General features: G+C 43.7%; 1 protein-coding gene, 2 long non-coding RNA genes, 2 other non-coding genes and 4 pseudogenes across 10 annotated transcripts; 6 read left to right on the top strand and 3 right to left on the bottom strand.

Annotated features, from left to right (window-relative positions):
• Window positions 1–217: 217 nt before the first annotated feature.
• Window positions 218–5,941, bottom strand: LOC144582448 (uncharacterized). The gene is made up of 3 exons (XR_013535093.1): window positions 5,820–5,941; window positions 2,824–3,043; window positions 218–361 (listed from the first exon to the last, which is right to left on the bottom strand). It is a non-coding gene; the product is annotated as an uncharacterized LOC144582448 (long non-coding RNA).
• Window positions 1,591–1,907, top strand: LOC103792810 (transcription elongation factor A protein-like 9; annotated as a pseudogene).
• A 12,110-nt stretch (window positions 5,942–18,051) lies between the features above and the next one.
• Window positions 18,052–20,058, top strand: LOC100408021 (beta-galactoside alpha-2,6-sialyltransferase 1 pseudogene; annotated as a pseudogene).
• A 34,732-nt stretch (window positions 20,059–54,790) lies between these two features.
• On the top strand, window positions 54,791–208,284 carry DNAAF9 (dynein axonemal assembly factor 9). 4 transcript variants are annotated; one of them, XM_035302788.3, is made up of 37 exons: window positions 54,791–55,214; window positions 77,980–78,059; window positions 78,988–79,107; window positions 84,998–85,122; window positions 86,213–86,309; window positions 87,172–87,278; window positions 97,927–98,004; window positions 110,071–110,169; window positions 114,568–114,623; window positions 118,967–119,102; window positions 121,025–121,106; window positions 122,672–122,708; window positions 127,701–127,785; window positions 129,000–129,076; window positions 131,287–131,331; window positions 131,721–131,766; window positions 135,480–135,591; window positions 137,357–137,427; window positions 138,339–138,389; window positions 139,139–139,226; window positions 153,572–153,675; window positions 161,900–162,046; window positions 163,490–163,578; window positions 165,462–165,563; window positions 165,828–165,945; window positions 168,307–168,395; window positions 170,988–171,146; window positions 178,162–178,287; window positions 180,990–181,027; window positions 190,543–190,678; window positions 194,580–194,666; window positions 197,990–198,096; window positions 198,464–198,538; window positions 201,941–202,146; window positions 202,869–202,934; window positions 204,029–204,122; window positions 204,920–208,284. In XM_035302788.3, the coding sequence occupies exons 1-37, from the start codon at window positions 55,132–55,134 to the stop codon at window positions 205,030–205,032; spliced, it is 3,531 nt and encodes a 1,176-aa protein (XP_035158679.1). In that variant the 5' UTR covers window positions 54,791–55,131; the 3' UTR covers window positions 205,033–208,284. The 4 variants fall into 4 exon arrangements, with proteins under 4 accessions (XP_035158679.1, XP_035158678.1, XP_078227379.1 ...); XM_035302787.3 differs by having other exon boundaries at window positions 127,698–127,785; XM_078371253.1 differs by lacking the exon at window positions 77,980–78,059.
• On the bottom strand, window positions 76,030–76,246 carry LOC118154117 (small nucleolar RNA U3). The gene has a single exon (XR_004744032.2). It is a non-coding gene; the product is annotated as a small nucleolar RNA U3 (small nucleolar RNA).
• LOC118154226 (U6 spliceosomal RNA) lies at window positions 97,382–97,488 on the bottom strand. The gene has a single exon (XR_004744118.1). It is a non-coding gene; the product is annotated as a U6 spliceosomal RNA (small nuclear RNA).
• On the top strand, window positions 114,566–117,298 carry LOC103792809 (L-lactate dehydrogenase A chain pseudogene; annotated as a pseudogene). The gene is made up of 2 exons (XR_013535089.1): window positions 114,566–114,623; window positions 116,036–117,298. The product of XR_013535089.1 is annotated as an L-lactate dehydrogenase A chain pseudogene (transcript).
• Window positions 154,197–155,159, top strand: LOC100391205 (NADH dehydrogenase [ubiquinone] 1 alpha subcomplex subunit 5 pseudogene; annotated as a pseudogene). The gene has a single exon (XR_013535091.1). The product of XR_013535091.1 is annotated as an NADH dehydrogenase [ubiquinone] 1 alpha subcomplex subunit 5 pseudogene (transcript).
• A 473-nt stretch (window positions 208,285–208,757) lies between the features above and the next one.
• On the top strand, window positions 208,758–210,992 carry LOC144582447 (uncharacterized). Its single transcript, XR_013535092.1, has 3 exons — window positions 208,758–208,890; window positions 209,535–209,655; window positions 210,901–210,992. It is a non-coding gene; the product is annotated as an uncharacterized LOC144582447 (long non-coding RNA).
• Window positions 210,993–211,498: the final 506 nt, after the last annotated feature.

Genomic DNA, 211,498 nt, shown 5'->3' with positions numbered 1-211,498 from the left:
GTCATCCCTTCCTATATCTTTGTTTGCATTGTCTCCAGGTCATCAACATAGATGGATTTTATTATTTTTGTCCTTACTCATGCGGTGTCTTAGGTCAGTTTCCCTAGAGGCAGAGCCCTGAAACAGAATCTGAGTGCATAATTTATTAGAAGATCGCTCTCAGAAGAAACACAGTGAAGGAAGCAAGGGGTTGAGAAAGGATGTGGCCTGTTCTTACCTAGAGTTGAGCATCAGCCTGATCCTATGGAGAGCCCTAGAGCATGAATTGTCCCATAGAATTGATTCCACTTTGAGGTAAGGAAGCAGCATTTTGTACACACATCTCTTTCTGCAGACAACATTCACAGCAGTGAAAAGGATCCTATAAAGGAAATTTGGGAAGGGTATTAATAGATACAAATCGATAGCTGCATGTATGTGTAATACATATAACAAATAGTTGTTTATTGAATACCTACTAGATAACAAAGATTGAATACTGCTCTAGGAAGATCTGATTCGCCATCTGACTTTGCCCCAAACATTACCAGACCTCATTCTGCACTGTTTGAAACATTGGTATATTTTACTGTGCCAAAGTTCTCCTTATACTTTTAGTCAATGTGTGATCAAGCAATTATCTAATTATAGATGTTAAAATCTCACCTAGAAGGCAAGGAAGGTACCATGTTGCCTGTGAAAGAGGTTGATCCTGAAGGTTTGGAACAAACACAAATGGGAGGGTTCTAGTTAGGAATAAAGTTCCACTGGAAGCTCAATGGATATCCCACGGTCAGCCAACAAGCGTAAGATTCCGACAGTCCTTGGCAGACTCTAAGGGAAAGTGTTTAGGAGTCCCTGATCTGGGAGTATAGAGTTATACCTCTGAGCTGTTGGCAGAGCTCTTGGTGGCCTCCTCAGACAAGTCCCACAAGTACAGGAATTGACCTTTATATCAGCTCAAGGGACAAGACCCTGCATTTGGATGAGCGCATCCATTTAAAGGCAGAGGACTTGAAATTTCTATTGCATGAGCTAGATTCATGCCCACTTCCCCAAATTGCTACAACACAGAACAAAAGTTCCTCCTATATACAGATAAGATACTATGAAAACAGTCCTACTGTTAAAAGACAAATGACTTTGCTAAATAGGGCCATGAAGGACTTCAAATTAGAAGTTCCCGAACTGAAGCCATCCTTTTGGATTAAAATGCCTTTGAATTTCTCCTAATTACAGATAACATATTGGTTTCCTGTGATTGCTGTAATAAATTTCCACAAACTTGGTGACATAAAACTACAGAAATGTAAGAGTTGACATGTGCAGAAGTCCTACAAGTCTGGTTCTTGTTCCCACTTGGGTACCAGCTTTCTTCAGCAGCATAGGCCAAGGTGCTGGAGGCCAATGAAAGGAGGAGTCACAATGTGGGAGTTTTGCCAGCCTGTTGTTCTTAGCACAATCCAAGGCTAGACAAGGAGGAGAAAGAAACTCACCTGATCAGTGCCAGAAGTTATTGCACTCGAAGAATATGCAGGAAAAAAGAAAGAAGGAAGGAAAAAGAAAGAAAGGAAAAATGGAAGGAAGAAAGAGAAGTCCCACAGACATGAGATGAAACCCTGTCCAAAACTGGAAGGAAAACCAGAAAATAGTGAACCAAATTTTGAGGAAACGCCAGAGGAGAAGGAAAAAGCAGAGGAAACCTTTAGAGAAAGGCTGATTCCATCTCTCCAGATTATAAAGGTATATACAAGAGGCATTCAAGCAATAAAGCCATGTTTAGAGACCTGGATGAAATAGACGAGATAAGAAGAGTAAGAAACGAGCTTACAGGGATGTACTGGAAGGTTGATCAAAACCATCCTTGCCCCTATTTAATGCAGTTTACCTTGATTTTTATTTTATCTGATACTAACAATGCCATATAACTTTCTTTTAATTAGCATTTTTCTGATATACCTTGTCCATCTTTCTACTTTTCACTTGTTGCTGTTGGTTTTAGATGCATCACTTATCTCATTGTTTACCGAATTTGAATGAATCTTCAAATCTTTTTTTAATAGAAGAGCTTGGCTGGGCACAGTGGCTCACGCCTGTAATCCCAACACTTTGGGACGCTGAGGCAGGCGGATCACCCGAGGTCAGGAATTCGAGACCAGCCTGGCTAACATGGGTGAAACACCATCTCTACTAAAAGTGCAAAAATTAGCCAGGAGTAGTGGCGTACTCCTGTAAGCCCAGCTACCCAGGAGGCTGAGGCAGGAGAATCACTGGAACCTGGGGAGCAGAGGCTGTAGTGAACTGAGACTGCACCCGTGTACTCCAGCCTGGGCAACAGAGCAAGACTCCATCTTAAAAAAAAGAAAGAGTGATAGGATATAAAATGAAAAAAGGGTTTCTAAGTAATATGTGAATATCATTTTAATTTTTTACTTTTTAGGGACAGGGTCTTGCTACATTGCCAGGGCTAGAGTGCAGTGTCTGTTCACAGATGTGATAATCATGCGCTATAGCCTCAAACTCCTGGGCTAAAGCAATCCTCCCGCCTCAGCCTTCCCAGTAGCTGGGATTACAGAAACACGGCACCATGCCCAGCTATGAATAACATTTTTGAAAGTTAAGAGCACATTTGGATATTATATATATGCACATAAAAACCTGTGAAGGATGACAATATAAAAAAAACTTGTGAGGATGAAAAACAAAAAATACAGTCTCTCAGTAGAGGATTATAAAAGATTTTTTTCTTCTGCTTACTTGTATATTCCATATTCCTAAAATGAACACACATGATTATTGCTAAAAGCAATACAAGTTTTAAAACAACAACAAAAACAAACCTACAGAAATTTATTCTCTCACAGTTCTGGAGACCAGAAGTCCAAACTCAGGGTATCAGCAGGCTACGTTTGTGGAGACTCTGGAGAAGAATCCTTCCCTGTCTGTCTCAGCTCCTGGTGGCTGTCTGCATTCCTTGGCTTCCTTGGCTTGTGGCCACAAATCCCATATCTGCCTCCACCTTCAGGTCACCTTCTCCTCTATGTCCATCTTCTGTGTGTATCTCCTATAAGGACATTTACTGGATTTAGGGCCTACCTGGATGATCCAGGATGATCTCACCCCATGATCCTTAATTAATTACATTTACAAAGACCCTTTTTTTTTGAGATGGAGTCTCACTTTGTCGCTCAGGCTGGATTGCAGTGGCATGATTTTGGCTCACTACAACCTCCAACTCCCGGGTTCAAGCAATTCTCCTGATTCAGTTTCCCAAGTAACTGGGGATTACAGGTGCCTGCCACCATGCCCAGCTAATTTTCCTATTTTTTAGTAGAGAGCCGGTTTCACCATGTTGGCCAGGCTGGCCTTGAACTCCTGACCTCAGGTGATCCTCCTGCCTTGGACTCCAAAGTGCTGGGATTACAGGTATGAGCCAAAGTACCTGGCAACATTTGCAAAGACACTTTTTCCAAATACAGTAACATCCCGAGGTTCCAGGGATTCACACATGGAGAAATCTTTTGGGGGAGCCACCATTCAACCCACTTCTCACACTACACAGGCAGTCAATTCATTCATTTTATTCATTTAAGCAACTCATATTTTTTGAGTGGCTACTATATACCAGACACCGATCTATTCTCTGAGAGGCAGACATGAAAAGGATATCAAAATACCTCTCTTTCCTCATGCCATTAGAATAGCTTGTTTTATTAAAACAACAGCAACAACAACAAAAACAGACAATAGCTGGCATGGTGGTGTGTGCCTGTAGTCCCAGCTACTCATGAGGTAGACATGGGAGGATTCCTTGAGCCTAGGAGTTTGAGGCCAGCCTGGGCAACAACATAGCAAGAACCCCATCTCTAAAAACAAAAAAGCCAGACAAAGAGACAATAACAAGTGTTGGTGAGGATGTGGAGAAATTGGAACCCTTGTGCACTGTTAGTGGTAATATAAAATGGTGCAGTCACTGTGAAAAACAGTATGGTGGTTCCTCAAAAAGTTAAAAATAGAATTACCATATGATCCAGCTGTACCCCTTCCGAGTGTATTTCTCAAATGATTGAAAACCAAATCTTGAAGAGATATTTGTATTTCGATGTTCATTGCAGCGTTATTCACAAGAGCCAGGAGGTGGAAGCAACTCAGGTGTCTGTCGACAGATGTATGAGTAAACAAAATGTGGTATAAACATGCAATGGGGCCAGGTGCACTGGCTCATGCCTGTAGTGCCAGCACTTTGGAAGGCTGAAGCAGGCAGATCACCTGCGGTCAGGAGTTCAAGACCAGCCTGGCCAACATGGTGAAACTCTGTCTCTTTTTTTTTTTTTTCTTTTGAGACGGAGTTTCGCTCTTCTTACCCAGGCTGGAGTGCAATGGCGCAATCTTGGCTCACCGCAACCTCTGCCTCCTGGGTTCAGGCAATTCTCCTGCCTCAGCCTCCTGAGTAGCTGGGATTACAGGCATGCACCACCATGCCCAGCTAATTTTTTGTATTTTTAGTAGAGACGGGGTTTCACCATGTTGACCAGGATGGTCTTGATGTCTTGACCTCGTGATCCACCCGCCTCGGCCTCCCAAAATGCTGGGATTACAGGCTTGAGCCACCGCGCCCGGCCGTGAAACTCTGTCTCTACTAAAAATACAAAAATTAGCTGGGCATGGTGGTGGGCACCTATAATCCCAGCTACTCAGGAAGTTGAGGCAGGAGAATTGCTTGAACCCAGGAAGCAGAGGTTGCAGTGAGCCAAGATTGCACCACTACATTCCAGCCTGGATGACAGAGCAGGATCCCGTCTCAAAAAAAAAAAAGTACTATGGGCCGAGCATGGTGATTCATAGCTGTAATCCTAATGCTTGATAGGCCAAGTTGGGAGGATTAGTTGAGACCAACCTGGGCAACAATAGCAAGACTCCTGTCTTTACAAAAGACATTCTTTTTTAAATTAGCCAGGCGTGATGGTGCATACCTGTAGTTCTAGCTACTTAGAAAGCTAAAGAAGGGGATTTCTGAAGCCCAGGAGATCGAGGCTGCAGTGAGCCATGATCGCACCACTGCACTCTAGGCTGAGCAACAGAGCAAGAAGCTGTCTCAAAAATAAAAATAAAAAGTAGCAGAGCATGGTGGCATATACCTGTAGTCTCCAAGCTGTAGGCAGACTGAGCCAGGAGGATCACTTGAGACCAGGAGTTTGAGGCTGTGATCACACCACTGCAATCTAGCCTGAGCGACAGAGAGAACCCCTATCTAAAAATAAATAAATAAAAATTTATATACACACATCATGACCTGACAATTTATTGATTACTTCTGTTGCTGATGGACATTTGGGCAGTTTCCAGTTTGAGACTACTATGAATCATGATGCTATGAATCATCCAGAAATCAAATACAGGTATTCTGGTGAGTGTATGTATACATTTCTATTGGGTAGATAACAGAGATTTGCTGATAAATGTTTAGCAATCAGCTCACTGGAGAGAAAAATCCTTCATGCGTAGCATTAGTTGATTTCTATGCTGTAAATTCTCCCACCGTGACCTATTTTGAGCTCTCGTCATGATGTCACTGAGTGCAGAATTGGAAAGAGAGACATGGGCTCAGCCCTCACAAGCCAGTGGGAACCAGCTCCAGCACCATGTAGGCCTGGGAGGTCTACTGAGAAACAGATGCCAAAACCAAATTAGACATACAAGGGATTTATTGGGGGAAACGTCTGTGAAGAATAAAGGGGAAGGAAACAGGAAATGGCAAGAGAGGATTCAGACAGGAATAAAAATCTGACAGCTGCGAAGGAAAGCAGGAAGAAAAAGATTGGTTAAGAAGAGTGTCAGACCTCAGTGCAATTTCAGTGAAGTCTCTCCCAGGCCAGTGGGGAGTCCTGGAGCCAGAGTTGTCTGTGAGAGCAGCAGCATCTTGCCGGAATCAGCCTGCGTTAGCACAAATGCAGTGCGGGACGGGAGGGGGAGCAGCTGGGGCTGCCAGTCAACTCCGCTCCCGCAGCAGGAGAGCCGAACAATGAATTTTCACATTTGCCACAACCGCCAACATTCCTTTACACCATCTCCATGCAGATGTGGGGATGGCTCTCAGACAGTGTCCCTTCCAGGTAACCTGCTTTTCATAAGTTAATGCACAACCCTGGCTTGGCTGACTTATTTAGAAACTGGACTGACTGTTTTAGACTGAATAAGCCCCAGAGTTCTTGGATTTACTCAGTGGAAAGATAAAAAACTTAGCCGGGCGTGGTGACGTGCGTCTGTAATCCTACCTCCTCAAGAGGCTGAGGCAAAAGAATTGCTTGAACCCAGGAGGTGGAGGGTGTAGTGAACCAAGATCATGCCACTCCACTCCAGTCTGGGTGACAGAGTTGAGACTTGGTCTCAAAAAAAAAAAAAGAAAAGAAACAGAAGCTGAAAAAGACCTCATAACCCCAGTTATTGTTAACTATTGAACTAAAAGCATTATGATGCTTTTTTTTTTAATGTTCACAAATTCTTTGACATTCCCTTTATTTTTATTCGGAGTCTCACTCTGTTGCCCAGGCTGGAGTGCAATGACATGATCTCGGCTCACTGCAACCTCTGCCTCCCAGGTTCAAGAGATTCTCCTGCTCAGCCTCCCAAGTAGCTGTGACTCCATGCCCAGCAATTTGTTTGTGTTTTAGTAGAGATGGGTTTTCACCATGTTGCTCAGACTGGTCTCATGCTCCTGAGCTCAGGCAATCCACCCACCCCAGCTTCCCAAAGGAGGCCCCATGATATCATAGGTGTGAGCGATCACGGCCCCAACATTCCCTTTAAAGTTAGAGTTTAATTCCCATCCCCTAGACTATGAGCTAAACTTACTGACTCACTTCTAAAAAATAGAATGTGGTAAAATTATGCTATATGACCTCTGAGGCAAGGTCACACAAAGGATAATGAGGATGACGTCTGCCCATCACTCTTTCTCCCTGTCACCCCATCACACCGCAAACATCACTTTCTTTGGAGAAAGGAAGCCACCATATCATGAGGACATTTGAGCATCCCGTGGAGAGGCTCAGGTAGGGAGAAACTGAGGCCTCCTTCCAAGAGCAGAAGCAACTTGCCATGTATGTATGTGAGTCAACTTGGAAGTGGATCCTCCAACCCCCCTCAACCTTTCAGATGATTGTAGCCCCCACAAACATCTTTTTTTTTTTTTTTAGGTATAGTCAAGTTCTCTCTATATTGTCCAGGCTGGTCTCAACCTCCTGACCTCGAGGAATCCTACTGCTTTGGCCTCCCAAAGTGCTGGAATTATAGGTGCAAGCTATGGTCCCTGGCTCTTACAAACATCTTAACTGCAACCTCACAAGTGACCTGGAGCCAGAACCACCCAACTAAACTCTTCCCAGATTCATGATCCAGAGAAACTATAAAGCCAATAAATTATTGCCATTTTAAGCCACTAAATTATGGGTGATTTGTTTTGTAGCAAAAGATAACTAATACAGAATTTGGAAATCACTATACATGCACCAAACCCCATAGCAGCAGAGATGACCATTGAGACCATGTGGCAAATCCCTATTTCTTCATTTCCTGATTTGGCTCATAGAGAAGCTATCTCCTCTCCAAACTGACTCCCATCAAAGCACATCGTCAGTTAGCCACAGTGGCTCACACCTGCAATACTAGCACTTTGGCAGGCCCTAAGGTGGGAGGATCACTTGGGCCCAGGAGTTCAAGACCAGCTTGGGCAACATAGTGAGACCTGGTCTCTACAAAAATACAAAATAAAAAAATTAGCCAGGTGTGGTGGTGCACACTTGTAGTCCTAGCTACTAGAGAGGCTAAGGTGGGCAGATCAAATGAGCCCAGGAGGTGAGGCTGCAATGAGCTGTGATTGCTGCTCCAGGCTAGGCAACAAAGTGATTCCCTGTCTAAAGAAAAAAAAGGGGGGGTACCAAGAGCAGTGGCTCACACCTGTAATCCCAGCACTTTGGGAGGCCGAGGCAGGTGGACCACCTGAGATGAGGAGTTCGAGACCAGCCTGCCCAACATGGTGAAACCCTGTCTCTACTAAAAATACAAAAAATTAGCCGGGCTTAGTGGCGGGCGCCTGTAATCCCAGCTACTGGGGAGGCTGAAGCAGGAGAATTGCTTGAACCCGGGAGGCAAAAGTTGCAGTGAGCTGATATCACGCCACTGCACTCCAACCTGGGTGAAAAGAGTGAAATTCCGCCTCAAAAACAAAACAAAAAAAAGAACCAAGCACATTGTCCTGGCGCCACCAGAAGCACCATCTCTGTTTCTCGTGCTCACCCAAGGCCCTGATATAGACCACTGCCAAGGTTATGATCAAGGCCTCTGATGCCTGCACAGAGGTCCCCATCTCATGTTGCTGCCAAAGCCACTGGCACCAACTCCCATTATCTGAGAAGCCACTGGCAGTGAGGCAGCCTTTTGTATGGTGAAGTGGTTCTTGCATTAGCTTGTGCTGTGACTGTGGCAAGAGCCCCAAGATGCGGGAGGGGTGGCACATAACCCTGTGTGCAGAACCAGAGACCAAAAGCCTGTGACTAGAGATGTGGCCCAGATTACAGTGTTTACCAAGTTAAACAGGCTGCAGCCAGATCGGCATATCAAAAATGGCTCAGGGAACAGGGAGAGGTTAGCTATGAACCCAAGCAAGGCAGGGCCAAGGGCACTGATTGAGGACAAGGTTCAAAGGGGACAGAAAGAAAGCAGACCTGCAGGATGTCCACGAGCTGGAGTCCCAGGCTTGAGACAGCTTTGAAGTCTGTGGCTGTGGCCATAGTCTGGGCCCCCAGCCATCCCGCCCTGTCTCCCGTATGCATTTCAAGGGAGGCTGTCATTTTTTTTTTTTTTGGTGATTTTTTTTCATGTGGAAAGTTCCCACAGAGCTGCCAGGGGCGGCTCAGAATCTGTTTGATTCAGGCAAGGAAGCTTGAACAATTTTATGTTGGTTTCAGTTCCCCCAGAAGAAAGCTCTGAGGCAAGGATTCAAGGTTAATGTGGGACATCTTCCGAGGAAACAGGTAGGTGTGGAAGGAAGTGAGGCAGGGAAGCAGGAAAGACGGTCAATACAGGGTGCAGTGTCAAGCTAGTTATTATCGTGAGCAATTAGAGCTCAATTTCAAGGAAAAACTCTGGAAAATGAGACTTCGGGGTTTTTATGCACCAACGCCAGTCAGCCATTGTTGAGGGCCACTAGGGGAGAGGATGTTAATTACTCTTCGGCCAACACAGAGATCCAGATCCTGATTGATCCATCTGTTATGTGCTTATTGGGCCAACTGAGTCTCTTTTCTGTGACTTATACATTCATAGTCTTTGCCCATTTTTCTATTGCATTGTTTATCTTTTTCATATTGATTTATAAGAGTTACTTATATATCCAATATCCTGCTACTAATCTTTTCTTCATTATATGTGTGGCTATTTTTCCAGGTTGTGGTTCACCCTTTAACTTTCTCTGTGTTTAATTAATATTTCTTTGTTTTTGAGACAGAGTCTCACTCTGTCACCCAGGCTGGAGTGCAATGTCATTTGCTCACGGCAACCTTCCCCTTCCGGGTTCAAGTAATTCGTCTGCCTCAGACTCCGGCGTAACTGGGATTACAGCCACTCGCTACCACATCCAGCTAATATTTGTACTTTTGGTAGAGACAGGGTTTCACTATATTGGTCAGACTGGTCTTGAACTCATGACCCCAAGTGATCTGCCCACCTCGGCCTCCTGAAGTGCTGGGATTACAACAGGTGAAAGCACTGTAATTTTTACCTTAAAAAAGGTAAAAATTTCCATTTTTAATATAGATGAATTTATCAATCTATTCTTTATGGCCTCTGCTTTTTGTGTCTTATTTAAGAAATCCTTATCTTGTGCTAACAAAAAAGATAACTTCCTAGGCATTTTAAACTTTAACTTTTTATGGATAGTCTTTGGTCCACCTGAAAGTTGTTATATAATGATGTAATATAGGAATCCAATATTTAAGTTTTAATCATAGAAAATGCCAAACATACACAAAAGTAGAGAGAATAGTACAATGAATGCAATACCTGGGTAACTTCAACAGTTAATTTATCTCATTAAATTAAAACAGGAATAAACACTTATTATCTCCCACAGTTCCTGTGAGTCAGAACTTCAGGAGTGGCTTAGCTGGTTGTTCTGGCCTGAGGCCTCTCAGTCAAATTGTCAGCCTGGGCTACAGTCATCTGAAACCTTAATAGGGGCTAAAGGATTTGTTCCAAGGTGGCTCACAACTATGGCCCTTAAACTGTTGGCAGGCGGCACCAGCTTCTGGCGGTATGAACCTCTCCATAGACCTGCTGAAATGGCCTTCTAGCGCCAATGATCTGAAACAGGAAGGTGAAAGCTGCAAAGCCTTTTATGACCTGGTCTTGGGACACATACAAGATCATTTCCACCACACTGTATTCATTAGAAGTGAGTCATTAAGTCCTACCACATTCAAGAGGAGGGGAATTATGCTCCACATTTTTTTTTTTTAGGACAGTTTTGCTCTTATTGCCCAGGCTGGAGTGCAATGGCGCAATGTCGGCTCACTGCGAGGTCCACCTCCCGGGTTCAAGCGATCTTCCTACCTCAGCCTCCCAAGTAGCTGGGATTACAGGCATGCACCACCACACCCGGCCAATTTTGTATTTTTAGTAGAGACAGGGTTTCACCATGTTGGCCAAGCTGGTCTCAAACTCCTGACCTCAGGTGATGCAGCCAACTCTGACTTCCAGAGTGCTGGGATTACAGGTGTGAGCTGCCGCTCACGGCCAGGCTCCACCTTTTAAAGAGAGGAATGTCAAAGAGTTAGAGAACATTTTTAAACCAGCACATAACATAGCCAATCTCTCTATTTGGGGGCAGTTTGCATCAGTGTATGACTTCTGTGCATAACTCCAGACCCTCTTGAGCTCACTTGTCTCTTAATTCAGCCACTGCTACCTCAGTTCTGTACAGGCTCCCACCAGCTTCACACGTGTGTAGCCTCACACTTCCTCAGGGCTTCTCTTTAATGCTGCAGTGTGGGATACTGTGGAAATCAACTCAGTACCCAGGCATATCCAGGATCTTAGAATTCTTAGAGGCAAACTTTGACCAATGGGAAATAAGAACCCTACTTAACTGCTTCCCCTTTCCTTCCTAAATCAACAGTCCTAAAACACACTACATGCAGCTTCTCAGAAGGTCCTTCGGGATTAAGGAATCACTCTTAGAGGTGGCCAACGTCATCATGCTTCCTCACGTTGGCTTTTCCGCTGCCAATGCAAGGGAAGCATAATTTCTCTTTAAATCACCATCTTTCTCTCCTGTTCCCTGAGAGCTCCTTCATAAAGTCTTAGCACATAGCCTTTGTATCAAATTATGCTTTCCGGAGAACCCAGGTAAGATACAGTTGGTTACAAACAAGATCCACACTTTAAATTCGATTCGGTCTGTCTATTTTTATTTTATTTTATTTTTATTTTGATTACATATATATATATATTTTATGGTGCAATCTTGGCTCACTGCAACCTCTGCCTCCCAGGTTTAAGTGATACTCCTGCCTCAGCCTCCAAAGTAGCTGGGATTACATGCCCCTGCCACCATGCCCAGCTAATCTTTTTACTTTTATTTTTTGGTAGAGATGGGGATACACCATGTTGACCAGGCTGGTCTTGAACTCCTGACTTCAAGTGATCTGCCCGCCTCAGCCTCCCAAAGTGCTGGGATTATAGGCATGAACCACCTCGCCCAGCCCAGGCTATTAGATCTCTCTGACTTATAGACTGTGAGGAAAAAGAAGGAAGAAGGTGCTTCCTTTGCATTTGAGCAATGCAAATACAGAGCATTTCCATCACTGCTACAGTTCTATTAGAGCTGGCTTAAAACAATTATTTCATTTTAATTGTAGTATTTGTCATTTCTAGGATTGAAGTCTAAAGCTATTATCATTTGTATATTTATTAGCTGGAATTATTCCATAAAGAATGATATTCCCTCATCAACTATTTAGTTACTCTGAGATACAGTTCATACAGGAAAAGCATGATGCCACCTCCTTTCTTCCTCACAATTATTTGATAAATAAACATTATCATTTGTTTTGAGGAGTCTATCACATTCACGATTTTGCTGATCTCTCTCTCTGTGGTGTTGCTTATCACGTTCCTCTGTTCCCATTATTTCCTAAATTGGTAATTAGATCTAGAAGCCTGTCAGATTCAGGTTTCATTTTTTGGCAAGAATATTTCATAGGTGTATTGTATGCTTCCTATTGTATCATATCAGGAGATACAATGCCTGTTTGTCTCTCTTACTGTGATTTTAAAATAGATCAGAAAATTCAGGCCGGGTGCGGTGGCTCACGCCTGTAATCCCAGCACTTTGGGAGGCTGAGGTGGGCGGATCACAAGGTGAAGAGATCAAGACCATCCTGGCCAACATGGTGAAACCCCGTCTCTACTAAAACTACAAAAATTAATTGGGCATGGTGGCGCTCCTGTAATCCCAGCTACTCGGGAGCCTGAGGCAGGAGAATAGCTTGAACCCGGGAAGCGGAGGTTGCAGTGAGCCTATATCACGCCATTGCACTCCGGCCTGGCAACAGAGTGAGAACCCGTCTCAAAAAAAAGAAAAAGAAAAAAGAAAATTCAGGGATAGTTACTCTGATCCATTCATTAAAAATAAACATTCCCAGCCAGGTGTTGTGGCTCACGCCTAAAATCCCAGCACTTTGGGATTTTAAAATCGAGGCAGGCAGATCACCAGAGGTCAGGAATCAAGATCAGCCTGGCTAACATGGTGAAACCCCATCTCTACTAATACAAAATTAGCTGGGCATTGTGGCCAGCACCTCTAATCCAGCTACTCAAGAGACTGAGGCAAGACAACCACTTGAACCTAGGAGGCGGAGGTTGCAGTGAGCCAGGATCATGCCACTGCACTCCAGTCTGGGTGACAGGGTGAGACTCAAGTCTTCAAAATAAAATTAAATAAATGTTCCCTTGGCCAGGTGTGGTGGCTCATGCCTCTAATCCCAGCACTTTGGGAGACTGAGGTAGGCCAGTCACCTGAGGACAGGAGTTTGAGACCAGCCTGGACAACATGGTGAAACCCCATCTCTGCTAAATATACAAAAATTAGCTGGTTGTGGTGGGGCATGCGTGTAATCCTAGCTACTCAGGAGGATGAGACAGGAGAATCACGTGAACCCAGGAGGTTGCAGTGAGCCAAGACTGTGCCACTGTCTTCTAGCCTGGGTGACAAAGACAGACTCCGTCTCAAAAAATAAATAAAAATTAAAAATAAAAATAAATAAATAAACGTTCCCATCAATCTTTCACCTAATGATTTTAGCAGTCAAAGATAATTATGTCTTTACTTTGGGAGGCTGAGGCAGGCTGATCACTTGAGGCCAGGAGTTCAAGACTAGCCTAGACAACATGGCGAAACCCCATCTCTACCAAAAAAAATAAAAATTAGTCGGGCATGATGGGTCATGCCTGTAGTCCTAGCTACAGAGGAGGATGAGGTGGGAGGATCACCTGAGCCCCAGAGGTCACAGCCTCAGTGAGCCGTGATCACACCACTGCACTCCAGCCTGGGCAACAAGTGAGACCTTGTTTCAAAAAAACAAAAAAGATAATCATGTTTTGGAACTGCATAGTCCAATACAATAGTAATTAGCTACATGTCCATATGTTATTTAAATTTAAATTAATTAAGATTAAATAAAATTTAAAATTCAATTATTGAATCACTCTAGCCACATTTCAAGTGCTCAGTAGCTGCAGTGGCTGCTATAGTGAGCCTTGCCATCACCACAGACTGATCTGTTAGAGCTGACCTAAAACTACCACTTCATTTCAGTTCTAATATTTGTAATTTCTAGTATTTAATTCTAAATCTGTCATCCTCTATATATTTATTAGCTGGAATTATTCTTTTTTTTCTTTTGAGGCGGAATTTTCACTCTTGTTGCCCAGGCTGGAGCGCAATGGCAGGATCTCAACTCACCTCAACCTCTGCCTCCCGGGTTCAAGTGATTCTCCTGCCTCAGTCCGCTGAGTAGCTGGGACTACAGTCATGCGCCACCATGCCCGGCTAATTTTTTTATATTTTTAGTAGAGACGGGGTTTCTCTATGTTGGTCAGGCTGGTCTTGAACTCCCAACCTCAGGTGATCCACCCACCTCGTCCTCCCAAAGTGCTGAAATCGCAGGCGTGAGCCACCATGCCCAGCCTGGAATTATTCTTAAAGAGTAACATTCATGCCGGGCGCGGTGGCTCAAGCCTGTAATCCCAGCACTTTGGGAGGCCGAGGCGGGTGGATCACGAGGTCAAGAGATCGAGACCATCCTGGTCAACATGGTGAAACCCCGTCTCTACTAAAAATACAAAAAATTAGCTGGGCATGGTGGCGCGTGCCTGTAATCCCCGCTACTCGGGAGGCTGAGGCAGGAGAATTGCCTGAACCCAGAGGCGGAGGTTGCGGTGAGCCGAGGTCGCGCCATTGCACTCCAGCCTGGGTAACAAGAGCGAAACTCCGTATCAAAAAAAAAAAAAAAAAAGAATAACATTCACTCATCAACCGTTGTAGTTACTCTAAGACATGGTTCATACAAGAAAAGCATGATAGGTGCTTATTGAGGCAATTCCTTGGTATCCCCCAAAGTTGTTGTTTTTATTGTTTTGCATATCCTTGTGAACTCACAAACAACATATCTGATGTCTTTTGGTCACCTGCACTTACTACTCTTTTTTTTTTTTCTTTCTTTTTGAAACAGGGTCTCTCTCTGTTGCCCAGGCTGTTGTACAGTGACACAATCTCAGCTAACTACAGCCTCAAGTTCCTGGGCTCAAGCAGTCCTCCCACCTCAGCCTTCCAAGTACCTGGGATGACAGGCATGAACCACCAAGCCTGGCTAATTTTTATATTTTTTGTATTCATGGTTTCATCATGTTGCCCAGGCTGGTTTTGAACTCCTGGGCTCAAGTGATCCTCTCGCCTCGGCCTCCCAAAGTGCTGAAATTACAGGCGTGAGCCACTGTGCCTGGCCTGCAGTTACTATTCTTTTTGATGTTCAAATTGTCCCATACTGTAGGTTGGCTTCTACAGCTATAGTGTATAGTTTTTTTAATGTTCTAATACAACTGGATGTTTCAGGTTCATCTTGTATGTCTTCTGCCCCAGACATGGAATCTGATAGCTCTTCAAGTAGCTATGGTCCTTTTAGGGAAAAATGATATTCAGAGACCACATCTGGGTGCTAAGGGGTAATAGTTTTTATTGTTTTGGTCATTGTTATTGAGATTTCTTTATTTTTGTTTTATTCTGTGTGTTAACATACAGAGCTAGAAAAAATTTTTAATTCATTATTTATTTTTTGAGATAGGGTCTCCCTCTGCTGCTCAGGCTGGAGTGGAGTGGTGCCGTGATGCTCACTGCAGCCTTGAACTCACAGGCTCAAATTGAGCAACCTTCCCACCTCAGCCTCCTGAGTAGCTGGGACTACAAGCATGTACCACCACACCCCACTAATTTTTTTTTTTTTAAAGATAGGGTCTTTCTATGTTGCCCAGGCTGGTCTTGATTCCCTGGCCTCAAGCAATCCTCCCACTTCAGCCTCCCAAAGTTCTGGGATTATAAGCATGAGCCATCACACTTGGCCCTCCATACCTGTAATAATTTTTTTTTTCTTAGACGAAATCTTGCTCTGTCGCCAGGCTGGAATGCAGTGGCGAGATCTCTGCTCACTGCAACCTCCGGCTCCCGGGTTCAAGCAATTCTCCTGCCTCAGCTTCCTGAGTAGCTGGGATTACAGGCACATGCCACCACGCCCGGCTAATTTTTGAATTTTTAGTAGAGACAGGGTTTCACCATGTTGGCCAGGATGGTCTCGATCTCCTGACCTTGTGATCCACCCACCTTGGCCTCCCAAAGTGCTGGGATTACAGGCGTGAGCCACGGCGCCCAGCACCTATAATAATTTTTTACTTACCTGTGCCCATAATGTATTTATTGTTAAATATCTCGAATGTTACCCCTTATCCTATAACCTTCAATTTCTGTGAATTAATTGTTTACTGTTTGCATTCCTTTATTTTGAGGAATTGCTATTGTCTTACCACCCATGATTTTGTAACCTGTTAGTTGGGAACTTGGCCTCCCTTTCTATAAGAGTGGAAAAGAATGCTAGGCCACAAGGGAGTTAACACTCCATGGGTGAACTTTGACCAGTGCAAGATAAGAAACAGGAGGGAATCAGCAAATAATCTCCTTTCTTTTTCACCCTTCAGTGGGCCATTCCAAAACATAACTTTTTAAGAAGACACCTCTGTAAGCAACAGGGTATGTTTTCTTGTGCAGCTGTGGTCAGCTCAGTCATACATCATCTTGCATTTGCCTGCCTGCCTTTCCCTGGTCCCTAAGTTTTGATACCCTAGGATTGTGCCTCCCATTAAGGCTCTACTGTGAAACTTTTGCCTCTTGCTCTGTTCTCTAGGGAATCCAGGCAAAGACAATTTCCCAGGATCTTCTCCTTCATTAGGGTGAAAAGCAGTGCTGGGAATTAAAGCCTTAATAAGCACTCCAGATGAGTCTTATGATCAGACAAGCATGGCTAACATAACCTTAAGGCATCCTCAGACCTCAGATCTTGCATCAACAGGAAATGAGCTGCTAAAGCTGTGCAGAAGTCAGAAGGGGAATCCATCCCAGGAACACTTTAGATGTGGTCATGGAGGACAATGGACAAGGAGGATGGGTAAAGGGAGCAGCCCAGAGGCAATGAGATGGGCTAACTGAAGAACAGTGTCTGCTGCCTAAGCCAAGAGCACTTGAGAGTGCTCGCTGTCCTGTGCTGCAGAGAGGTAATGTGTGCTGCGAGCTGGTGACCACCTTTCGATGTTCTCCTTCTCTCCTTTTCCAAAGGTTATTTTTCACTGAGGTTCTTCCAGTCTTCTTTCAACAACCGGATTTTTTTTTCAAGAGTATTGTTTATCTGCTGGACCTAAATTAGAAAAATGCAGCTGACTTCTCGCCCTTCCGCCTCGCTCTTCTTCCCTCCTTCCTGCCTCTCCTTCTGATCTTCTCCACTCTGCAATTTCTGTCCCACCTCCTCCCCAGCAAACCCCTTCTCTGGGATTCCCTTGTGGGGTGCCCAGCTTCCAGGCTCTCCTACCCCTGCCAAGCACATATTCCACAGGCACATGGGGAAGGGAAGTCCTGGGCAGGGCCTGGCAGAGAAGACATCTGGGGCACTGCCCAGTGTTAACAGCGGGAGCCACCAAGAACTAAGTGGACTGGAGCAATGGCAGCGTCTGCAGGAGAGAGTGTGGGGCAAGGGCGCAGCTGGTCGTGCAGAGCCCTACGGCTGGCAGTCCTGGAAAGAGCAGTGAATGCCATGGAGCCCAGCTGAAAGGAACTGGTCCCCATGAGCCTGTCCCAATCCCTGGTGCCAGAGTTCTATCCCAGAGCTGAGATGTTTTTGATCATCTTGAGAAAAATAAGGCTTGGCCTCCAAACCAAATAAAATGAACCTTTCTTCCATAGAGAATGGTGCTAGTTCCTGAGGACCTGGAGGGCCCACAGCCCTGGGGTCTAGCCAGAAGTTTTCCCGCTTTCCTTCTCAGAAGCAAGTGGCTTGCCTGAACACATCTTCCTCCTGGCTCACACCAGCCTGCAGAAAAACTTCCGGGGAAGTTTTTCCCCAGAAAACCTCCTGGCCTTTCTCCTGTTTGGGGTCATCTGTATGTGGAAGAAGGAATTACTTAAATTTCGAACCAAGAAATTCTAGATGTTGAAGAGTGTGGGGAGAGTGGCCATGGGTGTCATTCCCAATCTGCATCCTCAAGCAGCACCCAGGACCCCCCACAGGGGCAGCCAGGCCCTCAGCAGCCTCAGAGGCCCAGCCAAGGCCAAAACACAGGTCTCCTTCCAGCTGTGGAACAAGGACAGCTCTTCCAAAACCTTATCCCCAGGCTGTAAACCATCTGGAAGAATTATTTAAGCATGAAATAATTGTAGTTATGAAAGAAATTATAGTCTGGATTCTGGTACCACTTTGACATGGGCCAGGGCCCTCCGTTAAGTTCAGTGCAGCACCCCGCGCTGTCACCTCCAGAACCACGTGATCGTATCCGCTGTAGAGCCCACAGATTTTCCCTTCACTACCTCTGAGTAGGAGAGTTACCTGCCCAAGGACAGCATCAGGACCGAGGCCGGGCCTTGGAGCAGATGTGCTGTTTTCTCATCGGTAGGATCTCTGAAGTCCTCCTCACTGGGCAGAGATACAGATAATCATGATGCAGTCTTGAGCCAACTTCCATCAAGACGTGGCCACAAAAACTACCATTCTCCTGCTGAACTCTCAGTTGGTTACCACAAAAAGGCATTTCCTCAAACTCAGCCTGTACAGTGAAGGAATCCTAATTGTATGGGACACATCTGCATATCATTCAGATTTGTCAAAGTGGTACCAGAATCCGGACGATAATTTCTTTAATGACTACAAGAGCTACTGTAAGGTGCATCCCAATCAGCCCTTTTACATCCTCAAGCCCCAAGTGCCTCCAGAGCTGTGGGACATCCTGTAAGAAATCTCGCCAGAAGAGGTTCAGCAAAGCCCCCATCCTCTGGGATACTTGGTATCATGATCATGATGATGCTACGTGACCAGGTGGATATTTATGAGTTCCTCTCATCCAAGCACAAGACAGACTTGTGCTGCTACTACCAGCAGTTCTTCAACAGTGCCTGCATGATGAGCGCCTGACGCCCGCTGCTATGTGAGAAGAATCCAGTGAAGTGCCTCATGAGGGCATTTACCTGCTCGGAACAGCCACACTGCCTGGCTACTGGGCCATTCATGGCTAAGCACAGGCTCCCTGGTATTTTACAGATGGTATCTGGGCCACCCCAGCCTGGGAAGCCCTTTTTCCTGAACAATCCCAGCTTGCTCTTGCACTCCAGGGGCCTCTGTCAGCAAGATCTCTGGGGATTCCGGAGGCTGAGGACAAGAAATCAGACCCAGTCTCCCCTGTAGTCATAGAGTGTATGAGCCGAGAGCCTCCTGCCACACACACAGATACACCAGCATTCTTTCCAGACAGTATCCTCCCTGCTTTTCACACAGGTAGATGCAAGATCTTCCTTTCCCGCCAGGGCTGCCAAAGCTGGACTTCATTTTTTCCAACTGAATGAGTCATTCTTATAAGCCAATGCTCTAGATTGCTTGAAAACTGCACCTAGATATTGATTTTATGTTTTAGACCGGGAACAGTGGCTCATACCTGTAATCCTAGCACTTTGAGAGGCCAAGGCGGGAGGATCACTTGAGGCCAGGAGTTCGAGACCAGCCTGTCCAACATAGTGAAACCCCGTCTCTACTAAAAATATAAAAATTAGCTGGCATGATGGCGGGAGCCTGTAATACCAGCTACTCGGGAGGCTGAGGCAGGAGAATCACTTAAACCCAGGAGGCAGAGGTTGCAGTGGGCTGAGATCATGCCACTACACTCCAGCCTGGGCAACAGAGTGAGACTCTGTCTCTAAATAAGTATGTAAATAAATAAATAATTTTCTGTTTTAAAGAAACTCTCCCAAATTACAATTATGCCCAATGTAGGGTTGTGCTGGGGATGGCGGTAAGTAAACAGTACAGGACATTGACAACCTGCTCAGCTCCTCCAGAACAAAATTGCTCCTGAGTTCTGTGCCCCTGGGACACGTTCCTGTCACTCTGGCTGGTTGGGCTGGTCCTTAGCCTGGGTGCTTATAAGCAAAAGAACTTGATTGGTCCACCTTCCCTCTAGTTATTCACAGTGGAGTGAGAGAGACTGACATCTGAACAGGCAGTTAGGAGTCAGTGTGCTCACTGCATGGGGGCTTGCTGTCAGTGCACCCAGGAGGGCCACACCCTCACTGCATCTGTGGGTCAGATAAGGCTTCGTAGCCCTGGGGCATTTGAGTGTGTCTTAGAGGGAGAGGAGAAACACAGCAAGCAGATTATATCTGAGTAATGTGAGTTGTGTTTTTCTCTCTTCCCATATTTGTTCTCTAAGACCTGCCTGAAGTTAGAGGCTCAAGAGACATATATGTATGTATACAGATATACCTATGTATTTAAATATATCTAATTTTTTGAGATAGGGTGTCACTGTGTCACCCAGGTTGGAGTACAGTGGCACAGTCACAGCTTACTGCGGCCTCGACCTCCCGGGCTCAACTGATCCTCCTGCCTCAGCCCCCCAAGTAGCTGGAACGACAGGCGTGCACCACCAAGTCTGGCTATTTTGTTGCTGTTGTTGTTGTCTGTAGAGATGGGATCTCCCTATACTGCCCAGGCTGGTCTTGAACTCCTAGGCTCAAGTGATCCTGCTTACCTCAGCCTCCCAAAGTACTGGGATTTACAGGCATGAGCCACTGCACCCAGCCTCAAGACTTTTTTGACAAAGCCCCCTGCCCATGCCTGAGGCAGCAAGGGTAACCTCACAGCAGACAACAGGCAAGCCAGATCCCTAAAACCTGATTTCTCCAGGCTCGGCCTGGCCTGACCCTATCCTACCAGCTGGGTTTGCACACCATACTCTAACTCTTCCTTTTTAACACTCATTCCCAAACCTCCTCCTAACCAACCTCTTTTCCCTTTTAAACCCATCTTCCCCTCCAAAATTACTTTTAAGCATTTTTGGCCTTAAAGTATCCTGACCCCAGTGTCTTTTACTTCATGGGCCTTCTGCAAAAGGTGCCTCAGGGAGTGGGGGGGGGTGCTTCCCTGGGACTTCTGTCACTCTTGGAGGTCAGAACCTTGGAGATCATAACTGATTGTCACTAGGTGTGAGGTGTGATATCAGATTGCCATGCCAATCTGATAGTGAAGTACGGCACCCCACTTCCTCCCTGCAAGGGAAGAATATCAGAGTCTGTGGGCAGAGGCTGGCTCCCTGTGGTTTGCAAACATACTGCCCCGATGGTTTTGCTGAATCCCCTCTCTCTGGTAGGGAACCCCACTGGACCAGTCTGGCCGTGGTGTGGAGAGGTCAAAGGACTCAGTCAAGATCATGAAGTCATGCTGTAGAGCCAGGGTTCGTGAACCCACACCTCTGGACTCTCAGGGCTGGCCCCATGCACTCAAGGGGATCTAATGTTTGAGCTCCAAAGCAACCATCTTGGAGCTGGGATCCTCACTGACTGCCAAACTCTCAGTTTATACGGGCAGGATAAAGAGCCCTGGAGTGAGAAGACCTGGGTTTTCAAATTGATGCTCTCCTGCTTACCAGCTATGCCGTTTTGGGCAAATTCCCTGGCCTGTTTCCACGTCTGTAAGGAGGTAGGATGATGATCCTACCTCACAGTGCTATTGTGAGGATTACATGAGCGCTCCTGTTCCGGCTCTGTTCCTGGCACATAGTAGGTTCTCAGTATATGCTGATTTCCTTCCTTCTGATTTAATAAGAACCTGTTCTCTGTTCACACCTGGACTGGACCCTGCTGCGAGGACAGGAGGAGGTCCTGTCCTCAGAGAGTTAACTCTCCTGGTGTCTCACCCTTGTAATCCCAGTGTTTTGGGAGGCCAAGGCGAGCAGATCATGAGGTTAGGAGTTCGAGACCAGCCTGTCCAATATGGTGAAACCCCATTTCTACTAAAAAATACAGAAAAAAAAATTATCCAGGTGTGGTGGAGCATGCCTGTAGTCCCAGCTACTCGGGTTGCTGAGGCAGGAGAATCGCTTGAACCCGGGAGGTGGAGGTTGCAGTAAGCTGAGATTGTGCCACTGCACTCCAGCCAGGGTGACAGAGTGAGGCTCCATCTCAAAAAAAAAAGAGAGAAGAGAGAGTTAACTCTTCTATTGAGATGCCACTACCCCACTTGGGCCACTCAAGAAGCCATCCAAGGCAGCGGACAAGGAAGAACGCGCTCTCCTCCTCACTGCCTGCTGCTCAGGTCTGATTCTGCTTGGGAACGGGCAGAGCACTTGGGCTGCTTACCTGCTTTTACCTCAACTTTTCAAAAAAGTTGAATACATAGAGAATAAAACAGTAAAACAGTGGTTGTGGGGGTGAGGAGAAGGAAATAGGAAGATGTAGGTCAAAGATTGCAAACAGTGAGTGCGTAGGGCTAAGCAGCTCTTTACCCTTCGTCAGGGCCCATGAACCCCTGGCTGGCTTTCTGTTCTGATTTGACACACGCATTGTAACCTTTGACTCACGATCACTGAGTGCAGAGGAAGGTGGCATTCTGGCAGCAGGAAATACATGTTGGTGTGGAGACTGAGACTACGCTGAGGGGAAGCTAGTTTTTAATTTTTATTGTTAATATAAGAAATCAAATTAATTTAAACATGATTCTGAAGTCTATAGAATTTTTAGCTGTGGAAGTTCTGTGCTATCTGTATGTGGAAACTTTGGTAAAATACAGTGAAGATGTGAATGTTATTGTTTGTCTGGTGAGGTGTTTAATATTTGTAGCAGAGGATTTAAAAATTACCTCTTTTTTTGTTGTTTGAGACGGTGTCTTGCTCTGTCACCCAGGCTGGAGTACACTGCCGCAGTCTCGGCTCACTGCAACCTCTACCTCCTGGGCTCAGGCAATTCTCCTGCCTCAGCCTCCTGAGTAGCTGGGATTACAGGAGTGTGCCACCATGCCCAGCTTATTTTGTATTTTTAGTAGAGATGGGGTTTCGCCATGTTGGCAAGGCTGGTCTCCAACTCCTGACCTCGAGTGATCCACCTGCCTCAGCCTCCCAAAGTGCTGGGATTACTTTTAGGAGTGAGCCACCATGCCCAGCCTAAAAATTACACCTTAATGCTTCCTTTGTCTATGGGGTTCTGTCTTCTTCAATAGCCATCCATGCATACTAGATCATGGGGTCATCTCTAATCCTTCCACAAATCAAATAAGCTATTGCTATTGGTGTCTTTCTTTCTTCTTTCTTTCTTTCTTTCTTTCTTTCTTTCTTTCTTTCTTTCTTTCTTTCTTTCTTCTTTCTTTCTTTTCTTTTTTTTTTTTGAGATGGAGTCTCTGTCTGTTGCCCAAGCTGGAGTACAGTGGTACAATCTCAGCTGACTGCAACCTCAGCCTCCTGGGTTCAAGTGATTCTCCTGCCTCAGCCTTCCAAGTAGCTTGGATTACAGGTGCCTCCCACAACACCCAGCTAATTTTTGTATTTTTTAGTAGAGACGGGGTTTCACCATGTTGGCCAGGCTTGTCTTGAACTCCTGACCTCAGGTGATCCATCTCCCTCAGCCTCCCAAAGTGCTGGGATTACAGGCGTCAGCCGCCACGCCCAGCCTATTGGTGTATTCAATCTTTATGTTTAGTAAAAGGTGAAAGATTAACATGATCTGAAGAGAAACTAGAGTATGCTACTGCTTTAAAATTGAGACACCAGTCTCAGAAACTTCTGAAACCTGCCTAAGCTAATTCCGAATTACCCAAAGATTATGTAAAATTTTAAAATAAATGTGTTTTTTTTAAAAACACAAGTGATGGAAGCCACCCCCTCACACATACACATTCCCTCCCACAGCAGACATGAGCCTGACTCGAGCTGTTTCAGCTTGGGGAGGGGATGTTTCTGTTTGAGTGCCCCCAGAAGCATATTCTGAGACAAGGAATCCATTCCAAGGAGTTTATCTGGAAGGTAAAGGAAAACACTGGAGAGAGTGGGAAAGTAAGACAAGTAATACAGGGCACATTATCAAGCCAGTTACCGCTGTGCACAATTGGAGCATAATCTCATGGGGAATTCTGGGAGCCTGCATAGAACATGCACCGCAGTGTTATCCCACTACAAGGATCGTGAGGGGGCTGTGGTATTTATACATCAAATCCTATCAATCATTGCTTAAGAGTAGCTCCCAAGGAGGAAGAAACAATCCTCTGTCATACTTCTGGTCTGCTGTGCAGGTGGCAAAGTAGGGAACAGTCAGAGAAAGCCTTCAGTAAAGAAATGCTCGTGCTGGCACCTGGAAATCAGCCCAGTATGCACTAAAGTGGTAAGAACAAAGGTATGAGCAGGGAAATAACAGTGTTTATTGTAAGAAGTGGGAGCGCTTTTCTTCAATTATGAACTAGCTATATTATTTTAAATGGGGACTTTTTAGCATTTTTTAAATTAGTGAGTGTGAGAGTGGCAGGCAGTCACAACAGTGAAATGCAGCAGGGCACAGTGTGATCCCAGCACTTTGAGAGGCCAAGGTGGGAGGAAGGTTCAAGCCCAGGAGTTCAAGATTAGCTTGGGCAACATAGCGAACCCCATCTTTACAAAAAATAAAAATAAAAAGAAGATCCTGCCATTTTCCATAGCACAGTAGAAACTGGAGGACATTATGCTAAGTAAAATAAACCAGATACAGAAAGAAAAATATTGCATGATCTCACTTGTATGCAGGATCTTAAAAAAAAAAAAAAGTCAAAGCCAGGGTGGTGGCTCACACCTGTAATCCTAGCACTTTGGGAGGCTGCAGCAAGAGGCTGCTCGAGACCAGCACAGGCAACATGGAGTGAAACCCAGTCTCCAGAAAAAAATTTTAAAGTTAACTGCGTATGGCAGCGCGAGCCTATAGTCCCAGCTACTCAGGAAACGGAGGTGGGAGAATCACTTGAGCCCAGGAGGTCGAGGCTGCAGTGAGCCTTGATTGCACCACTGTACTCCAGCCTGGGCAACACAGAGAGACCCTCTCTGGAGGAAAAAAAGTTGAATACCTAGAGAATAAAGCAGTAAAACAGTGGTTATGGGGGTGAGGAGAAGGAAATAGGGAGATGTAGGTGAAAGATTACAAGAGTAGCTGTGGGCTAAGCAGTCCAGAGATCTGGTGAACATGAGGTTCACAGTTAGTAACAGTGTATCGTAGTTGAGATTTTTGCTAAAAGAATAGATTTTAGGTGCTTTTGCCACACACAAAAAATGGATAACTATGTGAGGTGATAAATATATTAATTTGCTTGACTGTGATAACCATTATTGTCTACATCAAGCATATCCAACCTGCAGCCTACAGGCTGCATGTGACCCAGGACAGCTTAGAATGCAGCCCAACACAAATTTGTAATCTTTCTTAAAACGCTTTGAGCATTTTTTGCAATTTTTTTTTTTTTTAGTTAATCAGCTATCATTAGTGTTCGTGTATTTTATGTGTGGCTCAAGATAATTCTTCTAATGTGGCCCAGGAAAGCCAAAAGATTGGACACCCCTGATCTACATGTATGTCAAAACATCATGTTGCACGTCTTAAATATATACAATAAAACAAAACAAAAAGAACCACGTCGCTGGGCGTGGTGGTGCATGCTTGTAGCCCCAGCTACTAGGGATGCTGAGGTGGGAGGATCGCTTGAGCCCAGGAGTTCTGGGCTGTAGTGCACTATGCTGATCAGGTGTCCACACTAAGTTCGGCATCAATATAGTGACCTCCTGGGAGCGGGGGACCACCAGGTTGCCTAAGAAGAGGTGAACTGGCCGAGGTCAGAAACGGAGCAGGTCAAAACTCTTGTGCTGATCAGTAGTGGCATTGTACCTGTGAATAGCCACTGCACTCCAGCCTGGACAACATAGTGAGACCCTGTCTCTAAAATAATAAAAAGAAAAAGAAAAGAGAAAGAAGAACCACATCCCCTGTCACAAGACTAACAGATGTCCCCAGCAGATCAATCTTGCTAGTTGGTTGTGGTAGGCACCCTTGGAGGCCCAGCCAGATCCCTTTTACTGACCCCAGCACCCAGCCCCCAGTTCCTGTAAGTGCTGCCTCGTTCTGCTAGAGGCTCACAGATGCACCTTTCTTCAGAGAACTGCCCTCAGCAGGAGAGGGTCACTTTGCTTCGAAGATTATCCCTCAAGGGGGGACATTCCATATCCAAAGATAAGGGGCACAAAAGGCGGCCCCCTTGCCTCACTAGGGGACAAGGATTAGGGCAACTGATGCTTCAGAGCTCTCTTAGGGATCAGGCTGAAGCTAGACTTCATCGTCACTTAACTCCTTCCCCTGCCCTATCCCACGTTCCTCACTCCATTATAGGTTTTTCCTGAGAGCCCTCCCTCCAGCAACCAGGGGCAATGAATTGACTGTCTCAGGCTGTGCTTCTAAGATGCCCAACCAAGGACACTCCTTCAGTAGGACACAATGATGGCTTGACCCAACATAGCTGCAGCCTTCTGGGGCACTGATATGGACCCTGGGAAGAAGCATCTGTCTCTTTCTAAGGTTATGAGCTACACATGAGAAAATTGTGGTAGGCGTATGTTAATTTTACTCCCTAACATATATTTCACTCCTGATAACACTACACCAGTTGTGGAGGAAAGGGGAGGGAACTACCTTCCTCTCATTCTTAGTTCCTCAACTTTAGGTGGAGGTGACTTGTCTTTGAGCCCATAGTTGGGCATTTAGCCCACATCTGATTAATCATGTTCCCGTGGCCACAGAGATTGTTTGGCGTAGGCTTGCATTTCAATGACAGTCACTGAAATATGGGATTAAGAGAGAGAAAAACTCTTTTTCTCTGGACTAAGAGCATCAAGGATAAGAACCTCGGGCTGCTGGAAGGTAGCACGAGGGATTGTTCCTGAGAATGAAGCCAACAAACACAGCAGCAGGCTCCGATGGAGGGACTGAAATGAGCCCTGGCTGACACTGCTGGAGCTCTTGGGTCAAGCTCCCCTACAAGCCAACCCTGTCCTAGATTACACCTCTTTGATTATATAGCCTAGTTAAGTTCTCTTATTTTGTTTAAGCTAATTTAGGATGAATTTTATGACACTCAACCCAAACAGTTCTGACAGACGGCAATAACGGCAAGCCCGAGGCTGCTGGAAAATACATCGTTGTTGCCATGTGGAGAGACTCTGGGTGACAATAAAACCTGCTGATGAAAAGGAAAGAATTAACCAAGAGAGGGAGAAAGACCAAGCAATGGCTGTGAGCAGTGTCTAAGAACCAGGATCCTGCTTTTTCTGAAGCATACTGCTCCCTTGGTTTCTCACTCAATTATTTGAACCAACAAATCCCCACCACCACCTTTTTTTTCCTTTGAGTCATCTTATTTTTTCCCTACTGAGTTGGAGGTACTCTATATATTCTGGACACTGACTTTTTTTTCTTTTCTTTTTTTGACACAGGGTCTTGCTCTTTCGCCCAGACTGGAGTGCAGTGACACGAACACGGTTCACTGCAGCCTCCATCTCTCAGGCTCAAGCAATCCTCCAGCCTCAGCCTCTTTGGTAGTGGGAACTACAGCAAACGCCACCATGCCTGGCTAATTTTTAATTTTTTTTGTAGAACTGATAGATTCAGAGAGAACTGGTTCTGTTTTTTATATTTATTTATCTGGAGGTCTCCCTATGTTGGGGTCTCCCTATGTTGCCCAGGCTGGTCCCAAACTCCTGGGTTCAAGCGATCTTCCTACCTTGGCCTCCCAAAGTGCTGAAATTACAGGTGTGAGCCACTATGCCTGGGACTGACGTTGATCTTGTGTCCAATGTTTGCTGTCAGTGATTTCTTTCACTCCAGCTCATAACCTTGACTTTGTTTATTGCTATTTCTCACTGTTGAGAAGGCTGTGATTTTATTCAGTCTAAATTGACAAGCTAACCAACATCATTTCTGGATTATCAGACATGGTTCTTTGGGCTGAAGGTGATGGAAACCCAACTCAATCTGATTCGAATAAAGAGACAATTTATTGGTATCAAAATTAAGAATTCTGGAGTTATTTAGTAGTAAGCCACAACTAGAATCATGATTCCAACCATATCATTAGAGCTATTTCTCACTGGGCATGATGGCTCACAGCTGTAATCACAGCACTTTGGGAGGCCGAGCCAGGACGATCATTTGAGGCCAGGAGTTTGAGACCAGCCTGAGCAACAGAGAGAAACTCTGTCTCTAGAAAAAAAAAAAAAAAATCTGGGCATGGTGAGTATTATCTATAGTCCCAGCAACTTGGGAGGAAGATGGCTCGAGCCCGGGAGTTTGAGGCTGCAGTGAGCTGTGATCGGCCACTGCACTGCAGCCTGGGCAACAGAGCAAGACTCTGTCTCTAAAAATATCAACACATAAAAAATATAAAAAACAGAACCATTTCTCTCTGAATCTATCGGTTCTCTGGGCTTCTTTTCTGTTGAAGTTCCCTTCATCTTGTTGGAAACATGGCCCGTATTCCTATAGTTTATGATTTCAAAGGGAGAGAAAAAGAGACGCTAATGACAGACTGGGCATAGGAATTCCAGAAAAGTCTTCGAGCCAGGGTGGGCAGTCTGACTGATATGTACTGTATATCCATTCCTGTGTCTGGATCAGTCATTTCAAACTATTCAAGCTGCTCCACAGGAAACAGAAAAGTTTTGTCATGGAAGAATGGAAGAAGGAAAAGCCTGTAAGTATACAACAGCTACTATATTCATTTCCATCTTTTGTGTCTGACTTACAAAAACTTACCTCCTTCTGAATTATATTTTTTAATCCTCTCATATTTTTGCTTGTAGAATTTTTTATATTTTCAGCCGGGCACAGTGGCTCATGCCTATAATCCCAGCACTTTGGGAGGCCAAGAGGTGGGTGAATCATGAGGTCAGGAGATCAAGACCATCCTGGCCAGCATGGTGAAACCCCATCTCTACTAAAAATACAAAAAAATTAGCTGGGCATAGCGGCGCACACTTGTAGTCCCGGCTACTTGGGAGGCTGAGGCAGGAGAGTTGCTTGAACCCAGGAGGCGGAGATTGCAGTGAACCAAGATCAAGCCACTGCACTATAGCCTGGGTGACAGTGCAAGACTCCATCTCAAAAAAAAAAAAGAAAAGAAAGAAAAGAATTTTTTATATTTTCATTTTAGATCTGTATTTCATCTGGAATTTATTTTTATTGATAGTATGAGGTAGAAACCTAATTCTTTTCCCAGATATAAAACCCATTGTCCCCAAACCGTATATTGAGTACTATCTTTTTCCCAACAGTTGGAATGCTACATTCATTACAAGTTAAATTCTACATTTCTATGGGTCTGTTTCTTGACTATGCAGTTTGCTCCATTGATCTGTTCTTCTGTGCATTTAAGAATTCCCTGTTGTTTCAATATTGGTTAACTTCTTTTTTGTGAGATAGAGTCTTGCTCTGTCACCCAGGCTGGAGTGCAATGGTGCGATCTTGGCTCACTGCAACCTCCCCCTCCCAGGTTCAAGCCATTCTCCTGCCTCAGCCTCCTGAGTAGCTAGGATTACAGGCACCCGCCACCACCCTTGGCTAATTTTTTTTTTTTTTAATAGAGATGGGTTTCACCATGTTGGCCAGGCTGGTCTCAAACTCCTGACCTTAGGCAATCTGCCTGCCTTAGCCTCCCAAAGTGCTGGGCTTATCAGTTAACTTCACTGGGAAGCCCTGCTTTTTACTTGATCCTAAACTTCTAATAGGTATGTTTTTAATATACCTCTTTGGTCTTGTGTTCCATTAATCTAATTCTGCCAATTTTTCTTTATTTTTTCAATAATTTAAAAATTGATTTCTAATTGTTCATTCTTACCAAAGCAACAAATAAAAATGGTTTAAAAAGTAAACTAGTGCTGTGAAGCTCAAAATGAAAAGCAACCAGCCTGGGCAACAAAGTGAGACACTGTCTCTACAAAAGAATTACGAATTAGTCGGGCATGGTAGCACCCACCTGTGGTCCCAGCTATTCAGCAGGCTGAGGCAGGAGGAGTGTTTGAGCCCAGGAGGTCCAGGCTGCAGTGAGCCCTGATCATGTCCCTGCATTCCAGCCTTGGCTATTCCGGAGGCTGAGGCAAGAGCAAGACTCTGTCTCAAAAAGAAAGAAAGAAAAAGGAAGGAAGGGAAGTGGAAGGGAGGGAAGAAGAGGGGAGGGAAGAAAAGAACTCCCTTTCCCAATCCCACACAAATGAGTGCTAAAATTATTTCTTCTTGCATTTACATCCATAGTTCCAAGGAACATGCTTATAGTGCCAATTCTTCCTTTTTTTTTTTTTTTTTTGAGACACAGGGTGCCCAGCCTACAGTGACAATTCTTGACTTTTAAATACATTAACAAATTGGCTGGGTGCAGTGGCTCACGTCTGTAATCCCAGCACTTTGGGAGGCCAAGGTGGGAGGATCACAAGTTTAGGAGCTCGAGACCAACCTGACCAACATGGTGAAACCCCATCTCTACTAAAAATACAAAAATTAGCCAGGCATGGTGGCCAGTGCCTGTAATCCCAACTACTTGGGAGGCTGCTGCAGGAGAATTGCTTGAACCTGGGAGGCAGAGGTTGCAGTGAGTCAAGATCATACAACTGCACTCCAGCCTGGGCAACAGGGAGACCCTGCCTCAAAATAAAATTTTAAAAAATACAAATACAAATGCAAAAATTAGCCTGGCATGGTAGCATGCGCCTGTAATCCCAGCTACTCGGGAGGATGAGGCGGGAGAATCGTTTGAACCTGGGAAACGGAGGTTGCAGTGAGCTGAGATTGCGCCACTGCAGTCCAGTCTGGGCGGAAGAGCCAGACTCCATCTCAAAAAACTAAAATTAAATATATGAATAATTATTACCAAATCAATCAGACAAAGACAACCCAATAGAAAAATAGGTAGATATTTTGGATACAAGTCCTTTCTCAGGCCTGGCATGGTGGCTCACGCCTGTAATCCCAGCACTTTGGGAGGCCAAGATGGGCAGATCACCAGGTCAGGAGATCAAGACCATCCTGGCTAACATGGTGAAACCCCATCTTTATTTTTTTTTTTAAAGAAAAAAAAAATAGGAAAAAACAAGTCCTTTCTCAGATGTATGCATGGCAAATATCCATTCCCTAGTCTACATTTTTACTCCATTCAGTGGCATCTTTTCATGAACATAAGTTTTTAATTTTCAGTGCCAGGAGCAGTGGCTCATACCGTAATCCTAGAACTTTGAGAGGCCAAGGCAGGCAGATTGCTTGAGCCCAGGAGCTTAAGATCAGCCTGGGCAATATGAGGAAACCCCATCTCTTAAAAAAAAAAAAATTCTTAATTTTTATATCCTTGAATTTATTGTTTCCTTTATAGTTAGTGGTTTTTGTGACCTGTTTAAGAAATATTTGTCAGCTGGGTGCCGTGGCTCACACATGTAATCCCAGAACTTTGGGAGGCCAAGGCTGGCAGATCACGAGGTCAGGAGTTTTAGACCAGCCTGGCCAACATGATGAAACCCTGTCTCTACGAAAACTACAAACTACAAAAAATTAGTCGGGTGTGGTAGCGGGCACCTGTAATCCCAGCTACTCGGGAAGCTGAGGCAGGAGAATCGCTTGAACTCAGTGTAAGGTTTGAATGAGGCAACTGAGGCCAGTTATTGAAATAAAGAAATTTAATTGGCTCCTGGGCAAGGTTCTATAGTCCGGGGAAAGGGGGCCAGAGAAGTCGCTCTGACTTCCTTGGGCATGGGGTTTTCATGGCTATGAGGAAGGAGCAACAGCTGGGTGCTCTGACTGGCTCCAGGGGAGCGGGATTGGGATGGGGCGGGCCGCCATTGGTTGGCGGGTTGCTGGGCGGGTTTAACGGTGCAAGAGCCAGCCAGGGTTGCATCAGCTGGAGCCTTCCAGGGGAGCCATGTGGCAGAGTTAGGTGCCGGGTGCGGAGTCAGATGCTGAATGCAGAGGTGGGTGTGTCCGGCCTCCCAGCGAGGCAACTGGCCTTACACCCAGCAGGCAGAGGTTGCAGTGAGCTGAGATTGTGCCATTGTACTCCAGCCTGCGTGACAAGAGCAAGACTCCATCCAAAAAAATACAAAATTTAGCCAGGCATGGTGGTGCACCTCTGTAATTCCAGCTACTCCAGAGGCTGAGGTAGGGGAATCGCTTGAACCCTGGAGGCAGAGGTTGCAGTGAGCCGAGATTGTGGCACTGCACTCTAGTCTGGATGACAGGGAGAGACTCCACCTTAAAAAAAAAAAAATTGTCTACTCTTTGATAATTAGACATTTTTCCTATGTTTTTTTCTCAGAACATTTCATTGTTTCGCCCTTAATATTTAGTTATTATGGTGTGCATGGTATGAGCTAGAAGTCAATTTTCATTTCTCCATATGGATACTCATGCTGATAATTTACCTTTCTGTTAAAACGCACGCTGAATGAAGAGACCCCCAGTAGGCTTTGTGTGAGCAACATAGCAGTTTATTCACCTGGGTGCAGGTGGGCTGACACCGAGTTGGTTTTATAGGTTTGGGGTGGGCAAAGGAAAGTTACAGTGTAGGGCGTTTTTTCGCAAGCTGGGAGGAGGTCGTAGGGTGTGGGGTCACAAGGTTGACCAAGGTCCGTTGGCCTTATCAATTTAGGGCGGGGGTAAGTTAAGTAGGCTTCACAGGGGTTTATCATTTCTCCTGTTTTCATAGTCTTCCAGTTACTTTAGATTATCCAGGAACTCATCTGGAGTGCCCCTGCAGGTCACAAAGGTTAACATGGCATCCATGGCACCGTCAGTCAACCTAAAAGACCTTACACTTTCCACTTTCTGCTTGTGAACGCTGGGAGCAGGCACCTGTGAACTGTATTTCTCAGGCTTTCTTGTTGATTGTTTCCCATTAGGCTCTTCAGGAAGAGATACGCTGGCAGGAGATCAGAAGGCAGCAGAAAGAAGTCTTTCTGCTTTTTCCTCTTTCTTCTCTTTCATCCTCTGAAGTGGCCTCTCCTTCAAAGCTGAAGCTCTGGCAACATGCTCCTCCTCCCTGGGCCCAGCTCCTTTTTCTGCAGAGTCTGGTGGTACCACCTCCCCTGCTTTGTTCCCTAAGTCCTAGAATAAATTGGAATTGCTTTTGTCTGTGTTACCTTAGCTTCTTTTTGATTTTTCAGATTTCCATCACCTGTCTAACTGCTTCTCTACATCAACTTTACTAATTGTTTCAGCAACATTTAACCAAAAAGGCTCTCCTTTCCCTGCCGCTCTGCCGAACCCTCTTTGTCATAAATCAAGTGTTAATGTGACATGGTTAAAGCCCCATAAAACTGCATACCTCACCCATACCTCAGCTTTCTGTTGAAATTGCTCTCTGTAACCCTGATGTGACAGGCAAGCAGTCCAAACCCACGCCATCTTGGCCCCTGCGACTTGTGATAAGTAACTAAGATCTGTAATTTCCACTACCCAGACAATGTATAAACTAATGCTTATCTTGACTTCTGTGAACCACTTAAGTAATAATCGGGATGTCCAAAGTCTACCGGCCATCGGAATGTCCAAAGCCCCTCACCCTCACCCTTACCCAGGAGGTGGTTTACGAAATGTTCAAAGTCCACTGGTGGAATGTCTGAAGCCCCTCACCCCCACCCCTGCCCCTCACCCTCATGCTCGCCCAGGAGGTGGTTTACAGGCATAAAAGGTCTTAACACCCTCCTTTCGGGGCCATGGGTTGGAGAGACATGTGGCCTTAGTGGCCACTGGTAATAAAGACCCTGCAATTTGGCATACTTTTGTCTTGTCTTGGTGTTGACTTTCTATGCTCGCTCTGGTACAACATTTACATATAGACTAGTTGTCTGTCTTGACACCAATACCATACTGTCTTGAATACTAACTTTTTAAAATTTATTTTATTCCTTTTTTTTTTTTTTTTGAGGTGGAGTCTTGCTCTGTTGCCCAGGCTGGAGTGCAGTGGCATGATCCTGGCTTACTGCAACCTCTAGCTCCTAGGTTCAAGTGATTCTTCTGCCTCAGCCTCCCGAGTAGCTGGGATTACAGGTGCATGCCACCATGCCCAGTTAATTTTTGTATTTTTAGTAGAGACAGGGTTTCACTATGTTGGTCAGGCTGATCTCAAACTCCTGACCTCATGATCTGCCTGCCTCAGCCTCCCAAAGTGCTGGGATTACAGGCGTGAGCCACCACACCTGGCCGTATCATTTTTTTTTAAGAGAGGGTCTTGCTCTGTCACCCAGCTTAAAATGGGGTGGTGTGATCATGGCTCACTGCAGGCTCCACCTCCCAAGCTCACATAATCCTCCCACCTCAACCTTCCTATTAGCTGGGACCACAGGCACTCACCACCTTGCCCAGCTAATTTTTGTGGGTTTTTTTGTTTGTTTTATTTTGTTTTGTAGAGATGGGGTTTCTCTATTTTGCCCAGGCTGGACTCAAATTCCTAGACTCAAGCAATTCTTCCTCCTTGGCCTTCCAAGGTGCTGGGATTATAGGCACGAGCCACAACACCTGGGTCCTAACTTTTTAGTAAGTCTTGGTATCTGGGAGAACAAGTCCTCCCACCTTGAGCCAATATCACACTCCATTACTGTAGTGATTAAGGGAATGATTTGTTCTCTATACCTGAAGGAGTCTATGTAAGACTGGAATTATTTAGTCCTTAAATGCTAATATAACTTGCCAGTAAAGCCATGTGAGTCTTAAATTTTCTTTGAAGTTTTAAATTATGAATTCAGATACTTTAAAAATTATAGGAGTTTTTCTTGTATCACTTTTGTATTTTCCCTAGGATTTTCACCTTCATTTTTAAATTTATTGATATAAATTTGTTCATAATGTCCTTTTTTTAGTTTTTAGAATTTTTAGGATCAGAAGTGATGCCTCTGTTATATTCTTGAGACTTTTCTCTATCAGGATCTCAAAAGGCTTATCAATTTCATTAGTCTTTTCAGAGAACCAAGGTGTGACTTCATTAATCTTCTCTTTAGGCCGGGTGCAGTGGCTCACGCCTATAATCCCAACACTTTGGGAGGCCGAGGCGGGTGGATCACGAGGTCTAAGAGATCGAGACATCCTGGTCAACATGGTGAAACCCCGTCTCTACTAAAAATACAAAAATTAGCTGGGCATGGTGGCGCGTGCCTGTAATCCCAGCTACTCAGGAGGCTGAGGCAGGAGAATTGCCTGAACCCAGGGGGCGGAGGTTGCGGTGAGCCGAGATCGCGCCATTGCACTCCAGCCTGGGTAACAAGAGCGAAACTCTGTCTCAAAAAAAAAAAAAATCTTCTTTTTTGTCTGTTTGTTTTCTAGTTAGTTAATTTTTTTCCAGGTGGAAACTGGGACTGTGGAGAAAACACACACACCAATCAAAGTGGAGAGAAAATGGCTTCCCCCACTTTCTACCTGCCAGTCTTCTGATAATGCCCCATCAGCTGAACCAAAGTCTAGGACAGGCAGCTGCCTGTATTTCAGAGTAGAAAAGAGAAAGGAGATAGGAAAAGAATAGGCCGAAAGAAAGAATGGCAAACAACAAGCCTGTAGATTTTGTCTGCTTGTTCTGTCAGTTTCTGCAAGAAATATGTTAAAATGTCTCACCACGACCATAGACATACCTATTTCTTCTTCTAGTTCTGTTGATTTAGCATTTTATTTTGAGGACAATATTAGTAGGTGCCTACAAATTTGGAATTATTACATCTTCCTGGTAAATTGCCTTTTTTCTGAGACAGTCTTTCACTGTCACCCAGGCTGGAGTGCAGTGGCATGATCTCCACTCACTACAACCTCTGTCTCCTAGGTTCAAGCAATTATCATGCCTCAGCCTCCTGAGTAGCTGGAACTACATGTGTGTATCATCACTTTTGTATTTTTAGCAGAGACAGGGTTTCACCATGTTGGCCAAGCTGGTCTCTAACTTCTGGCCACAAGAGATCCACCTGCCTCCCAAAATGCTGGGATTACAGGTGTGAGCCACCACACCTGGCCAAAATAACATTGTATCATTGTGAATTATGAGTCTTATATTCATCTCGGTTCTCCTTTTTTTTAATATATATAAAGATGGGGTTTCACCATGTTGGTCAGGCTGGTCTTGAACTCCCGACCTCAGGTGATCTGTCCACCTTGGCCTCCAAAGTGCTTGGATTACAGGTATGAGCCACCACGCCCAGCCTTCTTTTTCAATATATAGAGACAGTGTTTCAAAATGTTGCCCAGGCTGGTCTCAAACTCCTGGCCTCAAGTAATCCTCCTGCCTCAGCCTTCCAAAGTGCTGGGATTACAGGTGTGAGTCACTGTGCCTGGCCTTTCTCAGCTTTTCTAACACCTTTTCCTCTCTTCTTTCCTTCTAAATGATTAATGATCTCATTTTTTGTTTCTGCTAATTTGAATGTTAAACAATCTTTTTCTAGTAATTTAGCAGTGACCCTGACAATTTAAATGTTTATCATTGACTCATTGTATAATGTGAATTGATCCATTAACCCTCCTCCTGGGCAGTGCAAAGCCCTTAGAACATTTAAGTCCATCTACACACTCCTGATGTATGGCCACTGTTGCATGTACACATATAGTTTATATCCAACAAAACATCGTGACTATCATTTTATATGACCAATGTACATTCATATTTACCCACAATTCACACTTGTATTTACCCACATATATTCCATTTTGTTATTCATGCTTTATTTCTGCATTTCTGGCCTTCTATATTAGGATCATTTTCTTTACACCAGAAACACACCTCTTATACTTTCATTTAGCTATGGTCTATAGATGACAAAGTATCTGTTTCTGAATTCTATTTTTTATTTTTTAGAGACGGAGGTCTGCTCTGTCACCCAAGCTGAAGTCCACTGGCACAATCATAGCTCACTGCAGCCTCCAAGTAGCTAAGACTGCAGGTATGTGCCACCACACATGGCTAATTTTTTGCTTTGTTTTGTTTGAGTTGGAGTCTCGTTATATTGCCCAGGCCGGTCTCAAACTCCTGGCCTCAGGGGATCCTCCCACCTTGGCCTCCCAGTTTTTACTACTAGAAACTCTAATAACTGAATCACTTCAGTTATTCTAGTAAACTAATATTTACTAGAAAATTATTATTCTAGTAAATATACTACTACTGTATTACTAGTAAATATACATTATATTAAAATATGTTTAATATACTAATATAATACTATAAATATTACTATTATATTGCTATTATATTATTAGTAAATATAATATTTAGTAATTATTCTAGTAAATTCTAATATTCACTAGAATGACGTATTAGAATAACTTCTAATAACTTCAATTATTCTAGTTTTTACTTATTAGAAATTTTAATTGATAATTTTCTAAAACTTGTTGGTCAACTTTCAACATTTGCTACCCCTTAAATATTTTTCAGGTTTTTCATTTGTTTCTTTTTTTTTAAAGATGGGGTTTCACCATGCTGGCCAGGCTGGTCTTGAACTCCTGACCTCAGGTGATCCACCCACCTCAGGCTCTCAAAGGGCTAGGATTACAGGCGTGAGCCACCGCGCCCGGCCCATTTATTTCTTTAAGTATTGTAAGTGTACTTTTTCTTTTTCTTTTGAGATGGAGTCTCCCCCTGTTGCCTAGGCTGGAGTGCAATGGCACGATCTTGGCTCACTGCAACCTCTGCCTCCAAGGTTCATGCAATTCTCCTGCCTCAGCCTCCCGAGTAGCTGGGATTACAGGCCCAGGCCACCACGCCCAGCTAATTTTTTGTGTCTTTAGTAGAGGCAGGTTTTCACCATGTTGGCTAGGCTGGTCTCGAACTCCTGACCTCGTGATCCATTTGCCTCCCAAAATGCTGGGATTACAGGTGTGAGCCACCGTGCCCAGCCAAGTATACTTCTTATAATCTGTCTGATAATTCTAATATCCTAAGTCTGTGTGAATCTGTTTCTAGAGTTGGTTATTTCTGCTGTTTCTGTCTCATGTTATCTTATTTTCTTGTATATTATCTTTGACCTTCTACTGGTCATCACCCCTGAAAATTTATTTTAGGTGTTCTCTGCGGCCCAGAATGGATATATCACGTTCCAAAGAGACCTTCTATTTGCTTCTTTTTATTACTCAATGACTTCCTCAAACCAAGTTCACACCTGTCCACTCAAGGTAGCACAGACTAGTCCGGGACAAGTCAGAACTGATTGTATGAGCAAGCCCTAAGCCTCTAATTTTTTTTAAGATGGAATTTTGCTCTTGTCACTCAATCTCGGTTCACTGCAACTTCTGCCTCCTAGGTTCAAGCAATTTTCCTGCCTCAGGCTTCCAAGTAGCTGGGATTATAGGTGACCGTCACCACACCCAGCTAACTTTTGAAATTTTTTTTTTTTTCTGAGACGAAGTTTCACTCTTGTTACTCAGGCTGGAGTGCAATGGCGCGATTTCGGCTCACCGCAACCTCCACCTCCTGGTTCAGGCAATTCTCCTGCCTCAGCCTCCTGAGTAGCTGGGATTACAGGCACGCACCACCGTGCCCAGCTAATTTTTTTTTTGTATCTTTAGTAGAGACTGGGTTTCACCATGTTGACCAGGATGGTCTCAATCCCTTGACCTCGTGATCCACCCGCCTCGGCCTCCCAATTTTTGTATTTTAATAGAGACAGGGTTTCACCATGTTGGCCAGCCTAGTCCAGAACTCCTGATCTCAGGCGATCCACCAGCCTCAGCCTCACAAAGTCCTGGGATTACAGGCATGAGCCACTGAGCCCAGCCTAAATCTCTGCTTTCACCAGTTTGCCCTGCCTCCCACCACCACGGAACAAAAGCCCAGGTGGACAGTATTAGCAAGACTGAAGCAGCTTTGGTGCTCCAGTATTATGCTCAAAACAGAAAAATTTGACCTCCGTTTTTCCCCTTACTTTTTTTGCTCTAAATTTTTAGGGGTATAAATAGATAAATATAGATTGATAGATAAATGGAGAACTAGAGACAAATAGATACAGATACTTAATCATTTTAAAATACTTTCATTATGAAATTGATTCAATTACCTTTTCTATCAGATATGGAAGTCCTATTTTGAAAGTTTTTATTCTTAAATATTATCTGACTTCCTATCATATATATAAACTTAATTTTCACTATCTTGTTCCCTATCACGCATACCCACTCAAATAATTTTACTCCTACAATCACACTCCCAGTAAATAATAGTTATAATACATATTCATTATACTGGTATTTAGCATTTATGTTATCATTATGCAAACGTAGTTCACAGCCATGGCCACCCTATGTAGAAGTCCACAGTGACCTCTGGGGCTAAGCAGTACGTGACCTATGCAGTAACAGGGTTGCCCTGTTCCAGGCTGAGGCATGTAGGTGACTGTGATTTCTCCCAGATCGTAGGGGGATTGCTTCAGGGTTTCTGATGGGCAATCTGATACCATTTTGTTTCCTGATTGTTTTTATGTGACCTACTTTTTTTTCTTCTCTGGAAGCTCATGTGATACATTCCTTGTTTTTAATATTCTGAAATTTTATGTGTTGTGCCACTAAATGTTTATGTAAATAAAAATTTTATTTTGGAATAATTTAAGATTTACAGTTGGGCACAGTGGTTCACACCTATAACGCTTGCATTTTGAGAGGCCAAGATGAGAGGATCAATTGAGCTAAGGAATTCGAGACAACATAGTGAGCCTCTGTCTCTACAAAATAAATAAATAAATAACCGGGTGGTGGCGTATGACTATAGTCCCACCTAGCTGGGAAGCTAAGGCAGGAGGATCACGTGAGTCCAGGAGATGGAGGCTGCAGTAAGCTATGATCTCTCCACTGCACTCCAGCCTGGGTGACAGAGTGAGATACTGCCTCTACTGAAAAAAAAAAAAAGATTTACAGAGAAGTTGCAAAGATAGTACAGAGAATTCCTGTATATCCCTCACCTAATTTTCCCTAATGCTAACATGTAAGATTACCATGGTACATTTGTGAAAATTTAAAAACCAATATTGATATATTACTATCCACTAAACTCTAGACCGTGTTGAAATTTCACCAGTTTTTGTTCTAATGCCCTTTTGCTGTCCAAAGATCCAATCCAGGACCCCATACTGCATTTGTTCATCGTGTCCCTTTTGCCTCCTCTGGTCTGTGATAGTTTCCCAGTGTTGTTTGGTTTTCATAGTCCTGACAGTTTTGAGGAGTACTGTCAAGCATTTTGTGGAATGTTTCTCAGTTTGCATTTGTCTGGTATTTTCCTCAGGACTAGACGGGGCTTATGGGATTTCAAGAAGAATAGCACAAGTAATATACTCTTGTTACTGATCATGTTAACCATGATCACTCGGTTCAGGTGGTATTTGCCACGTTTCCCCATCATACAGTTACCATTTTTGCTACTTCCATATTCTGTTATTTGGAAGTAAGCCACAAAATCCAGCCTACCCTCAAAGGGGCTGGGGAGAAGTAAACTACTTTTCGCAAGTTGGAGAGCATGGCTAATTATATTATTTGAAATTCTTCTATAAGGAAATTTGTCCTTTTTCTGACATTTATTTTTCAATCATTTTCTTTCTATAAATATGGCCTCATGTATATTCATTTACATTTTGGGTTATAATCCAATACTATATGATTTATTTTCATTCCCAAATTGGTCTGGCTTTGGCCATAGAGAACTCCTCAAAGTTGGCTCTGGTATCCCTCTGACATTTTTTTTTTCTTGAACACTTCCTTGACTTCTGATATTATAAGGTGCTCAGGGCTCATCTTGTATTTTCCTTGCCTTGAAATAACTTCAGTAATTTTTTAAGAAGCCCTGGTTTTTAAAAATAGGAGAATGATATTTAGAAACTATTCTTGGTTTAGAAACCAAGATCTAAGCACTGGATGTTCTTGTTTTATTGGGTGTCACTGCTCCCAAGATCTCTTAGCAGAGAGTTAAAATAATATGTGTGTTTATACTAACCCATTTAGACACACATTTATTTCTACAGTTTTCTCTGTATCTACCCATTTTGGGGTGTGTACGTATATATATATATATATATATTATATATAAATATATTATAAATAATATATATATATACATACACACTCACACATAAACATGAGTTCATACTGATATCTGTATGTATATATATGTATTTTGAGATAGTCACACTCTATCACCAGGCTGGAGTGCAAGGGCAAAATCATAGCTCACTGCAGCCTCAAACTCCTGGGCTAAATCAATCCTCCTGCCTAACCCTCCCAAGTAGCTGGGACTACAGGTGCATGCCACAATACCTAGCTAATGTTTTAAATTTTTTGTAGAGACGAGGTCTCTCTGTGTTGCCTAGGCTGGTTTTAAACTCCTGGCCTCAAGGGATCCTCCCACCTCAGCCTCCCAAAGTGCTGGGATTACAGGCATAAGCCACTGCACTCAGCCTGTGTGGATATTTTTTACTTAATTCATTGTTCTGGGTTCCTGGTAAGACCTTTCCATTCAGAAACCTGTGACCTTGTGTTAGGGAAGCAGGAACCTAGAAGAGCTAGAGAAAAAGTTCAGCTCCACCTGGCGACTAACAGGGTACATTCCTGGCTAGTCACTATCCATGATCACAGACGTTTATAGTTGAGGAAAGAGTCTAAAGACACCTTCGAGGACACACCAACATCAGAGTTCAGATGTCCCAGTACCCATAAAAATACATGCTTTCAAGATAATAACAGTTATGGCCGGGTGTGGTGGCTTACATCTGTAATCTCAGCACTTTAGGAGGCTGAGGCAGGCAGATCACTTGAGGTCAGGAGTTTGAGACCAGCCTGGCCAACATGGTGAAACCCCGTCTCTACTGAAAATACAAAAATTAGTTGGATGTGGTGGTGAGAGCCTGTAATCTCAGCTACTCCAGAGGCTGAGGCAGGAGAATCACAGGTTGCAGTGAGCCAAGATTGCGCCACTCCACTCCAGCCTAGGCGACAGCAAGACTTTGTCTCAATAAAATAAAATATAGCTGGGTGTGGTGGCGCATGCCCATAGACCCAGCTACTCAGGAGGCTGAGTGGGGAGGATCACTTGAGCCCAGGAGTTCTGGGCTGTAGTGTGCTATGCCAATCAGGTGTCCACACTAAGTTCGGCATCAATATGGTGACCTCCCGGGAGCAGTAACCACCAGGTTGCCTAAGGAGGGTGAACTGGCCCAGGTCGGAAACGGAGCAGGTCAAAACTCCCATGCTGATCAGTAGTGGGATCGCACCTGTGAATAGCCATTGCACTCCAGCCTGGGCAATATAACGAGACCCTGTCTCTAAAAAAAAAAAAAAAAAAAAAAAAAGGATAAAATAAAATATAATGTCAAGAAGAATTTTCTTTAAATCAGCAGAATAATAAATTTTGTCATGCTGTCAGCCTACCTGCACGGAGTCAGCTTAGTTTAGTCTTTAAACAGACAAGACTCCTGTATAAGAAAAACTCAAAACAAACCTGATATGTTCCTCCTCCACTTGCTTTCTGAAGATGCCCTACTCTGTAACTGAGCAGCTGTCAATAAACTCTCTCTTCTCAGTGCCCTCTGCAACTCACCTCGAGTTCCTTACTATGAGAGATTCAAGAATCCGCTTTTGAATTGACGTCTTCGATCAAGACTCCTTTTTCTGGTAACACTAGGATTCTGGGAAATTGGGATTATCTTATTGGTAATTTCCTCCCTCATTTTCTCTGCTTGCGCTCTCTCGCTCTCTCGCGCGCTCTCTCTCTCTCTCTCTCTCAATCTCCCTCCCTCCCTCCCTCCCTCCCTCCCTCCCTCCCTCCCTGTCTGACCTCTGGCATGTCAAGTGTCAGCTTCCTAGGCTGTGCCCCTCTTGTGTTCACAGGGATCTGACTCTAGCTTCTCAGGTTCTCTTGGCCTCTGGGAGGCACTGGCAGGAGACTGAAAGGCAGAGAGAGTGGAGGCTAGGATTTTTCTTTCTGCTTTGGGTGGTGTCTGTGGCAGGGGATATATCTCCTGTTAGGTAGCCTCCGCCGTGATTTCAGTTAGCTATTTTTCTGTAGCTCTTTTCTCTGGGCTGGTCAACTTCTCTGTAAGTCTCCTCCTGTCATCTGCCTGGTGGGAGGACGTTTAAGCATAAGTGGAAGTGGGTAGGAAGTGGGCAATGATAGAATTTTCCTGGCTCTGGCAGGAAATGATCCCAGGGGCTCTATTCATAATTCAAACTTCACCCAGCCCCCCAGTGTCTGCTTCAGCATCTTCACCCTTAGCCATATCTGATCTCCCTAAGCCTATAATTGTGGGGTCCAACCTTTCTAGATGACAAACTCTAATTTTCTGCCCTGGTAGAAGAGGGCCAAGCCTTTCAGTTATGTTCTTCTCTTCCAGCACCAGCCCTCACCCCTGACCTCAGAGCTATGTGGTATCTCCAATCCTGTCTTTGAGCCTTTCTGGGGCACCACAGCATGAACTGGTTTTCCTTTTGTAGACCCCTACCCTTGTCTCCTTGGCAGAACTGAGAAAACAAACAAACAAACAAACAAACAAACAAACAAAATATATATATATATATATATATATATATTTTTTTTTTTTTTTTTTTTTTTTTTTTCTTAAATAGAGACAGGGTTTCTCCCGGTTGGTCAGGCTGGTCTTAAATTCCCAACCTCAGGCGATCTGCCTGCCTCAGCCTCCCGAAGAGCTGGGATTACAGGCATGAGCCACCACACCTCGCCTAAAAGAAATATGAAAGCAAAATTCTGCAATCAAGAGATTCTGAGCATTTATCAAAATTTTATTTAACTCTTTAAGGAAGGAACAATCAGGTAAACAGAAGAAGCTGGTTTGCCCAAGCTTGAAAAACTAGTGTGTGTGTGTGTGTGTGTGTGTGTGTGTGTGTGGTTACGTTTGCATGCTCACATAAATGCACAGAGTTAGAGATAAAGGAACTCCAAGGACAATTTGCTAGGTAAAATTCAAGATTGCTTAATTTCCTACAGGGCAATAAAATCCTTGTATTTTACCACACAACCAGGCTATAAAAAAATAGAAGCTATTCCTCTCTAAAGTTAAACTGTAACTTTGTGGACCCATAAAACTGTCTGTTTCTTCAATCATTATGGATTAATTAGATACAATGTGGCAATGGAATTTCATTCCACTGGTGTGTCCCCATGAGGGTAAATTCCCGGGATATAGGTTCTGTTTTTATTACAACAGGGTTTGAAAAAGTGTTCCCCTAAGATCTCAGGAATTAGGCAGTCATAATTGCCATTTTCCCAAGTGCGAAATCATTTTCTCTTTAATACCTGTGTCAGGGAAGGTCTAATATATGTGCTTTTTTTTTTTTTTTTTTTTTTTTTCTGAGGCAGGTTCTCACCCTGTTCCCTAGACTGCAGTGCAGCAGCATGATCACAGCTCACTGTAGCCTTGACCTCTCAGGCACAAGCCATTGTCCCACCTCAGCCTCCTGAGTAGCTGGGACCACAGGTGTGTGCCACCACATCTGACTAATTATTTTATTTTATTTTATTTTATTTTTGTAGAGATAGAGTTTTGTCATGTTGTCCAGGCTGGTCTCGAACTCCCAAGCTCAAGCAATCCACCTGCCTCAGCCTCCCAAAGTGCTGAGATTACAAGCCTGAGCCATCATGCCCAGCCTAGAACAGTTGAAATATTTATTCTCGACATCACTAGCTCAATCTTGTTTCAATGCCTGTTCTTTTTGTCCTTGTGGGTTTTGTCCTTAAAAAAAAAAAAAAAAAAAACACTGTTATTTTAGTAAGGTTTAGAGAGGACATAGGCCCAAATGCATGAAATCAATTCCCCGCTTTAAAATTATTTTATTTTATTTTATTTTTTGGTAGAGTCAGGGTCTCACTATGTTGCCCAGGCTGGTCTTAAACTTCTGGCCTCAAGCAGTCCTTCTGCCTCAGCCTCCCAAAGTGTTAGGATTATAGGTGTGAGCCACCAAGCCTGGCCCAGTTCTGCTTTTTTGATTCTACATTTCCCCCCTCCGCTGTCTATTGTCCATGACTTTCTTCAAATGCCTGGCCTGTTGGCTTTTCCGTTTCCTGACGCTGCTATAGATGTATTACTTCCCCTCTTTCATGTCTTTTCTGGATTTCACTGGGAGTTTTCAGCAGGAGTGATGGTGTGTACTTGCGTGTTCTATATACTCCCTTGATCCAGGTCTTCTCCTGACTGTACCAACGCTTGCTTCCAAATATCAAAGAGCTCTCCACCTTTGGGGATAGAAGCAAACTGTTCCTATTATTCAGAAAAACCATTGCTGTAACGTTGCAAGGATCAGTAGGTATCTTGTCTGCTATAGTCTTTCCAAGGGGGAAGAAACCATTGCGTTGCCTTTCCAGCCGTGACCTCTCCACTTCTTCCTCACTCCCTTCCATCTTCAGAAGACAAACTTTCTTTTGCTGGCATTCTGGCCTTCATTGCCTTAGAGGATGCCCTTGTCAAGTTTTAGCTGTATTGCCTGGTGGGTGTGAAACCACTCCTTTTTTTTTTTTGAGACAGAGTCTCGCGCTGTTGCCCAAGCTAGAGTGCAGTGGCGAAATCTCGGCTCATTGCAACCTCCACCTCCCAGCTTCAAGCAATTCTCCTGTCTCTGCCTCCCAAGTAACTGGAATTACAGGCATGTGCCACCATGCCCGGCTAATTTGTGTATTTTTAGTGGAAATAGGGTCTCACCATATTGGCCACGTTGGTCTCAAACTCCTGAACTCAGGTGATCCACCCGCCTCGACCTCCCAAAATGCTGGTATTACAGGCGTTAAGCCACCACACCTGGCCTGAAACCACTCTTAACATAAATCTCTCAGCTGGTACTTGGCAAGGGCTTTGCCTCAGCTTTTCAGATTTTAGTGGATGTAAGTAGCACTAGGGGGAGCCAGTTATATATGCAGAATCCCAGGCCCCACGGCAGGAAAGGGAGAAGGTGGCTTGGAATCTACATTTTACATAGGACCTCATGTCAAAATTTGAGACAATCTCAGCCTCACATGAATTATGCAGGAACGGATTATAAGATATTGAATAAAAAGGAATCCATGTGTCTGTATTGATATTAACACCAAAAATCTTGGCCAGGTGTGGTGGTTCACACCTGTAATCACAGCACTTTGGGAGGCTAAAGCAGGAGTATCATTTGAGCCCAAAAGTTCGAGGTTACAGTGAGCTATGATCATGTCACTGTACTTCAACCTGGATAACAGAGAGAGACTCTGTCTCAAAACAACCACCACAAGAATAAATAAATAAATAAACCAAAACGGTATTTTATTTTATTATTATTTTTCTTAATAGAGACAAGGTCCTGCTATGTTGCCCAGGCTGGTCTTAAACTTTTGGGCTTAAGTAATCCTCCCACCTCAGCCTCCCAAAATGTTGGGATTACAAGTGTGAGCCACTACACCTGGCCAACACCAAAAATTTTAAGGGGGGTAGAAAAGAGGTCTGGGTGTGGTAGTTCATGACCGTAATCCCAGCACTTTGGGAGGCTGAGGTGGGCAGATCACTTGAGCTTAGGAGTGCAAGACCAGCCTGGCCAATATGGTGAAACCCCATCTCTACTAAAAATATGAAAATTAGCCTGGCATTGTGGTGTCCATCTGTAATCCCAGCTACTTGGAAGGCTGAAGCAAAAGAATTGCTTAAACCCAGAAGGCAGAGGTTGCAGTGAACCGAGTGCACTGTACTCCAGACTGGGCGACAGAGCAAGACTCCAATTCAAAAAAAGAAAAGAAAAGAAAGCTCTTCTTCATAAAAGAATGCCAAGTTGTCAATGTAGATAAAATCATAGAAATGAAAAAATTATCATTTTATGACAAGTCTATTAATAACTGACTCAGGCAGGCATCATCAATGGAATGTAAAACCATTAAGAAGAAAGGGGTTGGGAAAAAATATATTTATAAAGTTTTAAAGTATCACCCTACAGACTATTTAGTAATTGGAAAAGGGAAAAGGTATCTTTACCATGGAGAGAACTGAAGGTCACCACCTTGACCATCAGATTACATTTACCATCATCATCAATGTGACAGATGGACTGGTGTAATGCACTGAGAAGACACAACATCACTTAATGTTTCTTTCAAAAATATGAACCCAGATTTATTCTCCAGAAAATCAGGTTGGCCGGGTGCAGTGGTTCATGCCTTTAATCCCAGCACTTTGAGAGGCTGAGGCTGGTGGATCACCTGAGGTCAGGAGGTTGAGACCAGCCTGGCCAACATGGTGAAACCCCGTCTTTACTGAAAATACAAAAATTAGCCAGGCATGGTGGTGCACACCTGTAATCCCAGGTACTGGGAGGCTGAGGGAGGAGAACCACTTGAAGTGGGAGGCAGAAGTTGCAGTGAGCCAAGATTGCACTCCAGCTTGGGTCACAGAGCAAGACTCTGTCTCAAAAAAAAAACAAAAAAAAGAAAGAAAATCAAGTTGTTATGATGTCATCTTTATTTTAGACACAAAGGCTTAGTCAGTGCACATGATCAACACTTTGAACTTTCAGTTCCCTTCTACCACAGCCTCCCATATTTTCTAGAAGTGTCTAAGGGAGAATTGGGCAGTCTTCTCAGAGCCTTCCATTCTCCACCTGGAAATGTCACCTGCCAGGCCTCTGTTGTATGAAAAGGGTTAGCATAGTTTCTGCCCCATTTCCTATATTTTTTGCAAAGTGCTTCCAATGCTAAGGTGACTCTATGCCGAAATAAGCCCTGAAGCCATTTTCTTACATTATGTTCCCAAAGGGACCACTTTAGACTTCCAGCATCTCACCAAGACTTTTACATGACCACCATCCAGTTTCCGTCATTAGTCTCTCTCCTTAGGACTGAGAAGTGGGTCCAGGGCAGCTTGCAGAGGCAAGTGGCTTAGTCAGCAAGAGCAAGTGCTGGTCTTGCTCTCTGGGGCATGGGATTCTTATTCCAGGCACCGATCCAGTCATCTAGCTCATGCTGGAACTCTCATCAGCCCATTGATATCTTGGAGTTTAACACAAGGAATTATTGTACAAGGCAAGCTGGAAACCCATGGACATAATGGCTGCCAAAGCAGAGAAGAGTGGGTGACAGATTTAGGCAACAGCAGCCGCCCTCACCCTCATTGTCTTTTCTGTTTCTCCAGCAGGAACTTCTCCTATTTCCTTGGAAAACACGCCTTCCTGGGGACCTCCTGCTCACCTCAGTTATCCAAACTGTACCTCTCTTTTGTTTATACTAATGATAGCATGCTAGGTACAGCATTCTCCATCTTGCTTTTTTTATTTAAGATTTTTTTTTTTTAAATAAAGACGGGGTTTCACCTTGTTGGTCAGGCTGGGCTTGAACTCCTGACCTCAGGTGATCTGCCCACCTTGGCCTCCCAAAGTACTGGGATTACAGATGTGAGCCACTACACTCAGCTCAACGTTTTTTTATGAGCACAGTCTGTTTATATCCTCTATCTTTGTCTTTTGTTTCTTAAAAAAAGCTCCTTACCATCATTTTAGTTAGGTTTCTGGAGAGGATGGAAATGAGTGTTTTCTATCCACCACTAGGTTTTCTTGGAGTTTACAAGTATATGTTGATATCACCTAAAAAACCTAGATACGTTTGTCTCCTCTTTTCCAATTCTATACTTCAAATCTTTTATGTGTGTGTGTTGCATTGTAATTGTGTGTGTGTGTGTGTGTGTCTTGCATTGGAATACTTCAAATCTTTAAAAATTTAAAGGCTAAGTGTAGTGACTCATGCCTGTAATTCCAACACTTTGAATGGATCACTTGAGCCCAGGAGTTTGAGGTTGCAACGAGCCATGATCATGCCACTACATTCCAGCCTGGGTGACAGAAAGAGACTTCGTCTCAGAAAGCAAACAAGCAAAACGTGCTTAGTATGGAAAAGAAGGGGGCAGAAGCTAAACTAGGGAGAGGAAGTTCAACTGTGATGCAGGCTTAACAAAGCCTCAGTCAACATGGCAGGTCATTTTTGAGTGAGAATTGCCCATTAAGAGTGTCCCATGTTGACACCAAAGAGGGAGGCCTGTATGCCTCCACCTCACTCAGTCATTGTACACAGGCTACCTTCGGAGGGACTGACCACATTCTCTGCAGCTGGGCAGCAAATTCTTCCCTGAGGGGAGACCTGGGCCACACATCTCTATGTCTGTCACAATTTATCCATTCCATCAGGGTGGTGGGGAGGAGTTGATGTATTGCAGGGGATAAGCAAAGAGGAATGTTTTTTCAGCTTTGCACATGCACAGTGGAGTTTTGCTGCAAATCAATAGGCTCCAAAGCCAGATGTTGTGAGGAGGAAAGTCGTTGTCTAAATTCCTTTAGTTCTTATTTGACATATGAAGACTCTCTGGTGGGAGCATTTCTTCCGTAGTGTGCTTTCAAAATGTAGGCCTAGGCCTGAGGGTATTATGGAGAAGAAAGGGAGGAACAGGTAGCAGAGAATGAATATTGAATACATGGGTCCTCGTCCCTCTGTTCTAAACTGAATCATGAAGAAGCAGAGGTCGTTTGATAATTCAACTGGGCATCAAGGGCACGGGATTTTGGAAGGAGCTCACCATGTAGAATGTTGAATCCAGTTAGGAGTAATGTGCAGAGTGGCTAAGCAGGGCTACAGCCTTGACTGGATTCTTGCTATGATCCTTGGTAGAGCAAATGCTGAGACCCAGTAGGTCTGTCCTGGGGCTGCAGGGGGTGCTGAGTGGACTGATCAGCATGGATAGGAACAAAGCGAGAACAGCCGGCAGAACTGGGACTCAGAGATGTCCACGGGGCAAGTGAGAGTCAACAAGAGGCTAAATCATCAGACCCAGCTCAAACAGAAAAAAAATGGATCTCCTCAGTGACAGACGTCAGCAGGTAGGAGCTAGACACATAAACTCACCTCTCCTTGTTCATCCGGATGCCCTCTGAAAATGGGACAGGTACAAAAACCTAAAGATCTGAGTATTTATTTTTAAAAGACCATTAGTCATGCTTCTCCAGCATAACAAGCTCAAAACAAAAGGACTTAGAACAAGCTTTGAGTTGCTGCTTATAGGTTACAGGTTCAGCTGCTGCTCTCTGGCTTCAACTAGAATCAGCTGGGCTTGGCTCCAGGCTGTGAGTGGGACTCAAGTTCACTCCACAAGTCTCCTCATTCTGGGACCCGCAGCGATTGTGACATGCTCTTTATATGACAGAGGACAGGATTACAAGAGCCAAACCAAACCATGCAGCTGCATTTTTAGCCTCCAGCCTGGGCAACAAGAGCAAAACTCCATCTAAAAAAAAAAAAAAATTAGCTGGTCATGGTGGTGCACGCCTGGTAAAATATATGCATCAGGTTCTTGAACTGTGGCCCTGTTGGCCTTTATTCTCCAGATCACCTCACAGTTCTGTTCCTGCTCCAGCTATCACACATACTTCAAACCGGCAGGATAGAGGAAAGGGCAAAGAAGGGACAAAGAGTAACACCAGCTGGCTCTTAGGGAAGATTCCCAGAAGCTTCCATGTGATATGTCTGCCTTCATCTGGTATCCAGAACAAGAGATAGAGCCATAGTTCAAAGGGGGTCTGGGCTGAGGTAAGAGGATTGCTTGAGCCTGGGAGGTTACAGCTTCAGTGAGCTATGATTATACCACTGCACTCCAGCCTGGGCAACAGAGCAAGATCCTGTCTCTTAAAAAAATTAATAAATAGGCCGGGCACAGTGGCTCAAGCCTGTAATCCCAGCACTTTGGGAGGCCGAGGCAGGTGGATCACGAGGTCAAGAGATCGAGACCATCCTGGTCAACATGGTGAAACCCCGTCTCTACTAAAAATACAAAAAATTAGCTGGGCATGGTGGCATGTGCCTGTAATCCCAGATACTCAGGAGGCTGAGGCAGGAGAATTGCCTGAACCCAGGAGGCGGAGGTTGTGGTGAGCCAAGATCGCGCCATTGCACTCCAGCCTGGGTAACGAGGAAAACTCCATCTCAAAAAATAAAAAAATAAATAAAAATTAAAAATTAATAAATAAAATTTAAATTAAAAATTGCAGATGAAGATGTACTCATTGAGCTCACCTTCCCAGTCTGAACAGCCGCTCATGGTTTTTATACCTTTGCTACAATGTACATAGCATTGTTTTGGTTATATTTATTTTGGTTATATTATTTTTTATATTATATTTATTTTAATTTATATTAATGATGTCATATTGTAAATATTCTTTTGTAGCTCATTAAACCCTGTGTTTCTTTTTTTTTTTCTTTTATTTATTTATTTTTTTAAGACGGGGTTTCACCGTGTTGGTCAGGCTGGTCTTAAACTCCCGACTTCAGGTGATCCGCCCGCCTTGGCCTCCAAAGTCCTTGGATTATAGGTGTGAGCCACCATGCCCGGCCTAAACCCTGCGTTTCTAAGATTTATCCATATTCATTCATTTTAATTATATAATATTACATTGTGTAACCCTTCCATGTTTGATTTATGTTTCACATTTGATCCCCTCTTGATGGATACTAAATCTGCACCCCTAGTTTATCTATTACTTTTTTTTCTTTTTTTAACCACTGTCGATTTAATAGTTGCTTAGAATAGTTTATCTATTACAAACAACATGGATAAAGATCTTTGGTTTTATTTCACATGTTCCATATGCCAGAGCCTTTTTTTTGAAATTATTTTTTCTTCTTTAGAGACAGCGTTTCATCATGTTGGCCAGGATGGTCTCAATCTCCTAACCTCATAATCCGCCTGCCACGGCCTCCCAAAGTGCTGGGATTACAGGCCTGAGGCACTGCGCCCAGCCCCTTTTTTTATTTTCTTTTGAGACAGCGTCTCAATCTGTTGCCCAGGCTAGAGTGCAGTAGCATGATCACAGATCACTGCAGTCTTGACCTCCTGGGCTCCAATAATCCTCCTATGTCAGCCTCCTGAGGACCTGGGACCACAGGCACATGCCACCATGCTCAGCTAATTTTGCATCTTTTTTGTAGAGATGAGGTTTCATGATGTTGCCCAGGCTGGTCTCGAACTCTTGACCTCAAGCAATCTGCCTGCCTTGGCCTCCCAAAGTCCTGGGGTTACAGCCATGAGCCAGCATGCCCAACTGAGAGTTTCTTTGGAAGTGGAATTTCTGGGTTTTAGGGGCATATATGTATCTTCTTTCTTTTTTTTTGAGTCAGGGTCTTACTATGTTGCCCAGGCTGATCTCTAACTCTGGGCTCAAGCAATCCTCCTGCCTCAGCCTCCCAAATTTCTGAGATTACAGCCATGAGCCACCACACCCAGCAAATGTGTCTTCTACTTCAATAGATATTACAAAATTGTTGTCCGAAGCAGTTATACTAATATACTTCCCCCAGAAGTGTATGAGAGTTCCCATCCCATATCCTGGTAATATTAAATAATGTCAAGCTTAAAACTTTTTTCTCAATTAATGGGTATAATGGTATCTCATTGTTTTTTCTTTTCCCTCATTGCTAATGATATTGGGCATATTTACATAGGTTGTTTCTTCATCTGGGAATTGCCTAGTCTAATTATTTTTTAAAATAACCTTTATAGGGATATTTGAGATATATAGCATGATGTTATGAGATACAAGTATATCTGTATATATAAAGTAAAATATTTATCATACTGAAACAAATTAACATAGCTATCATCTCACATCGTTACCCGTTTTTCCCCCAGTGGAAGGAGCAACTGTACTCTACGCATTTAGCAAAAATCCCAATACAATATACTATTAACTACAGTCCTCAGCTAGGCATGAAGGCTTATGCTTGTAATCCTAGCACTTTGGGAGGCCGAGGCAGGAGACTCGCTTGGGTGCAGGAGTTCAAGACCAGCTGGGCAACATGGTAAAACTCAATCTCTAGTAAAAATAGAAAAATTAGCTGGGCGCGGTGGCTCACGCCTGTAATCCCAGTACTTTGGGAGGCCAAGGCGGGTGGATCATGAGGTCAGGAGATCCAGATCATCCTGGCTAGCATGGTGAAACCCTGTCTCTACTAAAAATACAAAAAATTAGCCAGGCATGGTGGCATGCGTGCGCCTGTAGTCCTATCTACTTGGGAGGCTGAAGCAGGAGAATCACTTGAACCCAGGAGGCAGAGGTTGCAGTGATCTGAGATCGTGCCATTGCACTCCAGCCTGGGCGACAGAGCGAGCTCTCACTCGAAAAAAAAAAGAAAAAGAAAAATTAGCTGGGCATAATGGTGCACACCTGTGGTCCCAGCTGCTTGGGAGGCTGAAGCGGGAGGACTGCTTGAACCCCAGAGGCAGAGGTTGCAGTGCTGAGATTGCTTCATTGCACTCCAGCCTGGGTGACAAAGCGAGACTCTGTCTCAAAAAGCCCCAAAACCAAAAAAACTATATTCCTTATGGAATCATACATTAGACCTTGAAATGTGTTCATTTTACATATTTGCTACTCTGTATCCTTTGACATGTCTCTCAGTTTCTTCCTCATCACCCTATCCCCTGGTAGCCACTTTTATTCTCTATTTCTGTGTATTTGATCTTTTTGTTCTTTCCTTTTTCTTTTCTTTTTTTTCTTTCTCTTTCTCTCTTTCCTTCTTTCATTTCCTTCCTTCCTTCCTTCCTTTCTTCTATCTCTCTCTCTTCCTTTACTTCAAGACTGAGTTTCTCTCTTGTTGCCCAGGGTGGAGCGCAATGGTGTGATGTTGGCTTACCTTAAACTCTGCCCCTCGGGTTCAAGCAATTTTCCTGCCTCAGCCTCCCAAGTAGCTGGGATTACAGGCGCCCGCCACCACGCCCAGCTAATTTTTGTATTTTTAGTAGAGACAAGGTTTCACCATGTTTGTCAGGCTGGTCTTGAACTCCTAACTTCATGATCTGCCCACCTCGGCCTCCCAGATTGATGGGATTACAGGCGTGAGCCACCACGCTGGGCTCCCCCATCTCCCCCTTTTTTTTCCCTAAGATTCTGTATATAAGTGAGTGAGATCGTGCAATAGTTTTTTTTTTTTTTTTTCTTTCTTTTTTTTTGGTCTGGTTTATTTTCCTTAGCATAATGTCCTCCCCGTCTATGTTGTGGCAAATGGCAGAATCATCTTCCTTTTGAAGGGTGAATAATATTCCATTGTGTATATATACACCACAGATTTTTTTTTTTTTTTTTTTTCCTGAGACAGTCTCCCTCTAATACTCAGGCTGGAGTGCAGTGGCGCACTCTTGGCTCACTGCAACCTCTGTAATCCCTGCACTTTGGGAGGCCGAGGCAGGCAGATCACCTGAGGTCAGGAGCTCGCGACCAGCCTGGCCAACATAGTGAAACCCCATCTCTATAAAAAAATAAAAAGAAGAAGAAGCGTGGGGTTGTCATTGATTTACTAAGAAACATAGTTACCCTAGTAAGGCTGTCGCTGATTTGCTGATTTTCAGGGTTTTGCACCAATGAAAAGTTATCTCTAAATAATGGTGGTTATTTGTTCAGGACTCCGGACTTGAGCTAAAAAAAAATATTTTCCTTTCTTTAATATGAAAAACAAGAACTTTCCTACTCCCTTCTTCTGGTGTTTCCTCCGCCAAACCTGCAGGAGACACTTTAGGGATTGTCCAAATCTTCATTAGCGTAGGAAGGATTTTCGGCCAGTGTTGTAATTTAAGTGATCTAGCACCATATACTGTGGGAGAAAAACAGCTCTAGCTATTATTGCAATCTATTGTAAGAAGATGAATACAGGACATTTAGGGCATTCCGACAATGTCAGCAGAGAACTCAGGACAAAAATAATGAAATACGTCCTGTATATGCAGGACGCCTGGCAACTATCAGTTAAGTATTTCCGAAGTTTCTTGTACATGTCCCTGCAGAAACCGGTAGAGCCAGGATCTGAATAGTAAAAGTTAGGGTTCCTCTGGGATCCTTGCGCCTCTAACGCCCATGATCTGCGCAGGGCTGGGTGCGCACTGCAAATGCTAACCCGAAGACGGCTAGGAATCGGCTGGACGTTTGAAGGATGGGAGTGCAATTGATGAGAAGGAGGCGAGAAGACCCGTTCGCGAGAGCCGGGAAGCGAGCCGGGTACCGGGGAGGCGCGCCGAATCCTGAGGCCGGAGCGGAAGACTTTGCTGGAGGCCAAGACTGGCCGGGTGGGGCTGGGAGGGCGGAGCCGGTGGGGCGGGGCCAGGCTGGGAGAGGCTCCGCCCCCGGGCGCGTCCGCGTGCGTGGCCGGGGGGCTCTGCGCAGAGCCCCGCTCCTTGATGCCGGGCTTGAGGACTAGGCAGGGCGGCGCCGTGGCAACCCTCACCCTGCGGACACGCGCTCCCAACATCCGGCCTGGCGGTCTCGCAGCTTAAGAAGTGGGGGCCTGTGGCCGTGCACCGACCCCAACTCCAGCCGCTCCCGACGCCCCCATCCGCGCTCGGTGCGCGCACCCCGCCCCGCCCCCGTCGGACCCCGCGCGCCGCGCCCCCTCCCACCCGGCACGCCCCACCGCCCCACCCGGCCGCAGTCGTCCTGGAGCTGCCCTGCGGGCCACGGAGACCCTCCTGCGGCACCGTCCTCCTCCGCCGGCCGCCGCCATGGACGTGTGTCCCCCGCGCCGGCTGGGGCTGCCCCGCACTCGGTCTCCTGGCGGCTCCAGCCGCGGGTCATCCTCCGTCAGGTACGCGGGGCGACCGGGCGGGGGATGCGGGCTTTCGGGGTCCGGCGACGCCACCCGCCGCAGGGCGTGGTCCGACATGGCTTCCTCGGGACAGTTCTTTCCTGAACGGCTCTGGGAGGAATGTTTTCCCAGGAACGGCGCCCTCTGTAGAGGCCCCACAATGGCTCCCCTATAGGCAACCCTGCAACGGTTTCCCCACAATGGCTTCCCTAGACAACCCTGCAACGGTTTTCCGACAATGGCTTCCCTAGACAACCCTGCAACGGTTTTCCCACAATGGCTTCCCTAGACAACCCTGCAACGGTTTCCCCACAATGGCTTCCCTAGACAACCCTGCATCGGTTTCCCCACAGTGGCTTCCCTATGGACAGTGGTTCCCTGTGAAGACCCTATTATGACGTCCTCACCACCATACAACGTCTCCCCGGGAAAGATTCTTCTACACAGAACCTCACAGAGGCTTCCCTATGAAAAACTCACTCGCCTTCCCCATGGAAAGTTTCCCCCAGAAACTACCTCGAGACCTCGCACCTCCAGACACACAGTAGCTCCCTTGTGTAGAACCCCCAAAATGTATTACCTAGAAAGCCCCCTACCGTATATCTCCAGAGGCTTTGCCCTTGACAAGGGCTTCCTTAAAGAGTGTCCCCCGTCCCCTATGTACCTAATGACAGCATCTCCCCTATTGCGCGTTTCCCCAGCTCCCCCTGCCTCAGCCTGCCTCGCGACGCCCCCTCACTTCACAATAGGGAGGAAGTAGAGGCGTTGGGGTGCAGGAAGAAAAATTGGATGAATGGGGGAAAGAGGCTTAGATCCCCAAAAGCGGTGGACGCCAGGCCCCTTACCCTAGAGACACAGCCCCAAGTTACCTCGCAGCTTAGGAAGTGGGGGCCCTGTGGCCGTGGGGAGGGTTCCCCGTCCCCTTTCGATATAGGAATATCCGTTTCAGATTTTTGTGCCCTGTGCGTTTTGGTGCTGACCTTTTTTAGTCTGGGCATTGTTTGTGATGGAGCTGGTGTGGAGCGCTGGCGCAGTGTGGAGGTTGGAATGATGGAGGGGTTGCCGCAGAGACCTGAGAGAGAGAGAGAGAGAGAGAGAGGGAGGTAGAGGGAGAGAGGGAGGGAGGGAGGGAGGGAGGGGAGAGAGAGAGGAGAGAGAATGCAAACTATGATTATTAGTATGGCTAAACTGTCATTAAGCCAGGAGAGGGTTTTGTTGTTTGCTTTTTCTTTATTCTAGCCACATAGCAAAGCAAATACAGTATTGTTCCCTTGAAAGAAGTTGTCAATCTACATGTTAGAACAGGTTTTCCTATATTCTTGTTATGGTACTTAAGGCATATGTTTTAACTTTGCTTGCTGATCTGTATTTTGGGGTTGTTTGTTTGCTTTAACTAGACCAAATTCTTGGAGAAAAAGAAACTGATTCTTAGAACGCTGTTTTTTTTTTTTTTTTACTTCCCTGCATTCCTTTCCACATCCCAGAGTCTAATATATGTTTGTTGAACGAATAAAGGATAGGGAAGGTGGGTGGTAGATACCTATGAAACATTGCATTTAGGAGTCCTAAATTGCTTCAGATTTGGCAGGTGACGTTTTTGAACTCCGGCTCTGCCCTTCAGTGTAATTCCTGTGGGCTTTTCATTTCCAAGTTTAACTGCTTATGGTAACCATCTCCAATCCTTTGCAGCATTTCTGCCAGTTTGACTGTCTGAAACAGAAAGTATTTGAACTTTGTGTAGACATTACAGAGGATACTTTAGAACAACCATCCGTTAAATCTAGGCTCTGTGTAGACTTGAGGTTTATCCCAGATCATCTTGAGCTTAGGAATTTGGATTTGAGTCTTTTGAGACTTTTAGGGGGAAAACATCATCTCTACCTTAGAATCTGTCTCTTAACTGTTGCCTTTCTTGTTTTATTCTTTTAAAGGCAGTGATTCTAAGTTAAAAGAAGTATGCTGGCTCACTACTGATCATACCGGAACACCAAATCTGTCAAGTGGTTTGAGTGAAACTTGTTTGATTTCAGACAAGGGACAGTGCAAGGAACACGAAGGCCTAGCTGCCCGATACCTTTGGTGAAAGAAATTTGCTGAAGGCCTCCCTCCTTTCCCCACTTCTACATAATTGAATGTGCTTTTCTTGCCTATTCAAGCCTTTCCCTTACTCTTGACGTTGAATGTTTCTAGCACTTCCCTGTCACCCATATATGGCTTCTTTGCTGCTGACTCCTGAGTGATGAGAGGCAAGCCTAACTGGTGAAGTGACATTCCTAAGACTCATAGATAGTACTCTCCATGTGCATAGTTCCACCATGGTAGTTCATTTTCACAGATGGAGAATGGAGATCAAGAAGTAAAATATTGTTGCTCAGAATTAGAGGCTTCTCTTTTAAGCATATGAGAGTCATCAGTGTTATCAGGTATTTATGGTTTCTGTCTCTTGAGCATGTAGTAGAATTGTACTTGCTTCTTTGAAGTTAGGTTTGGCCTTGAGAGTTGCTTTTGGTCAGTGAAATGTGGGAATATTGTGTCACCTTTCATGGTACAAGCTTCTGTTGTGTAGTTTTTCCTTCTCTTTCCTTCTGTGGTGGTAGCTGTTCAGGCTGCAAATGGCAGCCACCCATCAGTTGAGGCCCCAGAGCGAGCTTCCAGGTGACCTATGCTTGACAGGTAGGATGAGCAAGAAGTGAAACACCACTGGGATTTTGGAATTATTACCAAGATATAAACTAACTTATGTGGACCGGTGCTAAGGAACCAGTAGAAATCTGGCTGAAATATACTTTCCTACTTCGAAATCTTTTTCCGTAGAGGGATCTGTTCCTGCTTGGGACTTCTTTAAGGGTTTAAATTTCACTGTTTCTTATATAAATAATGCAACATATACTGTGTTAGGTGCTGTAGATTCAAATAACTAAGGTAGTCTCCTGCCCTCAAATTAAACTCTTGTGAATGGGAAGAGACAATAACAGTAAAAATCATGATGCAGAATGGTGAGAAGTAACAAATAGGGCTGAAGGAACAATAATACGAGAAGGCCTAGTCGGTTTTGGCCTCCGCTGTTCAAAGGCCTAGTCGGTTTTGGCCTCCGCTGTTCCTTACCCTTTTTTAGTATTAGGAACACTAGAAGAAGCAAAGAGTATAGCAGTGTCTTCCACATTCTGAGAGAAAATGGTTTCTACCTCTGATGTTGGAGAATAATCGATAACAGACATTGAAAGCCCAGTGAGATTGTTGATAGAATGATAAGAACTAACAATCAGGCCCCGAGCTCACACCTGTAATTCTAGCCTTTTAGAGGCCAACACGGGTGGATCACCTGAGGTCAGGAGTTTGAGACCATCCTGACCAACATGGTGAAACCCCATCTCTACTAAAAATACAACAACAACAAAAAAAATTAGCCGGGCATGGAGGCAGCACCTGTAATCCCATCTACTTGGGAGGCTGAGGCAGGAGAATGGCTTGAACTGGGGAGGCAGAGGTGGCAGTGAGCCAAGATCACACCATTGCACTTCAGCCTGGGCAACAAGAGCAAAATTCCATCTCAAGAGGAAAAAAAAAGGGCTAATAATCGACAATTAGTTTCAATACTGTGGAGGTCATTAGTGACCTTGACAAGAACAGTTTTGGTGCAGTGGGTTCAAGAGAAAGTGAAGCCAGTCACCTGTAGGTCAGCTTCTCGGAAGGCTGAGGTGGGAGGATCCCTTCAGTCCAGGAATTCAAGTCCAGTCTGGGCAACGTAGCAAGACCTCATCTCTAAAAAAAAAAAAAAAAAAAAAGTATTAATTTACAAAGGAGAAAATGAGAGGAGAATTGAAGACACAGAATATAGACAGTCAAAGTGATGTTCTTTCAAGGATGGTTATAAGGAGAGCAGAGTAATGGGGCTGTAGTTGGAAGATCATGAGGTGTTGAGTTTTTGTTTTTAGATGGGCAGACATTATAGCATGTTTGTAAATTGATGAGTTGATGCAGTAGGGAGGGACAATTGATTAGAGAGAAGAGACGCTTGCAGAGGTGAAGTCCTTGAGTAGGTAAGATGAAATGGGATCTAGTAGGTAAATGGGCATGTTGGTCTCAAGTTAGATAGGAACAATGCAGACAACTCACTGGTGGCAGATTCTGTGAACCCAAATGCTGTTAGCTTGTTGGTGGGAGAAAGTGAAAGTTCTCTTCTGATTACTTCTGTATTCTCATGTAAATAAGAAGGAAGGTCTTCAGCTAAAAATGAAGAGAGGTGTTGGATATTTGTAAAATTCATCCAAGAGAATGGGGAAGAATGAGTTGAAAATAAGGAAAAGTTTTAGGATTGCCAGGCAGCACCTAGTACCCATTTGATGTTTGTAGTTATAAACCTGGGTGAGACCCTAGATAGCATTGTTGTATGCTTTTCCTGCAGCTGTGTTGAGCTGTCTGGATGTGGGCAATGGAATGGAATAGCTAAAGTAGGATAGAGGACACCACCATTGGAAGCAGGGGAATCAAGGCACTGAGAGGTAAAGATTGTGGTGCCTGTTGAGATTATCATGAATTAACAGAATTACTTAGGGATCTGTAGATGTCTGTAACAGGGAGAGGTAGTGGGTAATTATTATTTGAAGACATGAAGAAATGATAAAAAAGAAAAAACAAAAAACAAATTTCCCAGAACCAAAGGACATACATTTCCAGATTGAAAGCACTTGCCAAGAATCTAGCACAATGAATTTTAAAATATCCATGCCAGTACCACATGATCTCACTCATATGTGAGTAGAATCTAAAAAAGTTGATCTTGGCCCTGGTGGGAGGATTGCTTGAGCCCAGGAGTTTGAGACCTGTCTGGGTAACATGGTAAGACCCCATCTTTACAAAAAAAAAAAAATTGGCCAGGCACTGTGGCTCAAACCTGTAATCCCAGCACTTTGGGAGGCCAAGGCAGGCGGATCACAAGGTCAAGAGTTCAGGACCAGCCTGACCAACATGGTGAAACCCTGTCTCTACTTAAAATACAAAAATTAGCTGTGTGTGGTGGCAGACGCTTGTAATCCCAGCTACTCAGGAGGCTGAGGGAGGAGAATCACTTGAGCCTGGGAGGCGGAGATTTCAGTGAGCCGAGATTGGGCCACTGCACTCCAGCCTAGGTGACAGAGCAAGACTTCATCTCAAACAAACAAACAAAAAATTAGCCAGGCGTGGTGGCATGGAGCTGTGATCCCAGCTACTCTGGAGGCTGAGATGGGAGGATTGCTTGAGTCTAGGCAGTCAAGGCTACAGGGAGCTGTGTTTATGCCACTGCACTCCAGCCTGGGCAACAGAGCAAGATCCTGTGTCAAGAAAAAAAAAAAGTTGATCTTACGGAAGTAGAGAGTAGAATAATGGTTACCAGAGACTAGGGTAGTTAGTGGGTAGCAGGGTAAAGGCGATGTTGGTCGAAGGATATGTAATTATAGTTGGATAGGGGAGTAAGTTTAAGAGATCTGTTATACAACATGGTAACTAGAGTTAATGGTGATATATTCTTGAAAAATGCAAACAGAGTGGATAGTAAATGTTCTCAGCACAAAAACAACTATGTGAGGTGATATATTTGTTAATTAGGAAGACTTAACTTTCCCACAATGTATATGTATTTCAAAACATCGTGTTTTACACAAATACATATATACAATTTTATCTGTCAATTCAAAATAAAAATATCCATGTCAGGGCATAGCATCATGATATTTTCTGGCACCATAAAGACCAAATAATATACTGTAAATCACATACATAGGATCAGGAATCCTAGGATTCTAGCAGCATTGGAAGCTAGGAAATAATGGAACAGAGTGCCTTTTGAAGGAAAATAGATTCCCACCCAGAATTCTACACCCAGCCAAACTCTCAGACAGGTGTGAGAAAAGATGAAGATATTTCACACAAGTAAGTTCTCAAAATTTGACCTCCCATGCACATTTTATGAAGAAGCAAGTGGAGGATGTGCTCTAGCAAAACAATCTGATTAAGAATTTCCTGTGCCTTCTACCATACATAGGTGGGATTTCTTTATTATCAAGAGGGAAGGACCTTATCAGCCCTGGACAGTATCAGGGGACCATTTTAAATTACCATTTCCCACAGTGTTTCCCTTGCTGCTTAGATTGGTGTCTGGCACATAGGACCCGATGAATATGAACTGCTATTGTTAGCTATTCTGAAAACCTGCTTCAGTAATTACTTATTGAATGAATAGAGAATTTACAGGTGAAGCTGTGGGCTATGTTAAATTTCATGAGTATTCAAGAATGAAGAGACATAATTGTAAACTAGGTGATAAAAAAGTGGTTCATTGGCCAGGTGCTGTGGCTCATGCCTGTAATGCCAGCACGTTGGGAGGCCGAGGTCAGGAGTTCGAGACCAGCCTGGCCTTGGAGAAACCCTGTCTACTAAAAATACAAAAATTAGCTGGGCGTGGTGGTGGGTGCCTGTAATCTCAGCTACTGGGGAGGCTGAGGCAGGAGAATTGCTTAAACCCAAGAGGCAGAGGTTGCAGTGAGCTGAGATCACGCCATTGCACTCCAGCCTGAGCAAAAGAGTAAGTCTCCATCTCAAAAAAATAAAAATAAAAAAATAAAGTGGTTCATAATAGTGATGCTCTACAGAAAGCACTTTAATGAAAGCCTCACAGAGGTCAGTTATCTCTTCAGGTAATGTTTATTAGCCAGTTGCCATTACCCCTGGTTCTCTTAGGGGGTTTACAGATCTACAGAAGTAATAACTGCAGTACAGTTGGTCCCAGCCTTAAGAAAACTCAAAATGCAAAGCAAGCCAATGCCCTGAAATGCCTGAAAATGTGAAGCTTCATTCTCCAATTTGGATGCTGGCCAGGAAGGCTTGGTGCGGTACCTGTAGAAGTAAAAACGGTATGCTTAGTTAGACTTCTATGGCTTTCTTTCTGGCCCAGGGGTAGGGGCCTATATAACAGCCTTTTCGCTTGTATCTGGGATGACAGTATACTGAGGACTCTTATTTAGTGAGTGTTGTGGCATTAATAGTACACGTTATCTTAACAATGTTTCCGGGCCTATAATCCCAGCACTTTGGGAGGCCAAGGTGGGTGGATCACGAGGTCAAGAGATGGAGACCATCCTGGTCAATAAGGTGAAACCCCGTCTCTACTAAAAATACAAAAATTAACTGGGCATGGTAGTGCGCGCCTGTAGTCCCAGCTACTTGGGAGGCTGAGGCAGGAGAATTGCTTGAACCCAGAAGGCAGAGGTTGCGGTGAGCCGAGATCGTGCCATTGCACTCCAGTCTTGGTAACAACAGTGAAACTCCATCTCAAAAAAAAACCAACAACAACAAAAAAGAATGTTTCCCAGCTTGTGGGGTCTTCTCTGAGGTTCTGATCTTCGGAGAGAGGAGTGAATGAGATACAAATGCCCTTTAAGTGACACAGCTTAAATTACCGGTTTTGTCATGAAATGTTTAAAAAAGAAAGAAAAGCAGTGTTTGCAACTTGGATATTTAAAATTATTATCTGTGATTTTGAGCTCTAGTCTGAAGAAAAGTCAGCTCATTTGGCATTCTTTTTGTTTTTAACTTGTAATTTTGAAATAATTTTAGATTTATAGATGAATTTCAAATGTGACCCAGAGTGTTCCTATATACTCTTTACGCAGCTTCCCCTAATGTTAACATCTTTTTTTTTTTGAGACTGAGTTTTGCTCTTGTTACCCAGGCTGGAGTGCAATGGCGCGATCTCGGCTCACCGCAACCTCCGCCTCCTGGGTTCAGGCAATTCTCCTGCCTCAGCCTCCTGAGTAGCTGGGACTACAGGCACGCGCCACCATGCCCAGCTAATTTTTTGTATTTTTAGTAGAGACGAGGTTTCACCATGTTGACCAGGTTGGTCTCGATCTCTCAACCTCGTGATCCACCCGCCTGGGCCTCCCAAAGTGCTGGGATTACAGGCTTGAGCCACCGCGCCCGGCCAATGTTAACATCTTACAAATAACCATGGTGCATTTATCAAAAGTAAGAAATTAATGTTGGTATAATAGATTCATTTACTTAGTAAATTTTTGTTTACTTGGAGTTTACTACTCCAGTCTTTATTTGAGTTTTCCGGGTTTTCCCACACATTATTTTTGTCTTCCAGAATCCAACTCAGGATTTCACATTGTATTTAGATTTGGCGTGTTTTTAATGGTCAGAGAAATGAAGGAAAGGAATTGAATTGTGAATGCTTTGTGATTAAAGACTTGTGAAACTGACTTTACAAAGAGCAGATTGTGTGAGGAAATGTTCAGAGAACGCCAGAGAAAAGGAATAAAATGAAAAATGAAGTGTTGTCTACGCTGGAATATAGTGAACAAACTTCCAGATAACATTTTCCATTTGTGGCGGGTAACATTTTCTGAAGTTCTTGAATTTAGTTTGTAGAGTGTCCTGTGTATACCAATTCATGAAATATGTGTAGACACAAATTGCCATTGGACATGAGTTTTAACCATTTTAGATAAGGTGGCCTGTCAGGAATTAAATGTGGCAACTGGCGAGATTCTTAACAATAATGATTTAACTTTAAGAAGATGTCTGTCTAGAGGAAGGCAGGCCATCCTGTTACAGAGTCATCAGGGAACCAGGCCTCTTCTGTGTTTATCTTCTGCTGTTTTTTAGCAGGTGGCTTTTATTCACCATAGCTCCATGATCACAGAATGGCTTCAGGAACTCCAGCCATCATGTCTGTCAGACAAGAAGGGGCAACAGAAGGAGTTTCCTTCCTTGTTGAATCAGTTCCCTTCAGAGAGCTTTCCTGGAAGCTTCTACTTGATGACTTCTGTGTCTGTCTCATTGATCAACTGTGGAAACAAAGGGCCTGAACCTATTGCTGCCCCAAGTAAAGTTCTGGTACTCTACTAAGAAAGAAGAGGAGAATGGATGTAGATCAGTCAACTGTTTATTTTTACCAGGGAGGAGGCTGTGTAGAATGAAGTTTACATTGCTTAGGATTACTAATGGCTCTGTTGAGCTACATGAAAGTAGTGGGAGAAAATGAAAATCATTGAATAATTCAATGATGCCAGCACATTCTCCAGGCATATCATACGTGTGTATGTTTGTCCTTTCAGTTTGAGTCACCTTATGGTCGTTGATCAACCATGTATTAACTGTGACAGCAGCAACATTGGCCAGCCTTTTTCCATTGCAGGTTGTTCCTCCAGCAAAGACATCAGTGGGAAGTGTCATTTATTGCCGTGCTGTACATCCTGCTTTTTTGCCTTTTCTCCATATCTCTAGTTATGCAAAGGGAGGTAAATGATTACTGCTTTAGCACAGGGCCAGGTTTCTTAAACCTGTAGCAGTACTACAGTGAGCTCTTTTTAATCAGCACCTAAAGTCTAGATTAATGTTAATACGGCTTTTATTACTCCTGCTGTTGATTCCCAAACCCCACCAACATTTTATTGTGAAAAATTTCAAAAGTACAGAAGAGTTTCAAGAATTGTTCAGTGAACGTTTGTAAATACCATACCAAGATTCTATGCTTAATGTATTTGCTATATTTGCCTTATCATATAAGGCAAATCCTTTTCTCGATCCATCCAATTTTTTTTAATGCTTTTTTTTTTTTTTTTTTTTTTGAGACAGAGTTTTGCTCTTGTTACCCAGGCTGGAGTGCAATGGCGCGATCTCGGCTCACCGCAACCTCTGCCTCCTGAGTTCAAGCAATTCTCCTACCTCAGCCTCCCGAGTAGCTGGAACTACAGGCACGCGCCACCATGCCCAGCTAATTTTTGTATTTTAGTAGAGACGGGGGGTTTCACCTTGTTGACCAGGATGGTCTTGATCTCTTGACCTCGTGATCCACCCACCTCGGCCTCCCAAAGTGCTGGGATTATAAGCATGAGCCACTGCGCCCGGCCTTAATGCTTTTCAAAATAACTTGTAGACACCAGTGTGGTTCAACACTAAACATTCCTGGGATTGATTTTATATTAAGAATGCTTTCCATTTCAAGTGACGGAAGCCTAAGTCAAGGATTTATGTAAAAAATGGAATGTGTTAGCTTATTTGGCTGGAAAGGATAGTGGGAAGATATAGGAAGTGCCTTAGGGACTGGAGCCAAGACTCTGCTATCAGAATAGTTAACTCTGTCCATGCTATCTCTTACCTGCTTCTCACTACCTGGCTGTGCATTCTCCTATGAATATATCTTCCCCAAGGCGGGAAGATAGTTATCATAGCCCCAAACCACATTCTTCCTGCACTGTGACCTAGAGGCCATTTCTCTTTTAGCTCTAGAGAGCCCTGGAAAGGACTCCAGTTGACCTGACTTGCACCAGATAAATCATGATGTGACACTGGCCTGGAAGGATCACAGGATATATTACCAGGGGAGATAGTAATGGAATGTATGGAGGGCCGGACTCGGTTGCTCATGCCTGTAATCCCAGCACTTTGGGAGGCTGAAGCGGGCTGCTCACAAGGTGAAGAGATTGAGATCATCTTGGCCAACATGGTGAAACCCCATCTCTACTAAAAATAAAATTAGCTGGGCATGGTGACACGTGCCTATAGTCCCAGCTACTCGGGAAGCTGAGGCAAGAGAATCGCTTGAACCTGGGAGGCAGAGATTGCGGTGAGCCAAGATCGAGCCACTGCACTCTAGCCTGGTGACAGAGTGAGATTCTGTCTCAAAAAAGAAAAAAAATAATGGTGTAGCAGGAGCGGCCACGGGAAATGGATCTCTCAGACACTGAATACAGGAGGAAGAAGTTTATAGCATAGTTGCCTAACAGCCGAGAGGGTTCCTTCTTTATATAGGCTTATACTTTATATGTTACATGTGGAAGAATCTTAGGCTTATACTTTATATGTTACACGTGGAAGAATCTTAGGTTTATAGCTTAACATATGAAAAGGGTCTTGGTTTACAGTCTCAGGAATTACATATGAAAAGGATCTCGGTTTACAGTCTCAGGAATTACATATGAAAAGGGCTTCGGTTTACAGTCTTAGGAATGAAAAGAGGAAGTTTACAGTCTTAGGAAAAAGGAGAAGTTGATCTGAGATGACTGGGTCTCCCTCTTCAATGGAAAGTATGCTGAGTGGAGTATCGAACTCAGAAAGCTTTCCCACTCATTCTGAGGCTAGCGTGATCCTAGTACTTGATTAGCAAAGCACAAAGGAGAACTACAAATGCAAAAATCCTAAGTAAAACAATAGTATATTGAATCTAGAAGTACGGTAAAACAACAGTACTACTTCATGCATAAGTAGGGTTTGTCCAAGATGCAAGAATTGTTCATCATTCAGAAATCTGATAATGAAGTTAATAGGCTGGTAGATGCCCCCCCCCCCCCGTCCCAAAAAAATCTGTTTAAAATTTAACATTTCTGATTTAAAATGCTAATATAATAAGGTTGCAGCTAATGTAATAAGATAAGCAAAACAAATAATCATCTATCTATTGGCTGGGTTATTGCAGTAGACTCTTTTTTTTTTTTTTTTTTTTTTTGAGACAGGGTCTTACTCTGTCACCCAGGCTGGAGTGCAGTAGTGTGATCTCCACTCACAGCAGCCTCTGCCTCCCAGGCCCAAGCAATCCTCCCAACATAGCCTCCTGAGTAGTTGGGACTGCAGGTGTGTGCCACCACACCTGGCTAAGTTTTGTATTTTTTGTAGAGACAGGATTTTGCCATTTTGCACAGGCTGGTCTCAAACTCAAGCAATCACCTGCCTCGATCTCCCCCAGTGCTGGGATTACAGGCATGAGCCACCATTCCTGTCCAATAGTAGAGTCTTAATTGGTCTCTCAGGTCAAGTTTTTATCTTCCTTCAGTCTGTTTTCAACACAGCAAATAGAGTGATCTTATTAAAATTTAAGTCATTTCTTATGTCATACCTCTTTTTGAAGCACTCTAAACACTTACAAGTAAAAGCTGAAATCATCAGCTGCAAGACCTTAACTAATCTTAAGGTTAACATGCACATAATTTTTTTTTCTCCCTCCATCTTGTACCTACACTCTTACTCACCTACTCTGCTCCAGCCACGTAGGCTCAGTGACACTCCCTTCAGGGCCTTCGCCTTTGCTGCATAGCTTGTGCTCTCATATCCTTTAGGTCTTTATGCAAATGTGAAGCTTTTCTGATCTTGCTTTTAAACTGCACTCTACTCTCCTCTTAGGACTCACAACCTCCCACTTATTACAATATGACAAATATATTTTACTTATTAGTTTATCTCTCCTCTCTCACACCTCCCTCCCTTAAAATTAAGTTCTGGGAGTTTTGTTTCAAGGATTTTTTGTCCTTTCATTCATTGCTAAATCCCCAGTGCTCTAAACAGTGCCTGGCACGAAATAGGTGCTCAATAAAAAAAAAAAAAAAAAAAAAACAATGAATTAGGCTGGGCACGGTGGCTTACGCCTGTAATCCCAGCACTTTGGGAGGCCAAGATGGGCAGATCAAGAGATCAAGACCATCCTGGCCAACATGGTGAAACCACATCTCTATTAAAAAAAAAACAAAAACAAAGATGAATTGAGTTGAAATAAAAAAGAGATAAAACTGCTTTAATTCACCCCGAAAGCTTATGACAATAGACAAAACTGTTAAACTAATTAGAGTTTAGCAAGTTCTTTGAAAAATGTGATGGACTCTTTATTAGTCTGTTTTCACCCAGGAGAGGTGTTCAAGTGATCTCAGCAGTAAGCTGAGATTGTGCTCCAGCCTGGGCGACAGAGGAAGACTCTGTCTCAAAAATAAATAAATAAAATATATTTAACATCATTAGTGATCAGGTATGAGCCACTGCATTTGGCCAGCAGTTTTAAAAATGAGATTCAGTTCTATGTACTAAGCTGGAAAGATCTCCAAGGTATAATATTAAGTGAAAAAAAAACATGTTGCAGAGCAGTGACATATTTTAGTTTATGTAAAAACAAATACTTCCCCAACAAAAAACACCCAAACTATGTATTACTGAGAGTTCCATACCAAATTGTTCATAACAGTTTTCTATGATGAGATGAATCAGATTGGTATGTGAGGATTCATTTTGTAAAACATTCAAAACACAAAGTATACAGTATGTAAGAAGAATATGTTAGTATTCTAATTGTTTAATTTTCAAGATAAAAAAGCATAAATCATGTATGAAAAATAGGTAAAATAAAATTTCCAATTTATTTTTCATTTCCAGGGAAGCAAGATAATGAAATATAAACAAACAAAAAAAATACCTGACTGTATAATGCAGCAGTTGTTATAAAAGCAGTGAGCAACAAATTAACTATTTACATATAAGATGGGAAGAACAGAGATGATTGTTTACAATTCAATATATTGTACCCATGACTGGCTTTATTGTCAGGAAAGCAGTGGGATTTAGCAGAAAGAAAAAGTTCAGAGTCAGGGTACCTGGTCACTTAGGTTCTGATGATGTTAATCTTTATTTAGCTTTGGGCTCTTGGGCAGAGACTACATCTGCTTAGCTCTGGGTTTCTTGTCATCTCAGTCCTCTATCATGTCTAAATTCCGAGTCTGAATCCAAGGAACACAAGAAGTAAGTTATAATTTGATAGAAAGCAGCATCTTTGACACAAGCTGCATTATTGGGTCTGCTGAGTCTATGTGTCTTCTAAAAGTGGAACTTTGTAAAGTCATTGGTGACCACAGGCTGTCCACCCAGGATATGCCAGCCATGCTCCGGTAGACCTGGGGAATAGAGGATAGTGTCATTGCTGGGTGTGGTATATGTCTGAAAATTTTTTTCTTTCTTTTTCTTTTTATAGACAGAGTCTCACTCTGTTGTCCAGGCTAGAGTGCGGTGGAACAATCACTGCAGCCTGGAACTCCTGGGCTCAAGTGATCCCCCACCTCAGCCTCCTAAGTAGTTGGAACTTCTGCCGCACACCACCCTGTCTTAGTAATTTTTTTTTTTTTAGATTTTTTATAGATATGAGGTATTGCTGTGTTGCTGGCTGGTGTTGAATGCCTGGCCTCTCGCAGTGTTGGGATTACAGGTGTGAGCCACCGTGCCCAACCTTTGAATATTTCTATTAAAAGAGAAAAGATGGCTGGGCATGGTGGCTCATGCCTGTAATCTCAACACTTTGGGAGGCCAAAGTGGGCAGATCACCTGAGGTTAGGAGTTCAAGACCAGCCTGACCAACATGGAGAAACCCTGTCTCTACTAAAAATACCAAATTAGCTGGGAGTGGTGGCACATGCGTGTAATCCCAGCTACTTGAGAGGCTGAGGCAGGAGAATTGCTTAAACCCAGGAGGCAGAGGTTGCGGCAAGCTGAGATAGCACCATTTTTCTCTAGCCTGGGCAACAAGAGCGAAACTCTGTCTCCAAAAAAAAAAAAAGACTGGTGGTTGGATACATAAGAAACTCCTAGTGGTTACCTCATTGATCCTCTGATGGGTGAGGATCAGTGATGGCTTTATGTAATATTCCTTTTTCTAACTCAAAATACACAGTAAGTATTCTACATACCTAATTTTAAAAAACAGTAATGTAGACAACAGATATGCCAAAATGTTAACAGTGGTTAATTCTGGCTGCTGGGAGTGTGAGTCGTTGGGAGTTTTAAAATACTTACTAGGTTTTCTTTTTTTTAATTAAAAGGTAAATAATTAAGTGACATGTTTTATGCTTCAGTGACAAAAGACTAGCTTGTAGTTAATAATTAAATTTGGGAAGCAAGAAAATATGCAAAGGAATAATAGAATTTAGTTTTGCCATGTGTTAATAAAAAACAATAATTAGGACTGGTTTTCTCTGGAAAGAAGAAAGTCTTTCTACATTTTATATGCTTACACTTTATTTGGATTAACACAGTCATGGAAAGGAAACTGTTTTCAATATTGTCTTGGCTTTGTACAGCCATAGTTGGGGAGCTGTTTTTTTCTTGGTCACCTGACCTTTTCCTGCTTTTGTGACTTGCTGGTTGTAACTTTGAAAACCAAAGAGCTTTGGGTAACCTTGGCAGTGAAGCAGCCTACTGTCTGATGGGTTGGGAAGTGGGCCAGAGGACCAACTCAATGAACTGTTTCTAGTGCGGAGAATGACTGCAAGATCAGCCTTCTACTAAACATGAGAAATTGGGGAGAGGCCGGCAATCTTCATTGCCCAGAAAAAGTTTTTCTTTAATCTTCTTGATCATCTTGCGGTTTCAACCCTGCTGCTTCTAAAACTTGGTTACTTTCCTCTCACTCCCATATTTTTATTATGAAAATGTTCAAACCATACATAAAATGTGAGAGAAGGCTGGTCGAGACAGCTCACACCTGTAATCCCAGCACTCTGGGAGGCCAAGGCGAGCAAATCACCTGAGGTCAGGAGTTTGAGACCAGCCTGCCAACATGGTGAAACCCCATCTCTACTAAAAATGCAAACCAATTAGCCAGGTGTGATGGCTGGCACCTGTAATCTCAACTACTTGGGAGGCTGAGGCAGGAAAATCGCTTGAACATGGGAGGCGGAGGTTGTGGTAAGCCGAGACTGCGCCATTGCTCTCCAGCCTAGGCAACAAGAAAAAAAAAATACACATGTCGTAAACTTTACCATTTTAACTATTTTAAAGTGTACAATTCAGTGGCATTAAGTACATTCACATTGTTAAACTAAAATCACCACCATCCATCCACACATCTCTTCGTCTTGCAAAACTGAAACCATACCTATTAAACAATAACTTCTTATTCTCTCTCCCATCCAGCACCTGGCAACCTCCATTCTGTGAAATTGACTGTTCTAGCACCTCATAAAAAAGTAGAATCATACAGTATTTGTACTTTTATGGCTGAATTTCACTTAGCGTAATATTCTTAAGGTTTATATTGTAGCATATGTCAGAATTTCCTTTTTAAGGCTAAATATTCCATTGTGTGTATATATCACATTTTGTTTATCACTTTGGGTTGCTTCCACCTTTTGGCTGTTGCAAATAGTGCTGCTCTGAAGATGGGTGTCATATACAAATATTTCCTTCAGTCCCTGCTTTCAATTCTTTGGAGTTTATACCCAGAACTGGAATTTCTAGATCATGTGGTCATTCTATTTTAAATTTTTTGAGAAACTGCCATACTGTTTTCCATAGTGGTTGCAGCATTTTACATTCCCACCAACAGTGCACAAGGGTTCCAATTTATCCAAATCCTTAATGGCACTTGTTATTTTCTAGTTTTTTGATAGTAGCTAAACTAATGGATATGAAGTAATATTTCATTATGGTTATGATTTGCATTTCTCTAGTAATTAGTGGTGTTGAGTTTCTCTTCATGTGATTATTGGCCATTTGCATAGCCTCTTTGAAGAAATGTCCTTTGTCCATTTTTTTTCTTTGAAACAGAGTCTTGCTCTGTTGCCCCGGCTGGAGTGCAGTGGCGTGAACACAGCTTACACTGCACCCTCAACCTTTTGGGCTCAGGTGATCCTCTCACCTTAGCCTTGTGAGTAGTTGGGACCGCAGGCACATGCCACCACATCTGGCTAAATTTTTTTTTTTCAACTTTTTGTAGAGACAAGGTCTCCCTGTGTTGCCCAGGCTGGTCTCAAACTCATGGGCTCAAGCAGTCCTCCACCTTGGCCTCTCACAGTACTGAGATTACAGGCATGAACCACCTGCCCGGCCCCATGGCCCATTTTTGAATTAGATTTTTTGGTTGTGGTTGTTGAGTTATATAGATGATTTGTCTTTTTGCTCTCTTGGTTGTGTCATTTGATGCACAGAAGTTCTAAATTTTAAATGTCTAGTTGATATATTTTTTTATTTGTTGTCTGGGCTTTTGGTGCCATTTTCAAGAATTCATTGCCAAATCCAGTTTCATAAAGATTTTCCTTTGTGTTTTCTTCTCAGAGTTTTATGTTTTTAGGTTTATGTTTGGGTCTTTGATACTTTTTTTTTTTTTTAATAGAGACGGGGTTTCACCATGTTGGCCAGGATGGTCTCGATCTCTTGACCTTGTGATCCGCCTGCCTCTGCCTCCCAAAGTGCTGGGATTACAGGTGTGAGCCACCGCGCCTGGCCCTTTGATACATTTTGAATTAATTTTTGTATATGGTATACAGTAAGGTCTAACTTTATTCTTTTGGATGTAGATATCTAGTTTTCCCAGCACCATTTGTTTGAAAGACTGTTCTTATTGAGTGGACTTGGCATCCTTGTCAAAAATCATTTGACCCAGGTATATGAGGGTTTGTTTCTGGTCTCTCTGTTCTGTTTCATTGGTCTGTATGTCCATCTTATGCCAGTACCCCACTGTTGATGACTGAGCTTTGTATAATTTTTAAAATCAGGAAGTGTGAGTTCTACAACTTTGATCTTTTTCAAGATTGTTTTGGGTATTCAGAGTCTCTTGAGATTACATATAAATTTTAGAATGGATTTTTCTACTTCTGTAAAAAACATCGTTGGGATTTGAGAAGGATTATATTGAATTTGTAGATTGCTTTGGGCAGCATTGACAGCTTAATGATACTGTCTACCAATGCATGAACAGAGGATATATATATATATTTTTTTTGAGACAGAGTTTCGCTCCTGTTACCCAGGCTGGAGTGCAATGGTGTGATCTCGGCTCACCGCAACCTGGGTTCAGGCAATTCTCCTGCCTCAGCCTCCTGAGTAGCTGGGATTACAGGCACGTGCCACCATGCCCAGCTAATTTTTTTTGTATTTTTAGTAGAGACGGGGTTTCACCAAGTTGACCAGGATGGTCTCAATCTCTTGACCTCATGATCCACCCGCCTTGGCCTCCCAAAGTGCTGGGATTACAGGCGTGAGCCACCGCGCCTGGCCGAACAGAGGATATCTTTTTATTTATTGCTGTCTTCTGTAATTTCTTTCAGAAATATGTGAGTGATCCAGTTTCTCCGAATTCTGTTTGGTAGTCACTATTTTTCATTTTATCTATTCTAATAGATGTATAGTAATATCTCCTGGTTTTAATTTGCATTTCCATAATAGAAAATTATGTTGAACATGTAGTCGTGGGGCTTCTCTGCCATTTCTGAATCTTCTTTAACAAATTATTTCTTCATACCTTTTGCCCACTTTCTAATTGGGTTATTTTTTACCATTGAGTTTTCAGAGTGCTTTATGTATTCCACATATGGTTCTTTTTCAAATATGTGGTTTGCAAATATTTTCTCCCAGTGGGTAGCTTGTCTTTTCATTCTCTCAACAGAGTCTTTCATAGAGCAGCACTTTAAAATTTTAATGAAGTTCACATTATCATTTTTTTCCCCTATGGATTACACTTTCTGGTGTCAAATATAAGAACTCTTCACCAAGTCCTAGGTCCTGAATATTTTCTTCCAAAGATTTTATAATTTTACATTTAGATCTATTGTGCTTTAATTTTTATATAGTGTATAAGGTTGAGGTTTATGTTTTTGCCTATGGATATCCAGTTATACTAGCCTTACTTATTGAAAAGACGATTCCATCCAACATTGAATTGTTTGTATATGTTTGTTAACAAATAAACCCCGTCTCTACTAAAAATACAAAAATTAACTGGGCATGGTGGTGCATGCCTGTAGTCCCAGCTACTCGGGAGGCTGAGGCAGGAGAATGGGTTGAACCCAGGAGGCGGAGGTTGTGGTGAGCCGAGATCGAGCCATTGCACTCCAGCCTGGGTAACAAGAGCAAAACTCTGTCTCAAAAAAAAAAAAAAGAATTAGTTTAGTTGTACTTGTGTGGGTCTGTTTCTGGCTACTCTATTCTGTTCCATTGATCTGTGTCTATCCCTTAGCCAGTACCACTGTCTTGATTATTTTAGCTATGCAATATGTCTTGACATTGGGTAGAATGATTCCTCCCACATTATTTTTTCAAAAAAATTTTGAGCTATTCTAGTTCTTTTACTTTTCCTTATAAGTTTTATTTATTTTATTTTTAAGAGATGAGATCTCACTATATTACCCAGGCTGGCCTCAAACTCCTGGACTCAAGTGATCTTCCCACCTTAGCCTCCTAGTAGCTGGGACTAAGACCTGTACCACTGTGCCTGGCTTATGTAAATTTTAGAAAAATCTCTTCGACATCTATAAAAAATAGTAAATTTTTGTAGGAATGCATTAAACTTAACACGTTGGAGAGAATTAATATCAGTACTATGTTGAGGCTCCTAATCTGTGATTAGATAAGTCTTTCTATTTATTTAGGTCTTCTTTAATTTCTTTAATCAGTGTTTTGTAGTTTTTAGCCTGTAATTTCTATGTATGTTATGTTAGGTTTATACCTAGGTATTTAATTTTTAAGAGATTATAAATGGTATTATATTTAAAATTTTGGTTTCCTATAAAATTACAATTGTCCCAGCACTTTGGAAGGCCAAGGTGAGAGTATCACTTGAAGCTAAGGAATTCAAGGCCAACCTAGGAAGGCAACAAAGTGAGACCCTATCTCTTCAAAATTTCTATTTAGAATTAGCTTGTGTGGTGGCATGTGCCTGTAGTTTCAGCTACTTGGAAGGCTAAGGTGGGATGATCACTTGAGCCCATGAGTCCAGGAGTTAGAGACTGCAGTGAGCTATGATCACACCACTGTACTCCATCCTGGACATCAGAGCAAGACCCTGTCTCTCAAAAAATTTCAGTAGATTTTTATATGTTGATCTTGTATCTTGAGACCTTATTGAACTCACTTATTAGTTCTAGGAATTTTGGTAGAATCCGTAAGATTTCCTACAGAGACCATCATGTCATCTACAAATAGGACATATCTGCAAACAGGAACTGTTTTTTTTCTTTCTTTTCAATCTGTGTGTCTTTTACTTCCTTTTATTACCTTGCTCTGTTGGCTAGAACTTCGGTGTTATATTAAATAGAAGTAGTGAGAGTAGACATGCTCATCTTCCTCACCTTAGAAGAAAAACATTCAGACTTTGACTGTTATGTGTAATTAGAAACTTTGCTTGGTGGGTTTTTTAGATGATCTTTATCATGTTGAGGAAACAATTCCTAGTTTTCTGAGTGTTTTTTTCCTTTTTCTTTTTTGATGCATAATAGATATACATATTTTCAGGTTACATTCATATGATTTGTCTTTCCAAATCAAATTAGTGTAATTGGGATATCCATCAATTCTGAGTGTTTTTATTATGAATGGGTGCTTTTATTAAATGATTTTTCTGCATCCGTTTTTTGGTTGTGTGATTTTTCTACTTCAGCCTGTTAATATGAGGGATTACATTGATTGATTCATGAATAATGAACCAGCCTCGAGTATCGCTGTGGTAAATTCCACTTGGTCCTAGTATATAGTTGTTTTATGTTGCTGAATTTTATTTACTATATTTTGTTAAGGATGTTTACGTTTAATTTTTTTTAAAAAAGCCGGGCACGATGGTGCACGCCTGTAATCCCAGCTACTCAGGAGGTTGAGGAGGGAGGATTGCTTGACCCCAGGAGTTCAAGTCCAGCCTAGGTAACATTAATGAGACCTCATCTCTTAAAAAAAAAAAAAGGCAGGGGGCTGGGCATGGTGGCTTGTACCTGTAATCCAGCACTTTGGGAGGCCAAGGTGGGCGAATTACCTGATGTCGAGAGTTCGAGACTAGCCTGAACAACATAGAGAAACCCTGTCTCTACCAGAAATATGAAATTAGCTATTCCTATAATCTGAGCTACTCGGGAAGCTGAGGCAGGAGAATCGCTTGAACCAGAAGGCAGAGGTTGTGGTGAGCTGAGATTACACCATTGCACGCCAGCTTGGGCAACAAGAGTGCAACTTGTTTACATCTATATTCATGATGGATTTTGATTTGTAGGTTTCTTTCTCTTTTTGATACTTTTTGTTTTTGTTTAATGATTAAAGGGGAACCACTTAGACTGCATCCTCTCCTTCTTACTCTCCCAGAGGAAGAAAACAGTCATCAGTGGCAAATGGCAGTTGCAGCAAAGCAACAGCAAAAGCTGACTTTATGCTCAGAAAAGAACACTGTGCCTCCTTCTTGTGGTTTCTAGTGTGCTACTCATTCAGAGAGACTTCTCTAATAACGAACTATAGGAATGAATAATTCCTGAAAGCATAGTCTTTGGTACTAAACTTTTTCTAGTTTTGGTATCACATGGAAGACTGTGAAACTTCATGGAAAATAGTGATGAAGACCATTAAGTCATGGAGTGAATAAGTTGGGACATGGGAACATCAAAAAGAATCCAGTGGGGCAGCTGATGTGGTGACGCGTGGCTGTAATCCCAGCACTTTGAGTCTGAGGTGGGTGGATCCCTTGAGGTCAGGAGTTCGAGACCAGCCTGGCCAATATGGTGAAATTCTCTCTCTACTAAAAAACACAAAAATTAGCCAGGTGTGGTAGTGCACATCTGTAATCCCAGCTACTTGGGAGACTGAGGCATCAGAATTGCTTGAACCTAGGAGGCGGAGGTTGCCATGAGCTGAGATTGCACCACTGCACTCCAGCCTGGGTGACAGAGCAAGAGTCCATCTCAAAAAAAAAAAAAAATAATAATAATAATTCAGGAATTATCAAAGAGAAATAGTGTTGTTTGGCTGCAAATACTGTTTTGAGGTGAGTGTAAGGCAGTGTACTGGAAGAGATTCAGTAAGGATTGGGGGTGACTCCTGGCTTCAATAGCGAAAATTAGTGTAGTTGGTTTGTACAGGCTATTAGTTAACAATGGTGTTGTAGCACTGGGATTATATTGACTATAGAGAAAACGTTAAATATAAGAATGTTAGCAATCCAGGCGCAGTGGCTCATGCCTGTAATCCCAGCACTTTGGGAGGCTGAGGCAGGTGGATCTCCTGACGTCAGGAGTTTGAGACCTGCTTGGCCAACATGGCAAAACTCTATCTCTACTAAAATACAAAAATTAGCCGGATATGGTGGCGTGTACCTGTAATCCCAGCTACTTGAGAGGCTGAGGTGGGAGAATCACTTGAACTGGGAGGCAGAGGTTGCAGTGAGCCGAGATCACTCCACTGCACTCCAGCCTGGGCCACAGAGCGAGACTTTGTCTCCAAAAAAAAAGTGTTAGAGAATGAATAGTAGAGGCAGATCCTAGACCTGGAGATGATGAGACCAGATACAAGGATCAGTCTTGAACAGGAAATTGGGTGCCTCTCTCTGGAGCTTCTGGGAAGGAGGGGGTGGATATGGAGAGAATGGGGTCCTTAGAAATAATATGAATGTCTGGAATGACTCACATTTTGCTTGAGCAAAGGGAATATCCATCTAGGGCTGAAGATATAATAGGTCTGTACAGAAATGGATGCAAGTATTTTCTGCTGACGCTCCATATATGGGTAGCTGTGAGGATGAATCAGAGCTACGTTTAGGTCCTCAGGCCAATTTGGAGGTTTCGTTTGTATTTGTTTTCGAGACAGACTGATGAGGACCGCTGGTGGGGTGATCAGTGTGGGAAACTCTTCTTTGAAAAATCTTCAAAAATGAAAAGTCATTGGAAGTTCTTGGAGTCAGCTGCTGAGGCTTAATCCTTTGCACCATTAGAGAGGAACTTTGGCTTCATCTTCTGTTGGGCCGGAGAGCCACTGACCATCCAGTTTGTAATCAGCAGGTCAGATTTAATCTTCAGACCAAGTCTGCACAATCTCTTCCAGAAAATAAAAGAGAAAGGAACCTTCCCAATTCATTATATGGTTCTGATACCAGAATCAGACAAGAATCAATTGCCATTCCTAGCATAGTCATTCCTCTTCTTCATGCCTACTCTGTGGGACACAGGATGCTGCTCTTCTCATGGGGCTGTCCTGGAACCCAGGGGACCATTTTCTGTTCTTGTTGCAGCTGCGGCCGACTTCGGCAGGTTCAGAGCATCCTGACCCAGAGCAGCAAGTCTCGGCCAGATGGGATCCTCTGCATCCTAGGTCAGTGCTTTTAACACGGTGGGACTCAGGGCTGGGGCAGCTTGACTTTTTTTGTTCACAGGAAGGTATTAGTAATAGTACCAATGTGAAATAAGCTGTGAGTTAGTGTCTTCCTAGTTCTTGTTCCCCTGAAATTTGTTGCTGTTTTGATGAGGTTAGATGAGCTATCAGTGAGATAGGAAGCCCATTTTTGAAGCTACTTCTGCCTTAAGCCCTTCTTTTGGCCTCACATATATAGCTCCCTCCTGCCATGAAACATCCCTCTTGCCCAAAGCCATACTCTGAGACTTCACAGATATCAGGAACCAGGTAATAAATACATATCTGAAGCATTGAGAGATGAAAGTGAAGACAGTACTGTTTAATTTCCTTTTTATTTGTCTCTAATTCTGCCCCACTAGACTGTAAGCTTCATGAGGGTCATTTTCAGGCATATTTACCACCATACCCCAGCATCCAATATAGTGCTACACCTTGAGCCTCATATTTGTGAAGTGATAAGTGTTTGTAATTCCAATCACTTGTCCTCGTCGTCACATTATTGGGTTCTTTTCAAGCCACCTTAATCTGCCTTTGTTTGATCCCACATGTTTTGGTAAAGATCTCTTTGAAAGGTGAATTTTTTTCTGACCCCTATTCTTAAGCCAACTGAAAATATTCAAGATGAATCCTTTTCAGAAATTAACAGCCTTAATAATCTGTGCTGTTTGATTGTCTTAGTTACAAGATGCTGGAATTCAAGTAAAGGTACTTGATGCTGAGGCCTGTTTCTTCCACAGAATTGTGTAGCTTGGTTTCTGGCACAAAAGTGGTCTGAGCTGTGTCCTTCAGCTTGATCCATCCGGGTTTTGCTGAGCAGGGCCTAATTATTGGCTCATTTGCTCCCCATAGTACAGTACAGCTAATCAGAGCCTCCTTCACCTTGCAGGAATCGATAGCAGGTACAATGAAGGCTGCAGAGAGCTGGCAAATTATCTCCTATTTGGTTTGTACAATCAGAATACCAGTGATTTTGAGAAAACGGGATTTTCTGAAGAAGTGCTAGATGGTAAGTATGTATTGGTAAACTCTGTGTGATAGAAGAGTAAGAGTTTTATTTCTTTGGATCCTTATTTTATGGTCTTTTTATGGAAAAAAAGTTTAAAATGGTTCAAAGTCCCAGTAAATGTTTGCCTTTTAAAGAATGAGAAAAACAGCATTTTTTGTTTGCTGACGTATTAAGTAGCAACAAGTATTTTTCAGAATATATTTACTAATTCAGCTTTAGAGAAACATGTAAACATCAGTGTTTAGCTTTATCTTTTTTTTGGCAAAGTACTGGTTTTCCTCTTAATTGCCCACTGCCTCTACATGCTGAAGGTTCAGATTACATGCTCTTGTCCTGTGAAAGGCCCTTCAGTTGTGAGGTAAGGATGGGCCTGCAGGCAGCTCCTACAAGGAAGACTTCTTGTGGCTTATCAGCCAAGGAACAAAGGCTCTTTGTCCTGCTGTCTTTGGGAATTGTTTTCTCTGTGACTTTAATTCATGAAGATGCCTGTGACTACAATGCTGGATTTCTGTTTACATTCCTCTTTCCTTAGCACTGAGACACTTTGCCTGTGTTGATGCTGCTGGAGGCTGTTGCCCAGGAGCTATCTCTGATATCACATATTTAGAATTATGCTTTGTATGCCAGATGGGTCAGGAGACACTGGACTAGACAAATAAAAGTGGAGGACAGACAGACTGCTCTTGTGAGGCAGCTGGGGAAGGCATGAAAACAAACATCTGATGTGAAATAATATTGCTCTGTGTCTAATGCAGTAGTTCTCAACTGGGAGCGGTTTTGTCCTGCAGGGGACATTTGGCAATGTCTGAAGACATTTTGATTATCAAAACTGGGTGGGATATGCCACTGGCATTTAGTGGGTAGAGGCCAGAGATGATGCTAAACATCTACAGTGCATAGGACAGTCACCCAGAACAAGGAATTCACTGATCTAAACTGTCAGTAGTGCCAGGGTTGAGAAATCCTGGTCTAGTGTATATGAAAATTCTTCTCTAGTTAAGTCCTTAATCGTGTTTCTTCTTCTTTTTTTTTTTATTATATTTTATTTCTCTAATAGTGTTTATTCTTATAGACTGATTAAAGCTTTCCTTTTAAGAGTTTACTGAAATTACTCCTTACATTAAATTTTGTAAATTCAAATTTGGTTTCAGATTTTGATTACAAAATATTTTTTCCTTATGCTATACAGCATCTGCTGGTTTTAAAAAAAGTAATCTTGGTAGCTGATACCAGTTACACACTTCACCACAGTCAAGGTTGCTAAGGACATTACAGTACTGAAATTAAGGAAATAGTTTAAATCCTCAAAGGTGTGCTTTTTTGCTTATCTTTGTTTTTGTCTTTTTTTTTTTTTTTTTGAAACCGTCTCACTCTGTTGCCCAGGCTGGAGTGCAGTGGTGCGATCTTGGCTCTCTGCAACCTCCACCTCCTGGGTTCAAGTGATTCTCCTGCATCAGCCTCTTGAATAGCTGGGATTACAGATATGCGCCACCACACTCCACTAATTTTTTATTTTTATTTGAGACGGAATCTCGCTCTGTCACCCAGGCTGGAGAGTTGTGTCATAATCTTGGCTCACTGCAACCTCTACCTTCTGGGTTCAAGCGATTTTTCTGCCTCAGCCTCCTCAGTAGCTTGGACTACAGGCATGCACCACCACGCCCGGCTAATTTTTGTATTTTTAGTAGAGATGGGGTTTCACCATATTGGCCAGGCTGGTCTCGAACTTCTGATCTCATGATTAACCCGCCTCAGACTCCAAATGTGCTGGGATTAATTTTTGAATTTTTAGTAGAGTTGGGGTTTCTCCATGTTGGCCAGGCTGGTCTCGAACTTCTGACTTCACGAGATCTACCCGCCTCGGCTTCCCAAAGTGCTGAGATTACAGGCGTGAACCACCGTGCCTGGCCTGTTTTTATCTTTTTACCTGGCACAGTGGTGCTTAGGAAATAATTGTTATCCTACAAATTAATAAATTTGTTTATACAAGTAGAAAGCAGAGATCACCAGATTTTTACATTTTGATCTCATGAGAGAGGGAAAAGCCAATATGAATTTATTTCTAAAAGCAACATTTATTTATTTAATTTATTTTTTGAGATGAGTCTTGCTCTGTTACCCAGGCTGGAGTGCACTGCTGTGATCTTGGCTCACTGCTACCTCCTCCTCCTGGGTTCAAGGGATTCTCTCTGCCTCAGCCTCCCAAGTAGCTGGGAGGCTACTGGGGCTACATGGAGGCCACCTGCCACCATGCCTGCCTAATTTTTGTATTTATAGTGGGGATGGGATTTCACCATGTTGGCCAGGCTGGTCTGAAACTCCTGACCTCAGGTGATCCATCTGCCTCAGCCTCATGGGGTGTTTGGATTACAGGCATGAACCACCACACAAGCCTAAAAGCAACGTCTAAATAGTTTACGTATTCATTCCATTCTCTATGCTTTCCTCTTTTCCCTGACTGTAACTTGGTTCATAGTGATGACAACCAGAGTTCTAAGAGATTTGGGGAATGCTTAATTAGGTTTAGTAATTACTGTGTTATGCCTCTTATTGGATCCTAATTCTTGGAGGCATGTTACATTTTACCGTAAAGTATAATACACACCAGAAGCCCTCAGTCTCTCCGGGTGACATCCAACTCTCATTCCTCTGCAGGTGGTCTACAAATGACTCAGGACAGGGCTCTTTGGAGGGAGAGTGTGATAAAGACCAGTATTCTGAGAGATGAGAAGGGCCTCCATCCCACCCTTTGCTACCCTTTGACTCTGGTGCTTACCTAAAGACTCAGTAGTGATGAGGCTGCTACATGCTGTGTTCCCTGGAACACCCTGGGTCTTACCAGGCGTGGAGATCAGAGTGGCTTAAAAGGCTAGACTCATGGGGTTTTATTTCAGGAGGCTGCTCAGCTGTGTGGTCAAATGTGGTCAGTATTGACGGGGCATATAAGATGTTTTTGTTGTTGGCATTACCCTATACCTGCTGCGTTAGGTGTTCTCTGCCCCTTTCTCACCTCTAGCCACGTCCTCTGGCAACTTCTAGTTTCATCTTTTTTTTTTTTTTTCCCCCGAGATGGAGTGTTGCCCAGGCTGGAGTGCAGTGGCCTGATCTCTGCTCACTGCAACCTCTACCTCCCAGGTTCAAGTGATTCTCCTGCCTCAGCCTCCCAAGTAGCTAGGATTATAGGCATGCACCAGCACACCTGGCTAATTTTGTATTTTCAGTGGAGACAGGGTTTCTCCATGTTGGTCAGGCTGGTCTCAAACTCCCGACCTCAGGTGATCCACCTGCCTTGGCCTCCCAAAGTGCTGGTGTTACAGGTGTGAGCCACTGCGCCCAACCTAATTTCATCTTCTTAAGAGACTTAATGGCTCTGGTTTCTGAGGAGTGATAGAATGGGGCCTCTGGTTTTCTCCTGGAAGTATGACTGCCTTTTTCCCCAATGGTCAAACTGATTTAATATCCTACCTCATCCCATGGCTCTTCCGTTTACCTGGGTTTACTTGCATTCTTGGGATTGCTTTATTTACTTGACTCACCAGCATTGATGACTATTCCTTAAATCTGTAAGGTGCTGATCTATTTATAGAAGCTCTTCCCCTGGCCTCTACTTCCTTCCTCCGAGCCTTTCCTGTGTACAAAGCTCGCCACCACACATAGTAACTCTTCCTCTAAAGGGACAAGCAGTGTCGTTGGGCTTGCAGTTGCCTTAGAGCCAGATGAGCCAATAGCCTAGAGCTTTAGACACTGATGTCTGAGGGAGAACCAGTCACTAGCCATATTTGGTGCTGTTTCCCTGCCTCAGTGGCCTTAAGCTGTGGGGTTTCCATATAGTATTGATCTCTGCAGTGAAGTACACAGCCATGTCTGGTTCCATAGATGTGACTATGCGAACGCTATGCCTCAATAGATAGAGGCTGTTCTTTGACTTGTTCTGCAACTGCATTGCCAGACCCAGAGGGCCGTGGTGGTGGGAGTATTGCTTGGGGACTAGGAAATTCTTGCTGTCAACATTTGAAAGTTCTAAAGTCACTTTGAAGCTGTAAACCAAAAATAAAATTCTAAGCCCCCAACCAATTGAATGGACCCCTGTGTTGGCCAAGGGCATTCCAAAGTAAACTGAAAAACAAGTTTAAGCCAGGATAGGAAGCAGGGATTGGCAGTGCCTCATTTTGTCCTCTTCCTTTTGTCCTCCTCCTTTTGGAATTCAGGCACAACTGACCAACATTAACATTAAAACAAAGATCTTGGCCAGGTTCAGTGGCTCAGGTCTGTAATCCTGGCACTTTGAGAGGCCAGGGTGGCTGGATCATTTAAGCTCAGGAGTTTGAGACCAGCCTGGGCCACATGGCCAAAACTCTATCTCTACAAAAAAATACAAAAATTAGCTGGGCGTGGTGGTGCTTGCCTGTAGCCCCAGCTTCTTGTGGGGCCCAGGCAGGAGGATTGCTTGAGCCTGGGAGGCAGAGGTTGCAGTGGACCTAGATCATGCCTCTGCACTCCAGCCTGGGTGACGGAGTGAAACCCTATCAAAAAGAAAAACAAAAGAGATCTTAAGACCAACCAGACAGACTCTATGTATAGCAATAAGATACATCACGTAACAGCAGACCCTGAAAGAAATTTAAGTATTTTACCCCAAAATATATTCCTTTGATATATATATATATTTTTTTTGAGACGGAGTTTTGCTCTTGTTACCCAGGCTGGAGTGCAATGGCGCGACCTCGGCTCACCGCAATCTCTGCCTCCTGGGTTCAGGCAATTCTCCTGCCTCAGCCTCCTGAGTAGCTGGGATTACAGGCACGTGCCACCGTGCCCAGCTAATTTTTTGTATTTTTAGTAGAGATGGGGTTTCACCATGTTGACCAGGATGGTCTCGATCTCTTGACCTCATGATCTACCTGCCTTGGCCTCCCAAAGTGCTGGGATTACAGGCGTGAGCCACCGTGCCCAGCCCTCCTTTGACATATTTTTAAATGCTACTGCAAAGCTATCTCTTATCGGGGAAATCTGCATTCTGTAGAGAATCCCCTTCCCTTTCCAGGTCTTTTCCTGATCCAGGGGAGATCAACTAAGAGTCTGATCCCTTTTTAAGTCTATAAACATTTCCATCTATTGTTTCTGAAGCCTGCTACCTGGAGGCTTCAACTGCGTAATAAGAACCTTGGTCTCCACAACCTTTTATCTTAGCCCAAACATTGTATAGATTCCAGGTCTTTAGATAATAAAACTTACTCTTTCAACCAATTGCCAATCAGAAAATCTTTGAACCCACCTATGACTTGAAGGGACCCCGACTTTCTGGACTGAACTAGTCTATACTTGTGTTGATTGATGTCTGCCGGTAACTTCTGGAATGCCCTTGGCCAACAAGGGGGGTCTATTCAGTTGGTTGGGGGCTTAGAATTTTATTTTTGGTTTACAGCTTCAAAGTGACTTTAGAACTTTCAAATGTTGACAGCAAGAATTTCCTAGTCCCCAAACAGTACTCCCACCACCATGGCCCTCTGGGTCTGGCAATGCAGTTGCAGAACAAGTCAAAGAACAGCCTCTATCTATGGACGCATAGTGTTCACATAGTCAACTCCCCCTAAAAAGTCTAAAACCAAGCTGTGACCCAACCACTTTGGGTGCATGTTCTCAGGACCTCCTGAGGCTATGTCATGGGCATATCCTTAAACTTGGCAAAATAAACTTTGAAATTGATTGATACTCATGTCAGATACTTTTTGGTTTACAAGGCACAGTACTTAATTAAATAATTTTCAGTTTAGGGTTTTGTTATATTGTCTATGAAGTAGTTTCAATGGTTTTACTAATTATGTGGGCAGAAAATATCTAAAGGAAATGCCTTTGACGATCTTGTGTTTTGATTTTGTTTTTCTTACAGATGTAATTATATTGATTAAATCAGATAGTGTCCATTTGTACTGTAATCCTGTAAACTTTCGCTATCTCTTACCTTATGTGGCACATTGGAGAAATCTGCATTTCCACTGCATGACCGAAAATGAGGTGAGAAGAAAAGAGAGAACAGGCACCCAGAGACACTCTAAGAATACTCTTTAAGGAAAGTGTTGATGTGAAATAGGATTGGCAATCAAATTTGCGGAGTGTGATTATACAAAAAAGGTTATATATTTGAAGTGGAGAATTTCATATTTCATTTTGAGGCTACCATAGATAAATTATATGCCTGTGGAGACAAAAGGCTATTCAAATTGGGACCCAGTAGTAAGCTTATGAACTTCTTTCCTGCTTCTTCACCACCAGCCTGAACCAGCACTAATCTCAGCGTATTAGTACCTAGGGACTGCCCTAGGAGAATTTTCTTTTCTTTTGAGTCGGAGTCTCACTCTGTTACCCAGGCTGGAGTAAGGTGGCACAATCTCTGCTCACTGCAACCTCCGCCTCCCAGGTTCAAGCGAATCTCCTGCCTCGGCCTCCCAAGTAGCTGGGACTGCTGATGCCTGCCACCACGCCCAACTAATTTTTGTATTTTTAGTAAAGACAGGATTTCACCATGTTGGTCAGGCTGATCTTCAACTCTTGATCTCAGGTGGTCTGCTGACCTCAGCCTCCCAGAGTGCGGGATTACAGGCATGAGCCACTGTGCCTGGCCCCCAGGGAGAATTTTTTAAGTTTTTTGATATTCCTGTGTTTCAATGTTTTGGTATCTGTTTTTCTTTCCCTTTGGGCCCTTTTCAGGGGTTTGACTGGAAATCAAGTTGGGATTTGAGATTTAGGATTTCATGAAAATTGTGACCTGATATTGGTCAAGAACACTTCTTCCCATATGAGCTTTTGGGAGATTTTTTTTTGGGAAAAAATTTTATCTCTTGAATTTAGTTTTCCTGATCCATTTTCAGTTGATTTTGTGTGTGTGTGTGTGTGTGTGTGTGTGTGTGTGTGTATAATAAGAAATAAGGGAATGACGAGTCTTTCTGGTCAACAAAAAAAAAGCTTGGCTTTGGAAACACCTTCTTGGGTGCAGTCCTTTGTAAATGTCATTTGGGACAACTCTGATTGATAAAATGCAGAGAAAATATGGGACTTTGTGTGATACCTCATCAGAGTTTATTCTTCTTTTGATTTCTCTCTTTAGTATGAAGATGAGGAAGCTGCAGAAGAATTTAAAATTGCCAGCTTTGTGGACATGGTTCGAGACTGTAGTAGAATTGGCATTCCTTACAGCTCCCAAGGTGAGATCTGACAGCAAGCCTTCTAGAACCTTGCTTAGATAGTGTGTGAACTGAATAAAATCACTACTTTTCTTTTCATTGGAGGCATTCAGCTGGGAAACCCCTTCATCTATTTTTACCAAAACCATCAAGCAGAATTAAGTATTGGGACTTTTTCTATGCAAGCTTGTATTAATTACTTCACAGTTTCTGCAGCAACACAGCAGGCTGCCTAAAATCGGAAGAACTGATATAGAATTTAGCACAGTTGACATGTTTGTATCACTTACTGTACAAAGAGTATAGATGTGGGGGCAGCTTGGCAATAAGAGTGACTTGGATAACTTCTAAAAGGTTATGCTGACGTGTTTTAAAATGATGTATAAAATACAGGGAAAACCATCAAGTTTAACAGTGCTTGTACTGTAACAACAAAAAGAAGAAAACCTTGCACATTGACGCTATTGTTACAAGAAAGGAAAAATTTTGATTCAGTAGTTTTCCCTTGAGGAAGTTGATTGGCTGTGTTTCTTAAGGGAAAGGAGCCAAGTTTGGGTATGTTACTAATTATTCCCACTGAATGATGTAAGTCAGATGTAATAGACTACTCTAATATTTTACTTATTACTCAGGAAACTGGAATGTTAAAATATACTGTAGAGAAATCTGAATGTAACTTGTTTATGGTTTGAATTTTACTTGGCTTTCATTTTATATATCTAGTTGTAATATCTAACCATTTTATCTGTTTGAATTTTGTTTTTCTAGGTGAGGCCCTGGTGACCATGTGAGAAATGATACCTGTCTAAGCATGTTAGATCAGGTTTAGACTGTTATATCCAGGGTGGTATTTGATATGTGTTGTTGTATTTGATTCTTCTAGGTCACTTGCAGATATTTGATATGTTTGTGGTGGAGAAATGGCCAATTGTACAGGCCTTTGCACTTGAGGGCATTGGAGGGGATGGATTTTTTACCATGAAATATGAGGTATGTATGAAAAGCAGCAGGCCTAGTTTTTGTCTGCCACTTGGCTGTTTTTATGAAGAATTGATGTGGGTGTGCATTATTATAACACTGAAAAGCTGGCAGTTACCTCCCAAGGGCACGGAGCAAGTTAGAAGACTTGAAATGGAAAATAGTTGCCGCTAAAGGCTAGTCCCAATCTGAGGTCCTGTGTCCTTTGTTCTTGGAGTTCTCTGCCCTCCTTCCTCTTCCTTACCCCATTCTGAGCTAACTATTCTTCCTGTCTACTCCTGTAGCACCCTAGACTGATATCTCCTACAGCTTTTGTGATCTTGTAATTACACATTTGTCATGCTCACCCACTTGCCTACCAGTCCACCCACCATGGTTTTTGTACTAGAAGCTCCTTAAGTACAAAAATAGAACTTTGTAATGGTTTGTACCTCAGAAATGTATATAATTTGAGAACTATTCAAGAGCAATGAAAGGGACAGTGCAGAATTTGAGTAAGTACAATGTACTAGAAGAATGAAAAGATTAGCTTTTGTGATAAGAACAGTGTCTTTTATTTCAGCATTCCTTGCATCTAGAAGATGACCAATAACTATTTCTTAAGTGAGTCTGGGACAGGGAGTGGTCCAGAGTACAGAATGGCATGATAGGTTAGCAGCATGACCATGAGCATCCATGTGCCTCCATAGGATCCCCACTGAAATGACCTGCCCAGTACAGGAAACCAGGGGTGGGGGGAGCATTGTCGTGCTAGAAATGGGGACATCTTATTAGGGAGAGAGTAAGTGGGGCCCTTAGAAGCAAGACACAGAGCCACTTTCTACCCCTCTGAGCAACACTGGCATCCCTAGCAGATGACTGGAGGCTTGCCTGGGACAACCATATCACATCCTCTAAAATGGAGCAGCGTGGGCTGTGGGGCTGAAGGGAAGCATACCACTTGAACTCCACTTTTCCTTTTCCAAAATCACAGTATTCTCACATTGACTACAAGTAGCAGAACATCTACAAAGCTGTGGAAGCTGCCCCTACTGGGAATTAATACTGTCTAACTTAGAAGAGTAGACGCTTGAAGGGAAGCAGGCTATAGGGGGTAGAGAATAAACTTAACGTTTTTGTAATATTAGTAATGGTAATATTTATTTTTAGTTAATTATATGAACTAGGTCTGAGTGCTTACTATATGCCCCGTAATGTTCTAAGCACTTTATGTGAATTGACTGATTACATTCTTACAGTAACCCTCTGAGGAAGGTTCTATTTTACATCCCTATTTAAGAAAGATTAAATGAATTTCCCAAATTGACAGAGCTAGTGAGAGGCAGAGCTGGGGCCGGGTTCAGATGACCTGGCTTCAGAGCCTATGCTCCTAACCCCTGGCCTGCAGCTAGAATCACATTGAAAGAAGTGCACTAGGAGGCCACATTGTTGATACAACCCAAATGAGGACCTTTAGGTATATCACACTATGAAGTCACATTTAAAAAGAATGTTATTTCCTTCAAAAAAAAGCCTTTGAAAAGTAATGCAGTTTACATTAGGATGGTGTTTTTAGGAAATGGGATGGGCCTTGAAGAGGAAATGGCACACATCATAAAGAAAGAGTTACTGTAGGTCTTCTCGAGGTCTCTCTCTCCACATCCTGCCCTTTTCTGTAGCATCTCATTTTTATTCTCAGATACTTTCCTTTTGTCTCCATCTCACTCTACTCCACCTCAGTCTTCTTCATTCCCCTGCCCTTCCCAGTGCTTTGAGGTGTGGAGCAGTTCGACCTACAGATAGGCTCTGCCAGTACTCTCTCTACTCCACTCTGATGGCCTGATGACTGCCTGAGCCAAAAAGTCTCTTGCCTCCTTTGCAAGCTAAGAGAGGGAGAGCTATAGATACTTATAACTTAATTTTTAAAACTTGTGTTTTATTATATGGCCATACCCAGAAGAAAGTCATTAATCCAGATGGTGTTTTGTTCCTCATGTGGTAGGTGCCAGCATGAGAAAGAAAGCCAGGCCCAGCCATAGCTTTTACTTGGCATTTCATTCTTATAGTAACTCTCTGAGGTAGGTCCTATTTTACATCCCTATTTGAGAGAGAGTAAATGATTGAATGATAAGCTTCTACTTGGCATTTATGTTGGGCCAAACTGAGTCATGGATATAGATAATTTTTTCTTTCTGGGAAGATGTACAGGGAAGTTCCTCTGCTAGGGCTTTTTCTGCCTCTAACTTCCTCCTTCTTACTCTCCAGCTGCTGGAACTGTGATCTGGTGATGTAAATTTACATCAACCAGCTCCACAAGGGGAGGATCCTAATAGCAAACTTCTAAATAATGAGTAACCAGTGAGCATTCATTCATCTGTTTATGGACAAATAGATCTTCATATTGAAAGATGGAATAAGAATTAGGAAAAGGGTCAACAAAATGTAAGAAAGAGACCACAGCATATTAGATGCAGGGATAGACCAGTATGCTTTTAAAAAAGGTTTTCTCCAAGGAATAAAATAAATACTTGAGAAAATGTCTCTTTTTGGTACTTTTTAGGAACAGAATTTATAACAAGAGAAATGAGATCTAGCAATGAGGTGAGCAATCAGAATTAAAAAGGGAGATGGAGGACATATAAGAAAAGATTGTAGAAGTCTCAAAATGTATTAGAATGAAAACTTGCATTAAAAAATAGATATCAAATTTAGTACCCTTAAAAAATCTAATCACTTGACACACTTGGAAACCTTTTCCAGAATACAGAGGAAGGGGCCAAGTAGATTAAATCAGTGGGGGAGAAGATGATAAAGTAGAGAAGAGAAAATGGAAATTGGTGATATTGAAAGGAAAGAATTAATTGAAGGTTGTTATATGCTACTTTCTACCACTCTCCTCTCAAGTGACTGGCAACCAGGCTTTTGCAGATGCCATCTCCACCCTAGGAAAAACAAAGAACAGGTTTGGGTGGAGGTTCTGTAAAAATAACTGAAAAGGGCCTGGTGAGTGGCTCACACTTGTAATCAGCTCTAGCACTTTAAGAGGCCAAGGCAGGAGGATCATTTGAGGCCAGGGGTTCAAGACCAGCCTGGCAACAAAAAATTTTGTAAAATTAGCTGAGCACAGTGATGTGTACCTACAGTCCAGCTACTTGGAAGGCTGAGGCGGGAGGATAGCTTGAACCCAGAAGTTCCGGGCTGCAGTGGGCTGATTGAACCATTGCAGTCCAGCCTGGGCAACCCTGTCTCAAAATAAATAAAACTTATATAAAGAAACTAAAAGGTAAGACAAAACAAAGAGATTTCATTAGTTAGTGTAGTTTTTTTTTCCTGCGAGTAAAGATGTTCACATTTTGGCATGTAGAATACAAGGGGTTGGAGACCCAGGAATAGAAGCTCTGCTTATCAGCTGTCAGGAATGTACAACTTCCAGAGTTAGCCTTTTTATTGTCTCATTTCAAAGTATGAATAGAAAGCCAAAGATCACCAGACAGTTTATTAAACTCAAAAGAAAAAGATCAAGTTTGTTTAAAAAAAAAAAAAAAGACCAATTCATTAAGACCTAAAGATAATTTAAGGCATAGAAGAAAACTTAAGGCTGGGCGTGGTGGCTTGCGCCTGTAATCCTAGCACTTTGGGAGGCCGAGGTGGGTGGATCACCTGAGGTCAGGAGTTCAAGACCAGCCTGGCCATCATGGTGAAACCCCATCTTATATATGTATATAAATAAATAAATAAATACAATTAAATTAAAAAAAGAAAACTTGAGACATAAAAATCTTTTTGGATGCTCAGAAAAATATAAGATTTGGCAATCATAGGACAAGTATATGTTGTAATAACAATGTATGGAAAATAAGAGCTCTAGGAAATCATAATTGATGAAATCAGTAGAGGAGTGGAAGGTAAAGTTAGAAGCTCTTTAGAAAGGTAGAATAAAAACATCACAGGGATAGAAAATATGAGAAAAAAGTTAAGACTTTAACCTTAAAAGTTAACTTTAGGCCGGGCATGGTAGCTCACACCTGTAATCTCAGCAGTTTGGGAGGCCGAGGTGGGTGGATCACTTGAGGTCAGGAGTTCAAGCCCAGCCTGGCCAACATAGTGACATCCTGTCTCTACTAAAAATACAAAATTTGGGACTACAACTGTAGTCCCAGCTACCCGGGAGGCTGAGGCCGGAGAATCGTTCAGACCCATAAAGTGGAGGTTAGAGTGAGCTGATATCACGCCACTGCACTCCAGCCTGGGTGACAGAGCAAGGCTTCATCTGAAAATTTAAAAAAAAAAGAAAGAAACAAAAAGTTAACTTTAAATGTTAAAAGACTGATCTAAGAAGTCTAATATCCAATAAGTAGAATTTCTAGAAAGAGAAGGCAGGGATACCATAAGGGAGGAAATTAAAAAAAAAAAATTTCAGTCATAAAGAGAAACAAAAACTTTTAAATTAAATCACTTAAGTATGAATGGGAAGAGGGAAAAAAAACCTTATTCTGTCTGTGACATTTCAAACATTAAGGGTAAAATAGTATCTTTTTTGAGACAGAGTTTCACTCCTGTTGCCTAGGTGGCTCACTGCAACCTCTGCCTCCTGGGTTCAAGTGATTCTCCTGCCACAGCCTCCCGAGTAGCTGGGACTACAGGTGTGTACCACCATTGCTGGCTAGTTTTGTATTTTTAGTAGAGATGGGGTTTCGCCATGTTGATCAGGCTGGTCTCAAATTCCTGACCTCAGGTGATCCACCTGGCTTGGCTGGGATTACAGGTGTGAGTCACCCCTGACCAGCCTAGATGAAAGAGTATCTTTAAAAGCTTCCATGAAGTTGGTCAATAAGGTTGGCCAAAAAAAAAAAAAAAAAGGATTCCAGGAAGAAAAAACAAAACAACAAGAACTGGTTCCCCAATTAACAAAAGACCCCAAAACAAAAACACAGCCACAAACAAAATATATGAAACAATGGTCTTCAAGAAACTAGGCATCAGGCAGTGAGGAATCTTGAATCCCTGAGAGGTGGAACCAATCAAGGTGAGCCCCGTGAAGAGAGTACCCAGGTGGAGCCCAGTGCACTCCCTGAGTTAGGAGATGCAGCTGCGAGTCTGGGGAAACCAAACCATTTAGAGTACTAAAGAGAAAAGAAGCATCCAAAGAAAACTCCCAAATACTGTAGAGATTCCTCTTTCCGCAGTCAGCATTCAGCAGAGTAGATCAGTGCAGTCACGTGTGTGGTAACTACTCAAGGTCAGGAGAAACCTTTCTGAAAGGATTTGAGAATGGTGCTTGATGTGTATTCAGGGCTGAGAACAGTGCCTATTTGCACCAGTTAAACTGGAAAAACACATACAGGCTTATCTTGTTTCATTATGCTTTGGTTTGTTGCACTTTGTAGATATCGAATTTTTTTTTAAACAAATTGAAGGTTTGTGGCAGCCTGCATCCAGCAAGCCTGCTGGCTCCACTTTTCCAACAGCATGCGCTCACTTTGTGTCTCTGTGTCACATTTTGGTAATTCTCATAATCTTTCAAGCTTTTTTATTGTTATTTCTGTTATGATAATCCATGATGAGTGATCTTTGATGTTACCACTGGAATTGTTTTGGGGCACCACAGACTGCACCCATATGAGGTAATGAACTTATTAAATGTTTTGTGTGTTCTGACTGCTTCACTGACTGGCTGTTCTCTTGTTTTTTGCTTTCTCCTCTGACTTCTCTATTCTTGACCACAACAATATTGAAATTAGGCCAATTAATAACCCGACAATGGCTCAAGTGAAGGGAAGAGTCACAATTCTCTCATTCTAAATCAAAGGCTGGAAATGGTTAAGCTTAGTGAGGGAGGCATGTTGAAAGCCAAGACAAGCTGAAAGCTAGACCTCTTGCACTCAACAGTTAGCTAAGTTGTAAATGCAAAGGAAAAGTTCTTGAAGAAAACTGAAAGCACTACTTCACGGAACATAAACTATAACAAAGTGAAACAACCTTATTGCTGATACGGAGAAAGCTTGAGTGGTCTGGATAAAAGGTCAAACCAACACAACATTCCCTTAAACCAAAGCCTAATCCAGAGCAAAGCCCTAACTCTCTTTAATATGAAGGCTGAGAATGATAAGGAAGCTGCAGAAGAAAAGTTTAAAGCTAGCAGAGGTTAGTTTATGAGGTTTAAGGAAAAAAGCTGTCTCTATAACGTAAAAGTGCAAGATGAAGCAGTAAGCACTGATACAGAAGCTGCAGCAAGTTATTTAGAAGATCTACTTAAGATAGTTGATGAAGGTGGCTACACTAAACAACAGATTGTTAGTGTTGACAGAACAGCCTTGTATAAGAAGATGATGCCATCTAGGACTTTTTTTTTTTTTCTTCTTTATTTTTGGAACAGAGTCTCACCATGTTGCCCAGGCTGGAGTACGGTGGTGTGATCACAGCTCAATGCAGGCTTGACCTCCCAAACTCAAGCCATCCTCCCACACTAAAGCCATCCTCCCACCTCAGCCTCCCAACTAGCTGGGACTGCAGGGGTACACCATCGTGCCCAGCTAATTTTTTTTATTATTTATTTATTTTTGAGACAGTTTCACTCTTGTTGCCCAGGCTGGAGTGCAATGGCACGATCTCAGCTCACTGCAACCTCTACCTCCCGGGTTCAAGCAGTTCTGCCTCAGCTCCCAAGTAGCTGGGATTACAGGCATGCACCACCATGCCTCGCTACTTTTTTTTTTTTTGTATTTTTAGTAGAGACGGGGTTTCTCCATGTTAGGCCAGTCTCGAACTCCCATCCTTAGGTGATCCACTCACCTCAGTCTCCCAAAGTTCTGGGATTATAGGTGTGAGCCACCATGCCCTGGAACTTTTTTATTTTTTGTAGAAATGGGGTCTCACTGTGTTGTCAGGGCTGGCCTTAAACTCCTAGGCTCAAGTGATCTTCCTACCTTGACCTCCCAAAGTGCTGGGATTACATGTGTGATCCACAGTGCCCAGCCTCTGGGACTTTGATAAATAGGGTGAAGTAAGTGCCTGGCTTTAGAGGACAGCCTGACCATCTTGAGGGCCAATGCAGCTGGTGACTTTAATTTGAAGCAAATGCTTATTTACCATTCTGGAAATCCTAGGGCCCTTAGGGATTGTGCTGAATCTACTCTGTGCTCTTTAGATGGATCACCAAAGCCTGGATGATAGCACATCTGTTTACAGCATGGCTTACTGAATATTTTAAGCCCACTGTTGAGACCTGCTCAGAAAAAAAAATTCCTTTCAAATATTACTGCTCATTAACAGTGTACCTAGACACCCAATGAAGCTCTAATAGAGGTGTACAAGAGGTTTAATGTTGTTTTCATGCCTGCTAACACAACATCCATTCTGCAGCCCATGGATCAAGGAGTAATTTCAACTTTAAGGCTTATTATTTAAGAAATACATTTTGTTAGGCAATAGCTAATTTTTTTAGATAATGATTCTTCTGATGGATCTGGGCAAAAAAAAAAAACTGAAAGTCTTTTTGAAAAGATTCACCAATCTAGATGACATTAAGAGCATTCATGATTTATAGGAGGATGTCAGAATATCAACATTAACAGGAGCTTGCAAGAAATGGATTCCAGCTCTCATGAATGACTTTGAGGGGTTCAAGATTTCAATGGAGGGAGTCACTGGAGATTTGGTAGAAATAGCAAGAAAACTAAAATTGAAGCAGGAGATAGGAACAGAAAAACAAATCTTCCTTCTTTCCTTTAGTGTAATCAAACTTCCTGAGCCCTTATCCTTTACTCTGTTCTGTAAGTTTTAGGAGTTTATGGATTCTTTTTCTCTGTAACTGATAACTATGAGTTTCTGTTTCTCATCTAAGCAACACAACAAAAGTCATGAGAAATACCTAAGCAGGCCTGGACTTGAGCCATCTAGGTACCATAGCGGAGGGCACAAGATAAGCATGTGCAAGGCTCCTTGAGCAACTTAGATAACGGACAGCTAGGCTGCATAGCAAAAGACATATGTAAGCCTGAGTTACATGCCTGTCACTGCTTGATAAACTGCCTTTGTTCTGCACCTGCAAGTCTGTTTTCACGCCGCTGTGCTTCATGTATAAAAGTCAAGCCCTGTCTTTGTTCAAGGCTCAGTTTTTTAGATGCTAATCCACTAAGCCAGTGCACCTAGATAAAATCCTCCTGTTGAACCCATTAGTCTCTCTGGTGTTCTGATTCCTGCAACAGAATTAGAAGTGGAGCCTGAAGATGTGACTGACTTGCTGCAATCCCATGTTTAAAGCTTTAATGGATGGGGATTTGCTTCTTATGGATGAGTAAAGAAAGTTGTTTCTTGAGATAGAATCTACTCCTGGTGAAGATGCTGTGAACATTGTTGAAATGTCAACAAAGGACTTAAGAATATTCTGCAGACTTAGTTAATAAAGCAGTGGCATGGTTTGAGAAGATTGACTCCCATTTTGAAAGAAGTTCTACTGTGGGAGGCCAGGCTCGGTGGCTCACACCTGTAATCCCAGCACATTGGGAGGCTGAGGCAGGCAGCTCACCTGAGGTCAGGAGTTCGAGACCAGCCTGGCCAACATGGCAAAACCCCGTCTCTACTAAAAATACAAAAATTAGCTGGGTGTGGTGGTACCTACCTGTAATCCCCGCTACTCAGGAGACTGATGCCCCTTCTAAGCCATTATCCTGTCCTCACGCTCCTTCACTCCTTCCCTTGTCTGAAGCATAGATTGTAACCCTTTGCTTTCGTCTGAGATTGGCCTTTGATGAGGAATTTAGGGCTTTCCCCATATCTTCTCTCCTTCACCTTCATTGAGGGTGCTGCTTTTTATTCCCTTCTCAAGTTCCTTTTTGCACCATCACCACCCAACACCTTCCATGGCATTTCCTTGCTTCGGCCAGAAGCTATCAGGTAAGGTTGTAAAGAGTCTCTGACCTTCCTTGTTTAGTTTTGGAACCGTACTTATTCACTCTCCATCAGCCTTGGAAATAATATTGGGTCCTCAGCCCTGCCATCCTCTGCTCTTGTCAGCTGTGCATTGTTTTTAGCTCAGGTTTTGATAAGGTAAAAAGAACAGTCACCAGGTTACTCATACCCACCAGCTGTCAGAGTCCTTGGTGATTAAACTTGGAGGAAGACCACATAAAGACACTCGTAAGCACAAATGATCCCTCTGAATTGTTTTACTTTTCTGTAATTGCTTTTCCTTTAAAAACTGAAGTTTTAAACAGGACTTTCATTTGGTTGTTGCTGCAGTGTATTGGGGTCTAGTTTGGAATTCAACAACTAGAACAAAATAACCTTGAATCCAGTGTAAACCTTGGTTTTGGTGCTGCTGCTGCTTCTCAAAATCCTTAGCAGGCCGGGAGTGGTAGCTCACGCCTATAATCTCAGCACTTTGGGAGGTCACAGAGGGCGAATCATGAGGTCAGGAATTTGAGACCAGCCTGACCAACATGGTGAAACCCCATCTCTACTAAAAATACAAAAATTAATTGGGTGTGGTGGTCCGCGCCTGTAATCCCAACTACTCGGGGCTGAGGCAGAAGAATCACCTGAACCCAGGAGGCGGAGGTTGCAGTGAGCCGAGATTGTGCCACTGCACTCCAGCCTGTGGGGGATAGAGAGAGACTTGTCTCAAAGAAAAAAAATCCTCATCAGGGATTAAGAACAAACCTGGTGTGCACGGCAGATCCCCAAAATTGGCGAGATTGACCTGGCAAATTGCTGCGTCTTTCTGCTTTCTGTTTCGGACCACTAAATGCTGATGTGTGGATGCATACCAAAAGAAAAACAATTCATTGTGTTTAAATTGTATTGATAAACCAAGAAAGTCATATTATGATGTTAAACGATGTTAGGATATGTATGTGTAAACAGTTTGGGGGCTGGGCATGGTGGCTCACGCATGTAATCCCAACACTTGGGAGACTGAAGAAGGGGTGGATTGCTTGAGTCCAAGAGTTAGAAAGAAACAGTTTGGGAACAGGGATGGGTGTAGAAGAACTACATCTTTGACAGAAATCAATATTTAATTTCTAAATTGATAAATAGTGATAGAAGCATATTATATCAAAATTGGGGGTAAATACCAGAAAGAAGATGTTAAATGAATTCCAATGGTTGCTGCTTTTTTTAAAAAAATGTTCTTTGAAAATGTGGAATACTTCACAAATTTGCATGTCATTTTTGCACAGGGGCCATGTTAATTTTCTCTGTATCATTCCAATTTTAGTATATGTGCTGCTGAAGGGAGCACCTAAGTGTTTGCTTATGAGGAGTGAGACTAGTTGGGGTTTGTGAAAGGCTGGAGTTGGGATTAACATTTTTTATTATAAGCCTTTTGTGGCATTTGATTTTTAAATCCATGGATATGGATTATTTTGATTAAAATTTTATTTAAAACAATGGCAAAAATATACAATATATAAGTCTACGTGTGCATGTGTGTGTATATAAATATATATGTACCCATTATTGAAGATAATTAGTAGCAAAGGTTCTGAAAATATAGTTTCCTTTTATGGGAAAACATTTATTAATATGTATAGGTGCTAATATAATTATAAAACTTTGATTTATTATTCTATTCACACTAGTTTATACCAAAAGAGTCATTTGTGAACATCAAAAAATAATTCTGATTGTTCCAATGATAATTGACTAATTATTTCATTGTTTTTGCCCTCTGTTGCAGTTGCAGGATGTGAGTTTGAATCTATGGAATGTCTACAACAAGATGGATCCTATGTCTCTGGAAAGTTTGCTTTCAGAAGTAAGGAGCCAAACAGTAACTTTTAAATATTAATATTATATCCAGCTCAGTTACCTGCTAATGATCTTTAATTTGAAGAAATGTAAAATATATTTTAGCTTTTTTTAGTCCAAAAATAGAGCAATTTCTTTCTTGAATTCCTTGGGGGTATAAGGGAACCTGGCAGTGACACTGCTCCGTCTTCTACCTGAGGTGACCTCACTGGAGGCAAAACCAAGGCCTCCTTCCTGGTCCTGGGTTTAGGTTTTCATCTAAAAGCATTCTTTCTGTTGGACTGGACTTTAGAAAAACAATGCAAAAGGCTTTCTCTGGCATGAAAAGATAAAAAGATGAGATTATGACTTAAAGGAATCAAGGATTAGAGCAAAGATGGCAGACTTTTTCTGTGAAACTCTAGTAATATTTTAGCCTTTGTGTGCCTTATGGTCTCAGTGGCAACTACTTGACAATGCCATAGTAGCATGAAAACAGCCCTAGACAGTGTTTAAACAAATGGTATGTCTGTGTTCTAAGGAAACTACAAAAATACATGGCCTGTCTATATCAGGATGTGAGGGGAAATTTGCAATGAAGAGCGAACAAACAGAACTAAAGCTTTAGGACTCTGTATTCTGGTTCAGCAGGTCAGTAGTGTCTGTCTGTGGCCATGGGTAGATATGCATGGTCATGGAATGACTTAGAGTTAGCCATTTCTTCAAGGAGCTTCAGTACAATTATCGAGGAACAATATTTAACAGACAAAATCTGGACCTTAAGTATGTTTCTTGCTTCTGTGGGGACATTGGTTTTAGGCTCTTTGAGTGGACATACTGAAAAAATAAAAGAATAAGGAAAGGAAAAGATACAGTTTTGAAAGTTATATTTCCTCGAAGGAACAGAAAGTTTAAAATCTGCATATTGAAAAGGGCAGACCAGTCACAGTGGCTGATGCCTATAATTCTGGCACTTTGGGAGTCTGAGACAGACAGATCATCTGATTTCAGGAGTTCAAGACCAGTTTGGCCAACATGATGAAACCCTTTTTCTACTAAAAATACAAAAATTAGCCAGGCGCAGTGGCACGCATCTGTAATCTTAACTACTCAGGAGGCTGAGGCAGGAGAATTGCTTGAACCTGGGAGGTGCAGGTTGTGATGAGCTAAGATCATGCCCCTACACTCCAGCCTGGGCAACAGAACAAGACTCCATCTCAGAAAAGAAAAGGGCATGCCATGCCCCAGAAAATATTGCTGAGACATATTCTAATAAAGTTACTAGACTTCCCCCCAAGCTCCAGCCACCCCAAAAAAACAAAATGCTTTGGCATCTAGGTACAAGTAAAGAAGAAGAATTCAGGGTGGCCTTGAGTTTCTTCTTGGCAGAAAAAAAAAAAATGAAGCAACACACCTGTAATAAAATCCTCAAGAAGAATAATATGACACCCAAATTTTATTTATTTTTATTTTTAGAGGCAGGGTCTTTCTCTGTTGTTCACTACTGGAGTACAGTGGTGATCATAGCTCACCACAGCCTTGAACCCCTGAGCTCAAGTGATCCTTGTACCTCAGCCTCCTTAGTAACTGGGACTACAGGCGTGCATTATCACACCTGGCTAATTTTTTATTTTTTTTGTAGAGATGGGGTCTTGCTGTGTTGCCCAGGGTGGTCTTGAACTCCTGGCCTCAAGCAGTTCTGCCACCTCAGTCTCTCAAAGTGCTGGGATTATAGATGTGAGCCTCTGTGCCCAGCCCCAAACTTTATAGTTCAAATATAAGGGCAGCAGACACTTTGAACATAGAAGTACTGGGGCATATGGTGCTCATGACTTCTGAAGAAACCTATCAGATTTCTTCTACCCACGATGACTGGAAAAGCTGAAGCAAAAGGATTGGCAGTAGGCATTAGATCTTTTGTTTATAACATTAAAACAAAAGCATGTGAGAGAATTATGGTGGTACAATAGAATGTAAATGATACTGTGGCTGGCCTATATGGAGAGTCCCCTGCACTTTAGCATGTGCAACAGAGCAAGACCTCATCTCAAAAAAAAGCTTGTTAATATAAATAACATAACTGGCAAAAGTTGGTGGAAGAAATAAGAGTTCATGTAAGAATATTGTTTTCTTCATATTGATACCCAGGAGGTAGAGTATCAAAAGATGTCATATAAAACCTGAAAAATTGGCTGGGTACAGTGGCTCACGCCTGTAATCTCAGCACTTTGGGAGGCTGAGGAGGGTGTATCACCTGAAGTCCGGAGTTTGAGACCAGCCTGGCCAATCCCATCTCTACTAAAAATATAAAAAGAAATAGCTGGGCTTGGTGGTGGGTATCTGTAATCCCAGCTACTTGGGAGGCTGAGGCAGGAGAATTGCTGGAACCCAGGAGGTGGAGGTTGCAGTAAGCTGAGATCAAGCCATTGCACTCAAGCCCAGGTGGCAACAACAAGACAGTGTCTTAAAAAAAAAAAAAAAAAAAAAAACCCTGAAAAATTAAGTAATAAATATATAAATTAAATAACAGTATAAAATGAACAGTAAAAGATAAAGTTGGCTGGATGAGGAAGGAGGAGGGAGTAGGAAGAAGTACACTAATTTTATTATCAGAGATTAAGGAAATTGAACATTAAGGTTTGTACATTAGTTACAACATAAACACTAGCACTCAATAATATTTTGTTTTTTGAGACATAGTCTTACTCTGTTGCCCAGGCTGGAGTGTAGTGGCACGATCTTGGTTCACTGCAACCTCCACCTCTAAGGTTCAAGCTGTTCTTCTGCCTCAGCCTCCCAAGTAGCTGGGATTACAGGCACATGCTACCAAGGCTGACTAATTTTGTATTTTTACTGGAGATGGGGTTTTGCCACATTGGCCAAGCTGGTCTCGAACTCCTGACCTCAAGTGAGCCACTCGCCTTGGCCTCCCAAAGTGCTAGGATTACTGGCGTGAGCCACCACGCCTGGCCTCAGTAATAATTTAAGTCATGAAAATGTTACATATCAGAGTATTTGAAAAACAGCTAAAGCAGTACTTATAAGAAATTTTTAATTAAAAGTAAGTAGCCACGCGAAGAAGTTAGGGGAAAAGAATAAGGAAAGAATGTATTGCATGGAAAGCAGAAAATAATGAAGTAGAACATAGGAATGGGGTAGAACTCATAAGTAAGCCTAGCGCTGGTACTTTGAACCTGAGACTAATGAAGAGAAACCATCAGCCTAATTTTGGTAGGTTATATTATTTTTTCCCAACTCTTCTTCTTCCCTTCATGCCCCTGCTGTAGTTGACAGTGGGTATTCTTTCCTGTTACACTAATGTTGGCCCTGGTCATATGGAAGGTGAATGGTCATAATATGACCTGTCTGACCAGAGGCCTTCAGGGTTCTTTCATAATTTTTCTTGCCCTGTTAAACTCCTGCCATGAGGAGAACTCTTCCCAGGTAGTTGCTGCTTTATGTGTGGGTCCTGAGATGACATTCATAGAACAGATTCAAAGCTCAGCTGACATTCATAGAACAGACTGAAAGCTGAGCTCTCCCTTTTTTTTCTTGTTAGATCAGACCTTATAGTAAGCAATAACCTGACTAGTAAACTAATCTAACAAGAGAAAAAAAGGGAGAAAGCAGCAATGTCAAAAGAAAAAGGAGAGCAACGACAGGAACAAAGAGGTTAAGAATCATAAGAAAGTAATTGCATCAGTTCAGTGCAAATACATTTGGTTAAAGGTTAATTAAAATGGGCCATAGGATAGATAGAAAATCTAAAATAACTGATTTTAAAAATGCAGAGAAATTACCAGGAACACATTTCATAGGTGAATTCTCCAAAAACCTTCAGATACAACTTTGGAGCTCTTTAAAAGTTCAGATCCGGCTGGGTGCAATGGTTCACGCCTTATAATCCCAGCACTTTGGGAGGCAAAGGCAGGTGGATCACCTGAGGTCAGGAGTTCAAGACCAGCCTGGCCAACATGGTGAAACCCAGTCTTTACTAAAAATACAAAAATTGGCCAGGTGTGGTGACACATGCCTGTAACCCTAGCTACTTGGGAAACTGAGGCAGGAAAATCACTTGAACCCAAGAGACAGAAGTTTCAGTGAGCCCAGATCACGCCTCCAGTCTGGGTGACAGAGCAAGACTCTGTCTAAAAAAATAAATACAATAAAATAAAAGTCCAGATCTTACCCTTAAAACATTTTAATATAGTGATGAGCTAAATCAAACCAGACAGCATGGAAAAAGAACATCTTGCAAACTTGTAATGAAATTACCTAAAGAAAAAAATAATCAGACAGCACTGGATCTGGACAAAAAAGAGAAATTAGCTATAGTATCAAAACTCAATAAAAAGAAACAAAAGAAAATGAAAACTACAGACCAGTCTTATGAATATTGATACCTGTATTTTAAGTTAAATATTAGCAGATAGAACCTAGTGTCATGTTAAAATAATACTCTATGAAGTAGGGTTTATTAAGGGTTCTAGATTCAGTTCAATAGCTGGAAATCTATTAGTGAAATTGCTATGCTAATTTTTCTTGGAGCCTTTTATAATGACTCCATAGATACTAAAAAGGCATTTGATAAAATTGAACATCTGTTCTGTTTAAATTTTTTCTTTCTTTCTTTCTTTCTTTTTTTTGAGACAGAGTCTCGCTGTCACCCAGGCTGGAGTGCAGTGGCATGATCTCAACTCGCTGCAGCCTCTCTGCCCCCTGGGTTCAAGCGATCTCATACCTCAGCCTCCTGAGTAGCTGGGATTACAAACATGAGCCACCATGCCTGGCTACTTTTTGTATTTTTAATAGCAACAGGGTTTTGCGATGTATTTTTAATAGCAACAGGCTGGTCTTGAACTCCTGACCTCAGGTGATCACCTGCCTCAGCCTTCCAAGTTGCTAGGATTCCAGGCATTAGCCACTGCACTCAGCCTCTGTTTAAACATTTCTAATTAAAGAAGAATGTAAAAGAAAAATAAAATCTGAAATTTTTGGTTTCTGAAAAAACATCATAATCTCATAGCTAATCTAATTATGGAAAAAAGTGAAAATCTCAAATACACAGTGAATATAAGAATGAGAAAGACCATTTAACCACAGATAAAGAAGAGAGGCAGGTAATTTAGTAGTGTCTGCATGCAGTGTCCTGAATTGAGGATCCTACAGGTCACACATAGAGGCCAGAATAGCACTGTAGTTTCAAGAACATTGCTGGGGGCAAAGGGGAGGTGACCGGACCGAAAGTGTTGTGATCGGCTTCCAGTTGGCGGAGCCCAGCAACGGGTGTGAGAGTCGGTCAGGAGCCGCTTCCAGGATCCGGAGAATCCGGGGTCGGAGCTGCTCCTCAAGAGTTACTGATCTATGAAATGGCAGAGAATGGAAGAAATTGTGACCAGAGGCTTGTAGCAATGAACAAGGAACAACATAATGGAGATTCCACAGACCCCTTTTCAATGAATGAAAAGAAGAGGAGGGAGTGGGAAGAAAGGCAGAATATTGTCCTGTGGAGACAGCCACTCATTACCTTGCAGTATTTTTCTCTGGAAACCCTTGTAATCTTGAAGGAATGGACCTCAAAGTAAAGAGTCTTCACCTACTACTTTTTAAATAAACTTCACTTATTAATTAAAAAAAAAAAAAAAAAACAGTGCTGGCATCCCTAGAATCAGTGGGGAGGGTCCACTCGGGAAAGCATCTTTAATTGCACCTGGAACAGCAGTGACATCATGCAACTGAAGCAGCAGATGTGCTGATCACCATGAGCTGTAGAGCAGGCTCTTTTCTAGTTTTCTGACTTCCTTTGAGCTTGGTATTCTTAGGTGATATGAAGAAGGAGAAGGAAGCCCTTTTGATGTGTGATAGTGGACTACTCATATATCCTGAAGAGTAAAGGCTGAGAGCCAGATTTAATTGTATTTGGAAATAATAAAGTAAAGTGATAACTCTGCCTGGAAGTGCACAGGATTGTTTCTCAGAGGAGTCATGTGTGTTAATCAGGGATTTTTTTTTTTTTTTAAGATAGGGTTTCACCATGTTGTCCAGGTTGGTCTCGAGCTCCTGACCTCAGGGGATCAAACCACTTCAGCCTCCCAAAGTGCTGGGATTACAGATGTGAGCCACCACGCCTGGCATTAATCAGGGATTTTCCAGAAAGGAGAGAAGGTGGTAGAACATTCTAGGCAGAGAGGGAAGGAACCTGTCTGAAAACCCCAGAATCATCCTATGCTGAACTTTGAGAAAAGGTGCTCAAATGTGGCTGCTTTGCCCTTGCTGGTGTTTAAGCCAGTCCTAGAGCCAAGAGTTCTGTTTGAAATTCAGTATCTTTGTCCTCTGGCCAAGGGCCAAGGCACAATGGCATGGTTCTTGGCCTCTGCTGCTTGTCTCATCTTAATCTGGGTTTGTCTTTTGGATTTGGCCCTGAAGAATCTGAATCATAAACTTTCCATCCACCTGACCAGTTCCACTTACTTCCACAAATGCAGTGTTTATGTTGGGGAAAAGTTGGGAGAATAGCGTGTTTAGTGGAAAGCACACAGGCTCTAGGTATCTCTTGTCTAGATGTTTTTCCACTTTTGCTGCTTGTTAGTATTGAATCCTCAGGCAAGTCACTTTATTGCTTGGAGTCTCAGTCTCTTCTGTAAAGTGGGCATAGAGAAGTACACAAAGATATCAGGAAGATTTAAAAGGGCAATGTACATAAAAGAACATTTTATATAGAATGCTGGTGATTTTTAGTATGAGTCATTGCATCTTGCATTGGACAAACAGAATGTGCATGGAGCTGAAAGCGGTACTTAATGATTCATTCTACCTTATTCTATAATTAGTACTGACATATCCACCTCCCTCAGGGGTGGTTTTTTACCTGTCTTCTTCTATGTAACCCCTAAAGCACGCAGTGTTTTTCACCTACAAGTTAGCAGAGAATAGGTGTGACTACTTTCTGTCATAGACCTAAACCAAAATGGGTGTCACCAGGTAGGCCATTTAAGTGGAAATATACCTACCTCCTGAGTCTGTTTCTAATAGAATTGAAACACAAAGTGTATTCTGTATTAATAGCCTTTTTTTTTTTTTTTTTTTTGAGACAGGGTCTCACTCTATCGCTCAGGCTGGAGTGCAGTGGTGCTATCTCGGCTCACTGCAACTTCTGCCTCCCAGTCTCAAGTGATCCTCCCACCTCAGCTTCCCAAGAGGCTGGGGCTACACGCACATGCCACCACACCCAGCTGATTTTTGTGTTTTTTGTAGAGACAGGGCTTGGCTGTGTCGCCCAGGCTGGTCTCAAACTCCTGGGCTCAGGTGATCTGCTCACTCCCAAAGTGCTGGAATTAAAGGCATGAGCCACTGTACCCAGTCCCTTTTTGTTTTTTTTAAGCCTCACAGAGTGAAGCATTCTGGTAAAGCTGAAGAGGTTGGACAGAGCCAAGTAAGCAAGGCAAAGATGCACTCTGAGATGGTGGCTTTGGGCACAGCTTCCCTGATTCCAGTGATGTGCGTTATGATTTTCTGAGAGAGAGAGAGCAGACAAATGTCAGCATGTTGCGGGGAAGGCTCAGATGTATATCTTTATTTCCATGTAAATATATATAAATATATTTATGCATATCTGTTATAAATATTTTGAACTCATAGATTTAAACATATTTGATGCATTTATATCCATCGCAGTTACCATCTTTCTCACAGCCAGCCTTGTGCTGACCTGTACTAGAGGCAGTACTAAGGATATCTAGTGTGCAAGGTCTGATAATAAGCACTTGATACAGGTTATCTCACTTAATTCCTGTAATATCTCTGCAAGGTAGATAGTAGTCATCCCAATTTTGTAAGACATTTGAAGCTCGGGTTAAGTTCCTTGTCCAAGTTCACACAGCCACTAAGAGGCAGAGATTCAAGCACAGGTATTTCTGAATTGAAACATTCTTTCAGTGCTGTGGGTGACAGCCAACTTGAGAAGGAAAGTAGATCTGGGATCAGAGAAGTCAGACAGACATTGAAGGTCTGTGGTTAGAGTGTTAGTTGGAAACATTAGAAGTATTTTTCTCCCCAGAGTCCAGAAGCGGAGAACCCAGTGCCAAAGTGGAAAGATTGTCCTGGGCCCAGGATACAGGGACACTGATTGGACTTGATAGCAGTGACTCAGAAACTCAGACCCAAAAGGATTGTTTTACCAGACCAAGGCACAGAGGTGGTATGGCAAGGCAATCTAACCCAGGACCTTGCAGATTACCAGTTACAAGTACATGCACATTTGTATATGTAAAATACTAAGTAAAAATAAGCTGAGAGAATGTTCCCCAAAGTGTTTACAGTGATTCTTACTCTGTTTTCTGTAGTGAACAAATAGTATTTATGCATTTGCTTTTAAAGACTTCTCATTATGGCCAGGCACGGTGACTCATACCTGTAATCCCAGCACTTTGGGAAGCCAAGGCTGAGGGACCACCTGAGGTCAGGAGTTTGAGACCAGCCTGACTAATATGGTGAAACCCCGTCTCTACTAAAAATAAAAAAATTAGCCGGGTGCAGTGGCAGGCGCCTGTAATCCCAGCTACTTGGGAGACTGAGGCAAGAGAACTCCTTGAACCCAGGAGGCAGAGGTTGCAGTGAGCCAAGATTGCGCCAGTGCACTCCAGCCTGGGCAACAGAGTGAGACTCCATCTAAAAAAAAAAAAAGAAAGACTTTTTATTATTAAAATAACATAGATGGCTGGGCATGGTGGCTCACGCCTGTAATCTCAACACTTTGAGAGGCCAAGGCGGATGGATTACTTGAGGTCAGGAGTTTGAGACCAACCTGGCCGACATGGTGAAACCTGTCTCTACTAAAAATACAAAAAATTAGCAGAGATCACATGACTGCACTCCAGCCTGGGCGACAGAGCAAGACTTCGTCTCAAAAAAATAAATAAAATAACACAGACTCACAAAACAGCAAAAAAAAGTACAATCTAATGACTTCTTATAAAACAAAGTGGCAGAATCTTCATTATCTCCTTCCTCTTCCTGCAAGAATAACACTATCGTGAATTCTATGAATTCTATGGTAGTCATCTCCTTAATTTTCTTTGCAGTTTTATCATTCAAATATGATTTTATAAACATAGTTTAGCTTTGTTTGCCTGCCCTGTGTGCATGTGTATGTGTAGATTTCTTTTAATCTGTAGGTTTTCTCTATCTCTGTCCCCCTACCCTTGCTGTCTGTTGAAAAAAAACAGATTATTTGTCTTATAGTTGCCATCATTTGAAAATTTTTTTTTTCTTTTCTTGAGACAGAGTCTCACTCTTGTTGCCCAGGCTGGAGGGCAGTGGCGTGATCTTGGCTTACTTCAACCTCAGCCTCCTAGGTTCAAGAGATTCTCCTGCTTCAGCCGCTCCATGCCCTGCTAATTTTTGTATCTTTAATAGAGATGGAGTTTCTCCATGTTGGCCAGGGTGGTCTTGAACTCCTGACCTAAAGAGATCTGCCCACCTTAGCCTCCCAAAGTGCTGGGAATACAGGTGTGAGCCACTGCGCTTGGCAGTTGAAATTTTCTTAATTGCATTCCCATGATGTAGTTTAACATTTTCCCCTGTCTTCTGTATTTCCTGATCATTGGTAATTGAATATAGAGGTTTAATCAGTTTCAGCATTGATTTTTGGAGGAAAGACTGCTTTTTACAGAGTGTTATATTCTTTATCAAGAAACACAAAATGTCTAATTGATTCTCTTTGTGTTTTGTGAACAGCAATTGATGTGTAATATTCCTATCCTTAATTCATTAATTAGATCCTCAATTCACTGCAAAATGGTAATATTCCAATTGCATATATATACATAACATATATTACATATATGTATATTGTATATATTTAGAACTCATAGGTTTAAACCTATTTGATGTGTTTTATATCCATTGCAATTACCATCTTCAGTGATGCTCAAATTGTTCTCTCTTTGGATAATGAACTCCCTTCAAGTTGGTTCACAAATTATTTTAACAGAATACTGATAGCCCTTGATAACTTCCTTGCCAGCGACTATATTAACATATCCCAGGCTTATCTTGTACGTTTCCTTTCTGAGACCCAGATTCAGTTCACTAATGGGAAGTGGTATCTCAGCACCACAATCTGTGTGCTAGAAGTACTCATTGCTGCTGGTTTGGCTGTTGTTTCTAGATCTCTTCAGTAGATAGAGCTAGGAAATATTTTATATCTCTTTCTCTGTCTCCCTCCTCCTAATATGTGTATGTATGCATACATAGATACCTGTAACACACACACATAGACTTTTTTGTTTTATCCTACATTATCTATAAAACATATCCAGAAAACACTGTCAGCACTGTCACCTACATGATGACTATAAAGAATTTTTTTGGTAAAGATGGGTGTCACTGTGTTGTCCAGGCTGGTCTCAAACTCCTGGGCTAATATGATCCTCCCCATTGCCTCCCAAAGTGCTGGGATTACAGGAATGTGCCACCATACCTGGCCAGAATTTGTGTGTGGAGTGTGTGTGTGTGTGTGTGTGTGTCTGCCTAAGTATCATATAATATGCATGCGTTCATATATATACACAGATAAATACCCATCTGTATATGTAGATATAGTTAGATAGTCTGGGCAGCAAGTAGAGAATGCTTCCATTGTCTTCCCAGCAGTGGTCCATTGTTCTTTATGTCTAGGGCCAGAAGTAGAATCAGTACATGACTAGCACAAAGGTCTGAGTACTTGTATATCCTTGAGAGGAGGAGGGCATAGATCTGGCCAGTGAGTTTTGGTGCAGCAAACAGAATGCCTGCTATGAGCAAGATGCCTGACATACATAACCTTCCATGGTGCAAGATGGACAGTAAAGATGACTATTAGCAACTTCAAAATAAGGACAAAGATAATACTTGAGGACCATCTTAAGCAAGTCCTAACTGGTGGTTTTTTGTTAATTGATGATTCCTTCAAATAAAGTTAATAGCAAAAAATAATTTGTAGTGCTTGAGAATAAGAGTGAGTTCAGGGAGGAGGCTTAAAAAGCATCTGGGGTAAGGAATGGAGGCTGCATGTAGAGGAGAGTCAGCTAAGAAGGGTACAGAGTTTCTCAGTCCTGAGGTGGCCACTGGAAAGAGGGTATAAGGAAGGAGAGGGCTCTTTGCTACCCTGGACTTTAACTAAAGTCAATCAGTCCTTGAACAAAGCTGCACAGATGTGACCCTTTTGGCACTGGATGTGGTACCATCCTTTAGGTGCCCATAAATAAGTTTTTCCCAACAGGGCTGCTAAAGTAAAGCACTTAAGGATCATTACTGTCCATTCATTCATTCATTTGTTCAGACAAAGTCTTACTCTGTCACCCAGGCTGGAGTGTAGCAGCACAATCCTACTTCACTCCACCTTGGACCTCTTGGACTCAAGCGATCCTCTCACCCCACCCAGCCTCCTGGGTAGCTGAGATTACAGGCGCACACCACCAAGCTCAGCTCATTTTTTTGTGAGGTTTTTTTTTAATAGAGATGAGCTCTCATCCTGTTGCCCAAGCTGGTCTGAAACTCCTGGGCTCAAGTGATTCTCCCACCTTGGCCTCCCAAAGTTCTGTGGTTACAGACATGAACTACTTCTCCTAGCTGACCTTTTAAATGGCTTTATTTGGAGTATAATTTATGTGCCATAATACTCATCCACTTTAAGCATACAACTCAATGATTTTTAGTTAATTTACAGAGTTGTTCAGTCATCACCACAACAGAATTTTAGAACATTTTCATCAACCCAGAAAGTTCCCTTGTGCCCACTTGTAGTCAGTCTCCATCCCAACCCCAGGCAACTATTAGTCTACTTTTTGCCTGTACAGATTTGCTTTTTCTGGATATTTCATAGGAAAGGACCACATATCAGGTGGTCTTTTACATCCGACTCTTTCTTTCACTTGTCATAATGTTTTTGAGATTCATCCATATGAGTAGCATGTACTAGTAGTTTGCCATTACCTTTTAAAATAACATGTATAAATGGTCTGGTGTTTTGAGATCAGTTACAGTTTCATAATTTTGTTTTCTAAAATACCTCCTTTATATGACCAAACACATTATCTTTTTCCCTTTTTCCCAGGATTTGGTGGCTTTTGAACATCAGTGGACTAGCTTCTTTGCTAATTTTGACACAGAAATTCCTTTCCTGCTGGAACTTTCAGAATCTCAGGCGGGTGAGGTATGTAAGGGAAGGGTCAAAGAGGAAGAAGAAAATGGTTAAATTCATTTATTGTTTTAATTTTTTATTACATTTTTTCCAAAATACAACACTATCAATTCTAATTTATCATTTCTTTAAGCTGTGTTCTATACCATGAAGAAATTTCCCCCCATGCCAACGCTATATAAAAAGCTGTCCTTTTTTTGTGCCAGCTTTTTCATTAGAAGGATTTTTGCTTTGCAGTGTGGTAGTGCCAGGAATTCTACTGGGCACTAGTTAATAAATGTAGGAATAAGTCTCCACATGTGAGTAGCACACCTTTGTCAGTTTAACCTGCAGATAATGAATGCCAAGATGTCTTTCCAAGCAGATGACGCTAGTTAGTAGTTACCAGCCTCTTGAGTATCTAGATTGAGAACCAAGATACAGGACAGCCTCAAAACTGATCACCAGGAAGGATCCAAGGAACCCTTTTAAGGCATTCTAGCCTTCTTGGGCACTCACTGCACCCTCAACTCTCCTGTGCTCCCTTGCAGCTCAGAGCAAGCCTTCCTGTTGACAGTATGGAGCTGTAATTGATCTTTGTTGTTACTGCGTTTTACCTTTGCTTTTTTTGAGATGGAGTCTCACTTCGTCGCCCAGGCTGGAGTGTATGGCATGATCTCAGCTCACTGGAACCTCTTCCTCCAGGGTTCAAGCAGTTCTCCTGCCTCCGCCTCCCAGGTAGCTGGGATTACTGGCACACACCACCGTGCCCAGCTAATTTTTTTTTTTTTTTAGTAGATCGCTTGCCTCGGCCTCCCAATGTGCTGGAATTATAGGCATGAGTCATCACACCCTCCACCTTCACGTATTTTATAAACCCCGCAATACAGTGCTCTTATTTTTCTTTAAACAGTCAATTATTAAAGATTTAAATAATGAGGAACAAGTCTTATATATTTGCCCATGAATCACATCTTGGCCTTTTTGTTAAGGCCAAATGTAGTGTATTTGCCCAAGTCATTGCTCTCTCTGGTGCTCCTCATTCCTTTGTGTAGACCCAGACTTCCCCTTGATATCCTTCTCCTTGAAGGATGGTCCTTAATATTTTTTTGTGGTATTATTCTTCTGATAATAAATTCTTTCAGCTTTTGAATGTCTGGAAAACAATCTTTATTTTGCCTTCATTTTTGAAATATATTTTTTCCATGTCTAAATTCTAGATTGACAGTTTTTACTTTTCTATACTTGAAAGATCTTGCTTCAGTATCTTCTTGCTTGCATTATTTTTTATGAGAAGTCTTTCATCCTAATCTTTGTACATACCATAGTCTTTCATCCTAATCTTTGTACATACCATAGTCTTTCATCCTAATCTTTGTACATACCATAGTCTTTCATCCTAATCTTTGTACATACCATAGTCTTTCATCCTAATCTTTGTACATACCATAGTCTTCAATCCTAATCTTTGTACATACCATAGTCTTTCATCCTAATCTTTGTACATACCATAGTCTTTCATCCTAATCTTTGTACATACCATAGTCTTTCATCCTAATCTTTGTACATACCATAGTCTTCAATCCTAATCTTTGTACATACCATAGTCTTTCATCCTAATCTTTGTACATACCATAGTCTTTCATCCTAATCTTTGTACATACCATAGTCTTTCATCCTAATCTTTGTACATACCATAGTCTTTTATCCTAATCTTTGTACATACCATAGTCTTTCATCCTAATCTTTGAATGTTAGCAGGCCTTTTTTTTCCCTCTGGAAGCTTTCAAGATTTTCTCTTTATTACTGAATTTGGGTAATTTGATTATGGTATGTCTTAAGTTTGGAAAGTGTTTCACTATTAATTCTTCAATTATTTTTTCTGTTCCATATCTCTCTTCTCTCCTTGAGAGACTCCAGTTGCTTCTACATTAGACCACTTGAAAGTTGTTCCACATCTCACTGATGCCCTTCTCAGTTTTAGGGGGTTATTTTTTCTTCTTTTATTCCTATGATTCTAAGAGTGAAAGAGATTCCAAAAAGTATACTCAGAAGTGTCACTGTTGATTCCTGTTACCCTGTTCTTACTGCCTTTTTCTTTCCACCCATTTTCCACCCACTCCATTAACAGTAGGTATCAAACCTCTTGAGTTTCTGATTTATCTTTTCTGTTTCACTAATGAACAAACACATGTGCATTTTCTCATATTCTTACCTTTCTAACATTGAAGAGTGGCATACAGTCATTTCCACTTAACAGTATATCCTGGAACTCTCTCCCAGTCAGTTTTTTTTTTTCTTTGTTTACTTAATGGTGTAAACATACTCAAGTCAGTTCATTGAGACGTTCCTCATTCCTTGTTAGATTCATAGTACTCCATTTTGTGGATTTGTCTTAATTTATTCAGCCCCTCTTGCATGTGCACATATTGAAGTTGTTTCTAATATTTTCCAAACAGAGCTATAGTAAATAACTCTACACTTATGTATGTTCCTATTGTTGGAAGTATATATACCTAGTGATGGGATTGCTGGGTCAAAAGGTAAGTGCATATGTGATGTTGTTAGTTATTGCCAAATTCCCCTTCAGAAGGGTAGTACCAGTTCATTCCCGCCAGCACTATATGAATGCCTGTTGTCCACAGCTTCACCAATAGAATGTGTATGTAATACTTAAAATTTTTCAGTTTCACAGATGAAAAATAGTATATCAGTATTGTTTTAATTTACATTTCTCTAATGAGTAAGTTTGACCATTCCTTTTTATGTATACATGTATTGAAACAACCCATTATAACCCATAAATATGTGTATATGTGTCAATTAAAAATTAAAAATAATTTTTTATGGCCAGGGACAATGGCTTATGCCTGTAATCCCAGCACTTTGGGAGGCTGGAGCAGGTGGATCACCTGAGGTCCGGAGTTCAAGACCAGCCTGGCCAACATGGTGAAATCCCATCTCTACTAAAAACACAAAAATTAACTGGGCATGGTGGCTCATGCCTGTAGTCCCAGCTCCTCAGGAGGCTGAGGCAGGAGAATTGCTTGAACCTGGGAGGTGGAGGTTGCAGTGAGCCAAGATCGCGCCGTTGCACTCCAGCCTGGGCAACAAGAGCAAACACCATCTCAATAAAGAAGTAAATAAACATTCCAATTGATAAATATCCAGAGAATGTAAATAAACTGTTAACTTTCTTAATGAAGGGAATTAATATAGATAAACTGTTAACTTTCCCTTAATGAAGGAAAATCCAAATGGTCACTGAACATGTCTAAAATATTCTACTTTGTTAAAAAGCCAAGGGGTGTAAATGAAGACAACAAACCAGTAAGGTCCTATTTTTCATTTGTCAACTTGACAAATATATTGAAACCATTTCATAGGCAGTGCTTAGAAGGAGACCATGAGATAGGTACACTCATATATTGTAAGTAGAAGTGTATATGGATAGAGCTTTATTAAAAAACAATTTGGCAACATAGTTCTGCCTTTTTATTCTATGATTTCATTTCCAGATCTGCCTTAAGGAAATCATCAGAGCTTCAGATGAAATTTATTAAGTTTATTACTTGAGAGAGGGGTGTGTGTGTGAACTTTTTTCCATGGTATAGAAGAGTTAACAATACAAATTTCCATGAACAGAGGACTATTTAATAAAGTGTAGTACAATCATACGTAGTCTATGATGTACCACAGAAGATTTGAAGAAAATTTACTAAAATGTTCATAGTTTTTAAAATTATAGGTGGTTTTATTGTCTTCTGCAATGAACATATATTAATCAGAAAAAATACAGTAAATGTTATTTAGTGGGATTAAAATTACCATTTGAATTTTTAGACACTTTGGACATGGAACATGCACGTTAAGTTTTTATCAGTGTTTAGCCTGACGCTGTGCATCCAAAAGCTGAGAATTACTTCACTGATTTCCCAGGAAACTTCTGTCAGTATAATTCTAAATTCCTTGGATTCCTCCTCATTACTGATTTTAAATTAGCACAATAGAATTTGTATATATTAATTTATTGGAAATGTTGAAGAAAATTTAAAGAAAAAATGTCCACTTCGCAACTTACACCATAGATGTTGGTTGCTCCAATTTCCTTTCAGTAGTTAAACACCATAAATTAAAAGAATTTTTTTCTTTAGTTTCCTTTTTGCAGGTTTTTGTCTTTTTTTCTTTTTTGCTATTATTTTGTTTGTCACTTATTCCTAAAATTTATAATGCTATTCACCATACACATCTTTCCATGTTCTTGTAATAATCTACAAACGTGCATCTCTCTCTGTACCCCTCTCTCTCACACACACACACACATTATGCACTCTCCTGAAGTGTATATGTACATACATACTTATGTGAGGGGTTTTTTGATTGTTTTACCAGATTGTGATCTTAATATATACAATGTTGGATTCTTTTTAGCCATTCAGAAGTTATTTCAGTCATGGAATGATCTCTAGCCATATAACTGAAAACAGGTAAGTTTATTTTTGGGGGATGAAGGGTGAATGGTAATAGAGAAAATGGAGTTGGCAAAGTGGGGGTGGCAGTGGAGGTGCATCCAAGTTCAGAAGCTAGAGTCAGGAGAATATGGGTTGACTTTAGTCATCACAGGGTAAGAAATCTATACTGTGTAAATTTGTCTGTTTCACTGCTTTTTATTTTTTATTATTTTATAGTAAGCTAGCTTTTAAAGCACTGTTGTCAGCCAGGTGCAGTGACTCACACCTGTAATCCCAACACTTTGGGAGGCCAAGACAGGCAGATAATCTGAGGTCAGGAGTTCGAGACCAGCTTGACTAATATGATGAAACCCTACCTCTACTAAAAATAAAAAATTGGCTTGGCATGATGGTATGCACCTGTAATTCCAGCTACTAAGGAGGCTGAGACAGGAGAATTGCTTGAACCTGGGAGGTGGAGGTTGCAGTGAGCTGAGATTGCGCCATTGCACTCCAGCTTGGGCAACAAGAGTGAAGAAACTCCGTCTCAAAAATAAATAAATAAATAAATAAATAAGCATATGACATGCATAGTTCGAGGGCTGGGCAGGGGAGCAACAGGGGCTTGCAGGGAGTAAATGGGATCAGGTGTGAAGGTCCAGTCCCACAAAGAAGATGGGAGCAATGAGGGTTTGGAAGTGTTTCCTCCCACATCTCTTTCGTCATGATGAGCAGGAGATACTTCCTCTGATGGATAGAGAGTACATCTCATCTGTCTTTTCTTCCCCCAATTCCAATCCAATCTAATAGTGAAACAAAGTACCCTGACTAAAACTCAGAGTCATCTTTTTCTGTCCAGAGTATCACTCCGCTTGAATTAAGCTTCAGAAGAAAAATCAGCCATGTTTACTTTTAAAAGCCCTTGTTTGCCTGAAGTGTAAGGTAGTATTTTTAAGAGTAATGAAAAGCAATGCAAAGAATTACTTACATGGCACACACTAAGGGCAATTTAGGAAGAGAATAGAGGATAGAGTTGTCAAATATTTACTGAGAACATGTGACATACCAAGCAAGAGAGATTCATGGTTTTAAAAAATGAGGCAAATATGGTCATTGCCCTCATAAAGTTTTTAGTGTAGTGGAGAAAAAGACATTAATCCAACAATTTAACGAAGAAATCTGTTATTACTAACTGGGATTGATGCCATGAAGAAGATAGCATAGTACTATGGAGCCCGTCACGGGGGAATCCAGCCCTCTCCATGAGAGAACTGAACAGTGAACAGAGATAACTGGGAGGAGGATGAAGAGCAGAGGCCCTGAGACAAAGATACAAGGGACATCAAAGATAATGAGCTTAGCTGGAGTATTGAAGTTGGAGTTGAGTGGCCTTACCTGGAGCTGAGAAAGTTCACTAGATCTTACAAATTCTCTTTGTCCATGTTCAGGATTTTGGCCCTTCTTCTGAAAATAACTTAAAGGCAGTAAAATTTTTGCACATTTAAAAGATTATCGGTGCTGGAGCAGCTGCTGCTGAGTCCGGATCCCACTGCTGTGCGCCCCCAATGCCCGCCCGACGTGCATTCCTGGTTCCTTTTGGTTCCAAGTCCAAAATGGCAACTCTCAAGGATCAGCTGATTCATAATCTTCTAAAGGAAGAACAGACCCCCCCAGAATAAGATTACAGTTGTTGGGGTTGGTGCTCTTGGTATGGCCTGTGCCATCAGTATCTTAATGAAGGACTTGGCAGATGAACTTGATCTTGTTGATGTCATTGAAGACAAATTGAAGGGAGAGATGATGGATCTCCAACATGGCAGCCTTTTCCTTAGAACACCAAAGATTGTCTCTGGCAGAGATTATAATGTAACTGCAAACTCCAAGCTGGTCATTATTACGGCTGGGGCACGTCAGCAAGAGGGAGAAAGCCATCTTAATTTGGTCCAGCGTAACGTGAACATCTTTAAATTCATCATTCCTAATGTTGTAAAATACAGCCCGAACTACAAGTTGCTTATTGTTTCAAATACAGCGGATATCTTGACCTGTGTGGCTTGGAAGATAAGTGGCTTTCCCAAAACCTGTTATTGGAAGTGGTTGCAATCTGGATTCAGCCCAATTCTGTTACCTGATGGGGGAAAGGCTGGGAGTTCACCCATTAAGCTGTCATGGGTGGTCCTTGGGGAACATGGAGATTTCAGTGTGCCTGTATGGAGTGGAGTGAATGTTGCTGGTGTCTCCCTGAAGACTCTGCACCCAGATTTAGGGACTGATTCAGATAAGGAACAGTGGAAAGAGGTTCACAAGCGGGTGGTTGCGAGTGCTTACGAGGTGGTCAAACTCAAAGGCTACACAGCCATTGGACTCTGTGGCAGATTTGGCAGAGACTATAATGAAGAATCTTAGGCGGGTGCACCCAATTTCCACCATGATTAAGGGTCTCTATGGAATAAAGGATGATGTCTTCCTTAGTATTCCTTGCATTTTGGGACAGAATGGAATCTCAGACGTTGTGAAGGTGACTGACTCCTGAGGGAGAGGCCCGTTTGAAGAAGAGTGCGGATACACTTGGGGGGATCCAAAAAGAGCTGCAATTTGAAAGTCCTCTGATGTCATAGCATTTCACTGTCTAGGCTGCAACAGGATTTTAGTTGGAGGTTGTGCATGTTGTCCTTTTTACCTGATCTGTGATTAAAGCAGTTATATTTTAAGATGGACTGTGAAAAACATCAATTCCAGAAGTTAGAAATAGGAATGGTTTGTAAAGTCCTACAGCTATATTCTGATGCTGGATGGTGGTAACCTTGTATAGTCCTAAACTGGTTAGTGTGAAATAGTTCTGCCACATCTGAGGCACCACTGCACAGTGCTGCACTTGCCCCTTGAGCCAGAGAGATGTTCATTTTTTATATAACTTCCTAGCTCCTTCACTGAACATGCCTAGTCCAACATGTTTTTCCCAGTCGGTCACATCCTGGCATTCAGTGTATAGATCCAATATCGTATGTTTTATTTTCCAAAGGATCTTATTTTGTGAACTGTAGTGTACATTACCATACAATGTAAAAAGATCTACATATAAACAATGCAACCAAGTATCCAGGTGTTACACCAACTGCAGGGAAACAGTGAGGAAGTATTGCAGTTGTCCAGGAAAGAAATGATGGCAGCATGGACTAAGGTTGTGGCCATGACTGTGGAAGGAAATGGCTAAATACCAGGTGTGGTGGCACACCCCTGTAGTCCCAGCTACTCAGGAGGCTGAGGCAGGAGAATTGCTGAATTGCTTGAACCCGGGAGGTGGAGGTTGCGGTGAGCAAAGATTGTGCCAGTGTACTCCAGCCTGAGTGACAGAGGGAGACTTCATCTAAAAAAATAAATAAAGAAAGAAAATGGCTAAATAGGAATGATTTGGGGGAGGTTGATTAGATTTAGAGGGGAAGGAAGCAGAAGTCAAGGAGGCCTTTCAAATGGCTGGGTCCCTGGGTGGATTGTGATTCCATTTATTTCCTGCAAGAACTAGAATTGGAGCAGACATAGGGAATAGATTATCACAGAGGAGAGGAGGGAACAGCAAGCTGCAGGTAAACCCGGGACTATTCAAAGCCAGGTGGAAGAGGAGGGTGACTCACTGGGGAGACTGAGGGGAAACAGTTGTTGCAGTGGAGGGTGGAAGGAGTCAAGTGCTTCTCAGAGACCAAGAAAGGAAGGAAGACCTGAAGACCATCTGTTGGATTTACTCTATGCTACATGAGAGTCCCTTGGTGACTTCAGCAAGAACTCTCTGGGTGAAATGACTGAGGAGACTGATTGGAGTGGGCTGAGGAGTGAGCAGAAAGTAGGGGAGAGGAAAAGTGCAGCCAAGAGGGCAGAGAAAAAGGGTGGGCACAGAGGCAGGTAGGTGTGGTATTGAGAAAATTTGCAACCCTCCTGTGCTCCTTCACTGTTGAAAGTTACTCAGGAATTGGTGACTGCCCTATTGTCTGTCTAGTCCAAGTATCATAACGGTCATCCTTTAAAGCTCGTATTTCTATTAAAATTCCATTTTACAATACTGTCATTTTGCTCTATCACTTATCATAGAATAAGTTCTATGGAATATATTCCTCAAAAAGTGGGACATGCTGAAAATACAAACCTAGCTTGAGTTTAGTTATGTCCATAAGTGTTAACTGATCCCTGTGGTTCGGTAGGAAGAGTCAGAGACAGCTGGCATCCCTTCCCAACCAGCCAAGGACATTCAGTGGACTGTACTGACTGACCGCTTTGCTCAGACTGCAGGCATCACTCAGAAAAGCCTGAGGACTTATTAAGGTCATGGAAGGTTGCCTTGGCCAGGAACTCTTTTCTAATCACATGTTTCTGTCTTCGCTCTCTAGCCCTAATCGGCAGCCATTTGTTCTCTTTGGTAATCACTCCACACGAGAAAATCTAAATGCTGGCAACTTTAACTTCCCTTCTGAAGGACACCTGGTACGAAGCACTGGTCCTGGCGGGAGCTTTGCCAAGCACATGGTAAGTGGCTGTACTGCTTGGGCAGGGGAGCTAGACAAAAGGAACTTTTTCCAGTTAGTGTGTTGATTTAACCCTGAACTTGAAGTTGTTTTGGAGTAAAAAGAAGTGATTTGAAACTGTGTGTACTTTTATATAGGTACTAGGTATATTTGAAAACATCACATTTAATTTTGAAATACTTGAAGGAAACAGACCACTCTTTAAGTTGCCATAGTAGTATTGTCAATAGAATTTCTAAAATTCAAAATAATTTGAAGACAGTTATTCCAAGTCTAAGTTTGTTATGCCTTGACTATTATGTTTAAGGACAGAAACCAAACTTGATGATCATTGTTTATTGAGAGTGCCAGGTTCAAGCAATTCTCCTGCCTCAGCCTCCCAAGTAGCTGGGGAATACAGGCACGTACCACCATGCCTGACTAATTATTTTTATTTTTAATTTTATTTATTTTTAAATTTTATTTATTTTATTTTTATTTTTCTGCATGAAGATCTCATAAATAATTTTTTTATTTTTAGTTAGAAACAGGGTTTCACCATGTTGGCCGGGCTGGTCTCGAACTTCTCACTTCAAGTGATTTGCCTGTGTTGGCCTCCCAGAGTGCTAGAATTACAGACATGAGCCACCATACCCAGCCCAGACAAAAATATCTTGAAAGCAGTCAGAGAGAAATGGCACTTCATTCACAGGGGGAAGACAATTTAGCTGAGATTACAGGCGCCTGCTACCATACTTGGCTGATTTTTATATTTTTAGTAGAGATGAGGTTTTACCATGTTGGCCAGGCTGGTCTTCAACTCCTGACCTCAGGTCATCCACTCGCCTCGGCCTCCCAAAGTGCTGGGATCACAGACATGAACCATCACTCCCAGCTGACAATTTTTGAATGAAAGTAGTATTTCTTTCTCATCAGAAACCATGAAGGCCAGAAGGAACTGACAACTATATTTTAAAAGCTGAAAGAGAAGAATTGTCAACCTAGAAATCTGTATCTAATGAAAATACCCTTCTAGCAGTGAGCCAAGATTATACCACTGTACTCTAGCCGGGGCACAGAGTGAGACTCCGTCTCAAAAAAAAAAAAGAAATTTGAAAACCTAGAGGAACTTATTTTTTCTTCCACAGGGTCTATGGTCTTCTAGGAAAGCTCATAATTGATTCAGCCTGACACAGAGTTGAAATAAAAATGAAGGTGGGGATGTGGTTAGCACCCTCCTTTCCTGAATTTGGAACTGCCCCCCCTCTTCCTGTCATGTCAGCCAAGGTCTTCACTGTGAAAGCTCTGGACTGAGTATTAATGGTAGTTAAAACCCAAATACATTGCTTCCTTTTTCCTTCTGAGTTGTGAATTCCTTAGTATCTTGGGCTGACTGAGTATCTGACAGCTGCACCCTCACAATATAGCCAAGGTTTAAACCACACACACACAAAAGATACCTTTGGAATAACAGTTACAGGTAATCTTTCCCCTATGTCTTTAACAAGGGGGAATAAATCAGTTTTATAGAAGAAAATGTATTTCTGGCTGGGCACAGTGGCTCACGCCTGTAATCTCAGCACTTTGGGAGGCCAAGGCAACAGATCACCTGAGGTCAGGAGTTCAAGACCAGCCTGGTCAACATGGCGAAACCCTGCATCTACGAAAAATACAAAAAAAAAAAAAATTAGTTGGATGCTGTGGTGTGCCTCTGTAGTCTCAGCTACTGAGGGGGCAGTGGAATCACTTGAACCGGGGAGGTGGAGGTTGCAGTGAGCCGAGACTGTACCACTGAACTCCATCCTGGGCGACAGAGTGAGACTCCGTCTCAAAAAAAAAAAGAAAGAAAATTTATTTCTATTAACTTTATACTTTTGTTTCTCCACTAGTACATGCCTAAAGTTATTGTGCCCTTTTTTATTTTTATTTTTTTCTGACATCCAGGTAGCCCAGTGCGTCTCACCAAAGGGACCTCTTGCTTGTTCAAGGACGTACTTTTTTGGAGCTACTCATGTTCCTTACTTGGGTAAGTTCCTGTAAATTGTCATCTCATCAGCTTTTCTAATGAATAATTGCTCCCATGAACTAAAAGTTGACACATGATTCACTACTTTGCTCAGAAGCTCATGATACCCAATTCATGGGCCTCCCGCCCCCTCTCTGATTACTTCTGGATAGTTGATATTTCTGACACATTTCTTACAGAATGTGGTTCAAGAGGAAGATGATTGGTGTAACCTACATTAAGTCTAACCATGTGTATAGCCCTTTGCTTAGTATCACAGGGGAAGCCAAGATGAATAATACGTAGTTTAAGATAGCAGGGGGTAGGGGCCAGGTGCGGTGGCTCACACCTGTAATCCCAGCACTTTGGGAGGCCAAGGTGGGTGGATCACTTGAGGTCAGGAGTTTGTCAACATGATGAAACTCCATCTCTACTAAAAATACAAGACATAACCAGGCGTGGTGGTGCATACTTATACTTCCAGGTACTTGGGAGGCTGAGGCACCATAATCGCTTGAACCCGGGAGGTGCAGGTTGCAGTGAGCCAAGACTGAGCCACTGTACTCCAGCCTGGGCGACAGAGCAAGACTGTCTTTAAAAAAAAAAAAAGATAGCAGGCTGTAAGGTCCACAGTGGGAATTTCAGTGACTCAGCCAGGTGCCCACTCGACTATTCTTGTGAGGAAAGTGAGAAAGGCCATAATGAAAGAGTACTTAGAAGCCAGGAGCATGCCATGGGGTCATCTAGAAAGGCTAGGCTGGGTGGGGCTGCCCTGCTTACTGGGGTAACAAGAAGTTGCAGGTATCCAAAGAGACATGGAAAAGAACCTTTGGAATGAACGCAGGTCTCAGCATTGCTACACAGAGGAAAGTACATCAGAAGCCCTATTTTATTCTGGATGATGTTAAATAAGCCAGGAAACTCTGGAAAGAAGCATAACTTGGGTCAGGTAATTAAGGAGATAAAACAAGCGGTAGAACTGAACCTATTTACTGATGCTTCAAAGTTTAAAAAATTAAAAATAAAAGCAAAAACATTCCAGAACCTAAGATTTCCACACATCTCTGGTATCTAGTGGGGATGCTGAGTGGGTTGTAAAAGTGGGAAATGCAGGTGAAGGTCCAGGAGGCTATTGGGAATGGCCAGGTTCCACTGTTGTTGGTGTTTATACTGTATTTAACTTAAAAGAAAAAAATGGGCGGGGCGTGGTAATTCTAGCACTTTGGGAGGCCAAGGTGGGTCACCTGCAGTCACAAGTTCAAGACAAGCCTGGTCAACATGGTGAAACCCCACCTCTACTAAAAATACAAAAATTAGCCAGGCATGGTGGCATGCACCTGTAATTCCAGCTACTTGGGAGGCTGAGGCAGGAGAATCACTTGAACCCCAGAGGCAGTGGATGCAGTAAGTCAAGATGGCACCACTGCACTCCAGCTTGAGTGAAAGAGCTAAACTCTGTCTCAAAAACAAAAACAAAATGTAGTTCTTGACAGTGCCTTCCAGGTAAATGAAGCATTTCTAGCTTCCTTTTTAAGTGTTTGCATACTCTGTGCTCTTGTCACATTCTCAGTGGGCCTCTTTCACAGGTGGTGATAGCCAGCCGCCCAAGAAAACTGAACAAATGTAAGTCTTCATATTTTATTTTTTCTTTCTCAGAGTTGAGTTACTCAGTTATGACTGTCCTGTATACTTCCTTTTGAGATCAGCAGTGATTAAGACATCTGGTTTTGCTGAGTGTGGTGGTGTGAGCCTATAATCCCAACATTTTGGGAAGCTGAGGTGGGAGGATCACTTGAGGCCAGAAGTTCAAGACCAGCCTGGGCAACATAAGCAGACACTCTCTACAGAAAATAAAAAATTAGCCAGGCATGGTGGTGCACACCTGTGGTCCCAGCTACTTGAGAGGCTGATGTGGGAGGGTCACTTAAGCCTTGGGAGGTCAAGATTTCAGTGAGCTATGATTGCACCACTGCACACTTGGCAATAGAGGGAGACCCTGTCTCAAAAAAAAGAAGACATCTGGTTTATGAGATGAACATTATGGTGTCATTTCCCAAGTTTCTCTCAGCTTGAAATTCAGGCCAGAGAACCCTGCCAGCTTTGCCATCTGTTCTTCTCTCTAGACCTCAGAGACTTCCTATCTGCACATCCATGCATTATATGATGTAACTCCCTTGATATGTTTTCTACATAATGCATTTTTAAATTAAGGACTTTTCTAAGAATAAACCATCTTGAAATTCATCAGGAGAAACATGTGAAACCCCAGCTGGTCTGAAGAGTGTTTTTCTCTGGATTTGACACTTAAGCCTGTGGAACAGAGTCAGAGGGTGTGAACACCGGCTGTGCAACCTCAGAAAGGTCCTGCCTAGCGTTCACTTCTCTTCTTTCACATACAGCAAGAAGCCAAAGACAGAAAATAAACTCATTTGTGCTGAAACTATTGAATTTCAAAAAGCACTCTCCTTTAGCAGTATGGACATAATAGAATTTTATTATTACCCAATTAAATACTGCAGCATAATTTGGTGGGGTATAGATCAGTGCTTTCCCTATGGCCAACAGTGACAGACTACAAAAGATTATCTAGGGATCTCTTTAAAATATAGGTTCTCCAGGCCCAATCTCAGCATTACAATCAGAATTTCTAGGTCAGGGCCCACAAAGTTGTATTGGGAAAAATATAATAGAAGAAAGAATCACACTATTGTGATTCTATTTGCAAGTAGAAAATAGAAAGTATGCAAAGTATGCAAGTAGAGGAAAGAAATTAAGATCAACTGTAATTCCTTCTCTCTGGTACTATCCATTAGTATCTTAATTTATGTATTTCTGGGGCTAAGCACAGTGGCTCAGATCTGGAATCCCAGGACTTCGGGGGCCAAGGCAGGCAGATTGCTTGAGCCCAGGAATTCAAGACTAGCCTGGGCCACCTTGTGGAATCCTGTCTCTGCAAAAAATAGAAAAATTAGCTGGGTGTAGTGGCACATGCCTGAATTCCCAGCTACTTGGGAGGATGAGGCGGGAAGATCATCTGAGCCTGGGGAGGTCAAGGCTGCAGTGAGCCGAGATAACACCATTACATTGCATCCTGGATGACAGAGTGAGTTCCTGTCTCAATAATATGTGTGTTTGGCTGGGTGCGGTGGCTCACACCTGTAATCCAGCACTTTGGGAGGCCTTGGCAGGTGGATCACCTGAGGTCAGGAGTTCGAGACTAGCTTGGCCAGCATGGCAAAACCCCCATTAGCTGGGCATGGTGGCACATGCCTGTAATCCCAGCTACTCGGTAGGCTGAGACAGGAGGATTGCTTGGACCCAGGGTACAGAGGTTGCAGTGAGCTGAAATAGTGCCACTGCACTCTAGCCTGGATGACAGAGCAAGACTGTGTCTGAAAAAAAAAAATGTGTACATATACCTGTGTACGTGTTTGTATATGTATATGTATATAACTTTCTGGGCTTTCAAAAAAACTATTCATTTAAACTATAATCATAATGTGTATGTAGTTCTTTTGTGGGTTTCCTTTCTTTAGCAATAAGTCAACTACTTCCTCACCTATTGGTGGGTGTAGTCTTACCTTGTGCCTGCTTGTACTTCTGTGCCAGCGCTGCTTAGCCACTGCCCTGGATCCTTATGCTAGACCCTTAAACATTTTGCCTAAACCAAATCCATTGATGCCCTGCATCAGGAACTGGTATTGCGTGGTAACTGGGTGCACATTGGGAGATTTGCCAAATCACAGGTCCAGTGGAACATGTGGATTCAGGTGAAAGTCACAGCAGAAGCTGGGCACAGTGGCTCATGCCTGTAATCTTAGCACTTTGGGAAGCCAAGGCAAGTGTCAGGAGTTCAAGACCAGCCTGGCCAAGATGTTGAAACCCCATCTCTACTAAAAATACAAAAATTAGCCAGGCGAGGTGGTGGGTGCCTGTAATCCCAGCTACTCAGGAAGCTGAGGCAGGAGAATTGCCTGAACCCGGGATGCTGAGGTTGCAGTGAGCTGAGATCGCGCCACTGCACTCTAGCCTGCCCAACAGAGCAAGACTATCTCAAAAAAACTAAATAAAGTGACAACAGCATCATGAAGGCCTTTTTATGGATCAGCAGCCATGTGGCTTATGTATTGACCTCCTGTGTATGGATCTGTATAGGAGAAGACCAAGCAAGGGGAAGGCCTGACCAATGTTGGTACTGAGTGATGCTTGAATCAGCTGAGGAGAGGGATATCTTTGCATGTCTTTGGGTTTGGCGTCTTTAAAACTGCACCCTTAGTGCCAAAGTGTAGAGGATTCTGGTCTCACCTGGAAGGGGCCAAGCTCATTTACATCTCTCTTTCAGGCCCCTTCCAGGGTATACCCTCTGCCCTGGCTTGGCCAGGCCAAAAGTCTTCAGGATATGTTACTTGGAGCTGTCATTTTGTTATATGAGCTCTCCCTGTTTTTTTTTTTTTTTCTTCAACTTAACCCTAATCTCTTACCTACATTGTGGAGGTGTGGTGCAGGAACCAAGGAGGAAATTTAAGGAGATGGCAATATGATATGGCACAGTGGAAAAGCACCAGGCTGAGAGCAGATCTGAGTTTGGGTCAGCTGTGAATTTTCTGTGACTTAATAGACAACTTATTTCACTTCCAGAGGCCCTTATTGCTTCTTCTAGAAGATGAGAGGATTAGACCAAATCATTTCTGTGTTTTTTCCCACTTTCAAACTCCTATCACCTTCCTTTACATGTTACAAGATTCTTATGGGCTTAAAAGTAGACATTCTTAGGTGAGACCTTGTCAGTTCTTTCCCAGGTGCCTCTTTTTGCCTTTCAGGGCCTCTTGGTTGAGCCCCTTCTCTTTGTAAGTGTCTTAAGAGCCTGCATGGGCCGGGTGTGGTGGCCCTGTAATCCAAGCACTTTGGAGGCCAAGGCGGGCGGATTACCTGAGGTCGGGAGTTCAAGGCCAGCCTGACCAACATGTTGAAACCCCATCTTTAAAAAAATAAAAAGAAGAGCCTTCACCTCCTTCCTCCAAGGCAGTGGTTCTCAACCAAGGGCAATTCTATTGAACCTTCCTCCCCTATCTATCCCCACTCAGAGGAACATTTCGCAGATTCTGGAGAAATTTTTGATTATCTCAGCTGGGATGCTATCAACATGTAGCGGGTAGGGATGCTGGTTAGCAGCCAGGGGTGCTGCTGAACATCCTACAATGCATAGGACAAACCGCACAGCAAACCCTAAATGCCAAGGTGGAAAAACCTTCCCTCCCAAAAAGGAACCAGACTGGTTTTTCTAGGGACCTCTGTGGTAGTCTAGTCTGACAGAAAAACCTTCTTCTTTATTTATTTATTTTGTATTTTGTAGACAGGATTTTGCTCTTGTTGCCTAGGCTGGAGTGCAATGGCGTGATCTTGGCTCAGTGCAACCTCCACCTCCTGGGTTTAAGCGAGTCTCCTGGCTCAGTCTCCCGAGTAGCCGGGATTACAGGCATGTGCCAACATGCCCAGCAAATTTTATATTTTTAGTAGAGATGGGGTTTCTCCATGTTGGTCAGGCTGGTCTCGAACTCCCGACCTCAGGTGATCGGCCCACCTCGGCCTCCCAAAGTGCCGGGATTACAGGCTTGTCCCACTGTGCCCGGCCAGGTAAAACCAGGAAGTTTTATACTGTGGAAGTGAGAAGTCAGAGAGAAAGAACATTATCTGGGGGAAAGGTGAGACATCTCCTCAGACGCATTCTCTGTTCTCTAAACGAGGCAAGCTGCTTGGAAAGGGGTCTGCGGCTGTTTAACTTGAATTTAAATGAAACCCAGCCCCTCTTCAGCCTAGTCATCTCTTTTCTCCTTTGAGGTCTCCCACCCAAAGGTTCCAGTAGTAGCCAGCCATCAGCAGGTCTAGTGAAAAAACGGAGTGAAACTACAGTGTGGTTAGGTCCCTGGAAAAGCAGCAAGTGGGTGTGATAACACTGAAGGGATTCCAGGTCTGTGGGTAGCTGCTCCTGCACTTAGAGGGGTCAAGGAGACTTCATAGTTTTATTCTGTTTGGTTACAACAGAGGGCAATCTCTTGAGCAGAATTCAGAGGAGCCAATTTTCCTTAAACTGATTTAACAAAAGCAAAGTATAAATCAAACCAGGCATATGACTTTTTCTTTTTTTATTTTGAGACAGGGTCCCACTCTGTCACCCAGGCTGGAATAGAGTGACACAGTCTTGGCTCACTGTAACCTCCTCTGCCTCCCGGACTCAGATTACCGTTCAGCCTCAGCCTCCCAAATAGCTGGGACTACAGACATAGGTCACCACACCTGGATAATTTTGTTTTTATTTTTTAAATTTTTTTATCGAGCTGGGGTTTTGCTATGTTGCCCAGGCTGGTCTCAAACTCCTAGGCTCAAGCAGTCTGCCTGTCTCAGCCTCCCAAAGTGCTGGGATTACAAACCTGAAGCACCACGACCAGCCCAGGCTTTGTAACTTTTAAAAGGTTTAGAAATCAATGGGCTATTTTTGCCTTTTTCCATTCTGTTAAAAAATCAGTTTCTTGGGGGCTGTCATTTGTGTGCATGCATCTTTTGACAAAACCTCATGATGCTGTAATGTTAACCATTATTTTTTTTTTTTTAAAGTAGGCTGTTGTCCCAGATATATGCTGCTGTTGTTGAGGCTGTTTTGGCTGGCATTGCATGTTATGCTAAAACTTCCAGTCTAACAAAGGTAATTTAAATACCATGTTTCTCTTTCTGTAGTTATTATTTTAATGTAAACGTTCTATCCATGTGTTTCTTCTGTGGACACCTTGTAGTACTCACTCTTGTGCGAGCTTGGGCCTCTTTGACACGAGGCAGAGAGATACCTTTAGGCACTGAGTGCCTGCTGCCTGTGACCATGCTGCTGTTGTCTTATGGATGACAACTTATTGGTGCTTCTTTGTAGACATCTAGTTGTGTTATGGAAAAGTCATTCTGTAGCACATTGTTTTATTGAATAGCTAAAACAAAAGACTTTTTTAAAAGCTAAAAAAAACATAAAGACAACTGTAGATTATTCTGTGAATTCTGATAAAGTTTGGTAAGTTTGATTTCCTATAACTCAGTGTTTAAAAAAGAAAAACAGCTAAAGATTAGAAAATCTGACTTGCTTTTCCTAGACAAGCACATGTGTTCCCGTTCTCTGACCATTATCTGCCTTGCTGTTTTGCGGTTAACCTGCCCTGCTGAGTTGGATTCCTATATCTGACCCAGTAAGGAGATGAGAAGAGTCGGCTTGATGCCTCCCAAATGCCAATAGGACCTTTTCTGAAGGAAGCCATTTGACATTGGAAAGGTTGTGTATGATGTAGATATCAGAGAGACTGTAGCTGTAGTCACCAGCTCCTTGCCATCTCCCCTCCTCACTGAACTTGTATCCCTGGTACTGAGTCCGATTTCTCAGCCCTTTAGCCACTACAAGGCAAAGCAGTGGAGTATCCTTCAGTATCAGTTCTCACATCTTTGTTTTTCTACTTATCTTTTGTAACTCTAGCTATTTGGATATTCTTAACATCTGGCTAAAACTCTGAGGGCAGACGTTCGTTTCCAAGAGCCAGGGAAGAGCCGGGGGAAAAGCACTTTTACAGACCTCACATTCCACTGCTGTCATCACAGTTGGTCACTTCTCTGGACCCAGCAGGTCAGGTTCCAGTGCACACCTGCCTGAGTGCAGTTTTGTCCTGTGAACCTAGGTTGGAGAAAGCAGGCCCTTGTTTCCCTTAACATGATGCTTTCACTTTAATCTGTTCTTGTCTACCAAGTAGTCACATAGATGGGAAGGGCACACTGTAGGGCATGGTGTGATCTTGGATAAGTGTTAGGAGGGCTCTTCCATCAGTGATACGTGTACTTTTTCCTACTGTGAAAGCTAATTGTCCCTGTCTTGTTATTATTTTACAGGCCAAGGAGGTAGCAGAGCAGACTCTGGGATCTGGGTTAGATTTCTTTGAGTTGATTCCGTTTAAGGCAGCTCTGCGGTAAGCAATGGTTGATATTTTTTATAAGGAATCTTTTTGTCTTTGTTTTTGAAAGAATCTTTGTCCCTTGCAATTTATATTTCATCGCCCTTTGAGAAATGTTTCAGTAAAATAATGGGATGTATGAAGGAGAGTCATTCATGATTCAACCTTTACTTAGAAGCCAAAGAGCCAAAGATGGAGGAGCTGTTTGAGAAAGTCACACACATGTTTTGAGGCTAGAATGCAAGGTAGATTAACAGCAGAATCACAGGAGACTTGACAGGCCTGGGTTCCAAGGCTAGAAAGATGAAGCTGGGGACCTCAATCATGAGGTTTGTAGAGGCAGGGGGCCCTGGGCACAGGAAGATAGTCACTGCTTAGAAGAGACTTGCACTGGACCTCATCTCTCTCTAGAATGACAGCAACCCTGAGCCTAGCCATGTCTTAGGGTCTGCATGGTCTGAGAATCTAGTGATTTTTCCATCACATCTCTTGGTATGTCACAGTAGATCTCTGTGGTCTTTATCCGTAGCTGAATCTTCATGAACCCAGTCCACTTAACCCAGTGTTTCACATGAGGACCATTCTGTGCACTTTTATACAAAGGATACAAAAGACACCAATATTAGAGAATTTATTTAAGAATACTTCTAGGATGTGTCCTGTGATGCCTCAGGTCTATGTCCCACATTTTTCTTATATCTATAGTCCTGGGTAATAAGAGGGAGTATTTGAAAGATTAGTCAATTAATTGGTCTAACAAGAATTCTATTTCTGCAGCCCCTGGAGTGGAAGAAAGAGCCAGAACTCTGAGATGCAGGGCTTTAGACTGCTTCAGGTCTTCTTTCCCCTGGGTCTTCTGGATCTTGCTTCTGTGGCCATGAAAGGGGAAGGATAAAGGAAGTTTTTTCCTTTAAGGCCTTGTGCTACCCTGTACTATCTGTTTCTGGCCAACCTGAGTCTGAGAACACTCCTTCGCTTTGCATCAATGTGACTCTGGGCAAGATAGGGAACTCTGTATCTGCTTCCTCAACTACCCATTTTGTAAAGCAATTGGGCACATAGATGTTAGCTATCACAGTGGGGTATTCTCTTTTACCAACCATATGGCTGGCATAGTCATTCTGCTCCTCCTTTACTCAGGCCCTTGCCTAGGCCATTCAACCTTCCCAGAGCAGGTCACCTTTCACTCCCAAGGCCTCCTAGGCCTGGGTGCCTGCCCTAGCTGGAGAAAGGCACAAGGAGAAAATGCCAGTCAATTGGAGAAGAGTCTCCCAGGCCAGTCTTCTACCTAGAGCCCCACCCCTTTCTCACCACATAGATTAGTTCACTGAGGGCAGGGTGCAATGGCTCACACCTGTAATCCCAGCATTATGGAAGGCAAAGACAGGCAGATCACTTGAGGTCAGGAGTTTGAGACCATACTGGCCAACATGGCAATTCCCTGTCTTCACTAAAAATACAAAAATTAGCCAGTTGTGGTGGCACGCACCTATAGTCCCAACTACTGGGGAGGCTGAGGCAGGAGAATCACTTGAACCCAGGGGGCGGAGGTTGCAGTGAGTCAAGATGGTGCCACTGCACTCCAGCCTGGGTAACAGAACAAGACTCTGTCTCAAAAAAATAAAAATAAAAAAGATGACTTCACTAAGGATCCTCGAACTGCTTCAGATTAGCAGATCACTTTCTCCCAAGAGGGAAAGGAAGGAGTAAGGAGCCATGAATGCAGACAGGAATTAGTGTGTAACTATCCAGTGCTTGTTAATGCAAGAAATTACACTTACACAATTTAGAGTAAGCTCAAAGGGTTTTCTAGTTATTTCTCAGCTCTGAAGCCCTGGCCCTGCCCATGGCTCTATAGCATTTGACTATGAGTAGCAGAGATGTGGCCTCTGCTTGTGCTCAGGGCAGGGATGGAGGGTCACTCTCAGTTTGCAGTGAGTGTCAGTCCTCTCATGCCATTTTCTCCTGTTGTGGTCCAGGAGTCAAGACAGTCCTTAGGACTTGCACAGAGGCAGGGCCATGATTAGAGTCAGACACTGGTCCCACACCTCCTGGTTGTGTGGGACCGTGGGGAAAGTATCTGAAATATCTAGGGTAAATCTGTGTAAAGCCAGGATGACACACACTTCACTGTGTAGTCTTGAGAGTCCCAAGCAGGACCTTGCTCAAGTATCTGGGGAGCAGGAGCAGACTGATTTTTCTTTTGTTTTGTTTCTGGTCTACAGCTCCAAGATGGCTTTTCACATACATGCTGTGAATAATCAGGGAAGGTGCGTATATGATTGTGGTGCATCCTCATATGGAGCAAGTTTTAGGAAGATAAAGATAGGGGAGGCTGTTGACATGAGTGGTTTTCTCACAGTTCCATACCTGGCAGTGATATCACTCCAGGGTTAGGGTTGGGTTGGTTGTGCTCAGCTGAGTCCCTGTACCCTGAGTGCTTCCCACTGCAGAGCTGAGGGGCAGAGGTGGGGCTGGACATATTTATCTTAGTGGCCCACATACCAATTCTACATAGATGTGACCCAGTGTTTTAAAAGTCCCTGAGAACAATCTGAGTCTATGACTTGTCATTGCCAGGTTGAGAAAAGTCAACACTATAAATTTCAGTACACTTAAAAACTCTTTAACAGTCTTTTCCATCTCTTCCCTCTCATAGAATTGTACCGCTGGACTGTGAAGATAGCTTCTTCTTTGTGAAGACGGTAAGCAGAGCTGTCATGGGTCAGCTGGCTGGAAATGGCCTGCAGAGGGACATCTGTAAGTAGGGAGGTGGAAGTGGGTGGAGGTCTTGTGTAGCCCACCCCTTACCTGAAGAACCTGATCTGTTCCATTCCTATCCCAGCCAAAGCAGTGGTGAGCCTGTGCTTACTGAGGGTACCCAGGTAGCTGTGCCAGGCCCACCCACATCTATACTCCCTTGCCTAGGCTTCCCCAGGGTCCAAAGTCTTAACTAAGGTGTTGGGAGGCACCTCTTTCTGCATTATGAAGCCTTCCTACAGGTAGCTGAGATTGCTCTGGCCTCATGTCTAAATATGAGTCCAGGATAAGCCTGCCTTACAGATAAAGTTTGTCAGTGGCTTCTTTGAGTTCCAAGACTTGCATTGATGCCCTTAACAGGAACCTAGAGTTGAGACCAGTCTTGGAAACATAGTGAGACCCCCTGTCCACAAAAACATATTTTAAAAATTAGCCAGTTGTGGTGGCATGCACCTGTAGCCTGAGCTCCTCAGGCTGCTGCGGCAGGAGGATCTTTTGAGCCCAGGAGTTTGAGACTGCAGTGAGCCGTGATTGCACCACTGAACTCCAGCCTAGGTGACAGAGATTTAGTCTCAAAGACAAACAAAAACAGCGACCCGGGAAAATTTAACTACAGCCCCGTACCACAAAAGAACATCTTGGTCAACAGTGAACTACAGATAGAACAGTGGTCCCATAATATCAAAATGCTGTATTTTTACTCACCATTTCTATGTGTAGATATGCTTAAATACACAAATATTTACCATTATGTTATAATTGCCTACAGTATTCAGTATAGTAACATGTTGTACAGGTTTGTAGCCTAGGAGCAATAGACTATACCAGCTAGCCTAGGTATATAGTAGGCTATACTATTTAGGTGTAAGTGCACTCTATAATGTTCACACAATGATAAAATCAGCTAATGATGCATTTCTCAGAATGTATTCCTGTCATTAAGTGATACATGACTATAATTATTTTAAATAACCAACAGTCAGTAGGGACCTGGGTCTCCTAAGAAGTAGGGTAGTCAGCAAAGTTTTCCAACCTGTGTGCTGGGGGAATGGTTTAGAGATGCACTGAGATAATGGTCCCCAGGTGGGATGGCATGGCCTGGGGAGCCAGAGTTTCTAGGCCAATTGCTCTCAGTCACAAGCTGAGTCCTCCATTTATGCCAGAGCATCTGATATGAAGAAGGTTGGCAAACAGTGCATGAGAGGGTGGTAGATATCCAGCCAGGATTCTGTTGGTGGTGTGATCTTGAGTCTGTTATGTGAGCACTGCCTGAGCCTTAGTTCCGAAAAGCTTTGGTCCCAGGAAATTAGGTGACCAGCTGTGAATGGTTTGGTACAAATGCATTCCCCTCACCATCACCTGTGGAAAAGTAACTCAAAGTTCCTGTCAGTAGTGTTAACTCATCTACAAAGAACAGCACAACAAGGGTAATTTTTTTAAGGTTGTAATTTATGTTTTTATAATGTTCCTGGTCCCCATCTGTCAACATTTTGTGTGGATGTTCCTTTAGAACTAATTTAGGCTTTTTTGTGGTATTATTAAAACATTGGGAAATACTTTCCGATAGTTAGGTAATAATACTTTATCTCCTTGTTAGACTTTAAGTCCCTGACTTCTCTTCTTGGACTTTTGCGCAGTGCTTTGGAAGATGCTTTGCACAGTAGCAGGTGATTAGGAATCCAGTAGAATCACAGTCTGTGTTAAGTATGCACAGCTAATGAGATAGGAAATAAAATGCTGGAAGTTGATGCTTTCTATCTACATTCTGTCCTCTTATCCAGACAGAGATGAAGTTCTAGCTCCTTCTCAAAACCTCCCCTGTTGATTTCTCCCTGCAAGTATTCCTATAGTACTTGCAGTTGCAGTTTAAGGAATAATTCTATCCTAATGTGTCATATGACACATATTCTTTCTTTCCCTGTGCCACATGGTAGGAAATACATAGCAAGTCTCCAACAAACACCTCATGTCCTCTTTATAATGTCCTCTCTCCCCTTCTCAATACCAGTGGCCAAATATGAACATGAAGGATCAGGAACCCACAGGATCTGTCCACCTGATTGGTCTGGGAACCGAAGACATAGGATTGCTATTGTCACAAGAGGAACCATGTAGCTCAGGAGGGTTCTGTGTCTTCAGATGCTCAAAATTCTTTGAGACAGCTTTATATAAACCTTCCAGTTGTCAAACCTAAAAAGAAAGTTCATTCAAGTATAGAAGCCTACCTGTCTCTTTTGTATATCCTATTACCATAATAATGTGGAAAATTAAGGGCTTTGGCTTTAACTGTTTTTTTCTTTTCATACTTCTGCCCTCTTTAGGTTTTCCTTTGAAAAAATCCAGCAATTCCTTCAAGATCCTCAGATCGTTTGTCTCTGTCCTGAGGGGTAGGACAGGGGTCCCAGGCTAGGATGACAGTATGTAAAAGTGGTCTTAGTTTCAGAAGCTCTGTACCCCTACCCACCACTCAGTGCTCTTCAGGGTAGGAGGTCCTTGTGCTACTTATCCCATGTCCCTCATCAGATCTTCCTAGCTATCCCAGACTCTAGTTCTGGCTAACATCACTTCCTCTGTTTCTTCTGCTGGCTTCTTCCCAGAATTGTCCATTTTCACCAGTTTTTACCTGGGGCTTTCTTACCAGACATTTGGGAGCTCTCTGAGTTGCTCTTTCCAGGCTACTGAAGCCTCTGCTTCTATTTGTCTTGGCCACAAAAGCTTGAATAGCTTTCTTGGTTTTTTGTTGTTCTTGTTTTTGAGATAGGATCTTGCTCTGTCACCCAGGCCGAGTGCAGTGGCGTGATCATAGCTTACTGCAGCGTCAACCTCCTGGACTCAAACAATCTTCCTGCCTTAGCCTCCTAAATAACTGAGACCACAGGCAGATGTCACCATGCCTGGATTTTTTTTGTTTTTTTTTTTCTGCTTTTTTTGTTTTTGAGATGGAGTCTTACTCTGTTGCCCAGGCTGGAGTTCAGTGGCGTGATCTCGGCTCACTGCAACCTCCACCTCCCAGGTTCAAGCAATCCTCCTGCCTCTGCCTCCCAAGTAGCTGGGATTACAGGCACATGCCATAATGCCTGGCTAATATATATATATATATATATTAGCCTATATATATATATTTATTTATTTATTTTTATTTTTAGTAGAGATGGAATTTTGCCATGTTTCCCAGGCTGGTGTCAAACTCCTGGGCTCAGGTGATCCACCTGCCTTGGCCTCCAAAGTGCTGGGATTACAGGCATGAGCCATCATGTCTGGCCTAATTTTTTTTTTTTAGTAGAGTGGGGATTTCACTGTTTTCCAGGTTGGTCTCAAATTCCTGGGTACCTTGACACCCCAGATTGCTGGGATTACAGGCATGAGCCACTGTGCCTAGTCAATATAAAGCAATTTGAGGGAATTTATAGAAACAAAAAGATACTTTCTTTATTGCCCAAGTGCGTCTCTGATCAGGGAGCAATTTCAGGGAAGCCTGTGTGATCCTGAAGTCACCTCCCAGTTCAAAGATGTATTTAAGATAACTCCAGTTTTTCCTAGAAACTCTTCAGTACTCTTTTGCCATATTCCTTAAGGCAGTATTTTGTGGTCTCCTTCTTAAGGACTTCTCTCTGAAGGTTTCAGGCTGGTAACTGCTCTGTTTTCTCATTTGATGCAGGCTTATATGACCGTCTATGACATTCCTGACTTGCTGGGAGGAAATGGTTGCTTAGGATCTGTGGTCTTCTCTGAATCATTTTTGACTTCTCAGATCTTAGTTAAAGAAAAGGGTACGTATATATGATCTTTAGAAAGCAAACCTTAAGCCTATTTTTTTTGGGGGGGAGCAAAATAAGCTATATGCTAAGGCAAAAAGCCAACAATAAACTGGTAAAAATATTAGAACTTATGATGATATCACTGCCCTCCAGCCTCAGGGACACAGTGAGACCCTGTCTCAAAAAAAACAAGAGGAACATTAATGAGTTTATATCCTAATTTATAAAGAGGTCTTACAAATTAATAAGAAAAGATAAGCTACCCAATGGTAAAATGAGCAAAAAAAAAAAAAATGAACAGGTACTTCATAGGTGTGGAAAACAAAAAAGGGAGGAGGAATATGTATAAATGAAGATGTATAGCCTCATTAGTAGTCAAGAAGAAGCTATTTGAAAGCTGGACACAATGCCTCACACCTGTAATCCCAGCACTTTGGGAGGCTAAGGCAGGAGGATCATTCGAGGTCAGGAACTCAAGACCAGCCTAGCCAACATGGTGAAACCTCATCTCTACTAAAAATACAAAAATTAGCTGGCATGGTGGTGGACACCTGTAATCCCAGCTACTCGAGGCAGGCAGGCAAATCACTTGAACTTGTGAGGTGGAGGTTGCAGTGAGCTGAAATTGTGCCACTGCATTTCTGCCTGGGTGACAGAGTGAGACTCTGTCTAAAAAAAAAAAAAAAAAGCAATTTGAAACAATAACGACATATCACTTTTTAACCTGTTATATGGGCAAAATATTCTTAAGAAATATATTCTAAGGAATGAAAATATTCTAAAGAACGCTAGAATGAGCCTGATAATATTCTCTTTGATCTTTAATATGTGTACCTGTGCTACCTTGATAAAAATTAAGAAGTAGGCTGGGCGTGGTGGCTCATGCTTGTAATCCCAGAACTTTGGGAGGCCGAGGCAGGCAGACCACAAGGTCAAGAGATTGAGACCATCCCATCTCTACTAAAAATACAAAAATTAGCTGGGCATGGTGGCATGTGCCTGCAGTCCCACCTACTCAGGAGGCTGAGGCAGGAGAATCATTTGAACCATGGAGGCGGAGGTTGCAATGAGCCGAGATCGCACCATTGCACTCCAGCCTCGGTAACTAGCGAAACTCCGTCTCAAAAAAAAAAAAAAAAAAAAAAAATTAAAAAATTAAAAATAAAAAGTAATGGTAAAATGGACTAATTCCCAAGAGTTTGTTTTTGTTTTTTTGAGACAGGGTCTTGCTCTGTCACTCAGGCTGGAGTGTGGTGGCATGATCTCGGCTCACTGCAGCCTCCACCTCCTGGACTCAAGCGATTCTCCCACCTCCGCCTCCCAAGTAGCAGGGACTACTAACGTGCCACTACGCCTGGCTAATTTTCATATTTTTTGTAGCAAACCAGAGTATTGCCATGTTGCCTGTAATCCCAACTCTGTGGGTGGCCATGGCTGGTGGATCACCTGAGGTCAGGAGTTCGAGATCAGCCTTCCCAACATGGTGAAACCCCATTTCTACTAAAAATGCAAAAATTAGCCTGGTGTGGTGGCACATGCCTGTAATCCCAGCTACTTGGGAGGCTGAGGCAGGAGAATTGCTTGCACCTGCAAGGTGGAGATTGCAGTGAGCCAAGATTGCACCACTGCGCTCCAGCCTGGGCGACAGAGCAAGATGCTATCTCAAAAAAAATAAAATAAGAGCCCTTGCTCCTGAGAAGAGCATTTAGGGTTTGTGGCCTGCGAGGTTGGCTGAGGTGCTAGGGGAGTAACTGGCATGTCTGTGGTCTTCCTGCAGATGGCACTGTTACCGCAGAAACCAGCTCCGTAGTCCTGACTGCCGCTGTACCCAGATTCTGCTCCTGGCTGGTTAGTAGTGTCATTCATCAGGTGGAAGTGGGCCTATGTGTGGAAAAATCAGGGTGAACATTTGAGGAAGAGCCTCTTTGTGTGCCCTTGGTGGGATGTTAGATCCTGAACTAGCTGTTGTTCAGGAATGGAAGTTTTTATCTCAGCCCTTTCTCTTTATGCAGATGAACCTGATTTTGTTAACTCTCATAATCTTAGAAAAGTTTCATAAGAAAGGAACAAAGTTATATGGGTCACTGTTAAATTGTGAAGGAAGACATAATAGCCTCATTTTACAGATGAGAAAACTGAGCTTAGAAGGTCACACAGATAGTGCGAAGTGGATCCTGTAGTTTCCTTCACTGGTAGAGTGGTTGCTACTTTTTTACAGCAACGTCTCTCTACTTGTAGAAAAGTCCCATTTTGCACAGCGGGAGGGACTTGGTCTGAAACCAGCACCTTGGAACTTAGAAGATGTGACAGCATTTAGTCTGCTAATGGGCTGAGTCCCTGCTTGAGTGTTCATATTCTGCTTCTGTAGTTCCCACACAGACAGGGAAGACTGAGAGTTATCCTCTAACCTGAACGTGTTTAAATGAGAAGACACTCTCTGAAAGTATTTTAATACATTGTTTGCTTCATTCCTAAAAACCGTTGTTTTTCTCTAAGTGAAATGTAGGTGGAGACTAACACATGCCATAAGCTCGTTAGCTGGACCTCAGGTCCTAGTGAGAGAGCCCACCATGACCTTGGGCTCTGAGCCCTGGTCACCAGCAGACATCTCAGCTGTGTCATGGCCTGAGAGTACTGGACATGGACATGGTGGAGGGACTGCCCAGCCAGTGTCCTGGAAGTATTTGAACACGGGGGAGACCTAGCAGGGTTTTCCCTTGAAGTAGTCAACTGAAAATCTGCATTCCTTTTGGACACAGGTGGAAGATAATGAAGTAAAATTTTCTGAGAAAACCCAGCAAGCAGTGAAGGTAAGCAGCCTTCTTATTCTGTGTTAACATCGTATCAAAAGATAATGTAAGCAATTCATAAAGGTATTAAGATATTTTATCTCATTACTAATCTAAAGGATTTACACTACGTTATCTTCATTTCCTATATGCATTCCTCCCCTTCCCTGCAGAGCTTTAGAAATAACCATTTATAAGGCCAGGTGCAGTGGCTCATGCCTCTAATCCCAGCACTCTGGGAGGCCGAGGCGAGTGGATCATGAGGTCAGAAGTTCAAGACCAGCCTGGCCAAGATAGTGAAACCTCATCTCTTAAATAAATAAATAACCATTTATAGAAGATACAATTAGAGGGATTCTTTATTCCATTAGGGTCTTTTGGTGTTTTTAAAAAATCTCCCTGTAATATTGAAAGCAGATCCCAGATTGACCTAGACATGTAGAGCTGGGACATCAAGGCTTAAGGCCAAGGAGAAGCTGCCTCCATTTTCACAGAGGGAATAAATCCACTGGAACATGAACAAGCATTGAAGGCTTTGATGCTTGGACTCAGAGAAAAACCTTAATGTTCTTTTTCTCAGCACAAATCAAGGATGCCAGCAACCTGCCAAAGAGCCAGACAATGCCAAAGGCCATGGAATACACTGGGGCTATCTGAGCCTGACTCAGCTTTTTGTAGACACAAATTGGGCAAGACTTTTGATTCTGTATTTATGTTCTAAATCACCTGTTCTTTTTTGGTTTTTGTTATTCTTATTGTTGTTTTTAAAGGGGGATGAGTCTTTCCTGGGTACTTTTCTAACAAGAGGAGAAGGAGCATATCTTTATTCCAGCAATCTACAGACCTGCCCTGAGGAAGGTAAGGAGTTAATGACTTTTCTGTTCTTGGCCATGCCTGGGTTCCTCATTTGCAGATGGCAGCATGGGTGTTGTGATTAAAAATACATCTTATATTTGAACACAATTTTGGTACAGAAATGTTTTCTTACAGCTTTTCTCTCTTGACTCACCCACTTTGTCAATGAGGAAATTTATGCTAGGAAGGGCTAATCACAGAACTGAACCTGGTCCTTTTGTTGCTGCCTGAGGTTAGCTCTCCTAATGGGCTAGGGCAGCAACATTTCCAGAAATAGAATTTGTGAACCTAAACAGAATCTGGATTCATTTTCTCTTGCTGTGTAACAAATTACCACAAATTTAGTAGTTTTTAAAACAACACCCTCTTATTATCTCACAGTTCTCTGGGTCAGAAGTTCAGGCACGCTTGGCTGGACCCAGATCTCATGAGGTCAAAGTTAAGGCATCAGCCAGACGAGGCTCTTATCTAGAGCCTCTGGGAAAGAATCTTCTCCCAAGCTCAGCCAGGATGTTTGTCTGCCAGTTCCTTTCACTTACAGGACTGAGGTCCCTGTTTTGTTGCTGGCTGTCAGACAGGGATCCTCTCAGCTCCTCCTCCCAGAAGTCCTTGCCCTTGTGATCCCCCTCCTCCATCTCAGTTATAAAGAACCTCCTTGTATTGAATCTTTCTCACACTTTGAATCTCTCTGAATTCCTCTTCTGCTATCAGCATCTGAAGTTTTTGCCCATCCCAGTCCACCCTCTGGCGCCCATAATTCATGTCCCTATCTTAGGCAAATACGGTTACCTCCTCCAGATGGTCTCATCCCATTATGGCTGCAGTTCAAAGTCCTAAGTCTTGTGGGCTTACATACCCAAAATCTCATGATCAAGATCATCTAAGTCCCATGTAAATGAGGCTTGGGAGTGTAATCTATCAAGTCTGTGGACCTATGAAACTAAAGAGACAAGTCATCTGCCCCCAGCCCTCCCAACATACAAGGTGGGACTGGCATGGACTTTAGGTTCACAAAGAGGAAAAACAGAAGGTAAAAAGGAGTCACCAGCCCAAGGCAGCGTTGAAGTCCAGCTGGGCAGACTCCAGTTCCTTGATTAGGTTTCAAGGCCTGGAAATAATTCTGGCTTTCAGCTCTGCCCCTGGCTCTTGGTTCTACCCTGTTTGCTCTTGGTTTGTTCTGGGCTCATGGCTCCACCGTCTGGGCTTGTGGCTACACCACTGTCGTCCTTCATTTTTCAGTGAAAGGTAGCGCCTTGTTTGTAGCTGAGTTGTTTTATCAGCCTGCCTCTTACCAGTAGAATTTTGAGGGTCCAACAGTCTCCTTCAATTTTACACGTCTCTGTCACTTTCATTCCAAGCTGGCAATGTTTCTGCTCATCTAAAATCCTCAAAAACCTTGTTGGTCTTGCATGGATTTTACAGGGATTTACTGCATGTTCCTTTTTGGTTTCCTCAAAATAACATTTTCTTATGAGTCCTATTCTTTCCTTGTTGAATATAGCCTTTATGTGAGGGAGGAGTTCTGACTTACTCTACAAATTCCTCAACCTCTGCTAAGCAAATCCCCTTTCTGGATGATTTGTTCTTCTTGTTGAAATATTCTATCTGGTGACAAATTCCTCTCCCTGTTCTCAGATCATTGGTTCTGCTTCTGCTCCTTCATTCACACAGAAGACAAAGCACAAGGAGTTCTGGTTTTCTATCCACATAATGCTGGGGTGGTAAAGGCATTTGTTATTACATCTGTCCCTGCATTTCTGCCTCTCCAGATCCTGGTGCAGAAGACCTGGGAACATTTGCTGAAGGCAGGGAGTGTGCGGTAATACTACCAGCCTTGAGGCAAGATTGCATAGTGTTTTGAAAGCAGATTGTAGGCACAACACAGAGGTGGTTTGTGCTCTGTCATCCTTGAGCCAATTACAATATTTAGCAGGGATATTTGCCAAAATTAGTTTGCACCTTCTTAGCAAAGGGCCTTGTTAGAAAAATAGTATTGCATTGTATTGAGTTATCCAGCAAGATTCAGTGTATCCTAAGGTCTCTGTGCAAGAATAAAGGGCACAGCCAGGGATTTCTGGAGCCTTATTAGTCATAGTCTTTTGAGAACTTAAAATTTAAACTTTCTTAGTTCCTGAGGGAAATCTAATTTGAATTAGGAGATGGTTTTCTGTAGCAGGGAAATTCAATAGAAGCAGAGAATTTAAACAGGAGTCCCCCCTGCCTATGTGGTAAGTGTTTTACCACTTTGGGATTCAGATCAGGAGCTTATGTAGGTTTTGTGGGGCTTGAAGTTTATACCATTTGGGGACTCTCTTAAGGAAAATAATACAAAATGGTTAGAGCTCTTCTTAGGGCCTTAGTAGGGTGCTTGGGCAGGTAAGGGGTCCTGAAGTTCAAGTGTCTTTAGTGTCTTTATAAATCTGCCTTTAGTTGAGACTATGATGAGCTTGAAATTTATCTGTTCCCACCCCCTGAAGGTATTTATCTTCAGTTCCTCAATATGCATTATCTTGATTGATCTTCATATCCTGAGTCCCATAGAAGGTGATAACTTGCCTGATGTTGTGCAGGCTTTTTTTCCCATACTTTTTTTTTTAAAGCTCCCTTACCCTATAGGCTGGGCATGGTGGCTCAAGCCTGTAATCCTAGCTACTCAGGAGGCTAAGGTTGGAGAATCGCATGAACCGGGGAGGTGGAGGTTGTGGTGAACTGAGATCAGGTCCTTGCACACTCCAGCCTGGGCAACAAGAGCAAAACTCCGTCTCCAAAAAAAAAAAAAAAAGCGCCCTCACCCTGACTGACTGAGATGAAGTACGAGTAATGGCAGCATCTAGAGGGCAGTCCTGGTCTGGAGGATTGTACAGGTCTTCTGATTTTTCACCTAGTAATTACTTTCACCCAAATGAAAAGAATAGTACTTCCTGGCCAGGCTCAGCAGCTCATGCCTGTAATCCCAACATGTTGGAAGCCCGAGGCAGGTGGATCACCTCAGGTCAGGAGTTAGAGACCAGCCTGTTCAACATGGAGAAACCCTGTCTCTACTAAAAATACAAAATTAGCCTGGTGTGGTGGTGCATACCTGTAATCCCAGCTCTTTGGTAGGCTGAGGCAGGAGAATTGCTTGAACCTAGGAGGCAGATGTTGTGGTGAGCCAAGATTATGCCATTGCACTCTAGCCTGGGCAACAAAAGCAAAACTCCATCTCAAAAAAAAAAAAAAAAAGAATAGTATTTCCTTTACCTTGAAATGTTTTCAGCTCTAGAACCTTTTCTCTTCACCAGTTAGTGGCCTCTGCTATCACAAGACATCTTGCCATTCAGCTTCCCATTCATTCGTGTCCTTCATGTGCCCTTCTCTTCCCCACGCTGCTGACTGTGGCCAGGCAGGCTGCCCAGTACCTGATCCTCAGGAACCTGCTTTAGAGTTTTGCCACACATGCCCATATCCCTAAACAATATCTTGTTTTGCACTTAATACAAATAGAATGAATCATACTGTGTGTATTCTTCTGAGACTTGCTTTTTTTGCTTTGTAATCCTAGGATTCATCCAGTTTGTTATAGGTAGCCAGGTAATTTACTCTTTGTTTTTTTGTTGTTGTTTTTTTCTTTGAGATGGAGTCTTACTCTGTTGCCAGGCGGGAGTTCAGTGGCACAATCTTGGCTCACTGCAACTTCCGCTTCCCAGGTTCAAGTGATTCTCCTGCCTCAGCCTCCCGAGTAGCTGGGACTACAGGCATGTGCCACCATGCCCAGCTAATTTTTGTATTTTTAGTAGAGATGGGGTTTCACCATATTGGGCAGGCTGGTCTTGAACTCCTCACCTCGTGATCCATCCACCTCAGGATCCCAAAGTGCTGGGATTACATGCATGAGCCACTGTATCTGGCCTAGTTTACTCATTTTCATGGCCCTATCGTATTTTTTTGTATGAACATGCACTATCATTTTGAATCTTGGTGGACATGTGGGTTATTTATAGTTTTTGTATTAGGTGCAGTGGTTTTTGCTTGTAATCCCAGCTTCTCAGGAGGCTGAAGTGGGAGGATCACTTAAAGCTAGGAGTTTAAGACCAGCCTGGACAACAGAGACTCTTGTTTCTACAAAAGAATTTAAAAAATTGATCAGTATCTGTAATCCTTGCACTTTGGGAGGCCAAGGCAGGAGGACTGCTTGAGCCCAAAAGTTCAAGAACCCCATTTTTATTAAAAAGAAAGAAAGAAAGAAAGAAAGAAAGAAAGAAAGAAAGAAAGAAAGAAAGAAAGAAAGAGAAAGAAAGAGAGAAAGAAAGAAAGAAAGAAAGAAAGAAAGAAAGAAAGAAAGAGAAAGAAAGAAAGAAAGAAAGAAAGAAAAGAAAGAAAGAAAGAAAGAAAGAAAGAAAGAAAGAAAGAAAGAAAGAAAGAAAGAAAGAAAGAAAGAAAAAAGCCAGGCATGGCATGTTCCTGTGGTCCCATCTACGTGGAAGCCTGAGACTGGAGGGTGGCTTGAACCCAGGAGTTCAAGGCCATAGAAGGCTATGATCTCACCGCTGTACTTCCAACCTGGCTGACAGAGCGAGACACTATCTCTAAAAAGTAAATAAGTAAATATAGGGTTTTTGGGGGGATTTCAGACTGTACAGTTAAGACCATTCTTGTGCATGTCTCTTGGTGCACATGGACAGATATTTCTGTAGGGTTGGAATGAGGAGGAGTAAAAATTTGGAATTTTAGTTTGAGCCCACATACGGCTTTTATCAATGAGGCCAGATTGTTTTAAAAAATTGATTATACCAAATTATACTTCTAGCAGCAGCATACAAGTATTTGAGTTTTTCCATATTCTGGCTGACACTTGCTGTTTTGCCAATTTTGCCATTATGCTGAGTGTGCAGTGCTGTATTATTAGGATTTTAATTTACATTTATCTTATCATTAGTGAACCATCTTTATTTATTGGCCAAGCTATTATACTTTCCTTTGTTAAATGCTTGTTCTTGTTTTCTTGCTCATATTTCTTTTAGATTGTCTTTTTCTTATTTATTTATTTATTTATTTGATACCAAGTCTCACTCTGTTGCCCAGGCTGGAGAACAATGACACAATCTCAGCTCACTGCAACCTCCACCTCCCGGGTTCAAGCAGTTCTCATGCCTCAGCCTCCCGAGTAGCTGGGACTACAGGGGTGCACCACCACACCCAGCTAATTTTTGTATTTTTAGTAGAGATGGGGTTTCGCTGTGTTGGCCAGGCTGGTCTTGAACTCCTGACCTCAGGTCATCTGCCCTCTTTGGCCTCCCAGAGTGCTGGGGATTACAGGCATGGACCACCGCATCTAGCATATTTTAGGAATTCTTTATAGATTTTGGATACTAATTCTTTGTCAGTTCAGTATACTGCAAATATTTTCTTTCACCCCGTGGCTTGTGTTTTTATTTTATTTCTGTTGCTTTTTAGTGAATAAAAGTTTTTGGTTTTAATGTAAGCAAGACAGTCTTTTCCTGTGTGATTCATGTATTTGAGATTTATTGAGGCTTTTTCTATTGAATTATAAAAATATGATAATTTTTCAAAGAATCCACCTGGATTGCTCTTTGAAAGAAGTCAAATTTCATTTTTTAAATGTAAGCAACAACCTGTCTCAGCAACAGTTATTAAAAAATTATTCTTTTCCCACCAACCGGTAATGCCAGCTTTGTTATAAATCAACTCTCTTTATGTGTGAATTTATTAATAGGCTCTCTATTCTGTTCCATTATTCAGCTTCTCCCTGAGAAAATACCATGTTATTTTGTTTTAGACAGATAACGTATTTCTCTATGGTGTCTTAGTCCACTTGGGCTGCCATAACAAAATACCATAGACTGAGTGGCTTAAACAGTAGAAATTTATTTCTACCAGTCTGGAAGCTGGGAAGTCCAGGATAAAGGTGCAGGCAAGGGAGGTTTCTCCTCTTCTCTTGGCCAGTAGAGGCTGGCTGTCACTGTGTGCCCACATGACCCCCTCCTCTGTGCACACGTGGTAGGGGCCAAGCTCTCTGGTAGCTCTTCTAGGGGCACCACATCCCAACAGACCGTGCCCCACATTTGTGACCTCATCACATTTCATCGAATTCTGATTTCCTTCCAAAAGCCCCATCTCCAGATACCATCACTTTTGGGGTTAAGGCTTCAACATGGGAATTTTGGAGAGGACACAGACATTCAGTGTCTAATGTGATAAGGCAAGTCCCTACCTTATTTTTCTTCTTCAGGAGTGTCTTAGCTGTTCTTAGCATTTTGCTCCAAGTTATTGATATTTTTATTTTGGCTTTTCAGGATTTTCAAAAAACTTGTTGGGTTTGTTTTTTTGGTTTTTTATGCTGAAATTATGTTGAATTTAAAGATCACTCTGGAGAGAATTGTCATTTTTACCATGTCAGTTAAGTAAACCTGAGTTTCCAGTCCATGAATATGATATATATTTATGTCATTTTTAATGACTTTTAACATAGTGTTATAATTTTATTATTTTATATCTTTTTTGCTGTCAGAAATATCTTTTATAATTATACGTTTGATGATTTATCTAGGATTATAATCCTAAAATGTGGTAAAATTGCTGGTTATAGATAAACTGCATTTAATACTTATGTTTTTACTTTGTATTCCTCAACCTTATTCTTAATTAATTCTAATAATCTGGATCCTTTGGAGTTTTATTTATGGGCACTCATATGATCTATGGATTATGATGGCTTTATTTCTTCCTTTCCAATTTTTTTTTTTTTAAATAAGACGGGGTTTCATCATTTTGGTCAGGCTGGTCTTCAACTCCTGACCTCAGGTGATCCGCCCGTCTTGGCCTCCAAAGTGCTTGGATTACAGGCATGAGCCACTGCGCCCGGCCTAATTCTTATTATATTTCTTTATCTTGCCTTCACTGGCTCATTACCACTAGTATATCATAGAGTAGAAGTAGTGATGACAGGCATTCTTGTATTATTCCCGTCTAGCAGAGAGAGCTTTACTGCTTCCTCTGTATTCTAATACTTGCAGATTTTAAGAACATTTCCCTTAGTTTAGTAAGTTTTTATCATGCCTGTTTCTTGATTTTTATTAGCGCTTTTTCCTACACTTACAAATTTGTTACTTTAATCTGTTAACATAATAAACTGCTATATTACTTGATTTTTAAAATGTTAATTCTATATTCTTGAGAAGGGCTAACTTAATACTTTGATTATTACTGCTAGCCTCAGTTTGCTAACCGTTTTGTTAGGATTAGTACATTATGAATAAGATTAGCTTTTTTCCTTTTTTTGTAGTGTAATTTCTGGTTTAGGATCAAATTTTCTAGCCAACGAGTATTCTCTTTTGTATTCCCTTACTGTAGAATATTATGTATGAGATTTGAATTATGTATTCCTTGACTCTGTTAGTACTTGCCTGTAAAACACTAAAGGCATAATTTTTTTTTTTTTTTTGGAGATGGAGTTTTGCTGTTGTTGCCCAGGCTGGAGTGCAATGGCATGATCTCAGCTCACTGCAACCTCCACCTCCCGGGTTCAAGTGATTCTCCTGCCTCAGCCTCCCGAGTAGCTGGGATTACAGGCATGTGCCACCATGCCCGGCTAATTTTGTATTTTTAGTAGAGATGGGGTTTCTCCATGTTGGTGAGGCTGATCTCGAACTCCTGACCTCAGGTGATCCACCTGCCTCAGACTCCCAAAGTGCTGAGATTATAGGCGTGAGCTACTGTGTCCAGCCTGGCATGATTTATTTTTTAAGGAAAGGTTTTTAACTACTGATTTAGTTTCTTTAATGGTTAATTAGTTTTTATTTTCTACTTGATTCATCTTGGAAACAGAATTTTCTAGAAATTTTTTCCTTTCATCTAAGTTTTTCAGATTTTTTGTATAAAGACAAAATTTTTCAAATTTCTGTAGTTTCAAGATGTTGTTCCATCCCATTGTCTTCTTGGTTTTGTATAGTTCTGCCATCTTTATCTTGTTTGAGATGGAGTTTCACTCTTGTTGCTCATGCTAGAGTGCAGTGGCATGATCTCAGCTCACCACAACCTCCTCCTCCCGGGTTCAGATTCTCCTGCCTGCCTCAGCCCCCTGAGTAGCTGGGATTACAGGCATGCACCACCATGCCCGGCTAATTTTGTATTTTTAGTAGAGATGGGGTTTCTCCATGTTGATCAGGTTGGTCTCAAACTCCCAAACTCAGGTGAGCCACCTGCCTCAGGCTCCCAAAGTGCTGGAATTACAGGCGTGAGCCACCGTGTCTGGCCTGTTTCTTTCTGTGTAAGAAACAGCTTTTCTTCCCAGCTGCTTATCACTGATTTTAGGCAGTTTGGTTTAAAAAAAGTTTTTTTTCAGCAATTTGATTTTGATGTGACTTGGTGTGGTTTTCTTCATGTTTTTTGTTTGTTTGTTTTTTTTGAGATGGCATTTCACTCACCACCCAGGCTGGAGTGCAACAGCAACACGATCGTGACTCACTGCAGCCTCCACCTCCTCGGTTTAAGGGATTCTCCTGTCTCAGCCTCCTGAGTAGCTGCGACTGCAGTGTCCACCACCACACGCAGCCTCAATTTTTTGTGTTTTTAATAGAGATGGGGTTTCACCATTTTGACCAGGCTGGTCTTGAACTCCCGACCTCAGGTGATCTGCCCGCCTTAGCCTTCCAAAATGCTGGGATTACAGGTATGAGCCACCACACTGGCCTTTTTATGTTTTTTGTGCTTAAAATTTTTTTAGCTTCTCAGATTGGTGGATTTTGAGTCTTCCTCAAATCCAGAAATTTGTCAGTCATTATTTTTTTAAACAGTTTCTCCCCTCCCCTTCAGAGACTCCCATTACATGTGTATCAGGGAGCCTGAAGTTGGCCCACAGCTCCCTGATGTTCCATTCCTTGTGATCAGGGTTTTTTCTGTTTGTGTTTTGTTTTGCATAGTTTCTATTTCTGTTTATTCTAATTTACTGACCTTTTCTTCTGCATTGTCTACTGCCATTAATCTCATCCAGTGTATTTTTCTTCTTAGACATTGTATTTTTCATATTTAAAAGTTTGATTTGAATCTTTTTTTATATATTTTATGACTCAAGCTAATATGTTTCATTCTTTCCTCCAGCTTGTTAAACATGGGATACAGTTATAATAACTGTTTTAATCACTTTTTCTTATTTTATTTTATTATATTTTTAATAGAAGTGGGGTCTCGCTATGTTGTCTGTGCTAGTCTCAAACTCCTGGACTCAAACAATCCAACCATCTCTGCCTCCCAAAGTGCTGGGATTATAGGCGTGAGCCACTGTGCCCAGCCAATAACTTTTTCTTCTAATCCTATTATCTGGTCTTGCTTTTAAGCTTTATTAGGCAGAAGGAAGAGCAACACTGGATTTAGGACTAATTGTATGCCACTACTGTGGCAAAATCCTTTTGAGTACTCTACCCAATATCCCTGTGAAGTATGAGATTTTCCACTGTGGCTAATGAGAATGGGCAGAATTTCCATTGTGAGGGATGTATTGACGTTTGCTGTTTGACATGAGTATCCAGTTTTTGCAGCACCATTTGTTGAAGACTCTTCTTTCTCTTTTGAATTGTCTTTTCACCTTTGTTGAAAATCAACTGACCATATATGTATGGGTTCTACTGTTTCCTATAGGCAACAGTGAATGGTTGGTGCTCAGGCAGCTCCTTCATTCTCCCTGTAGTGATTTACAGGTTCCAGAGTGTTTTTACATTGGTCAGAAATTGTTAGCAATGCAGAGCAGGGTCCTGAACCCACTGAAACATGGGATAGTGAATACATGCTGAGAACCCTGGGGACCAATCTGGCTTTCCACCTTTGTGTGTTGGAGAGGCCCAGGTCAGCTGTGGTCTGCTCTCTGCTGCCATCTTTCTGCATCCTCTCATGTGTTGCCTTGTGTCCACCTGAAGCTATTGAGGGACATTTTACTTTTTTAAAAATTTTTTTTATTTCTTGAAAGAAAGTCTCACTCTGTCATCCAGGCTGGAGTGCAGTGGTGTGATCTCAGCTCACTGCAGCCTCCGCCTCCCAAATAGCTGGATTTACAGGCATGTGCCACCACATCTGGCTAATTTTCAACAGGAGGGACACTTTAAAAAGGAAGGTTTGGCCAGCCACGGTGGCTCACGCCTGTAATCCCAGCACTTTGGGAGGCCAAGGCGGGTGGATCACAAGGTCAAGAGATTGAGACCATCCTGGTCAACATGGTGAAACCCCGTCTCTACTAATAATACAAAAAATTAGCTGGGCGTGGTGGCGCATGCCTGTAATCCCAGCTACTCGGGAGGCTGAGGCAGGAGAATTGCCTGAACCCAGGAGGCGGAGGTTGTGGTGAGCCGAGATCGCGCCATTGCACTCCAGCCTGGGTAACAAGAGCGAAACTCTGTCTCAAAAAATAAATAAATAAATAAATAAAAATAAAAAGGAAGGTTTTAGCCTGGCCTGGTAGCTCACGCCTGTCATCCCAGCACTTTGGGAGGCCAAGACAGGCAGATCACCTGAGGTCAGGAATTTGAGACCAGCCTGGACAACATGGTGAAACCCCATCTCTACTAAAAATACAAAAATTAGCCAGACCATGGTGGCACATGCCTGTAATCCAAGCTACTCAGGAGGCTGAGGCAGGAGAATCACTTAAACCCGGGAGGCAGAGGTTGCAGTGAGCCAAGATTGCACCACTGCATTCTGGCCTGGGCATGGGTCACATTCAGGAACAGAGTGTCAAGAGAAGTAAGCAAGTCACAGAAGTATATATGATTAGGATTTCATTTATATAAAAACAAAAACAGACAAAGCTAAGTAATACACAGTTTACAGTGTGGTAAAACCATCCAGAATTTAGGTTGATGTTCCCCCTGGGTGGAAGAGAAGGGCTCTTAGTGAGGAAGGACATCCAGGGGGCTTCAGTGGTGCCAGTAATACTCAATTTCTTAGGCTCAGTGGTGAGTGCATAGGCATCTGGGTTTTGTTGTTGTTGCTTTAGTTTTTTTTTTTCTCTAAACCCTATGTGTACATTTCACATACTTTTACAGACACAGGATGAAAATCATCTAGCCATTGCATCATAAATTTCCCCACAGTGATAAATGTTCCCTCTTCACATAGACTGGGCTGTTGGAATATCTATTTGTGCAGCCAGTTTTCTGAAAGAGGAAAAGCCAAATTCTTCATTGGTATTTGCTTGGTATCTGCTTGGTATCTGCTTGGTATTTGCTTGGTACCTTGGTTTACCCCAAGGGCTCATCCTCCTTTGTTGGGCTTCCAGGGATGCAGAGCTCAATCAAAGGCAGAACCAAACTGCAGTCTTCCTGGTTTGGGGGCAGTAATGGGAAACTTCCTCTTATCCTGGGTTTTCATACTTCTAGAATGGAGAAGGAAAGACAGAACTCATACACTAAGGACACTAAGGATGGCACAAAGAGTCAGGGAGATCACCTCAGGAGTTGGCTGCCCTGACCCCCGTAAATCCCTGCAAAGGCATGGCCCTCAGTCCATATAGTCTGACAGTCAAGAGTCCAGAGCAGATACCAGAAGGATTACCGCATCAAGTGGATTAGGTTCTCAGAGACCAGAGCGCTGGTACTGGGTCACTCAGTAAGTCACTTCACTTATCTCATGTGTGCTCTGAGAATAATGACGGAGTTACTGCTCACAGAGCCAGACTGAGGGGCAGCTGCAATCACAGGACAGTACTGAAATCAGATCCTGTGTAGTAAGACCTTGCCTTGGGTCATGCCCCATAATGAGTGCTTTTCCAGCACTATCTTGTGAATTTGTCTTCCTCTTTTCCATTTTGTTTTGAGGCTTCAGAGTCTAGTGGGAGAGGAAATGCTAGAGATGACCTCCCTCATCCACCTCTTTCCCGTCTTCCTGGTGAGTAGATGGAATGTGCCAGCTTCTCCAATCTGTGCTTTTTTTCTGGAAGCTTTGGAAGAATATTGAGATTTGTCCAGGAGCCCTTTTGAGTGGGACTGGACTTGTTACTGAAAAGGTTCACTTCAGAGGTACAAGGTGGAGGGGTACCCAGGACAGGGAAGGGTGCAGGTACTAAGCACTCACCAGTAGGAGCAGTTTCTACCTCATGACAGTTGTAGAGCCCTCTTATCTCTGGAAACAGTAAATAGAGTCATCTGCTGGCAGGAGTTGGTGTGGTTGTGGTTTTAGGAGAGTGTTGAAGGTCTGGGATGAGCTCTGGGGCTGGTGGAAGGAGGTGGAAGACAGCAGTGAACGAGCTATGGGGTAGCACTGTGGCCTGTTGTGGTTGAGGGAGCAGAGAAGGCACATCGTCAGATTCACCACAGCTGGGCTTTTGGACAGGGAAGAATTGAAAGGAAAAAGGAGAGAACTGAAGGCACCAGCATGGTACAGCATCTTTGGCATCAGACAAACCTGTGTTCTATACATAGCTCCATCACCATGTATAGAAGTAATGCTTGATTTTGGGGGAAATCTCTCTAAGCTTGAGTTTTCTCATCTGTCCTATGAGCAAAAACAATACCACCTCTTAAAATTGTGAAAACAGAAACTTATAATTAATGCATGCGTGGCACTTAGTAAGTACTGCGTGAAACCTGTTCCCATTCTTTTCTTTTAACAGAACAGAGATTTAAAGGTAAGTCCTGTCCCGCGGGATCTGCCCATCTTCCTACAGGACAGCTAAAAGAGGGATGTGGTGCTGGTGTCAGGGAGTAGCTGCTGAGTTGGAGATTTCAGAAGTCATGATATTCTGGGTGCAGCTTTACTGCTCTAAGAAGGAATGGGAGTGTTGGCATTGGAAGGGAAGACTGAGCACATTCAGAGCAATTTGAAATATGGCATGGTCAGGAGGGCAGTGGGTGTGAGCAGCAGAGGGAGGCTTGTGTCTCTAGGGGAATGAAAGTATCATGCTGAGGTGGCAGGAGAATGGCCTGGGAGCAGCATGGAGGAACCTTGGGGTTGGTTCCTCAGGATGAAGCTGAGGCATGAGTAGAAAGGCCCTTCTTTTCCAGAGTGCCTCAGGAAAAGGCAATGTGCTCGGAAAGCCAGGCTACTTATTAGAGGGTAGAGGGTTCCGCAGCTTGAACCTGGATAGTGGCTGGCTGTGGCTGCCCCAGATAGTAAGGACTGGGCATCTGGTTCTTCCATGAGAGGCAGGTGCCAGTTCTTCTTGTATCTAAAAACTGCCTCCTTATCCCTTCACTTCTCCCATCCCCTGTGAATACGTACTAACTAAGCCCCTCCCTTCCTTCTGAAACCCGACCTCCTCAGGAAGCCTTCAAAGTTTGCAGTCTCCAGATTCCTCACCCAGGATGCAAAGGCAGCCCTCAGGCTTCTGGCCTTTGCTATTCTTGTCATTCCAACCTCCAGAGCTTTGAACTGCTCTTCTGGAGCTACAACTCAAGGAATCAGTCCCACTTATTTGTCTCTTGGCCTTTACCTTGACAGTGAGGTCTCAGTGACAATAAACTCAACCCTGTGCCTTGAGCTTTAAGAGCTATTTCATCTCCTCTCTGTATGTGGAAACATTGAAAGAAAAGCTGTTACAGGAATAGAAGATTCAGCTTGGACCAGCCCCAGAGAGCAGCTTCACCTAGGAGGAGTCTTATGGGTGCTCTGGATGCTTCTCTTGTGTCTCCAAAGCAAGCCCAGGCCCTGCATTAATCTTTGTCATCTTAGTTGTCCAACTTTTCCATGGTCTGCTCCCTAGGGCCTATATTGAGCTGCTCTATATGACCTTGACCATCCATCTAAGGACAGCTCTCCTTAGACCTGAATCCTTGTTCCAAGGAACCCATGTCGATGTTCACCTGCCACCCATCTTGCTTTTGTGAGCCACAGAAGTGCAGGCCCCTAGAGTCTGTAGAACCTTCTCATTACCTAACTGAAATGTTCCATTGCTGGGCACAGGGATCTTAAGCTCCCTTCACCAGTCTTCACCTAAGACCCTAGTGCTCCTTCTTGGGCGCTATGTGAGAGACATGGTCTCTTTAGCGCTGAGCCAGCTTCTGGCAAAGCAGAAGAAAGGAAAATCTGTAAACTCAGTAATGGAGCACATAGACTCAAAGTCTTTTAGTGTGTTTCCCTGGAAGATACCCATAAGGGAATGTGAATTTTGCTTCTCCCCATTAGCTGATAGTTTATTTACTTGTTTTTCTAATTCTTATGCAAAGACTGCATCTGATGCCTCATTTCCCTCTGAGGCTCTGGGAGGTTGCTTTGGCTTCCTCAGAGCACAGAGCTAAGCATACAAATCACATAACATAATTGCTAGATACTGGCCTCTAGTTACCTCTCTGCTGTGCAAGAGAACATTGGAATCTCACCTCCAGCATCCAGCCGTGCTAGTCTGACCAACACTCTTTTCCTTCCAGGGAATGTTCATTTCTTCTCTAGTGGCCTTCTGTTTTCTCACTGTCGTCATGGAAGTATCATCATTTCCAAGGATCACATGAATTCCATTTCCTTCTATGATGGGGTAGGTGTTTTACTAGTCAGTGGCTTTTTTGGTTGGAAAGTTGCTCATACTTTTGAGGGGAAAACCAAATAACTCCTGTCTCCCCTCCACTACCACAGAGCAGTATATCAAGAACCAGCACTGCCACTGAAGCAGGCAGGGAGGGAGGTCATGGAGAGGCCTGGGCACTCTCGGAACACTCATGAGCCTTGTCAGCCTCACTGCTCTGTAAAGGGCTTACCTAAAAAGAGCTCCCCATGCCCAATTTATTCAACCTAAAGAGGACTAGAAAGCAGGCTGAGAAGGTCTCCAGTGGCCCCTCTTGGGTGACCTCTAGGCCCAGGGACCCAAGGCTCACCCACTGAAAAATCAGAAAGGAGCTGCATCCTGTGGTATTGATGAGGCTCCACATATGCATTAGCATGGACAGGATTGTAAGTGAGCCAGAGAGGGAGAGAAATGGCTCACTTTCCCCATGAGAGTTTAGCCCCACCTCCCTTACACACCCAGACTTCCTCTCCAGCTCCATAAAAGTTCCACCCACTCGTCGGCGCTGTCATGGCGGGTGTGCTGAAGAAGACCAGTGGCCTTGTGGGATTGGCTGTGTGCAACACTCCACACGAGAGGCTGAGAATATTGTACACAAAGATTCTTGATGTTCTTGAGGATATCCCTAAAAATGCAGCTTATAGAAAATATACAGAACAGATTATAAATGAGAAGCTGGCTATGGTTAAAACGGAACCAGATGTTCAAAAATTAGAAGACCAGCTTCAAGGTGGTCAATTAGAAGAGGTGATTCTTCAGGCTGAACATGAACTAAGTCTGGCAAGAAAAATGGTGCAGTGGAAAACATGGGAGCCATTAGTAGAAGAACCTCCTGCCGATCAGTGGAAATGGCCAATATAATTATTAAGTGATTTTGGTGGGTTGATGGGAAACTGATGTAATTAAATATTCTATTCTATTAAGAGCATGTTCATTGACATAATCAAGAAAACTGATATAGAAAATATCTAGGAAACTTAAAATTAGTGATTATGGTAATTCGGTCATGTGAATCCATTTTTGATTTGTAAAGTAGTCACACAAATTATTTCAAAGATATTTCTATGAACAGAGACGTCATGGGAAGATTTGAGAATTAATTAGAAAAATTCCTACAGATCTTCAGTATAGAGGCCATAATCAAAAAGTAAAGTTTCTTTAGTAGTATGTTCAATATATCATTCATTTTAAAAAATTATCCTGAAGAAGAAAAGAAAAGGTCCTTAGTTATTATGGTGTAAACAAATTTATAGATCACTGTTTAGAAAATGAGTGATATTTTCAAATGTGATAAAATAGCACAAATGACTGGTAATAAAATTTGAAATTATGGTTAACCTCCTTAACTGTGATCTTACGGATGTAAAGTAAAATTTAAATATATAGTTATATATTGATTACAAAATCCATAATGCCATTTTGTTTTAGTCATTATTTGAATTATACCATTTACTCTGTTTTCTTAGTCTTAATTTTATTACATTTTGTTGTTACTATATTTGAAAACCATCAAATTAGAATACGTTGTACAGTTGAAGAAATTGACTTGGTACTTGAAAGAAATATTTTCCACTGCATAGAGGTACTTGGAAAAACTTTTCCTTTTGTTGTATTTGTGTAAGTTAGCTTTCTGGCCCATAGCCTTTTAATTTTTTAATCAACCTAATTACATCAGGATAGAGGTAGAATTTCTGTAAAAGAAGAGACATTAAGAGTTCCTGAAATTTATATCTGGCAAATGGGTAGGCTTATATTCAAAACATCTTAGTCATACGGCTATAAATTCAAAGTGGAATCACTAAGTAGTTTGCAGTACGTTTCTAATATAAGTGTAGGTGGGTATCAAAACAAGACAAATGCTGTTCAGGGAAAGAAGTTGGCAAGGTTAAATTTAAACAAAAATAAAATTACATGTGTTTTTGCCTTTTAAAAAAAAAAAAAAAGTTCCACCCTCCTAGAACAATCCTCTAAGTTCACCAGTCTGCACCAACACTTCCGCTTCACCTTAAGGGGAAGAGGGTAGCCACGCGTTTCCCCTCGCCTTTACCCTCTGGCCAAGGTACAGCTTGTCTCAGTGTAGCACCAGATTAGAGGGCAGGCCCTCCACTCTGCCTGGTCTCAGCCTCAAAACCAGTCTGTCTGGGAGCTAGGACAGAGACTGTGTGAGGTATTTTGGTCAGATGGCTCAGAAAACAAATTCTGTGGCTGCAGGCTCTATTTTCTTCCATATAGAGCCTGCGGCCTTAAAGGCTGTTCAGAAATGTAGGCAGACCAACTGGACACATTAGATGGCTCTATTAGATTAAAGCTTTACCGTTTAGTTAAAGAGTCTTCCAACATCAAGGAAGGAAGGATACATCATGAAAACCGCAGTACTGGGATGATAAGTTAGCTAATTTAGACAAAAAATAGTCCCTTACCTCTACCAAAAGCAAAATGAACTTCTGATGGATTAAAATTAAATATCTTTAAATTTCACAAATAGAAAGAATATCAAAATGAATATTTATTAAACCTGTAGGGGTTGGAAGACTTTCTAAGCTTAGAAAGAATGACCAGTTAATGATTTTTAAAAATTTTTTGCTGATAATTTAACTTATTGAAGTATGCTGCAAATACAACTAACTGTATCCATTTAAAGCTTTGGCAGATGTATACATTCATGAAACCACCTTTACAATCAAACCGAAATGTTTCCTCATGCCCTTTTGTAGTTCATCTTTCCCTCCGCTCCTGGGTTCAGGCAACCACTGATTAGCTTTTGTCACTGAATATTAGTTTGCATTTTCTAAAATGTTATATAAATGAACGTCATCCATTCTGTACCCTTTGAGTCTGGCATTTTCCACTCAGCATAGTGATTTTTAGATTCATCCATGTTGTGTATGTTAATAGTTAGTTCTGGGCCCGGCACGGTGGCTCATGCCTATAATCCCAGCACTTTGGGAGGCCGAGGCGGGTGGATCACGAGGTCAAGAAATCAAGACCATCCTGGTCAACAAGGTGAAACCCTCTGTCTACTGAAAATAAAAAAATTAGCTGGACATGGTGGCACGCGCCTGTAGTCCCAGCTACTTGGGAGGCTGAGGCAGGAGAATTGCTTGAACCCAGGAGGCGGAGGTTGCGGTGAGCCGAGATCGTGCCATTGCACTCCAGTCTGGGTAAACAACAGCGAAACTCCATCTCAAAAAAAAAAAAAATAGCTTAGTTCTCTTTATTGCTAAATAGTATTCTATTGTATGGGTACAGCATAAAATTTATCAAACTAATTTGTAATACGAAATCCTTTAAAATGTATTTCAGGGGATGGGGAGGGTTTGATCAATAGATACAAAGTTAGAGAAGATAAGTAGGTTGTAGTGTTCTGTTGCACAGTAGGGTGCCTGCAGTCAACAGTAAGGTGTTGTAGATCTCAAAATAGAAGAGAAAGAGAAGATTCTGAATGGTAAATGTTTGTCGTGATGGATTTCTCATTTCCCAGATTTGATCATTACATGATGTATACATGTATTGAAACAACCCATTATAACCCATAAATATGTGCATATGTGTCAATTAAAAATAAAAAAAATTTTTTTATGGCGGGGGCAATGGCTTATGCCTGTAATCACAGCACTTTGGGAGGCTGGGCCAGGTGGATCACCTGAGGTCAGGAGTTCAAGACCAGCCTGGCCAACATGGTGAAACCCCGTCTCTACTAAAAACACAAAAATTAACTGGGCATGGTGGCTTATGCCTGTAGTCCTAGCTACTCAAGAGGCTGAGGCAGGAGAATCGCATGAACCTGGGAGGCAGAGGTTGCAGTGAGCCAAGATTGCGCCACTGCTCTCCAGCCTGGGCTATGGAGTGAGACTGTCTCAAAAATATATATAATAATAATAATAATAATGATAATTTTTTAAAAGTATTTCAGACCGTGTGTGGTAGCTCACACCTGTAATCCCAGCACTGTGAGAGGCTAAGGCGGGTGGATCATGAGGTTAAGAGATCTAGATCATCCTGGCCAACATGGTGAAACCCCATCTCTACTAAAAATTAAAAAATTAGCTGGGCATGGTGGCACATGCCTGTAGTCCCAGCTACTCGGAGGCTGAGGAAGGAGAATCACTTGAACCCGGGAGGCAGAAGTTGCAGTGGGCCAAGATTGTGCCACTGAACTCCCTCCTGGCAACAGAGCAAGACTCTGTCTCAAAAAAGTATTTCAAAAGGCAAATTTTTAAAACTGGGAAAAACATTTTTGGTGATTTTAACAAATGAGTTAATTTTTTTTTTCTACAAAGAGTTTTATCTTTATTAGCATGTAAACACTGAGTCCCAGGTCAGAGGTATTTAAAGTTTATGAGGCTACTTTAACAGATAGAAGAAATTGCATCAGAAACAGCCTCTTGCTATCACATGTAACAGTAAATTAGCATTTACTGGTTTTTTTTTTTTTTTGAGACGGAGTTTCGCTCTTGTTACCCAGGCTGGAGTGCAATGGCGTGATCTTGGCTCACTGCAACTCCGCCTCCTGGGTTCAGGCAATTCTCCTGCCTCAGCCTCCTGAGTAGCTGGGATTACAGGCACGCGCCACCATGCTCAGCTAATTTTTTTTTGTATTTTTAGTAGAGACAGGGTTTCACCATGTTGACCAGGATGGTCTTGATCTCTTGACCTTGTGATCCACCTGCCTCGGCTTCCCAAAGTGCTGGGATTACAGGTGTGAGCCACCGCACCTGGCCGCATTTACTGTTAAATAATATACTGTTAAAGTATACTAATTTGTACTAAAGAATAAATGCTGAAAAACTGTTGGCAGAGGAGAACACCACACGTGGTGGCACATGCCTGTAGTCCCAGCTACTCGGGAGGCTGAGGCAGGAGAATCCTTGAATCCAGGAGGCGGAGGTTCCATCAGCCAAGATCACGCCACTGCAGTCCAGCCTGGGCACCAGAGCGAAACTCCATCTCAAACAAAAAGAAAGAGCGAGCTGGGTGCAGCGGCTCATGCCTGTACTCCCAGCACTTTGGGAGGCTGAGGCGGGTGGATCATGAGGTCAAGAGATCGAGACCATCCTAGTCAACATGGTGAAACCCCATCTCTACTAAATACACAAAAAATTATCTGGGCATGGTGGCGCGTGCCTGTAATTCCAGCTACTCAGGAGGCTGAGGCAGGAGAATTGCCTGAACCCAGGAGGCGGAGGTTGCAGTGAGCCTAGATGGCACCATTGCACTCCAGCCTGGGTAACGAGCGAAACTCCGTGTCAAAAAAAAAGAAAGAAAGAAAACAATTCCAGGGCTGGATTCAGTGGCTCAAGCCTGTAATGCCAGCACTTTGGGAGGCCAAGGCAGGCGGATCACTTGAGTCTGGGAGTTTGAGACCAGCCTGGGCAACCTGGTGAAACTCTGTCTCTACAAAAAAGTATTACTATTGTTATTTTTTTTTTTAGATGCAGTCTCGCTTTGTTGCCCAGTCTGGAGTGCACGGCCTCAAAATTTTTTTTTAATTACTGGGGCATGGTGGCACGTGCCTGTAGTCCCAAGCTACTTGACAAGTGAGGTGTGAGGATCGCCTGAGCCCAAGAGGCAGACGTTGCTGTGAACTGTGATCATGCCACAGTGTGCTCTAGCCTGAGCAACAGAGTGAGACTCTGTCTCAAAAAAAAAATTCAATTTACAATAGCATCAAAAAGAGTAAAGTACTAAGGAGTAAATTTAACCAAAAAAGTGCAAGACTTGTGCACTGAAAACTGTAAAATATTGCAGAAAAATTAGACAATCTAAATGAATGGAAAAAAATCCATTTTCATGAATGGATTTAATATTAAGGCAGTACTTCCCAAGGCAATCTACAGATTCAGTGCAGTTTGTATTAAAATCCCAACAGCATTTTTTGCAGATAGAAAAAACGGCCAGGCGGTATGGCTCACGCCTATAATCCCAGCATTTTGAGAGGCTGAGGCGGGTGGATCACTTGAGGTCAGGAATTTGAGACCAACCTGGCTAGCATGGCAAAACCCTATCTCTACTAATAATACAAAAATTAACTGGGCGTGGTGGCACATGCCTGTAATCCCAGCTACTTAGAAGGTTGAGACACAAGAATTGCTTGAACCTGGGAGGCAGAGGTTGCATTGAGCCGAGATTGTGCCACTGCACTCCAGCCTGGGTGACTGAGTGCAACTATGTCTCAAAAAAAAAAAAAAAAAAGAAATAGGAAAACCCATCCTAAAGTTAATATAGAATATATAGAATCTCAAGGGTCCCTGATTGTTCAAAACAATCTTGAAAAAGAAAGTTGTAACACATAGGTTTTCTTATTTCAAAACTCCCTCCGAAGCTACAGTGTGGTACTAGCAAAAGGACCAGTAGAATAGACCCACATAGAGCCCAGAAATGAACTTTTGTATAAAATAATTTTTGGCAAGGATGCCAGAACCATTCAGTGTCAAAAGGAAAGTCTTTAACAAATGGTCTGATAGGCCAGTCCCGGGGGCTTATGCCTGTAATCCCAGCACTTTGGGAGGCTGAGGTTGGCAGATCACTTGCGGCTAGGAGTTCAAGACCAACCTGACTAACATGGCAAAACCCCCTCTCTACTAAAAATACAAAAATTAGCTGGGTATGGTGGTGGGCACCTGTAATCCCAGCTTACTTGGGAGGCTGAGGCACGAGAATCACTTGAACCCAGGAGGCGGAGGCCAGTCAGCTAAGATGGCGCCACTGCACTCCAGCCTGGGGACAGTTCCCCTGAGTGGGACCCTGTCTCAAAAAAAAAGAAATGGTGCTGGGTAAACTAGATATCCATTTGCAAAAGAATGAATTTTGATGCTTACTTTATACCCTGTACAAAAAGTTAACTGAAAATGGAATAAAAACATAAATGTTAAGAGCTAAAACAAGATGTAATCCCAGCACTTTGGGAGGCTGAGGCAGGCAGATAACGAAGTCAGGAGTTTGAGACCAGCCTGGCCAACATAGTGAAACCCTGTCTCTACCAAAGATACAAACATTAGCCAGGCATGGTGTCACACGCCTGTAGTCCCAACTACTTGGGAGGCTAAGGCAGGAGAATTGCTTGATCCCAGGAGGCAGAAGTGGCAGCAAGCTGACTCCAGCCTGGGTGACAGAGTGAGACTTTGTCTCCAAAAAAAAGAGCTCAAGCAATGAAATTCTTTCAAGAAAACACAGGGGAAAATCTTTATGACATTGGATTTAGCAATGATTTCTTGGATGTGATACCAAAATCACAGACAGCAAATGAAAAAATACTAAGTTGGACTTCAACAACATTTAAAACTTCTGCATATTAAAGGACATTGTCCAGAGAGTGAAAAGACAATCCTCAGAATGGAAGAAAATATTCAAAAATCATTATCTGATAAGGGATTAATATCGTAGAAGGAATTTTAAGGTGACGTTTTCAGTTTAGGGAAAAAAATCCAGGCTGGGGGTGGTGGCTCACCCCTGTAATCCCAACAATCGGGGAGGCCAAGGTGGGAGGATCACTTGAGACCAGGAGTTTGAGACCAGCCTGGGCAACATAGGGAGACTTTGTCTCTACAAAAAGTTTTTAAAAATTAGGCAGGCATGGTGGCATGTGTTTGTAGTCCCAGCTACCTGGGGAGCTGAGGTAGAAGGATTGCTTGAGCCCGGGAGTTCAAGGCTGCAGTGAGCCATCACACTCTAGCCTGGGTGACAGAGCAAGACCCTGTCTCAAAAAAAAAAAAAAAAAATTCCGCCAGGCACAGTGGCTCACACCTATAATCCTAGCACTTTGGAAGGCTGAGGCAGGTGGATTATGAGGTCTGGAGATTGAGACCAGCCTGGCCAACACAGTAAACCCCATCTGTACTAAGTATACAAAAATTAGCAAGGCATGGTGGCACACGCCTGTAGTCCCAGATACTCTGGAGGCTAAGGGAGGAAAATCACTTGAACCTTGGAGAAGGAGGTTGTGGTGAGCCGAGATCACATCACTGTACTCCAGCCTGGGCAACAGAGTGAGACTCTGTCTCAAAAACAACAAAAATGCTTGTACTTCCTTTATCTCCTATAAATAAATCTTGGAAAGCACATATATACTGAACTCCACTGAACTACATAATGTGACAGTAATTGCACTGAAATTGATCCTGTGTGTTCTGGCAGTAGTTGTGAGTGCTGTAATTGTGCAGATGCCCTTCTTGCTGATGCTCCCTCCTTTTCTCTTTAGGATTCCACCAGTATTGTTGCTGCTCTTCTCATAGACTTCAAGAGCTCATTGCTTCCTCACCTCCCCGTTTATTTCCATGGATCAAGCAATTTTCTGATGATCGCCCTTTTCCCCAAATCGAAGATATACCAAGCATTTTACTCAGAGGTAACATCAGTTATTATTCAGTAATACTGCTACTATTTTTTTTCCCTGTAGTGATTTAAATGGTAAGGCAATGGGACTAACAGTGAAGCGATGAGAGGGAGAGTTAGGAGGGCTGGCTGGTGTGGAGTGACTGCTTGAAATCCCTTCAGGTTCTGGAATGGTGCTGTTGGCAGTGAAGGGTGAGAGCCTAAATAAACTGAACAAAAGGCTTTTTAGCCTTTAAGAAAAATCTACTTTGTCCTTTTTAAATCCTAATTAGACTTATCTCCTATTTAGCTACTTTATTGAATTGTTGGGGCCTACCTACTGAATTAGTGTTCCCTTTGCCACCCTCCTTCTCTGTGGGTCACGGAATTAGTGTGACTCCTTCCTCTACTGAATTAGTGTTCCCTTTGCCACTCTCCTTCCCCATGGGTCACGACCCCTGCCCTTGTGAATGGTACCACCTGGCAGGCTGTACATTATAGGTGCTCCGACAGACTGCACAAGTGAGAGCTTATAAGAATGATACAACCTGGCTGGGCGCGGTGGCTCACGCCCGTAATCCCAGCACTTTGGGAAGCCGAGGCGGGTGGATCACAAGGTCAGGAGATCGAGACCATCCTGGCCAACATGGTGAAACCCCGTCTCTACTAAAAATACAAAAATTAGCTGGGCATGGTGGCACGTGCCTATAATCCCAGCTACTCAGGAGGCTGAGGCAGGAGAATTGCTTGAACCCAGGAGGAGGAGGTTGCAGTGAGCCAAGATTGCGCCACTGCACTCCAGCCTGGCGCCTGGCGACAGAGCAAGACTCTGTCTCAAAAAAAGAATGATAGGACCCGCTGAGAGACCAAGCAGTAGCCAAAGTCAAACTGATGGCCAGCCTCATGATTGTGAGAATTCTTGGAAAGGTGTGATTACAGCAGCTTGTGAGGGGACGGTGTTCCTCTCTCAGATCAGATTTGCAGACCATAGAGGATGCAAGAGTTGACCTTGGCTATAGAATAGCTTCTCAGCCCAGTCTGTGTCTCCCACCTTTGCTGGACCTTCTTACCTCCTTGTGCTTGTCCTTTCAATCTGGGAAAGTAAAGACAAACTTTAGATTCTCTTCAGCCATCCCTCTACCTCTAGGCAGGAGTTACTTGAACCACTTCTGTCTGTCTCCCTAGAGGAGAACATGCCTCTGCGGCCAGCACAGTGTTACCCGACCCCCCTTTCTCCGCGCTTCCTGACCTCTGAAGGAACAGAATCCCTGGGGGAGGAACCCAGAAAGACATTCTGGGTTTAAAAAATACAGAACAAAATTGCTTCAGGCCTCTATTTTTGAAGCAAACTTGTTTGTTATAGTCATTTTCTTTGCACTGATTGTCTAGATTTTCAACAACTATCAAATCCCCATGTGGGTTCCATATCCTGTTGTTGGGTTTAAAGTGTTCTTTGCTCAAATTCTGTTTTGTTTAGGTCTTCTCCCTCTGGCAACAGCAGGATAACTCAGGACTCTCTTTAAAAGTGATCCAGGAAGATGGATTATCTGTGGAACAAAAGAGATTGTAAGTGGCAGCTTCAGTGTTTGTGCTTGTTTCCCTAGGCGTTGTGGGTGTGCTGTCTCTGCAGGATACCTAGCATTATGTAACACAGGGGTCTTGGCTTCTGAAAGGGTCAATGCAGACATTTCAGTGCTGCCAAGTTGCAGGTAGCCAGGGCCCTTGGAGGAATAGAAAGTAAGAGAGGTCCACATGCATTGCCTCATGCTTGTAATCCCAACACTTTGGGAGGCTGAGGCAGGAGGATGGCTTGAGCACAGGAGTTCAAGACCAGCCTGCCTGGACTACACAGTGAGACACCATCCCTACAAAACATAAAAAATTAGCTGGGTATGGTGGCACACGCCTGTAGTCTCAGCCACTCAGGAGGTGGAAGGGTTGCTTGAGCCCAGGAGTTCAAGGTTGCAGTGAACCATGACCATGCCATTGCACTGCAGCCTGAGTGATGGAACAAGACCCTATCTCAGAAAAAAAGGTCCCCGCTGCTGGGAGCCAGTGTGGCTGTACGGGGCTGCATCTCGCAGCCGCCACCCAGGCCAGGCATGGTGTTGGGCTCCGGGCCCACCTCAGCTGTCTCAGGGAACCCAGGGTCTCACTCTGTCACGCAGGGTAGAGTGCAGTGGTGTGGTCCCGGCTCACTGCAGTCTCCACCTCCCAAGCTTAGGTGGTACTCTGACTTCAACATCTTGACAAATTGGGACTTCAGGGTTTGCAGAACTTGAAGCTAATTTACCTTGTACATGTAACATGCATTTTCCTGATCCAAACAAGCTTCACTATTTTCAGCTAACAGTAACCCAGATATGGGTTACCACCAGAGTGGAAAATTTCAGTTTGAAACTGAAGTTCCTGACAACATGGTGCCTCCCAAAGTGAAATGCCTAACCGAGATCTGGCACCCCAACATCACAGAGACGGGAAATATGCCTGAGTTTACTGAGAGAACATTCAATTGACAGCACTGGCTGGGCTCCCATGAGAACATTAAAGGATGTCATTTGGGGTTTAAACTCTTTCTTTCCTGATTTTTTGAATTTTGATGACCCACTGAATATAGAAGCTGCAGAACATCATTTGCAGGACAAGGAGGACTTCCGGAATAAAGTGGACAACTGCATATGCCAGATGATAAAAGGGGAAGATTGCAGGCCCATGGACTGTGTTACAGTTTCTCTCTAATGTGAAATAGCAAGAGGTAGTCCCACCTCCCAACCTCATGCTTCCTCTCGGCCCTCTGGATTGCCCCAGTCCTGTGACCATGTTGCCCTGAAGAAGACCATCTTTATGACTGCTCATTGTAGATGGAGAATTCATCTTAAATACAGCAAGTAAATGTGTTTGGGCTTCTTTGGGAAAAAAAAAAAAAAAGTTGGGCACAGTGGCTCACACCTGTAATCCCAGCACTTAGGGAGGTCAAGGCAGGCGGATCACCTGAGGTCAGGAGTTCAAGACCAGCCTGGCCAACAAGGTGGAAACCTCATCTTTTCTGAAAAACAAAAACTAGCCAGGCATGGTGGTGTGCGCCTGTAATTCCAGCTACTCGAGAGGCTGAGCCTAAAGAATCTTTTGAACCTGGGAGGCAGAGGTTGCAGTGAGCCAATATTGTGCCACTGCACTCCAGACTAGGTGACAGAACGAGACTCCATGTCCAAAAGAAAAAGCAAGATGAGAGGTGAAACCACCAAGAATCAGAAACTCATAGCATTATCAAAGGATTTCAGGCCACCCTTTCTATGTGGACATACTCATCATCATGCAATAATACCTCATTTCGTTTAAGTCTGAGATGAGTGTTTTGAAAGAGTTGACTCTGTCCCTGGACTCTGGCTTGAAAGCATCAAAACCAGTTGGAAGATGGACTTCTAATCTGTGAGCTTTTGTTATTCCAGGCACTCCAGTGCACAGAAGCTCGTCAGTGCCCTGAGCCAGCCTGTTGGTGATAAACGGAGTTCCCTAAAGTTCCTTTCAGCCAAACTCCCAGATCTGGACTGGTAAGCTCTCCTTCTGTTTATAGATGTTTAATATTCTGGCTTTTGAAATGTCAGAAACCCCAATGTTGGTTCTTTTAAGCTCCTTTTTCTTTTGGTTTCTTAGAGATCACTGTTAAAATGTCACCATAACACACAAGTTTATTCTCTAGAGAGAATCTCTCCAAGGTTTATTTTTAGCAATTAAGTAGAAACTTTTTCACATGAGTAGGCACATTCAGGAAAGGCTAGGATGGTAACATAATAGCACTGTCTTTGTGTTTTTAGGTTTCTCCAGCATTTCACCATCAGCAGCGTTAGCCAGGAGCCCGTGATGCGAACACATCTTCCTGTCCTGCTGCAGCAAGCTGAAATCAACCCTACTAACATAGTAGAAAATGACAAGGTAGACGAGCTCACCAAATATACTGGGAGTTCACAGGAAGATAATCTTGAGAGCCTACCCCTGGATCTTTTGTGTCAGTTAACAAAAGGATCTCAGATGGAGTCCCTGATACAGGACTCTCCACTTCCTTGGATCCTGAAATGTAATGATACATATACAACCTGCTGTATACAATGACTGTGCCAGGTGTCTGCGTTAAGCCTGGCCAAGCCTCATGAAAGTCATAAAACCCTGGCATCTTGCATTCCCTTTCCTGGCCTCTCGAGATCATTTTAAACTCCTACTCAGTGCTCTTATGCCATTAGCTCTTTCTGATTCTGACAGAAACATGCCTGGCAGTGGTTGACACATTGTCCTTAATACAGGGAAGGGCACCCATGTTATTCAGCCCTTGCTGGAGTCACCAGAGTAAGAGTATGCTTTATAAACATATCTTCCCCAGAGTAGTTTTTTTTTTGAGACAGTCTAGCTCTGTTGCCCAGGCTGGAGTGCAATGGTGCAATCTCAGTTTACTGCAACTTCTGCCTCCTGGGTTCAAGTGATTCTTCTATCTCAGCCTCCAGAGTAGCTGGGATTACAGGCATGCACTACCACACCCGACTAATTTTTTTATATTTAGTAAAGACAGGATTTCACCATGTTGGCCAGGCTAGTCTCAAACTCCTGACCTCAGGTGATCCACCTGCCCTGGCCTTCCACAGTGCTGGGATTACAGGTGTGAACCACTGGGCCTGGCCCCCACAGTGGATTTTAATCTGCTCTTGCCTCATGCTTCCCTCCTCTTGACTCCCTCCCACCATTCCTTCAGAACCATAAGTCTGATGTTTTTTTGTTTGTTTGTTTGTTTGTTTTTTGAGATAGTGTCTTGCTCTGTCACCCAGGCTGGGGTGCAGTGGCGCAATCTCAGCTGAGGCAGTTCTCCTGCCTCAGCCTCCCAAGTAGCTGGAATTACAAGTGCCCACCACCGCACCCAGCTAATTTTTTCTATTTTAATAGAAATGGGGTTTCATCGTATTGGCCAGGATGGTCTCAAACTCTTGACCTCAGGTGATCCTCCTGCCTCACCTTCCAGAGTGCTGGGATAACAGGTGTGAGCCACCATACCTGGCTTTCTTTTTGAGATGGAGCCTCACTCTGTCACCAGGCTGGAGTGCAGTGGCACCATATCAACTCACTGCAACCTCTACCTCCTGGATTCAAGCAATTCTCCTGCCTCAGCCTTTCAAATAGCTGGGACTTCAGGCACACGCCGTCATGCCTAGCTAATTTTTGTATTTTTAGTAGAAACGGGGTTTCACTATTGTGGCTAGGCTGGTCTTGAACTCCTAACTTCAAGTGATCTGCCTGCCTCGGCCTCCCAAAGTGCTGAGTTTACAGACATGAGCCCAGCCCAGAACCATAAGTCTTCATAGACTCAAAGAGGGCATTTATTTCCATTGCAAGTCTAGAAGATACTTGCCGCAAAAGGAAATAGAAGAACCAAGCAATCAGAAGCATCATTTTTTCCCTTAGGTGAGTGTATAAAGCATCTGAAAATACCTACTTGTTCCGGCACTTTGGGAGGCCAAGGCGGGTGGATCACCTGAGGTCAGGAGTTTGAGACCAGCCTGACCAATAAGGTGAAACCCAATTCTCTACTAAAAATACAAAAACTAGCCGGACATGGTGGCAGGTGCCTGTAGTCCCAGCTACTCGGGAGGCTAAAACAGGAGAATCACTTGATCCCAGGAGGCTAAAAGTTTGAGGTGAGCGGAGATTGTGCCATGGCACTCCAGCCTGGGCGACAGAGTGACTCCATCTAAAAAAAAAAAAAAGCCTTAGCCCTGGCTTGGGTGGCACAGGCAATCAGGCAGAAGCATCCCAGCACCACTCTCCTGTCCTCTGCCCTAGTTTATCACACCAGTGTAGCCTGGGCATTTTTGTCCCAGACCTCCTTTCTACCCAGTGTTTTCCTAAGAAGTGTTATTATTGGAAAAAAGTCATAATATCCTTGAATGTCTGCTTTACAGAAGAGATCTGTGGTCTCAATCAGGTAGGTCCTTTAATGCATTGTATTTAGACTGATCTATTCACAATCTGCTCTAATTAGTATATTACTCTAGTAAAAATTAGACTAGTAACATCACGTTTTATGTGGTATTTGCTACGTGCCACACACTGTTCTAAACACTTTGCTTACGTTAAGTCAGTTAATCCTCACATCTACCTTCAATGTAGGTCTGTCATTGGCCTAAGGTCACAGAGTTAGTGGTCATGCTGAGGTTCAGACCCACAATGCTTGCCACCAGAAGTCAGTTCTCTTAACCTCTTACACAATGCAATGCAGTTGAATTGCAAACCCATGACTTTTTCTTCATGTAGGTAATTATCACCATTGTAACCGGTCTCCCAGGCTGTCACGCTATCGAGCTCTGTGCTTTTCTGGTCACTCTGCATAAGGAATATGGCAGGTTAGTATAGCTGCTGCCTTTGCTTTGGGGAAAGAGATCCTAACTTGGGCCTGTCTAGGCACTGGGAAACCTTAGACATGTACTGGCCTTGGTGTGACTGGTATCAACACGGTAGTCATCCATTCATTTAACACGCTATACTGAGCACTTCCTGTATGCCAGGCACTGTTCTGAGTATGAGAGAATACACTGATGAACAAACAGACACAAAAATCTCTGCCCTTATGGAGCTTACATTCTAGTTTGGGAAGACAAACAAACAGATAAGGAAAAGTATATTAACTTGTGAAAAGTTCTGTGGAGAAAATAAAGCAGAGAAGGGGCCAGGTGCAATGACTCACACCTGTAATCCCAGCACTTTGGGAGGCCAAAGTAGGTGAATTGCTTGAGCCCAGGAATTTGAGACCAGCCTTGGCAACATGGTGAAACCTACAAAAATATAAAAATTAGCTGAGCATGGTGGCATGCACCTGTAGTCCCACCTACTTGGGAGGCTGAGGTGGGAGGATCACTTGAGCCCAGGAGGGCGGGGTTGCAGTGAGCTGAGATTGTGCTACTGAATCCCATCCTGGGCAGCAGAGTGAGACCCTGATTAAAAAACAAAACAAAAACCAGAAAATAAAGCAGGGGGCCAGGCACAGTGGCTGATACCTATAATCCCAGCACTTTGGGAGGCTGAGGCGGGCAGATCACTTGAGGTCAGGAGTTCAAGACCAGCCTGGCCAATATGATGAAACCCCATCTGTACTAAAAATATTAAAAGAATTAGCTGGGCATGGTGGCACAGGCCTGTAATCCCAGCTACTCAGGAGGCTGAGGCAGGAGAATTTCTTGAACCAGGACCTGGGAGGCAGAGGTTGCAGTGAGCTGAGATCATGCCTCTTACTCCAGCCAGGGCTCCAGAGTGAGACTCTGTCTCAAAAAAAAAAGAAAAGAAAGCAGGGAAGGTTATAAAGTACAGGGCTGGGGGTGGGGTTCCAGTTTTTTTGTTTGTTTGTTTATAGAGACAGGGTCTCTGTCACCCAAAGTCAGGTACAGTGGCACAATCATAGTTCGCTGTAACCTCAAACTCCTGGGTTCATATTATCCTCTCACCTCACTCTCCCAAGTAGTTAGAACTACAGGTATGCACCATCACACCCAACTAATTTTTTTTTTTGAGATGGAGTCTTGCTGTGATGCCCAGGCTGGAGTGCAATGGCACGATCTTGGCTCACTGCAACCTCTGCCTTCAGGGTTCAAGCAATTCTCCTGCCCCAGCCTCCAGACTAGCTGGGACTACAGGCGTGCACCACCACACCTGGCTAATTTTTATATTTTTAGTAGAGACAGGGTTTCACAATATTGGCCAAGCTAGTCTCGAACTCCTGACCTCAAGTTTCATCATATCGGCCAAGCTAGTCTCGAACGCCCACCTCGGCCTCCCAAAGTGCTGGGATTACAGGCGTAAGCCACTGTGCCTAGCCACATCCAACTAATTTTTGAAAAATTTTTTAGAGATGTGGTTTTTCTATGTTTTCCAGGCTGGTCTCAAACTCCTGAGCTCAATTGATCCTCCCGCCTCAGCCTACAAAGTTTCTGGGATTACAGGCACAAGCTGCTGTGTGCCCAGCTTAGATTCCAATTTTAAATTGGGTGGTCAGGGAAAACTTCACTAAGAAGGTGGTATTTGAGCAAAGACTTTAAGGAATAAACCATGTGAATATCTGGGGGAGCACATTGTAGCAGCAGGTCAAGCAAGTGCAGAGGCCTCGGAGTACATCTGGTCAGGAGGGAAGTTCAGGGCTGTGATGGTTATAAAATCTTGGGAGCTGATGGATGTCATGATCCTTCCATGAGCACAAGGAGACTGCATGAGTTCAGATGCAGCTGGGACAGGTTGGCCCAGGTGAAATTAGGAAAATCATTCATCCTTCACTTCCACCTGGCTGTCAGATTACTAAACAACCCTTGCTGATTGAACCAGGCATTTAATATCTAGTCAGTCTTCCCCAAAGTAAGGCATCCTGCAGGAGGCCATAAAGAAATTTAGAAGCCCAAAATTGCATAGAAAGTCGGCAGTTTAGGATGAGATATTGTGGGGAATAGGGAGGCATATATCACAGGGATGCTCAGGAAATATTGGACCTCATTTATTAAGTACTAAATGTCAAACAGGTTCCCTGTGTCTAGTGCTTTTGTTCTATAAACATTCTACGCATTTCTTATTCTTAGCAAGAGACAACTGAAGCCATGCAAAAGATGGCTTCAGTTAGTCTCTTGCTAAGAATAAGAAATGGGTAGAAGTGACTGCCTGGTCAGGAGTCTTTCTTACCTCTGAAGTCTGTTGGTCAAGTGCTTACCTGACCGTTTTCCCTAAGGCAAGGGGTTTCCTATCAAAAGTCCCAGTGACAGTGGTTTCAGGATACTGGGCTTCCAACCCATTCAATGTCCTCTGCCTTTTTTGCTGTGAGATCAGGATGGCTTTCTCCTGAATGGTTTCACTGGGCAGAACGGCTTTAGGAGTCATGTTCACATTTGAATCCATGACTGAACCTATGGTGCCAGGCCATCAGATGGACCCCATGCTGAGGTTACATTTTCCCTTTCCAGATGGATGGTGTACCGCCAAATCATGGACAGCTCCGAATGTTTTCATGCTGCACACTTCCAGAGATACCTTTCCAGTTGCCTGGAGGCCCGGCAGAACCGCTCTGCTCGTCAGTCAGCCTACATCCGCAAGAAGACCAGACTGCTGGTGGTGTTACAAGGGTGAGCATTGGAAATCTGGGAACAGTCAAATCAGGGTGATGACCTTGCCATTACTCTTATTTCATGTATAATAAACCTGGAGCACAGAATAGACTCCACACATGCATGACTAATGTCTGTGCTACAGAGAAGCCTTAAGCAAGCAATGACCCTGTTGCCATCCTATGGCCTATAGGCTAGTATAGCTTCCACACAAGTTTTCATTTTGGATTTAACATCATCATATCCCAACAAGGTGGGGAATTAGGGAATCTGGTAAGATTTATTGGTAATTCTTGCAGCAGTAGTGGTCCCTAAGCCTCTTCCTTCATCGTCTAAATAAGGGAGCTTTATCTGTTTCAGTCCTCCCTCTTGTGGAGTTGCAGAGATGACCCTCATACTCTGCAGTCTCCAGCCTCACCACACCCTGGATAGCTAGCCTAGGAGAGTTTCCTGAGACCCTTAGTGAGGAGTGTGAATATTCACACTGGGTAAGAAGCTCCCTTTTCTGGGCTATGTGCAGAACAATGATTATAAGCTGACTAGCTCATGAAGTCTCTGTAAGCATGTGTGCAACATTAGAGGGCAGGTTTGACACAGTTTGTACCACTGCTCTAGGGGACCCTGGCTGAAAGGAAGTTCTCTTGACTTGTTCTAAGGCCTTTCAAGAAGGAGCCCCTCACAGATCCATCACCACCCCAGGCCCAGAGGGGAATGTGCAGTCAGGAAAACAGGAGCTGTGCTTTTCACTAGTGTCGTTAAGTTTGGTGGTAATAAAGAAGCTTTTGGCAGTTCTTACAAAGTGCTTTTGTGCTGTTAGTGTTTGCAGTTGGCTAATTGTTTCCAGTAAAGAATGAGTCCCAATCCAAAGCCCCATTTCGTGTCCTGGCTGTGGTGATGGGAATTGGAGAACAGCTGGGAGGGTGGTACTGAGGAAGGAGGCTGGTAGGGTGGTGCACCCCAGCAGGCCAAATTTCCACTTGGAGTCTTGTTCTCATACCTTGCCTCCAGCTTCCCTTCTATCAGCCCTCTGTCCTGCTTGTGGGCTGAGGTCCTAGAAACCAGAGGAAGAGTCTGGGCTTGAAACCTCTTGTTTTCTTCTGGTTTTCTATTGCTTCTACTGGTCAAAGGAATGGGTTGGCCTCCTTCTTCACCTCCTGCCCCCACCAGTTGATTGTCACTGAGGCTGTGGACCTGGAGATTCATTCGGCAGCTTGACCATGTACATACAGCTGAGTCATTTCCATTTCCCATCACTTCGGAGAGCATCACTGACTTCTTGTCTTGACTTTAGAAGTCTGCAAAAGTGTCAGCTTTCCTGCCTGCTTCTGGATTACAGTGACATTGTGTGACCAGCCCACTCTTTTACTGCACACCCAACCTTTGCTCCATCACAGTCCTAGGATATAGGGACCTCTAGTCGATTTCCTGGAGGACTTCAGTCAGAATACCAGCTAAATGTTGTGGCTCTTCACTAAGACACTGTTCTTACCGGCTGGGCTCATATAGCAGCCTCCTTCATAGCATGTACATCGCTTGGTGCTGGGCCTTCATGCCCATTATTTAGGTTGTTGGTGTTGGGAGATCCCAGAGGCTTCTCATATTGAGAATTGTGTTCCTTGAATATGGCATTATTTTCTTTCTTTTTGAAATAGAGTCGGACAGGTGCGGTGGCTCACGCCTCTAATCCCAGCACTTTGGGAGGCTGAGGCGGGTGGATCATGAGGTCAGGAGTTCGAGACCAGCCTAGCCAAGATGTTGAAACCCTGTCTCTACTAAAAATACAAAAATTAGCTGGGTGTGGTGGCATGCGCCTGTAATCCCAGCTACTCAGGAGGCTGAGGCAAGAGATCGCTTGAACCTGGGAAGTGGAGGTTGCAGTGAGCCGAGATTGTGCCATTGCGCTCCAGCCTGGCTGACAGAGTGAGACTCCGTCTCAAAAAAAAAAAAAAACAGAGTCTTGCTCTGTTGCTCAGGGTGTAGTGCTATGATCTCAGCTCACTGCAACCTCCACCTCCCGAGTTCAAGTGATATTCCCACCTCAGCCTCCCAAGTGGCTGGGATTACAGATGCATGCCACCACACCCAGCTAATTTTTGTATTTTTTTGTAGAGATTTGATTTTACTATGTTGCCCAGGCTGGTCTCAAACTCCTGACCTCAGGTGATTCGCCTGCCTCAGCCTTTCAAAGTGCTGGGATTACAGGCGTGAGCCACTGCTCCTGGCTTTTTTTTTTTTTTTTTTTTTTTGGGAACTGAGTCTTGCTCTGTCCTCCAGGCTGGAGTAGAGGGGCGTGATCTCAGCTCACTGCAACCTCCGCCTCCCAAATAGCTGGGATTACAGGCATGCACCACCATGCCCAGCTAATTTTGTATTTTTAGTAGAGACGCAATTTCTCCATGTTGGTCAGGCTGGTCTCAAACTCCTGACCTCAGGTGATCCGCCCTCCTCGGCCTTTCAAAGTACTGGGATTACAAGCATGAGCCACTGCGCCCGATCCCTGGCCTTTGTTTTTAGAGTTGGGGGTTTCCCTATGTTGCTCAGGCTGTTCTCAAACTCCTGAGCAGAAGCAGTCTTCCCACCTCAGCCTCCCAAAGTGCTGTGATTATGGGCGTGAGCCACCATGCCCAGCCCAGCTTTATTTTCATTTATAGCATTCTTTGGGGAAACTTGTAATATAGGACAGATACTTCTTTAGCCCCTAGAGTGGCCTGATGCCATTCAATTTAGTGCCGCAGTGGGGCAGTAGACTTGAACTTTGATACCAAGTGGAGCTGTTAGTTGTTGTTTTAAAAATTGAATTTATGTATTTTAAAATGACAAAGTTTTAGAAACGGAGGACAGATTAGTGATTGATGGGGTCAGAATGGGAGTGGAGGGCAGAAGGGAGGTGTGTGTGTTTATAAAAAGGCAATACAAGGGATCCTTACATGTTGGAACTGTTTCTTATCTTGACCATGGTGATGGATATAAGAACCTGGCCAGGGGCCGGGTGCAGTGGCTCACACCTATAATCCCAGCACTTTGGGAGGTCGAGGTGGGTGGATCACGAGGTCAACAGATTGAGACCATCCTGGTCAACATGGTGAAACCCCGTCTCTACTAAAAAAAACATACAAAATATTAGCTGGGCATGGTGGCGCGTGCCTGTAATCCCAGCTACTTGGGAGGCTGAGGCAGGAGAATTGCCTGAACCCAGGATGCGGAGGTTGTGGTGAGCCGAGATCGCGCCATTGCACTCCAGCCTGGGTAACGAGAGCAAAACTTCATCTCAAAAAATAAAATAAAAAATAGGCTGGGTGCGGTGGCTCAAGCCTGTAGTCCCAGCACTTTGTGAGGCCGAGGTGGGTGGATCACGAGGTCAGCAGATCGAGACCATCCTAGTCAACATGGTAAAACCCCGTCTCTACTAAAAACTACAAAAAATTAGCTGGGCACGGTGGCGTGTGCCTGTAATCCCAGCTACTCAGGAGGCTGAGGCAGGAGAATTGTCTGAACCCAGGGGGCAGAGGTTGTGGTGAGCTGAGATCGCGCCATTGCACTCCAGTCTGGGTAGCAAGAGCGAAACTCCATCTCAAAAAAATAAAAAAAAAAGAACCTGGCCGGGCGCGGTGGCTCACACCTATAATCCCAGCACTTTGGGAGGTCAAGGCAGGTGGATCACTTGAGATCAGGAGTTCAAGACCAGCCTGACCAACATGGAGAAATTCCATCTCTACTAAAAATATAGAATTAGCTGGGTATGATGTCACATGCTTGTAATCCCAGCTACTTGGGAGGCTGAGGCAGGAGAATCACTTGAACCCAGGAGGCGGAGGGTGATGTGAGTTGAGATTGCACCCATTGCACTCCAGCCTGGGCAACAAGAATGAAACTAACTCTCAAAAAAAAAACCCTACACAGGTGGTAAAATTGTATAAAACTTAATACACACACGCACACAAATAAATATAAGTAAAACTGGGAAACTCTGAATTTTTAAAAATTAATTTTAGGGAATTTGAGCGGCTGTATTTATACTCTGGAATGTTATAAAATCATTCTTTAAAGTTATCTACATTAAAAGCAAAATCTTTCTCAAAACAAAAATTGAAATTAATGTAAAAATTTGTGCCCACTCAGATTGTAGGCTTAAATTGAAAACGTAAAACTGAGCCCAAAGGAGACTTAAATAGATTATCTGTTGTTTTAGAGAAAAGAAAGTTAAGGTTCTGCTGGGGTTTTTTGTTTTGTTTATATTTTTAATAAAGAAAATACTGACAGCAAACAAACAGGAAGAGACAGTTTTTTGCCTTCATCATGCAGTTGGGTCAGTTAAGCCCAAGTGGTCTGGTACAAGCTGTAGCCCTGGCACCATGGCTCACACCTGTAATCCCAGCACTTTTGGAGGCCAAGGTGGGTGATGCACTTGAGCTCAGGAGTTTGAGAGCACCCTTAGCAACATGGTAAAACCCTCTGTCTACCAAAAATCCAAAAACTTAGCTGGGTATGGTGGTCCCAGTTACTCAAGAGACTGAGGAAGGAGAATTGCTTGAGTCTGGAAGGCGGAGTTTGCAGTGAGCTGTGACTCTGCCACTGCACTCCAGCCTGGGTACAGAGCAAGGCTCTGTCTCTTAAAAAAAAAAAAAAAGAAAGAAAAGGCTCTAGTAACTTGAGCATGGTGCTTCCTTCTGGGTGAGGGCTGCCCTTTCTGTGTGGAGGTATCACCCAGGATGATTATGGGGCTGGGGAGGGTGGGAGATTCTAGCAAGGATTCCCTTAATAGATAGAGTGAAGAGCCCAGGGCCTCCTCTCTTGGGCAGTTCCCAGATGCCTAGGCCCCGTCTCCTTGATGAAATGAAATGCCTTGAAAACCTAGAAATTCCGCAGCCACCCTCTCTAAGGGAAATCCTGTTATATTAAAATTATTCCTCAAGCATGGCTTCTGAATCTTTTTCAGTCCTCCTTTGCTACCCTAAGAAATGAGTCTTCCCTGTGTAAAAAAAAAAAAAAAAAACGAGTCTCTACTGCTTACGCTGAAGTCTCCTGTAGGCTGTTTTATGTTTGCAATTTAAGTCTACAGTCTGAGTGAGCACATGTTTTACATTAACCATAAGAGTTAAATCCATTAACTCCATTGTAAACACCACCACAGAGGGATGTGGAGCAGCACACACACGCCAGCTCTGCTTACCAGGCATGCTTCTATATGGGTCTGGCAGTGCATGTTGTGGGTAGGACTCTCCTGGCATCCAGGTCCAGCCAGGCACTCAGTGGAAAGAGCCCCACTTGGTCATACACACATGCCCAGGCAGGGGAGAAGCCCCACAGAAGAGAAGGCTGTGAGCAGTGAGCAGACGGCTGCCAGGCCCCCCTGGGGGACCTCCAGAACCTAATACATCCCATTCTCTACTGAAGCACTGCCACCTGATCAGGACTCAGGAGAACCTGGGATGGGGTGGAATACTGTAGTCTGGGATAAAGCCAAGGGCCTTTTTACAGATGAGTTGTTCATAGGAACTCAAGAACAACTCAAGCAGGCTATACCTGTCCACACCACCTCCAGCACTGGCTTCCAGAGGGCTCAGGCTAAACCAGGCCCATGTGATCAGAAGGGCTGCCCGTTAGGTTTGACTTTGTTCCATAGAAACAAACCTTTTGGTAATAGGCTGGATCAATCAGGAAAGAGTTCTCCTGTACAAGGTGAAGAGACCAGGTCCCCTCTTGGAGTGGCCAGGGGCCTGCTCAGGGCTGAACATCCAGTTTATTTACCTACCCTGCTTTAGGCAGCAGAGATTACAGCACTCAACAACCATCTGACGTTCTTATTATGGAGACAGTAAACAAATAAATGAGAAAATAGGGTATAAGTAGCTGCTGATTGGTGCTTTGAAGAAACTTGGAGGAGGAGGCAGGGAATGCCAGGAAGGAGAGGTTGCTGGATCACACAGGGTATATGAAGTCAGAGAATGCATCTCATAAGATGCCACCTGAGCAGAGACCTGAAGGGAGAGAGAACAACCCATGCAGATACCTGAGGAAAAGAACATTCCAGGCAGGGAGACAAAGAATGCAGAGGTAGAAGTATGCCTGGCATGTTCAGAAAAGAGCCAGGAGGCCAAAGTGGCTGGATTAGGGCAAGGGAATGATGGTAGATGAAATTCTTCACTACTCCGCAGGTGGTCAGGTCATAGAGGGCTGCCCGGGCCATTTTGAGGGCTTTGGCTTTCACAGAGTGAGATGGAAGCCTCCAGAGGGTTTTGAACAGAGGAATGACATGATCTGACTCTGGGTATAGCATAACCCTCTGGCATCTGTGTTGAAAACAGATCAGAGAGAGGTAGGGACAGAAGCAGCGACAGCTGGGAGGCTGTTGGGGCAATCTGAGCAAGAGATAATAACGGTTTGGACCCAGTGGGAGCATAGGGGTGTAAGCAGTGATCTCTTCTAGTTATATTTTGAAGATAGAAAAAAATGCAGTAAAAGGAGACCAAAAAAAAAATCTTTGAGCTTAGCATCTGAAAGAGTAGAGTCCATCTGCTGAAAAGGACAAGGAGTTTGGAGAGAGTTCCAGGCAGGAGGTACCAACGTGAGCTGTATTTGACATGGATGGGTCTGCTGACCTGGGTGGGTCTGGATGCAATCCCCCTTTCTCTCTTGCCTGTGTTCTGAGAAGTGGGAAGAAAGAAATGAGCTACTAAAGAAAATAGGCAAGTGGCAGGAGCTCCTAACTTGATTAGAAAACAGGCCTTAGGACACTAGGTCCCACCCTCAGAGCTCCAGGGTCACCTGCAGGCTTCCTTTTGCCCCTAGAGCAGGGTAGTTCTTCCACTCACTCTTGCACAATTAGGAGGACTAATGCAACTTGGGAATGTAGAAACACTGTAGATTCCAGGGGCTGCATGTCATGAAGTGGAGTGACATCAAGGGACTGGATTGCAGGCTCTTCTTTCGGTTTTCTTTCCATCCTTGTTCAGTCAGCCACTCAGCATTCCCCTCTTCCTCCACTTTGCAATGCCAGTCAGTAAACTAATCATTCCCTTTTTACCTTCCCCAGCTACACAGATGTTATTGATGTTGTCCAGGCCCTGCAGACCCACCCAGACTCAAATGTCAAGGCCTCCTTCACCATTGGTGCCATCACAGCGTGTGTGGACCCCATGAGCTGCTACATGGAGCACAGGTAGATACTGGATGTGGTGTGTAAGTGTACTGAAAGCAGTTTTTTTCCGCTGACCAGGAGACACATCTTTTGGAATGCATTAGTCACCTTGTGTGTAGTAAATGCTGTTCTTTTATTAGTGCTAGGTCCTCAGTTTTGGACTTGTAGCCAAAAAAGAGAGAGAAATTAGGGAATACAAACTTGGATTTTGTGAGGGAGAACTATTTCTGTTTAACAGTTAGTACATAATAAGGACTTACAAAATCTCTGCTTAATAAATGGGAGCTCCCGCTGGGCACAGTGGCTCACGCCTGTAATCCCAGCACTTTGGGAGGCCAAGGCGGGTGGATCACTTGATGTCGGGAGTTCAAGACCAGCCTGACCAACATGGAGAAACCCCATCTCTACTAGAAATACAAAAATAGGGCGCAGTGGCTCATGCCTATAATCCCAGTACACTCGGGAAGATGGAAGGTTGGAGGATGCTTGTGCCCAGGAGTTCAAGACCAGCCTGGGAAACATAGCAAGATCACATCTCTGCAAAAAAAAAAAAAAAAAAAAAAGTTAACAAGGTGTGGTAATGAGCATCTGTAGTCCCAGCTACTTGGTAGGCTAAGGCTGGAGAATTGCTTGAGCCTGGGAGGTTGAGGCTGCAGTGAGCTGTGTTCATGCCAGTGTACTCCAACTTGGGCAACAAAGTGAGACCCTATCTCAAAAAAAAGAGTTGACTTGCTCCACCAACTGAACAGTTGCTCCATTGCTTAAATTTTTTTTAAGTAAAACTTTAAAAATTAAATAAGTAAATAAAAGAATACTTACTGTGCAGCAGGCCTTCTCTGGACTGTTAGCACAGTGAAGTCAGTGAGTTCTGTTCTTGGGAGACTCTGGTGTGGATGTGTCTTCCCTTGTTCCAGTCCCTTTGACCTTGCTAATAGCACATGGGGTTTCCTCCTTGGAATTGTTTAGAAATTACGAGGGAGTCAGGTAAGGGAACAGGATCCACAGCCCAACCTGGTATTCACCCAGCTTGCTCGTCCATCAAATTTGGTTTCAAATGGTATATGGCTGGCTGTTGTCAGAAATCAAATAAAAGGACAAATATTTGCTACCACCAAGGAAATTCCAGGAGAGAAATTCCCCAGGTGTTGTGAATATCGTTAATACCTGCCAGCTAGACCAGCAGTCATTTAGAAGAGTGGTTTCAGCCAGCATCCCAGTTGCCAGGGAAGAAAACACAGGACCTCTGTGGTGCCAGACTTGGGTCCCTGCCTTAGCCCTGCTGTCTGTGAGACATTGTGCAAGCTTAGTGTGTTTAGCCAACCCATGCTTTTCATCTGTTAGACACCTGAGGCACAGAGTGGACAGGACAACAGAGCAAGATCACATTGAGCTGCTTGCACAGTGCCTTTCCCACAGAAGGAACTCCACAAAAGGCAGCTCTTCCCGTTAGTGTTAGCTTTCTTCCCTCACGTAGGCTTTATGATGTTTTAGGAGTTCTGAAGCCCTGTGAGAATATCATTTTTTCTCTGGTGCCTGCTGCAATGCTACAGTTCTTAAGTAACTCACACTTTGTTTTTGTTTTGAGATGGAGTCTCGCTCTGGCTCTGTCCCCCAGGCTGCAGTGCAGTGGTGAGGTCTTGGCTCACTGCAACCTCCTCCTCCTGGGTTCAAGCAATTCTCCTGCCTCAGCCTCCCGAGTAGCTGAGATTACAGGCACACATCACCATGCCCGGCTAATTTTTGTATTTTTAGCAGAGACGGGGTTTCACCATGTTGGTCAGGCTGATCTCAAACTCCTGACCTTAAAATGATCTGCTCACCTCGGCCTCCCAAAGCACTGGGATTATAGGCATGAGCCACTGCGCCCAGCTCATAACTCACACTTGTTATCCCATCTCCTGCTTCACCTGCAATCCTGCAATCCAGTTTCCTGCTTTCCATTCACCGTTTGAGTTAAGAATGAGATTAAAGGCCAGGCGTGGTGGCTCACGCCTGTAATCCCAGCACTTTTGGAAGGCCGAGCCAGGCAGATCACGAGGTCAAGAGATCTAGATTATCCTGGCCAATATGGTGAAACCTCTTCACTACTAAAAATATAAAAAGATTAGCCGGGCGTGGTGGCATGTGCCTGTGGTCCCAGCTACTCGGGAGGCTAAGGTGGAAGAATGGCTTGAACCCAGGTGGAAGTTGTGGTGAGCCGAGATTGTGCCACTGCACTCCAGCCTGGTGACAGAGCAAGACTCCATCTCAAAAAAAAAGAAAGAAAGAAAAAAAGAATGAGATTAAAGAGGAACTGGGATTCTAATATGTACATAAAAAGAAGCATGGCAACTTTGGTATTAAAGGCTTCTGGTAGAGTTAGATGAGTATAATTCTTATTTTCCCTTGAAATATCCACTTTACTCAAAAATGTGTATCTTTCAAAAAAGACCAGCTCTTTCTCCATCTCCCATAGACCAAAGAGCTGGTCCTGTCCCCAGTATCCCCCGCTCAACATTCCACTTAGAATTGGCCGTGTAGGGACTTCTGTGGAGCTCCTGGCATGGGAAGCTTTGATGGAAATCTGTGAAGTCCGGTGTCTGTCCTTAGTGCTCAGTGTTGCGGCCACTTGCTTCATCATGTGAGTCGGTTGCTTGTCAGTGATACTTCTGTTTGTATGGGAAGTAATCAATGACAATTCTGAGATGAATGGTTTTTAAATATCTCCCCCTTTGTTCCCCTAGATTTCTCTTTCCTAAATGTCTTGACCAGTGTTCACAAGGTAAGTAATATGCTTTATTTACAGCTTACATGCCTTGCAAGTTCCGTAGAATTTGTCAATAGACTGTTCTTTGTGCTCTTACATAGTGTTCTGAAATCTAAAGCAAACAAAATTGGTCAGAAAAAAACCTTGACATCTTTACTTTTACCATATTTGATAGGCGTATTTATTCCAAGAGCTCGTCTCTTATGGCAACAAATTGCCACAGTAACACCTCTTCTGAGCTCAGCTTAAGTCACCCTGGCATTCCAGCTAATATTAGTGGACTGAGTAGGTATTCCTAGCCTCTGGATCAGCAAGATCTTGATTCACTTCTGCCCCAAGAGTGCCAAGTTTGGCCCAGCAGGTCCTGTCTTTCTTAATGTTGCCACCCCCATGCACACTGGAATTTTCCACATTTACTTGATAACACTGAGAAAAATTCACCCATCCTGTAGGTTGCATTCAACCTTACAATCCCCTAATACCTGGGAACCCTGGAAGCAGCACTTTCTAGTCATATTATCTGTGATGCTTGGAGGTCCAGAATAAATTCTGAATTCCCTGCAGTGGTGATGAAATGCTCATTGTTATCAGGAGACATGCCTGGGGTCCGGGCTTCCTGAGCTAGTCCAGCAAGCAGAAATCAGATGGAAGAAAACAACTCAGTGTCCCCAGCACAGTTTCGCCCTGCTGATCATATTGCCGGTCCACAGGGAGCAGAGACAACAGAACATACCAGAGCTGTTGTCTTGGGAAACAGCTGAGCTCGTGCTGCCCAGGACAGGAGGCTGGTCCCTGGAGGGAGGAATGTGTATGTTGGGCTGCTGTACCAGGTAGTCTCAGGTCCAGCTTTTAGAGGCACCACACCCCAGAAACAGGATGAAATGGAGATTGACTGGGACTGTCCACAATATCCACCCCAGATAGATTAAGGAGATTTTGTGGAGGTTGTGGGTCAATAGGATCTGGTAACATGCTAGATGAGGGGCATCTGTTGGAAAAAGAGGTATCAGGGTGACTCCTAGGTTTCTAGTTTAGGTGATCAGGAAGACTGGTGGTACCTGTCCTTGAAATAGAAAGCACAGGACAAAACATAGGTCCAGGAGATAACCAAGGAGGGCTGTCTCCTCCTAAGATACATATTTGGAAGTCACGGTCAAAGTTAATGGCATGGACTGTAGTCAGCCAGTATCCAGGTGTAGAGCTGAAAAGATCAGAAGGCTAGAGATGGGGTGAGAGTCGGGGTTCCAGGACACCGAAAGAGAAGAAGCTGGGAAGAGTATTGCCTGAGACATTTAGAGTGCTTGGGGCTGTAAAAAGGAAGATGGCTAGAGGAGAATACTTCCAAGATTTGTCATTGCCGAATGATCGCTCCTCCTTATTTGCTGTTAAGAAAGCCCGTGGGCTGCAAGGAGATACTACGTTTGTTAGAGGGGACCACTGAGAAGGAAGGGGTAGGGTCCAGAGCTCAGACTGGAAGTGAAGATTGACTCAGAAAAGCAGTATCCTCTTTGAGAATAGCTTTAGTTAGGAGCAGGTGAAGTTGAGGAAGTGTTTTCCTACAGGGCAGTACTGGCCAGCAGATGTGCCTAGGACTTGCTGACCTGTCCAGCCTCAGGCCCTGCCTTATTCTTGTAAATGCTGGAGCCTTCTTATCCCTTCAGAGCCCCTTGTCCACCGTGTGATGATTGGTACCCTAGTGCACCCCAGCTCCTTGGCATTCTTCCTCAGTGTCCCTCTTTTTTTTTGCATGAAGAACAAGCACAGATGGTGGGGCTTCCCTGGCACAGAGCCTTGGGGAAGTGTCCTGTCTTCATTGTCATTGAATCGGGGGCAGCCCTGGGTTTGTCTCACAAGGGGAAAGCCCCTTTTAGTCTGAGCCGTTTAAGGCTAAGACATACTGCTTTCTTTCTGGCACTTGGGTAGGCATGTTTCATTTATACTACCTTCCAATTCACTGTTCAAAGACAATGTGTGTTAAACTCTGCTTGTGTAGAGCTAGCAGTGTGATCAGATGTGGGCAGAGCACCTTCAGGCCACAAAGGTTGTTTTTGGAACTTCTCCAAGGGGCTTGTGGAGTGTCGGTGCCTTGCTTCTGGGCCCATGGGACCCCTGTGGACTGGCCTGACCAGACTTGCCATGGGCATGGGCTATATGGGGAGGGAGGAGATAAAAGGCAAGTATTTCTTTTCTCCTTGGAGATTTGGTAGCTGGCTTGGAGATGGGATCTGCCAGCATTAGACAAACACTTCATGTCCCGAGGGAGCATTTTGCCTCCCTTTTGCTCCTGTTCATGAGTCAGGCTACCTGATTCATAAGAGATTATTTTCAAATGGAAAGAGGACTTTGTTGCAGCCCCAAGAGAACGTGTATTACAGAAGTGAAAGGACTAAGACACAATCTCTGCTTAAAGAGCAAGTAAGACTCATAATGCTGGCTTGAAAGCAAAGTGGAGATACTTTACTGTCGTGGCCTTCTTTTAAAAGCATCTAGAGTCCGGACGCGGTGGCTCACGCCTATAATCCCAGCACTTTGGGAGGCCAGGGTAGGTGGATCAAGAAGTCAAGAGATCGAGACCATCCTGGTCAACATGGTGAAACCCCGTCTCTACTAAAAATACAAAAATTAGCTGGGCATGGTGGCGCACACCTGTAGTCCCAGCTACTTGGGAGGCTGAGGCCGGAGAATCGCTTGAACCCAGGAGGCGGAGGTTGCGGTGAGCTGAGATCATGCCATTGCACTCCAGCCTGTGTAACAAGAGTGAAACTCCGTCTCAAAAAATAAATAAAATAAAAAATAAAAACATATCTAGATAGAAGAAGTCACTTTTCTTTTCTGCTGGGCTTCTGGAATGCTTTAGCTGAAACTGGGATGGTCAGCCAGACAATAGGGATGCTTATCTGCTCTTGGGACTAGTATAGGCCAGGTTGCCTGCTCACTTAGCGCAGACTGGTGAGACCGTGGCCAAATCTGGGTGTCCACTCCTTGATACAGAACAGAAAGAAGCTCCTGGACCCCAAACAAGGTGGAACTGCTCACTGTGGCCTGTTCACCCTGTGCTCCAGATAACTGCTGTACCTGCCTCACAGATGGCATTTCCTCTTGGCAGGTGGCAGTTTACATAGCTGGCCTAAGGAATGCTGGGGATAATCCTCTTGCTTGTTTCCCTATAAAGCAAAGCCCCTTTTCTGTGCCCAGTTCCTGACCTAGAATCCCAGCCCCACAAGGTTTATCTAGATGGTACTTGTGCAGCAGACAGGACTTTGTATAAGATGTATCTGTCAGAGACCCAGATCGCAGCCTTTTCTTGGGCAGGCCAGGCCTGTGCTCATGACCTTGGTGTACCACCGCTCATATGGCCACATGTGGACCAATCTGACTCTTTTTTTTTTTTTTTTTTTTTTTTACATGAGCAAGGATTTCAGAAATCAATACCAATCTAACTCTTTTGTTTCTTTTGCCCAAAAAGATACCAAACAGAGTCCCAGAGCGTTTATAAATCTTCCCTCAGCCTTTGCTGGCTCTTCACTGCCAGACCCACCAGACTGTTCTTGTCTTCCACCCTGGGAATCTGGCAGGCCCTTTGTAGGATCTGGCTCCCATATCTGCCATCTCCAGAATGTGCTGAGCCCTCTAAGATCCTACTTGCCCTCCCCACTGTGCCACGTTTTGGGCTTTGCCTTACTCATTTTCCAGAGGCCCCACTTTCTGTGGCTGCACCAGGGCATGGGATTCTGGCATCAAGTTCTCCAGGCTGGCTTTACTGCCTTATCTACAGCCTCCAGGGTGCACTGCAGTGACCTTTCCAAAAGGCTATGTGAATACAGGTACTATCCCAGACTAGCGGCAGGAGCCAGGAGTCCTGGAATCTGCCTTCAAACTCTTGCTTGCCCCACATGTAAACCACCACCAGTGTTACCTTGGTTAGGAGGTTTTTCTGCTGCTGGTTTAGGAGTTCCATCTTAATGTTAAAGCTTCTTAACAGAAAGAGTATGTGAGGAATATTTTTAAAATAGAATAAACAAGATGCTGATGAATTCTCCATTTGAACTGGTTTAGTAATGTGCTGTTACCACCATTAGGTCAAAGAAAAGTGAGCCGGGCACAGTGGCTCATGCCCGTATTCACAGCACTTTGGGAGACAAGGCGGGTGAATCTCTTGAGCTCAGGAGTTCAGGACCACCCTGGGCAACATGGCAAAACCGTGTCTCTACAAAGAATATGAAAACTAGCTGAGAGTGGTACCGCATGCCTGTAGTCCCAGCTACTTGGGAGGCTAAGGTGAGAGGATCACTTGAGCCCCAGAAGCAGAGGTTGCAGTGAACCAAGATTGTGCCACTGCACTCCAGGTTTGGGTACTAGAGTGAGACTCTCTCTCAAAAAAAAAAGGAAAAGAAAACATGATTCTGTATATTCCTGCATATTTGTGCATGCATGCATAGACCATCTGAGGAAGTATACCCAAACAGTGGTTATCAGTGGTTGCCTCTGAGAAGAAAACTGGGCTTGGTGAGCCCCAGGAGGAGGGAAGAGGGAAGTTTTTACTAATAGATACTCAGCAGAGTAGGTCTCATGTCTCAGAACCAAGGAATGGATAGATCCAAGATGGTCCATAAGCACTTAGGAAGCAGCTTCTGTGCTTAGCAGGTGAGCTCTAACTCGTGACGGTCTTTGGCCCCAGGCACATAGCTTAGTCTTTGTGTGGGCCCTTTCCCTGGTCTTGAATGGAATGCGTCCAGATGAATTTGTGAGGTTAGATTCAGTCTTGAGAATTTTGGAACACTTTTTTCACAGGTTTAGTAATTGGTTTAGTAAAGTGCTGTTACTGGTAAGAGGAAGGAAGAGACTAGAGGCAGAGGTCAGGGTCCTGGAATCTGCCCTCAAACTATTGCCTGCCCCTCATCTAAACCATAAGTGTAGCAGCCTTGGCTGGTGGAAATGGTATGACTTAGTTTTCCAGTGGTTTTTTTTTTGTTTTTTTGAGAGGGAGTCTTGCTCTGCTGCCCAGGCTGGAGTGCAATGGCACACTCTTGGCTCACCACAACCACCGCCTCCCAGGTTCAAGCAATTCTTCTGCCTCAGCCTCCCAAGTAGCTGGGATTACAGGCGCGTGCCACCATGCCCAGCTAATTTTTTGTGTTTAAGTAGAGACCAGGTTTCATCATGTTAGTCAGGCTGGTCTTTAACCTTGTGATCTGCCTGCCTCAGCCTCCCAAAGTGCTGGGATTACAGACATGAGCCACCGCGCCCAGCTTGTTTTCCAGTGGTTTATGTGGCCAAGACCCAGATGCCACAACCACTGTCTGACAGGCCCCTCAATGTACAGGAAGAAGTCCCATTCTCAGGCTGATGCTCAGCTGACAATGCTGAGGGTAGTAGTGGTGGAGATGATGGATTGTTTCTGATGGATTCTTACTCTCTGTAGGCCCTATGATAAACCTAGGTTTTATTGGTAACCTAGAGTGATGTGTTACAGTTCCCATCTTACAGAGGAAGATATTTGGGCTCAGAAAGAAAGTAGAGCAGTTTGTGTAGTGTCACCCATTAGTAATCAGTGGAGGTCAAAATTCAAACTCAGATTTGCCTGGCTCTAAATGCCTCAGTCTTTACATTATGTTAGCTTTTCCCATAGAGGAAGAAGATAACAATATAAGGCTGGGCGCAGTGGCTCATACCTGTAATACCAGTGCTTTGGGAGGCTGAGGTGGGCGGATTATGTGAGGTGGTGAGTTCAAGACCAGACTGACCAACATGGAGAAACCCCCTCTCAACTAAAAATACAAAATTAGCCAGGCATGGTGGTGCGTGCCTGTCATTCCAGCTACTCGGGAGGCTGAGGCAGGGGAATCACTTGAACCCAGGAGGCTGAGGTTGCAGTGAGCTGAGGTCACACCATTGCACTCCAGCCTGGTTAACACAAGCTAAACTCCGTCTCAAAAATAAAAATAGAATATTATAAGTCCAGGCCAGGTGCAGTGGCTCATGCCTGTAATCCCAGCACTTTGGGAGGCCGAGGCAGGCAGATCACCTGAGGTCAGGAGTTCAAGACCAGTGTGGCCAACATGGTGAAACCATATCTCTACTAAAAATACAAAACTTAGCCAGGTGCAGTGGCATTTGCCTGTAATCCCAGCTACTTGGGAGGCTGAGGCAGAATTGCTTGAACCTGGGAGGCGGAGGTTGCAGTGGGCCGAGATCATGCCACTGCATTCCAGCTTGGGCAACAGAGTGAGACTCTGTCTCAAAAAAAAAAAAAAAAGAGATATAAGTCCTGTGTTTTAAGTGCCACCTGTGTTATTCAAAATAACTCTCTTTTTTTAAGTTCAAAGAAGGGGAGAGAGTAGAGTGGCATGAGGGGATGGTACGATGTTAAAGGTTTGAAGGAAGATGTAAGCTTTACCAAAATTAAAAAGTAGAGGGAGTAAGGTGGGGGCAGGGGAGGTGCAGAACAGTGTAATGTGGAAAAAATTATAGTCAGCACTTTCATATATACTCAGCAGATCTTCCAAAAGAGGTAAGAATCTGATAACTGTAGTTGCCTCCAGGGAAGGGAATTTAGATATCTAGAGAGGAAAGGAATTATTTTCTTTGTGAACCCTTCTGATACAGATTAGATGTTTGTCCCCTCCAAATCTCATGTTGAAACGTAATCCCCAGTGTTAAAGGTGGGGCCTAGTGGGAAGTATTTGGGTCATAGGGGCAGATCCCTCATGAATGGCTTGGTTCTGTCTTTTTGATAGTGAGTGAGTTCTTACTGTCAGTGCACAGGAGATCTGGTTGTTTAAAGAGTGTGGCACCTTCCTCACCCCTTCTTGCTCCTGCCCTCACCATGTGCTGTGCTGGCTCCTAGGACTTCCACTGTGATCTTAAGCTTCCTGAGGCCTTCCCAGAAGCCGATGCCAGCCAATGCCATAACTGCTTTATGGAAAGCCTGCCGAACCTTTAGCCAATTAAGCCTCTTTTCTTTATAAATTACTCAGTTTCAGGTGTTTCTTTACAGCAGCCCCTAAACAGCCTAACAGCCCAACATACTTTCTGTATGTTGTGAGTTTTGCCCTTGATAACTGAATACAGCTAATTTTTTTTTAACTAAACACTGGAGTGGATAGTATCAGTATAGAGTCTTCGTTACTGAATATTCATTATTTAGGATTCTGAAATTACAGGGTCACTTAGGAAAGCAGAAATCTCCATAATATAGAATACTCACATAAGAACTAATTGTTTATAAAACTACCCTCTATTAGTAAAAGGGTTGGATCGCAGCATTGACTCTTTTTAAGTCTAGAATGAATAACATCTGTGAGAATCTATTATACAATAGAATATAAGTGTTGAAAACGTGTGTGAAATTATATTTTACAAAAAATTAGCAGAGGAGAGATACTCTTTACATATTTCAGAATGGGAGATTGATAAAGTGTAAAGCTATTAAATCAAGTTATAAAGGATTAACTATACTCTTTAAAGATATAAAAGTCGCCGGGCGCAGTGACTCACGCCTGTAATCCCAGCACTTTGGGAGGCCGAGGCGAGTGGATCACGAGGTCAAGAGATCAAGACCATCCTGGTCAACATGGTGAAACCCCATCTCTACTAAAGTACAAAAAATTAGCTGGGCATGGTGGCACGTGCCTGTAATCCCAGCTACTCAGGAGGCTGAGGCAGGAGAATTGCCTGAACCCAGGAAGCAGAGGTTGCAGTAAGCCGAGATCACGCCATTGCACTCCAGCCTGGGTAACGAGCAAAACTCCGTCTCAAAAAAAAAAAGATATAAAAGTGACCACTAGAGGAGCTAAAAATCTAATGAGAGTGCGGTGGCTCACACCCATAATCCCAGAACTCTGGGAGACCAAGGTGTGAGGATCACTTGAGCCCAGGAGTTTGAGACCAGCCTGGGCAACAAAGTGAGACCCTGTACCTATGAAAAAATTAGCCGAGCATGGTGGCCTGCACACCTTTAGTCCCATCTACATAGGAGGCTGAGGCAGGAGGATTGCTTGAGCCCTGGAGGTTAAGGGTACAGTGAGCCATGTTCATGCCACTATATTCTAGCCTGGGTGACAGAGCAATACACTATCCCAAAAGAAAAAAACAGAAAATATATATAATATGTAGAGTTATTTTGGTTCCTGATTTTAAAAATGTTAACTATAAGAAAACACTTATAAGACAGAGAAATTTGAACACAGACTAGTTTTTTTTATATTAAGGAATTCATTGTTAATATTTTAGAGTCCTTGTATTATAGAAATACATGCTGAAGTATTTTTGTTTGAAATAATTGGATGTCTGGAATTAACTTCACAATCACAGCAGGGAGAGCTGGGCATGAGCTGAGTTGAGTGTAGATGAAAGACAATTAGCTGAGTGTTGGTAGATCCTGGAGCCAGGGAACAGGAGTTCACTCTACTATTTTTGTAGTTTTGTATATATCTGAAAGTTTTACAGTATTAAGTAAGTAAAAATTATCGAATAACAAAAATGTAAAATGAATGATCTTATGGCAGAGCTGGTATATATGCTATGTTTATAACTGTTAAAATAGGAATGAATATGGAAGGGGTATTATAATTATCTTGGAGTGGTGAAGTGTGGTAACTTTCCTGATTTCCAATTCTCTGTAGTCCTGTGAATTTTACTTCTGTATTTTCACAGAATACGTAAGTAAAGTTGGGAGTGATCATGGCCCACCTGTAACCTCCTCTTACATGGGCCACCCTTTCTTACCATGTTACCATGTAAAATCTGTTAGCATTTATCTTGGAATCTTATGATTCCCTGTGCACAGTGTCTTGGCTGTGCAGTCTTTGAGAATATAATGAATAGCCCCTGACATATGGTGAGTTTTTGATAACGATCTGTGTTCTGAACTGGTGTAGGTAAGTGGCAGCAATACCTGATGATGTTAAATACAGGGGTGTGGAACGGCCCTCTGACTAAGAACTCCAAGTATCAGCCAACCAGAATTAAAATGATGGAGGAGTCTAGGCACAGTGGCTGATGCCTATAAGCCGAGCACTTTGGGAGGCCGAGTTGGGCAGATCACCTGAGGTCAGGAGTTCGAGACCAGACTGGCCAACATGGTGAAACCCCGTCTCTACTAAAAATACAAAAATTAGCCGGACGTGGTGGTGCACACTGTACTCCCAGTTATTCAGAAGGTTGAGGCAGGAGAATTGCTTGAACACGGGACACAGAGGTTGCAGTGATCCAAGATTGCACCACTGCACTCCAGCCTGGGCGACAGAGCCAGAGTGAGACTCCTTCTCAAAAAGAAAAGGTAGAGGAAGTTAGGAGGTTAGGAAGTAAGGCCACTACAGACTTGAAGCTGTTCATTCCAAGAGGTGACAGTGCCGGGACAGGGGAAGAGAATTATAGCTGTCTATGTTGGTGTTGGGGTGTAAGGGTTGTCTACATTTGGAGACTACTGGAAGGCATGATTAGGGAAAGGAGCAAGGGCCCATATTTGTGTGAGCCCTCATCCCTAACCAGGAGTGTGAAGGCTAAACTGTCCTTGGTTTTATTCCCAGGCCTGGTGAGTAACGTGGTATTCACCAGTCATACCACGGAGCAGCGGCATCCCCTCCTTCTTCAGCTGCAGAGCCTCATCAGGGCTGCCAATCCTGCTGCAGCCTTCATTCTTGCAGAAAATGGGATTGTTACCAGGTAATCTATAGATTCACTTTGTAAGACCAGTTGCTTTCTCAGATACAGTACTCGATGTCCCACAGAGTCTTTCTACTGTATCTAAAGCCTGAACATTTATAGAAGTCAGTTTTTGAGCCAGGCACCATGGCATGTACCTATAATCCCAGCTGTTCCTACTAAAAATACAAAATTAGCCGGGTGTGGTGGCGCATGCCTATAATCCCAGCTACTCAGTAGGCTGAGGCAGGAAAATTGCTTGAACCCAGGAGACAGAGGTTGCAGTGAGCCGAGATCGTGCCATTACCCTCCAGCCTGGGCAACAAGTGTGAAACTCAGTCTCAAAAAAAAAAAAAAAAAAGGCAGGCTGAGTGTCATGGCTCACACCTGAAATCCCAGCACTTTGGGAGGCCAAGGTGGGAGGATTACTTTAGCCAAGAGTTAGAGGCTGCAGTGAGATATGATTGTGTTGCTGCACTTCACAGCCTGAGCAACAGAGCAAGACCCCATCTCTTTTTTTGTATTTTTAGTAGAGACGGGGTTTCTCAATGTTGGTCAGGCTGGTGCCTCGGCCTCCCAAAGTGCTGGGATTACAGGCATGAGCCACCACTCCTGGCCAATCCCATCTCTTAAAAAAAAAAAAAAAAAAAAGCAGACTGAGCACAATGGCTCATGCCTGTAATCTCAGCACTTTGGGTGACTGAGATGGGAGGATCACTTGAGTCAGGAGTTTGAGACCAGCCTGGACAATATAGTGAGAACCCATCTCAAAAGAGAAAAAATCTATTGGGGTAAAAAAAAGAAGCCAGTTTTTGAAGTGCTTTGGATGCTCTGTAAAAATCTCTAAGAAGACCACATCCTGTAGTGCTTGAAGGCATTTTTTTGATGCCTTCATCAAACAGTGGATGATGCCTCATCCACTGAAGGATGGTAGCCAAGATTCTCTGAACATCTTTGTATTAAGGTGTTAGAGAAATGGCATAGAGAATGTAGAGAAAGGTCAGGTGTGGTGGCACAACCTGTAATCCCAGCACTCAGGGAGCCCAAAACTCCTTGAAGGAGTTCAAGACCAGCCTGGATAAAATAGTGACACCCTGTCTCTACCAAAAGAGTTTTTTTAAAAATCAGCCAGCATGGTGGTACATGTTTGTAGTCTCAGCTACTCAAGAAGCTTGGACAGGATGATTGCCTGAGCCTAGGAGTTTAGGGTTACAGATAGCCATGATTACACCATTGCACTCCAGCCTGGGTGAAGTAGTGAGACTTTGTCTCTTAAAAAAAAAAAAAAGGTAACATAGAGATATTACCACTTTACTTCATGGACTTAGGTTCAATTTACAACTAAAAATAGAGAATTAGTGATTTTGTATGTGTATACACATATACAAAGAGAAAACACCTGGTTATGTAGCCATTTTATTTGTTCAATTCAGATAAAAGGTTATATACCTTTTTATGTAGTTTTGACTTTTGAACTATGTAAATATTTTATCTATTCAAAAATTAAATCAATGAGGGAAAAAACTAAATTAAATATAAACCAAAAAAAATCTGTATATCAAAGTAATAAAAACCACACAAAAAAAGTAATTCAAGTAACTTTTGAACATAATCCTCTGCTGGACCCTGGTTCTAAACAACATCACTGATTGAAGAGAGGAGATTATATGAATATGAAATAAAGATGAAGAAAAACCCTTCCAATACTTATTTTACTTTATTTTATTTATTTATTTTTTATTTTTATTTTTATTTTTTTTTTTGAGACGGAGTTTCGCTCTTGTTACCCAGGCTGGAGTGCAATGGCGCAATCTCGGCTCACCGCAACCTCCACCCCCTGGGTTCAGGCAATTCTCCTGCCTCAGCCTCCTGAGTAGCTGGGATTACAGGCACGCACCACCGTGCCCAGCTAACTTTTTGTAATTTTTAGTAGAGACGGGGTTTCACCATGTTGACCTGGATGGTCTCGATCTGTTGACCTCGTGATCCACCCGCCTCGGCCTCCCAAAGTGCTGGGATTACAGGCTTGAGCCACCGCGCCCGGCCTTTATTTCATTTTTGAGACAGACTCTTGCTCTGTAATCCAGGCTGGAGTGCAGTGGCAAGACCTCAACTAACTGCAACCTTCACCTCCTAGATTCAATCGATTCTCCTGCCCTTAGCCTCTCAAGTAGCTCGGATTACAGGTGCACACCACCATGCCCAGCTAATTTTTCTACTTTTAGTAGTGATAGGGTTTCACCATGTTGGACAGGCTAGTGTTGAACTCCTGGCCTCAAGTGATCCACCCACCTCAGCCTCCCAAAGATCAAATGTTGATTTGAATTGGAGATTCAATATAAATTCATTATTTTTAAAAATGTATATTTACTAGCACTTTCCTTTGAAAGGGACCAGAATAGTAATACCACAGTCGCAGCAAATACCCTTACCTCTGTATCTTAGTTTCTAAGTACCAGTCCCCACTACAAGGTATCAAGACTCCTTGGATAATTAGGTGACTGCATGCCTAGGTCAAGGAAAGTACAAGGTGAGCCTGGTCCATTTTATGCCAATAAACCAAGGAAGTACACAAAGATTAGTGAAGATGTGTCAGAAGGATACAGGAACTCAGGAAATTCCTGCTAGTCAGGCCCGGCACAGTGGCTCTCACCTGTAATCCCAGCACTTTGGGAGGCCGAGTTGGGCAGATTACCTGAGGTCAGGAGTTCAAGACCAGCCCGGCCAACATGGTGAAATCCCATCTCTATTAAAAAATACAAAAATTAGCCGGGCATGGTGGCAGGTTCCTGTAGTCCCAGCTACTCTGGAGGCCAAGGCAGGAGAATCGCTTGAACCCAGGAGGTGGAGGTTGTAGTGAGCCTAGATTACGCCACTGCACTTCAGCCTGGGGAATACAGTCATCTCAAAAAAATAAAAAAAATAAATATTTAATGGACCCTCTCCCACTAAAAAAGGGGAAATTTGAAAGTGGATGTGTGTTAGTGTTTCTCCAGATTTGTTGTGCATATGCATCTCTAGTGGAGATCTTGTTAAAAATTAGTTTCTAGGCCATGCGTGGTAGCTCAAGCCTGTAATTCAAGCACTTTGGAGGCCAAGGCGGGCAGATCACCTGAGGTCAGGAGTTCAAAACCAGCCTGACCAACATGGTGAAACCCCGTCTTTATAAAATAATAATAATAATTAGTTTCTAGTTCAGTAGGTCTGGGTTGGGGCCTGAGTTCTGCATTTCTTTCTTTTTTTTTTTTAATTTTTTATTGCATTTTAGGTTTTGGGGTACATGTGCAGAACGTGCAAGACAGTTGCATAGGTACACACATGGCGGTGTGTTCTGCATTTCTAACAAGCTCCCAGGTGATTCCTGCGAGCCAGTAAATTCCTTGGATGTGATCATGGTATTGTGGTTCTGTAAGAGAATGTCCTTGTTCTTGGGAGATACATACTGAAGTATTCAGGAGTAAAATATCATAGTGAGTACAACTAGTTTTCAGTTCAGAAAAAAAAAAAAATGCTAGGCCGGGCGCGGTGGCTCACGCCTATAATCCCAGCACTTTGGGAGGCCAAGGTGGGTGGATCACGATGTCAAGAGATCGAGACCATCCTCGTCAACAAGGTGAAACCCCATCTCTACTAAAAATACAAAAATTAGCTGGGCCTGGTGGTGCACGCCTGTAGTCCCAGCTACTCAGGAGGCTGAGGCAGGTGAATTGCTTGAACTCAGGGGATGGAGGTTGTGGTGAGCCGAGATCATGCCATTGCACTCCAGTCTGGGTAACAAGAGCGAAACTTCGTCTCAAAAAAAAAAAAGAAAAAAGAAAAAAAAATGCTTACATGTATTTAGGGGACATGAAGAAGCAGCAAAATGTTCAGGTTAAGAGTGACATTCCTAATTAATCTAGGTATTTTCTGTGTGTTTTCAAAGGAATGAAGACATTGAGCTGATTCTCTCAGAAAATAGTTTTTCAAGTCCTGAGATGCTCCGATCTCGATATTTAATGTATCCTGGATGGCAAGTATCATCATTGAAAAATAGCTAAGATTTCTTTGTAAACCTAATGATTTATTTATTTACAGGAAAAAAAAGGGGGAGAACGTGAAAATACCAGATGTGCTTTGCAAGGGTGACACATGGCAGCTGGCACGGCCCGCCTGTCCCAGCAGCTGCTGGCCTTGCCAGAAGCCTAGTGCTCCACCTCTTGGGCTCCAAACTGGGAGCCTTCCCAGATGTTTCAGTTTAGGGAGTCATCCTGTAGGGAGCAAGCACGGCTGTGCCCTATGTTCCTCCAGCCCCTACTGAGGGCAGAGTGGCTAGCACAGAACCAAGGAGTTATAACTCTCCCAGGTGAGAGTCACTTCTGACAATACTATCAGTCAGTACTCTAGGGTTCCCATCTGCTCATATGACCCAGGGAGTGTTCTCTGTAGGCTGCTGCACAGCCTTTGCACCTTTCCAGAGGAGAAGAGGACAAACGAGAGAATAATATGCAAAGTTACTGTAATCATACTAATAACAACACACTGGAGCATTTACTGTGTGTGCTAGCCATTGTTCTAAGACTCCATTTTCTACATGGTAGTTACTAGCCACATGGCTATTTAAGGAAATGTAAATTAATAAAAATCAAAATTTAGAATTCAGTCTTTCAATCACACAGTCACATTTCAGGTGCTACATAGCTTCCTGTGTTTAGCAGCTACCGTGTCCAACAGTGCAGATCTAGAACATTTCTCTTGCCCCAGAAAGCTCTGTTGAACAGCGCTGTGGTGAGGTCCTTGTTTGTGTTATCTCATTTACACCACACCTGTAAAGTGGATTCCTTTATTTCTCATTTTACAGATAAAGTACCAGAGGCAGCAAAGAGTTAATGACGCGTCCAGTTTACAGCTAGTAAATGAAAGAACTGGATTTCATACCTAGGTTGAAGGGCTCCAGAGCTTTTTCTGTTAGGTATTGTGCTGCACTTATTTCTGCATAGAGTGGACAATTTGTTTCTGCTCTGTTGAAGGTTTAGCGGAAGACAGTTGTTAAAGCTTGGCCAAAATTAATATCTCATGTTTATTTGGATTATCTTTGTTATTCTACTCACTTTCCCAAACACCTCTCTACGTCCTTCACACTACCGCTTACACTGCCAACTTTTTATCCTAGCAAAAAATGATCTACAATGCTGTAAAACCAAAAAAACCCCAGAGGGTCAGTATGTAAAATTGAAGGCTTTCAGGCATATTCTTAGAAGGAACCTCTGATTTGAGTCATATTTAAACAGTGAGTAAGTGGGTCATTCCTTATGCCTGAACAAGGTAATGTTATCTTAGCTAAAAATAAACAAATGGAGATTGTAGGGGGCACCTTCTTTTCAATGGCTATAGCCACTGACCCCCTTGCTGCCTGAAATTCTAGTCCTGAGGTTCCTGTAATCACCACCAGGTGCCTAGAGAAGCCCTGTCCTCCAGTCCATACCGACTCATGCACAAAAATCTAGCTCAGGGCCCAGACACCTGGAGGCAGCCTAATCCAGGAGAGAGTAGGGTATGAGGGTCCATTAGAAGACTGTGAATGTAGGCCGGGCACGGTGGCTCAAGTCTGTAATCCCAGCACTTTGGGAGGCCGAGGCAAGTGGATTACGAGGTCAAAAGATCGAGACCATCCTGGTCAACATGGTGAAACCCCGTCTCTACTAAAAATACAAAAAATTAGCTGGGCATGGTGGCGCATGCCTGTAATCCCAGCTACTCAGGAGGCTGAGGCAGGAGAATTGCCTGAACCCAGGAGGCGGAGGTTTCGGTGAGCTGAGATCATGCCATTGCACTCCAGCCTGGGTAACGAGCGAAAATCCAAAAAAAACCTTTTCCTCATCAGGAAGATTAGTCCTTATAGAGAATCAGAGATGAAGGGACCCCAACGTTCTCTTTCAGGCCCTTCCTCCTAAGTCCATTTCTGGGAATCAGATAATTTCATCTTTAACAAGATGTCAGTCATCAGTCTCCTACTCATCTCTATATATTACTTCCTCCCACTTGGGTCAGGGCCACCACCTCAGAGTCAATGGGCTTTAGTTCCAGGATGTGCTAAACTCTATGCTGTGCACACATTCTCTGCCACTTCCCTCCCACATCCTTCTCTGATCCCATCCACCCTACTCCCACCTTTTCTGGTAGAACAGCTTGTTTCTAGTTTGGGCAGAAACCTTGCTACCTTCCCTTGGCCCCTGCAAATTCCCGTAAGGATTCATATACGACATAAGCCAGAGAAACCCCCAGTCTCCAAATGACTTGTTTGAATGAAGAGAAGACAGGTCAGTCTTGCAAAAATATTATGCCTACCACATTACTTTAAAGAAATTACAAAGAATAAGATAATTTCAACAATTTAAAATTCAAAATTGCAGTACTGTTCTAAAATAAAGGAAATAGGACTGGGTGTGGTGACTCAGACCTGTAATCCAAGCACTTTGGGAGGCCGAGGTGGGTGGATCATCTGAGGTCATCTCTAATAAAAAATCAAAATTAATTGAGCATGGTGGCATGTGTGGTAGCAACTACTCAAGAAGCTGAGGTGGATCACTTGAGCCTAAGATGTCAAGGCTGCAGTGAGATACGATCACACCGCCGCACTTCAGCCTGAGCAACAGAGCAAGACCCTCCCTGTCTCAAAGAAAATAGAGCAGAGATCCCCAGTGCCTTCTGTGACAGGTGTACACATTCATATGTACAACCTGTTAGGCTGCCTACAACAAGATGGCAGGGCATAGTCGGAGCCCTTAAAGAAATGTGAGGGAAGCCAGGCGCAGCAGCTCACGGTTGTTATCCCAGCGCTTTCGGAGGCTGAGGCGGGCAATCACTTGAGGCCAGGGGTTTAAGACCAGCCTGGCCAACAAGGCAAAACCCCATCTCTACCAACAATACAAAAATTAGCTGGGTGTGTTGGCACACATGCCTGCGATCCCAGCTACTCAGGACGCTGAGGCACGAGAATTACTTGAACATAGGACGGGGAGGTTATAGGGAGCCAAGATGATACCACTACACTCCAGCCAGGGCAACAGAGGGAGACCTTGTCTCAGAAAGAAAGAGAGAGAGAGAAGAGAAGAAAGGAAGGAAGGAAAGGGGGTGATATCCTGAGCAAGAGCCCCCCACTATAGCAGGAAGGACCCCCAAACTCAGATGGGGACTGGGAGGCTTTAGAGGTACATAGGGTCTTTGACATCAAGAAACTGCAAATCTAAGGAGGTAATATTATAGGGTAAGTGGTATGTAGTCTATCTCAAAGTAGCATGTAATAATACTCAAAGCCCAAATTATTTGTACTGGTAATTTTTTAAACCTTTTAAGGTATGAAGGTAAATTGAATGCTGGCTCAGTCTATCCACTAATGGTTCAGATCTGCGTATGGTTTGGCCGTCCCTTGGAGAAGACTCGCTTTGTGGCCAAGTGTAAAGGTAAGCCTTGACTGGGATGTCCCAGACCCTGGAAAAAGGGTGCCGCAGAGTTGATTCTGCCTCCTGGTACGATTTCAGTATTCTGTGTGCTGTTTCTCGTCTTACCTTTTGGAACCAAAACTAGACAGAGGGATTTGAGGATTGTGGGTGGCCACACAATTTGATCTCCACTCTAGTGAAAGTGTTTTCTCTCCCCTGGGAACAGTGGCAGAGCCCCTGGGGAGCAATAGGGTGTGAGGGTTAGAACCTTTGAGCCCTAGACCCTGGTGTATGATCCCTCCCCAGTCCCTCAAACTCCCAGCTGTGCTGTGTTGAATTTGGCCTGTGCCTCCACGTGGGTGACAGCCCTGTCCTCTTCCTTCACCAGCAATTCAGTCCTCCATCAAGCCAAGTCCCTTCTCCGGAAACATCTACCACATCCTGGGCAAAGTGAAGTTTTCAGGTAACCAGGGGCTGGGATTTGGGAGCTCTACAGCGTGGAGTGCTTGCATCTCATGATGTGAGTTCAGAGTTTCTGCTGGTGCTCTGCAGACCACTGATGCCACTCAGACTCTCAGGAACCTTCCCCACCCTGGGCCTTCCCACCATCCAGCTTGTCCATCACCACTCTCCCCCGAGGGCCCACTTTCTGTAGGTCCTTCTGTTCCAAGGCAGAGGTTTGCCCTCCTCTCCTGGTTGACTTGCTCAGGGGCTCTTCTCACAGCTTTTTGGCTTTCTTGTTCCAGAGCCTCTCACTCCACACCTCTGTAGCCAGTCATGGCCTCCTCTAGACCTAAAACCAGTAGCTGCCCCAATGCTGAGCTCTTCAGCTCCAGATCCATTTCTGACCAAAGTCTTTGAGCTTCCATTTGCCTTCTCCTCTCTTCTACCCAGTAGGCCTGAGGATCATTCTTAGACCTCTAGATCCCTTGTATCCAATAATCTTTTCCCAGGGTGGGCATCAGGGAAGGCCTCTAAACAAGTAGGAGTAAGTCAACTCAATGTTGATGAAGGGGACAGTATTCCAGGGGAAAGAAACAACATTTGCTATAATACAGAGTCAGAAAAGGCACATTTCAGGAACCAAAAAGCATTTACTGTGGCTGGAGCCTGGGAATAGGGAGAGAGGGAGTGTGTCTGTTAGGGTGTCTTCAGCCGTTATCACAGAGAAGCCCCACTCAGCTAGCAGGTGTTGGCTATATATCAAGCAGCAGAGCAAGGCCACTGAGGACCCAGGTAATGTGTGTCTTCGTGTCCTCCCATTCTTGGTGTTTCAGCTTGTCTTTCAGGTTCCTGCCCCTTATGGTTGCCAAGTGGTGCTATAGGTCTGGGTGTCAAAGCCAGACACAGCATCCAGCCAGTGAGGAGAGGCTGGCTCTTCCTGTGGGTGTGTCTGTCAGTACAGCACCTCCCCCCAATTTCACAGCCAACTTCTCTCGTTGGATTGAGTTGCCATGCCTTCCTGGACCCATCCATCACCCATGTGGGAATTGATATTGGAAGAAGAGGGAGATGATGTGGGGGATAAGCAGCTATCGGTGTCTGCTGTAGGGAAGCACTGAGGGCTTCAAACATAGAACCATCACAATTCAGATGGGAGAATTACACAGGTCCTTAGCTCATAGCTTTTGGTTAATTTATGTGATCAAATCAGAAACTTGGGCCCCATATCTAAGCCCACTGTTCTCAGGCTCCAACAGCCAGCCCCTGCTGCTTCAGAGGTCTCGGTATATTCCTTTTTCCCTCTCATCCATCACCTCCTTTACTTCTTTATTTTTATTTCTTGTTTGCCCAGGCACGGTGGCTCATGCCTGTAATCGCAGCACTTTGGGAGGCTGAGGCGAGAGGATCACTTGAGGTCAGGAGTTTGAGACCAGCCTGGTCAATATAGCAAAACCCCATTTCTACTAAAAATAAAAAAATTAGGCCAGGTGCGGTGGCTCACACCTGTAATTTCAGCACTTTGAGAGTACAAGGCGGGTAGATCATTTGAGGTCAGCAGTTCGAGACAAGCCTGACCAACACATGAAACCCCATCTCTACTAAAAATGCAAAATTAGCTGGGTATGGCCTCGGGCACCTGTAATCCCAGCTATTTGGGAGGGTGAGACAGGAGAATCGCTTGAAGTGGAGAGGTGGAGGTTATAGTGAGCCGAGATCATACCATCCAGCCTGGGCAACAAGAGTGAAACTCCATCTCAAAAAAAAAAATAGCCAGGTATGGTGTTACATACCAGCTACTCAGGAGGCTGAGGTGGGAGAATCACTTGAACCCAGGAGACAGAGGTTGCAGTGAGCCAAGATTGCACCACTGCACTCCAGCCTCAGCAACAGAGTGAAACTCTATCTCAATTAAATAAATAAATATTTCTATTTCTTTTTTTATTTTTACTTTTTGAGACAGTGTCTCACTTTATCACCTAGGCCAGAGTATAGTGGTTTGATCTTGGTTCAGTGCAGCCTTGGCCTCCCAGGCTCAAGTGGTCGTCCTACCTCAGCCTCCCGGGTAGATGGGACTACAGGCGTGAACCACCATGCCTGGCTGATTTTTTTCTTTTTTGTGGAGATGAGGTCTCCCTCTGTTGTCCAGGCTGGTCTCGAACTCCTGGGCTCAAGTGATCCTCCTGCCTCAGCCTCCCAAGATGCTAGAATTTAGGTGTTAGCGACCACGCCCAGCCTCTTGTTTATTTAGATCTGCTATTGGCTCTTTTTTTCTTTCTTTCTTTTTAAAGACAGCGTTTCACCATGTTGGCCAGGCTGGTCTTGAACTCCTGACCTCAGGTGATCCACCCGCCTCGGCCTCCCAGTGTTGAGATTACGGGCGTGAGCCACCATGCCCGGCCCTGACTCTTTTTTTGTTCAAGTTTAAACTCTTCTGGATCCTTTCTCATCCTGCCCTTTGGGGAGCCCTTGCCCACTTCTTGGGTCTCCAGTCACTCCTAGCCCCCATCTCCTTAGCATATAACCTGGTCACACTTTTTCCCATTCTCATCTGTGTGACCTTTATGCAACACTGCTGTACTGTTTTTTGTCTGTTTTGTTTTGTTTTTGAGACAAGGTCTTGCTCTGTTGCCCAGGCTGGAATGCAGTAGTACAGTCCTAGGTCCCTGCAGCCTCAGCCTCCTGAGATCCAAGCGATCTTCCCACTCCAGCCTCTCAAGTAGCTGCGACTACAGGAACACACCATCATACCTAGCTAACTTCTTTGTTGTACAATTGACTGTGCCCTCCTCCCTTGACCTCTAAGGCCTCTGCTGAAAGCCCCACACTTCTACCAAGTGGACTTTCTTTCCTTTTCCTCAACCATCTCTTCCATAGTGGTTATTCCAGCAACCACCAGGGATTATGTGGATGTCTCACACGCAGGGCCTTACAGACTTCAAAATGCCACGAATGCAGCGTCAAAATCTTCCTCTTCTCCCACTCCAAACCTTTTTTTTATCTTGTGTTTCTCTTCTGGGATAATAGTGTCCACCTGACTACCCAGATCAGCCAAACCAGAAACTTACTTTGTTCTTCTCTCTTACTCCGTCCTTTCCTCTCCCTTTTAAAAAACAAAAACAAAACAAAATGGGGTCTCCCTCTGTCACTCAGGCTGGAGTACAGTGGCTCAATCTCCACTCACTGCAGCCTTGAATTCCTGGACTCAGGTGATCCTCCTGCCTCAGCCTCCTGAATAGCGGGGACCACAACATGAGCCACTGTGCCTACCTGCTCCATCCTTTCTAAGTTGCCACCAGTCATGTCAGTTCTCTCTCCTACATTTTCTCATGAATCTGTTCCAACCGTCTGCATTGTTACAGTCTTAGCATAGCTGTATCCTTTAAGGCAGGCCCTTGGGGGCTAATGTGTATTCTCCTTACAGACTCTGAGAGGATCATGGAGGTCTGCCACAACACACTGGCCAACTCCTTGAGCATTATGCCAGTTTTGGAAGGACCCACACCACCACCGGACTCCAAAAGCATATCTCAAGATAGCAGCGGGCAGCAGGAGTGCTACCTTGTGTTCATCGGCTGCTCCCTGAAGGAAGACAGCATCAAGGACTGGCTGCGGCAGACAGCCAAGCAGGTGGTTTCCAGAGTCCAGGCAGACCTGACACAGATGTGACCAGACACCTCAGAGCTGCTGCAGGCCCTGAGAAACCCCGCCACTGCCTCCCTGATGCCTCCTCACTGGGCTGCCCCTCCCAGGCCCAGCCCAACACTTTCAGGGACACTTTGAGAGAGGGAGGAAGCCACTCAGAGCAGACTCCAGGCAGGCATGCTATGTTGTCTGCTCTGTGAGCCAGGTTTCTACAAGCTTTGGGTGCTAAGCCTTGTAGCACAGCCTTAGGGGTTTAGTTCATCCTGGAACTCTGGGAATAGAGTTATCCGGGGCCTGGGTCTTCTGTAGATGCTCATTGGAGACCTGTCTTTATACTGAGGCATGGGCTACCTCACCTAGATAAGCTTTTAAATGGTTCTTGACTGTGGGACCTCAGGCTGCCCCTTTGTCTGCATGTCATTGGTAGGGATTAGGGATAAGCATCTACAAAGAGGCAGGACCATGCCCATTTATGATAACACTGGGCTGTCTTCTGCTGCTTGTTCCCTGCTGGCTCACAGGGCCCTATGACAGGAAAGTGGTTTTCTCAAAGAACATACAGGCAGAATATTATGTCCAGGCCATAGTGCACATGCTTTTCCCGCTGTGCTGGGATCTTAGTCATGTAACAGAGCCCTGAGCCCTCCCCTGCCCATGCACTTCATGAGTTCTGCTGGAACCTGACCCTCCACTCCCCATCTCTGCAGAAGCCTCAGAGAAAAGCCCTGAAGACCAGGGGGATGCTGACACAGCAGGAGATCAGGAGCATCCACGTGAGTGCCTTGCCATGGCTTCTCCTCGGTGGCCCAGGGCTGTCCTCCTCAGCTTCCATAGCTCTGTCTTTTGGATTCCCTGAGTGAGAAGCTGTTTGTAGGACATGCTGGAGATCTTGCTTCTCCCAGGCCACAGAGGGAAGCTGGGTACAGAAGTCTGGCCTTTGCAGCCTCAGTGAGGAGGGTGCAGGAGACCTCTGGTGTGACCTGGGCATGAGACTGAGGAGAGCCAGTACTTGTGGGAGAAGCTGATGACCGGAGGCCCTGCCTTGACACCTTGCTCCAACAATTACAGAAGACCCCTGTTCCAGATGAACCAGCTAGGGCCCAGGCAAAAACTGTCGAGATCCAGAAGGTGCTCATGGGAAGGTTGTGAAACCTGAGGCCAGGATGAGAGGCTGATTGAGAGACCCCCTTGATGAGCCTCCCAGCCTCCAGGTTCTGACCCCCAGCCTCTCCCTCAGTTGCCATGCCCACTGGGGCTTTTTCCTGAGGGATTTGGGGACAAAAAGCTAAAAAGGACATCGAGTTTAGGTCCCCAGACTGGACTATGTCACCAGCCCCAATAATGAGCAGGGGAAGGAGGGGCAGGAAAGTATTCTGGGAATCCAGGAGCCCCAACTTTGGATTTGAGGAGGGCCCCTTCATAACCAACTGCTATAGGCCCAGACAGCCCTGGATGCTCCTGGGAAGACAACATGGGCACAAGGTAGTCCGCATAATTCATGTTCCCCTGAAAGCCAACCATGACATAGGAGTTAAATACAGGTAGTTTATTTTGGAAGTGATTCTAGGAGACACTAAATAGGAAACAGGAGGATGAAAGGGGAAGGGGAAACAGTCAATAGTGTTCACACATCAGTACCACTGCGGCCATGGGAGCTTCATCCCACTAGGACCTCCCAGAGCTCCTCACCTGAGAGGTGGGGAACCACCCTTAGGCATGGCTTGAGGGTTGCTGGGGGAATTTGCTTCCAGGCTTCTCTGAACAGCAGAGTAGTCTGTCTTGCTAGGGGAATAGACTTTTTGTTTTTAATAAATGAGTGAAAGAAAGTAGTTAGATAATTATTACAGGACTCTTTTTTTTCCTACAGGTAAAACGCCACCTGGAACCCCTACCTGCAGGCTACTTTTATAATGGCACCCAATTTGTTAACTTCTTTGGTGACAAAACTGATTTTCACCCACGTATCCTTGGAGCACTATGGTCCCTGTATGGAACCTGGGCAGTGAGGCTGGGAGTGTGTGTTAGCCTGTCTGTAAAGCAGTTGTCTGCCAGAGCCACGCATCTGAGCCCCAGGAGCAGGCTGGGCTCTGCGTGTCCACAGACTGGGACTGGGAATGCACAGGGGCAAACCTCAGGGGCAGACTTTTCATTTCAGTCTTTGATGTTGTTAAAATTAGATTTCTCCTTTATTGAGTGATTGCTAATGTGACTCTGGGGGTTATAGTTTTTTGGTTTTATCTTGTTTTAATAGAGACGTGGTTTCGCCATGTTGCCCAGGCTGGTCTCAAACCCCTGGGCTCAAGTGATCTGTCCTCCTCAGCCTCCCAAAGTGCTAGGATTGCAGGCATGAGCCACTGTGCCCGGCCTCTGGGTTATAGTTTGGATGCAGCTACGGTGATACCCTGAAGTCTGCAGTTGTCAGAGTCACGATTTACAAGTTGAAGACAGCCTGATTACAACAGTTAATCTGTGAAAAGATAGATAGGATAAAATGTAAGACTTGAGGTGCTGCTGTGTGCTAATGAAAGCTGAAGGGCTCAGTTCTAGGACCTCATTAACGGCCTTGTGCCAATAGCCATCACATTCTTTGTAGCTGTGGTGCTGCCAGTGTATACAAAGAGCCCATCAGGTACCCTCTGTATGAGCCAGATGCTCACCTCCTCAGCATTACCCCCTCACCTGCCTACAGGTCCTTCTGGGTTCAGGCAGACTTCCTTGTCCTCCAGGCTCAGCGCTCTCTTCCTTAATGAGATGCCAGTCATGGACCAGTTCATGAATGACTATGTGGAAGAAGCCAACCGGGAAATCGAGAAGTATAACCGGGAGCTGGAGCAGCAGGAGTATCATGACCTCTTTGAGCTGAAGCCCTAGAGGAAGGCTGGGCCCATATGTCCTGCAGAATGTCCACCCTGGAGAAGGACAAATGGGTGTCTTAACCTCAGCTCTCCTGGAGGCTTCTCCCTGAAGGGCTGTCTTTGTTCTCCTTGGCCTGTGTGTGCTGGCTTGAGTGCATGTTGTCTTTATTCCCTGTATAGCGCTGAAGAGCATCACCTGCACCATTGATTTATGGGGTTGGGGGAATACTCAAGGATGAGCAGATGGGGCCTGCCATCTCTGTGTGCAGCTGGCAGTCCAGGAACTCTGGATTTCTGAAAACGGGGTCTCCTTTGGGCTTTTGAGGTTGGGGAGAAGCATTAGAATTGCACAGAGGAGCTGCTGGGACTTAGAAGGAACCCTGGCTGCCTGAACTGTGGCAGTGTCTGGGAGGCGAGGCCACCACAGGCTCAAGCCTCAGATGCTGCTCCATGAGAGCCTTCTTCCCCAATGGAGTGCCTACCTCCCGCTAGGCCCCTTTCCTTGAAGGAGCTGGCCCTACTGGCCGTGGGCCCAGTCCTGGGAGGAGCAGCACAAGCCCTGCCCAAGTCCAGCCCACAGAGCCAGGAGCTTGGGTTGAGATCAATAACGTGTTCACAAATGAGGAGATTTCCTTTCTGAACTAAACTGAAGGAGAGACTTGATGCTTTCCAGAAGTGTGTGGCTCTTGAGTTGACATCAGCTTTCTCCCTTGTGGGTAGTTCTTGAGCTCTCTTGTCACATCATTCAGGTGTCCTAATGTAGGAACAAGAGCAAGTGTGCGGCCCAGGGCCCTTGGCAAGGCTTCATCTCACTGTGGAAGGAGGTGCCCTGCAGCTGGTTAGTCTTAGGCCTGGTGGCTGATGACTTGTGGGGTTAGCCTCCAGCACCCAGCCCTCCCTCAAGCCTTGCCAGGAAAGGCCTGCTTCTCAGCCACAAAAACAGGAAACTCATCCCCCGCTCCCCAGAGCATTGTTGCTGGCCCTGGGCATGTATGGCTCCTGAAGACTGGGAATTTCAAATAATTCCAATACCTAAGTTAGAATTCCTTCCAATGACATTGTTTTCAGCTGGACCATAAAGCAGAGGGGAATTACAAGTGTGTCCCATTCCTGACCTTCATAATTGGAGTGGGGGACAGGGGAGTCACAGCCACTGATATTTAGGTGATGTCTCTTAGGACTTCAGTGCCTCAGCTACCTGAAATGTAAATGTTTCTGAATTTCACATATTTTTTTTGCATGCCTTAGGAAGAAGCACATAGGTAAAACCAGCAGTTTCCAGTAATGTAGGGGGTTTTTGAGAAAGGCCCCTGGAGCAGTGGAGAGACAGGATGGAGCACATGCAGTCTGTGTGCCTGGTCACACAGAGGCCTACATGCAAGTAACAAAGCAATTGTCAAGGGCTTGTCAGTAAAATATACTTATATTAGAAAAAACAATTTGAAGTCAAATGAACAAAACTCCAGATACCATTGAGTAAGAAATCTTGCATCAAGAAGGGCTTCTGAAAAGGCCCATGTGCTCCAATCCCAACTCCAAAAAGCCCCACTGTGGAGCCCAAGTCTGGGAACCCCCAGACTTCTGGCTGGCCAGAGGCTGGGGTCCATCAAGGGCTTGCCTCTGCTTCAGAATCAATAACATAGATCTTAAGTGCAATTGATTAATAAGCAATGAGTTACTGTAGCTTCCTTTAGCTCTACCGAGCTCTTTTTAAAAACTCAAAACTTGAGCAGCCTTAGAAAAGGGGGAGGGGAGGGGTGGGAACCACAGGCCATTTCTCTAAGGGGGCTGCTGTGAAGTTTTAAATGAAAGCTCTAGTTTTAGGAGCTTGAGCCATTTCCTGACTGCGCTGGCCTGGCAGTCTGGCTGCTGCACAAGAGTTTTTAAAGAGGGGTCGGAGCCTGCCCGTGAGAGCAGGTCTTCTCACCATGTGGGGCTGTACTACGTGGTGGTCTTGGTTTCAGTTTATAGAAATGCTCTCTCACCAACCTGCCCCACTGTCCCAACTCCTCTCCTCTTAGAGAAAAAACTGATTACCTCAACTTGAGTATGAAACTGTGATCAAAAAAAGTCAAAATGTTAAGAAGCATCAAAGCCAAAAAGGCAAAACTGGCTGAGGCCTCTGCCGATGCTCCTCAGCCTACTCGGGAACGTGAAGGGGCAGCTGATGAAAGGGCATTCCTGGGGCCACTTGCTCTGCCCCAGTGATAAGCACACCAGTGGTGCACTATGTAAGCTCTTTGAGGACTGAGGCTGGGGGAGGCCTCCTCTCTCCTGGCAAATGCTGGAACCTGCTGGGCCTCTCGGTCCTATGAAGTTCAGTATCCACTTGATTCATCCAGGCAGTGCTCCAGGTCGGAGAGAGCAGCGTCTTCTGCTGTCTCCAGAGAAGGGCCATGACACTGCTTTTGACCATGCAAGTGGATCCAGGGGCCCAGCAGACATGGTGGGTGGGACAGGCAGTCCTCCAGGGGCTTAACATGCTTTTTGCCAACTCTCCTGTTAGCAGCTTCAGTTTATATCACCCAGAGTGTGTGGGATACTGTTGAAGTCGCTGAAGTTATGGGTTATTTTATATGTTTTGACATGGGATTTTTCTGTTTTTGATTGGAAGGAGGAGACAAATTGGAGAAAATGGGATTATTGTCCTAGGGAAGGGCCATTGGCAAGGAGTCGAGCTGGCCCCTCTAAGCCCTGGGGGCTCTGACCTGAGACCTGCACACTGGGCCCCTCAGGTCACAAGAAAAAGTTCCCTCCTAAATTCTGTTAGGATTTTGGAGAATTTTTGCACAGTAATAAGCTCTGGGTTGCTTTTTGGGCTTCTCAAAAGGGAAAAGTTTAATTCAAAGATTGTAAACTATGAAGTATTCCAGCCGTGTTGCTGACCTAGTTGGATAGTTGTACCTCAAAAAGTAGGTGAGAACTGGTTTCCTCATTGTCCCAGGGTGTCAAATACTAATGACATAAGAGCTCACTTACATGCCAAAATTCACTTTTATACTAGTTTTTCAGTGCTTTAATATTTGTAACTTAAATTTTAAAACTCGTATTTACAAACACTACTGTAACTTCAGTGAAACTGAATTGTGTGATTGAAGCTTTTTGCTTATCATAGTATTTATTACACTACTTAATTCAGTAAGTATATAAAAGTAGGCTTCAATTTATTTTTATATTATTTTACATGTTTTTATCTGCAGTTGTGTATGTGAATTTACCTTGGTAATTGAGATGTCATGCTAAGGACCAATAAACTATCACTGAACAAGCAAGGCCTCCAGAGGATGCCTATGCCGTAGACTCAGTCCCTGGTGCTCCTGGGGCTGGGATGAGGGGGGCTGGCCCTCAGCCTCTGCGGGGGATGCTGGGGGCACATTCCCTTCTCCCTGGACGCCAGAGCAGCCCGCGGAGAGTAAAATTCATCTGAAGAAACCACACTGGATTGCGAGGTGGGAACTTGGGATGTCACAGAACTCGGGGATGGGCTCAAGGAAGCCCGCTATGGGAACAGAAGTCTCCCTGGCCCTCGTGCCCTGCCTGGGTCCCTCAGCGTTGCCTTACACCGCGGTGCACGGGTGCGGGTTCTCAGCCCTTAGGAACCACGCGTTTCCACCTAATACCGTGTTTCCGCGCAGTGAAATCTCGACGAGGTGGCTCCTCGGAACTACTGCATACATGGGGACAACCGAGGCCGTACAGTAAGGGCCGGATAAGCGGAGGTTTGCCGGAGCTCGCGGAGCTCTAAGAGGAGCGACCACAAATGCATCAGCTCTTCCCGTGCAGGCTCGGGTTCCGCTCGACAGGCGGTTCCCTCCGCACGTGGCGCGAGCCTCCCAGCAGACCACACCCCAGGCCCCCACCGGCCAGACGCTGGGTGAGAAAAGGGGAAATGCTCCACTGGGCAGATGTGGAACTCCCCCAGGGGGAAGGGTGTAGCCTCCGCAGAGAGCTCCAGGTGACTGGAATGGTGGTCTTAGGTTTGGAAGTGCCTTGAGATAAATTAGTCCTGTGCAAACCAAATGCAAATCTGCACGGGAAGGACCTGGTAGACTTGGGGGAGGGGGCTGGCAGCAATATTACCCCTTCACAACCTCTGCGCAGAGCCTCCGCCCTCCCCATTCTGCAGGCTGGGGTTTGAACTTATGGAGTGCCTGTGCTTGCATTTTTGGCGAAACTTTGAAACCTTTAAGGTTTGGGGATGAACCCGCAGGAATTCCCAGAGCAGTGGGGAGACGGTAAACGGCAAAGGGCTCTTGGGGGGCCAGGAAGAGGTCAGGAAACCTGAGGACGGGGAAGGAAGCCCATCTTCCACCTGGAGCCCTTAGTACGGACAGGGGATTACTGAAACCCTATTGCTGCTCACCAGAGTGGGAGGGAGCCCCAGAGTCAGGGCATCCTGGTGAAGTCGATTGTAAAACGTGATTTAGAGCAGCAAATCTCATGTGGAACTGCTGAAAATCACAGAGCCCACTAGGGAACATGGAGAAACCTCAGTGTTAATCTCTATCCTATACCTAGGGAAAAATTATGCCCAAAGAAGACATGACCATGTGACCCACTTCTAGCCCATGACGGAGATCAGCTTGGTTTCTGTAGGAGTCCAATCCAGGAGTATCAGTTACAAGTCAGCCCGGCCCAGGTAGTTAGATGCCTTCAGACTCTCCCCATCCTTGGTGGCCTCATTCTCCTCCTGCAGCAAGCTTCCTCTACACCACCAGCAGCCCCAGGGTCCCAAAGGCAAGGGTCACATTCTCATCCCTGAACAGTTACAGTGGTCAGGAAGAAGGAAGTTTTCTGATTGGCCTGGCCTTGAGTCTCTGTTTTCTTCCATGGGCCCCCTGATACCAGGCCCATCTGAGAGGTGGGCCCCTAAAGAAGGGCTTGCTCCCCTAAACCGGTATTACACATTTCCCTGCAGTTTCCGAGTTTTTCTGCTAAGTCAGACACCTACTTTCTTTCTTTTTTTTTTTTTTTTGAGACAGTCTCGCTCTGCCACCCAGGCTGGAGTGCAGGATGGAGGTTGGCTCACTGCAACCTCCACCTCCTGGTTTCAAGTGATTCTGCTGCCTCAGCCTCCCAAGTAGCTGGGATTATAGGTGTGTGCCACCATGCCCAGCTTTTTTTTTTTTTTTTTTAGTAGAGGCGGGGTTTCACCATGTTGTCCAGGCTGAACTGATCCCAAGTGATCCACCAGCCTCAGTGTCCCAAAGTGCTGGGATTACAGGCATAAGCCACCACACCCAGCTTTTTTTTTTTTTTTTTTTTTCCAGACAATCTCACTCTATTGCCCAGGCTGGAGTGCAGTGGTGCAGTCACAGCTCACTGCAGCCTCAACCTCCCAGGGCTCGGGCAATCTCCCACCTCAGCCTCCTGGGTGGCTGGGACTATAGGCATGCACTACCTCACCCTGCTAACCTACTTGATTTTTTTTTTGAAACGGAGTCTCACTCTGTGACCCAGGCTGGAGTGGAGTGGAGTGATCATGGCTCACTGCAGCCTCAACCTCCCTGGGCTCAGGTCATCCTCCCTGCTCAGCCTCCCAAATAGCTGGGACAGGTGCACACCACCATTCCAGGCCAAATTTTGCATTTTTTAGAGATAGGATCTCCTATGTTGCCCAGGCAGGTCTCAAACTTGGGCTCAAGCAGTCCTCCTGCCTTGGCCTCCCAAAGTGCTAGATGACAGGCGTGAGCCACTGTGCGTAGCCCATTGTTTCTACTGTTTGGTTTTACAGTGCCTCAGCACAGCCCAGGGATACCAGGAATCCATGGGATCCTGTTTGAGAATCTATTTTTCAGGTTTTTTTTTTGAGACAGTGTCACCGTGTCCCCCAGGCTAGAGTGCAATGGTGCCATCTCTGCTCACTGCAACCTCCGCTTCCCAGGTTCAAACAATTCTGCCTCAGCCTCCCGAGTAGCTGGGACTACAGGACTACCACCACACCAGATAACTTTTTGTATTTTTAGTAGAGATGGGGTTTCATCATGTTGGCCAGGCTGGTCTCAAACTCCTGAACTTGTGATCTGCCTGCCTCGGACTCCAAAAGTGCTGGGATTACAGGTGTGAGCCGCCGTACAGGCCAAGAATCTATTTTTCTAAAACAAAAGAAAGGTTAAAAAAAAGAAAGAAAGAAAGGAAAAAGAAAGGTCCTGGAGATCATAATGTGGGGAATGGGCTGCTGCTCCTCCTGGATGGGGGTGAGAAGTGAACCAACTGGAGAGTTGCTTAGAAGGAACAATTGACAAGACAGTGACTAAGAGGCAGCAGCTAAGGAGATGACCTCGAGGTAAAAGTGGAAAAAGCCCAAGTGGAAAAAAACCCAATGTTTTGAAATGAATCCAAAGACTTTTTTGTTTCATTCTCTAAAAATTTGAAGAAAAATAAATTTGTTTATCCACAAATCATTCCTGTTTTTCCCAGGCCTCTGCATTCCTAAATTGACCAGCTAAACGAGTTTGTTTTTTCAAAATTACACTGGGTTC

Source organism: Callithrix jacchus, chromosome 5 (assembly GCF_049354715.1).
Source record: "Callithrix jacchus isolate 240 chromosome 5, calJac240_pri, whole genome shotgun sequence".
Classification (NCBI taxonomy): Eukaryota; Metazoa; Chordata; class Mammalia; order Primates; family Cebidae; genus Callithrix; species Callithrix jacchus.
The sequence above is the reverse complement of the archived record's forward strand: the minus strand, read 5'-3'. Positions and strand labels throughout refer to the sequence as shown.

Bases quoted from the DNA above. Each gene is read 5' to 3' on its own strand.
- DNAAF9 (XM_035302787.3), top strand. From the start codon at position 55,132: ATGGACGTGTGTCCCCCGCGCCGGCTGGGGCTGCCCCGCACTCGGTCT. The intron at 139,227-153,571 runs GTAAGGAGTTAA...TTTTCCTTCCAG, and splicing joins ACAGACCTGCCCTGAGGAAG to GGAATGTTCATTTCTTCTCT. The intron at 204,123-204,919 runs GTATCCTTGGAG...ATGAGATGCCAG, and splicing joins CAAAACTGATTTTCACCCAC to TCATGGACCAGTTCATGAAT.